Source organism: Rousettus aegyptiacus, unplaced genomic scaffold (genome assembly GCF_014176215.1).
Source record: "Rousettus aegyptiacus isolate mRouAeg1 unplaced genomic scaffold, mRouAeg1.p scaffold_m13_p_12, whole genome shotgun sequence".
Classification (NCBI taxonomy): Eukaryota; Metazoa; Chordata; class Mammalia; order Chiroptera; family Pteropodidae; genus Rousettus; species Rousettus aegyptiacus.
Window position 1 is genome coordinate 705,063 of NW_023416287.1, and position 269,344 is coordinate 974,406.

Below are 269,344 nucleotides of genomic sequence, written 5' to 3' on the forward strand. Positions count from 1 at the left end.
CAGGCTGCCGGCCCCTGGTCAAGCCGACTCGCCCGTAGGACAGTGCTAACGAGGTGGCCGAGTGTGGGCGGGAGGCTGCTGAGGTTGACCAGAGGAGACAGGGTGCGGTGAGAGGTGGCCGCATGCCAGGGGAATCGAGGAGGCAGACGCCGGGGTGCGGGACGTGGAGGAACGGCGGGTCTGGAATGGCTCCGGACGTTTCGGCCTGACCCCCCGACCCAGCGGCAGTGTGAAAAGGGGCGGTTATGGGCGGCCGGTCTGGGGCAGGGGGCAGAGTGCAGTCCTGACTGCGTTGAGCTGGAGGTGGCCTCAGATGTCCAATGTCCAGCGGGCAGCTGGCTCTATGAGGCCGGCATTCAGGAGAGGGGCCTGGGCAGGGACCAGGGCGACCATGCCAGGCAAACGGTGTTGGGTGAGCCCAGGGAGTGGACGCAGACGGAGAAGAGGCTGAAGGACAGAACCCTGACTCTCCAGAACGAGGCGTCGGGGCGGAGGAGCGCCAGCGGCCCGGCTGCGAGGAGCGGCCAGTGGCGTCTTGCTTTGACCCGACAATGCTGATCTCGGGGAGAAGCACGGTGCCGTGGGCGCCCGCCCCCGCGTCCTCACCAGCGCTCGTCGGCTCTCGCCTTTCCGATGGCAGCCATCCCGACAGGTGTGAGGTGACGTCTCACCGTGGCCCGGAGTGCACGTCCCCGATGTGGCGATGCTGGGCATTGCTCACGTACCTGTTGGCCGTTGTCTGTCTTTTTTGAAAAATGCCTATTCTGATTCGCTGCCCGTTTTGAGCAGACGGCATGTTTTTCTGCAGTTGCGTCGTACGAGCTCTTTCGCGATTTGGATACAGACCCCTCCGCGGTGCGATTTCTCCCACTCGGTGGCCGTTCATTCTGCCCACGGTCCCGCTGCTGTAGGTCCGTCCCCTTGTTTAATTTGGCTTCCGTTTGCCTCCGTCTCTGACGTCAAATCCAGAACAGCTCAGCGCCAGGACTGCCGTCAAGGAGCTCGCTCGCCCCGTTTCCTTCTGGGGCTTTCACGGTTTCAGCTCCTCCACCCAAGTCTTGGGTGCCGGATGCTGCATTTTTGCTCGTGGTGTGAGACTGGGGTTTTTTCCTTCTTTCGCACGTGGCTGCCCCGCGTTCCCGCCACGTCTGCTGAAGAGAACGTTCGCTCGCATTGCACGTTCTTGGCTCCTCTGTGGTAAACACACGTGCGTGTGGGCTTGTCGCTGGGCTTTCCATCGATCTACGTGTCTGTTCCTGTGCCCGTACCACACTGTTCTGATGACTGTGGCTTTTTCGTTTGTTTGCTTTGATGGCCGTAGCTTTGTGACAGTTTGAAGTCGGGAAGCGTGATGCCTCCAGCTTTATTTTTATTTCTTGAGATCGCTTCAGCTATCCGGGATCTTCGGTGGTTCCATACACATTTTAGGACTGTCATCTGTTTTCATAAACACTGCCATTGGAATCTTAGTTGGGAAGGCACTGGATCTGTGGACGGCTTTGGGCCACCCTCGGCCTCCCCAGAGACCTCCCCGGGGGAACCATCTGCCCCACACAGCAAGGCTTAGGTCAGCAGCACTGCTCTTTGCCGACGTTCGAGCAGACACTCGAGCAGACACGGTTGAAAAGCCACGTGTTCCCTGAGTTACGGGGCCGGGGGGACCCTGGGGTGAAGTTCTCATCTTCCACATTGAGAAGGTGGAGCCTTCACAGCCCGAGGCCCGTGTATGCCCACGAGTGCCAAGCAGCCTCTGCCGGTGTCTGTCACCCCACCTCTGGCCCGCAGGGGACGTGAGCATGGAAGCTCCGTGAGAGGGGACAGGGCGGCAGCCCAGGATGCCAGCGGCGCAGTCTCTGCAGACCGGGGAGTGTGGCTGCCCAGGGCCACACAGCGCTGAGCGGTGAGCACTGCGCTCCCTCCGTGCCCCAGCCCGGCCTGCCTGCGGCTTCCGGGCGACCCCCCACTCCACAGCACCCCCTTCCCTGACACCCGACCACCACCACCAAGGCGGGGGGAGGGTGTTGGACCGTGACTTCCACTAGGCGCTCGCTCGCGCGGGCCATGACATCTGATCATCACAGGCCAAACTGCAGAAGGCCCAGACCACACGCAGGGACCACGGTGCGGCAAAGACTCAGGACTGCGAGTGCGCCCCCCGGTGGCAGGCTCACCCCTGGAGCCGGTTTGTCAGGCCATGTGCGTTAGAACTGGGTGTCTTATCCGGGTGCAGAAGCTGAGGCCCGGAGAGGCTGAGAAACTGCTCAGGTGAACTCCGCATTCGGGAAGAGCTGCCTCCCACCCCAGGGCCCCGCCTGTGCTGGCCAAGGGGCCTGGACGTGGCGGAAGCCAGGCTTCTCCTCGCTTAGCTCTGGGCGGACCCCGCACCTGAGAAACATCCCCAACGGCCCCTGATCAGGACCCGGGGGGACGAGCACGGGTGGGGGGGGGGGGTGGGCGGTGCAGAGCACGTGCTCTGTAACCCGCCGCGCTGTGCGAAACAGCAGGTTCCGCGCGAAGACCGCAATCTCCCCGGCGGCCAGCAGGTGGCGGCGTCTGACCAAGAACCGTGCGGCTCCTGCATTTAGGCAACGTTTGGGCTGCGGTTCTCCGAAGCGGGAAGGTGACCGCCAGCTGCAGGTGGGCCTTCCATGGAGGCCGCTTCACGGTCCCCGCTCCAGAGGTAGGCCGGCCCCAGGCCTCACACCCAGCCCTGCTCTGACCCGGCGAAAGTTCTTGGTTACCTGGTGGTTAGGAAACTGGCAGAACCCGCAGCAGGGCGGGCCAGACAGCTGATGGCCAGGCTGACCCCAGACGGAGATGTATCTCCAGCTGGAACCGCATATTGGCTTTAATTCAGCCTCCCCAGGTGGTGCCCACCTGCGGCTGTGGCCAGGACTCTGCTCTAGGCCATGTTTTGAGCCCGTGGCTTCAACTGACCGCCCAACATTTCCATATCCCCCCAGAGGCCCCCAGCTCTGCCACGCCTGGAGGGACACCCAAGAAGTGTCTCCCAATCCCCCAGCCACAGCTTAAAAATGCTGCCCTGAGTGCAGTGACTGTGACCGCCCTGCCACCAGCTCCCCCATGGCCGGTCCCCACCCCCCACACACACCCCAATGCCCCTCCCCCCTCTGGGCCCCACCTGGTTCTCTGCTTCCCCTAGGATGTGCCATGCCCCTGACAGCCTGTATACCCCGCCCCCAAAAAGCTCCCCCACCCCAGCCCCTAGGCTTAATTGACACCCACTCACCCCTCAGACCATGCCAAGCTGTCCCCTTCCCCCGCCTGTGCGACCTCAGCCCAGGAGGCAGTCCAGGGCCCCTCCCGGAAAGAGCCTCACCCAGACGCTTCTCATCCTCACCAAAGATGGGCCGCCAGCATTCCGGGGCCCGGCGCACTGGCAGGGCCCAAGTGTCCTCCTGACGGCGCAGCGCAGCCCGGAGGCCGCCAGCGCAGGCAGACATGTTAGCCCGCGGACCCTTCCCCTTCCTTCCTCCGTAGGGTTCCAGGCAAGGAAAATCCGGCGTTTCTGTGATTGGGGTCCACGCGTTTGGTCCTGTCCCCTCCGACACCGCGCTCAGCACGGAAGCCCTTGAGAGCCCGGATCCCAGTCAATGGCTGGTCTTCCCAAACATTCGGGAGGGCACTGAGCTCTTAGCCAATTACTCCACAAAAGCGAGGGCACCTACCCCTCTCCCCAAGCCCTGGGCAGCTCGGGAGCTGATTCCTCCGCTGGCGGAGGCCGGAGACAGCGAGGTTGAGCGACTTCGCCCAGCGCCAGGAGCGCGAAGTTGCCTCTGCGGTTACGCCGCGGGGCGGCGGCGGACTCGCCAGGGCGCCCACCCCGGCTACGCGCCAGCGCCCGCCGTGTGCTGCGTGTCCCCTGCTCCGACCTCTGCGCGCCACCCGAGGCGGCTCCCGAGGGAGGGACCGAGGACAAGACCGACAGAGGCGGTGTCCACGTGGGGCGCGAGCGTTCTGTGTCGGCGACCCCCTGAGGTGGCAGCAGGCAGCCGCGGGCGACGCCGAGCAGTTCGCGAAGCGCTCCTCGGTCCCGCAGACCGCACCCCGTCTCCATCCAGACCGCCAGCGCCCTGCACCCTCGCGGTCCCCGCGCCCCTGGCCGTCGGACTACGCCGCGGGTGGAGTGGGGCCGCGGTGGAGGCGGCGCCCAGGTCCGCTCTGATTGGACGGCCGCGAAGTCCCCGCGGGCGTCCCCGCGCCCTCAGGCCGTAGTGAGGCGACTGGGCGCTAAGGCCCGCCCCGGGGCCCGGCCCCGCGCGCCGCGGCCAGGTGGGGGAGGGGAGGGGAGGAGACGAGCAGGAGGCGGGGCCGAGGCGGGCCGGAGAGGCCCGCGCGCGGAGGCTCGGGACGGACACAGCCGCGCCGACGCGCGGAGCCGGGAGCAGCGCGGCGGCGGCGGCGGGCTCGGGCGGGCCTCGGGGGCGGCGCGGCGCGGACGCATGAGCGCCCGCAGGCCCGGCGAGCCCTCGGGCCCCAGCGGCGCGGCCATGGCCGAGTTCAAGTCGCTGTCGGGCGACGCGTACCTGGCGCTGAGCCACAGCTACGCGGCGGCGGGCCTCGCCTTCGGGACAGCACGGGGGCCCGAGGCCGCCGGCGGCTACGGCGCCCCGGGCCTGGGTGGCGAGCTCTCCGCGGCTCCCGCGCCCCGCACACCGGCCGCGGCGGCCGAGAGCAGCGGCGAGCAGAGCGGCGACGAGGACGACGCCTTCGAGCGGCGGCGGCGGCGGCGCGGGCCCGGGGTCGCGGCGGACGGGCGGCGGCGGCCGCGCGAGCAGCGCTCGCTGCGGCTGAGCATCAACGCGCGCGAGCGGCGGCGCATGCACGACCTGAACGACGCGCTGGACGGGCTGCGCGCCGTCATCCCCTACGCGCACAGCCCGTCGGTGCGCAAGCTCTCCAAGATCGCCACGCTGCTGCTCGCCAAGAACTACATCCTGATGCAGGCGCAGGCCCTGGACGAGATGCGGCGCCTGCTGGCCTGTCTCAACCAGGGCGCCGGCCTGGCCGCGCCCGTGGCCGCCGCGCCCGTGTCGCCCTTCGGCCAGGCCGCGCTGTACCCCTTCTCCGCCGGCGCCGCGCTGCCCTGCGCGGACAAGCGCGCGGCTTTCTCAGAGACGCCCCCGGCGCTGTGCAAACACTGCGCGGAGAAGCCGTGAGGGCCCCGAGCCGCCCGCTCCTTCCGCGCGCGTCCTCCACTTAACATCGCCCCGTGACTGTGTCACCCCGCCCCATCGCACCCCGCCCACGGAGAGGCCACCCGACCTCGCGTCCAGCCGGTGCGCGCGGAACATCTTGGGGCCGAGACTGAGCCGCAAAGCGGGGCGCCGGAACCCACGCCTGGGAGCCGGCAGCGCCGGCCCGCTGCGCGCCCTCCCCCTGGTCCGGCCTGGGGACGCGGCGAGGTGACCCGCAGCGCTCGTCGGGCCCTGCCGCTCACTCTCAAGAGGAAACCAGGGCCCCGGCACGGCCGCGGGTGCAGAGCGTGCGCATCCTGCTTCGCGTGTCGCGGCCTCGCCTGGCCTCGCGCTGGCGCGCGTCCTCGGCCCCCCTCCGCTGCTCTTCCCGAACTGCAGGGCCGCGCTCTGGGTGGAGTGATCCCGAAGCCCGGTCCCTTCCGGATCTGCCGGCTCCACGACCCTGTACCCCCGCGACCGATGCGCCCCGGCTTGGCCCGGAAACTGTCCTTCGCAGAGAAGCTGAACCGCGGAGACAAGAAGACTCCGGGGAGTGGCTTTTCGAATTTCCCAAGTCTGAGTTTGTTTATTTTCTTGCCCGACCGGAGGCGCTGAGCTCTAGGGTGAGCGCGCGACTACGCCGGCTGCCTCGGTCTGCGGAGTTAGTCCCCTGAACAGCCCCGGACTCCCCAGCTCCGCCGCCCCCGCGCGGGGAAGACCCAGGTGGCGAGGGATGGAGACCGCGCGCCGCCCTCTACTTAAAGGCGGCTGCCTGGAGAAGGGGTCCTCACAGCCTGCGCCCCCAACCTGGCCCTGGGTGTCAAGGGGGAGCCCCCTACCCACCAACCCCCGCACGTTTCGGGGGGAGGAGGCTGGGTCTCGGGTGAGTACGCTGGTGGGGACCCTGCACCCTGGGCGCCAACTGGCGATGGGGTCTGTCTCTTTTACATCCGTCTGCGTGCAGCTCAGAATTCTGCCACCATCCGGGTTCACGCGCCCGCCACAGCCGGGCTAGCTGCCCTGGGGACTTAGCTGTTCAGGCCAGTTCTCCCCCAGCCGCTCTCCTACAATACCCGGCTTTATTAACCCAATTTCTTCGGCTGTCGCTGATGCTATGCTAATGGGCACAGGACCGCGCCCTACAAAGCGGCCTGTCTATAGCATTTAGCTTTAATTAATACATTTCAAAAGGCCCTTTTGTGTGTGCAAAATGAAGTGTGTGATTAAGTCTTATTCATAAAGACATATGCTTAATGCTGGTTTCTGCTAATTTCCATTTTCATTTTTTCATTGTCTTTTTTTCTCTAACAGAATGGCTTATCAGTCTTACACATTCAAAGAGCTGAGTGTTGAAAACTATGTTTCAAATCCCCGCTAAGTAATGGAGGGCCTGACAACCACAAAGTCAATGTCATTCACTTAGGGGGTCATTTCAAAGTGATCCCGATCAACTACAAATGACTTAATCTGAAACAGTTGCTGCTCCTGGCTAACCACCCGTGTTTATTTGATTTCAACTTACTTTTAAAAAATAATACGATTAAATTTTAATATCAAATTAAATGTGCTCATTTGCGATTGAACTCATAATTTCAGTTTTCAGATAGTTTCATCGGCTTGAGCCACAGGCTTCTAAGTCAAATCTACACTGTCTCTGAGGTGTGGACAGACCGACCTGTGAGCAGCCAGTTAGCAAATATATGAAATAATCAGAAAAAGGCTAAGAAAGAAATCTCTCTGCCCCTCTTGGGTGAAAAACAAATTTGAAAAGAACCATTTTACTAATGAGAAACGCTTCTAATAGCTTCATCCGAGTGAAGTCAAAAAATATTAAATATTTTAATTGCAAAGCTATTTATCTACTGTTCCCCCAAAGTCAGCATGCCTTTCACTGGGATCGAGTGTCCAGTGTTCCCAGGTCTCAGCAGTGCCACTAATCAAGCAAACTGGTCCATCGAAATAAGTGTCATTTGGTCTCTGGAGTTTGCACGGCAAGCTCCCCGTCCTCAGGCAACCGGGACATCAGAGCACTGCCCGGCACGACCCCCCGGGCCAGCGGCCACCCAGACCTGGGCTCTGCTTGTCTGCCTGCGGGCTGCGCTCCTGCTCAGTGGCAGGAATTGCTGCGGGTCAGCTTGAAGGGACCCGTCACGCACCTGCCCACCCGAGCTGGACTGCCCCCAGCACTGCGGGAAGAATGATAGGAAAGGACTCACGTAACTGGGATTGGAAACGACCATCCCAAGACGCTCCTTTGTAGCCGCCTTAGGTAAGGCAGAGGCGCCCGCTAGGATGAGGATCTGGAGTGTCCCTGGGACAGAGACGTTAACAGTGCTTTAAGCCAGCACTGTCCCCTGCAGAGACCGTGCCGGCCACAGGCGGAAGCTTGTACTTCCCAGTGGTAAATGGAGGCAGGAGAAATCGATGTTATGATGCCTTTTATTTACCCAATCCCACGCGTCTCGCACTTACAACCCCACCCCGTGCCCGGCGGCCACCGCGGTGGACATCGCAGCTCTGGATTGTGAGGACGGGCAGCAGCGTGTGAAGTGCCTTTGTTTCCTTCGCTTTGATAATGATCGTCTGATGCAGGGGGCACATTTTAGAGCTGGACGGGTAGGAAGCACCGCGTCGCCCTCCCAGTCCTGGCCCGCCAAGCCTGGCCGGGGCCGGGGCCGGGGCGGGCAGCCGTTTTCTACCGAGCAGCACTGCCCGCGGGTCCACCTCGTCGCCGGCACCACGTGCGGGCCCGCCACACCCAAGCCTGGGGCCCTCCCGTTCCGGCACGGGCTTGTCCTGAAGCCACGTGGCTTTGTCCCTCTATTAACTGCACGACGAAGGGTCCGGCCACGCTGGCCGCTGCAGACCAAGCCTCTCAGGCCCAGGTTACGAGTCCGTGATGGTCAGCTCGTAGGGGGGTGCTCAGGGCAGGCGGCTTCACAGGGGTCCCTTGCCGGGTCGGGAGAGGTCAGTAGCCCAGCCAAGGTCCTGCACACTGTCTCCATTCACCAGCCAGCATGTCCACAGCCGACGCAGGTGCTCACACGCCCCCTGTCCCCAGGGCCCCCCCAGCTGGCCAGGTGGGCACAGAGGACGCATGGATCACTAAGCAGAGGGGGAAATCCTGTGGCTGATGACTGAGCGCCCAGGACAGACACAGCTCCCGTCCTTCCTCTCCTTGAAGCCGCCCCCAGCAGACGGAGGGGGGTCGACGCCCGCGGGCGTAACTGAGCAGCCCCTCAAGCTGCCACTCTGCCCACGAACCCGCTGTCTGCCGGCAGCTTCTCTGCCCATGGTGAGGCCCGGGACTCGGGCTCCAAGGGTGCCCGAGACACTCAACACCCTGAGACCCGTTAGGAAATGTGCTCCCCTGAAACAGGGCCCCTGGTTTTCTGCAGTAGGGCTTGGTGCCCCACCTCCAAGGGCAGAACTCTGCCCAAACCCAGCTCTGCCCTGGGGGCCTCCCCAGCACCGCGGGGCCCAGCGGTGACACAGGTCACCGCAGACTCTGGGACTAGCCACGCGGTTGCATTTTGCTGATTTCATCCCCGGGGAGGGGCTCCCCTTGTTGGAATTGGGGGCGGGGAGTTCTGTTTTGCCTCACGGGAAAGCTGAGGAGCGACCCAGTCGCTGCAGACGCCTGTTTTGCCAAACACGCCTGTCTCCTTGCCTTGCAGGTTGAGGACATTGAAAGAAGAGCCACCTCCTGACAGAGGACAAATGTTGTCTTCCCCAAAGGAGGGGTCCGGGATGCAGCCAGCCTACGTCGCCCCGAGGGACTGCAGCGGCCTGAGACCCGCTTGACCCGGCGGAGTGATTACAGCAATCGACCGTGAGGATTTGCGTGTGATACGTTTTTAGTCTTTAATCGCTTTTGGCATCCCATTTGGAGGGATGGACGTAGAGGGATTTGCAATGTATTAAATTATTTCTCCAACAATTACCTCTGTGGACTTGTTACTCTGGACATGATGCCGCAATTCCCCCACAAAAGTCGGCTCCAGAAAATCCAGAGTTCCTACACGGTACCCTAAAGGCAGACAGGCTCGACCAATGAGCCGAGTTACCTCTGATTCTGGGACTTTCCCCGCTTTGAAAAGTGGCCGATGCCCATGTTCCCGCATCCGTGTGAGTGTGGAAGCCGTGCAGTGTGCGGCTCTCGGCTATGAAGACGGCCAGACTGTCCCGGAGGTTAGCGGGGAGGGTCTCCGGGTAAACCGAGGTTTCTATCCCTCCGAGACCAGCTCACGGGCTCTCCCACCTGCTGCCTCAGAAGCGGCTTCGGGCTCCAAAGGCCTCTGTCTGCATTTCCAGTAGGCACAGCCATCAGAATTCAGTGAAGAGCCGTGCTCCGGCCTGGCCGATGGCCTCTGTCCCCCACGATGCACAGACCTCCTGAGGTGCCTGCCCCACCCCATGCAGCAGCGGGGAGGTCTCGGGCCCTCAGCAGACATAGGACGGGGCACACAGCAGGAATAAGCCAACACCGCATGGCACTGGGGTCCCCTCTCCGCTCTCCTGGCTCCCCGAGGACTCACGCCACCACCACCCGAGCCAGATCGTGACCACATCCTCACCGTGAGAGCCTCAGGGGACAGAGACGGTGGATACGGCCACAGTCAGGAGTGCATCTTTGGAGAGGGGACAGGACCTGAACGGGGGGCGGGGGGGGGGACGGGAGACAGTCCATCTCTTGAGCCAGGTCACTCCCTGGGCCCCATTTCTCCCCTCGGGACGCGTCCCCAGCCTGGCGGTCGCTGTGCCAAACCCCACGGCCCATCCGGCTTCGGTTCGGGAGGGCGAGGGGAGGCAGATGGCGTGGGAGCTGGCCGTGGTGGGGGGGCCGAGGGGCCTCGCTCTGCGTGCGGGGACAGGCCACACTCACGGATCTGACATCGGTGGTTTTGGTCCATTTTCTGCTTAATAAGGCTGGTTTAAAGGCAGTTTCAAGGGGCTGCGCCCCCCCCAAACCTGTTTGCTGTCGGGGGAGGTCCCCCCATTGCCGCGGGCCGGGGACACGGTGGCTAATTCACTCTGCGTCTTCGCCCTTCGCGGCTCGGAGGTGCCTCCCTGTGCCTCAGTCTTGCCACCTGTGAAGCGGGTGCTCGACTCAGCGGGCGACGTGCTCCCACCTGGGCCGACACCTGCCCCTCGGGGCTGCGCCGCGCTCCACGGTGACCGCCCGGCCCCCACGTGCGTAAAAGTCACGACCCCCTGTGAAAGTCACGACCCCCTGGACGTCTGCAGAAACCACCCTGCACGAGCCTCAGTGACGCGGAATCGGATTTGGGGTATGAATTTAGCAGCCTGATCTTACTCCTTCTGGAAAGATCCACGGACATGTGCTGAGATTTCCGCAGCCAGCCCCTGGGCAGTGGGCAAGGAGGCAGGGGGACCCCACGGCACCGTCAACGCCCGACGCCCCCGAGCCAGTCCAGCTGCCTCCGTGTTTCTTCCCTTTGCGAAGACGCGTCCCCCACATCAGGACTGCCGAGGAGCACGTCTGGCTGGTGGCGGTGGTCCCTCCCGCAGGGTGAGAGGCGGCGAGGGTTTGGGCATGTCCGGCCTCCGGGACCGGCCTGTGGGCCGAGCGCGCCCTCTGGGTGGGCAGCGGGCACCGTCAAACCCTGATGAAGTGAAGGCGACAGTAGTGGCCGGCGAGGGGGCCGGGGAGGGCCAGGCGCCCCATGCTGTCACCTCCGTGGGCTCAGCGCCCCGGCTGCTGCTCAGAGGCCTGTCACTTAGCGATAAGCTGGGAGCCGAGGCCGCGGAACGACGGGCCCCAAACTCGTCGCGGGAAACCGCACGAGATTCTGGTTCTGACCCCGGCAACGCTGCCGGCAGATGCGAGGGGGCTCGGACGAGGGGCTGCGACCGGGGCGGGGGGCCGGGGACGCGGGACCCAGGGGGGTCCTCGTCTCCCTCCCTCCTGCTCGAGTCCTGTCTCGTGCTTTCCTCCTGCCGTGCATTTTTGATAGAGGGAAAACGTGGAGCAGCCCTTACCCAGCGAAGTGAGCTGGGAACGCCGCCAAGGTCACGGTGGACGGCCGGGAGCGTGGCCCTGAGCGCCCCACGCCCACCCCGCTCGGAGCCCCGTGAGCTGTTCCCGGTCAGACCCTGCACCCAGGTCACAGGCACCAGCGGGAGCCACCGTTACACTGGGGGGAGGATTGGGGGGGGTCGTTCGTAACCCCAGGGGCAGCTTCGTGATCTATCCGGTGGCAAAGGCATGTCATGGGCGAGGCTATGATTAAATTTCCTCGTGTAACGACCCCGAGTAAATCTTTGCAATTTTCATTTTGCAGATTTTTAATGCAGATCCGTGCCCTGTTTTTAGCTCACGTTTTAATCCAAAATCACTCATTAAGTGGAGACCAGCAGGCGTCGCGGGGCGAGGCCTGCGGCTGAATGGCGGGCGGGCCGTCTGGACAGCCACCGCCCCCGCTCTGTGACGGGCGCTAATCTGAAACCTTGACCTGCTTCTCTGCACATCAAACATATTAAAGTCACCAAAATTCTGGGGATGGCGAGGTCCACAGAGACTCTGTCCAGGTCCACAGAGACTCTGGGCCCGGAGCCTGCCTGGGGCAGACGAGCGGCCTGGCCTCCGCCGCCCATTCCACGCTGAAGCAGCCGCCCCTGGGTCCGCTGCAGCCAGAGCTGGCCGGGGGCCAGGGCCGGCAGCACCCACAGACTGACCCCGCCTGGAAACCACGGGGCCCCACCGCCTGCCCACCCTGCCAGGCACCCCCAGCTGGCACTGCCAGACGAGGAGACAGCAAGTCATCGTCAGCCTGACTCTGCCTCAGACTCTGCCAGGGACCGGCTCATACTGCTCATGTCTGGGATTCAGCTCTAATGGGCATTCTGTCATCGTCATTTGCCACGTCTGGCCACCTCCCCCAGTCCCCCCAAGCCACACTGACTGGGTCACTCACGTGGCTGCAGACCCTGCCCTGGTGACCCTTCCTCTGAGGACCCAGGACGTCTCCTGGGGGCAGGACTGACTACGGAATGTGCGATCCCAGCACAAGACGAAAACACGGTCCTGTTCAAAATGACACACGGAGCCAGTCCGCGGCCCTCCTGAGCGCAGGGCCTGGGCGCGCATCTGCACGCACACACGTGCACACGCGCGCGCACACAGGGACATGCGCACACACGCGCACGCTCCCACGCCCACACTCACTCACGCTTCTACTTGGACACTTTGCTCGTTTGGGGACGCGGTGGCAGATCTGGTTTAGCTGTGTGACCCCTGAGTGCGGGAGCAGAACTGGGTCGCTTTCCTTGTGGAGAGGGGATCCAGCAATTTCTACCCTCCGGAAAAGGCCCAGACCTTGAGCGGCAGCCGTGTGTGGGGACACCGCCCTCCGTCCCTTAGCATGAGCGTGCGTCACCGCCAGGGAGAGCGTCAGGGGCCCGATGTGTGCTTCCCTCCGAGCGCTTGGGCAGGGGGCTGCGGGGCGCGGGGGGCTCAGTGGAGACGAGCCGGGGACGCTGCTGGGGGCCAGGGCGAGCGTCCCGCCGTAAGCAGGAACGACAGTGCCACCCGCCTGCCGAGTGCTTGTCACATCCGGGCACTGCCCAGCGCGGAAGATGGGGCTGAGGGGGCAGACGTGGCCAGATGCCAGGCCCCTGCCTGCGTGGACAGTCAGCAAAGGCCCCCACAGGGAGGGGAGCGGTTCGCTCTGGAAAGGGAGGTCCCTTCCACGTGACTGTCCTGGGGCCTCCCAGCTACCTGCAGAGCTTGGAGGCTCGGGCGTCACTCAGAATTCAGCCCCGCGATTGCTCGTGGGACGTTTTTATCGTGGGAGGGGGTCTTTTGGGTGACTCTTTCAAGCCCTTTGCAAGAACTGCCCCAGTGTGGCGATTTTAAAACACGGCCGAGTCCAGCCTTCTGCTGATTCTGACAGGTGTCCTGCCTGATGCTCTCGGCTCACACGCCCCCACCTGGGCCCCCGCCTCCTGACCCCCCAGGCCTCCTCGCTCCCTCTGCCTTAGGCTGGGGAGAGGTCTGTCTTGTCCCTCTGCCCGAGAGAGGACAGTGGCATCCGCGGGTCCCTGTCTGTCTCTCGGAGGCATCCACGGCCTCGAGGCAGAGTTGCCAGGGAGCAGTTACTCTCCAGCAGCCGAAGCGAAGAGCCGGTGGCCTCTGCGTCCTCGCCATGAGCTGCTGACCCAGCCCGAGCCCAGGCTCCCGGGGCACCGGCGGGCGCAGCCATGAATATGGATGGCGCTTCCTTTGTGACGAGCCGCTGAGCCTCCGCTCAGGGCCGGCTGCAGAGCGGCCAGCGCCCAGCGATGCATCTAGCTTTGTCGACCGTCAGGGCACAGGCCGGCGACAGATGGACGGTCGCCTTCAAACCTCTGCAGCCAGAGCCGCGCACAAAGGAGGCCCGGACGTTTCTCATGTCACACGCTTGCCTCGGGCGCATTCTAAATCCCGTCCCCCAGTGCCGGGCTTTGTATCAGTCAGATGCCTTAAGCACTTTGTCAACTTGGACATCTGGCTGCACATTTAAAAAATTTTTATCTGCTGAAATATTTAACAGCGTGGCAGGGGTTCCGCTGGAGACTTGGGCATCCGGGCACATGCAGGCGCCAGCCGCTCCCACGAAGGAAGAGCCGCAGAAGCCCCCGCGCCCGGGGCTCAGGCGGACACTGTCCCCAGGCGGTGCCCCGTGCCCTGGCTGGGAGGTTAGCGTTCGCTCCGCCGGGGCCGGGTGGACGAATTGCTGTCGCTCTCCCTCTACCGTGAGCAGCCAAGGCCGAGGGAGGACGAGTGAGCTGAAAAGGCCGTCGCACCTGCAAACGGGGACGGGCCCCGCGCGGCCTCCCAGCAGCGCTTCCTGACAGGCCACCCGCCCGCTCGGGGCTGCTCGGCGCGGGGAAGCAGCCGCGTGTGCGGCGCCCCCTGCAGGACGTCTCCAGAGCGGGCAGTGCCGGCAGACAGGGAGGTGCAGTGGCTGCCGGCAGCTGGGGGTCAGAGGTGTCGGGGTGACTGCTCCAGGGCAGGGGAGTGATGGACAATTCCCGGAACTAAGCAGTGGTGAGGATGGCGCAATACTAAAAATGGTCATAGTGATAATTGATAAGACAGTCGCGGAGATGGGACGACGCTGGTGCCGACCGCGGCGGCCTCAACCTTGACTGCTTATCGAAGGCCGCTGATGATCGAGCGTCTCCTCTGTGCCCAGGGAGGCTGTCTGCTGAGGACATCTCAAGGAGCAAGAAGAGCTGGCCTCAACCTGGCGGGGTCCACGGCGGCGGACAGGCGTGTGCGGTGGCCAGGAAAGTTAGCCAGAGGTGAAGGAAGGCTTCCCGGAGGAGGTGATGTTGAGCTGAGCTCGGGAGACGGCGGTCTGGGCAGAGACCCTGGGGCAGCGTGGCCCTCAGGGATGAGAGGACCAGGGTGGGGGAGGCAGAGGTAGAGAGGGTGGCTCCCCAGGCCCTCACAGCGGAAAGGTCAGGGGTCGAGGAGCAGTGGCAGGTCAGCCTGGCGCCTGCCCGGGGGCAGTGGGGGCTGGGGAGGGGGCACTGGAAGGCACATCTGGGACGTGGTCTGGGTGGCTGTGGGTCAAGTGTCCTGTCTCCAGAGAGACTGGCGGTCAGCAAGCAGACCACCCTGCTCCCACCCCCATCACCTCCTCTCTCGACTCGTCCCCTCATGACACCCAGGGCCCTCTGCTGTCCCTGGCACCGTGTCACCGGCCCTACAGGGTCTGCTCTCTGCCCGCAGCTGCCCCGGGGCCTCGCCCTTGCCCTGCCCGCCAGCTCCCCCCAGCCCTCACCTGCACCCACCGCTCGCAGTCTCTGAGAGGAGAGGGGTGCAGGCGGCTCCCAGGCGACCCCACCGCAGGTTGGCTAGGGCAGCTCTGCTTCCCCGGGTCTGTCCCCAACCCTCACGCCAGGACTTTCCAGGGAGCCGGAGGAGGAAGGCTCAGGGGATTCCAGAGGCTTCCGTGCAAACGACTCAGCCCGACACCCACTCGAGCTGGCTCCAAGTCTGAACGGCGAGGCTCCACCCTGCAGCCCTCGCACCTGCTAAAGTCCCAAAGGCCCTTCGCCTGTCTCATCCTATCTCATTCACCAGAGCCCAGTCAATGCCACCTCCTCCAGGAAGCCACCCTGACTTCCCTCAGCCCAGGCTGGCCTTGTTTCCTGGTCCCAAAAGCAAAGCGGTCCTGTTCTCGGAGCTGGACAGGACCGAGTCTGGGTCAACACGCTGAGTCAGCACCTCAGGCAGGGCCTGGCCCAGCAAGGACCCTGGAGGCGGTCACGCGGTTATCACCCCAACTCCCAGTGAGGATTACAGCCAGACATGGCTGCCAGGGCTGGGCGGGCTCAGCCAGGTCAGAGAGAGGAGGAGAGGCCGGCCCGGGCAGCGGGCTCCACGCCGAGTATGGCCGGGCCACCCGCAGGGACGTGGTGTCCGTCAGCCCCTTCGGAGGGAGCATTGTCCTCTCAAGGAGACTGACTCTGACCCCCGTCCCCGCAGAGGCGCCGGGTTGACGTGAAACCCGCCCGCCTGGTGCCCGCCTTCCCACTCCCGCGTGGCTGCGTGTTTCAGGCCGACCCCAGTCACCTGCGTCCCCCACCTGTCCCCGCCGCCCCGGGGGGCCGCTGGGGGGAGCCGCGTCCCGCCGAGCCCTGGAGGCAGCGCTGGGGCCCAAGCCAGCGGGTCTGGGCTCCAATGCGTCCTTACCTTCAGATGTTCGGCAGCATGAATATTCTTATTTTTTATTTAAAACTAATTTGGAGTTCTGGCTCTCTAAGGGGCTTCTAATCACCGAAAAGCGCCTACGGCAAGAGCTGATTGACAGGCCAACGTGGCCACTTCTGAAGAACAAACTGGCCATGGGCAGGCCAACAGACAAAGGGAAACGCCGGGGCTGGGTATTCATGAGCTGTTAGGGGGACCGCGATTAGCATCTGCTTCCCACATGGGCAAAAACACCTGTCAGACAGGAGGCGTGAGAGGCGTGGAAGGCACTCCGTTAATAGCCGCTTTGTTTAAAAAGTCATTACAATTGAATGTCAGCCGAAACTTGGGAAAAAGTTGACTCTTCAGACAGCTTTGGATCTTGCCGGAGCCTGAGACGGGCCCGCGGCAGAGACGTGGGCCTGTGCGCAGGGCGGTGACTCCCAGGCAGAGCCAGGCGCGAGGGAGAGCAGTGTCCCTCGGGTCCCCAGACGGGTCACGGGCCGTGCCCGCCCCCGTGGGCAGCTGGACAGGCAGGTCCCCCCCATCATCACCCCCTCTCCGCTCTCCACTTCTCGGTAAACCTGGAGGACGGCCTGTCGCAGAGACCTGGTCAGAGACTGTGCTGGCTGCCCTGACTGCCCAGCCACCCGGGCAGCATCCTCGGCCCATGCTGACCGCAGACAGGGCTGGCTGGCCCTCTGCCCCAAGGAGGCGGCTGCAGGCCCCTTGCAGAGAGCTACTGAGAAACCGCCAGTTATGGCCGATTCCGGGGACAGGCCGTGACGGGAACCCACAGGCCCAGGTCCAGGACGGGGCCAGAGCGGGGTGCTAATCACGGACCCAGAGCAGCGCCGGGTGGCTCCAAGGGGTCACACTTCCAGGTCCCACGGCTCCCCAACAACAGATGGTCCCAGGGACAGAAATCGGCCTGACTACAAGCTGCCCGACGTGCCACCTCAGTCTGGACTGAACAGTGAAGACGAGTTGGGGTTTGCAGTGGGGGCGGCAGGACAGGATCCCCGTTAGGGCGAAGCCATCACCCAGCCCCGCGGGACGGAGAGGAAGAACCAGGCTGGCCACACTTGTGCGGGCAGGTGTAGGGAGCAGAGAAGACAGGACGAGGGGACCGGGCACAGGCAGTGCCCTTGCTGGTGTGGCAGGGACTCTCCCGAGCGTCCCCGAGCCCCTCGCCAGGGAGGTGAGGTGAGGAGAGGACCCCCGGGCACGCAGGGGGCTCGGAGCCGAGCGAACGTCCTCCCCCACTGCCGGGTGAGGCTGTGGACGAGCAGCTGCCCGCTCAGGACGGGGCAGAGACGCGAGGCCCAGTGGGGATGGAGGGCTCGGGGACAGCGCTGGCCCCGTGGGGCCTTCCGTCCTGCCTCCAGCCTTAGGCAGCCGCACCAGCCCCTACGCGCAGGGCCCGGCTGGCATCGGGGTGCCAGGTCAGGGGCCCCTGTGCTGGTCTGGGTCCCTCCTTCACCCGGCACGTGGCCTCGGCCAGGAACCTCGGCCCTGGACGGCCAGGACGCGGCCGGCCCCATGGGGCAGCTCCACCGCCCGCACCGGCCCCCGCCCGCACCGGCTTCTCTGAAAGTTGGGAGGTTTTTTGAATTCCAAAGGCCGAAGGGCCCAGCTTGCCTTTAATTAAAATGCACGTCCTTTAATTAAAGACCCGTAACACATGAAGGGCATCGGCTGAGCTGCGACGAGCGGCAGTCATTTCCCTGCCGTTAATTACTAATTAATGAATCTATTTCGATGAAGAGCCTCCCGCCTCGCTCCACCTTGGACAGGCCCGCGCCGGGGTGCGGGCCGCAATGGCGCCGGCAGCCGCCACACTGAATAGTCGTGCTGCGACTTCGAGTAAACAGAATAAAGTGAACCCCGGTCGGGAGGGTGCCCAACGTCGGCCCACCTCGCCTGTCACAGGGGACGCCTGGGTGCTGGGGCCCACTGCAGACGGTCGGGGGGCACAGGCGGCGCCCCCATGCGGGGGCCCTGTGTCCTACCGGCTATGAGAGATGACCTGCCCCAGGACAGACTGCGGAGTTCTCAGGGGAGAAGTGGGAGCCCCAGGGTGCCGCAGTCCCCGGCTGAAGGACAAAGCCAGAGCGGTGGCGAAGGCAGCCCGGAGAGCTGGAGGGGCCGTCGACATGCCAATCAGGAACAGCAAGTGGTCCTTAACGATGACGCAGGACAGAAAAGTGTCACTCGCGGTGAATTAGCCGAGCCCGCGAGGGGGACGTGGCCGGGGAGGGCCCTGGGGAGGACGGCTTGCGGCTGTCGGGGTCTGGGGACAGAGGCACAGTCGGGGGACGGCCCCTGTGCCCCGCTTCGTGGCCAGCTGTGACGGAGCCTCCAATCACGAGGTCCTGGCTGCAGAGCCCCCCGAGTGCGGGCCAGGCAGCCGTAGGGAGAGACCACGGTGGTGACCCGGAGCGGGAAGGGGCGGGCAGCAGAGGGTCCCGGCCCTTCTCGCGTGGAGATTCGCCCCGGCTCAGGCCCATGCCTGCGTCCCACTCCTAGGGGACTGTGTCCAGCCTCGCTGCTCTCCCCCACCACGACCTGCTCACGACTCCCCACCATCACTCGCAGGGTTCCCTGGGCCTGGAACACCCTTCCTACCGCTCCATCCCAGCGGCGCGGAGGGGCCCAGCGCCCACTGGTGTGGGCGGCCCCCCGCGGTGTCCGGGGGGGGGGGGCAGCTGCCGGGAGGAGTGGACGCTGCCTTGCCCGGCGGCGCCCTCTGTCGGCTGTCTGCGGCATCCTCAGCTGCGCCTCTTGGCTGTGGGCCACACAGCACACGCACACGGGGCCTGACACGAAGGCACACACGCCGTCTGCACACGCCGTCTGCACACGCACACGGGGCCTGACATCAAGGCACATACATCGTCTGCACACGCCGTCTGCACACGCACACGGGGCCTGACACCAAGGCACATACATCGTCTGCACATGCCGTCTGCACACGCACACGGGGCCTGACACCAAGGCACACACGCCGTCTGCACACGCATGCGCACAGCGCCCCCTGCGGCCGGAGCCCCCGCTTCCAGGAGGGAGGGGACAGGCGCGGCTTGGGTTCCGCGATGGGTGCGCGAGGCGGGGGGGGGGGGGGGGGGGGGGGAGCAGCGCTCTGCCCTCTGCCTCGTCTGACGTCACCGCCCGCATTCAGGGCCCCTGGTGGCTGCCCACGGGGTGGGGACGTGTCTGAGCCTGGCTGCACCAGGCAGCCCCCGCCACCTCGGATCACCCCCTCCTCGTCTCCAGCACCCCCAGACTCCATGGATTCTGGTCCCGGACCCAGCATCGGCCTTGGGAAGGGTGATAGTTCGGACTAGGAACAGTGCCGAGGGGGGTACTGTCACCCGGGAACAGGTCTGCTGTATGGGGCCGTGCACCCCCGAGCCCACACGCCAGCCCCCTCTCCCTTCGCCTGTGAGGAAGTGGCGGACGTGCGGGCAGAGCCGGCGTCAAGGGCGCCTGGCCGCAGCTGCACGGGCCTCCGGTCCCCGTCCGCACAGAGCCCACCACCCCCTCCTGGGACCCCGTCCCTCCAGGGGTGCCAGGTCCCCAGCGAACGGCCGCCCCCTCTCACACGCAGAGCGCAGTTTGCTGCGAGCTGAGATGAGGGTGTGGACGGAATACCCAGACCCTCGGCAGCGGGGCGGCCCGAGCAGAAGGTGGCCCCTCCAGACGGTGGGACGTTATTCAGCCTTGAAAAGGAAGTCCCGACACAGCGGCTACGCCACCGGCGCACCTCGAGGACACTGCGCTCAGTGAAATAAGCCGGCTCCACTTCTGCGAGGTCCCCAGAGGAGCCGGATCCTCGGGCAGGAGGCAGACGGCGGTGCCAGGGGCTGGGCGGGGACCGTGAGTGTTTAATGGGGACAGAGTTTCGGCTGAGAGGACGGGACGCTCTGGAGGTGAGGGCAAGGACCACGCAGCGGCGTGAGAGCACTGACGTCCGCCCGCTGCACCCCCGCACGGCCCCGCGGCCCGTGTCCTGGGAGCGGCCCGCACTGGGCTCCCAGCGCAGGACAGCACGTCACGGCGGTCGGCCCGCCTGGGGTCCCTCGTGAAAACCCGGCCGAGCCAACGGGTGACCCGTGCGGGAAAGGAGCATGTTCACAGCGTTTCTGCAGACAGCCAGACCTACTGAGGGCGGCTGCTTCGCAAGGAAGACACATTCTTTCAGGTTCTTTATGATCAAAAGCCCTGGGGGCGGGGGCGGGGCCTGGATGGGAGCTACAAGTGGCCCCTGCAGAGCTGCCTGGGCCTGTGGCCGAGGGCTGGCCCCCCGGCTCCGCAGAGCCCAGGGCAGCGCCCAGTGCGCAGGTCTGCGGACCCAGGAGCCCAGTGCGCAGGTCTGCGGACCCAGGAGCGAGCGGCTGCCCCGCGGGGGCGCGGCCGGCAGGCGCCCTTCCAGTCCTCTGGTCTGTCCCCGCCTCTCCTTGGGGTTTCCCTTTGGCTTGTTTGTAACACTTCGCTGGGTTCCTCGTGAATGAAGTCAGTCAATCTTTAACAAATATTTATTCTTTAAAACAGGTGTTAACAAAGTAACAGTCTTCTTTTAAATAGTTTAACAGTCTTCAATTAAATAAGGCTTTGGTATAATCTTCCACAATTTTGTAGTTTCTTCTCCCCAAATATCGCAACTTGCAAAGTCTATTATGAATCTGTGAGACGGTCGGCTCCTCCATCATAAACGGGGAAAGGTGGGCTCGCCTGGCTCCAGGCAGCGTCTCGGGCAGGAGGGGGTGACTCCTCACGGCCAGTCACCCCGCGCCAAGGAAGCAGAACGTATCGCTCACGCCCCAGGCTCCACGGGAGGGGGTGCCAGCGGTGGGGGTCCGCAAAGATGACCAAAGGGCTGGGGCCCACTGCCCACCCACCCAGCGGCCTTCACCTGGAGCCGCGGTCCTCGCCGGGGGGCAGTTCCCTGGGGACACTTGGTGATGTCAGGAGACAGTGCTGGCAGCCGTGGCTGGGGTGGAGCAGCCAGCCCCTCAGGGACACACAGCTCCACGGGCGGCTGACGGCAGGGACATACCGACTCTGCGTGGAGCAGGCTGTGTCCGTGATGAAGCTGCTGCCCCTGCAGCACGGACTCCAGGGCCCCCGGGAGTGGGCCGGGCGCCCCCCAGCTGGCTCAGCTGCGCCTGCTCCTTGGTCGCGTCCGGGGCAGGAGCCAGAGGCTCGGACACCGAGCGCTTTGCCTGAGGCTGACTGCACCGGTCCTGTGAGGCGGGGCCAGGGCAGCTAGAGGTCTTCGTGGCTTGGGCTCAGGTCCACCCGCTGGGCCTTTCCGAACAGCAAGAAGGTGCACAGCCCCAGGCTGCTGATGGCGGCCACCAGATTGAACATGGATGTCCAGGAGCCCGTGGTCTCAATCAGGTAACCACTCAGGCCCACGCCCACGACACCTGCGCCCGGAGAGGGGGCGGGCAGCCTGAGTGACGGGCAGCCCCGGTCCTGAGCTCCCGACTGGGAGAGGGGTGTGGCGGGGCCTAGAGGGGGTCGTGTTTGGGTGTCTGATGGCCAGCCTCGGCCTGGGGGTCTCGGTGGGCAGGGACCTCACAGCCGTCTGGGAAATCGCCTGCCCGGCCTGTCCCTCTGCGTCTGCCGCAGGGGCTGGGCTGCGAACAAGCCCTGTCCCCGTCATCTAGGCGCTGAGCTGCCACTCTGGGGCCATGGGGCAGGGCCCACTCCAGGGTCCGAGCTGTCCCCCCGCCACCCGTCTGACACTGTCGGACCCCTCTGAAGAGCCCCACCCCCACGCTGCAGGGCTGGGGCAGCCGGAGGGGAGAGGGAACAGGGTGGGCCAGCCGGGAGGCGTCCCCAGCACCGAGGGACTCGAACCCTCCGGCAGGGGACCCCAGCCCGCCTCTCACCTGCCAAAGCCCCAGCCGTGTTGGCCACACCTGCGAACAGGCACAGAGAAAGGAGACTGTCAGAGGAGCCCCGTGGCGGCCCCCCCACAGCAGCCCGCCGGGGGGCCAGGGCGCGGGCGAGGCCAGGGCCGGGCAGCCGCTTCCTGTCCACGCCGGCACCGGCCTCGGTCCTCACCGAAGAGAAAGCCCGCGCAGGACGGGGCCAGGTCCTGGATGTTAACGGAAACGCCGCTGCGGGAGAGAGCGAGGGGCACGGCAGGTGACCCGGGGCGGCCGCCAGCCCGGCGAGCCACGGCCAGGCCTCTGGGCGCCCGCAGCCCAGGGGCCGTCGAGGGGGTCGGGGCCGCCCGCCCCGCCGGGCCACCCGAGCTCCGTCTCGGTGGGGGGGACCACGCAGGGACCCCCTCACCCCCCAGGATGAGGCAGACAGCGCAGAGGCAAGCTCGCCCTACTGATCTGAAGCGGCCGGTTCCAGGAGCGAGGCCCAGGGACGTTTCTCTGAGTGAGCGGCTGCTGCTGAGCAGCCGGGGAGGACGGGGACCCGGGGGAGGAGGGGACGGGCTCGCTCCTCACCTTCGGGACAGAGGCGCTGCCTGGAGATGGACCCAGCCCCCCACCCCCGCATGGTGCTCCTTTCCCCCTGTGGCCCGTCTGCGCCAGCTGATACCCACCCGGACCACCCTTCACCTCTGCGGCTCACTCGTGGGGACCAGCCCCGCGTCCGCCCCCGGGGCCACATGGCTCCTTCTGAGTGCCTGGGGTGTGTGGTGCTGGGGGCACCTGAGGGCAGACGGGTGGCTCGGGTGCAGGGTTGCCTGGCCCTCACCTGTGGTTGAAGGTCTGGAGGCCGATGGAGGCCGATGCAAAGAACACGGACTTATAAAAGCTCGAGGTGTGACCCAAACACAGGGCAAAAACGCTGGACAAGCCCAGGCCCATCACCTGTGGGAGAGGTGGGCGGTCACAGGGCCGGGGCCATGCTGGCCAATAGGGGCTCCTTCCCGGGGCTGCTGGGGTGCACTGAGCAAGGGTCAGCGGGGAAGACCCCTCCCAGCCGAGGCCTGCCCAGGGGACATGTGGGACAGGCTTCTCGATGAGCCAGCCCCACTGTGTAGGCAGGTGGACTCACCTCCTCAGGTGTGAGCAGACCCAGGCCCAGAAATGGGCACAGGGGCTCGGAGGGGCTCAGAGGGGCTCAGGGGTCTCAGAGGGGCTCAGGGGGGCTCAGAGGGGCCGGGAGGGGCACGCATGGCTTGCAGAGGCCCTCGGGTTGGCCAGGCCAGCCTCGGCACTAGCCAGGGTAGGTACCCTCCGACCTCCATGCTGCACTGGCCGCCTTCTGGGCCAGGTGATTTGGGGACACAGGAACAGACGGGAGGTCCAGAGAGAGCCACCCCACAGCCTCCCTACCTGCATGAGCTTCCGCACCGTGATGGTTCTGTAACCTGGGTGGAGGGGAGAGCAGGACACGTCCCCGACGGCCCGTTTGTGCCAACCGCCCGACAGTGCCCAGAGCGCCCTCCCCCCGCCGGACAGTGCAGACAGGGAGCTGGGCCTGGGCTCCAGCCGCCGTATCCTGTGTCGTGGAGAGGCGTGTGCACACACGTGTGGGAGCGTGTGCACCTAAGGGCCCTGAGGGGAGGCCGGGCAGGTGCACGGAAGGCAGACCACGTGGACGGACACGTCTGGTTTTCCATGAGTGTGGCCACTGCAGCCACTCAGGACGAGTGGACATGTGCGGGGCAGGGCGTGGTGTCCTCGGGGCATGTACACTTGGGTCCTAGGCCCTCACCTGGCTGTGACCTCCGACCCCACCAGGTGCCCTTGCCACCTCTGAAGGGGGTTGGGGGCTGTGCACAAGCCACGGGGGGTTCACGCCACGGTCACGGCGGGCCTCGAATTCCTCGCTGCACCCCAGCCCTGCCCTCACTGGGGAAACTGAGGCTGGGGCATCGCCGGGCTGGCTCTGAAGGGCCGGGGGTCCCACTCACAGCTTGGTCCTCAGGGGCCGTGGCTGTAGCTGCACCCCCAGGATGGGTGCCTCCCTGCCCCCCAGGGTGAGGCGAAGCCCACAGGGCCCCGGCCCATCCGCATGCCCAGGCTCACCCTGGCTGATGAGATGGTCAGAGAGAAACCCGCTGAACAGACTGGCCGGGATGGCCACCAGCCAGGGCACCACGTTGAACACCCAGCCCTGCAGGGAAGGGCAGTGGAGGGACCTCAGAGCAGGCCAGGGCAGCTCGGCCACATGGCCACCCACACCCACTGCCCGTCACGGTTCTTCTTGCTCACAGGCCGGGCCTCCTTGGTCCTGACCCATCCCCACCGGGCTCCACCAGGCCCCCAGCACCGACTCCCCTGCGGCCAACTCTCCCTCATGGCTCCCCAGCCACAGCCAGCAGAGGCGGGGTGCACCCCAGCCTGGCAACGCCCAGTTCAGGGGTCCCAGGTGGAGCAAGCCAAGTTGACCAGCAAGTGACACTCCTGTCCACATCAGGCCCCTGCTGGCCGCTCCTCAAGACTGACCGTCCACAAGTGGCCAGCCAGGCGCAAGCCGGGGGCTCAGTCCTGGTGCGGGTGTGCCATCGTGGGTGTGCGGGGCTGTGCCCTCCCGCCCCTCGCAGATGCAGCTGGCTCTGGCCCTGGGCGTGGGGGGCCCTGGGTGTGGGGGGGGCCCTGGGCGTGCGGGGCCCTGGGCGTGGGAGGCCCTGGGCGTGGGGGGGGCCTTGGGCGTGGGGGGCCCTGGGTATGGGGGGCCGTGGGCATGGGGGGCCCTGGGCGTGGGGGGCCCTGGGCGTGGGGGGCCCTGGGCGTGGGGGGTCCCTGGGCGTGGGGGGCCCTGGGTATGGGGGGCCGTGGGCATGGGAGGCCCTGGGCGTGGGGGGGGCCCTGGGCGTGCGGGGCCCTGGGCGTGGGGGGCCCTGGGCGTGGGGGGCCCTGGGTATGGGGGGCCGTGGGCATGGGGGGCCCTGGGCGTGGGGGGCCCTGGGCGTGGGGGGCCCTGGGCCAGGCCATCAGGGCCTCCAGGTAGGGGATGCGGCCAAGGGCCCCCCGCAGGCCGGCTCGGCCCCACCCACCTTGGAGCCGGGGAACGTCTCCTTGAAGAAGGTGGGCAGCCAGGAGAGCAGGATGAAGAAGGAGCAGGCCGCCGAGAACTGGGAGACGATGGCCGCCCTGCAGGGACGGGCGCGGCTCAGGCCCCCGTCTCCAGCCCCCGGGGCGGCCAGGGGCCCTGGGAGGCCTAGGCATGCTGGCTCTGCGGTCGGGTGGTGCTGGGGACTCGCAGGGTGCCCTGCCGCCGCCCCTGCTCCATACGGTGACCCCGAGGCGGCCGGCTCACCAGACAGAAGGCTTCCGGAAGAGCTGTCTCCAGGGGACCCTGGTGTCCCTGGCCACCGGCAGGCCTTGCACCAAAACGCTCACAGCCAGGATGAGATCTGCAGAGAGCGGGCACCCCCGCGAAAGCCGCTCTGAGTCGGGGACGGGGGCTGCCTGCTGTGCCTGGTGCTGCGGGTCCCCGTTCGCGTGGAGTCTGCCTAAACCTGCTCCATCCTTCCTCGCCCCGGCCCCGAGTCCGCCCGGCCCGCCATCTGCCCTCCGAAGACGCAGCGGCTGCCGCCCCTGCCTGGCGCGGCCTTCCCCGCTGAGCCACCGTGCCGGGCCCTGCCGATGCTCGGGGGGCGGCGGTGGCTGGCGGGTCCGGCACGGGGCCCTGGCCCTCCGGGCAGCTGCGTGTGTGGCGCGCGCCCACCCGGCCGCGGTTACCTTGTTCGCTCAGCAGGTACCTGTACACGTAACACACCCACAGCAGGGTGAGGCCGCCGGACACGTAGAAGACGCTTTGCCAGCCGTACCAGTCCAGGAGCAGGGAGCCCACGGCCCCCGTCACCAGCGTCCTGGAAAGAGTGAGCGCGACGATGACCCTCGGCTCCACCCAAGGAGTGTCCGAGCCCGTGCCCGCCGAGTCCCCAGGAGCCCGGGGGGCCCCGTGGGATGGCAGCCTTCCGGACACCCCGCAGTGTGGCGTGGCACGGGACCCTCCATGTCTCAAAGGTCTCGCTTCCAGGGCTTCAAGTGGGCCTACGATTGTGGCGCGCATCTCTTAAGCTGAAAGAGGCCGGGAGAGCTTTCTCCGGAACACACCGGAATCCAACCTCCGTGCCGTTTCGGCTTTGCTTCTCGGAGGGGACGGGATTCTAAGATTTCTGAACGCAAAAAGGCACGTCCTGCCGATGGCATTGTCGCTAAAGGCCCCGGGGCCCTCCCCTCCCTGCGCGGAGGCCGCCTGTCTGTTCAGGGACTGGTCCCCTGCGCGCCCTGCCCTGTGTCCCCATCTGTCAAGGGTCAGCCAGGAGACGGTTAAAGAAGAAAAGGCGCCGGGGGAAGCGGGTGCCCGCACTGGAGCCGGCAAGCCCGTGGGGACCGCCCTCCTCCGGAGCCTCCGTTTTTCCATCCGTGAGGGGGGGCACAGTCTCTCCCTCTACCCCCGGCAAACACACACACATACACACACACACACACGCACATACACACACGCGCACACACACACGCACACAGAGGCCCAGGTGAATGGCATTTCAGAAAAACAAGGAATCTTTCCCTGTGCGAGTATGTGCCCCATTGCTGATCTGAAGTCATGGCACTGGGTGCCTGGGGCTTTTGTTTGGGCTGCTCCTGGCCCACCCACCGGTACCCCCATCCCCCTTCCCCCTGAATTCTCGCCTGCACTGCAGAGCAGTGATGCAACGGGCCTGAGCCGGGGGTGGGCAGGGCACAAGGCCCTATCAGGATGTGAGACTTCCTTCCCCCGAGTGAGGCCTCCGCGCAGACCTCTGGGTGGCTCAGGGAGGAACATGACACATGACGTGCCTCTTCCAGACTGAGCGCAGGCCACCTCCCCCACCAGAATGGCCCCCCACCAACCCATGCCACCTGCCGCCAGCACCAGGGGACAGGACAGGCGCAGAGGGAAGCACTTTGCAGAGCTGGGGAGCGGCAGCCGGCGCCCCCCGGCGCACAGAGCCCGCCCTGCGTCACCCCCGCAGCCTGTGGCCCGCCCCAGCCCACCTCTGGCATTTTGCTAGGAGCGCACCCGTACCCCCTCCCTGGGGGACTCACCCGAACTGAGACCCGGCGCCCACGGTGCTGTAGGTGAAGGCACGCTCGCTCTCCCGGACCTTCTGCGACAGCAGGCTGGTCAGCGCGGGGAAGTAGACCCCTGCAAGGAGCAGAGGCCCGGGTGGCGCTGGGTCCCCGGGGCTCAGGGCGCCGGCGAGGGCGGGAGCCGGCTGAGGGCTCCCGGGGGCTGTCGACAGCGCGGCGGGCTGGGGGCTCCTCGTGCCCACCTCACCCCAAGGGACCTGCCGAGTCCTGGCTCGGCCACGCACATGCACGCACGGGCGACAGGTGCACATGCTGACCGCACCGGCACACGCGGTCGCACACGCAGCACACCTAGAACCAGTGGGACCTGGGCGGCCCAGTGGAACCTCACAGCTGGGTCCTAGCGTGGCGCTGCCCTGTGCCACGGGGAGGCGGGGAGGGCGCGTGGGACCTTCCTGCATGTTTCTTTGCAACTTCCCGTGAGTCCATAATCATTTCAAAATCTCATTTCAGAAAACTGCACTGGGACTGCAGGTCCTGCCCGTTACCCTGTGTTATTTTCCAAAAGCCCCGGGTGGGGGCTGAGAAACAGGGGCTGGGACAGGACATGGTCCCTGCCTTCCCCTGTCCACGCCGAGCGCCAGTCACCCAGGGAGACAGCCGCCCTGAGCCCTGGTCTGTCTCCGGCAGGGGCCACAGCCCAGCTGCACAGGGAACTCCCCACACGCCCAGGGGGACAGAGAGGGCCCCACGTGGGTGCCCCACGGCCCAGCCCTGGGACCTTTGCCCGCAGGACAGAGCACAGCTGTGGGCCGCATGGGGAGCATGGGCGGTGGGTCCCCAGGGGCCCAGGAGCCTGCTCCGGACCACCAGGACCAAGCAGGGCCCGGGCTGGTGGGGCTGGTCAGAGAGCAGGCACAGGTAAATCCCAGGGGACCTGGGTCTTGGGGGCTGCGCCCCAGGATCTGAGGGACAGCGGGGCCCAGGCTGAAACAGGTGGAGAGACGCAGTGAGGAAGGACCCAGAGCCCATGTGCTCGGACGGGACCCAGGAGCTTGGGGCCACCCTCTCCCTCGTGGTGAGGGGGGCCGTGCGCCCCCTGCCACTCACTCGGCTGGGCCGCCGGCGTCTCTGGGGGCCCTCCAGAAGTCTAATGCCCCAGAGCACGGGAGCCAGAGGTCTTGGGAAACCCAGGGTCCCCACTGGGCCCGTCGGCCTGGAGACACTGATAGTTAGCACACGCAGCCTGGCTGCCGCCCGGGTGCCCGGAGGGGCCTTAGGGCGCGGGAGACGCCTGACGTTCGAACGTGCCAGGCTGTGAGGCGAAGCGGAAAGCGGTCAGGCCCCAGGCCATGGCCACACAGCCCAGCGGAAGCCAGCCGGGGAAGGCACCGGCCAGCAGCTGTCAGCGGGCACCGCCCCCGGGCCCGCCCCTGGGGACCGCCCCTGGCCGGAGGGTCCTGGGGCCTCCTCAGCAACGGTGCTGAGGCCGCTGAGGCGTTGACGCGCCTGCTCGACGAGGCGGTATGAAGCGCGCCACACGAGGCCCCACACGGCACACGTATGCTCAGCACCCCGCCCCGCATGAGCACGCACATGCCAGCGCACGTGTGCACACGCACACGCCCGTGTCCGGCCGCGGCACCCTACCTTGGAGCAAGCCCGTGAGGATGCGCGAGAAGGTCACGCAGACCAGGTGGGCGCTGCTCAGGTGCGTGAGCAGCGGGGTGGCCGCCGTGATGAAGCCCCAGGCCGAGGCCGACAGCAGGATGACCTTCTCACCCCCGACCCTGAAGGGGCGACAGGAGGAGGGTGACCGGGGGTGACCGGAGCCGCCGGGCCGGGCTGGGGGGGCGCCCTGTGCCATCCGTCCCGGAGCGGCCCTCTGCGGCAGGGGCCCCGGCGACAGCGCAGGGCCCAGCCTGGCCCCTCTGTCCCCACAAGCCCCAGAGCCCTCAGCAGGGCGCCGAGCACCCGAGGGGAGCCGTGTGCCGCTGCCCCCCACGTGGGCCCCAGGTCCCCCAGGTCCAGTCTCTCCCGGGCAGGGCCCCTCCCCACATTAATGCCCTGGGCGCACCCCGCCCCCCCGCCCCGAGCAGCCCCAGCCGGGCTGGGAGCGGGCGTTACCGGTCCCCCAGGTGGCCGCCTGCGACCTGGGTCAGGCAGTAGCCCCAGAAGAAGCTGCTGAGCGCGATGCCGGCCTCCTTCTTGTCCCAGCCGAAGTCCTGGCTCATGGAGACAGCGCACACGGGCATGCTCACGCGGGCGCAGTACAGCAGGCACGTGCCCAGAAGCAGCGTCGTCGTCCATGCCTGGCACTCGGGCCTGCGGGGCGGGGTGGGGGCTGAGGCCCGGGAGAGGCAGAGACCCGCTCCGTGCCTGTCGAAAGCAGGACGTGGCCACCTCGCGAACGTCTGAATGCCCTTCCACGGACTCCCCGGAGAACACGTCGCCCCAACAGCAGGGGCTGGGAGCAGCCCGCGCAGCTGGCCACAGGGCAGGTCACACAAACCCTTGCCTGGACATGTCCCTGGGGAGGAGGGACCTTCGAGGCCCTGGAGGTGGCGTCATGCCCGAGGCCGCTGCCGACCAGCCTGGAGCCTGCAAGCATTGCACACGCCGGGAACTTGATGAGCGGGTGTGTCCAGATGTGCTCGCGACCTCGAGGGCAGAGCCCGCCTGGAACGGGGCCTGCCTCGCAGGGAGAAGACCCAGCGGCAGCGTCGGCTCTCTCCACGGCCCGGCGTGGCTCTGTGCCCGCCGTCCACGGCCCTCCGCCACCCTCGGGCAACCGCAGCGGCCACGGCTAGCCCGTGCTGCGGACAGGTCTGGGGGACGTGGGACCTGGGAGGCGGTTGCCTGGCCTCCTCTAGCCTGTGCCCTCAATGAAGACGTCGCCGTGACGTCTGCCTCCTGCACAGGCCAGCAAACGGTAGTGTGACCCGGGCCCCGACAAGGAGTCGCCGCGAGTGGCCAGGACGGAGCATGGCGGCAGCACCTCGCTCCCCTGGCCGCGTGTCCACGCGGGTCCCCTGCGCGGACCATGGCGCCCTTTCCACAAAGCAGGGACCAACGCAGGGGGACGCAGCCCTGCGTCCCAGGCCTGCCGTGGGCTCACACCCTCCCCGCTGCTGCCCCGACAGAGGCCGCAGGTCCCGCACCCCACCGGCAGAGACGGCTAGCCCAAGGCTCGAGACTACCACTCAAGGGTTTTGGGGTGAATGAGTCTGAGCTCTGAACAGCTGGACTACTGTCCCCAGACAGACCCGTGCGGCAGGCCAGGCCTGTCCGGAGCCTGGGAAGCAGCGGCCAAGCGTGCCCAGCTCTCTCTGGACAACGGTCTCACTGAGCAGCACCCAGCAGGAGGCTTGGGTGCCGTCTGGATCCTGTCCCTTCCCTGGGCCTCAGTTTACCCGTATGTGTAGTGCAAAGGTTGCACTGGACCTTGGATTGCAAGCTGGGTCTCTCTGGGTGCTCAAAGGGGGCGCCATGGGTGGGGCCCCAGGGCGCCCTTTGCTGCTACCTGCTTTGCATACTGGAACTTCCTATGTCCAATGTAAAAAGGGGCCTTGTGCCCAAAATAGCCATAGTTCCCATAATTCCAGGAGCCAGACGCTCGGCCTTGCTTCCGCTGAGGCCGGCGAAGATGCTGCACTTGGAAACTGCCCAGTGACCCCTCGGTGACCGCGAGGGAAGAGACCCTCCCATCAGGCCTCCGGGCCACTTCCTGGTTCTTAGGATGCGACAGGAAAATCAGAACCGGGACAAAGGGGACAGCGGTGTGGGGCAGACAGAGCAGGTGTCCTCGGCGCCCTCGGGCTCCCCTGCTTGCGAGGCCACGGTGGAGGGCGGCTCCCCAGCTGTCCCTCAGGTCCTTACAGGACCAGGTGGCGGGGGCGGACCAGGCATCCGCGCGTCCCTTGAGCCCCGCGTGGGGCTCAGTGCCCGTCCGCATCTGAGAGGTGGGGCCCGGGCCCCAGAGACTGAGGGGGCCGCGGGCTCCTCTGGGGTTCCAGCGGACCATGGAGGCGATGCCCCGACCTCTCTCCCAGGCTCACCGTGGGGCGGGACAGAGCTGGCTGCCAAGCACCCCGCACAGCCCGTCCTCCTGTGCCCACTTCCATCTGTGGGCCCGTCGGGGTCATCGGAGACATTGCTCCTCTGGCAAACGCTCCCGGAGGGCTTACCAGGGAAGCAGGGCCACGCTGGCCGAAACGCCGCCCTCCCGGACGGACAGGGCCAACAGGGCACCCTGGCCGTGCCCGGTCCACAGCACTGCCGCGGCCATCAGACACCCATCGGGGGGCCCCGTGTTGCCCTGTGACCCCACACGCAGCCTCTGCAGGCCCTTGTGTGCCCGGTGCCCTTTGCACTGCCTGCTGAGTGGCAGGGCCTGGGCCCGAGGCTCTTACTCCGCAGGAATAGCTGTGCCTTTGGAAAGCACAGAAGGGCCACCTGCGTCCAGGCGGGACTGCGTCCCCGGCATGCCCCCCCACCTCCGCCGCCCCCGCAGGCGCACCTGGGCAGCCATGACAGTTTCTGTTTGCTCTCTGGGTGGAAAGTCCCATGAGACATGTCAGACACTGGCGGCTCCGGAAGGTCGGCCAGGTACGGGGAATGCAGTGCTGCCCCGGGCCCCCTACGGCCACAGGAGGTCTGGAAAGGCGGGTCAGCGTCCAGGCAGCAGGCCGGCTCTGAGCCTAAGGCCCCCCAGGGTGTTCCCTGGGGAGCCGTGTGGGGCGGGGTGCCGCAGGCCCCACAGTCCCTCCCTGAGCTAGCGGGTACCGCCAGCTGGGTGGGCACAGGGACGTCCTCCACGGCTGCTGGGGACACAGAACAAGGCCGTTTGGCTGGAGGAGGGACCCAGCTGCAGTCAGCTGATTAGGACGCCAGCCCCAGGTCCTCCGCTGGAGGGCTGGTTAGGAAGGCCGGAGGAGCTTCACCCCGGCCACCCTGGCCCTGAGCTGTGGCCTGTGCCCACAGCTAGGATACTTCCTCTGAAGCTCCTAGAAACTTCTGCTTCCTGCAAACAGCCGGGGTGCATGAGAAGCAGCCATGGCTGAGCAAACATGTGGTCACATGGCTTCTCGATTCAGAAAGGGGAACAGTGTGGGCGCCACAGGCCGGGAGGGCGGCAGGCTGGAGGGGACGCGCTGGTCCGAGGCTGCTGGCCGCCCCTGCCCCTGCGATGCTGCTGGCGAGTGGCCAGGCCTCCTGGGCCACCACGAGCGCACGCGGGGCAGCCCATGCCCTGGGCCAGCCAAGCCCACGGCCTCTACTGCCATTGTTACTGTCTATTCGGGCGTGACAACTCGACTCCACCCAGGACCCCACAGCCCCCCCCAGGACTCCTGGGGCCTACCAACAGTCCTGGGCAGTGAGCAGAGCACCTTTCCACACTGTGCGGGGGCGGGGCGGGGGAAGTAGTTAAGGCAGAGACAGTTTAGCAAACTGTCTGCCACCAGTCACCCGAGAGGGGAGTTTGCAGAGTGCTCTGTGGCTCTAGGTAACTAGCAGCGTGGGGAGGGAGGGAGGGAGGTAGCGCCAGGCCCCAGGGCTGTCTCTGGTGGCAGCACAGCCAGTCACTAGGCTAACCCAGGACACGGGGCTGTCCCTGGGGCTTCCTAGTGCTCCTCTCGGCCAGCCCTTCTCCTGCTCACAGTGCCCTGTCCCCTTCTGGCTTCTGAGGACTTCCTTTGAACTTCAGCCTCTCTCCATCTTCCCCATTAGCTCTGCCTTCGTTTTGACTCAACACTGGGGGACTGGCCCTCAGGGCCTTCCTGCACCCCTGTGCCGGTGGAGGGGCAGATGCAAGAAGATTCCATCATCCCGCAGGAAGCAGGGAGAGGCCCGAACCGCGGAGTCCCCAGGGACGCGAAGCTGGGGGCAGACTGGCCCTGGAATCGCAGGGCATGACTTTGGGCCTGGGGTCCGGCTGGCTTGGCCTCAGGCCACAGAACCAGAGCCAGGGCTGAGCCTCAGTGGCCCGGGGGTCCCTCTGGGGGCCCCATCTGGTTCCTGGTTGCTATCTGCATGTGGCAGCTGACGGTGCAGACAGATATGAAAAGGGTGAGTGACCTGCCTGGGGCCTTTCCTCCCCCACTGGGCCCTTATCCACAACGCCCGCGCCACACGATGGCAGGAGTCTGCCACCTGGCCACAGACTCGGGCGTGTGCTGCCCTCACAGGCCCGTGATCGCCCTGCCAGGCGACCCTGGACCGTTCCTCAGGGCCCTCAGGTGTGATGCTCTGTGGCAGGGCCAGTTCCAGGGCATGAGGCCGGGCCTGGGGGCCACCCCTCCTCCTGTCCAGGCGGGTGGCCCCCGCTGGGGAAGGGCTCCCAGGACACTGCCTGGCCTGCCCACCTGCCTGCAGTACCCCTGGGCCCCTGGCGAGGGCTGGGGGGCACGCCTGGGGCCTGGGGCTGGATGGCAGAGAGGCGGGTCTGAGAGCGGGGTACCTGTGCGCTCCTTCCTCCCGGGCAGGGGGCCCCAGGCAGAGCGCAGGATGCCGAGCAGGACGCACGGCTCCCTCCCCACGGCCCTCGCCCGGCACCACCCACCTGGACCACTGGGCGTCCTCCGCCGCGTCCCTGCGAGCGGGGCCCGGCGGCTGCATCAGGCGCGGACGCCGTGGCACGGCGAGCTCGGCCCACGCGGGCAGCGCCGCCAAGTCCACGTGTCAGTCCAGCAGCGCTTCCGTCCGGCGCTCCCAGGACGTGTCGCCCCCGGACTGCCACTGCGGCGGGCGGGCGGGCCGCGGGCGGAGCACACGTCCGGTCCCCGCCCCCCGGACGTCCTGGGGGAGGCCGGCGCAGCTCCGCGGTCCGATGCTGGGTCCGGAGCCTCCCGCTGCTCCCGGGAGCGCGCCTGGCAGCGCCTGGCCCGGGCCATGGCGTGGGGCTCTCCAGCGGTGCACGGGGAGAACGGGCTTCCGAGGGGCGGGGCCCGAGGCGATCCTGACCCCGCGCTCGCCTGGGACACACTGCCAGAGGGAAGCCTGCGGGGCCGGCTGTCAGTGAGGGTGGCGCTGGTCCCCACCCCGCAGGGCCGTGAGCGTCGGACGGGAGTCAGGGGTGGACTGAGTGTGAGCCTAGTAAGACTCAAAGGCAACTGGCTTTGCAAGGAGGTCTTCGGGGGCGGGCTCTGGCCCAGACCCTGAGCCAGGGGCCAGCGCTGGGCGGCTCCTGCTGTGTTCACGCAGCAGGTGCTCGCTGGAGGGGCTGGAGCTCCTCCCAACGCTGCCTGCCTGCCGAGAGGCCCTCAGCCCTTGCCTGAGAAGCCTGCCACAGTCCCGCCCTCGCGACAGACCCGCCGGCGCAGAAAGGCGGGGAGGCTGGGCCAGGAGGGCGGCCACTGGCCCCAGCCTCTCTGCGTCCTCCAGCTGCCGCCTCTGTGCACCCCGGCCCACCCCTGCCCCCCACACCGCGGCCGGGCGCCCAGCCACGTCCCAGCACGGGGGCTTCCTCCCACGCTCACAGAGCCGAGCCGTCCCCGCACCGCGACGGAAGCTTGAGACTTGCCGCTGCACTCGCGTCCCACACCCTCCCGCCCTCTGCCTGGTGCTGTGCTCTTTGAAGTTTCTCAGGAAGACCCAGGATGGCGTCGTCGTGGACACTTGGTTACCCAGGCCCTTTCCTCCCGGACCTGGTGTTCGGGCGGGGGTGCTGGTCCTGCCTCGGGCTGGGCGGGGTCGTGCCCCTCAGGAGACGTGTGTGTGGTCCGCTCCAGGGGGCCCAGCGGGGTCGCAGGGAGGGGAACTGGTCAAAGCCGGGGTGGTGGTGCAGACCCCACAGGCCTCGGGGTCCAGGCGGCCAGCAGGGCAGAGGGTGGGAGCCACCGGAGCATCACAGGTCACTGGCTGTGTGGACAGCTCGGGGCGACCGGGGTGGGGGGAGGGGCGGCCGGGCAGGAGTGCTGGGCTGCGAACTCGAACTCGGGTGGGGTGGGCCAGGGGCGCGGCAGGGTCCGCTGGAGGGGGCTCATGGGGAGACACTGGGCTTGGCAGGGAGGAAGGCTGGGGAAGGTTCACGGCAGCCACAGCAGCTAGAAAGTGTCACATTCCACAGGGAGCCTACAGACACCGGCCACGGCAGTGGCCGGGGTAGACGCACGCTCTCCGGGCCCGATTCCGTGAGTTCCCTCCAACCCAGCCCACCAACCGCCCTTGCCGTTCACGGTGAAATGACCAGGGGCTGTCAGCGACAGTCATGGTGAGTCTGACGCCTGTTGTTCGAGAGGGGGGCCGACGTCCGCGACAGCTGTCCCGGCAGGGATGTTGGCTCCTTCTCGCTCGGGGCTGTGCGTTTACTTCCGGGGCTCTTGTGCGGTGACTTACGCAGAGGTTCAACGCTCGCTCACGCCTCACTGCTCATGCGGGCACTGCCCCCTCACAGCCTCCAGAGCCAGCCCCACTGTGCTGGCCGGGCCATCGCAGCCCGTGCAGACCACGCGGACCAGGGCCTGGGGCTCCCCTGGCACCCCGTCCCTGCTGCCCGCTCTGCAGCCCACCGCGCACCGTTCCTCCCCCCGAAGATGGGGGTCGGTAAGTAGAACTGAGAAACGAGCTCGCCCGCCGCGGACAGGTGTGAGTGAGAAGTAGGGTCTCGGCTCTGGATACGACCTGTGTGAACCAGTGCGGGGGAGACACCCCCACACCCCAGAGCAGAACCGATCTCGAAGGGCAGGGAGGCAGGACTGGACCCCAGGAGGACGAGCTTCGCGGCGATGGGCCCTGCAGCGGCTCGGCCTTCAGGTGCTGGTGAGGTCGGCTCGGCACCCGTCCCGCAGAGACGCAACTGCAGGGCTGCAGACACCGCCGGCGGAGCCCCTGGGCCAGCAAGCCCGGACGCCCGCCCGCCACGGCCCTGCCACCTGCCACCGCCGGGCTGAGGTGGGCACGGGAAGACAGCTCAGGACAGTCCGCCCGCTGCAGGGAGGTCTGCCACTGCCAGTCCTGCCAAAGACCTCACTGCAAGGAGGGCGAGGACCACAAAGGCGCCCCGGAGCTCAGGCACGACACTAAGACAGGTGGGGCCACGTGCCGGGCACCCCGGCTCCCGCTGCTCCGGGCGCTGCGTCAGTGGGAGCCGCCGGCTGCCTCCTGCAAGGCGGGGAGAGCCGCGTGTGCAGCACGAGGACGGCGGTGGCACCTGGGGACGGCGGTGGCAGGCGCTCCCAGTCCGTTCTCGCGCGTCCCAAAGGCCACACTGCACGGCGCCCTCCTGCAGCACACACCCCTCGCTTCTGCACTTCGCCAGGAGGCACTGGCTGCTGTCACTCTATGTCCCTGGCCACATCTGACAACTGCTCACCCGGGAGATGCCGCCGGCCACGACAGCGCAGGAGCCGCGGCCCGAGGGACACGGGCCTGCGTGGGCGTGGCCGTCCCGCTGACTGAAGCCCTCCCGCGCCGTCACGCAGGACAGCCGAGTCGGACGCAAACCCGCGGGGCGCAGCCCGACACCCTGCTTCCTTCCCTCCCGCAGGGGCGAAGCGCCAACTCTAAGGACAGCGACAGGTTTCAAGCGAGACAGACAGGCGCACAGAGCAGGCAGCCGGGGGCGGCTCGGAGTGGGGACAGAGCGACAGACAGGCGTGCAGGCGTGGCACTCGGCGTCCCTGCACGCGCCCGGCGCGACCTCAGCGACACCGGGCGACGAGGCGGCGGCAGCGCGCCGCGTCCTCCCTGGACCGTCCTCGCTGGACCGTCCTCCCTGGAGGACAGCTTTCAGACTCCGCGCTGAGAAAAACGCACTCGCTTCGCTGCAGAGTCAGGAAGCGGCAGCCGAGGCGGCCTCCTCTGCGCTGCCCGAACCCCCGAGGGGGATGCCCGCCCGCGGGGCCAGCGCGAAGCCACGGGACCGCGTGCGACAACGCCCAACACCCCGACAGCGCGACAGCCGCAGGGCGTGCGTGACGGACGCTGACGACGCGGCTCGTCGCCAACCCACACAGCAACGCGAGACCCACGTCTGAACCCGTCCGCCGTGAAAAACAGCACACGCGCCGGCTGAGCGCCACACGCCCAGGCCGACGAGGACCGGCGCCGGCGTCCTGTCTGACGCGAGGTGTGCGGCCCACTGCGGCCGCCGCCGCGCACGTGCCGCTCCCTTCACACGGAGACCCGACCGCGCAGCCCAGGGGCCTGCGCCGCTGGCCTGAGGCACGTGTCTCTGATGTAGGGGCCACGGCTCTCCCCGGGACCTCGGGGTCGGCCACCCCAAAGCCTTCTGCACACAGGACAGGAGAGACGGCGTGTGACCTCCGAAAAACCGTCCTCAACGTGTTTCCTGTACACGTCCTCCCAACGCGTCCTGGCTGGACAGAATCGCCTCCGCGTCCCCGAGGCCTCCCGTGGGGCCTCCGCGTCGCGTGCGGGGAGGCGGGGGGACCTCCATCTCCAACCCCAATGCGAGAACCACGCGCCTTTTCTAGAACCTGGAAGCCTCCATTTGAACGGCCAAGTACCCTAGTTCTCACCTCCTCGGCAATGACCCCTACGCTAGAGTTTCCACACGAGGCTGCGCCTCACACAGCTGCCATTGGGGACGGACCAGAACATTCTCCAACCATATTCCCGTCAGGCACTTTCTACAAGAAAGTGTGGGGGGAAAAAACCCAAAAACCCACCTCTATAGCGTTACATTTTAATAAACACGACAGCGAGGTCCAAGTGAGATGAAGCAGAACCGCTCTGTCCCCTCGATGGCTTAGTTTGCTGAAAAAGCGGACTCCAGAAAGGAGGCGCACGGGAACACACCGCGAAGCCACCGCCCTCGGAGGCCGCAGCCCACTCGCAGGGCGGGGGTGGGGGGCCGCAAGGACAGCACCGGGCTCACCGCGAAGGGACTCGCGTGCCGCGTTGGCGAGCCAAAGGCTGACGCTTGGCCTTAGAACCGCTCCGTGACGTGGCGGGTGCGTGCCGAAGGCCGTTGGGTCCCGGGGCTCTCCGAGCAGCTCCTGCGCTGACTCCCCACAAGCACACACCTCAGACCCTCCCGTGACGACGGGGTCAAACTGATCACACGCTAGTCACGCCGTGGACGGCCTCATACACACCGACGACACGGGTCAGGGAGACGGGGACTGCCTGCTGCTTTCCCAGAAGCCAAGTTCCAGCTCCACCTCGCCTTGTGCCCGTCACCGTACCTGCAGACTAAAAGCCCCTTTCCCTCCAACTTGCGACCGCCACCCTCCGGGGAAACGACCCTGGAAGGCCACATCTGAGACTGCGGGCAGAGTGGAACAGCAGTCCCAGGGCGCTGGGAAAGGACCCCCTGTGCTGCCAGCGAGCCCTGGGCTCCCGGTCACCGCCTCCTGCAGATGCCCCCCGCAGGGTTGACGCCCTGGCAGTGCCCGAGGCCGACTTCTCCCGCCAGTGCCCGGCACGAGGGACAGACGAGCGCACAGGATGGGGCGGCTGCGAACACGGCGGACGACACGCAGCGGAGCCGTGGACAGGGCCAGGCGCTGACCCCCGAGACCGGCCACGCGCCCTCACAGGCACACGACCAGGCGCCGTGCTCCCCCAGCTGCGGGCGCCGCGGGGAGCAGAGCCCCCGAAACGTGTGTTCAGATGACCGAGACTTTCTAGAGGCCACTTCGCTCATTCTCGACATCAAAGAGAAACCTTTATTTTCAGCAAACCTAGAAGCAAAAATTCATGGACCCACTAGGAAAGAATTTCTCACCACATACAGCACCAAAATATATATTTGAAAAATTAAAAAACGCGGCCCGCCCGTCTCACACACGTCCCCAGAAGCCACACAGCCCAGACAGAAAGGGAAAAGAAATCACACTCGACATCCTCACACACGGCCAGTCTTTGAGTCAGGCTTTACAAATTTATAGTCTTTCCTATGAAAAAACGAGAGAAACAGGACACCGAGGAGGCGAGGGACACGTGTACGGCGCGGCCTGAGGCGGCAGAGGGTCAGGGAGCGGTGGCGCCTGCCTGCGAGCAGGCGGCAAGCAAAGCGACGGTGGGCGCTGCTCGCTGACGGGCTGGGCGGCCTGAAGGCGGACGGTGCCCCCAGCGGCCCAGCGCGCGGAGGCCAACAGGCCCCTCAGGAGCAGGAGGCCACACACACCGGGCGCCGCCGCCGCGGCCTGCAGGACACCGCCGTGCAGCCGGCCGTCAGGCTTCCAGAGATGCTTCTTCCTCTGCGAGCTGTCCAGCCCTTAGAAGGGTCGCTTTTTCCTTTAAAAGAAGATGCCGGGTCAAAAATCATAAGAGGGGGGAAGAGCCGTCGCCTGCGCCGCTGCGCGCTCCGAGGTCCTGGGCCGGCCGCGGGGCCGCCCGCCCGCCTACTTGGGCTCCTCGATCACACCTTTACTGAGGTCCGTCATTTTGGGGTATTTTACTTTCTTCTGGTCCAGCTCATTCTGAGCCCAAAGGAGCAGTTTCAGTAATTTCGCCAGCTTAGGTGTAGATTCCCGGTTTTCGTAATCGAGGACAGCTTGGTTCACTTCGCTCCACACCTAGGAGAAAGGGGAGCCGATGACGAGCACCCCGCAGCGTGCCGGGTCTGCGGGCGTGCACTCGAAACCCCTGGAGCCCAGCCACAGGGCGAAGGTGCTCGCTCACCTAAACTAATGCGACACCCGTGCCCGGGAGGCGGACACCCTGGAGGGTGCGAACCCACGTCCCTGCCCAGGGCTCGTGGTCTGGCAGCAGACGTCACATGTGGCCTGGCGCTCAGGTAAGGGCCACGAGCCGGGGGAGGGGAACTGTGAGTAGAGGGCGGGAGGGGCTGACACAAGTTTAGGAGCACACCTTCTAGCACAGTGGGGGTGATGGGGACAGGGAGCTGCGTCTGGGAGGTGACAGGCCACCAGGTGGGCTGGACTGTGGCAGCAGCAGCGAATACATTTCAGGAGCAAGTATGGGATTTTAAGCAAAAAACACGGGGCCACCTACTTCTCAGAGTCTCCAGACAAGTAGGAGGAAGGTTAAGATGAAGGAGACAGATGGACAAAGGCCTGAACACAGGTGACCCGGGGACAATGTGCTCAGCCAACACGCAGCCAGCACTCCGCGTCCCTGGGGGCGGCAGCAGCGGGCGGGAGTCCGGGGGCATGGCAGCACGCACTGCTCTGCCAGCTTCTAAGGGGACCTGCGCATCCATGGACGGGGACCTTTGGGGGCGGGGCTGTGACCAATCCCCACAGGTACCGAGGAGCCTATGTACAGTAGTTCAGTTCTGGGGAAGTCAGAGCTACACGATAGGTGACCTACACCCCGTGGTGTTCCAGGGTCAACGTTCTAAGAAAGTCACGGCCCTGAGCTGTCCCCAGTTCGACGCCGTAAGAGAGCGCACATGAGGGACAAGCTGACGCTGTCGTACCGCAGTGCCACGTGCCTAGACACGAAGCCCGCCACTCTGCGGCAGCCTCGCCAGGCGCTGTGTCTGTCCGGAACCCGCGCCCCGGGCGCCCCGTCTCACCTTCTGCCGCTGCATCATGTTCAGCAGGTCTCCGAAGGGCGACTCCTCGGGGTTGTCGAAGGCCAGCAGCGCCAGCGTGCGCTCCATCTCCGTCAGGCACTCCCTGCTCTCCTCCCCCTGCTCCGCCAGCTGCGTCTGCGCGAACTCCAGCGCCGCCTCCGTCTCCCGCTGGCGGATCAGCTCGATCAGGTGCTGTTGCTGGTTGGGGCGAGGGCGGACAGGCTCACACCCGCCCCGGGCCACTGTCCTAGCCTCTGAGTGACTACACTCGCACTAACAGCTGCTGCCTCGAACCCCTTCCCCACAATGATGAAAACAACATCCCATCAGCGCGGACTGGCCTCGTCACCGCTGAGTCATCACAAATCCCCCGACTCGTCGCGCGTGCGCACACCGGGCGCCTCTCAGCCAGACCCACCTGCAGGTGGAAGTACAGATACCGGTTCGTGTCCAGCAGCTCCGGGTGGAGGCTGTTGACCAGCGCGATGGCCTCCTGGATCTGGCCTTTCAGCAGCATCTCACGGATTTTGATTCGCTCGTCAAGGGTTTCCAGGTCCACACTAGGCTCGATCCCGGACTCCATGCGAAACTTCTCTGCGGCTTCCTTAAAGCCCTCTGCAGCGAAAGCCGTCCTCAGTGCTCGGAAAGCCAGCACGACGTGACTGCGGAGCCCCCCCAGCTAGGAGCAACGAACCCGAGCCGTTCCGCAGCGACACCGCTGTTTCCCCGGTGCGCCCTTGACACACGGGACACGAAGTGCGCTTCACCCCTTTCCGCCCCATCCAAAACCGCTCCCCCACCAGCCAGAGGGGACAGGAACGCACGGAAGCCCGCTGCGCTGCCGTGGGCCCCGTGAAGAGGCTGCCATTCCAGGTCCAGCGGCAGGTCTGCCCAGGTGAGGTGACACACACCGGCCACACCTCACAGCCTGCAGGGACCTGCCATGCTCACTCCAGGGAGTCCAGTTCTCCACATCAAAGCAGCGTGTACTTCTCCCCCACCCTCTCCACACACACGCACGCACGCGCGTGGGCTGATACTTCCTCCTCACTTAGAAAAAATCTCGACAGAGCCTAAAATGGGGGCGCTGGGAGCTAACGGGAAGGAGACACCTGGGCTTCCCTACCCTGCACAGAGCGACCCTTTTCCCTTCTAGCGTCAAGGGGGGCTGAGTGTTAGCTACAGACCACTTTTGCGTCCCCCCGCCTCGTGCTGCTCCTCCCCCTCTCCTCCTCCGAGTTGGGCGCCTTCCAGAAGCAGCCCAGTACAATTTACCAGCCTGGCCAGAAGAGACCCGTGACCTGGGCTTTAAACGTACTTCAGAACATTAATCATCTCGATTGACTGCAAAACTTTCAAAAGCCAAGAAATGGGTGTTCGCCTCAGGTGTCAGGGGCCTGGAACGATGACCTCGCTTCTAGAGGAGGGTGTCTAACATCGTGACGTAGGAAGACAAGCTAGCGCTGCCTTTCCACGATGTCTGAACATGTGACTTCACCCCGGAACCTCAGTGGCGTGGTTCCCAGTGCATGGACACAAAGGGGGAATCAGCAGAATCCCACTGTAAGCCGTTACCTGTGACCAGGTAGTTCATGATGAGGCGATTCATGTCTGCTCGCTGGACATGTAAGTTATTGAGTTTTTCCATCCACTCATCTTTCGTGATTTCATCGGATTTTTCTGCATAGCTCATTCTGATTTACTTCTACAGGAAAAAAATATGAAGAATCGGTGAAGAGCTCTGTAGTAACTGTGTTCATTTCAGAGCTAAACACAGCGACGTAGTAAAAAGTAAAAGAGAGAGAACGGGGAGCTACTGTAGATCTGAAAAACAGCGAGTGCAAAGGGCCGAGACCTGACTGCAAGGTTAAGGAGCAGGAAGAAGACGGCTAATGCAGAAAGCGGGATGAACCTTCCAAGGGTCTTAGAACCAGGAGGACAGGAGGTCGGCCAGGGTCAGACCGAGGCGGCCCCGCCAACTACGAAAGGCGCTTGGACAGATTCTCCACTAAGCGCAGAGGGCAGCACCAGATGCATAAACGGAAGAATTGTGCGATGGCACACGTGCTCCAAAGGAGCTCGCAATTGTCCACCCAGCAGACTGACAAAACCAAGAAGTCCGACGAGACCAGTGTTAACAAAGACGTGGACTTCAAAACGCTCTCACGCAGCTGTCAGAATGGACGGTGCTGCAAACATCTGGCTCTCCGGGTAAAGCTGGGCATGTACGCTCCTCACGGCCCAGCGATTCTACCCTGCTAGGCTGAGACCCCCCCAGAACATGCCACGGCGCACCAGACACAGACAAGCCTGCTCGCAGAGACACTGTTCGAAGCGGCAGAAACATGGACGCCCCCACTCAGACGTTCATTCAACAGGTCTAAAACCCTTGGGCAGATGTATTTTGGAATCTAGAATTTTTTAGATTGCACAGAATACACGGTAAAATCTACAACACGTTATATGACATCCTTGCTAGGTCTGGGGCAGCACACCATAACCAAATGTTACTTTTCTTGGGAAACGTGTGAGTGAATGTTCGTACTGAGTGGAACAGGGGCCATTAATAAGCCTTCACTGGGTCAGGCTTTGCCCTCAAACAGATTAAAAACACTTCTGGTTTTCAGAGCTTCTTGGATTTTGGGGATGCTGAAAAGGAACCGTGATCATGTACTCACATGACAGAATGTACTAGAACAGTTGAAATAAATGGACACAAACACGTGGATGACTCTTAGAAACCAGCTGGATGAATAAAGCGAGTTGCGGCAGAGACCCAGCTTTGTACAGAGTCAAAACAAGACAAACCGCATAGTATGTGCTTCAGCATCTGAAACGTGAAACTCAAGAGGTGGTGGCTACCGTGGGAGGGGCAGAGAGGCGCAGCCCTGGGAGCACTGGGCTCTTGAGATGGGTGGTGAGTCCACTGCCGTCCACTTCGTCAATACATTGGACACTACACAAAGTACATACTAAACCGCTTCAGTAAGTTTAACTGAAAGGCAGTGAATGTGGGGTGGCGAGAGTCAAGCTGGAAGACCAGTAAAGAGCCACTAAACAAAAAAGGACAGCAGCGGAAGAGCCAGAAACACAGCTGACAGATTCTGTGGACACAGTCAACAGGCTTTGCTGCTGGACCAGAGGTTTCGAGCATAAGGTCTTGAAGGATGGGGCCACAATGAGGAGGAGGGACCGGGAGAGAAACAGGTTTGAGGAGGAGGACAAGTCTGGGCCATTAGACAAGCAGCTGAAGTCACACAGGCACCTGGATTATAGGTCCCAAGCTTGGCACTAAAAACATTAATTAGGGAAACATCCACCCCAAAATGTGGAGAGCCAAGAGACTGGCAAAATCGCCCAAGGAGAGTGTGGCAAAGAAGCAAAGGGGCACAACACAAAGCCCTCACGTTTGGGTGATGCCCAAATTTATCGAAACCACAGATGCCTAATGAAACGAAGAGATGGGGCTCCTCTTCTAATACCCATCTCTCCGCTGCTGCCAACTGCGTAATTCACTCAGATGAAGTTCTCATTCCTAAACAATTCAAGGCAACCTAGGACGAACACAGCACCTTCTTCCGAGTTTCCACTTGGTCATCAGCAGTCACAACAGTACCACTCGCCCTCGGTGAGAGCCATTTTTGAAAGCAACAACTTTGAAAAATTACCCCGTTCTGTTTTGTGCGGGAAGATCTCAAGCGGTAAAATATTCAACATACATAAACATGCCAGTTCTGTAGACGAGAAACACTTGCTTTCCAAGCAACAATGTACTTCCTCGTCAGAAAAATTGTTCTCTTCCCAAAAACGTATGTGCTATGCTTCACTATTGAAGTTAGCGACCTCTCTGAACGCCGGAGTCTTCACTAGCAATGTTCTCTGTAAGCATTCACATCGAATTACGGTGCCCAGGCATCATCATCATCATCATCAAAGTGAGGAGTCCACTTTGGCCGGGGTAAAATGGGGCAGTTTTGACTTGCAAACCCAGCGGGTGCCGCCTCCACCCGAGAACTCGCCCTGATCCTGACACCTGCTCGGATCCGCGACACCCTTGGACCCCAGCGCAGGCCCGGCGGCGCGGTAACCCGTCCTCGGACCCTTCCCCAGACCCCCGACCTCAAGTTCTAGGGTCCCTCGCCCCATCCCCGGCCTCGGACCCCTCGCCAGGCCCTTCCCCGTCCTGCCGCGCTCCCGCGAGGGCGCTCGGCCCCACGGCCTGGGCCCGCCGCGGCCATCTTACCGTGGGGATCCCGCCTCCCGCGCTGCGCGGTCTCCGGCCGCTCGGGGGCGGGGGCGGGGGGCAGGCCGGGCGGGGCGGGGACGGCTGCGCCAGGGAGGGGAAGGCGGAGCGGGGGCCGCGGCAGAGGCGGGGGCGGGGGCGGGGAACGGGAGGGCAGACACACCGGCGGCCGCCCCCTCAGCCTCTTCCCGCGAGATCGCGAGATCGCGAGCCGGCAGCCAATCAAGTGCCCCCGCGCGGGGGCGGGGCGCAGCGGCCGCCCGGAAGCGCGGAACCAGGACTTCCGTTCTTGCGCAGAACTCCCTTCGCGGCGCCCTCGCTCTACGGGCTGGCGCGAGAGTCAAAAGGCGTCGTCCGCCTCTGGGCAAGATGGCGGTCGTCGAGGCGTCGTTGTGGGGGAACTTCGCACTGGGACGGCGACGTCTAGACTGAGTCCGAAGCGAAGGTCCCAGCGTCCTTTCCGTCGTTTGTGTGAGCCCGGAGGGCATGGGGCGGGAGCGGGGAACCGGCGCCGGTGTTCCGCGCTGCCCTGAGGCGGGGTCCCTCCCGACCGGCCGCCCGCCTTCGCACAGGCCGGGAGGAGCCGCTCGAGCGCGGCCGGCAGGGGCTCTCCGTTCCGTGGGTTGAGGCGGGCCCCGGGGGTGACCCGGCCGCGTCGGTGAGCGCGCTGCCAGACGAGTCAACAGAGACGGGCCTTCCCTGCGGGAGCTGGGCCCGGGGCCGCGTCCGCCCCGGCCGGGCCGGGCCGGGCGGCGGCTGCAGGCGTGTGCGGCGGGGGCCGCGAGCCGCCGCGCCCGGGCCTGGTGGACGCGGAGGCGCGGGGACACAGCCGCGCGCTCGTGCGTTTACTGCAGCCGTCTGCTCGGGAGGAAGGCGGGCTGCCGGAGCGGGGCCTCGTTTCCCCGCGGGAAGGTTAACGGGAGCGTCAGGAAGGCCGCCGAGGGCAGCGCCTCGTCTCAGCCGTCCGCTGGCGGAGCTGGAAGTCGGGGGTCGATGGTGTCGTGGGGTCGCTCAGAAGCGCACTGAGTGACGCGGAAGCGCCGTCGGGCTTCTCGCGCAAAGCCAGTCCGTGGGCAAATGGGCTTGACAGTGACGACCCGTTATGGACATTTGCCATTAGTCGAACGAGCGTGTCTGCAGGTCCCAAGTTTTGACACAGATCTATTTAAAACGTGGTTGCATTACGTGGCCGACATTAGTCCCTTTGCAACTACTTACTTAACCGTATAAACGAGTTTAGGTGTCAGCTTAGTGCTGTGTAAAGGGGCGAGGAGTTTTTAAATTGTTTCCGAGGAATGCCAGTGCCCTGTGGACGTAAACTGTTGCAGTGCAAAGAGGCTCGGTCCCTGCGGGCCTTCTCCGCGGGACACAGGCTCACGGCCCCTACCCCCCGGGGCCGGCCAGTTCCGGAGTCTGCAGATTCCGCCTCCTTAAGTCTGGGGACTGGCTGCTCTTGATCGTTCCCGCCTGTCTCCCGGGAGTCCTGCCGGCTCCTTCCTGAAACCCATGCCGCAGGCAGGGTGGCCTCTCCTTGTCCCTGGCCTCCTCTTCACGCGCTTTGGAGACCCCTCCCCTCTTGCCTATGCAAAGTGAGCACAGCCAAGAGCCTCGCGGCCTCTGCCCTGGCGAACCGTTTGAGGCTCTCTGGACTCACCAGGCTCTGCTGCCTCTGGGCTCACTGGGGCTGGGCCTGGGCCCTTCCCCTCGCTCCCTCCTGGGAGCAGGGAGAACTTCCCTAAACAAAGTGGGATGCAGTGTGTCACCTTTGTGCTCATGTGGTACCTTACAGCGTGCCTTTGAGGCTTTGGGAACACTCATGTGTCACCGGTGCCGGAGAGAGGCACGATTCACCACAAACGGGAGCTTCACAAGAGCTGAGGCATCAGGCACACAGCGAGAGTCCCATGGACACGTCTGAGTGCGGAAGAGTAACCGGGTGACGCTGGGACCTTATCTAGAAGCATCTTCAGCAGACACGGACGGAGGGAGGCCTTCAGAGAGGAGGGCAACGGCCATTCTTGGTGACTCACACTTTGTAGAGCCCCAGGAGGGAAAGTGGAGAATGCCACTCAGATGCGCACCCTGATTGATGGTGCTGATGGTGGTGCCACCAACTGAGAAGGAAGCATCGCCAGCGGAAAGCGAGCGAGGGCGCTTCGGCGTGGCCTTGTGGACTTTGAGGCACCTAAAGCTCAAGGGGAAGGCGAGGGCTGGAAGTGAAGCGTTTGTGGTGACACTGTGAGAGGTGATGCACACGTGCAGAGAAAAGCCCATTGGGAGGAGGGAGGACGAAGGCCGGAATCCAGGACGGCAGCATGTGGCCACTGGCCAAAGAAGTTGCCCGTTAAGGCAACAGGGAAGAAACGGCCAGAGCGGTTTGACGAGGACCAGGGGTTCATCAGGCTGTCCTGGAACTGGGGGGCAGAGAGTTTCTAGAGGATGTGACTGGCGCCGTCCAGTGCAGCAGGGGGTAACCGTCCATCTGGCAGTTTCTGCTGACGGCACGTTCGCTTTGGTTTGCCCACGCACAGCACTGTTTGTTGAATCGGACTCTGCCCTTCAGACGGGCTGGCCAAGGATTTGATACACACGTGTTGGTTTGGGATTTGACCTTTTTCTTTTTTTCAATTTATGTAAACATTCCTATGCGGATATCCACACACGTGTATCTCTGTAACATATAATGTATATGCGCATAGCCGCATCTGTACATGCTTTAAGGATTTTTCTGCATGAGCCAGCTGTTAGGATCAGCTGTCTGATTGGAAGCAGAAGTGCTGAATGAAGAGACTTTTTTTCAATTGATGTTTGTGGTTTCCTGTTAAAACACACTTGCAAAATTTTGGGTTTTGCTCTGACTTTAAAATCCTCTTGCATTTACTCTGGCACACTTTTTCCTGGAGCCTGAGGAACATCTGTGTCTGACAGACAGAAGGTTTCTCGTTTCTCCCTTGGGCACAACTGCCAGCGTGCGGGGGACACAGCAGTGGCCTCCCGCCTTGTAGGCAGATGTGGGAGATCTTTCTCCTGGGGTTCTAAATTTTAGAAGTAGTTGGTTCAATTTGGAACTCAGAAACATTCTGGCATTGAAAGGGTAATTCGCGAGTATTGATTTTGTCGAAATGCAGAATAAAAACCTTTCGGGCGTCGTTATTCTCGTCTTGTTTCCTTCAGGTACAGGTTCCCACTTTCATCCTCCTTCTGTGAGCCAGGTAAGAGCAGGAATTAATACCGTGTTTTTACTCGACAAATCCAGAAAGCCACTGTTAGACCGGACTTTAAACAGTCTTTTTCTCTTTTTAAGTGTTTCATTTGTGGGGAAAAAAAATAATCTCTTCAATTGCAGCCTGGACGATTGTAGCTGCACCCCTGCTCCCAAGCCCCCACACGCCCGGGGCGGTGGCTGAAGGAAGGGCCCTGCTTGTTTTGAGTTGACACCCTCTCTCAGCTCATGGAGGTCCCCGCTGCGTCCTGCGCTGCTCCCAGCGGGTTCCGGGCTCCGGCGGAGGTCTGCGAGCTTGTCTTCCCCTTTCTCTGCTACCCACGCTGTGGCACGATGTAGCCTGTGAGGGCGAATGGCCCGTGTGGGCACTACAGTCTGTGTCTGTGGAAGGCACTGATTTGTCTGGCTTCTTTTTATTTGGTGGATTCCTTTAGAGATTGTGGGGATGCAGCCAGCCAAAACAGGAATACAGTGTTTATGTTCTTATTAAAAGTGGGCTTTATTTTCCATCGAGCTCAGGGAAACATAGCCATCTCAGTAACAGGAGCGGGAGTGAGAGCGGGGAGTACCCAGCGCTGCTCCTCATGGGCGAGTCCATCTCGTCTAGGTGAGCAGGCTAGGACTGAACCGTGGCAGGGAGAGACCTCGCGTCGGTTTCTGGCTGAGGACCTCTGGGAAAGGGCGGGGGGCGAGCGCTCTGGGCTCAGTGGTGCCTTCTCTGCAGCCTCGATTTAGAGGCTGCCCGTGGGCCCACAGTCACTTCCAGAGGCCGCAGTGACCCAGGAGCCATCTTGCTGCTTTTTAAATGAAATTAGTCATCGCAGCAGTTTCTAGTGAAGTTCAGGGTATGGGACACCACCCCGTGTCCCCTACAGTCCGCGGAGAAAAGTCGTGTGGCACAGTGTTAGCACGAGCATGTCCCTTCTCCCGTCTCATTTCCTTTTCCGGTTCTTTCGCCTTTGTTTATTCTTTTGCCTAAAAGACAGGAGATTGATAAGATTCTCATTTGCTGCTTTGAACGTGTAGCCGGGTCACACTCCACAGCTCGCTTTCTGGAGGTCTTCGGTGTTGGACACGAATTGTAACTCCCAACTCCACCTTCCCCCGCCCATGCCCGTCGGTTTAGCCACCACCCCCGGCACTTGAGCACTCGGCTTCCCAGACCGTCGTCAACAGCGTCCTGTCTAACCCACAGAGTCAGGATTCTCCTGGATGGCGATGCCAGAATGTGGGGTCCCCGCTGACTGCCGCCCCCCCGCCCCCGCACACTGGGTCAGCTGCGGTAGCCTGCCGTTGGCTGGAGTCCAGCCCGGGCCTAGTGCTTTGCTCCCCCGTTGCTTTGGGGAAGTAGTGGTCAGTGTGACTGACACCTCACAGCTGTTAGACAAAATAATGTAACTTCCAATGTAACTTTTAAAGGAAAGGGTTTATTAAGCTATTGCTAGCAAAAAAAAAAAAGACTGGTCTTGAGCCACCAGCAGCATGGTTGGGTGGGAAGGACAGAGAGGGGGAGGGAGGTGAGCTGTTGTTCTGAGGGGGGTCACGCCAGCTGCAGGCAGACGGGGTGGGGGGAGGGGCATTGGGCCGGTTCTGGGGGAGCCGGCGGGGCAGGAAGGTCCGCTCCCGGCCGGCCGCAGCTCTGAGCTGCAGATTGGGAGGTTCATGTGCAAATCAGAAGCGGAAGCTCCTGGGGGCTGAGGGCCTGGCTGCTCGGTCTGGGGTGCTGGCGGCAGTGGCCACCTGGAGGTTAATCCTGTGTTCTGCTGATGCTCGGGGAGCGGCCTTTGTCAGCGCTGGTCTGCAGTGAGGAGCGGGCTAGCCGTCCGTCTCCCTCGCTCTCCAGCCGCTGTCATTTTAATTTAGAATGTCTCAGAATTTTTTGCTTGGCCCAGCTTTGTTGAGATGATAGGACCGTGCAAGTGGGATTTATCCACACTGTTGAAGTTCGCTGGCCTCGTGCAGTGTACAGTGCAAATTCGTTTCTTAAAAAAAAAAATTACGTTGGTTGAAGCTTTTCTGAGCAATAAAAATATTACTAGTTTTATCTGTTTCTGGGAATTTATGTTCTGTCCCCAGGGAATGGCGGGAGTATGTTTTCCAATTATCTTTTCATTCACATATTTAACTCCACAAATGGTTAAGAACACATCCTCTGGGTGCCAGGCACCCTGGGACCCTGGACTAGGGTGAGAAGCAACACAAACCCGTCCTGCCCCTTCCCCTCCAGTCGTGAGCCTGGGAGCACTCGTGGACGATTGGGGAACACGTTGCAAGCAGCGTGTCGTTGGTCCTCCAGCCGAAACGTGCCACGTGCTACCTGTCCCCCAAGCCTTGGGCCTGGGCAAGTGTGAGGTCTGAGGCCTGCGACCCATGACCCTTGGGTCAAAGGGCATCCGTGGCAGTGGCCATTCTGGAAAAATCCTGCGGGTTTTCCCAAACTGCTGACAGCCCCAGGAAGAGGAGGGGTCCAACCTCGCTCCTTCCCCTCCCCCAACCCCTGGCCGGGATGGGTGGGGATTCACCACGCCTTTGGGGAGAGTGCGAGGCCGTTGTCTTTGAATTCCAAATGAGAATAACAATAACACCACTTGCTGCTCCCTGGGCTGGTTTTAAATTGTCCTTGGAAGAGGCTTGTGGCACGTTGCATCTGGCCTCTCACAGTTGCACTTGACTCCAAAGAGAAGGGTTCTCTGCTTCAGGACCTTGATTTGGGATCAGGGTGTTCTCCGGACCCTGCTTTCCGACGGGCTTTAATTTGGGGGTGAGAAGAGACTGGACACCAGAAAGCCGTTTTTGAGGGACCGGTGAGTCTTCCGGATCGGGCTTTCCTGCTTCGATAGACCTGCCTGGGGCGAGGGCGGCTGGTCTGTGGTCTACGCAGACTATTCATATTTTTTCACAACGGCTTGAGCTCCTTTGAGGCGCATTAAGCTGCCTGCCCCCCGGCCCTCTGAGCCACTCCTATCGGCAGTGCATAGGATTTTGGGATTTTCGTTTGTGCATTGGGGGTGTTTAGGGAAGAAACTGAGACAACTGGAGGTGCCTTTTTAAATTTTGGGTTAGCTATGAAACTAAGTTTGTTAGGAGTCAGTTGGTGGAGCCACTAAAGACGTCCAGTCTGAATTCTAGAAACGCTTTCCCAGTGAGTAGCAGTCCCAGGAGTGACAGTGGGTGACTCAGGGTGACCCGAAGAGGTCAGGGGGAGCCCGGGGCTTCCCTTGTGAGGGCACCCCTCTGTCCAAAGACCTAGCCAGAGCCAGCTCCTGCTGAGAGAAGTCAGAAGAGGGGCATGGCCCAGGGGCCCTGAGCGCTTTCATTTCCTGATGCTGCATGAGAGGCATCCCGAGGGCCACCCTGTACTGCGTTGCGGTGGCAGCTACGTGGGCTCCCTCTGCTCGCTTGGTTCTCCGCTCGGCTTTCGCCTGCTCCCTCCTCGTATCCCATCGCCCTCTGGGCCTTAGTCTTTCACCTTCTGGACACCTGGCCTGAAACCTCCCAGAGTTGAAACCTCACTGTTCAGAAGGGTTTGCTGCTGGTTTCACTTCATTTGAGGACCCTATGCTTGCGAGGAAGGGTGGGCAGGGTTCCCCTATCCCAGCTCCCACTTAGGGAGCCCTTTGTAAGGAGGCCTCTTGTGACCTGTCCTGGTCCCCCAGCGGGCCAGCCCCATGTCACAGAGACTTGCCCGACATCACACTACTTGCTCAAGCCAGTTTTAACTTGATCTGTGTAGTCTCTACACTTCCCACTACATCTATTCGGGGGCAGACCTGGAGACTGGATCGACATGGAAGAGCGTAGAGCCCTCCCTGCAAGATTCTATGGAGGGGGCCCTACCAGCCACACCTGCAGAGATGAGCTGCGTTGTATTTCTTGGGGGGGTGGAAAAACTGGACAGCCTGTCTGAGAGACCGGCAGGCCTCGTGGTCTTTGGAGCTGTCTGCTGCAAGGCACATCTGCCCCAGAGCCCGGATCTGTGCAGGGAAGCGCCTGGGAGACCCAGGGTCAGAGGCTGGGCCTTAACCACAGGCAGCGCGCCTTCCCACTTTTTGCCAAGGGGCGCCTGCTTCAAAGGCCCGTGGAAGCAGGGGGCTGAAGAGGCAAGTAATGGGGCAGAGGCCAAGGAATAGCTGCCCTCTGGACAAATGACCAGTATCCGCGGTGCCGCAAGGCAGGAGTTTCCCTTTTTAGGTCAACCGAGTATTTGGGAACAGTCAGGTGCTGGGGTGTCACTAGTCAATGCTAAGTGAAGAAAATCCACGCGGAGGTTGCGCCTCTGCCAGAGTCCTTCCCCTTGGTGGGCAGGAAGCGTCTCGTCTTTCTCTCCAGCCCCTGTGGGCAGGTGTGCCCGGGGTGCGTGCGTGCTGGGAGGCGGGGGCCGGCTCGCCGTGCCCCTTAGTCCCGTGGACTTCGAGCTCCAGTCCAAGAGAAACACGCCAGCTGGTAGGAAAGGGGCCCTGCGCATCGCGCATCTGTCCTCTGGACCGCACGCCGACGGGAACCGGACTTTGGTGCTCTCCCTCGGGGTAGCGTGTCCACCATGGGCTCGAAACCTGGGATCCCCGCCGTTCCCGACCCCAGCTTGGGCTCTTGGGCGCGGGGCCGGTTGAGCGGCGCTCAGGGGCGCATGCGCACAGGCTGTGTCCTGGCCCGGGCCTCCTTCCGCTCGCCGCACGGGGGCGCTGCTGCGGGCGCGGGCGGCCTCTCTAACCCTCGGCGTCTCGGTTGTCGGCGTCCTCGCGGCGCCTCGGAGCGCGGGCGGGCCCTCTAGCCCCCGCGTCTCGGTGGCCGGCGTCGACCCCGCCCGCCCGCCCGCCCGCCCGCTCCGCGGCGCTCGGAGGAAATGGCCGCGAGACCCTAGAGGCCTGGGACCCGAGGTGAGTGGCGTCTGGGCGCCGGGCGGAGGGTCCGGCTCCCGCGGGGCGCACTCGGGGGCCGGAGGGCGGGCCGGGGCGGCGGCGGCACCCGAGCCCGGCTTGCCCAGAGCCGCGGCGTTCGCGCCGGGCCGCGCTCCCGCCGGAAAGAGAAGATGGCGGCGGCCGGGGTGGCGGCGGGGGCGGGGAGGAGGGCTGGCCGGGCAGGGGGCTCCGCGGGCGGGGCCTGGGGAGGAGGGCGCGCGGGTCGTCGCGCCGGCCGGGCCGGGGCCGGAGGAGCCCCCGAGGGCTGTTTCCTCGGTGGCTGGTCAGAACTGGAGCGGACTCCAAAGGCTGGGCAGGCGCTGCTGCCCTTCGGTCCAAATAAGCAGTGCGGGAGGAAGACAGTCCAGGGGGGACAGGCCTTTTCCCAGAAGTTCCGGGTCTAGCCGACTTATGCGTAGAAATGACTCTTTTTCAAATAATTGTAACTGGTAGGATTGAGGGTTTTTTTTTTTTTTTAACCCATTTGGTTTCTCTAGACATTTTGAAGAATCGTGAGGTTTCGTTCTAGGGTTTTCTTTTAAGTGTGCGTTCTATTCGCTCTCACTTAATTTGATGGTTTTTCTTGGTAGCCAACTATTTTTGTAAGAGGTGACATTACGACAGTTTTGTGGTACTTGGTGCTGTAGGGACCAAGGCGTCCAGAAAGCTGGTTTCACTCTTGCAGAATATATGCCTAGCCGTCAAATACTGATGTTTAGCTTTTTATTGTGTGGCTTGTTGATTTGATGTAGACTGGCCGTTTTTGTGTCACATTTACCCGACTTTCACCTTCCCGGGGGTGGGGGGGGAGTGCCTGCGGCCATCCTCCCTCTCTGTCTTGCCTTTGACACCCGCTTGCTTCTCCCTCCGCCCCCCCCGCTCCCCCCCCCCCCCCGTTTCCGCGTCATTTGTTTCCCAGCCAGGTTGGGAGACACTGGAAGTCAGAGTCAGGTTTTCTGTTTTGAATGTAGCACCTATTTAAATGAGCTTAGAATTGGGGCTTTAGGTAACAACCGCACAGTGAGTTAAGTTGTATGTTGAAGATATCTAATTCTTGGACGCTAGATGGTAGTATCATTCGAACACTGATGGAATGAGATTTGAGCCTACTGGACTCAGGCATTTTGTAGGAGGAAAAGGTAGGCTTAAGGTTTTTCCAGTACGTTCACATAACTGTTGTACCTGTAGATTGGTACCAGGAGAAGCTGAGTCTGGGCTCTTCATCCAGGTGTGGACCCTGTTGGGCATGGTTACACCAGTTACACGGTTATGAGTAGGGGGCTTCCACGTCCTTCCTCACCCCCAGGAAGCTGAGGTGTGGGATTGCAGAGCTGGGTTTGACGGGGCCCACGAACCCAGCCCAGACAAATGTCCGTGATTTTCCCAGAGCCACAGAGGTCCTGACGGTGATGTGCTTCCAAGAAGGGTGCATTTAGCTGTGCATTTTAAGGAAATGAGATCTGTGACCTTTAGAATGATTCCTCGATTTGTTTGGTGGACATTTATTGCATCCTGGGTGCCAAGCACCAGGGCTGAAGCAGCAACCAGTATGGTGGGGACTTGTGAGGCCATCCAAGCTCCTTCATTGGTGCCCAGTGTTGCCAGCCAAGTACCCTTGGTGGCACTTAGGGTTGATGTGTACCTAAATATGTCTCTCTGACTAGTTCCGTTAGTTTGACACTTTAAACGCGGCATAGACATCTCAGAAGTGTTACCTGGGAAGACGCAGCCCTTGTGACTTTCTGCCTGATGCGTGTCCTGAGCACTATGTCCTGCTTGCCTGTGTCCCTGTAGGCATCCTTAACTGTAGGTTTAGGAACAGTGTGTAGCCTTTACTTCTGATTTTCCAAGAGCCGTTCCTTACTAGTATTTGATTAAATTCAGGTTGTTTCAAACAAAGCGAGTTCTGTTCTCAGAAGAGAGGACACAGTAAAAAGCTGAAATTGGCTGCTCCCCTGTGCTCCTGTCTGGTGGCACCCGTGGTTACCGATTTCTTTCCTGGCAAATAGTGGCACTCACACAGCATGTATGCATGTGTAAGCATCACAATGGCTAGTCGAGGACATGTGTCACTGGGGCCTGCAGACCAGCACTCTCAGTGCTGCAGGTGGGCCTTGGGGTCATTGGAGTTGTCTTCGTGTGGGGAGGGGAGGGATCGGGGTGGGCACTTTGGCCACTGTTTTCTTTGGGTGGCTGAGCGTCCCGCTGTTGACATTAAGTTTTCCTGTGACCACAGGGCGGGTAATTCACTAGGAGTTGGTTCGGAGCAGCCCGGAGACTGGTTCTTTTTAGTGTGTGTTTGTTTTCGAGATGTTCCAGGTCCTGATTATTTTGTATTTCTGCAAACATGATACATTTTACCTTTTTTATATATTGCTCTGTGATACCAAAGGACTTTGATTTGGGTCTCGCAAAGCAAAAATTGAATGTGTCCACCGGCCAACTCACTGCTGTCCTTGGCTCCCTGCGGTGTGGCACTGTGTCCCAGAGAGGCCCAAGTTCTCATATGCTTGGAAGCTTTCCATATAATGGTCTCCCTTTGGTTTTCTTATTTAAGTTGGCTGGGGGGTCCCTTACAAGGATTTCTAATATTACCCTTGTGGCCAGCATCAAATGATGGGAGCTTATCCCATTGCAAAGGCTTGGTGATTGACCGTGGAGCCTTACTCATCAGAAGGACTTGAGCTCACTGGGTCTCTAAGGCCACGCTGGTCTGCAGTCGGATCTTGCATAGGCCTCGCTTTTTGAGTAGTAATTTTGAAGGTCGAGTTGGTACGTGAAGTTGTACATATTTCAGTACGGTTCCTCACAGCCGTGACCGCCTCGTGCGTGATTTGTGAAGCACGTGTTTCTCTCTTTGGGCATCAAACTTGGGTGCTGTGGTTTTGTTTTCGTGTGTTGATACAGACGCTTAAGCGGCGTCTAGTACACTTTTATAAGACTGTAAGCGGGGTTTTTTCAATATAAAGATAGTTCCCCTGGGTTTTGGTCTACAAAGATAAATATACGTATAGGAAATTAAAACCATTAAAAAGTCGAGAAGAAAGCAGAAACACCCGATGGCGCTGGCTGGAGGCCCTCGGCACAGCTGTCCAGGTGGCGTTGAGCGGGCCTGTGGCGCGTGGCAGGGTGTGTTTGGGGAGTGGGCGCCGAGGGCTGTGTCCCACCTCTGTGTGGGCTGAGGCCGGGTTGTGGCTGGAAAGTTCCTTACCTGTCATTGCAGTCTTAAAGAACCCCGTTACATGGACGTCTCTCGATTTTTCCAGCCCATCTCCTGATGGACCTCAGTTTGTGTCTCCTTGTAAGCAGACATGGCTGGGAACTCCTCGTGGGTGTAGTCGCACTTTGCAGCTACGTACCCGGTCGAGGCAAAGGGCCCCCCTGGCCCCCGGGAACAGGCATGTTGTCATCCCCTCTGCGCAGCCCGAGGGGCTCTTGGCAGATGCTTGTCAGGTGGACTCCTAAGAGGGAGCCCCCGAAGCTCACCTGCACGGATGCTGTCCCTTTGATAGGTGACACCTGCCATTTATCGCATGCCTGCCGCCACCTGGGTGCACTGACTGGCACTTGACAGAATGTTGTTTCAGATGTCCTTTTAGACATCTGAAAGAACTGTGAGGTTGCAGTTGTCCCCATTTCCAGTCAGGAAAGTACAGCCCGGAGAGAGGGGCACTTGCCCAGCTGGTCATTTCGCAGCCGGGGACTTGCTGATGTAGAGGCCATTGAGGGCCCCCCCATCCCCAGTCTGCTTATGAGAGGGCTTAACCCACTTGTAAGTGGGGGGTGTTGTGCTGTAGTCAGTCAGTAGGGGAGGACACTGCAGGCTGCCGCTGTCGGGACCACGAATGCTGAGCAGTCCCCCCGAGTCCCCCCGAGTTCCCCCCGCGCCCCGTGGAGACGCAGGACTCGGTAGCCGCCAGCCTCGGACCCTTGGACTCCTCGCTTGTGGTTGGAACGGCGCGTGGGCTGCGGTGCAGAAAGCCTTTGGCCCTTACTTGAGCTTGGACCTGTCCCACCAGCCCCAGCGCAGAGCTAGACGTGGGCCTCTGCGAAGCGCAGGGAGAGAGGAAGATTCCTGGCGAAATGGAGCTAGTTCTTCGTGACCTGGGTCTCCACGGCCCCTGAGCACTGTTTCCGCGTCTGCGCTTGGGATGCAGCTCGTCTCCGGGCTCAGTCTGCCTGCGGGTCAGCGTGCGTGCGGGTTCGTGTGGCCCAGCGCGGTCTCAGCGATCCCTTGGCGCGGGCTGAGAGGCGGGCTGCAGGCCGGAGCCCCGCTGTCGCTGCCTTTTCGTCCCACGGACCCGAAGGGCCTCGGCATTGCTTGCAGTCTGTCACGCCGCAGCCTCTGACGCTGCCCTGAGTGCACAGCCTGTGCTTCGTGCCCGGCCTTCTCGCAGACCAGCTGGGGCCCCGAGGAGCTTTCCCGTGGCTGCGCCCATTGGCGTTTACCACGTTTGGCTTTCGTGAGACATTTCCCTGTATTTTCTTTAAAATGATGATAAATCCTTTTATATTAACACGAATAACGTTTTGGAAACTATTTGTCCAAGACAGAACGACTTAATGGTAAAGGTAGCATTGTTCCAGGGTTTTGCAGATCTCTTCATTTCTGGCTTAATTGGATTCTCTTAGCTGCTTTGCGGACGCTGCAATGTGTGACCAGCGGAAAAGGTGCACGTCTTAGTGTTGAGCAATCGCTTGACCTTGAGGGACCACATCGTGAGAACCTGTGCTGTAGGTGATGGTTAGAAATGGTCCTATTGTTGAAAAGTACAGGATTTAAAAACCAGTTAATTTTAAACTTGAACACTTGGGAAAATGAATTACTTGTAGGAAGCAGCGTCTTGCGTTTTTTAATTGGCTCAGCCACATACTTGCTTTTGGAGAAAAGGCTGGGTTGTGGTCACAGACAAAGGTGTCCAGTGCACATCTCTCCCTCAGTGGCCTGCCTGAGGTGAGGCCTGGTGGCTGCTGGGTGGGAGGGTCCCAGGACCCCTTTTAGCTTTAGGGCATTTGACCCTGTAGGCGATGTACCTGAATGAGAGAGGCACCACGATTTTGTACGTTAAGTGACACTTTGTGTTTATTACAGGATGTCTTTTAATTATACACAGCCCTCTACTGACACTGTGACAGGTCTTGCCACGGTGACACGGGGGCGAAAGTGGCCCGTGTTGGGGCTGTGGACTAATGGCGGTCTCCCGGTGCGGCCACAGCAGCCCCCAGCCGGCAGGCAGGGGTCTTGCAGCAGTGCCCTGGAGGTGCCAGCGGGAGCAGCCCGCACAGATGCACTTGGGGCCCGAACCAGTAAGGGGGGCAGCCGACGAGAGTGGGTCCCCTGGAAGAACACTGAGTAATGCTTAACAGCTACAGGACCTGAGACTCGGCGGAATCAGCCTCCAGAGTGCCCACCAGCAAGGACAAAGTGGCGTTTTCGGGTCTCCCGCCCTGGGAAGTGACTTGCAGTGCTTCTGTCCCCTCTCTGAGCGTATGCGGAGAGCCATGCGCTTGCTCGCGCTCCGTCCCGGTCTGGAGAGGACAGGGCTCCTGTCCAGGAACCATCCCGATGCTGGCCTCAGGGATTTAGCACTAGCCAGACTTGTCCCCCAGGACGGACTTCTTAATTAGATCAGACCCTGTACAGGTCAGAGGGCCACCTCGGAGCACCGGTCCGCTGGGCTGCTGCGGCACCGCGCCGCAGAGGGGGCTGTGTGCAGCGGACTTCTGCCCCTCAAGACGTCGGATGCGGCCCTCGTGCGGCCTCTTCCAGGTCGCAAGGGCCGGTGTTGTGTGTCCTCACAGGACGAGGGGCTGAGCTCTCTGGGGTCCTTTGATCCCATCCCTCAAAGGCCCCGCCTGCCGGCCCATGGGCTTGGGCGCTAGGTTTCCAGGGAGTTGGGGGGGCCCGGGCACACACACCTCAGGAGCCCGTCCAAGGCAGCAGCGGGCTGGGGGACTGGCCACACCGTGAGGCAGAGCCGCGCGGCGTCGCTTCCCCTCCGTCTGGGCCGCTCTGGTCCCCGACTCGTTTAGAGCGCTGCCTGCCGAGGCCACAAGCCTGTGCTGCCACTGGAATCGATGGAGAGAGAAACCAGGGAACCCACTGCACCCCATGGCCGGGGAGCTGAAGGCCCAGCTGCCCCAGGGCTGGTGGAGGCACTGGTTCCTCAGCATCCCGAGTGACAGGCTTTGCTTTTTGTCCTCACAGACGGGTAAAGCAAGAATACCCATGACATTTTAAGCAGCAGGGTTGTTTCTAGATTTCTGCATAAACCTTCGCTTCACCAGAGTTGTTTCAGGGACGCGGGTCTTGTCCGGTAAGCTGCAAGGCCTGGCCTGACCGCAGGTGGCACAGTGAGACAGGCGAGGTGGGGGCGGCTCCCTCCGTGACCCTCCCCGCCTGCCCTCGGCGCGGAGCCGGCTCTGAAATTCTTGGACGCGTGCTTGCTGGTGACCGTCCCATCTGTAAAAACTGAATTGTGGAAGGGTCTGGACTTGACACCTTCCCTCCCTGCTCCTTTTGTGGCGAGAGAGCTTGTGGCAGAGGCTTCGGGTTAGACAGGCACCCTTGACGCAGATGTAAATAACGGGGCACTCCGGCCCGGCCTGTCACAGTTAGGAATCCGAGTCAGCAGAGTCCCAGAGGACGAGGTCGTGTCATGTTTGGATGGAATTTCTGAGTGGCAGGTTAGAAGCAGGTCAGAATTGGAATCCTTGGTTCCGAGTGTTATTCCGGGGGGACGCGAGGTTCGGAGACGCTGAGTGTCGCTGCCAGGTGTGCAGAGCTCTGCTGCCGTTTCTCGGGGTGGTCACGCCCTGCCAGCAGGAACCTCGTCGTGGGTGTCAGCTGTGTGAGTGTGTCTTGGAGCAACTCAGCTCCTAGCCATGTGGAACTGACTCACTTGAAATGGGCCGGGGCCGGCCCGCAGCCTGCTTTGGAAAGCGCACCCCAGGTTGGCGGGCAGTCGTCCTGGGGTTTCAAATGAATATAGAACATTCTGGGAGGGTGTTTCTGGTTTTGTTTTTAAAAAATTCACTCTGGCAGCTGAACATTGTGAGGAGTTGGAGAAGCTGAAGGGCAGATTGGGCGATGGTTTGGGAGCGATTTTGTGGAAAGAAATGTTTGGTCTCTTCTGACAGCAAAGCACAGAAGGGTTAGTGCTTCGTACACACGCAGCGTGTTCTTGCACCACTAGAGATGGCTCGTTACAGCCACGCAGTGTGTTCCCTGGGCCCCTGGGGCTCCCCCAACTCCTCTGGGGCCAGGAGGTCGCAACTCTTTCCACTGCGACAGTCGGCGTTGGCAGGCTTCTCGGCCAAGGTGACGCATGCGCCAGTGGTGCAGAAGCCGATCAGAACGGGGACGCCTAACCGTCCAGCGTGCCCCCCGCCGCTGCGCACCAGCTGCTTACGCGGCGCAGGCTTCGCTGCAGGACAGGCTGGGGGGAGCGGTGACGGTGGCTCGTGTCACTGAATCTCAGTCCTCCGGCGTCCCAGCTCTTTAACAGCCCTGTGAAGAAGGGGCAAGGGCGCGTCAGCACTCTGCACCCCAAAGCAGGGCGACTGTCCCCAGGAAGAGCCGCTGGTGTTGAGTCACAAACTCAGCCTGCCACTTTCTCAGGGAAGGCCATTTGCACTGTAAAGGACAGCTGCCGGCCGCGGTTGTCAGGCCGTTTGGCAGGCACTTCCTGAGCAGCCGCGGTATCCGTTGTAACCGCGAAGTCTGCGCTCTTTGACAAGTGTTAGAATGTTGACGTCGTGAGCTCGATGGCCCCCTGACAGAGGCAGGTCCTCTGCGTCCGGCCCTGCTGAGGTTGTGGTCCAGCTTCTGGGTGGAGGGCAGGAGCGGGGCGACCGCAGTGGCCCCGTGCCGAGCATGCCACGTTCCTGGCCACAGGTCCATTTCTGTGCTGCAGCCGATGCTTGTTACACGTGCACGTGTCCAGGGTCGGGGTGGGACCAGAGCGCCCACCTCGCCTGAGGTCTTCCTCTGGTTTCATTTTGGAAATCTCAGTGCATTTCACGTCACCAGCAGCTCTTCAGGGTCCTCAATCTCTAAGAATGTGAAGAGGCCCTGAGACCAGAGTCGGAGAGCCAGCAGTCACACTCCGAAGGTGGCCGCGGGCCCTGGCTGCGGAGCGCTGTCGCGCCACTGGGTTGGCCTGCAAGCCGCCTCACCGACTCCGTCCTTAAGAGAGCCGTTGAGATTTCACACCTCAGGTTTCGGAGAGTTATTCCTACTTCAAGTTAGCGGGAAAAAAGGTGCTTCAGTATGGTCAGCGCGCATGGACGGGGTTTTCGCTTTTCCCTGCCGTTGGGGATGCCCACCTTTTCTTCTTGGGAGACAATGTTATTCCGCTGTGAGCGCGGGGCGACGGTCGCCACTCCTCGTGCTGTGCGCTGCAGTGGAGACCACGCTTAGCACCGCTTATAGGTTTTTTTTTTCCATTTTATGTACATGCTTTTGTTTCACGAGTTGCAGCTTTATATTGGAATTTCTGTGTTGAGGAAATTAGGAAATCAGTTTTGCATGTATGAAAAAAGTCCATATAAATGAACCAAATTACCTAAGATGATCCGATCTATTCTGAATATGTACTTTATTTCATTCCATGCAATAGAAATAGATTTTTTTTCCAGGTTAATTATTTGGAACGCAAATCAAATCTAGACACACTTATTTTTCAGAGCAATGTGGATATTTTTTTCATTCCTGAGAAACATCATTTCTTTGCGTGGTATTACAAAATAGAAAAGTAAAGTTTACTTCCAGTTTCTTCTGAGAGGTAAAGTTTCTGAACTGTCAGAGCCTTGTCTGGAGATGGGCGTGCTACCACATTTGAAAGATGAGGGGGCCGTGGCGACACATTTGGCTAATCAAGGTGAGATGGTCACTGTCTCTTTAAAAGGAGGTCGTCAGAGTGTTTGTCTTTATTCTGAGGTCACCAGGGAGACCACAGTTACTGGGAAGGCAGTTGGAGGGAACTAGGGAGCGGCCAGGTGAGTGGGGTGAGGGTCCACGGCTCCGACGGAAGGGGCTCGGGGCAGGAATGTGAAATGTGTTAAGACCAGTGTTAGGGCTCCTCTAGGGACAGAGGTGTGTCTAGTGCGAATTGTGCCGTGGCTGCTGGAAAGCAGTGTCGGAGAAATGGCTTTTAAAAGCCCGGAGGTGGACTGTGCCGCATCAGTGTTTGGCGATCAGAACGGTCCCTCAGAGTCTTTCTTAGGTTTTTACCTAAAATGATGGTGCAGGTACAGTACGAAGAATTTTCAAATAGTTATGTTTATATATAATTGTGTCGTTCAGCCGTTTCACAATTTGTGTGTGTTTCTCTGAGTTGGGTTTATTGACCTGGTTCATCTCCAAAGTATCGTCGTAAATGGGAAGCTGCCGACCCTTGATGATTGCTTTTGAAACTCCCTGTCCCGCCAGCTTTCCCCCCACCTCTCCAGCGGCCTGGCCCGGGCCCCGTGTAGTCAGTATTTTCTCTTCTTCAGAAGTCCTCTAAGAAAGGGGGGTCACGCATGTCCTGCATTTTTTGGTTTTCGTTTTCTCCCAGAGCATCTCGGTAGTTCACGTAGTAGTAGTAGGTAGTTCACATAACGTGCACTCATTAGCTTGCGCAGATTCGTTCGGTGCCTGGGTTTAGTTACAGTTACTTAGGATATATAAACTACTTTCTTTTTTAGGAGCTCACTCTGTGGGAGCAGGCTCAGGATAACCTGTGTCATATGTGACCTGTGACCGGCAGCACCGGTGTTTTGAGGCCTGGCATTTCACTTGGATCAAATGGTCGCATCTGCCCGGTGTTTTATTGTACTTGTACTCAGGATGTCCAGAAAAAGCGTCCGAGCTTTCATTGCCGGGGCAGGTAACGTATCACTAGCGTTCAGTGTCAACAGCAAGATTTTAAGGAGTAGGTCTGAGTTTGCTATTTCTGAAGTGACATTGTATGTAAGGAGAGCGATACGATGTAACGTTCATATTTGTTTCAAATGGCCTAAACTTTAGCCTAAGGTTTTCAGGTAAATGTTAAACAGTGTGTTAAGAATTTGGTCTAAAACGTTTATTTTTGCGTTAGTCCTTTTATTAGTGCATCAGTTTTGACGTTACCTATTTTCTCTATGGTGAGCCGCACTTTGCAGAGCAGAGTTCTTCCTCAGAGAGCCACCCCACTACAGTGGGGACCAGGTTCTCCCCCAGCCCTGCGTGAGCTTTAAGGGGTCTCAGCGCCCTCCTTCGCGGCAGAGGCTAGTCTGCACCTCGGGTGCTGGGCGCGTTTTCATCGTGGCCCTTGGGCCTCCTGCAAGCTGGATTGCACGAGTGTAGACGCCCCTGCTACACGCGAGTGTCTGGGGCGGGTGGCAAGCAGCAGTCATCGCCGCGGTTTAGGAGCAGCTCCCCCACGTGTGTGTGCGGGGCACAGTGCTCCTGGGAGGGCTAGCGCTGTGCCTCACACGCAGGGCCCACGCCCTTCCGAGGTCCGCTTCGCCTCCTGGCTAGGAGCAGCCCGTGGGGCTTGCTCCAGGTCGCCAGCCAGAGAGAGCAGTCTGGGTCGGAATCACCATCTGCACCCCAGTTTAGTTTAGCTGTCACTTCAGGTGACCAGAGAAGTGGCATGGCCTTGGCGACACACATGCTAATGTCACATGCACTCCAGCAAGTTTCCGAGTGGCCTGGGAGCACGCAGGCCAAGCTGCAAGGCGAAGGATGTGCAGAGTGGCAGGGACGTGGGGAGTGGCGCCGCTTAGCGGGAAGCTGAGGAAGGGTGGGGTTCCGCGTGGTCTTGAACTTGGTGTATTTGCTATTTTGAAAGTGTTCATTCTATTCCAGTCCTTCCCCTAGGATGGGACATGGCATGAAATCTGAGTCGTCATTAGCATTTAAATGTGATTGAAGCCTGGACAGCTTGAAAGAGAATTCTCGGTACGTACCGTGTTCTTACAAAGTTTTCACAAACGTGACACTTTAATAATATGTTAGAAAGGGGAAAGAAGGAACAGAGAGAAAGCGAACGCTCTTGCTAGGACGGTGTTCCCTGAGTGTCCTAGTGCCCTGGCGCTGGATCACGACGATCCCCCGCACCCTTTTGCACTGCGGAGTCAGAGAGCTCGAGGAGTGGGCAGGACTCAGCTGGCCGATCCTTACGAGGCATCCACGGGTCGCTCTGCCCTGCAGCAGGGTCCGGCACAAGGCTCCGCCCAGGTGGTGTCCAGCAGAGTGGTGTGCGTTCTCACGTGGCAGCTCCTGGGCTGGGACAGCAGTGGCCCATTTTGCGTGCGGGGCCCAGGCATGGCCGACCCCTGTGCTCTGTTCTGAGGACAGAGCTGGCCCGGCTCTCAGGGCAGGATCCCCAGACCCTGTGTCTCCACGCAGGAGGCCTGGAGACCCAGCAGCCGCCTCCCTTCTGCCGCAGCAAACAGTGTCAGGCCTTGTCCTGGCAGCACTTAGGCTGTGACTCCCTTGACGTAGTCCCAGTACCTGGACCAAGAGCCGCAGTGGTGAAATCACAGCCTTACTAGCTGTGTTTTTCTCTTAGACGTTAAATGCGTACAAGTGCGATTTTCTTCAGGAGTCGAGCGATGTCACACACCACTCACCCTTCAGGGATCATTGGTCAGAGTAATTTGCTTTAATGGACACCTTAAGTTTTTGCAGCTAGAAAACAGCTGTGTGTGACTGCGTTTGGGGGTTCGCATCCAGGTGGGTGGGCCCCCTCGTGCGTGCCTGAAAGGTGCTGACCCGCTTGGAGGTGTGGCCTGGCTGACGCTGGTTTCACCGGCAGGTATGGATGAGAAGGGCGACCCGAGCCCCGAGGAGACGCCCAAGGTCATCAAGCCCACCAGCAAGGAGTTCAGGAAGACGTGGGGCTTCCGAAGGACCACCATTGCCAAGCGGGAGGGCGCGGGGGATGCGGAGCTGGACCCGGAGCAGCAGCCGCAGCAGCAGAGCCTGTCGCTGCGGCGCAGCGGGCGGCAGCCCAAGCGCACGGAGCGGGTGGAGGAGTTCCTCACCACCGTGCGGCGCCGCGGCCGGCGGAGCGCGCCCGTGTCCCTCGAGGACGCAGGCGAGCCGGCGTCCTGCCCGGTGACTGACGCCGAGACCGCCTCTGAAGGCAGCGTCGAGAGCGGGCCCCCGGCCGGCCCCGCAGGTGCTCGGGAGAGACCGGCCTCGGCCTCCAAGGCCAAAGGCGGGGCTGACGAGGACGACACCTCCGATAGTGACAGTGACGGGTTGACTCTGAAAGAGCTTCAGAATCGCCTGCGAAGAAAGCGAGAACAGGAGCCGGCGGACCGGCCCCTGAGAGGCGTCCAGAGCCGCCTGAGGAAGAGGCGGCGGGAGGACGACCCGGCGGAAGCCGCGGGCGCGGAGGCAGGCGACACCACGGGGAGCCCACCGCCTGGCCGGCCAGAGCCCGTGGCGGAGCAGGTGGCGAAAGATGACCCAGAGAACACGCTGGAAGGGAAGGCGGCCCGGGGAGTGCCGGATGGAGCCCCCGGAGGCTCGGTCAGACACAAGCCCGAGTGCGAGGTGTACGACCCCAGCGCCCTGTACTGCATGTGCCGGCAGCCGCACAACAACAGGTAGGTCGCCGGAGACCAGCGCGACTTCCCTGTCGCTTCGACTTAGCCAGTGACAGAGCAGAGCTGGGCGACCAGCCGCACACTTAGGTGGACAAACAGGTCACGTCCGGAAGGAAACGGAGGGGCTGCCCGGAGCCACATGTTCTGCTGTGGTGGCTGCTGGCCACGCGGGGCTCTTCACCATGTTGGTCACACCAGTCGTGTGTGGCCAGCGGCCAGTACGTGACAACACACATCTGAACGTTGCCGTCAGCACCGAGGCCCCTCTTGGCTCTCGCCGTTCTCCGCTGCCCCAGAGGAGCACGCGCTCGTGACCGGGGCGATCCGGCCTGGTTGGCTGCGGCCCCTGGCCCAGGCCGATGCCCCCGTGCCCCTGTGCCACTTGCTGGCTGGCTGTAGCGCTGTTGCTGTTGTGGACACGGCCTGGCGGCGTGTGGGGCGGACGCCATCCATGAAGCCTGTCACTCGCTCAAAGTGCCCCACTCAAAAAAAAAAACAGGTTGATTGGACAGTAAAATTGAGAAGGCAGACGGGGTTTCTTCTTCCATCCTCTGCTTTTCTGTGCATTTATATTTTTGCGTTACAGAGTGTTCACGCTAGTGTGACATCAGTAATAGGTCGAAGTCGGGCGTCTAACTCCTTTTCCTGCTCCTGACTGTTGGCTGATTTCAGGTTCATGATCTGCTGTGACCGGTGCGAGGAGTGGTTCCATGGCGACTGCGTGGGCATTTCGGAGGCCCGCGGGCGGCTGCTGGAGAGGAATGGGGAGGACTACATCTGCCCCAACTGCACCATCCTGCAGGTGCAGGACGAGCCCAGCGTGGAAGCCACAGACCGGCCGGACACGAGGTGCCGGCCTGTGGACGCTGACGGCACCGACTGTACCAGCATCGGGACCATAGAGCAGAAGTCCAGTGAGGACCAGGGCATAAAAGGAAGAATCGAGAAGGCCGCGAACCCAAGTGGCAAGAAAAAACTCAAGATATTCCAGCCTGTAAGTACTGTTCTTGGGGTCAGAGGTGGAGGGTGGCCTTCCAGTCCCAGACTTCTGCCAGCTGGCACCGAGACGGAGAAGCAGCACTGTGTGTGACGAGGGGCGGGCTTGGGGCAGAGCAGTCTTACGCGTGGCTCTGTGGGCCACGGGCCCTCCTGCTCCTCGGGGACCCCGTGTCTGCTTCCCGTGCTAGCAGCATTGCCTTTGTGATTTTCTTACATGGACTCACTTTTTAAAACTTAGTTCTTTTTTAAGTGTTCTTAACGGGATCTTAATGTACACATGTTAATAATTACGTTTCCGTTATTAAACTAAATATGTGCTTGTCTTACTTGGCACCACCTGGGGAGAACTAGGGGTTCTCGTATCTGCCTCACTGGGGGTGCCGAGGGGGGTGGTGGCAGCTATTGCCTGGCTGCATGGGGTGATGAGGTGACCTTGGCTGGGGCAGGGACAGCCCCGGCCCCGATGTGGTGTCTGAGGTTCTTCGTGTGTCTGTTGCTGGCACAGCCGTCTGCAGCCACCCCGGCCTCACTGCGCTGTGGCAACTCACTTCCTCTCAGCTGGTTTTTAGGCCCCTTTGGGCCGTGGTTCTCGGTCCTGCCCTCCGTGAGTCATCAGTCTCTGCTGCCAAGGGCTGACCCAGGCCACCTCGGGCAAGGGTGCCCCGGCATAGGCAGCTAGGCTGCCGGGGAGGCCACCTGGCCAGGCCTGGCCACCACACTACCTGTCCTGCAGCAGGTGTAGGCCCGACCGTTTAAGTGGATCTGTCGTGAGATGTCAGTGGGAAGGTGCCATTAACTGTTGACACGTTCAGTCGTTAGGGAAAATTACCAGACATGTAAGTTAGTGGGGAAAGTTATCTGAATTTCACGTCAGTGTCGTCGATGTGTTTGAGAGTACACGAGTTTGAATTCTGTTGGATTCTTTGGAGGAAAAATGATCATAAATAGTTAACATGAGAAGGTTTTGCTCAAGTACATTTCAGGGTGTGTTCATGTGTGTTCAGTCCTGGCCACCGAGATGTCTGCCCCTCGGTAATTACGCACAGAAGCGGCCCACAGCTTGTGCGGGGTCGGGTGCCTAAGCCACACGACCAGTTACCATACACCGGGCCTAAGATGGCGCGTTTCCCAGCCTGACTTCCGTGGCCTGAGCCGGGGGCCCAGCCGGGGACGCGCCCCTCACGCCCACCCCCACCCCCGCCAGCTCTCACGGCCACACGTGCGGGCGCTGTGGCGTTCTTACGCTGGAGAGCTGTTTGTCGTTTATCAGGTTGACATCTCACCGGCGTTCTGGGTGTTTCAGGCTGGCTGAGGCCCAGAGCCCAACAGGGACACCTTCTCATCCAGGAGGCCAATCTGACCCTTTTGAGTGATTCACAATCATTCCTCTCTGGGGCCTAAGTTACATCTGCTTTTTGTCTTGTAAGGGATCCCAGTTGTGGGTGTGAAATCCCATTGTATTCGCAAGGACACAGCCTGTGTCCTGGGGGCAGGGTCCAGGGGTCCTCTTAGAATTGGGCCCACCGTGGTCAAGGTGAAGGGCAGTGACAAAGTGAAGGCAGTGACAAACACGCATGCCTTGCATGGGAAGTAGATCACGTGTTCTGAATAAATTGTTTTCATTCACATGAAAATACCGTCTGCTGACAAACAGCAGTGACCTCGGTGCTGTGGGTAGTGGCCTTACAAAGTGCCGTGACTGCCCAGGGGCCGAATGTGCTATCTGAAGTCACATGTTTCATGCCGCAGGTCGCAGAGGCTCCTGGTGCCGCCAAGTGCATCGGCCCCGGGTGCTCGAGCGTGGCACAGCCCGACTCAGTGTACTGCAGCAGCGACTGCATCCTGAAGCACGCCGCTGCGGCGATGAAGTTCCTGAGCTCAGGTAAAGAACCGAAACCGAAACCCAAGGAGAAGACCAAGGCGAAGGCCGACAAGCTCACCCTCCCCAAAGGCAGCGCTCAGGTACGTCGCCCCCGGCAGCCGCCTGACGCGTCGCTGCCTCGGCCTGAGCTTGCAGAGTGCAGGCGCAGCAGCGCAGGCGGAGGGCAACTGCTGTCGCCGCTCCTTTCTGCTCTCCACCCTCTAGCTGAGGGCTAATTGATCCAGGTGCAGGAAAGCGAAGCCAGGCAGCGGCTGCCGCCGGGAAGCCAGGCCTTCTGTCCGTAAACCGGCAGGTGGATTGGCAGGCAGCCTGTGGGGCGGGGCGGGGCGTGGGCCCTTGGCGAGGCTGTGTGCCGCTCGCCCGGCTTACACATGGGCCCGTGTTCATCCCACGTGCAAAGCAGGAAGAACCGGGACGTTTAGCAGTTACACGCGTCTCTCCCTGGAGTGTTAGCTGGCCTGGCAGGGCTGTGCTGCGGCCCCTGCCACGTTCGTGACAAGCAGAGCCTAGCTAGTGTCGTTTGGGGAGTTGTCCTGTCATTTTTAAGTGCCGTTCAGGGTGTAGATGGCTTAATTTTTAAGGCTGGCGGTTTTGAACCAGAATCACCAGTGCGGCCGCTGCGTGCAGTGGGGGGGCGCCCGGCCTGTCCTCTCCTGGCGGCGCTCCCCTTGCCCAGCCGTGTTGCTCGGGCCCTTTGTCGCACCGGGGCCCTCCCCACTTTGCTGTTGCCTTGGGTCACCGCCTCACCTGCACCTCAGCAGGGTCACAGGCTATCGTGTTAGAGGGCCTTGGTGTCACTACGGGTTGTGGAGTCTCGGCCATTGCAGCGGGGTGCCGAGGGTCGGCTGGCGTGCGACCCTGCAGGCGCGGTGGGGGAGCTTGAGGTGGCCCGAGCGTGTCCTCCCCTCCCTTGAGAAGCAGAGCGAGCCAAGATTGATCATTTCTGACCTCCCTGATCTGGGTTTTACTGACTATCCAGGCAGGCATTAAAATCTCTTCTGTGCACAAGAGAGCAGCTCCGGACAAGAGAGAAGGCACCGTGAAGAAGGCCGCGCTGGGCCCCGTGAGGAGCGAGGGCCTTACGAAGGAAGCGCCCTGTGAGAGCAGCACGCCGTCCTGGGCCAGCGACCACAACTACAACGCCGTGAAGCCGGAGCAGACCGCCGCCCCGTGGCCGTCGCTGCTGTGTAAATGTACGTATCGCCCGGGGGGGCCTCTGGACCCTTCCTTCTTGGTCTTTCTGGACAGCCGCCCACTTGGGCCTGTCCGGAGCTAGGAGCTTTAAATGCTGCACCTCCAGAGGTTGGAGCAAATGCCCCCAAGCCGTCTCCCACAGAACCGCGGCCTCGGTGCTGGCGTGTGATGACTCGTGTCTAACGGGTTCTCGTTGTCAGGCTCCGGTAAGTATTCGCATTGTCCAGCAAAGTCCGAGTGAGCAGATACCCTTCCCGACGCTCAGAGTGCCATCACTGTCTAAACTCCATTTGCCGTTTCATCGCGACACTGTTAGCTTTCCAAACTCTTCTGCCTCGTCCTCTTTTAGCACGTGTAGTTATCACTTCTGTACCCCACGGGACTCTGTTTCTGCTTTAGTGTCGCATCTGGTGGTCAACTTAAGTATGATTTTCAGAAGTTGAAAGTGATTTTGATGGGACAGTTTTTCACGTCCAATCCACATACTACACACCCACATAGACACACATTCACGCTTCGAAAGCCATTCCCCGCGGCTTCGCGTGTCCACGGTAAGTGAGATGTGTGTCCTGCCTGAAACCGCCAGGAGCGACCAGCCTGCCCTCTGACCGCCGGGCTGCTGGGGCAGCCCCGGCTCCACATGGAGGAGATCAGGTACTGCCCGTAGACCTTTGAAAGCCTGGTTCGGCTACACAGCTCGAATCTTGTTGGTTTCTTCTTGTTTTTCAGCTTAATTTTCCAAGATTAAAATTTGGAAATTTAAATTGATTTATAGAGCACATCTCTGTTTTTAAGATGATCTCTATTCAGCTTTTATTTATGCTGTCATTTTTACTGTTTTATGTCCTTTTTTTTGAGCATCAAAAGTTTCAATAGCCCTAAATTCCAAGGCTGCAGCGGCATGCCACCTCCCCGTGGCAGCCATTTAGCAGCCATCTTGGGGGGGGGCTCGTATGGTGAGTAGGGAGTAGGTAGGTGCCAGAAGCAGTGGAGTTAGAAGAACGTGTCACTAAATGCTTATTTGAGAGTGTAAATGGCCCAAGGCCTAAGATACAGAGTCACAAGTGAATTGCAAAGCAATCTCAGATTGATTTTAGGAGTAGGTTATACGGAATTAATCAATTGCTGTATTAAAATGAGTCAACCAACACATCTTAGCTTGTTTGAGCTCAGAATTTTATGCTAACAGTATGTCTCAAACTGTCATCAAATCACAGCAGCCCTACAGAGTAGCACTTCGCAGAGGCTGAGAATGCACTAAAACCACGCATCACCTGTGTAGACAGGTGGGGAGACGCTGAGTTGGTCGTAGGCCCGGAGCAGAACGAGGAACACTCGGGGCACAGCGCGAAGGCCCATCGGTTAATCTCCCCATCTGTTGACTAGAACTGGACAGCCGCCCCGGGGCTCCCCAAGGAGTCGGGGGCACAGCGGGGCGGGGCGAGGGGGAGGGGGGACAGCAGGCGTGCTCTGGGCCCAGGTCTCACTGTTTTCGAGGGAGTGGGCCCGGTCCACAAGGAGGCCGGTTCCTCTGCTCACAGACGGGCTTTCACCTCGCTCCGTGTCAGCTCCTGGCTGGAGCGCCGCGTGCTTCAGTGGACAGAGTGGAACCGGCGACTGGCCGCCTTGCCTTCTGGCGCGCTGACGCCCGAGTAAAGTCGGCGGATGTCCAGACCTATGGCCTGCGTGCCGGACACGTTTTTGAGCTAGTTGCATTTATTTTGCTGTCCCAGAAATGCCATCTTCCCAGAAGGTGACGGGGGCAGAGTGAAGAGGTCGGTGGCAAACGCCCGCGGCAGCCTCTGGCCGGCAGCCGAGTCTCACCGCCGTCCCCACTCCGTCCCCCCACAGTCGCGGGAGTGGGGTGGTCGCAGAGCACAGCTTCCCCTGAGGACCCCACCTGCCTCCATGGCCGGCTGTAGTGCTCTTCCATCCAGGTTGGGGGTGCTGAGGTTTGGGGTGCAGCAGACGCTGGGTCACTTCCCAGGAGGAGGCGTCCACAGTGACCCCGGTACGAGGATCCTCGCTCAGTCCAGAAAACCAGCTGCTGCTCCCGAATGTGTTGTGCGTGTCCCCTGCCCGCCACGCAGACCTCGGGCTACGGCGCCACTCGTCAGCACGGCGGGGTCCCCGGTAAAGGGGGTGCACCCTCGCAGCGGCTCTCCCGCCCCCGCCACAGGAGCCGGTGTGCACGCGCGTTCTCAGGCTGATGCCGATGCCGCCAGTCGGCCCTCTGGCAAGCTCTCCAGGAGCCTGTGTAGTTTCTTAACTTATGGGAACAATTATTTTATTTCTGTCCCAAGTCAATAATGTTTTTTCATAACTTTATTTTTCTCTTCATTTTCACGAATGATTCTCCACCCGGTACAGTCAAGGTGTGAAGAGAGCTGACAACGTTTTTCTAAAACGCCCCCGACAGTAGCGGGTTGGGTAGCAGGATTCTGGCATTCACATTTGTAGGCACAGTCCCTAGTACTCCGGACTCCTGAAATGGCTCGTTAGGTGACTTAAAACACTGGGGATCTGAACAAATTTTGAAAGGAAAATGAGATTTCTGTAGTTTCATCTAGCTTTGAGAATTAAAATGGAAAATGCTGACAGCCTGTACCCCCAAACCCAGACGGCGTGGTAAGCGTCACGCCTGGACGCAGCTGTCCCCATAGGCCACGTGCACACCACACGAAGGCCACGTGCCGTGGTGAGACGGACCGAAGAGCACGTGCGCTCACGAGGGCCCCGGTGGCTCGGGCTCCAGAGCATGCTTCACAGATCCTTGGGAAACGAGCTCCCCACGGTGAACCTGGGGTTCGAGAGCCCGGCACATGGCGTAGGAGTGTACAGCGGGTGGGCGGAGGGTCTCTGTGGTCAGCTACTTCAGCCATTTTTACCTGTCTCCCAGAATTGTCAGTGGCAATAAAATCTATTGGGGACAAACCGGACTTTGTACCTATGAACCAGTTTCTCCCCCAGCTAGAGGAAACACCAGCACTTGTACTGATGGAGGACTTAGCTTGACAGCTGTTGTTAATACTGGCCTAACAGCTGGAATTTCCTTGGTTCTCAGACATTCTTTTGGTATTTTTAAAGTTTTTACTTTTTACAAGCCTCTAAAAAAATAGCTATTTAGAAAATTAGGTTGGGGAAGATTCGACACGGACATAAGCTAGCATTTGAGACACAAGCCTTTAGCTCTGTGCTCAGCCCCTGGCACGAGGGGTCCCGCCCGCTTTGCCTGCCGTGACCTCCATGTGACCTTTCGGAGCTGTGGATCCACCCACGACTGTTGACAGTTGACGCTAGGCGGGCCCTGGGTGGCATTGTCAGTGTCAGTCCAAAGGTCAGCTCTGAAGATGCTGCCGCGACTCCTTCGGTGTGGCGCACCGCTTTCCACTGGTTTTGTATAAAGTTGTAAGTTATTTAACCTTCGTTTTTGCGTGTTGCACAAAGCCGTGCACGTAGTTATGTCCTTAGCCTCTGGGAATTAAAGAAGTAAACTTGGAAGACGGCTCAGAAGTTTTGCCGCTTTCACTTAACACAAATGAAGGTTGGGGCAGTGCCACCGCGTGAGCCTGGAGGACTTCGGCCAGAAGGGCACCAAGGTAACCGCTCTGCATGACCCATCTGGGTCTGCCGATGGGATGCTCCGACGAGGGGCCGCCCGGGAGGGCGACTGGACTAGCCCTATGTGCCCCTCGCCCTGTCGGGTTGCTTGGGATAGTGAATTTGGGCACAAACAAGTGGTGGTTAAAATGTAACCTAATTAGAGCGACAGGCTTGCCTGGCGACTGGTTCAGAGACGGCAGCGGCACCACTACTCCGCAGGCCGGCGCCGCACAGCCAGGTGACACAGCCGCCCCCACAAGGCCTTGATCACATTTCACACTAGTGAGCTATGTCAGAGCATGGCCCGCTGTCCCATGTGACCAGTCCAACACGAATCAGGTCAAAGTTTAATTTCAGAACACTGAGGCTGAGAAAGGTAACTGGCCTCCGGGCAGTGGGTTTGGCCAGTTTCTCACAGGGAGGTGTGCACACCTCTGTATTCAGGTGTCACGACAGACCCATCCGGAGCGAGCCGAACTAGAACTAGACAAGCGCAGTGCCCACGCCGTGGCAGTTGGACCTTCACAGGCACCCGCAGGGGAGGGGCGGCAGGTGCAGCTTAGGCTGGCTGGTTCCTTGGCATGCTGTGTCCTTGGACCCAAAAGCCAAACACTGCCTTGCTGGAGTTGCCTTTTCACTGTAGGAAGCCTTGCTTGGGCACGGTGGGGTGGGAGCCCCCCGTGCCCTCGGGCTGCTCTGCCGTCCGGGCCCTGGGTTTGGTCCCTTCTCCAGACACAGCCCCAGCGGCGGTGGCTCTTCGGTGTTACGCTGCTTAGACGGGCCCCAGTGGGGTGGGTGGTGTGTGGAGGTCGTGCTGTGAGGCACGGTGCCAAGTCCTTGGGTCAGCGGGCAGTTCTGGGGAGGGGAGCCCCTGCGAAGGCCAGCCGTCACTTAGTGCACCACGTGGCATGCTTGCCACATGGTTTGACTTCCTAGCTGTCACACCAGAGACATTTCTTAGTTGACGTCTTTGGCTTTTACAGTCAATCATTCTCAAGAAGTAGGGCCCCCGTGGCTTCAATGTGACCGAGCCTCAAGTGTGGGATGTTCAGGGTACCCCGGTGCGTAGTTCGGGGAGGATGGGAGGTACAGGTACGCAGCGGTGCGCAGTGGCGCAGGGCTTCCTGCCCTGAGCCCTGCCTGTGTGGAGCTGCCCCAGGAGAGCTGTCCAGGCTAGGCACATGCCTCGTGTGTGCGCCCTACCTGCTGTGACTTCATTGGGCCGCTGCCCAGCTGCCCGGGGCAGGGGGGAGGTGGGGACGTAGCAGCACAGCTAGTGGGGCCCGTGTCCTGCGCTCCGCCGAGGCCCTCCAGTGCCACCCAGTGGCCAGTGATGCCATAGCACCATGCCCAGCCTTAAAGTACGACAGCCCCCCCTCCCTCCCCTCCCAGTTTCATATTGGAAAACAAGCCGGTTCCACCGTGGCTGCCCCCGGGGAGCACCAGCCTGCTTAGTCCTCACACAGCTGCACCCCAACAATCTTCCTGTCACAGCACGTGGCCAGCGGGTAGGAATGGATATCACTGAGCAGGGGCCTGGCCCAGCGGGCGGCCCTGCTTCCCTCAGCCATGGAGGTTTCAGCTGGCGCTCGGTCAGTGCCTGCCCTGGAACTCGATGGCTCTTCCTCCCACAGGCAGGTCCCTGGGGTGTGGAAGCAAAAAGCAGCTTTGCTGCCGGTGGCCCAAACTTGGCAAACACACCTGGTGGGCTGCCCCCCAGTTACTGCTGTCCCCACTGCAGTGACCACTCTGCAGCCAGCACACAGCCGCTGCTGACTAGCAGAGTTTGGCGGCCCTTGGGGGCACCAGCCACACCCTGAAGCCACCTGGCATGGCACGTGCTGCTGCTTTTCTAGAACAGGTTGCTTTTCTGGATGGTTGCAGGATAATTCCATGCCCTCTATAAATTTGCCCCCGATCCAATTGCTAGATGTGAGTTCAGGTGATGGGTTGACAAATTTGAGTTTCACTCTGCTCAAAATCAGTGTGCGTGAACTGTCAGGCACACAGCACTGCACTGGCCACTGCCCTTCCACCGTGTCCCAAGGCCACCTTGCAGTGGGACCAAACAGACCAGCGTGTGTGGCACTTGTGGGAGAGAACTTTGCAGGTTTCAGTATTGCCTTCGCAGTTGGAGGGCGTGGCCAACTTGCGCTCAGACCCAGGCCCCAGTTTCAGGCGGCCCGGTTGGCTTAGATACACCTGTTTGTGCTCAGGAGGCCAGGTGAAGGGTGATGAGGGTTAACTTAGAAACCAGACTCAGTTCACTTTATGAAATATCCTCACGGGTAAGGAAAGCTGCCCCCTGCTCGTTAAGCTAGGTTATATGTGCTCACTGGCCCTGCCCCTGGGTAATAGATCATTCTGATCGTGTGCTGGGAATACCCTAAAAGTAACCCTGACGGGCACTCAGAAAACGTCAGACCACTAGAAGTGTGTGTGCGGTTCTGGTCTGGAGACCTGGAGCAAGTGTTTTTGAAGTTTAGCTTGTCACCTGAAGCACAGGGTGGGAGGGTTTATTTTAGGCTCCAGCGCCCAGCTGTCCTGTACATCAGTCATCTTTGAGGTTTGTGGAAACTCCTTGGGCCAACGTTTTAGAGTAATTTAAGTGTGCTACTAAAATGCTTGGCAAAGTCTGTATTTGTAAAAGTGACAGCTGGTTCTAGGTCCCACTTTAATCCTCGTGGGTTCATCTTCCATGACTGCCGACAGTCGGCCCCCCTGCCTGGCCGCCTGCTAGGGGTCAGTGTGCTCTGGGCGCTCCTGCACCACCGCCCGCTGCGCTCCTTCCGTCCCCTCCCCCAGCCCGGCGGCCTCGGGGCCTGAGGGCCCAGCTCCTGCTCAGCCTGAGCCCTGGCTCCACTGCAGGCTGGGCACTGAGGGCCTCCTGGGCCACATGGGAGGTGCTGAAAGTTCTCCAGGGTATGTAAACTTGACCTGATGGAATAATACCTGCAGAAAGGTAGTTCTTTCCCTTATGTTAGGTCCTTTTTATACTTTTAGTGTGCTTCATTTAGAAATTTGGCTCCAAAAAGTGACACCTTTAGAGGTGTGGTTTGGTGACAGTGGCTATGTGGGTGGAGCATGCAGTGATTTTGGAAACTTGGCGGACTTCAGCCTGGGACTGCCAGCGGGCATGGGGGGTGGGGCTAGCGCTGTACAGGCCACCTTAGGTAGGGGAGAAGAGGCCAGAGGACTTTGGGGTGACAGTGAGGGACTCACAAGTCAGGACCGATCCCTGGGGGCGACGTGCGCAGCCCTGGCTGCAGCTGCCCCTGCAGCCGCAGACTTGGTGCAGCGAGGGGGTCTGCGTCGCCGCGGGAGCGCTGGAGGCCTCGTTCTCCCAGAGCCCGCTGGACTTGCTTCTCATGCTGCTGGAGGAGGGACCTCCTTGGGGACTGTGGCTCTGGCGCTCTGCCAAGATGACTAAGGCTGGTGGTGCTGGCTACACTGGGGCCAGGAGGCAGGCTGTTGGGTCGGGTCGTAGTTTCGCTGGGACAGTTGAAAGCACTGGTGGCTGCTGCCGATCCCTGGGTCACACTGACGGGGCACCTGAGCATCTATTAAAATCTCCCGTCTAGGTGTCCGGGAGTCTCAGTAAAACCTGCACCTCGGGAGGCACCCTCTCTGTGGGTGACTTGACCACCTGCCACACGGGGTCCTGCTCACCCGTGGGCCCGCCTGCTCCCCGCCACTCTGGGAGGCGCGCGGAGCAAGGACCACCGGAACGTGCTGCCCGCTCCCATCCGCGACCTGGCCCCGGGCGGGGCTGCCGTGCGCTCAGCGCCGGCCTCCTCTACGTCGGAGACTCGAGTTCTGAGGCCTGGCTTCGGCTTGAGTGTAATCAGCTCTTCAGCATGCACCCTTTTGGAAGCGAAAGTACTGGCATGTTGATTTTTGTGCAAGTTGAGGTGTTTTGATCATTTTTATGCTTTTGTCTACAATCCTTGTTCAAATTGAAATTGCTAATTTATTGTCTTACCCAGTAGTGGAGTGCGGCTGGAGGGCTGTAAGTGGGAACGTTTCTGCTGCGGCACAAGGCACCTTTGTCCTCTCACATCGTGGTGGGTCTTCCCCACATTGCAGTCCCCTAGCTTTGTTTTATTAACGTCGTTCAGTGGACAAAATTTTGTCCAGAAGAATGATGAGGAGCTGTGAGTACCCCCACCTGAGAATGGGCTCTTGCTAGTCATTGCAAAGCCTCTGCCAGGGCGGGGGCGTCGGCTGAGGAGGACTTGCCTGTTTGACCCCTCCCGTAAAGGCTTTTTAAACTTGTGTTTATTAAAAAAAAGTTGCCCTTGAGTTCTTAATGAAAATACTCTTCTAAATCAACTGGGTTTTTTTTTTTTTTTTTGATAATGTGAATTTTGCCTTTGCATTTTTAAGCTTAGCTAATGATTTAGATGAAGCCTTTGGTAACTAGAATTTGTTGGTTGAAGTAACAGGATCAATGAAATGACACAGCACAACATTTCTTTCTGAAACGAAGGTTGATCAGAGCCTTAGATGCTGCCGGAGACCTCGGCCGCAGTCCTGTTCTGCATTCGTGAATTAGCTTCATAGCCCTCTCTGAATCGCTGTCTCCCACGCCGCTGCTGGGTGCGGACGCGGCGCCGTCCTGCCTCGCTCAGCACGTGCGTCTCCTTTACAGCTGTCAAGGACAACAGGCACGCGGAGGAGAACCTGGCGGCGGCGGCGCCCAAGAAAGTGGCCCCTCCGGGCTCCCTGCTGGGCGGCAAGCAGCCTTCACCCCGAAGCCTCCTTCCAAAGAAGTCTCCTCCTTTCGTGAACGTGGCAGGAGCCAAGGCGGCCATCAGGAAGGTGCCCCCGGGCTTCAAGGGCACCATGCCCAGGAGGCCGTGGCTCTCGGCCGCGCCGTCGGGCGCTGCGCCCACTGCCAAGCAGGCCAGGCTGGTGCCCGGCACCACCACGTCCGCCTCCAAAACGCTGCCTGGCTCCGCTGCCTTGGGAGCCGCTAGGAAGCCCATGGCGACCTCTGTGCCCTTGGCGTCCCCAGCCCCCGGTCGCCTGGGGCCCTCAAGCCCCACCCCGTCACAGCCGAATTCACAGATCCGGCAGAACATCCGGCGCTCGCTGAAGGAGATCCTGTGGAAGAGGTGAGTGGCCCGCCTGGCGTCCCCCGCGGGCCGCGCGCGTGGGCGCCGGGCTTCACACGCGTCCTCCGCCCCTGCAGAGTCAGCGACAGCGACGACTTGGTCATGACGGAGAGCGAGGTGGGCAGGGTGGCCCTCCGCATCGAGAAGGAGCTGTTCAGCCTGTTCCACGTCACCGACAACCGGTACAAGAGCAAGTACCGCAGCCTCATGTTCAACCTCAAGGACCCCAAGAACCAGGTGTGTGCGCACGCCGTCCTCAGCGACTGGCGCGGTGCCGAGGGCAGCAGCATTTTGAAATGTCATCATCCTTCCAGTGGAAGCAGAAAGGCATCCTTGTCCCCTCTGGCACTCGCCCCGGCGGCTGGCGGGGGCGTGTTCGCCCACCCTTCCCTGCCTTAGCTGTAGGCCTGGGGGTCTCATGGCTCCCTAAAGTCCACCCTCATTCCAGACCTACGTCTTCTGAACGTGGCTGTACCGCCGCGTTCGCGTCAGGTCATCAGCTCCAGGACAAAGTCCAGGCTCTTTGTCCCAGCCAGTGTGTGGGGCTCTCCATCTTGGGGCAGTTCCAGGCGGCCCTTTCTGCCTTAGTGCCATTCGCAGCAGCGGGGCGAGCCTGGCCCTCGCGGCTTCCTCAGGGCGGTCATGACCCCCGCGGTGCTCGCTGTCCGGACACCTGCCGTCACCCCTGGCTGCGGGGCACCACTCACAGCAGCTGTGGGTGGGCTGCGCTGCTCCCGCAGGCTCCACAGGGCTGGCCACTCGCCCACTGAGTGTCGGGGGCCCATGGCACGCCGCTGCTTGTGGCCCACCTGGGTCACCACGGTCCCAGAGGTCTCTGACCGTGCACCTCGCTGTGCGAACCCCCTGGCGGAGGAGGTCTCTTCCTGCCGCTGTTCTGACATGGTCCCCTGGGGCCAATTTGCGTTCTCTCTGAAGGTCTTTTCGTAGTCGGCGCAGTGTTGTCTGGACACCCCTGCTTCATGGCGAGGTGGCCCAGTGGGGACTTCTGTGGGCTGCTGGGGACTGGGTGTCACAAGGCTCCTGCTGCCCCCATCCGAGGCTTCAGCCTCCGTCCTGCCGTCCCCCGGCCTCTGGGCAGGGACCTGCCCACTGCCCTGCTCTGTCCAGACCCTCCTGAGGGCCTTAGAGACAGTTACTCAGATGCTTTGAACCACTGAGCAAAGGTGCTTGTTCACAGGGACTTTTCCATCGTGTTCTGCGTGAAGAAATCTCTTTGGCAAAACTTGTGAGGATGAAGCCAGAAGAACTCGTGTCTAAGGAGCTGTCCATGTGGAAGGAGCGGCCCACGAGACCTGTGAGTCCAGCGCGTGTGGCCGCGGCAGCCCCAGGGGTGCGCCTGGGCTGTTGGCACGGTGCCCGCGGCAGAGGCGTGAGCCTGGTGGTCCCCTTCCCCACAGGTGATGGAGCCCAGGGCTAAGTTTCTTCATGAAAGCAGGAAGACGGCCGTCAGGCAGGAAGCCGTTCCCGACATGGAAGATTCTCCACCAGTGTCGGACTCAGACGTAAGCCCCGGGGGTCTGCTGCCGGCGGGGGTGGGCGAACTCTCGGGCGAGGCGCACGCGGCCGCGTTGTCCGGTGCCTGGCCCTGGCGGTCCTCCTGCAGGCGGCACGTCACGGGGTGTCTGCGCCTGAGCCCTCGGTGGGGAGAGGTGGCCCAGTCGGTGCATGTCCACTGCCTTCCAGGAGCAGGAGTCGGTCCGTGCCGTGCCCGAGAGCAGTGCCGCGCCCCTGCTGGACGTCTTCAGCAGCATGCTGAAGGACACCACCAGCCAGCACCGTGCGCATCTCTTCGACCTGAACTGTAAGATCTGCACAGGTGAGCGAGGCTGGGGTGCTGCCTGCGAAGTGAGTCGCCAGCTCTGCCCCTGGAGTCTGGTGTTGGCCCCGCGCCAAGCTCGGGAGGGCCGGCACCGTCTCTGGGGTCTGGAGTCAGCCCTGTGCTCGCGTGGCCGCTTCATTCTCGCCTGTGGATGGGCTGTGCGTCCACTTCAGGTCCCTCACAGAGGCCTTCCTCACATCCTTCAGGTCAGGTGCCATCATCGGAAGATGAACCAGCTCCGAAAAGACAGAAGCCGTCGGCTTCTAAGAAGGAGGAGCCGAAGCCCAAGCACGACAGCCCGCCGCCCTCTGAGCCCGCGGTCAGCTCCGCGGATGAGCTGGTGCCAGAAACGGTGCCCGAGGTCGCCTCCGAGCCAGACCCAGGAGGCGCCTTCGAAGCACCCTTGGAGAGGAAGTGCCCCCCGGGGCCCCCAGGAGACAGGCACCCCGAGCCCTCCACCCTGGAAGGGCCCTCAGGCCTGGCCTCCTGTGGGGGCGGGGTGCTCACCACAGTCACCATGTCTGGCCGAGACCCGAGGACCGCGCAGAGCGGGGCGAGCACAGTCACGACCCCCGCAGCAGCCCACTCGGAGCCTGCCCCCCTGGCGGAGCCACGACAAGACGTCCCGAAGCCCTCCGTGGCCTCCGTGCTGGTGCCCAAGTCCATACTCGCTAAGCCGTCCTCGTCCCCCGAGCCCAGATACCTCCTGTCGGTCCCGCCATCGCCGAGCATCAGGTGCGGTGTCCCCGCGTGGTCCAGCATGGCTCACGTAGTCGAGCAGGAGGGGCGGCCGCGCGGTGGCCACCTGCACTCCACTGCCCCAGAACACCCTAGTGCGTGTGAAGCGCCCGGAGCCAGAGTCGGGGCGCCTGGCACCATTCAGAAGGCTAGGTCAGGGTGGGGAAATGCGAGGTCACAGCCGTCTGGCTTTGGTGCCTGTTCGGCTTCTTTCTCTTTGAGCAGAACGTCCGTCGATAGTGTCGTGGTCTGGTAGTTACTCGTAACGGGCAGCCGCTGAGACGCAGGATGTCAGTTCACTGCTGTAAACACGTGACGTCTTCGTGCTCTCGGATCTCTGTGCAGGAGCGTGACTTCCCGCTTTGTCTTGCAGCGTCGCAGAGTCACGGTCCCCTCCGGAAGGAGACACGGGCCTCTTCTTGTCTCGTCTGAGTGCCATTTGGAAAGGCTTCATCAACATGCAGAGCGTAGCGAAGTTTGTCACCAAGGCCTACCCTGTCTCCGGGTGTTTCGATTACCTCAGCGAGGTTAGAACCGAGGGTGTCTGTGCGCGTGCGTGCGCGCGCGTCGCCGTGGCTCTGGACCCGGACCGCAGTCCCGCGTGGAGCCAGCCCAGCCGCATGGGCGCCGGCTCCTCGGAGACGAGCTGGGGGTCGACGGGGGTGGCGGGGACGACGTGCAGGCCGAGCAGGGTGGCTAGCGGGCAGGCCTTCTGGCGGGAGATGGGCATCCCGACTTCGGGCGAAGGCTGGGGTTCGCCTTCCCTGTGTCCAGCCGGGCACGTGCCCGGCCTGCCGCGGTGTGGGGCGGCACGACACGCTTTTAGTTTTCACGGCAGCGGAAGTGGCTCTGACACTCGGCGTCGGGGAGGGGGGTCAGCGCTGTGCGCACGGCGGAGGGTGGCGGCGCCGCTTGCCAGGCGCCCTGCTTGGCCGGAGGCTGCCACGGGCCCCTCGGTCCGGTAACTGCTGATCCTGAACGTCGAGTAACGGAGAAGAGCTCGGCGCAGGGGTTACCATTTTCTGTGGAACCGGTTTTCTCGACTCGTGGGTAGTTTGGCGCCCAGAAGTGACTGTGTTGGTCTCTGAAGGCCGGTTCGACCGGTCACTGATGCGGAGTGCGTTTTGTCCAGGACCTGCCGGACACCATCCACGTTGGCGGAAGGATTGCGCCGAGGACGGTGTGGGACTATGTTGGCAAACTCAAGTCTTCCGTGTCTAAGGTACCTGCTTTCCGTCCAGTCTCTGCACCCTCAGGTGTCCGCCCAGAGTCGGTCTCGCCTCCCTGCTTTCGGGCTGACACCTGAGATGTCGGTCCACCGCTGCTTGGCCGTCTCCAGGTGAAAGTTAAGTTTGTGACCGGACGACGGCGTGGGCGTGAGCTCAGCACGGTGGCGAAGCTTGGCTGCCAACTCGTTCCGTGCAGCTGCCTGCTCAGAACTGGCCCTGTCTCGGGTCGTCTCTGTGTGGAGGGCGGGCTGGGGCTGGGAGGCGGGCAGACGGCACTCGGGGTGGGGGCTGTAGTTTCTGTCAGGGTCACAGAAGGGTTTGGACCCTCTTGCTCAGTTCAGTCCTCCCATTTGGAGGCGCAGATGCCCTTCGTAGGTCGCTCGCCCAGTGGGTCGAGACCACAGCTGTCGCACCAGTGCCAGCTCACCCTGTGGCAGACGCGGCCATGCAGCGGGTGCCGTTTTGAGAGCACTGGGTCTGCGAATAGAAGTGATTTTTATGAGGTCCTGTGGAAGCAGGGTTTGCTTCCCGCAGCCGGTGCTCGAGCCCGCCTCCCCGGCACCCCACGCTTCTGTCTGGACAGCAGGACAGTGGGGAGCAAGTCGGCTGCACGCCGCTCCCCATTCAGGCTGCTTCGGAGGCTTAGGTGCACCTCAGGGGGCCTTTTCAGCGTGGCCCAGGTCAACGTTGTGTGTCCTGTGTCCCCTGCAGGAGCTGTGTCTGATCCGCTTTCATCCTGCGACCGAGGAGGAGGAGGTGGCCTACATCTCTCTCTACTCCTACTTCAGCAGCCGCGGCCGCTTCGGCGTGGTCGCTAACAACAGCAGGCGTGTCAAGGACCTCTACCTGATCCCGCTGGGCGCCGAGGACCCTGTCCCCTCCAAGCTCTTGCCCTTCGAGGGACCAGGTAAGCTCCGGCTTTCTGGGTGGTGGTTAGGCTCCCGTGAGCCCACACGTGCCCTTCCCCCAACACCGAGTCCTGCTGAGCGTGTCGCAGGGTGGTCATGCCGCCTCCCACATGACAGTGCACAAGCAGGAAGTAGGAGTGTGCATGAAGCAACAGTTAGCAGCTTCTGGGGCGCTGCGGGGTGGCGCTAGGAGTTCCCTTACCATCAGCATGAATTGTCACTGCAGAGTTTCACGAAGTGAAAAGACCCACAGCATCCAGCCGGCCTGTCACAGCCCTGGCTCCGTGCACTGTGCCGGTGGCAGGGAGCCTGGGGAAGGGCTGGGCGGAGAGGTGGCCTCCCCTCGGCTCCCCTCTCTGCACCTCCCCTCGGCGGGGCCCTGAGCGCTCAGCTCAGGCGGGCTTCTGTCTCGCTGACGGGAGCAGCTCCGGGAGGCGCAGGAGGCGGGGGCGAGGCGAGTGCTCCCAGGAGCCGCCGCTCGAGTCTGCTGCTCAGAGCGTAGCAGGCTCTGAGGTTCTGTGTGTGCTCCTTCCTTGAAAAATACTGTCTTCAAAGGGTTACTTACAGATTCACCCGAAAGAAGTTAGATTTGTCCCAGGGTTGAGGGCGGTTCCAAGCGGACGTGTGTCTCCTTGGCCCTGAAGTCTCCAGCGGTTCTATCTTGCCTGGAAAGTGACGGGTCTAACACGTGGTGACTGCTCTTTGCAGTGCTGCGTTCTAGGGGCGGCGGCTGACCGCCCTGAGCCATCACAGGTGCCACCTGGGCCCTGGCCCCTCTGTGTCCTGGCCCCGTGGCCAGTCCCTGGCAGGTGCTCCCACCGTAGCCATGCTGCAGTCGCCCCGCACCTGCACTGTTGGGACCCAGCAGGGTGGCCCTTCGCCCACCTGCAGTACACGCTTGGGCGGTGCCGGGCTCGGTGGCACCCGCCAGTCACTGCAGGGTTAAGTCTCCGCAGGGCAGGTCCCATTCTTTCAACGCCTAGCACACTTGAAAGGCTAAATACTTCCGGTGCCCTCCTCCTGCCCTGGGGGGCAGGAAGTGCCACTTGGCGATGGCAGGAAGAGCCGTGGTGAGGGTCTCGGTAAGTGAGCGGCTGGCCAGCTTCCTGGATGACCGTGAAGGGCGAGGCCCCGTGTCCCTGAAGCTGAGACGAAGAAGCTGACTTCTGAGACCCGTGCGGAGCGCTCGGGTCAGCCACAGAGGAGACGCAGTGGGGTCCGCGGGCCCACGGCTCTGGCCACACGGCAGGCTCCTCTCGCCGTCGGGGATGTGCGTTAGGCTCAGAACCCCTTTTAAGCAGAATTCACACACTTCCCTTCTGGCTTGAGGCCCTGTCACTGCTCATCTGCAGACGCAGTGACCCGTCTGGTCCGGCTGCAGGGTCGCCAGCAGGAATGGGAGGGGCACGGCTTCCGGACCAGGCAGGGCCGAGTCCCTGCAGTGCCTGGGGCCATGTGGGCACAGCCCTGGGGGCCGGCTGCTGGCGGAGGGAGAGGAGGGGCCACACTGGGTGCCTCGGAGGCGACGTGGACAGGAGGGCAGGGCGGGGGCGCTCGCCTCATCCACTAACCGTGATGGGCGCTGACCACCCGGACACACCCGGTAACCGGCCAAGTGGACACACTCTCATGCACCCGCATTCTGAGGCTCTGATGCTACCTGAAGGGGACCCCCGAAAGACCACAGATTGTCACCCACAATGAGGAGCAACTGCTTTGTTAAAATAATAGTAAGGGTTTTAGAAACGTGATCGGGGATTTTTTTTTTTTTTTTGTCCATAAGTTCTTAGTTTTCCTTTGAACCTGAGGGCTTCTCAATCCAAGCCTGTTGGAGTATTACTTTTTGTTTCCATACCATTGATCACACGCACGTGAACGTCTGTGTATGTTTTATGCACGTCCACATCAGCTAAACAGCCTGGCTCCAGGCCAGGTGACCTACCTGACCTGCCTTGTGTATTTATAGTGTGACTCGGTGCACTCCGGATACAGTGTCCGCGTGTCCTGGTGTGCATGTCACTCGTGTGTGCACACATGCTTGGAAGGCTGGGTGGGGATATTTCTCCCTTCTGAGCATTCCCTGTCCTCACAGAGCTAGTTCGCACAGCAGGCCCAGGCCCAACCTGGGGTGGCCGTGGCATCCCTCAGTAGAGCAGCCAGCACTGGGCCCATGGCCTGAGAGGTGCACTTTCGACCCTACTGCAGCCCTGCTGGACATGCATTTGCCCCTGTCTCTGAGGGGGGTGACATGTGTGTCCACAGTTGTCACTCCTGAGGTCACACAGCCAGTAAGTGGCCGGGCCAGGGTTTGCCCGAAGCTGTGTGGGAGGTGGAGAGGTGGCTGAAGAGGGGGACCGACTCGTACGCACGCAGCCCGCACCCCACGCCCAGGACCCTGGGGGGCTGACAGCAGGGTGTCCCCAGCTCCGGCAGCTCGCACTTGGGAAGCAGGTGAAGATGCCAATGGGGCCGGATCTGTCTCCGGCCTGGTGAAGCCTGCACGGCGGCGCTCGCTCTGGACGGTGAACCTGGGGAGCTCGCACACGGCCCTCCGCCACCGCCGCTGCCCTGCGCCCGCGAGCCTCCCCGGACCCAGCCGGAGCGCTGCTGCTCTGAGGACGTTTTGGTGACTTGTCCACAGAAATGCCAGGTCACCTCGTGTCACCCAGTGGCATTTTAGTAACTGGCCATGTTGTTTCAGAGGACAGCCTCTAGGGAGCCCAGGTCCCCTGGGCCAGCTGAGCGTCCTGCACTGTGTTGTCGGCTCAGCTCAGCTCGATGCTGACGCTGACGGGCTCAGCACTGGGGACCTGGGCTCAGCCACTCTGCACGTCCCGGGGCCTCACTCGTAGGAGGGAGACCAGTCCGATTGGACGCTCATCTCCTATGTGACCCCAGCAGGACTGGCCCCGGGCAGGGCCCCGTCCCTCCCGAGTGCGTAGGCCCATTCTTGGCGGGGTTTCTAAGACGCGGGCACGCAGTCTTCTGAGGGCTTCCGACGCCAGGGCCATTTCCTCGGTCCTGTCCGCCCTGTGGCCTCCGCGGGTTCGCTCCTCCCTGCTTCTGAACTCGCCGTGAAGCTCTGCGCTCGCAGCGCCGGCAGGTAAGCGTCTCCGCGGGCCCCCCATGCGCCGGCGGCCGCAGACACGCGGCGCATGCGCTGCCGAATGTACCGCTCTCCCTCCCTCCAAAACCAATAAAGATGTTTCCTGGAAACCGCCCCTGTGTGTGTGGATTGAACCCCGTGGTTGCTCCCGGTGCCCGTCCCCAGTCCGCTGTGAAGGGAGGCGGCGGTCCCCACCTTTGCTGCTCCCCAGCCCGTGTGCGGGCCGGCGCCTCTCCAGGCCACCTGGGCGGACGCCGGCAATACCCGAAGCTTGTGCCGGGCCCGTGGCTTTGTGCAGGTTGAGATGGGAGAGGTGTGCGCGTGCAGAGGGCTGGGCCAGGTTCGCTGCTGCCCCACGTTTGCCAGGCCTGCTCTGCCCGTGCACGGCTGAGGACTGTCAGCAAGCGACTCCCCCACCTGCTCCCTTGCAGCACACGGGGAGAGTCGCTAACGGACAGTGGGGCGTGCAGGCTGGACTCGGGGGCACAGGCCACATTGCGGGGACGGCTCGTGGGGTCAGCTGCTAGAGGCTGTTGGAAAGCTGCACCCCGCAGCGCGTCAGGCGTGAGGCGCGAGGGAGGCCCAGGGGCTCTCCCGCCCCCAGCCACGTCCCGTCCCTCGCACCCCGGCGCCTGGCGCGCCTGGCCCAGATCCCGCTTTGGTCTTGTCTCAGAGTCAGGTGACGCGCCTCTTCCCGTGTCCTGGGCTTCTCCGTGTCCTTTCCGGTGGTCTGGCAACACTGGGCGGAGGCCCGTTTCCATCCCCACAGCACAGCAGGGCGGGCGGGGTGCCAGCCCCTGTCCCCAGTCTCCTCACACCTTGTCTGGGAGTGGAGGGGGCGCAGTCAGCCACCACTGGTCAGCCAGTCTCAGCCACCCGCCTGCTGCTTGCTTTCATCTGATGTATGATTGACAGGCCCCAGCAACCTGCACGGGAGGCAGGTAAGCGCATCCTGCTGCTCACAGTGAAGAAAGGGAGGAATTTTGCGAACTGGCCACGGCCCCGTGCCTCCACGGGGCAGCCAGCTGGCCCCTGCCACACGTCTTGGCCGCCGCTCCTCCCTCCGGAGGCCCAGACCAGGAGGGGGCATTGGGGGGGGGGAGCTGGCCCGCTGCCACCTCCCAGCAGTGAGCGGCCTTGCAGACACTTGGCGTGGAGCGTCACTGAACTGGGGACATCCCCTCATCTCAGTTAAGATTGCGGCTGAGGCCCAGCAGAGATCAGGGAACGTGACTTCCACAAATGTGAGTTACACTTCAGACGTTCACGCAGCCGTAACACGAACACGTTGATGATAAGATCTGATAAGATCACATGAATGTGTGAGTCAGGTGACAAGATTTGACTGCTTCAAAATAGGGGTATGCATTTTGAGAGCCCAGTTTAAATTTCAAATCTTGGGGAAACTCAAAACTTAGCAGCTGCACAGCCTTGGAGCGTGCTCAGCTCACTGCGGGTGTGCCAGTGAGCCATTGAGAGCTGTGAGCATGCAAAGATGCCAGCTGTGGGCTTGCACACCAGTCTCCAGGTAGCTCACTGTCTTCCAAACAATTGTAAATGTTAAGTAATTTAACCAGAACCATTCCTGTGACGACCGAGGGAAGACAAAGGCGAGAGCCAGAAGGAGTGTGACAAGGCCAGGATCTATTACTTGCTTTAGTAATAAGCACATTTAGCCATTGAAAGTTTCCGTCGTTGTGGTGGCCCATGCACGTCATAGGAGCCTGGGTCTGGCACAGTGACTTATCACACGCAGCCTCCACCCGAAGCTCAATTCACGCCACAGCCTTGCACTTTGGAAGCTGAGCTGTCCCTTATGAGGGAGCGTGGCCCCCTGTGCTGAGGACAAGCTCAAGGGCCGTCCCTGCATCAGGGCTCCCCACCCTTGTGCACGCTCGCCTGCCCATGCTGCTGAGTGGGTCCCCCTCCTGCTGGTAGGCAGAAGATGCTCACTGAACTATCCCCTGGGGCTTCTGCTGGGCTGGCTGTGAGTGCTCAGCAGGGGGACTTCTGGGGCCATTGTCACCAGAGTCTGGTCCCCATGGACCAGTGCAGCCAATTTGCCAGTTGACCATACACACAAACTATTTGAATAAGCTATGAAACATTCAGTAAGTAGCTGTTAGAGAAGAGCTGTTTCGAGTTAACGTTCTCCACCCACGTTAGGAATTGGACTGGATAGACGCCCCCTCACACCTGAGTGGAAACCACGTGCTGACTCGTCCCTCTGCCCTCGCCCAGCTCCCTGCCCTCGCCCAGCTCTCCTGCGTTGTGGCTGTCCTCAGAAGGGCAGGGAGGCCATTTCTCTAACGAAGGTGGTGGCGAGGTCCTGGGGTATCAGGACTGCAGATCTTCAAGGGGCACCTCAGCTGCTGCTTCAGCCTGTGAAGCAAGGGGCCTTGACACTGCCGAGAGGGAGGTGGCATGCGCTGCCGGCCCGGGAAGGGACGTTCCGCACCCTCGCGCGCTCCGCCTGTCAGCCCATGGCTGCTGGGGTTTAAGAAGGCTGACAGGGTACTTAACAAAGTGGCTTTGAAATCACAGACCAGGAGAAGCTGTGGTGACGTTTAGTAAGCAGAATGTAACATGAATATACACACACCATAGTAACGTTGTGAATTGAATTTATACGATTCGATTTGATTAAGTATCGTCTGCAGTTGAAACAAACTTTCTGTCCTTTGTGTAGCATTTCTCCCTAAATCATCTCTTGTGACTTGGACCATCTTGTGTGTCTTTTGCTTTTCCGGGTTCTGCGAGCGTGGGGCCAGGGCACCCACCACTGAAACATGAGCGTTCCTGATAGAGTGCACCACACTTTGGGGTGTTTGGGACAATCCTTCCTTAAGAAGTAATGATTTTTAAGAGCTGTGTCACTTCCTGAAACTCCCAGTGCATTTTCTTTGCCGCCAGCATCCTGGGCACTTCCCATAACACCAGGTGTTACGTTTGCATAAAGGCTGGTGCTCCTGACGGGTTAATGCTCACTGCATTTCTTTCTAAACTTAGAAGTCTTTATTTTAGCCATTTCAGTAAGCATTTTTCTCATTATTTGGCATTTCGACACCAGCAACTGTGGAGTTAACTTCATGGCACTGCATCGATCATTATAATTTTATTGATCGGTGTAATTGAGCTATAGAACTGGTTTCTAATCAGACCTTTAGTAGTAGTTTATTTAGCTTAATTTAGGTACCACACCTCGTAAGTTAAAGACCCACAGGGCTGCTGCTACCTTTCCCCGGTGTGTGGCAAGAGCACGCGGCAGAGGTTCCGTGGGACAGCTGTGCCGGCGCCGCGCCTCGTCCCCCGGGTCACCGGGTCGTCTGCCGGCGTCGCGGCCGGCCCGCCTCCCCTGCACACTGTTGGGGGGTTGCATCTCATTTTAAAAGCTGTCATGTAAACTCTGACGATCGGGTGGATTTGCTCATGAATCGGGCCCTGAGGCGTGCGGCCTGTGACGGGCACTTCACCGCGTCCCGGCAGACAGCCCACGTCGGGCTGGGCGGGCACGTCGCTGGGTTTGCGGCCTCTGCAGTAAGCTCGTCAGACACTTGATTTTATTCTGCCACGAACGTCTTCCCCAGTACTGCCCTCTCCACTACCTCCTAATAAAGTTCACCTCCGAAGGACAGAAGCCTCATTAGGATTCTGAAATGTGCACAAAAATTTTGTTTTCCAGGTCTCGAGTCACCACGTCCAAACATAATCCTTGGATTAGTGATCTGTCAGAAAATGAAGCGGCCTTTGAACGCCGGAGAGTTAGACAAGGCGGAGGAGAAGCGGGCCCGGCTTCCTCTGCAGGAGGACGCGGACGTGGCCGCCTACCCCAGGACACCGGCTGCCCCGCCATCCGAGAAGAAGCCCCCCAAGTACCAGCCGTGCTCCGGGGACTCAGCTGTCGGCACCACACCCCCCGGGTCTCCTCCACCCCCGCCCCCCCTCCCAGAACCCCCAGCTGCGGCACCTTCGTCGTCGGTGTTAAAAATACTGTCCACCCTCAAGCCCGGGGCCACAAACGACGTCACGGCGCCCCCCGCACCCGCCGCGGCTACAGCGGCCGCCGCCCCTGCCACGTCCTCGGCTTCGAAAACCGCGTCGCCCCTGGAGCACATTCTTCAGACCCTCTTCGGGAAGAAGAAGTCCTTTGACACCGCTGCCAAGGAGCCCATGGAGCCAGCCCTGGCCTCTGCCCAGGACGCCAAGGCCAAGGCCGACGGTGGGCTGCCCGCGGTGCCCTTACTGGACCCGATTGTCCAGCAGTTCGGCCAGCTGTCCAAGGAGAAGACCGTGGAGGATGAGGAAGACGACCGGCCGTATGACCCCGAGGAAGAGTATGGCCCTGACAGAGCCTTTGACACGCAGCTCGGCGACCACGGTGGTCGGCCCGACGCCGACCGGGCCGCTGAGTCTGCAGAGCGTGAGGAGGTGGCCTATGACCCTGAGGACGAGACGATTCTGGAAGAAGCCAAGGTGACGGTCCATGACCTGCCCAACAGGATGTGCGCAGACGTCAGGGGGGGGCCCGGGGAGAGGCCCGCAGGGGGCGCTGCGGATGGGGCCGCCCCATCCCTGGCCGAGCAGCAGAAGATGCTCGAGGAGCTCAGCAGGCAGATTGAGGAGCAGAAGAGGCAGGTGGAGGAGCAGGAGGCAGCGCTGCGGCAGCAGAGGGCCGCCGTGGGCGTCTGCACCGCCCGCTTCTCCGTGGCGGAGGCGCTCCTGTCGCCGCCCCCGAAGGCGGTGCTGCCCCAGGCCGAGCTGTTCCCACAGGAGCAGCAGACCGCCAGCCGGGCCACAGCACCCCCCGGCAGTCAGGGCCCGGGCTCGGACCCCAGAGCCAGCCGTGACCCCAGGCAGGCGCGGCGACTGGCTGCCGAGAGCAGCGACAGCGAGGCCTGCGCCCCGGCCCTGGGCAGCGGCACGGCCTGCGCCCCGCCGGCCAGGGAGGCCCCGGCCCCGGAGGACAAGGAGCCCTGGGCTCCAGGCGACGCGGGCGCACTGCCCGCCAGGCCGGATGGCCCCGCCGGTGAGCCCGCGGAGAGCCCGGCCCAGCTGCCTGCCGACGGTGGCGCGCCCTCGGCCGGCGCCGCCAGGCCCCCGCGGAAGGTGCTGCTGCCCACGCCCCCCGGGGCCTTCCCGCCTGGCTTCCCTCTGCCCAGCGCCAGCCAGGACTTCAGCGGCCCGGCGTTCCCGCCCCAGTACGAGGACCCGAGGAACGCCCCGTTCGCTGACAGGAGCGACCGGGCGGCGGTCGAAAATGAAGGCGACAGAGACGCACAGACCAGGCCCGGCGAGGGGGCCGCCCCGTTCCCCCCGCCTGGACAGAAGGGGGCCCCTCCGCCCCCGTTCCAGGGTCAACGGGAGCCTGCTTCGCGGCCGCTTGGGATGTCAGGGCTCCACGGGCCCGGTTTCCCTGGGCCAAGGGGTCCAGTCCCTCCATTTTCAGAAGAAACTGGCATGTCTAACAGCGATGGGTCGCGGGGGCCTCCAGCGGCCAGGTTCGGGGCTCCAAAGGGGCCCATCCCTTCCTTATTTTCAGGGCCACATGGGCCACCTCCATATGGAGACAACAGGGGCCCCTCGCCCTCGCACCCTGGTGGGCCCAGAGGCACGGCAGCACCCCAATTTGAAGAACGCAAGGACCCCCATGGGGAGAAGCGGGAGTTCCAGGACAGCCCTTACGAGATGGCCGGCCCTGCCCCGCAGTTTGAGGGGCCTGAGCAAGGCCAGTTCGTGGGGGGCAGGGCCGCAGCACCTTTCCAGTTTGGGGGCCCCCGGAGGCCTCTGCTGTCTCAGTTCAAAGGGCCCCGGGGGGGGCCTCCTCCCTCTCAGTTCGGCGGTCAGAGGGGCCCACCCCCTGGCCATTTCGTGGGCCCCAGGGGGCCACACCCCAGTCAGTTTGAGGGGCCCCGAGGCCAGGCCCCCGGCTTCATGCCGGGGCCCCGAGGCGTGCAGCCTCCGCAGTTCGACGAGCAGAGGGTCACTTCCCCGCCGCCCCCACGCTTCGCCAACCAGCGGGCGCCGGCACCCCTTCAGTTTGCGGGCCCCAGGGGCCCTGCACCTTTTCCCGAGAAAAATGAGCCGGCCCGGTTCCACTTCCAGGGCCAGGCGGCCCCCGTGATGAAGCCGGCGCCGCGGCCGCTGCTGGAGCTGCCCAGCCACCCGCCCCAGCACCGCAAGGACCGCTGGGACGAGGCCGGCCCGCCCTCCGCCGCGCCGGGCCCGGGCCCTGAGGCCGAGGCGCCGTGGGCCGCACCCGACTTCGGCGAGGGCCGCGAGTACAGGGACCAGGCCTTCGAGGCCCGGCAGCGGGGGCGCTTCGAGGCCGGGCCCAAGGAGAAGCCGCTGGACGAGCCGACCGCGCCGCAGCCCGAGGGCCGGCCGGGCCGGGCCCCCGACGAGCGCCGGCGAGAGCGCGAGCACGGCAAGCCCTGGGAGCGCGAGCGCGGCCGGGACTGGGGCCGCGCCTGGGACCGGCACCACGACTGGGACAAGAGCAAGGAGCGGGGCGCGGCCCGGGACCGCGGGCGCGAGTGGGAGCGGGAGCGCAGCAGGAACCGGGGCCGCGAGCGGGAGCGCCGGCGGGGCCGCGAGCGGTCGCGCAGCCGGGAGCGCGGCCGGGCCCGGGACCGCAAGGACCGCAGCCGGAGCGAGGAGGGCGCGCGGGAGCCCAAGGCCGAGGCCCCGCGGGCCGCCGACCCCGCCGTCCAGACCTAGCGGCCGCGGCCAAGCCTGCCTGTCGGCCCTCGGCCAGCGCCGTCTTGGCCGGGGCGCCATCCCTCCGAAAGCCGAGTTCTTAAACCGTGTCGAACAGGTAGTTTTTGAAATAGCAATGAACTTAGATGCAGAACAGAATATTCTGGGCTTCATAAATTACTGTAATTTTGTGTATAATGGTTTCTTACAAAATTTCACATCTTTACGATTCTGATGCTTTTAAAAAAAAAAAAACTAAGAACTCTCAATGTTTCCATTTTAAATCACTGAAATGGGAAAGTGCCTATAAAAGCATATTGCTTTTTCAGATTATAGTTATCTTTTCCAGTAACTTGACAATGGAAAATGTTTAAGGGAATTTCAGTGGGCGCTGGAGCCATACCTTTGCTGACATCTCATCTGTGTTTCTACGTTTCCAGGAGCTGTGTTTACAGGTTTGGCAGGCCCTCACTGGGACTGCGTGCTGCCCGGGGAGGCTTCACACGGGGGACCGGGGGACTGGGGCCAGGGGGGCCAGCCGGGGCCAGGTGGGGCCAGCCGAGTCAGAGCAGGGTCAGCTGTCACTGGAATATTGAACACAAAGCTTACAAATGTGTTCTCCTTTTGTTGTAAATTTAAATTACAAATTTCAGCCAGGAAACAAAACACATTTCTTTGTTTTGCTTGGGTTTTTACATGTCACCTTACACTTTTTTTTTTTTTTTTTTTTTTTGGAAAATGTGATTAAAAGCAACATCTGAGGAGAAACTGTTGCATTTTAAATAACAATTTATTGAAAAGGGTTAAAATTTTACCAGTCTAGAGAAAGTGAGAAAATAAACCAATTAAGTGTACCTGGGGGGGGGCGGGTCTTTGATTTGAACAATCAGGAACATTTCGTTTGTTGAACTTCACCATCTGAGTAGTTTATTCCTTCGCCCCAGGACAAGTGCACCAGCTCTGAACCGTTATATTTGTCAGGTGAGAAATTTTAAGGTTTGTCTTTGCAAATGGGACATGTGTATAAATTCTGGGAAGAAACATAGCGATACCAGTTCAGGAAGGACGAGCCGGAAAGCGCTCGCTGCGGCCGCGGGTCTTTCAACTTCTCGAGTGTGAGAGAGAGAACCTCGTTAATTTATTTGACTGTACAGATACACTTTGATAATTTTTTTATATTTTCATAAACTTACTTTTGCAGACGTCAAATTTGAGTTTCATTTGTTCTTTGGAGCCTCTCATTCCATTGTACATCACTACAGAGTTTTCACTTTCTAGCACAAACGTTTAAAGTTGAAAACAGCGAGAACTTAGCAATTTGGGTTGATTGGAGTGTTAAGCCGAGTGTCGATAGGTTAAATTACATTAAAGTGGTGTCAAGTTCCAACATCTAATAGGATGTGAAGGTTTTTGTACATGTAAAACAAATTTTTCTAATTTAAATGCACAAATGTAAAAATCAAGTGTGTTTCTTTAGGTTTACTTGATAGAAATTTCTGTAAATTGTATTTTATATTGCAAAGTATTATATCACTGTACATTAAAACATGGAACTTCATAGGTTTTGTTACTTGAAGTAGAATAAACATCTACAGAAGGTTTTGTGTCGTGTGTCGATCTTTTCCATGTTGAAAAGTTGGGGCTGGACGCGGACGCCTCTGCTACCCCCTTGCCAGCTGTCGTGGCATGGGTGGGGGTGCCCTCCGGCCTGCAGGCCCTCCCCAAGCTCAGGGACAGTTGCAGGTGCTGCCTCATGCGCCTGACCTCCAGCCTCAGTTTGGGTGACCCACACCCACAGCCATGTCCGCAGAGTCTGGGGCTGTCACAGCAGGAAGCACAGACGGGCGCGTGGTTACGGGATGACGAGTGGTTCCGAGGGGCAAGCGGCCACCGCGGGTCCCCGGGGCCAGTGGGCACGCAGTGGGGCTGACTCGGTGACGTGTGGTTTTTTAGGCGCATCGGGCTGCCGGCGGGCTGGTTGGGGCGCATGCGGTGGTGGCCGGGCTGGCCGGCAGACCTGGGAGGGGAGGCTGCAGGTGTGGCCTTGCCCTCGAGCCAGTCGGTGGCTACACGCAGTTGACCTTAACCTGGTGACCGTCGTGCGTGGACACGAGCATGAGCACCCACAGCCGGCCGCGAGCGAGGACACCGGGGACATGCTCGAGCAGGACAGGCAGCCCTGGTGGGCGGACGGTCAGTACCAGCTGCCCGTTCCACAGGGGACCCACCATGGGCCGCCCCGGCCACAGACCTGTGTGGTGACCGTGTGGCCAGCCGAGCCTGCCAGCCCACCGAGGCCCATGGGGCAGGCCGTGGTTTCTGGGTCACCCCAGGGGGGCGACGTCGCGTGGGGAGCCCGGCTTCTTGGCCAGACCCTGAGAAGGCCTCCGACCTGCATGCCCCCCGACGTTGGCGCTCTCCTGCCTTCAGCCACAGCCGCCCTCACGCGCTCCCCCACACGCTCCGCGTCCGGCCCCTGGCACTGGTCCCTCCCTGAGCTCACACGGCCAGTGCCTGCCGCGGCACGGGGCGCTGCGCGGCGCTTGGTCTCTGGGCACCAGGCCCAGCATCCCCCGGGGGCGCACACAGCTGTGACAAGTAGTCCCTGGGCTGCAGCCACCTCCCTGATAGTAGAGATGGCTCTGAGGGGCCAAGAAGGAGGCTGTTTCTCCAGGAAGCTCAAGATGCCAGGCCCCACAGAGGGCGGTGCCATCAAGGGGCGGGCAGCCTCCTCCCCCACACTGGCTGGCCAGACCGAGGACGGCACGGCAGCCGGGACTGTGCCACGGCCGTGCTCCTCAAGGGGGGCCCACAGGGCATGTCCACATGTGTCCCCCTTCCTGTAGCTCGTCAGCCACCCGGCCTGCAAGGGAGCGAATCACTGTTAGCAAACGAAGGAATGAAGCCACAGCGGGGACACCAGTGTGTCACACCACGCGTCGGAAAACTGACCATGACGAGCGCTGGCGAGGAGGTGGTTGGCAGGCACGCACGGCCTCGTGCTGCGGGGAGAGGGGGAGGCGGCCCCGGGGGCAGACCTGCCCGTGTGTGACCGGCGACTTGCCGAGTGGCCTCCCCGCCAGCCCGGTGACCCCCCGCAAGACCAGCCCCACGGCCTGCGTCCCTGGGGCGGCGGGCCCCCGCCCCGGGGCGCCAGGGCCTCCGGCAGATTTCGAGCATTGCTTGGGGCAGGAGCCCTGTGGGGCCCCTGGGGACACTGCGTCCCGAGGCGCAGCGCGAGTCTAGACAGGCTCTTCAGGGAGCAGGGGTTTTGAACAGGTGGACAAACTGCCCTGAACAGACGACTGACTCACTTCCACCCCAGTCTGCGAGCAGGTGCTGCGGTAATCCACTCAAGATGGCCAAACAGGCGACCCCCAAACGCCCTCAGGTCAGTGAGACCCAAGTGCGGCCTGGCCATGGGAGGGAGCGGCCCGGTGACCAAAGGAGGCAAGGGTGGGGACGGCGAGTCTCGGATACATCGGGATCGGGGGAAGGCGCCACGCCTAAGGCCACCGGCCGCAGGACCCCATCACGGGACACACCGGGTCAGGCAAAACTCTCCACCTCCAACCTCGGTGGCGGCAGAATCCTGCCTGAGACGCCAGCCTGCCAGGGTGCCGTCAGGGAGGCAGGCGCACACCTGGCCCCGGATCCTGGCAGGCAGAGGGAGCTGCCCCTTGTCACTGAGGTGAGTCACCAGGGGCAAGACCTGCCCGGCCCTCTGGGTATGACCCGGGTGTGTCCACGCCTCTCCCTGCCTCCTGGAAGGTCTCTGGGGCCCCCTTATCCAGGGACACGCAAGAGTCTGAGAACGTGGCCCAGGCGTCACACAGCCGCCCAGCCCCCAACGTGGCCCAGCCCCTCCGTAGGCCCGGCCTGCAGCGCCCCGTAAGCCACAACCCCCTGACGAAGTCACGCTCCCCCGCAACACGATGCACCGTCCCATCCCCGGGACACCGTCCCCCTGCCTCAGGCCACGTTCGGTCCCGCGACTTGATTCGCCCCTCCGCGCCGCCCTCTCCGGCGAACTCTGGGAGTGAGGCCGGCCGCTCCCGATGCATCGGATGTAGATGACGAGGGAAAAGAGGAAAAGAAAAACACAGTGTGTCATTAATAAGCAGACGAGCATGTTCGTATCGAAACAAGGAGACGGTCGGTCATTTCTGCGGCCGGTTACGTGGCCACCGCTGGTGTCCTTTTCGGCTTTCTTCCTTCCACGGCCTCGTCTGCACTCGGCCCCCAGCCAGCACCTACAGTGGCCAGGGTACCCTGCCTGTGGGATGCCAAACCTCCCCTCCTGCGGGTCTGCCTCCACGGACTGCAGCCACAGGGTGTGAGGTGCCAAGGGGTGTCCCCATCTCCCTATTGATCTGTTGCCATTGAGCTGGCCCTGAAGTTGAGTCTGCAAAAGGCCACCAAGCACATCTGTTGGGCAGCCCAGACCCAAGGCACGGACGCCAGCACCCGCAGGAAGACGCGGGGCCACAGGCGCTCGCGCCACTGCCAGGGGACGCGCACGGGGCGGCTGCACGGGGGGCGACCGGGCGGATCCTACAGAACCAGCCGCGGCCCTGCCGCGGGAGCTGATGGCCGCACTCCTCGGCGTTGGCCTGAGGCGGCGGCCACCCTCGTGTTTGTCCGCTGTCCTTGTATGCTGTGACCTTGCCAAACTCAGGCACTAGCCTTTGATGGATTGCATGCGGGTTCCCCCACAGACAGCACAGTCTGCAGGTGCGGGCAGGTCCCCTCTTGCCGGCCGAGCGCCGTATCCTTTCCTGCTTTATTGCACTGAGCAGACGCCCAGGCACAGTGGCCGTGGTGCTGGTGGGGCCATGGAATCTATTTACCGATCCCTTCTCCTGCACGTTTGGGGCCCGCTATTTGAGCAGCAGAGCCACACGGGGTCCCCTTGGTTAGGGTGCCGGTGGATGGCACCAGGACCAGAGTGGCGGACGGGGACAGGCGGAGCCATGCTAAAAGCTGCTGGGTGTCCTTGTCACCTCTTATTCATCAGGCAAGCCCAGTAAAGGCAAGTCACCCTCACGTGTCATGTCTGCGCGAACAAGGGCTCCAGTGCCCTCTGCGGGAACACCGCCCCCCGCGAGCCAAACGAAACGGCGTAGATGCCAATGGTCTTTATTTCTAATAAATGAAAAGCCGAATTGGATATCGTCTGGGTTTTATTTTCTCTTTTAAACACTATAAACATCACAGTACTCCGATTTTGCTATTCTAAGCAGGGGCCACTGGTCAGCAGCAGCGGGCAAGATCGAGTGGAGGGGATCCTTAGGCGGGGTATGGGGTCCCGCCGGCCCGCTGAATGAGCGTCTGTCTGCTTATCAGCAAGGTCCCCGGGGCGCTTCTGTGCACGTCACAGACTGTGTTCGGTGCTGTGCTTCGAATCTTCTCAGAGATTTTATCCACGTCGTTCTATATATTTAGTGGTTTTACAATCGTTTTTAAAAATATTTAGGTATTTCAGTCATCTGGGACTAATTTTTACGTTAGATGTAAAAAAAGTGCTCTTGGTTTTTCCTAAATAACTGATAGCGGTCATGATACCTTTTACCCAGGAGTCCAACATTGCCCTGCTTGGGGATTATTAAGTGGGAAAAAGAAAAGCAAATTATAAAATAACATACACAGTATGATCTTGTATTTGTTCAAAGGAAAGATACCGCAAGAAAAAACATACCAAAAAACAAAAAAAACGAGTATCATTCCAAAGGTAGCGGGTGTCTAAGCCGCGGCAGAATCAGGGAGAGAGCTTCAGGGCCTGCTGGCAGGAAAACGGCCCAGGGCAGGAGCCCCGTCAGGGATCAGGCCCTCACAGAGAGGGGGCGCGGGACAGAGATGGATGGGCGCAGTGATTATTTTGAGCCGGCACAATTCATTCTTTCAAGAACGCGTCTCGTAGGACGCTTTTTATATGAAATGGCCAGAGCAGACCAACCCTTAGGCTCAAGGACAGATTACCTGTTCCGGGATGGGGGAGGGGGTGCTGATGCCTGCGGGGCTTCTCTGTCGGGGTGACGAAGATGTGGCGTGGGACCGCAGCGCCGCGACCAGCACACTGCGCACGGGCGGGCGGTGCGGGCTGTGCCTCGCGCTGCAGCAAAGCCGTCGCAACCTGCGGTCCGCCGGCCGGCGTTTGCGGGGTGCGTTAACCACACGCCCTGCGCGGCGGCCGGCCGCAGCCCTGAGCGCGGGGTCCACGCGCTTATCTGGTGGACTTTGCGCCGAGCGCACGGCCCTCCTGTCACAGCCGTATTCGCCACACTTCTCGCCCGCCTACTGGGAGGCCGCGGGAGGACGCCGCGACCGCACGTGCGGAGGACGGAGACCGGCGGCCCGCCGCGCCCGCGCGCACGCGCGGCCAGCCGGGCGCCCCGCCCACCCTGCGCGCGCAGCCGGGGTGCGGCCGCGCAGGGCGGGGCGGGACGGGGCGGGGCGGCGGGCGGTTGGAGGCGGGGCCGCGCAGGGGGAGGGGCTGCCGTTGGGGGCGGGGCCGCGCAGGCGCGCTGGGCCGGCGGTTTCCGGCGCGCCGCCCGCCCGAGCGCGTCCGCCGCCGGCCCGCCCGCCGCGCGCCCCCCGCCGTTGGCGCCGGCATGTCGGGCCCCGGGCCGCGGGAGCCGCCGCAGGCGCAGGCGGGCGGGCCGGCGGGCCCCGAGGGCGCGGACGCGGCGCTGGGCGAGGCGGGGCTGAGCTTCACGACCACCGACCTGAGCCTGGTGGAGATGACGGAGGTGGAGTACACGCAGCTGCAGCACATCCTCTACTCGCACATGGAGGCGGCGGCGGCCGACGGCGAGCTCGAGACGCGCCTCAACTCGGCCTTCCTGGCGGCGGCGGCGCCCGGCGCGGCGGCGGGCGGCTTCGCGGCGACGGGGGGCGCGGCGGCGGCGGCGGCGGGGGGCGCGCCGCCCGTGTACCCGGTGCTGTGCCCGCCCGCGCTGGCCGACGGCGGCTTCGCGGGCGCCAACCCGTGCCTGGGCCACATCGACTTCCAGGAGCTGCGCATGATGCTGCTGAGCGAGGCGGGCGCGCCCGCCGCCGCCGCCGAGAAGACGCCGGGCGCCGACGGCCCGGGCCCGGGCGCGCCGCGGCCCAAGGCGCCCGACGGCGCCGGCAAGGAGAACGCGGCGGCCGGCGAGGGCGCGCCCGAGGCGCGGGCCAAGTCGGCGGTGCGCGTCCGCCTGGAGGACCGCTTCAACAGCATCCCCGCCGAGCCGCCGCCCGCCCCGCGCGGCGCCGACGCCCCCGAGCCCGGCGTGGCGCTCAACAAGTGGGTGCCCACGCCCCGGCGGCGGGGCGAGGGGCGGGCCCCGCGGGTCCGGGCCTCCGAGACCTGCCGCCAGCCCGTGCACTGACGCCCCGGCCCTGGACGGCTGGCCATGGGCGCCTCGGCTTCACAGCCGTCCCCAACCTGTAGGGTCCCCCCCTTGATGCATAGTCATCGGTCTCTGGAGGTGCCCCCCCCCCCAAAGAGCTCGGAGTCCAGGGCGCGGTGGGATGGCACTCAGCCCCCTCTCCGGTCTGAGAGGAAGGCCAGAGCTCGGCCTCCGGGCCTGGCTGACCACCTGGCAGTTTCCAGCGCAGACCCGCGCCCCCTCCTGGAAGATGCCACCTGATGCTGGGCGCCTCAGCGCTGTGACAGGCTGCACTGCCGCCAGGCTCACGTTCCTGGGTTTTCTTTTGTCTTGGCAGTTTGGTAACTGTTATCCGACATCCGTCGGAATTAATGAATGTCCCTCTTCATCAGCCACAAAACAAATGTACGACGTTAGTGAAAAATAAGACGGCAGCAGCCACCGCCGCCCTGCAGTTCACCTACCCTCTGTTCACCGCCAGCGCCTGTGCCAGCGGCGGGGCCGCCACCCTCTCCCAGACACAGGTACCCGCGTCCCCTGCGCGCGTGTGCTCCGTGACTGTAGCTCGGTAGGTCCCATGGAGTTTTTCCTTTGGTTGAGCTTCATAACCTTTTAAAATCGAGATTATTTACGTGGTTTGAGGCTATTTAAGTCGCCCCCTGCCCCCCGCACTGTGCGTTAATAGCTGTGCCGTCACTTCTGTCCCCGTGCCTGTCTGTGCGTGGAGAGGGGAGCGCTGATCGAAGCCCTGTCTCTCTTTTCCAGAGTTCTAGTAACTCGTGTTCCATCCTCGAGGCCGCCAAGCATCAGGAGATCGGATTACCCAGAGCGTTTTCTTTCTGCTACCAGCAAGAGATTGAATCCACTAAGCAGACTTTGGGCGGTAGGAACAGAGCCTTGCCTGAGCAGGTTTGGATTAAAGTGGGAGGTAAGCCACCAAGCGGAGGCAGCTGGTCCTTCTGCTCCTGCCTGACCTTTGCCCTCAGGTCGCTGTAGGGGTCGGGGGGAGGTGGTTTATAAGCAGGAACAGGTCTTGGAAGTGTCCTTATAGCTCAGCTCCTTCATCCCTTCTCCCCCAGGCATCTCACTTCGAACATTCTTCTGATTTTCAACACCAGACTTGGTAACGTTGAGTTCAGGGGCTGCCGTTTCTTAACTGTAAGCTCCATAAACAGAACAATGAAACTCACGTAAATTTTCAGTTATCGTCAACTTACCTAAGCACATAGTGTTGTTGTTTTTTTTTTTTAATTATTATTATTTATGCCAACAGCACCTGGTCTTCCTTGTGGTCTCCCATCCAAGGACTAACCAGGCCTGGCCCTGCTGAGCTTCTGAGATCAGACAGGATCGGGCTTATTCAGGGTGGCGTGGCCATAGACCATGGGCCGTGGCTCCACGGGGGCACGAACCCTGGACCTTCTGCGTGTACAGGAGACATGCTCCCCGCTACACCGTGGAGCCACGTCCTGCACGTAGTGTTTTTTTCCTCCTCGTTTCATACTTGGCGAGTGAGGCATGAGTCCGCAGTCTGCTGGGAGGCAGGCGTGTGGGCAGGGGATTGAGTCGGAGCAAGAGACGGGATTACTGAGTCAAGAAGTCTTAGAAATTAAGACGCAGCAGACCGCTTGCCTCGAAAGTTAGCTCCTGATCCCTTTCTCGCTGGAAACGAATTTTTTTTCAAGTTATGCTCCAGAGTAACGGGGCTCACATGAAGCTTTTCAGAGGCTAATGAACATGGCATGGGGTGGCGGCCTCCCGCTTTCTCCCAGGTCAATAATTCATTTTCCCTGTTTTATGACATTTCATGCAAAAGTCTATGTTAACAATTGTCAGGTACAAAGGTCAATATTAAAATAGTCACTGTACTGACCGCTCTGAGAAATAAAATATTACCAATGCTTGTGGGTTCCCCTTTGTTCACCTTAAAAAGCTGTCACCATTCTGAAACGTGCTAAGTGAGTCACTCACTCGAGAGAACTTGGCTTTGTGTGGCTTCTCAGGGGTGCAGGTCACCACGCGATGCCCATCAGATGCCTGCTGTTCTGTGGTGGAAATTTGACATATTTCTGTAACATAAACAAAAGCTATGATGTGGTTTCTCCTTTCGTGGGGAGAATCACATATATGGTGAGGGCCTGTTTAATGCTAAGCCACTTAGGTCTTGTTCTCCTTCGAGAATTCCAGTTAAAATAGCAACTGTCATATTAGAATCATTCTAGCTTTTTTTTCCCCCATTCTGAATATCAGAAAAACCAAATAACTTCTGGTGTCTCTATTCGTAGATGACAGTTAATGCCTGTCGGTTAACGAGGGGACTTGGACAGGTATATGCTTATGTAACACTCAGAGTGTTTTAGCTTAGTAATAGGTTTGTGTCCGGTTTTGTCGTTTGTCACATGGAGCCTCGCGCGAGCTGCACCACGGGATCGCTGCCGAGCACAGCTCTTCCTCTCCAGGTGTCTGTGCCCAGTCACGTTTGTATCTCTGAGTGAAGACGCCAAAAGATATATTCAGCGTTAACGAGAATAAGAAGAATAAAAAATTAAAATACCGCTTTTTTCCTTCTTTTGCAAAGAAGAAGCGCTATGCAAACAAGCAATGAACAAGAGGAACCGGAGTAGGATGCGTCAGCTGGACACGAGCGTGGAGCGGAGAGCCCTGGGAGAGATCCAGAACGTGGGCGAAGGCGCCCCCGCCGCCCAGGGCGCCTGGCAGTCCGCGGAGTCCTCGCAGTCACACCTCGGGGAGCAGGCCCAGAGTGGGCCCCCGGGAGGCAGGTCGCAGCGCAGGGAGAGGCATAACCGCATGGAGAGAGACAGGAGGTAGGCGCGCGACGGGCGTCAGGCCCTGTGCGAACAGCCCCGTAGACACGCACCTTTCTGGCCGAGGTATCAGTAACCGCGGGCAGGTCACCGGCTAAGGCGGTAGTTGAGCCGTTTCTGTGTCGAAAGCGAGGAGACGTGAGCACGAGTAAACACGGACTTGGTTCCGCTCGGTGGACCGGGGTCCCTAAGACGCCCAGGTTTGCCGAGTCATTAGGAGGACTCACGGCTTTGATTTGTTACAGAGACAGCACATGGCAGAATTAGCACAGGTGTGTGGGGAGAAGGCCAGGGTGACCGGCCGCAGCCCCCCGAGGCCCCCTCGTAGTGGAGTGGCATGGGAGCTCCGAGGTCACCCAGCACCCAGTTCTGGGATGCGTGAAACGCTGCCAACAGAAACTCAGCACCCTGAGGTTTTGTTGGGGGCCAGTTATGGGCACTCACTGCCTGGCACGCAGCCAAGTTCCAGACACCTCCCACCCCCACCCTACCCACCAGGGTTTAGCAAACCACATCGTGGGCACAGACGGTCCTGGCACCAGGAGCCCTTTGGAACTGGTGGCGGTGGGGACCCTCCCCAAATCCGAGCCCCCAGGGACCAGTCGGGCCAGCCGTGTCAGCAGGGCTTTGTTAGGTCAAGGTCGGCCTGCCGGGCGCCCGCCCCTGCGCCCTGGGTCACTAGCTTTGCTTGGTTCTTTTAAGAATGTTGGGGAAGGAGGAGGTTAAAACTGTTACTTGAGTCGTTTTACCTGTAGGTTTTATTTGTGCTGTTTCTATGTGGGCTCAGAAGGTAACTTCATTTTTCTCTATCACAGCTGGGTTTTTACATGACGTTTCCCTAACATAAAATTAATTGCTGTAGTCATTTATTGAGCAGTTGATACTGGTTTCTGTTGTAGGGCCAAACAGTATAGCACGGAGCAAGAGAAATAATTCAACTTTGAAGCCCCGCTGGTGAGCTAAGGCAGTTTATTGTAAGGGTCATAGTAGAGCCAGCCGGGGACCGTCAGGCACGCGGTGCGCACACACGGGCCGGCCCAAGGGCCACACCGGACGCAGCAGGAGCTGCGAAGGGCGCTTTTCCCGCTCTGACATTCACCGAGCGCCTGCTGCGTGACATCCCCGTGCTCCGTTCGCAGCGGGAATCTCGTTCTTACTCTGCCACTTCCCAGCTGAACGGCTTTCTCCAGATTCTCTCCGTCTCATCTCAAGTGTCCGTCTGTAAGAGAGAGACGGCGTCTACAGAGAGGGCTGAGACTGGAATGGGACGAGCTGTGGTGTCGTGTCCGGCGCCGAGCCCGGACGGCACCTGGGCAGCCCCAGCGTCCTCCCTGCAGAGTCTCCGTAAAATTCTAAGTGTTCCGTTGGGAAGATGCGAAGCCAGGGCCATGTCGTGTGAGTCATTCAGTGTCAGCTCGTATAGGACTCTCCACGTTGCCAGACGTGACATGTGGAAGTTAAAAGTGGTCCGACCAGCGGCTCCGAAGAGGCCGCGTCCGGGTGTAGCGGGCTGGCAGCCTGGGGTCCGGTCCACCAGGACCCACGGGCAGCCGACGCTGGTGGCTGAGTCCTGGGCACGCGAGGGCCCGGCGGTAGCTTGGCTGGAACAACGAAACCACACGAGCACGGTTTCGCCCCCGATTCCGGGGGTCGGATCCATCCTTGGTCTAGGCACCGGCTCCTGGCCCATGAGAAGTGGATCGGGACGGTCCCCCAGGGGCGTGCTGACGCCCCGGCACTCAGGGCCTGGGCCCCGAGCTGTGGCCCTTTGAGAGGCACAGACCCGCTCGGCCACCTCGTTTTGTGTCATCGGCCCTATGTGACGCTTTGACTTGCCCGCAGGCGCCGGATCCGCATCTGTTGTGACGAGTTGAACCTCCTGGTCCCGTTCTGCAACGCGGAGACCGACAAGGCCACCACCCTCCAGTGGACCACCGCCTTCCTGAAGTACATGCAGGAGAGACATGGGGACTCGTTGAAGAAGGTGAGCGTCCAGGCCGGTAGACTCCCACTTGGAGCACCCTGTTCCGTGTGTCCTTTCCCCGAGAGCCCAGACTGCCCCTGCTCCCTGGCCCGCGGGCCCACGTGAGCCGGCCCAGGCCGCAGCGCTGGCTGCGGGGCAGCTGGGGCCTGCGTTGTTCACTGAACCGCGGCACAGACATGACACAGGCGTCCAGTGTCGCACCGACGGAGCGCCTGCTGTACGCAGCGGGCCGTGCCGGGTGCGGAGGGGTCTCCGAGACCCATAGGACGTGACTGCTTTTGCCCTCAGAAAACTGAAAGGGATAAAGCAAGAGTAGCAAAAAGAAAAAGAAAAAAGGGCAGGTAAACGTCAAATAAACAATCCGGACTTCAGAGCACTCAGAGGCAGCGAGGAGAGACACTTGCCGGGTGACTGGGGATGAACCCCGGGGCGCGGGGCCCAGGCACCTGGCTCCCCTAGTGCAGCCAGCACGTCCTTGCCTGCCCGCTCGGGGGCTCCCGTAGGACCGAGTGTCTGTGAGTGTCTGCCTGCCCCCTCCGTGGTGGCTCAGAGGCAGCGGCAGCGGTGGCTTCTGTGCTCTGCCGGGACCTTGGGTTCTGGTCTCAGAACTGGCGTCGGGGCGATGAGGCCTTGGTGGAGTGGGCCCGGGCGCCTGGCACGGTCCTTGTCCCGCTGTGTGCGGTTGCAGCACGAGTCTGAGCTGAGCTGAGGTTGGTAACAAACGCGGAGCCTTTGGGAAAGAGCCTCCTGCGTTCAGGTCCCTGTGGGGCCTGGGAGCTGGTCCCCGGGGCCGAGGCCAGGCCCCTGGCTGGGGGCTTGATTCCTCCACATCGCTGCCCTCGGATGTGTCACGTGACAGTTAACAGCTTGTGAATTACGTAACTTCATCACATTCCTTATTTTCACGGTACATTAATTGCATTTTTGAGCAGTACTCATTCGTGGTTATCTGTGACGCGGCTCCTCTTTAACACTTTGTTAGAGGTAGGCTCCTGGCTTGTTTTGATGAAGCTTTTACATCGTTTTAAGTGATTTAACGTTTGGCTCCGTACCTATTAGTAAACCGTTGACACAATTCAAGCACAGCGGAGGTGTTACAACGAGAAGCTGCGGGCAGACGCGTGTGCTCGCGGAGGGGCGGCTGGGCGCAGGGCCGCTTCCCGGGCGTGGCCTCCGGTCCGATCCTGGCGGCTGCAGTGCCGTCAGGCAGCGCGTCTGGGGGCTTGGAAAGGGAGCAGCGCGAACACACGTGAACCTCGCCGTGTCCTTCAAACTTTCCCTTCCCGCGTGGATGTTCTTGTTCTTAAAAGGCAACACGGGAGAGTCTGCCGTGGTTTTCCTGTTAGCGCACGTTTTAGTCGCCAGATCTTCCCTGCTCTACTCAGGCTTCTGCTTAATCAAGACATGGGGGTACTTCGAATGAGGCAGAGACCCCACTGGCCTGGGAGTGGCCGTCACTGGTCTGCGGTGCGCAGCTGGCCTCCCTGCTGCGGGGGGGTGGGGGCAGCGCCGTGGGGGCCCTGCCCGCAGGGGCGTCTCCGGTCGGGCGTCCGGGGCTGGGGACGTTCAGGCAGCAGTGGCTGTGATCTGATAGGCATTTCAGAGCGATCACTCACCGCTGTGTGGGGACAGTGGCCTCTAGGAGTGCGGGTTGGGGCAGCAGAGAAGGCAGAGGCCCTGGTCAGGAGGCCGCAGAGCAGCCCCCCGAGACTGACCCATGCATGTGCGTGCTGTGGGGTGGGGCGCGCTGGAAAGAGGACTCGGGGTTCTGGCTTGAGTAGCTGGCTGCACGGTGCCGTTTGCTGCGACGGGAAGATGGGGACAGTGGGGGACACGTGGAACCCCCATGCCCACGAGGCGTCAGGCGGGGACATCGACAAGGGGTTGGATAGACGAGTCTGGAGCTGGACGGCTCATCGGCAGGGGGCAGGCGACTCACTTCGTGCCACTTCTGTGAGCAGCACGGACTGCGGCCCCGTCCCGACCCCAGCAGGGGCGCCCGTCTGCACGTCGCCGCAGACCTCAGCACGGTGCTCGCGTGTCCTCGGACGTCCCGCGGGACCTGGCGCCGTCGTCAGGCTGACCGTAGCTGTCCCGTGCCGTCTGATGCCCAGCCACTGTCACACTTCCCCAGCGCGTTAGAAATGAGTCTCAGGGCGGGTTCTTCCCAAACGGCACCCACCGCAGATTATGGTTTTGGCCTCTAAGCTTCGGCGACCCCCCCGCCCCACGGTTTCCCAGCGTTGGGGTCTGGGAAGGGGTCAGTTCAAGAGTCGCAGGGCTTCTGAATTGCTGTGACTCACTTTATCCATTTACGGTAATTTCAAGTTCGATGCAACTTCAAACTTAAGAAAAGTTGCAGAAATGTACAGCAGCTCCCGCGGGCCGGCCCAGGCCTTCCCGAGCCAGCGGCCTTCAGCATTTTGTCCCTTTGCTGTCGTGGTCAGCAAGTCTTTGTTTTTCTGAGCCATTTGGCAGTAAACGGCAGACAGCACGCCCCAAACACCCGAGCACCCCCGAACGAGAACGCCATCTCGTGACTGGAACACAGCGATCAAAACCGGGGCGTTTACCGCGAGCGACGCGGTTGCCAGGTCAGGGTGAGGCCCTGACGCCGCCTGTTGTCCTGTAATGCCCTCCGCAGCTTCGGGGGGACCCAGCCCGGGCTCATGGCCACCCCCGGGCACCCCGGCCGTGGACCTCAGGAGGGCTGCAAGGCCAGTGTCCCCCTGCGCCTCCCGTCACCGCACCTGCCCCTGGGCTTTGCGCCCCGTCTTGTTCATCTGAACGAGGGCCCCCCACAATTTCACTTGGGCACCAACCCCGTTATTGACACACTGTTCCTTCCCTGCTGCTCCTGCGAGACCTGTTGGTCCCACGTCCCCTGCCAGCAGCCACCACCCCCTTGCTCTCAGCGGCAGAGCCGAAGGACTTGTCTGTCCCTGACTCCCGTCTCCAGCAGCCTGTGGCCACCCGACCCCCGCTGCCAGGGACGGGCGCCAGGGGACGGTGCCGCCGCCCGCGCCCGGCTTCCGGGCCAGCGCCCTCCCCGGCGGTGCTGCTTGCCGACTCGGCCCTGGCTTCCGTGGAGGGCGCCCGGGCGCGTCTGCCTCCGCTGACCCCTGCATTCAGCGGGGTGCGCACAAACCCCCTCCAGACGGGGCCCCTGGCTCCCAGGTGGGGGGACACGGTGTGGCAGACCCTTCACAGAGGGGCCGACACCCTGTTCCAGGCGGCAGGCTCCGCGGGCGCCCGTGGCACTGGGGTCCACTTTGCGGCTTTGTCCTAAGGGGTTTGTTGGCCCCTCGTTCTTCTGTCATTCCCGAGCAGCATCGTCCCGGCCCGAAGCTCTGCTCTCCCGAGTGTCCTGGCCACGCTCCGGTCGCACGGGGGACGGGCCTCTGGCCTCGTTCCGGCCGCTGGGTTTTTCAGAGGACGGGGGTCGGCGGTTGTTTTCTCTGTCGTCATTTGCTTTTACGGGAGTTACTTTTCAGCCTTCCTTTTCTTTGTCCTTTTTAAGGTTTATTTTTTCTGGTGTCTTGAGCCAGAAGTTTGCTTCCTTGTTTGCGACCTTCCGGTTTTCCGCTCAGTGCATTTAGAGAACACCCCACAGGCCGGGACGTGACGCTTCCCGGCCCCCGGGGGTCTTAGCCTCGGTTTGCCGGCGCAGCGTGGGAGTTCTGGGAGGGGTGGGTGGCCCTTCGCTTCCCACTGACGTGGCGCTCTGCGTCTTCCTGAGAGCAGCTTCGGCCCGTTTCTCACGCGCTGCGCGTGCCGATGGACGCAGGTGGCCTGGAAGCGGTTCCGCACGTTCGCCGTGCCCTCCGGTGAGGCCTCTTACGCACGTGGCTTTATAAAGCTGCGCGGGCAGGTGGGGGCCCCCGCACCCCACACGGCCCCGGAGGCAACAGAGCCCTCGCTGGGCACGGACCGAATGAATCTGCCACGACCCGGCAACGGAGCGACGGAGGACCTGACTCTAAACGGGGCAAGGACATGAGCAGACGTCGCCCTGCAGAAGAGGCACAAGTGGCCGGCCTCGCTGGTCACCGGGGAGATGCCGGCCAAACCCCGGTGACGCCACCTCAGACCCCGTGTGGCAGGACGTGGGGCAGTAGGAACCCTTGGGACCGAGTGCTGCTGGGGTGTAAAACGGTGCAGCCCGTGGGACGGTCCGAGTCCCCGGGAAGCCACACTGCTTGGCGCGTGGCATTCGCCCCGAGGAGCCGGAGGCCAGCAGCTCCTGTACCAGAACATGCACAGCGGCCAGCGGCGGAAGTGGCCCATGCCCGCCGGCGGGTGAGTGGGGGAGCAAAGTGCCCCGGCCGGCGGGGTGGCCTCTGACACGGGCTCCAACGCGGCCGGACCCCGAGGACACTGCCCAGTGACACTGCGATCCCACTGACACGAGGTCCCCGGAGTCGCGCAGCTCAGAGCCGGCGTCGGGCGGCGATGCCGGGGCCAGGGGCCTGGTGTGTGACCGGGTTTCCGTTTGGGAGGACGAAGTTTTGGAGCTAATAGTGGTGTTGACGACGTGACATTTTGAGTACACGTAATGCCCGTGCGTTAAAAATGCACTTACAAATGGTTAAGATGGCAAATTTCACATTTTACCATAAAACACACATGAGCCGAGACTTGGCCGTGTGAGACGCAGGGCGTCAAACATGGAGGTTCGTGCGTGCAGGAGGCGGGGGGTCGCAGCGGCGCCGTGCAGCACTCGTGGGGCCCCGGCCGCGGGGTCCCCCTCAGCTGCCCCCGTGCCGTGGGGGGGCCGCTCAGAAGCGCCGCCGTCCGACTCCTGCCGGTGGGCTCCCGTCCCTCTTGCCTTTAGCCGACGTGAGTCGGCACGTTGCGTTTGGTCGGCAGCTTTTACCCTCCCGTGCCCGCCGCCGCGCTCAGCAGTGTGGGAAACACGGGCCCGCTGCGGGGTGGGGGCGCCGGAAAGCTCTGGGCACGGAGGGCGGTGACCACAGCGACGTTTGTGTGCTCCACCGCAGCAAAAATAACAAAAGTAACTACCTGCTTTTTAAAATACAAGGCGGCTTCACAGTGTGGTCAGGGCTCTGTTGGGAAAATGAAAGTCCGTGTAGTGTAGCCGCGTGAGGAAGACGTTCGAGTCCCTGTTTCCGTCACGTTCCTCCAGGTGACGGAAGTCTGCGAATGGCGCCTCGGTTCAGCTCTGTGTTTCCAGGTAGTTCGGCTCGTGATTTGTGCCGTTCGTGTTTCTGGAGACGGCCGTTCTCACGCCTACGAATCGCCAATGACCATTTCTCACCTTAGGAGTTCGAGAGCGTGTTTTGCGGTAAAACTGGCAGAAGGCTAAAGCTGACCAGACCAGACGCCTTGGTGACGTGCCCCACACAGGAGAGTCTACAGAGCAGCCCAGCCATGGAGATCAAGTGACCGGAACTGCACCCCGATTCCTGGCAGAAGACGGCCAGCCCTCCGGCCCGCAAACATTTCCACCGCCGCGGCTCCGCGCTGACAGTCTCACTCTGGAGGGACGTGGCTCGAGGGGACGGGACCCCAGGGGGGACTCTGAAGCGCACTGTGCAAAGATACTTACCTAGAGCAAAACACTTACCCGTCACTGTCCCCTTAGACCGTTGGGGATGAAGACATCTTGACAATTAGTAAGTAATTTTTCAATTATCTGTCCGATTCCATCATGTTTTCTTAACATGATAACTTAAAAAATTAACACCCCGCGTAATTTCTTTAGCCTGACAAGGTACCTTGCTTTTTACTTATTTTACTTACGTTTTAAACGTGCCCCGTAGCAACTGGAACAAGTTGAATTGTTCTTCACTAGAAGCAGTTTGGAAATTTATTTCATTTGTTTATCGCCCCCCTGTACGATTCCAGTCGCATAGTACTGTCGCCAAGTGCAGTCCTGTTTACACCGTTTTGCTAGAAATTTGCCAGTGACGCCCTGTAAAGCTACTTTCGTCCGTGAGTGACATCCTGTCGCAGTGGGCTGCTCAGCGCCCTCACTCCCATATTGAGTCATTACTTTTTGTGTAATAAACTGTAGTGTTTGGAACCGAGTTTTTCAAAAGAGTGGCTTTATTTATTACGACCGATAATACCGAAAGCCGTTACTGCGATACAGTCACCTTTGGTAAATGCCGTCCCTCAGGGCCTGTGGAGGTTCGTGCCCAGAGGCGCAGGTGAGTCAGACGAGACCTTTGGGGGGGGCGGGGCGGCGGTCTTCATTTTTTGTTGCTCGTGGCATCGACCTGAAGGCTTACGACATCGTCCCACTGGGGTCGCGCCTGGCCCCACGCAGGCCGCCGAGAGGCTCTCGTCCCGTGGGGACGCAGGACCTCTGTGTGCGCCCCGCGTCCGTCTCAGAGGGCGGCTTTGGCCTCACTGCCAGGCCCTGCGTCGGAGGCGTGAGGTCACAGCTGGGGGCCGCCGTCAACACACGGAGATGGCACTTCCACGGCAGCTCGATGGAGGACACAGTCCGGGTCCGAGTGTCCAGCGCTGCCGTGGACAGCGTGGCAGGACGTCCTCTCGACAACAGAACGTTGCTGAGCCCTGGGCTGCCCCTCCAGAGCCCACCGATAGGTCGGCGTCACCTGGTCACTTCCGTAGGTTGCGTTCTAGGAGCTTCGAGCCCCCGACTTCTCCCCGCCCCCACCCATCACGGCCCCTTGGCAGGCCGAGGTGTCGCAGATGCCGGGGGTCCCCTGAGCACCGACGGCGCCAGGAAGCCCGGGGTCGCCGGGCAGCCCGGGCTCGCCGTGGGCCCCGTCGCGGCCGTCTTTGCCGACGCCAGGCACGCCCTGTGGTCCTGCGGACAGACCAAGAAGGTGAGTGGACGCCGCGGGAGAGCGGTGGGGCCTGCCGCCCTGCGCTGCCATCTGACCGGCTTGCGCCCCAGCTCCGGGCGAGGCCCAGGCCGCAGGGCCCAGGCCGGGGCCCCTCCGGGCAGAGGCCCGGGGCGGGGGCGGGGGCGGCAGGTGCAGGGAGAGGCGCAGTGGACCGGCCACGTGGGCGCAGACTGGAGCGGGGACAGTGGTGCCGTGTGACGGAGGGCCTGGACTGAGCCAGCGGGGGCAAAGGAGGCTCCCCCATCGGGGGGCCCCGCAGTGGCAGGGGGCGCAGCTAGGTCAGCAAAGGAGAAACGGGGTGTGGCCTCGAGGGCTGGGAGGGGAGAGGAAACACGGGGCGCGGGGGCCGAGCGACAGGCGTGCGCCTCTGAGGCCAGGTGGCCTTGGCCTCCCAGGTGTGAGTGCAGGTGACTGACGCCGGGTCAGTCTGAGGGGGCTGGGCAGTGGCTTTGGCTGGGGACAGCTCGACAAAGCGTTTATATCCGACATTAAAAATTCAAATGTTCAGGATACGTGTGGGCTAGTTAAGAGAAAATTCTGTTAGCGTTTAACTGAATTAGGCGCCAGGAGGCTCTAGTTTGATAGACTTTAACCGGGTCGACTTAACCAGAACGGGCAGGGCCTGCTCGCCCATCAGTCGATTACGTGCGTTGCCAAGCTGGCCTCCGAGAATGCTCCGCCGAGGAAAGGCAGTGTCCCTGTGGAAGCCACCCGGCACCGCCCCGAGTAAAGCTGCGCGAGTGTGGAGAAGCCGCCGGGAAGCAAAGCCCTTACGGCCGTGGCCTCGTACCTTGGAGGCCCTGGTCCCCACCGGGCCCGTCCAGGCCCACGCCGGCCGAGCCTTTGTCTCCTCTGTCCCCGGGGTTTCCTGTTGAAAGAATGGAGACAGCTGTGTTTAGAACACGAAAGACGTCGGCGCGGCCCCGGCCGTCTGCTGACAGGAGATGCGCTGAGACGGGCCGCACAGCGCAGGCTCTGTGGGGCGTGGCACAGTGACCCCAGCCACGCGTCGGAGCCGCCGTGCCGAAGTTCCCGTGTGTTCGGGACCGCGACGCCGTTGGCGGCTGCGTGTTCGCCCTTTGTGGGTGCCCCCACCGCGGCCGGGCCCGGCCCGCGAGCTCGCCGGGGGCGTCCAGTGCCCTCTCGCCGTGCGAGGCCCGCATCCCGCGGGCTCCGTGGCCGTGGCCCGCGTCACCAACAGCCGTGCCGGTGTCCAGTGAGGAAGGCCCGTCGCTCAGCCCGTGCCGTGTGACGTTAGATGCAGACGGGTCATCTGGAAGGACGTTCCTGGCCAGGGGAACCTCTTGTCGGCGGTGACGTGAGAGGCAGACGGCACCGTCGGGGGCAGCCTGTCCGCCTGGCGCTGACGGGTTGGCGCCAGCTTTCTCTTGGCTGTCGGTCAGCGTGTCCTTGCCTGGCCCGTCACCAGCTGAGCAGTGCGAGGGCCCGGGGGCGTCTGCGGGCCCACGGGAACGGCCTCCCCACGGGGCGTGTTGGTTCGGTGCGATGTCCCTGACCTGTTGTGTCCCCGGAGGGATGGGGTGGGACCTCCAGAGCATGTTCTCAGCTCCTCCCCGACCACCCTCGGGCAGCCCCATGCTGCTCTCCTAGAGAGGGCCGGGGCTCAGGGTGGCCGAGCCATCGCCAGCCTCCAGAGGTCGGGGGGTGGGGGGATGGCCCGCCCTCAGGCAGGCGGCCAGAGGTCGCAGCCTGTGACCACACTGTCACGTGGTAGTTGCCCTGCTGCTCTCTCGAGAGCCAGGAGAGGTGACCGATGCTGATTTTGAGTCTTGTTTTCAAAAGTCGTGAAGGCATTAGATTAACGGCATTCGGAGCAGAAGGCCCGTCGGGCTTCCTGAGCGGACGGCAGCCGTCGGGGGCCAGCGGGGGGCTGTCCACGCCGCTGGGACGAGGAGGCGAACTTGACGCGTTCGCCCCCCGGTGTTGACCCGTTCCGCCTCCGAGCGCCTCAGTACCAGCGCGGGGCCCCTTCCTCCTGCCCAAGTATTTAAGCTCCCCTCACGGACGGAGAAAGTCACAGAACCCAGCTTCCCTGGGGAGCGTTTTCCCTGAGCTGTCCCTCAGAAACGGTCACTAAGCTGGGACAAATGGCGTCGTGACCTTAATCCTTCATTTGGGCCCCACGGTGGCCGGGCTGGGCAGACGCAGGCGGTGGCCGCAGACCGGTAGCTTCCGAAAGCCGCTGTGGCACCTGCAGGCTGGGTCGGGGCTCGAGGGCGCCGGGCCCCGAAGCGCGAGGGCCCCGCTGGCCTCCGCCCGACGCGGCTTCCCGCACGGCTCAGCCTTTCTGCCACCATGTGGCCCGAGAGGGTGGGGGACACCGAGGCACCTCGGACGTGTGTCCAGCGCAGGTCTTCACGAGGCCGGTCAAGGCCGAAACGCACATTGGCTCACGTCCAGGTGACTTCAGGTCCCCCTTCCCTTAGGGCTCCCTTCCCTCCCTCGTCCCCCCGAGGGGACATCTGTGCGTGGGGGTGGGGGGCACGCCGGGGGCCCTGTGGTGGGCTGACCGCACTCACCTCTGGGTCCGGGGTCTCCCAGCTCTCCAGTGGGGCCACGGTATCCAGGGGGCCCTCGAGCGCCGGGGTGACCGATGGAGCCGGGGGGCCCTGGGGGGCCGGGGGGGCCGGCGGGGCCAGGCCGACCGATGGAGCCCGGTGCCAGAGGCTTCCTCAGGTGAGCGGCTAACTGCGCGATTTGCTCTTTTGGGAACAAAGACGCGGACGGTCGCCCACTTGGGAAGGCCCGTGCGGCGCTTCGCGGGGCCGTCTGCCGGGTGGTCCTGCTCACGGGCAGCCCTGTGAGCCAGACCGGACCACAGGCCGCAAGGGGCGCCTCCTGCGTCTGGAGCGCCTTAAAAGTCCTGTGAATCGGGGCGGCCAGATGTCCACCCGTCCCTTGTCACGATTTCCTTAGGTGGACACTTAGAACATGGCCCGTGTGCCAGCACCATGTGAGACCCTGCGGGAGAGACCCTCCCCCAGTGCGGAAGCCAGCCCCCCGAGACCGTGGGCGCCGGGCCAGCCGCGTGGGATACGGGCACTCACCGCTGACCAGCCCCCCGCACAGCTCCCTGATGCGCTGCTCACTGGCTTCTTTCCCCTGAAATTCACCCCAAAGGTCCGTCAGCATGCTGGGGGTGCGCTGGCACCCCGAGACACGCCCACGGCCACACCGACGTGGGCGAGGACGGCACGTACCGGGACGCCGGGTTTCCCGGTGATGCCAGGCACGCCCGGCACGCCCTGGAGGCCCACGGGCCCCAGGGGGCCGGGCACGCCCTCCACGCCGCTGGTGCCGTTGGGGCCCTGGATGCCTTTCGGGCCCAGCTCCCCTCGGCTGCCAGCCTGGGGGCACACGCAGGACAGCGTGGGTCGGAGGGCAGCGGGCCCCGCAGCTGCCGCCCCACGCTGCTCCCTCTCGGCCGGCAAGGGAGCGAGGGCTCGTGCTGTGGGCCGGGCCGGTGGCCCAGTGCTGGCCCCAGAAGCCAGCGGGCCCTCCGGAGTTTGTCGTGGGAGCCCTGCCAGCCACTCACCTCTCCTTTGGGTCCGACGGGGCCACCGGGACCCTGCAAGAGACAAGATGCGCATATCAGCGACTCGCGTTGCTAGGGCGTGGGCGGCAGCTGCTGCGGACGAGGCGAAAGCCAGGCGTCCGCCAAGCAGAGCTGCGCCTATCCTCCGTGGTGCCGTCTGGGTGACAGCCCGGACAGCACACTGTGCTCAGGCCGAAGAGCCGCTGTCCCCGTCGAAGCCAGACGGAGCCCCCAGGAGCGAGGCTCCTCAGCCCGCACGGCCCGGCCGCAGCGGGGGGTTCCCGGGGTCTCGCGTCAAGATTGTCTCGGGATTCGCCACAGTGCACACGTGCCCACGCACACGCACTCCCACGGGGTCACGGCTGGGCGGCTTCCGTGTCCCTCAGATGCGAAGGAAGCCTGAGATGCAGAGCTAGGCGCCCTGGCCACGTGGGCGCCCGAGAGCCTGTCCCCAGGCCGCATGGCCGGTCCGCTTCCCTTGGCTCCGGAAGCGGGAATCTGTCCACCAACCCAGCGTTGTGGACCGAACCTGCATCTTAGCTCTGCTGAACCTGTTTTCCCGTTAAAACTCAACGGTGACCAGTTCACACCGAAGCCCAGGTGGCCTGACCACGCAGGCCGTGTCGCGGGGCGGGGGGCGAGAACCCCGCGGCCAGGCCCACGGGGCAGCACAGGCCCCGCCGGCCGCCTCGCCGGGGCCCGTGGGTGCTGCCTCCACGGGCGGGCCCTGAGCGCGGCGGGCCCCTTCCCAGGTGGCGGTGGCAGTGAGGGCGCCGCGCTCACACTTACCAGTTCGCCTTTGTCCCCAGGAAGGCCATCGGAGCCCGCAATGCCCTGAAACAGCACCCCAGAGTTAAAAGAACGGGTCACGCCTGAGGCTGTCCCCACCGTGGTGACAGCCGGGGCCTGAGCGAGCGCCAGCCAGGCCTGGGGGTGCCAGGCTGACGCCAGCCGCAGGGGGTTTGCATTGTTCTGGGTCCTCGGCCAGTGTAAAGGGCTGCTGGAGGTCAGAGCAGGGGCTCGGGGACCAGGCCCTGCCTGGGGAAGCGGATGGAACCTGGACTGCCCTCTCATGGTCACTCTCCAGAGGGTCATCAGGGAACACGCCCCACCCCACGAGGGTCCCAGAGGAGCCGCCCAGGCCAGCAGCAGCTACTGTCCGCTCGAAGCCAGCCGGTGATGTCAGGCTGGCCGCTCTGTCCTGGGTCCTGGGGCTGGGGCTGGGTGCCCGGAGCTGTCGTCACTGGGGGAGTGACAGCCAGCAACAGTGGCGGAAGGAGGGGGAGGTGACATGCGGGGTGCTCACCTGGTCTCCCTTGGGGCCCGCGGCCCCTCCCGGGCCCTGTGTGGAGAGGAGGCTCGGCATCGGTGTGAGGACCCCAGCCGTGTGCTCGCCCGGGCCCGGGGCCAGACGCGTGCCCCACGGCGCCCCGCCGCCTTGCACGGCCGGCCCCCGGGTGGGCGCCCCTACGTTCGGTCGTGTTTCCAGCACCGGGAACTGGGTGGGGCCCTTCGCACGCGCACCCCAGGACCCTGTCACAGAGCGGCTGCTCGTCTCCCTGGGGGCTGTGTGCTGGGCGGGGCTCGCCCCCACGTGTGGCAGTGCAGACGGGCGAGAACCCTTCCGCAGGCACAGAGCGCGAGGCCGCCCGAGACGGCCGCAGCCGTGACGCCGCCGTGGGAAGTGGGGTACGCCTCTCCCCCACGGCCCCTCCTTCCAGCCTCCGCCCGGGATTTCCTGCCTGGAGGCTAATGAAGGGCCCGCGCTCCAGCCCCTGGCCAGTGGCTTCCATGCTGTCCCCCACAGGGCGTCTGGAGGGGCCGTCCTGGCCCCCCTTCCTGTCTGCAGGTGTCTGGAGGCGACTGCCGCTGGGGCGGGCGGCCAAGGACCTGGTATAGCATGGGCTGGAGGCCCCTCCGGCCCCTGGTCACGGGTGACCACCAACCAGCCTGGGCCCTCTGTGTCCCAACCGTCACAGGACGACAGGGGTCCCCACAGCAGGCCTACCAGCTCTTACTAGGCCACTAGGAAACCTCGAAAAGTGAGGCGGGGGGCCGTCGCGGCGGGGCGGGGGCCGTCACGGTGGTGGAGCGGTGGCTTTGAAGCACCGTGACTCTGCCCAGGGGGTCCTCAGCCGAAACCCAGCAGCAAAGCGGCTGCCTCTCCCGCCGCCCCACGACGGGTACTGACCCTGCGGGGGCCTCTGTCCGTGTGTCCCGTGGGACCGTGGACAGGGACGTGACACCTTGCTGGGATGGCCACTTACCCGGTCGCCCATGCCGCCTCGGAGGCCCTGGGGGCCTGGCAGGCCGGGGTCCCCCATGCTGCCCTTCTGGCCCTACAGACAAGAAGAACCGGCCGGTCACAGGGGGCCCAGCCAGCCGCCTAGGGCTCACTGGGTGCAAACTTTAGCCCCAAACCTTACTCACCTGGAAGCCTCGGACACCAGGGGCCCCGGGGGGGCCTTGTGGGCCTAGAGCCCCCTGAAAGGTAGAAGGAAGGTGTGAGTCTAACCCACCTCCCCCGGAAGCTGGGCGGACATAGGAGCTGGTCCCTGGCCCTCTGGCCCAGTTGCTGGGGACAGAGGTGTGGGGGCAGCCTGGAGGGTAGCTGGGGGGTCCCAGAGGTCACGAGGCACACCCCGAGACCTCATGCCTCAGCCAGGTGGCAGGAGCTGGACAGCCCTCGGGCCCGGCCCTCACCACCACCCAGTTTCCATGGACCACTGTGACGCATCCAAACGCCACCCCAGCCTGCACAGAAGCCGGTCACGCGGTGGGGGGCTCCTGGCCCCTCCCCCGCCCTGGGCCCGCCCCACTCACCGCTGAGCCCCTGTGGCCAGCCTCGCCACGCTCGCCGGGCACACCGACGTCTCCCTACACACAGGAAGGTGAGGGGGGAGGGCGGGTGTCAGCAGGGCCTGCCCGCTCAGGTGGGGGGCCAGGGGTTGGGGGCTGGGGGTACTTACAGGCACGCCGGGCTCTCCCGAGGGGCCGGCCTCGCCCAGCTCTCCAGCTCTGCCCTGCAGGGAAAAGAAGGCCGAGTGGCCCGGCAGCCCGGGTGCCTCAGCCTGGGGCCTGGCCTCCGCCCCGCCCTCCCCGGGGAAGGAAGTCACGTACCAGTTCTCCCTTCTCGCCCTTGGACCCTGCTCGTCCCGGGAGACCCTGTGGGTCAGAAGGCAGAGGTCAGGGGTCAGAGCCACCCCATCCGCGGAGAGCACCCCCAAGGGGTGTGGGGCACTGGCCGCTTCCCTGGCATGGATGCGCAAGCCGCACTCAGGGACCCACGGGGGAAGCCCTGCGCTCGAGCACCCAGGGGCTCCGTCCCAGGCAGCCCTGCGGGGCACGGGCACTCACCGGTAGCCCGTTGGGACCCTTCTCTCCTGGGGCACCATTGCGACCAGCGTCGCCCTGTGGGAGATTCGGGGCTGATGTGCGGCCGAACGCCGCGCTGACCCTCCCCCCTGCAGGCCGCCCGCGGCACACCAACCTTCTCGCCATCGAGTCCTGGCACGCCGTCCCTGCCGTCCCTGCCCGGCATGCCCTGGCGACAGGCGACAGCGTGAGGCCGGAGGGCGGCCCCCCGGCCCCAGTCCGGTCACCCTCCAGGCCGCTGCTCCGGGCCGCTCCCTCCCCGTCCGCCTGAGCAGGTGTTACGGCTCAGCGGCCCCTGGCGGCCTGTGCGCCCTGATCCTCATCGGGCGCCTGTGGGGCCACGTACCGCCCTGCAGCTCTGCACCGGCACTGGTCCCCAAGGGAGGTCCCTGAGGGAGGTCCCCAAGGGAGGTCCGGTTTACAGATGGGGACGCTGAGGCTCGGGCACCTGAACGGAGGGCACAGCCCCGTGCTGGGAGGGGGCAGGAGAGCAGAGTTTCCTTCATTCTCCACCCTCGGCCCTACATGGGGCCTGTCCATGGGGGAGGGGCCCAGGGGGTCTGGGCTGAGCGTGGGCACGCAGCAGGGCAAGGCACGCGGGCGCAGAGGGCGGGCGCCCACACCTGCATCCACCGGTCCTACCTCTACACCTCTCACATGGCCCTGAATGCTGCTGGGATCCCCCAAGGACCCCCGGGCACTGCACGGTCAGTACGGCCACAGGATTGGTGGCCTCATGAAAACACTGCAGGGCGTTAGACCAAGTGAGGGCCATGCGCCCCTGACGCCAGGGACCGCGGGAGGAGGGTGGCTCCCGGGGGACGCAGGCGCAGGCAGGACACGGCCAGGTTGGCCGCGGCGGCCACGGCGCCTGCAAGCACTCACCGGCTCTCCTCCGGGCCCGGCCACTCCGGGGAGCCCCTTGGGACCAGGTCTGCCCTAAAAGACACACAAGCCACCGCAGCTGGGACCGTGAGGAACACTCCGGACGACCTCGCGAGTCCCAGGCGGGCCCAGGCGGGGGGACGGCTGTGCTGGCCGGTCCTGGCTGCCTGGGACCCATCCGAGGATCCGGGACACTGCGGCATTGCACGGCCACCTCGCGGGCCTCTGGTCACTGGTCCAGGGGAAGAGCTGGCGGTGCGGAGGCGTTCACCAGCTGACGCCACCCCCGGGACGGCCACTTCGGTGCTTAGTCGCCCCTCGGCCTTGCTTCTGTCCGTTCGCTTAGCCGTCTCCCAGCTGGGCGAGGTCGAGCACCGCCCAGGGCCTCCCGATGAGCGTGCGTCAGTGGCCAGAGCCAGCACCCCGGGGCCTGGTCCCATGGCCCTGCCCAGCCGCCCCGCGGGCCAGACGAAGGGACCTTCAAGTAGCCACCGGGGCAACGGGGGTGGAGTGAGCGGGGAGCTCACGTGCCCAGTGATGCCCCAGCCGCCCCGGGAGACGGCGGCCGCCCCACGTCCCCATGTCCCCCCACACCCCACAGAGCAGGCTCTGAGGAAGGGCCCAGAGAAGCAAGATGTCTCACTTACGAGGTCACCCTTGGGGCCACGGAATCCCTCTGGGCCCCGCTCACCTCTGTCACCCTGAAAGGACAAGAGGGACAGGGACAGAGTCAACTACTTGAGAAGGTAGGAGAGCCAGGCTGAGGCATGACTGGCCGGGGTCAGACCCAGCAGTGGCCCGAGGGGGCAGGAATGACCCTGCTGAGGGTCGCAGAGGCCAGAGATAGATCCACCTCACATCATGTCCAGAAAAAGAAAAGGCACGACCCTCCCGCAAAGGACAGGCAGACTGGTAAACTCACCCCAGGTGTGCCCACAGCTACCTGCCCAGGTGTGCCCACAGGAACCTGCCCAGGTGTGTCCATGGGACAGCTTAGTCCCTGGAGGGCCGGAGCAGCCCAGTGGGGAAGAGGGAGGGGAAGCGGGAGCCTGGGGCAGTGCGGGGCCCCCCCAGCCCAGACGCACACGTACCGCTTTCCCCGGGGCTCCTGGGATCCCGAGGGGCCCTTGGAACCCGATGGGACCCTGTGGAGAGAGGGGGCATCTGGGCCTCTCTTCTGGAGCCTGGCCAGCACCCCCAAGGGCCCCAGACTGTCTAGAGAGGCCCCCCGAGCACCCCACCAAGCACCCCCACAGGCTCTCTCTGCCCCGGTTGGCCACCCGGTGGTCCCCAGACCCCCTCCGCGGCCTCTCCCGTGCCCAGTCCACCGGGCACGAGCACAAGCGTCATAGCCCCGGCTCGCGGACGTGAGTGCGGGGCAGCCAGAAGCAGCTCTGCCGGGGGCCGCCGCGAGGCCCGGCACTCGCAGGCCCAACTGCATTGGAGGCGGCCCCCCGACTGCCTGACCTGCCCTAGGGGTCGCCACAGCCCCCACGGTGCGGGCGGTAGGGGCTGGCGGACTTACCCGGTCCCCCGGGGGCCCAAGCGGCCCTTGCAGTCCTCGGAGCCCTCGAGGGCCCTGTGGGGAGAGAGTTGGATATGGAGCCGGAGCTGCACCCTGATACGCACAGCCCCCAGGGCCGTGGAGGGCCCCAGTGTTCCCCTAGAAGCCCCCCTCCTCTGCTCAGGCCTTAGAGGGCACAGGCCTGCTGCCCCTGGGGTCGGCGGCCTGGCAGAGGTCGGACCCCAGCCAGGGTCTTGTCTGGGTGCTGGCGGACTGTGCCTGCAGCCCCGAGATGGCCGGGGGACTCCCAGCTGCATCCTTGCCCTGCCCAGCCCCCACCCCCACTCACCTGCAGCCCCACAGTGCCCGGGACGCCAGCGGGCCCAGGGGGGCCGGGGTCGCCCTGCAATGAACGTGGAGGAAATGGCAGTGAGCAGGGTCAAGGGCGGACTGTCCCAGCCCCTCGATGCCCGTGGCCTCGCCCCCCACTTCATGGCCGAGTCTCCCAGGCCGAGGCGGCAGGGCTCTCCTCCAGGGAGGGGGAGCTTGTCCCATGGCCTCTGTTCCAGCAAGGTCCCCAGCCATCCTCCATGGCTCCTCCCGGCTGGGGTGGGCCCCTCTGCTGCCCACAGGGCAGTCTGGCCCCTCGCACCACATTAGAGGGCACCTGGCCTCACCCCCAGCCTGTGGGTGAGGACAGAAGACGCCCACCAGCAGCGGCTACAGGGACAGGGTGGCGGGGGCTGCTGGGGACACACTGAGCTGAAGCCAACCTTCTCTGGCTGCCGGTGGGGCCCCCCGGAGCTAGTTGCGGGTTGGCGGGATCTGCCTAGAGGCCCCCAGCCAGCAGGGGCGGTGTGCGGGGGCGGGGGCGGGGTGGGGGAGCCGTTCACTTCGGGTGTGGCCGTGATGCCGCCAGCAACTCCCCCCCCACCCCACCCCCGCCCCAAGGGCCTCCCCCGCAGCCGCCACCCCCGAGCGGACAGCCTGGCGTTGCCCACCAACCTTCTCGCCGTCTTTGCCGACCTCTCCTTGCTCCCCTTTGTAGCCAGTGGGTCCCTGAAAGCCAGCAGTGGGTGACGCGTTGCAGCCCGACCCCCAAGCAGCTTCGAACTGAGGCCACAGGGCTCACCAGCCAGGTGGGGAACAGGCCCAGTGGGAGGGGCCTGGGAGGGGGCTGGGCCCGGCGCTCAGGGAATCAGCAAAGTTGACGGGGGAAGCAGAGGGAGCAAGAACCCCAGCAGGGTGGGAGGACCCCGTCTCTGCCCCCCATCTCGGCCCACACGGGGGCCGGGCACGGAGGCGGGCTCGGGTCGGAGTCGCCCTGCTGCCACCACGCACCTTGAATCCCGGCATTCCTGGGGGCCCAGGGGGGCCTGGTGGGCAGATGGCGGGGCACTGTAGGAAAACAGAGTGGTCACGCCCCTCCCCGACCTCAGGGGCCCTGAGGTGGGCCATCCACCCAGGCGAGGGGGCCTCCTGGAGTGCCCACACAGGACCCCATTGAGTGCTGGCCGCGGGGTGTGGCCAGGCCCTGCAGGAGCTGGACCGCGGCCGCCAGGCCCCTCCCCGCCTGCCGACACTGGGCTCAAGGTGGCTATTCACAGGCATCTGCGGCTGCGGCTTCGCGAAGGGGCCTTCCGCCCCGCCAGCCCCCCCCCCCCCCCGCCGTCCCCGCTCCTCCAGCGTGTTTCAGGGACAGGGACGTGATGGCCCTGGGTCGTCCCCGAGCCCGGGCCACGGCCCCCATGCCAGCTGCTTGGCCGGCCTATTGAGGGCCCAGCCATTGTCCTCGTTTGGCAGACCCCACACCCGCCCCCTGGGACCTGGGAGGGGCGTGGGGACGAGAGCCGCGGTGGGGGCCAGCACAGGGCTCGAGCGGGCGGGGGTGGCGGGAGGGCATGGGGGAGACAGTGGGGGCCCCCGTGCTGAGCCCGTCCCCAGCGAGCCTGTCCCTGACTTCCTGCGGGGGGAGGGGACAGGCCGTCCTCCGGACAGTCCCCTCCCACCAAGAAGGCGCCCCCAGCCCCTTCCCAAAGGGCTGCCAGTGCTCACCTGAAGGTCAGTGGCGCCTTCGGGGACGACCCCTGGGTGACCCTGGAACACAGGACCGGCTGGCTGTGACACCGCCCGCCCGCTCTTCCCCTCCCTCCCCCCACCATGTGACTTGGGGACACCAGGGGACTCTGGCCCGTCATCCCAGCATAGACAGTCCTAGGTGCTGCTGGCCCATCTGCCAGGCACGTGACAATGACAGAGCCCACCTCCCCAGGGACAGGTGGCCATCAGACCTGAGCCCTGACTGTCCCCGAGTCACCGCAGCCTGGACTCAGCTGGCTGCGTGTGGGGAGCCCGCGCAGGCAGCGTCCGGGGCTGGGGCTCCCGGGGACAGGGAGTCAAGCCCTCCGTGCAGTCACCCATGCCCGCAGCCCTGGCCCGGTACTTACAGGGGGTCCCGGAGGTCCTGGGGGGCCGGGCAGGCCCGGGAGTCCAGAGGGTCCCTGGAGGGGGGGGTGTGACTTAGATGGAGCAGGCTCAGCCCCCGCCTGAGGTGAGGCCGCCCACTGCTCCCGGACAGAAGCTCCCCTCAGCTGTGGCTCTGAGGGGACACGGCCAGCCCTGCCCACCTCCCAGACCTGGCCTGTGCCACTGTCCCCTGCGGCCTGAGGTCTGGCCCGTCCCTCTCGCTGGACGTCAGCCACGGCTCCCATCAAAGCCCGCGAGAAAGGCAGGGGGCAGGGGAGAGGGTTCCGGAAGCTCCTGCCCTTGAACCCGGGTCGGTGGGGAGGGCGCTCGCTCCCAGCGGTGGGCAGTTCTGGGGCAGCCACTCACCGGAGGACCCCGGAGGCCGAGTCCACCTGGGAGGCCGCTCACGCCTGCCTCTCCCTGGGGGAGAGACGAGAGATGGGGTCTGCACCCAAGGGGCTCCAGCAGCCCCGGGGGTTCAGAGCCGGCCCCTGGTCCCCACGCAGGGCCAGTCTGCCCTCTCTGCAGGGGCGCAGACCTGGGTGGGGGCCAGGTCTCTGCCCCCAGAAGCCCCACCCCCAGCCCCGGCTTGGGACCCGGCCGCCAGGTTGGCTCCAGGTGTGGTGGGCATGGTTGGCCGGGGCACAGGCTGCGGTACTCACAGGGGGTCCAGGGAGGCCTTTGCCCTGCAAAGCCAAGCACGTGGGTCAGAGCTTGCTGGGGGCAGGCTGTGCCCACCCGCCACCTCCTGGGGAAGGGTGCCTCGGGACAGCGCCTGGTGCAGAACAGCCTCCTGGAGAGAGGCTGCGGGGGGCGGGGGGCGGGGGGCGGCCAAGCCTGCGGGGCGCTCCTCTCGAGGCTCCTGGAGGACCCCACCCACGTCAGACGCTCAGCTCCTCAAACCCCCACCAGGAGACAGGATACTTACCCCCAGCCCAGGTGGTCCAGGGGGTCCCAGACTTCCCTGCCGAAGGAAGGCGGGTGTCAGGCTGGGCTGGGCTGGGCGCCCCCTCCATCCCCAGACACTATGGCTCCTTTGGAGGGGGGGCCCTGACTGACAAGACCCAGGCGCCAGGAGTTGGGGGGCTCTGACGCTGGAGCCATACAGACGGGCCCTGCGGCGGCTCCTCCAGGAAGCCTTCCAGTTATCCCCCCCTAGAGGTGGCAGACCCTGACATCGGCCGCATGGCGTGGAGCACGGAGCCTCGGGCAGCCAGGCCCTGTCTGCAGCCCCCTGCGTCTTTGCCCTGAGGCCTCTGCGCCCTCCGCGCCCCAGCAGCAGGGACGGCCCTGCTCCCGGGGCACGGGCGGTGTGCTAGGATCGGAGGCCACCTTGTTGGAGGGGCACTGCTCAGTCAGGAAGTGGGTTTCGGTGGACGACAGACTCAGGGCACAGCCAAGTGACCCTGACCATGGGCCTCAGGTGGGCACAGAGGAGCAGCAGTTCACGGGGAGGAGGGGGCACAAGGGCCAGTCACCCCTCAACCGTACCAGCCTCCCACACACGGCCTGGATGCCAGGGTGACTCTGCCCAGAGTGGGTGCGGGCCGGGGGGCCCTGTGGTGCAGGCACTCACCCGTTCTCCGGGGGCGCCCTTGGGTCCAGGGGGTCCATCCCTGCCGGTCAGACCCTGGGGAGAGAGGTAGAGTGGAGGGTCACGTAGAAAGGACGAGCCCCACCCCGCACCCACCTCCGTGTGTGGGGAAGCACGGGCCGGGGCTTCCGGGACTACATCCCAAGACCCTGGGGCCTGGCACGGCCTCTCCTGCCCGCCCGCTGTCCCCCTGCCATGTCCACAGGCTCTGGGGGAGGCGGGGGCAGCCAGCGCCTGGAGCAAGTGCGGGAGTCGGTGAGCCCGGCGGGCAGGAGCGGCCACTTCTCAGACCCCCTGCAGTCCCCGTGGATGGCCCTGAGCCCTGATGACCGATGCGCTGGCCTGGGAGGGGCCGGACCGTGGGTGTTTGTCCCCAGATGAGCGAGGGCTGGGGGGACTTTTGCCTCTGCTGTGGGAGGCTCTGTCCTTGGCCGCCTGCCCACCTTGGCCAGACTTAGGACTCAGCTCTGGGATAAAGGCCAAGAGACCCCTGCTGGGGCCAGCCAGACTCTCCTGTCCTGCTTGACAAGGCCCAGCTGGAGAAGAGCAATTAACCCTGACCCCTGAGGCAGGGAAGGGCCCCGGGCCTGGCCGGGGCAGCAGGGGGCCGGGGGGGGGGCGGGGGGGCGGGGCACACTCACGTCCACTCCCGGCAGTCCTGGCAGCCCGGCCTCCCCGGCTCTCCCTGGCTTCCCCACGGCCCCTTTCGGTCCCTGTGGGGGAGGGCAGAGGCATGAGCGGTGGCCTTCACCCAGGAGACAAGTGTTTCCTAGTCAGGGGCCCCCCCATCCCCGCAATCCCAGCCGGGTGCTCTCCACCACCAACGCCAGCATCCAGACCCGACCTCCTGGGGTCCCACGCCCAACCCCCCGCCCCCGCCCACCCTGCCTGGGCGCTTTGGCCCCCCAGCTAAGGGCTGGTGGGTCCCTCTGTGGGACCCCCAGTGAGCCGGGACCAAACAGCTCTGAGGGCCGTCCCGCTGGGCTATGGCGACCCCAACCCCCGCCCGCCCCGGCACCGGCCCAAAGGACGTTGCAAAGCCAGAACCCGCCCAGGCACAGGGAAGCACACGCACCCCCTGCCACCCGCCCCGGGCCCAGCCCTGTTCTCAGGCCCCTGAGGCCTCCCTCGGTGACCCCTCCTCTCGGCCGCCCCTCCCCCCAACACAGCAGGACACTCACCGGAGGCCCTGGCAGGCCTGGAGGGCCAGCTTCTCCCTGCAGAGAGGGGGCGCCCACGTGTGAGCAAGCGTGCCCTGAAAACCCTGCCCCAGGGAGCAGAGCTGGACCCCAGGAGACAAGATGGGGGCCCCTCGCCCCTCGTCCACGCCTGGGGGACACCTTCCTCCAGGGCAGGCACTGGGGAGAGGGCCTAGCCGGACAGACGGGCTCACTCCCTGCACGGCCCACACAGCTTTCGGGGACCACTTTGTGGGTGGAGGAACATGGCCCCCAGGAGCGAGGGAGCCCATCACGATGCTTCAGGCAGTGGGACGGGGCGGCGGGGGTGGGGGGAGGCCTCCCACCTCCACCTGGCCGGTGGGCAGCCTGGGCCCCGCCCGAGGACTGGGCCTCAGACCCTTTAAAACGCCCCCAGGCCAGGCTTTAAGTGGAAGCGTCTGGAAGGAATGAGGAGCCTGATTGGCTTGACCTGGGAGGCCTGGGGCGCCAGGTGCCTGGTGGGAATCATGCGGGAGGCTGAGGGCCGCTGAGGACAGATCTTGGGGGCTCCACCGGAAATGACATGGGTGAGGAGAGGCCTCGGAGGGCCCCCCCTTTCACGGAGGGGGTTGGATAAGGGGGGGCTGTGGGACTCCAGCTGCATCCCCACGTCGCTGGCCTGGACGCCCACCGGGGATGCCACCTCCAGGGCAGAGCAGGCACCCAGGCCCCTCCGAGGCTGGCTCCAGCCCCTAGCGACCCCCAACCCAGACCCCCCAGAGGGGCCGGCCCTGCACACTGCCGCCAGACCCCCCACACACCGGGCACAGGTCCCTCAGGGATCCAGAGCCGCAGGCCCTGGTGCCCACAGGTCCACTGCTTAGACTGCCACCTGCCCTGGGGATGCAGTCGAGTCTGTGCCCCAGAGCCTCACACCCCGCAGGGGTGCGGATGGCACCCTGCCCTCGAGGCAGGACCTAGTTCTCACCCTGTCATGCTCGGGGTTTTGGGGCAGCCGGGGCCAGAGCTAGAACTGCACAGATCGGCCTCCCCCAGCCCGTGCCATGCCCCAGACTCACGTCAATGCCGTCCTTGCCAGGCTTCCCGGGGGGCCCTTGGGGGCCAGGGGGGCCTCGAGGTCCCACTTTCTGAAATGGAGAAACACTATTAGGCGGCAGGGAGGGTAAGCCTGGCAGCGTGACCCCTCTTCCCTGTCTGGAGGGGGGGCCTGTCACAGGGGCTGTGACCCAGCCAGCCTCGGAGACCCCAAAGCGTCTGGCCGCGGCAGTACCCACTGCCTCGGTCCTCCAGCCAGACGGGGCTGCGTCCGGAGCCTCGGGGAACAAAGCGACTTTGTGTGTCTCCGGTGGTGGTGGCCTTGGCAGTGGCTGGACCTGGGCCTAGAGAGAGTGAGGTGGCCTCCCAGGCTCACCCCGAAGAGTCCCGGTGTCTGTGGGACTCAGCCCGGCGGCCGCAGCTGGCCATCGGTGCCCCGGGCTCACTGGCTGGCCCGGGGGGGGGGGGCGCTGGGCGGGGGGTCGTCCCTGGTGCCCGGGCCGCACTGCTGCACGTCCAGCATCACACCCCTGGACCGCCGCCCCAGCCCGGCGCTTGCCCGCGGCCCGAGCTCACCTGCGCCCAGGTCCCGGTCAGCACCCCAGCCAGGAGCGGCCCCAGCAGGAGCAGGGCCAGCGCGGGGGCTCCGGCCATGGCTGCGCTCCGTCTCCGAGTGCCGCCGGTCGCCGCGACGCTGGGCTGGGGCCCGGGGCTCGGCGGGCGGGGCGGGCGGTGGGCAGCTGGCCAGTCCCCGCCCCGGCGGCTGTGCACAAGCCCCTCATTCAGCGGGGCCACCTGGGCGGGCGAGGGCGCCTGCCTGCCGCGACGCGCGGGGGCAGGGACGCGGCCCGGAGGCTTTTTTTTGGCCGGTCTCTGAGCTGGAATTATCCCGGGCGAGCGGTGCACACATGCGCCTTTCAGCAGAAAAAGAAGCGCTCTCTCTGGCCCCTCGCCTGGGGGGTGTGGGGTGCGGAGGAGGGGTCGTGCTGGGGGCTCCCCCCAGGGGCAGGGCTGCCTCAGCCTGAGAGCTGGGGTGCGGAACCCACCTGCCCCGCCCCCGCCTCGGGGCCCCGCCTGCCCGGCCGGGAGGGGTCCCTCCCCCAGGGCCAGCACAGGCCAGGCTCACGGGCACTCCCCGCCTCGCGACAGCGCAGTGGCGGGCCTGGCGCGGGGAAGGGGGTGCCACCGGAGTCCTGGGGCCTGGGTGACACAGTGACGTGACCGACGGGGACTGTGAAGCTGCTGTCAGCTCTCCCCGTCTCTCCCGAGCCTTGAGCTCCAGATTTGGGCTTCACCCTGGGAGGCCGGGGCCGCCCTGGGGTCCCTTGCTCGTCCAGGTCGCCCGCCGCCCAGCCACACCCCCAGGGATCTGAGCCTCCTGAGGCCACAGGGCCCTGGGAGGAGGACTCAGGGCTTTGAGAGGTCTGAATTCACCCGGGAGGGGTGGGCGGCCCAGGAAAGGGAGCCTCGGAAGCCCGTGGCTGGGCTAGGAACCTCGTCCATTGGTCAGGTCCCCCCAGCTCCTTCAGGCCCCGCCAGGCCCCCAGGCGGAGGGGGCGTTTGAATGAGGGGTTCTGTGAATGGTGTCCCAAGGAGCAGGAAGATTCTGGCCCTCCAGCAGTCTGAGCTGGCTGGGCCAGCCTCGGACATCAGGGGGCTGCGGAAGCCGCCTTCCCCCACACCAAGGCTGGGGCCTGGGGAGCACCCTGGTCCCCACCGGCTCTAACCCGTCCCTCCCTCTGGGCCCCACAGCTCCGCTCCTGCTGGATGGCTCAGAGAAAGCCCGGCTGGCCTTCACCGTCTGTGACCTCGGCCTGGTGTTCTGCCCCAGCCCCGGCACCTCGCAGAGCTCCCCATCTTGCTGCCAGGAAGTGCCCCGCCCCCCTGAGAGCTGACATGGCTGTGGCCTAGGGCCGGAAGCTTGGGGGTCGCTAGGCCGGAGCTGCCCACCTGGCCCTCAGTCCCCACTGCTGGACACGGGCCCCTCAGGGCTGCTCCAGCGGGGTGTCCTTCTCACTCGAAGCTTCTCTGTCTTAACCCCATAATGCTCTTGACCGAGCACCTGTCTGACCGCTGGGGTCTGTGGGTCCTGGGCCAGCCCCAGTGTTTGCACCCCACACCTATCCCCTGCTCAATGTCTTCGTGGTGGGACTGGCCACGTGCACGCCCCTCCCCCACTCCAGGGCTGGTGAAAGCTGGCTCAGGGTCTCCCTCCAAAGTGACTTTCGGTCTGCTTGTCACTACCCTCACCCCCGGGGCCAGGGCTGAACCAACAATGCTTTTCTTGAAAAGCAACCCCAGCCAGCTTCCAGCCCTCAGAAGGCACAGCCCCCTCCCCCTCCAGGAGAGCCTGGGCCTCAGCACTTCCTGTGTGTGGGCCTCAGTGAAGCCCCCTCTGCCCAGGTCAGGGAGGGAGGTGTCTGACCCGGAGCGGGTGCAGGGGGAGGCCAGGATGAGAGCAGCCCTGCCCTGTGGGGGGGCTCACTGCACCCACACTGGCTGACAGGCTAGGGGTCCTGGGGAGGCTGCACCTGGGCGCAGAGGGTCAGCAGGGGGCTGTGGCTGGGCAGGGGTGGCCAGACGGCAGTCCTGCTTGTCGCACCAGAAGCCAGGGCGGGGAAAGCCACAGCCCAGGCCTGGGCATGCCCAAACGCTGCTCCCCCGAGTCCACTCAAGCCCCCTCTTGAACCAGTGACAAAAGGTAGCCAAGGACCAACTGTCCAGCACGAGGCTCCGGGAGGCCCTGCGGTCAGGGTGTGTGGGCGCAGTGTGCCCAGGAGGGCTGCACCCCTGCTGGGGGCCACGCCAGTCCCATGAGCTGAGTGGGGCCACAGCTGGGCCAGTCAGGACAGGGGCCCCACAGGACCACTGTGCACACCACAACACTCAAAGTCAAATGCGTTTATTCAGAAAAGGCCTTGCACCAGACTAAGAAAGAGCCCCCACGCCCACCCCCAGGCCCCGAGGCTGATTTACAAAGGTGGGGGCAGGGGCACAGAGGAGGGAGGTGGGCACTGAGGTCCAGGTAAGGATCCTGGAGTCCCTGGCCTTCCCCCAGGCAGCGGCCACTGCGGCGACCACCAGAGAGGCCAGCGCTGCTGGACCCTGCGAGCAGCTGGCGACGTGGCTCCCGAGCCCCACGGGCCGGGACGGGATGCGGGCCGGGTCCCAGGGCCTAAGGCCAGGACGGGATGCAGGCCGGGTCCCAGGGCCTAAGGCCGGGACGGGATGCAGGCCGGGTCCCAGGGCCTAAGGCCGGGACGGGATGCAGGCCGGGTCCCAGGGCCTAAGGCGTCGGGGGTGCGGCAGACGGCTCGGCTTCCACAGACTCGGGCCTCTCATCCACTGAGCATCCCGCAGCGGCTGGGGTCGCGGGGGCACCCTGCTCCTGCTCCCCCTGGCCCTCTGCCTCCTCCTGGCCCCCATTTGCCCCCGCTCCAGCCTCTGAGCATCCTGAGGGGGCAGGGGGGCAGGTGGGGGCTGGTGTCGGGTCACCGCCGCCAGCAGACACCACTGCACTGTCCCCGGGGCCCTGGCCCACCTTTCTTCTCTTCCTCGCCTCATCGGCCACCTTGGCCCCTGAGGGTGGGGGACAAGGGGGCTCAGCTTCCCCCCGTTCCTGGCTGCCCACTTCCTGGCTGCCCTGGCTGAGAGCACAGCCCTCCAGGTTCAGGGTGATCTTCTCCACGTCCGAGGGGCTCTGGGGGCCCAGGTCCCCGGGGGCCTGCTCCACCCGGTTCACCTCCAACTTCCTCTTCTTGCTCTCCTTGGTCTCCTTGGGGCTGGAAGGCTCTGGCCCCTCCTCCCCTTGCTTCCCGGCCTCCTTTCCCTGGTCCCTCCCCAGGGCTCCTGCCTCCTGGGGATCTGTGCTAGGTGGTTGGGGACCCGCGGCCACACTGTCCCCGCCCCCCTCTGTCCCCGATCCGCAGGTCAGGCCCTGGGCACCAGCCCCTAGGGGGTCCTGGAGGCTGTCCTCCCCCTCGGCCTGCCCAGGGCCGGCCGGCAGGGGCGGGCGGGGCGGGGCGTGCAGCCGGAGCCTCCGCAGCTTGTCGTGAGGTCCCCACACGAACTTGCGGCGGGGCCGGAAATGCTCCCAGGCGAAGCGCAGCAGCGCGCGGCGCTGGCGCCGGCAGCGCACGGTGAACACGAAGTAGTCCAGGGCGCTCTGCCGCACGCCCGGCAGCTCCCCGCGCACCAGCGTCTCCTCCAGGAAGAAGCGCACCAGCGGCGCCTGGTAGCGCTCCAGGCCCAGCTCGCCCAGCGCCTTGAGGATGCGCGTGATGCGGAGGTTGTTATGGCTGTGGCTGGGGGCGGGGCGGACAGGGCGGGCGCTGATGGGCGGTTCTCGGCCGAGGCCCGCCCCGCTCTTCCCCCTGCCCCGCCCGGCTCCACCCCCACCTCCCGGAGCCTACGGTAGGCTGGGATTGTGATACGACCTGCATCTTCCAGAAGGGTGGCTGTCCCCTCGGTCCCATGGAACATCCCCCCCCCAATATGTCTGGAGGGCAAGAGGGGGCCTGGCAGAGGGGCCTCAGTCATCCACGTGCAAAGCTAGCTATGCCGCGATAGGGCTCCCTCCTGTCCAAGGCTGCTCGGCAGGACAAGGGGGCAGTGTCTGAAAAGCTGACCCGGCCAGTGGGCGGGGGGGCACGGCTAAGCAGCCGCATGGTCACTGTGACTTTCCTTAGGTCTCACATCCTAGGTAGGGACCACCCCCACCCTGTGAGCAAAAGGAGGGTGCTGAGGGCCTGACTCACCCACTCCTCCTCCCGGAAATGCTCCCAGACACCTGCCTGGAACCCAGCCAGATCCCTCCCCGTGAACCGAGCAGGCTCCAGGGCGGGGCAGCCCTCACCAGTTGAGGTTCTGGAAGCGCCCTGCGTAGTTCTGTGCCCGGCACACCTTGCCCGTGTCTCGGTCGTCAAGCCGGATGCCGTAGAAGCCCAACATGAGCTCGTAGGCCTGGACCAACCGCTCCCCGGCCTCCGTGCAGCTTCTGAAAGCCTGGTAAGCAGAGCGAAGGGCTCAGGGGCCTTTGCCCGCAGACATCAGGCTGGCCGACGCCCCTTCGGGCCTGAACTCAGACTTTTAGGGCACAGTGACAGGGTGACGGGGCCTACAGACACCTTAACAACCTAACTCTCCGCTCTGAGCTGCCACAAGGTCATGGGGCCTCAGGGAAGAGCTCAGGGGACGCCCAGCGCCATCCCCCACACCCAGCGGGAAACACCTCCCACCTCCTTGGAGCCCCCGTTTCCTGGCTGCAGATGCCCCCGGCTCCCTGCCCCCGGGGTGTCCTGCTCCAGCCCCAGCCCACAGGAAGTCTGACTTCACTAGAGGCCTGTGAGGAGCCGCGGGGGCAGAGGCGAGGAAAGATGACGGGGGTGTCTTCCGGCTCCTGCACTGCAAGTGGCTCCCTGGGGACACACGGTTGTCTGTGGCCATTCGTGGCCCGGCCCAGGGCAGGGCAAGCCCGAGAGCTCACCTCGACCTCCTGCTTTGTGAGGGGCTTGGCGTGCCAGTTCACTCCTGGCTCCCGGAGAGGAAAGAGCCTGCGGGAGAAGCAGTGACACAGGCCCCATCAGTGCCAGACGGGCTCCCAGCCGCTGGTGCGCGCGCCAGCCGGGCGGCCCGGGGCGGCTCAGCGCTCAACCCCAGGAGGGTCTGGCCAGACCAGCACCTGCCGCGGGCGCTCAGAGCCGCGCTGAGGAGGGCGGGAGAGCGCCAAGGAGGGTGTCACGGACCAGGACACAAGGCAGGCAGGTGCAAGTGTGGCCCGCAGGAGTCTCGGCACGCGGGCTCGGCAGCACGGCCACCAGCCGGCCACTCCGCCCAGGGCGGCCGGCTCCCTTTCTCGTCCTAGCTTCTTCTCCCTCCCATAAGTGATGCCGCAGAATCAGTCCCATGCTGCCCTGCGCCCTGCGAGCCACCCTCAAAGACATGCTGTGTCTGTGGGGCATCGAAGGCCACCGCAGGCCACATGTGTCAGCGGGGCTCTGCAGGGCAGGCCAGCGCCGGCCAGCACGTCCCTGCCCCGTGCCCCGCAGCAGCTCCCGGGTGGCTGCAGAGGCTGTTGACAGCTCAAGGGCCCACAGCCTCGGGGTGGGCAGCATCGAGCCGCCCCACACACCAGCCCGCAGCGCCCACAGTGAGCACAAAGGCAGGCTTCACAAGAGAGCCAGTGCGCCCAACTCAGGGGCTCCCCCCAAGCCAGGCCCTCCAGGCCCTCCCAGGAGACCCCCCGCCCCTGGCCCACGACACTCACCACTGGATGTAGGAGTGATTGTCCTCCAGGAGGTCATAGTCATCTCTCCAGTTCTGAAGAATGTCCTCGATGAAACAGCCTGGGAGACCCATGGGCAGTCAGCACAGAGCTAGTCCAAGCCCCCCGCCCCCTCCTTTCTTGGGGACCCTGGAGCTCCACAGCTTCAAGGTATACATCTCATGTGATGTAAACCCCCAAACTCAGGCCCTCAGCCCCTCCGCCATCTGGAAGTGGGGACCCCGCTGGTGACTGAGGACAGACATGAGAGAGAAGACCCCACTCATGGGAGGCCCGTAGGGCCCCTAGCAGAAGGGCAGGTGGTCTTTGCAGAAGGGGGTCTCACTGCCCCCAAAACACAGCCTGTGCGCCGGACCTCTGCCCTCACGCGCAGCCCGCAGCCGAAGCCCCCTCGCCGGAGCGCGGTCTCCCGCAGGGCGGCCGCGGGGCTGCAAAGGGCCAGACACTGAATACTGGAGGCTGTGCGGCCACCTGGCCTCCAGGCGACGCTGCTGTCACAGGGGAAGCAGCCACAGACCACGCACAAACGGATGGGTGTGGGGGTGCCCCATAAAACTTCACTCAGGGACACTGACGTTTGAATTTCATATGATTTTCACGTCATAAAATACCTTATGTTTTTTCCAAGCGTTCAGAAATATAAAAACCATCTGTACGCGTTAGTTGACATAAGCGGCTTTGCCACTGCAGCAGAAGAGCTGAGCACTTGTGACAGACACCTTGGGGGCTGCAAAGCCACCAGTATTTACTGCCTGGCCTGTCAGTCACAGCAAGTTTGGCCACCGGGTCCTAGCCACAAGTTGGGGCCCTGGCATCCCCTCGGCAGGCTCCAGGGGGCGCTGTGGGGCTGCATGAAAGCCAAGCGCTCCACAAGCAGCTGTCCCACAGCCAGTCCCAACAGACCAGATCCCAGCAGATGGAGAGGGAGAAGGGAGAGGGGGCACCCGGCAGGACCCAGGACCGAGTGGCCGGTAGAGGGGAGAGGGGGCACCCGGCAGGACCGAGCGGCCAGCAGTGACGCCATGCACCGTTAGGCAGGAACCGGATCTCGTTTCTGTAGAAGCTCAGGTTTGGCATGTCGCCGTTGCTGTCTCGTTCCACCAAACCCTGAAGAGCAGAGAGCACTGGTCAGGGCATCACTGGCGTCAGCGGTCAGATGCCACTGGTCATCGGGAGCAGCCGGCCTCCCAGGGCACCTCAGGCCAGAGCACTCCTGGGGGGAGGGCATCTGCTCTGGCCAGACACCTCCAGACAGCTGAGGGCTGCGAAGACCCCACGCGTCCAGCCTGGGCCGCTGACCTCACAGGTGGGGACTGGCCTCACCCCAGTTAGCGTCGGCCTCTCACGGCCTCCTTCCCGCCCCTCCCGCGCGGGCCAGGGCCCGGGGGTCCCCTTTCATCTGCACCCTGAGACGCACGGGTGCAGGGGCAAGGGCTGAGGGTGAGGAGGCAGCTGTGGTGGGCTGCTGGCCTGGGGCCTCGTGTGGACTCGCCGTGAGGGGCACTGAGGCTCAGAGAGGCCTAGTGCCGAGGGACCCACCCGCCGGCCTGCTGGGGGTGGGGGGAGGCGGGAGGGTTTGTCCCAGGTGGGTGAGGTCTGAGGGAGCTGTGGCAGCTACGTACCGGGTAGTGGTGCCGGTACCTGAGCGTGTCCCGCACGGCTTGCCAGTTTCGGGACCCTGTTAGGGACCCTGCCATCCTGGACTGTAGAGAGGAAGACAGCATGAGACTCTCCCTACTCAAGGCCCGCTGGCACGCAGCACCCGCCCAGGACACCCCCACTGAGGTGGGCGCAGCAACGACCTGGACCAGGTGTCAATGAGGCCAGGAGGGCCCAGAGGGGCTGCGGTGACGCCTGCCTCCTTCCCAGCCCCTGCCGCCCGCTCCCGCCTCGGGACCCCCAGGCTGATGCGAACGTTTTTGGGGTGCAGCTTCACGTCCTCCTCCCCTGAGTGCCGGCTTCCCGGCCTTCCTTAGTGCTTCCCCCTGACACTGCGTCACCAGGCCTGTGACCTTGCCACTTACAGGCCCAAACACCTGTCCCAGGAGTGAATGCCCAGTCCCACCCTGCTGACCAGGCTAGGTATCTCCTGGCCACCAGCCCCGTCGGCTGGGGTGGGGGGCTTCTCAGCAAGAAGTCAGAGGCTCCTCACTGCCCTCCTGACCCCTGCCTCCCGCCTCTACAGGCCAAGCACCCTAGGGTCCCAGGAAGGACGGGGGTAACTGGTGGCCAGGATGCGACGCAGACACAGCCTGGCCCACACTGTAACAAGAGTCGGGGCACCGGGTGGGGCTGGGCCCGGCTCTCAGACTGAGGCTGGGTGACAAGGTGGAGCCACGGCAGACACAGCCCTGGGCCAGGTAGAAGGGGACAGCTCATCCTGGTGAAATACTTGGGCCCCCAGATCCTGGGGGGGGGGGCAGAGGGCCGCTGAAGGGGCTGAGGAAGCCAGGCCTGACGCTGCGTCCCCACCCCCAACCCCCACGACCCCTCAATGGTTCTGAGCTCCAGCCAGAGTCTGCAGTGGCCCCGCTGCCCGATGTCTAAATCAGGGCCAGCTGGTGAGGTTCCCTCCTACTGGACACAAAGGCCAGTGAGCAGAACTGAAACTCAGCAGAAGCCAGCCCCGCCGCTCCAACACTTTCCATCTCCTGCTTGCTGGGGCCGGCCGGGCACCGCCCTGGCCCGAGCGGCCTGACTGGACACTGGCCCCAAGGCGCGCACTCGACACAGCCCAGGACGCAGCAACAGCTGTGCCAGAACCCACTGCAGGGCAGCTGGGGGCACCATGGGGGTCCTGGTGGAGCAGGACAGGGGACTGGGACATTATGGAGGAACAGAGCCGTGGCAGGAGGGGGACGGGGATGAGGTCAGAGCAGCACGGCCTCTCACAGGGCGGGCAAGGCACCCGAGCACCTTTCAGGAGCACGGCCTGGGGACCTACGGAAGGACAGTGGCTTCTCACCCAATCCTCACCACACCTGTGGGTATTCGCTGGGTGACAAAACCAGACTCCTGCCCTGTGACCCTGACCGCTGCCTAGCCTGGCTCCCCAAGGGTCTCGTGCCCACCTCCAACACTGAATGTGCGAGGTTGCTGGCCTTCCGGGCTGGCCCAGGAGCCTCTCTAGGTCCTGCTCAGTGGCCACTTCAAGACACTGAGTGGAAAACCTGCCGACCAGTGTTCTCATCTGCTACCGGGGGAACCCGACCCAGAGACCACGCAGAGCGCCATTCCAGACACGCAGCACGGTGCCAGGACGCCTTCATCAAAAGCAACTGCGACCCAGGGCGATGGCTACTATGCTGGGCCCCCAGAATTCCTGGAACCCCATTTGGAACAATGGCACCCACACCCAGTGAGCACAAAGAACCACTCAGGACCACAAACCAGTGGCAACAAAAGTTGCAGTAATGATAAGCAACCAGTGGTAACAAAAGTAACCAGTGGTAATACTGAATAACCAATGGTAACATGTAACCACCAGTAGTGACCTCCAGAAGCGCGAGGTTGCTCCCCCAGGGTGGGTGCTGCACCTGGTGAGGAGGGGCAGGGGTGTGGTTGACGAGGGGCCTGAGTGTGAGGGAGTCTTGGGTGGGTAGGGAGCAGGCAGGGTGTCCCCTGCGGGATTCCAGGAGGCCAAGACGCTGGTGGCGGCAGTAGAGGTGGGCAGTGCAGAGGACGGGGATTTAAAGGGCAGAGCCCCAGGCCTGGAGGGGAATGTGACCGAGAGCAGCATGTACCCCGGGCATCCCCTTGAGGAAATGTCACCAGGAAAATTCAGTCCTGGGGATACCGGTCTTAGGGTGGCCCTGATCTCCACGCAAGGTCCCCTAAGTGGGCCAGCGGTGGGGAGCTCAAGTAGGACGTCCAGAGAAGCATCGGAGGGGCGCCAGGAGGACGGGAAAAGGGCGACAGCTTGGGAGGGGGGTTGGGTCCCCAGCCGGGTCTCCAGGAGGTGCCTCCGCCCGGCCCAGGGCGGGAGTGGGAGTGGGGGGGAGGGGACGGTTATCCCCGGAGCAGGGCCTCTCCTCCACTCCGCCGAGGCTGCGCAGGCCTCCCCGGGGCGCCGGGGCCGTGCGGGGCGCGGGGCGCGGGGCCGTGCGGGGCGCGGGGGCTGCACCTGCAGCGCGCTGGGCCGCGCCTCTTCCTTATCCTCGTCCTCCGCGTCTGCGTCCCCCGGGGCGTCGGCCTCGCCATCCTCGTCGTCCTCGGCGCTCAAGCCCTCGCCATCCTCCTCGTCCTCCTCCCAGGTCGAATCGCAGTCGGGGTTGTCCATTCTCGAGCGGCGGCAGCGACCCGCGCTCCGGCGGAAGCGAAAGTGGAAGAGGAGGAAGCGCGGGGGCGGGCCGTGGGGCGGGGCCTGCCGGGGGCGGGGCCGGGCGGCCGGGGGCGGGGCCGGGCGGCCGGGGGCGGGGCCGGGCGGCCGGGGGCGGGGCTCCCAGCGTCCCCGCGCCGACGACACTGCGCGCCCCGCGGACGCCCACCCCCAGGGTGCGCGCAAGGACGTTCCCTGCAGGACGCGCCCTCCTCAGCATGCCACCCAGTCATCACTTCCCCTGGGAAAGCGTCCCCCCTAGAGGATACCCCTACCCCATAATTTTGGCCCAGAGATTTCTCTCAGAGAGAATGTCCTTCGGAGAATGCCCCCCGGAGGTTGTCCAAAGAGAGTGCCTGCTCGGACCACTCCCGGGTCACACCACTGCCAGCGTCACCCCCAAGGCCCTTCCTCCGAGAACGCCTCACCTTTAGAATGCCCACCCCCAGAGTGTCGCCCCCAGAATGCCTCCTGGATGGCGCCCCTGAACACCGACCCCGTGAGACTGTCCTTGGAGGATGATGCCCCATGGAGGGTACTGTCTGGAAGTTGTCCTCCCAGATAAGTATACCCAGAAGGTGACCCCCCAGGATGACCTCCCGTGCCAGCTGGGCTGCTGTCTCCCCAGAGGCTTGTTTGAGGACCCATCTGCCTCCCAGCGCCCCCGTTATCCTCAGGGTGTTGGCAGAATTTACCTTCTTGGGGCAGCAGGGTGGAGACCCCTGGGTCCCCCCCACAGGCCAGTCACACGGGCAGTTTGCTTCTTTAGGGCTAGCGGGAGAGTGTCCCCCATGCTGAGAGTCACCATGGGTCCCATCCTGATTCAATTCTGTTGATATTAAGAACAGCTTGAGAGCCACCCGCACTGAGGCACCGGGAGGCGGAAATGACTGGGGGTCCCCTCGGGGCTGTTCGGCACCGGCGGTGCCAGTCATCAGACCCCTCAGGGGCATCTCCGGGGGCTGGGAGGTGGCTGGTGCGGGCTGCCCCTTCAAGCACATACGGGGGCAGATTTCACGTGCCGAGCAACACCTGCAGCTGCCGGCTCCCGGGTGGCTACAGGTCCCTTATGTAACCTCCGCCTCTGACATTCGTGGGCTGACCCAGGAGCTCCAGCAAATGAGAAGCAGGAGTGGCTACCCTAGGTAAAATCTGTCTCCTCCAACTATCGTACCACTTATTTCAAAATGTTTAGCTGAAACTCAAGTCCAGCTTTTAGATTTGGCCGTGAAGAGTCAGTGCAGGGGGCGCTGACTTCTGATGGCCCTGCAAGCTAGCTCATAGGCTCCAGGCTGCCTGTGCCTGGGGATGGTGACACTCCTGTACTGTGCAGCGGTGACAGCTGAGAGCTGGACAGAGCCTTCCGGTCTTGGCCGTGAGTGTGCTGTGAGGGCTTCCTCGGTGCTGGTGGCAACAGTAGGCTGGCATGTCAACACTCATTAACTCTCCGGGCACAGTCTCGCCTGGCTGGCACCTGTGCGTGCGCTGTCCCACTTTCTAAAGGGGGTGACTCCCCCAAAAGCGTGGAGCTCTGGGCATTCCTGCAAGTTGCCTGTCACCAATGGCCAGGGTACATCCCCCAGGAGCAGCTGCTGGCATCTGGCAGGGACGACCTTCTTTGGCCTGCAGCCGCAGGCCTGACCTTCTCATTGGCTGGTTTGCATCTGCTGTGGGGACCCTGGCTATGACGTCCGGGTAGATGGGGCCTCTGACAGGGATGCCGATGAGTGCTGAGGCAGTCTGTCGATCAGGGTTAGATGGTCTGAGAGCACTTAGGTTGCAGGCTCCGCCCCTTCGTCACCCCAGAAACGGAAGTTTAGCAGGCTTGCTGTGCAGGACACCCTGGCTTCACCATCCCAGGTGGGTCCCAGCAAGCAGCCTGCCCGCTGCTGCCTCCTGCCAGCCCACGGCTGCGGGCCACCTTCCCAGAGGTGTCCTTGAGACACTGCCCAGTCTCTGCTCTACAAATAACAGTCACGCTGATCACGCCTTTAGTCCCTCTGGTGTACAATTTGCACAGAGCTCATTTCAGGGGGCGTTAACCTGGGGACCCCGGACTCTGCTGTGGGGACAGCCAGGGCTCTGGGATGCCCACTGTGAACTCAGCATTCCAGGTGGCTTGCTGTCCAGGTGGGGCAAGGGGGTGGAGCACGTGGTTCCAAGGCCACTCCCACAGCCCCTCGCATTAGCTACCACACCTGCTTGGCCAAGTGGCAGGGCCTTGGGGCGGGTGGGGGGGGGGGCTGGCTGAGGTGGCCTAGGTTAGACTGGCCTGGACACGTGCAGGCAAAAATAGTTGCAGTCATGTTATTTGGCCAAAGTTTGCCCATTCCCCCTCAACCAGCGGTGTGGGGGCCCGCCGCCCTGTGCTGCCGCTCAGTTCTTGGGAGCCCACTCTGCTTCCGGGTCCCCTGTGGGGCCTGGGCGGGGCCAGAGCAGGGAGCGCTGCCACCTGCCTATTTGGTCACCTGGTTTCCGCCAGCCAGTGGTGCAGGGAGAGCTCAGGCCCGAGCCCGTGGCACGGAGAGCCGCTGCACGGGTTCCCCGTCCGGGGCACGAGGACCACGTGTCTCGCCCTGCTGCTGCGGCGGGCCTGTGCCCCCTCCCCACACCTCGCCCCTCTGAGCTGTTCCGTTCACGTGGTTTCCGTCGGCGCCTTCCATGTTACGTGGTGGGCATGCAGACCCCGCGTCTCAGGCCGGACCCCCAGGCCAGCAGAGGACACATGCCATGAGTGCCCGGGAACGCGACCTGTGCAGACCCGAGACTGGACCCGCCCGAGGGGAGGCTGTGGGCGTCTGTGTCCACGCAGGGCAGCGCTGCTCCGGGGCCCTTGCCCCTGCTGAGGATGCCGCCCGAGGGCTCGGGAGTGGGCTGAGGGGGCGCCTGGGCCTGGGGGCCTCCGCTCGCCTGCCTCGATGGGCTCGCCCTGCCTGCCCGCCCTTCCCCGCGGAGAGCACAATGGTCACCACGTTCGGCTGACCAGGCTTTCCCAGCACGCCGGGTACTGTAAGACGCCATTTCAGACGGGGTTTGCCAGCCGGCCCCGTTCTGCTCCTCCCGGCTGAGTGCCACACCGGCACTGTGTCCCTGCTGGTTCTGGGGGACTCTCCAAGGGTCAGGCTTCCATCTCACGCATCACAACTCGTGACAGGACCTGGCAGAGTGGACACTGGCCAGGAAAGGGAGACCAGGAAGGCAGCATGACCTCCCTGACAGTTCTAGAACTTTCTACATCAGGCAGACCTCCACTTTGTTCTCTCGAAGAGTCGTTCCCAGCTTTGCAGCAAGGACAGGTGACAGACCCATCTAGTTTGTCTCAGCAACGGGGAGTGAGCGTGCCGTCTGCTTGCTTGGCTAGCAGCAGACGTCACGGGCCTTCATCTCAGGAGACAGCCAGGGGCAGGAGCGTGAGGGGGAGGGGCGGCCTCGGACTCCAACCTGGCTGTCTGGGTTCCTGCTGTGTGGCAGGGTTTCCACTGGAGACACACCCCACGGGGCCCCAAAGCCACAGAGGGCGAGCCTCTGTTGCAGGTCCCAGCGCAGGGCGGATGGGCTGAGACCAGCTGCCCTCAGGGTCAGCAGAGCAGAAGCAGGCACCAGATGCTCTGTGCCCAGCATTGTTGTCCCTGTTGGAAAAGGGGTGCCATGGCGTCTTCAAGGCCCCGAGGTGACTGGTTTGGTGCGGGCCGGCTTCCGAGCACGCACTGGGCGGCCTCTCAGCCCAGGGCCCAGCCTCGCCTCAGGAGCCTCCTGCTCCTGGGTGGGCGGGAGCTCAGTGTCCTCAGGATCTGTGACATGGAGACCAGACGTGCTGGCTGGCCGGGAGGGAGAACACCCCAGCCGCAGGCTCCAGGCCGGCAGACGGCCCACGTACGGAGGGGCCAGCCTCGCCTCGTGCGCTCTCCGTCACGTGCAGTGACCTCTTGCACCTGCTCGCTTGTGCCTACGCCTTATCACGAGAGTCCTGCACACCTAAGCACACGCTTCGTTACCAACCTTGGGAAAGGGAAGACTTCCTGCCCCAGGAAACACGCGAGCACACGCTCCAGGTGGCTTCCCGCACTTTAAAGTGCGTGGCCGAGGCCGCCCGGCCAGGCGCCAGCGAGCGCGCCTCCCCCTGCACCGTCGGTCAGCGCACAAGCTACGCGATGATCCAGAAATGACCACTGCGGACTCTGCATCTGGCACGTAAAAACTGAGCGAGAGGATCTCAGTGGTCAGTACCGGAAAACAAAACATCTCAGAAAAAAATACAACACAGCTTTTTAAATTCTGTAGTATGTTTTTCATATAAAACACTAGTAAAATAGGCTCTTGAAAATTAAATAGTGAAATGCCAACCCATTTATGTACATCGTTACAGTACAGGTGAATGAGGCAGAACACCCAGTTCAGTCCCTCAGGTGGCGATGGAAAGGCCGCCCATGGGGCTCGGTGGCCGGACTTTCGCCTGAGGTCACAGCCAGGTGAGCAAGAGCAGTGGCCAGACGGACCACGGGGAAGACCAGTGCCCCGGAGGACGGAGGGAGAACGTGGTTTATTGCGGCCACTCCGGTCTTCCGTGCGCGGCCTGGACCCCGCCCGCAGGCTGCAGCCGGGTGAGGCCCAGGGAGCCGGCCAGCCCGGGTCACAGCACACTCTGAACGCCCGGGCGGGGCGGTGCCGTCTCTGGGGTCCACCGAGCCCCGGATGGTGAGTGGGCACCGCGGAGACCCCGGGACCTCAGCGTAGGCAGCAGGGGCCAGAGCAGCTGACCCGGGCGGCCGGTGACAACGGCCCTGCCCGCCCGCCTTGGGGAGCGGCTACGGCCGGCGCCGCTTGGCGGCACTGGGGCTGGAGGGGTTGCTGTTCGCGGTCAGGACCTTGTCGGTGACCCGGCTGCGCTTGCGCTTGTCCGCCCCTTCCTTGGCCCCCAAGTCTGAGGAGTTCTTGTCTTTGTCTTTGCTGGACTTTTCGGTTGCTTTGCCCAAGCTTCCTGAAGATGAGAAAACTGGGAGACAAAATCATTTGGCTGAAAACAGAACATCCAGGACTTTATTTCATCTTCCTGTTCAGTTAAAACTTCTGTATCTACGTACACGCCGCTGTGAACCCACAAGCTTCTCCTGAGCTGGGGGTGCCCGCCCGGCCCGGGGGAGGGCCCGATCCTCCTGAGGACGTGGCCGCTGTGCGGGCCTCGGGCAGCACGGGCTCGGCTGCAGGACTGCTCGGCTGCCACTCACGCCTGTCCCGCCGGGTGGAGCCGGCTGCTACTCAGGGTTTGTCCTGCACTGGGCCGGCCGGCACATTCTCACGCAGGCGGAGGCCCTGCACGGCACACTGGGTCCGCCCGACTGGGCCCCGGTGCCCGAGGCCACCGTGGTGCGTTCATGGCGCCGGCCACACGCTTGACGTCCACATGGCGAGGCTCCTGCCCGAGCAGACGGAAGCTGCTTCTCAACTGCTGGGCCAGACAGAGTGGCTCCGGCTGCAAGGGACCAGAAATCCAGGCCGGGACCTGCGGCTGCGCCCTGCGGCGAGGCCTTGCCAACGGCGGGGTGCTACGTCCCTGGGGCCCCGGGGGGTGGGGGCGGGGCGTGCTCCGTTCTTACCATCGTCAGCCCCGTTGTGGGGGTCCACGTCTTCCTTCATCTCCTCCTTCATCTCCTCCTCGATGATCACCTTTCCTGTGGGGCAGACGACTGACATTTACCGGAAGGCCACGCTGGTGGGCAACAAGGCCCTGCGCAGCCTGCGGTCGGCTCAGGTGCGACTGCTCCCCACCCAGGTGCACGTGTGGGCCCCGGCGGCTTCTGGCCACCGTTAAAGAAGCCAACAGTTCTTGCCCGGTCCTCCCCGCTCCAGCTGGGCCAAGCAGCACGTGCCGCGACCTGGACCTTCACTCCGACGCCACAGCCCGCCTGTCCTAGTTCCCAAACCTGAGCCCCCGACCTGGCCTGAGCCTCACCTTCGCGGACTTCTTGAATGATTTCTTCTGGAAGGACGAAGTTCCTCTCTGGGTTTGGGAATGGGAGAATCTCAGATTCGTGCTGATGTCAAACACGGCGTTTTATTTTTTTCAGGAAAAAAAAGAAAATGTGGTTTCAGCGAATGACTAAAAATGTGTAAGAGTCAGTTCAGGAGCACCCGAGGAGCGCACGGAGCCGTCCTGGGGGTCGCCGAGGGGTGCGGAGGTGAAGCTTGCTCGGGCCTCTGCTGGCAGTCACGGACCCGGAGGACGCACAAGGACGGTGCCAGCGCCACAGGAGGCGCGAGAGCAGCGTCACCCGAGACAGCGCCGGGGCTGCCCCACCTGCTGGCAGACGCTCTCAGAGCAGAAGTGGGCAGCAGCTGTCATGTGCTGAGGGCAGTGACAGCCGTGAGGTTGTCATCTATGTGGGTGGCAGTCTGAAGACTCTGAGGGTGTCGGCCGGGAAAGCCACCCCACAGAAAACTGGTAGGGAAAGCAGAGAGGTGCCAGGCACCACTGAGGGCTTGTCAGGGTTCACCTGTCCTGTAGGTTACGTGCCAGAAGGTACGGGGGCCCAGGACACACAGAGCCCTGGGGCAGGGGGGAGGTGGGCTGGTGGGAGGGGGTTCCACCTCACCGCTCGGGGCGGGGGGCAGTGTAAGCCAGGTGACCAGCTGTGTACGTGTGATCAGCATCTCTAGGAGCTACGAAAACTCCTACAGGCTCCCGGGTCTCCTGTCAGTCATCCTGTGAGTGGGGTCTGGGGCACAGCTGTCACCTTTATCCCATCTATCTAGACCAAGGAGACCTGAATGACCAACAGGAATCAAGGTGCAGCACAGGCCGTAAGGGGCTGGGTACAGCCTCCTCCTCGGCTGGGAGGGCTGTCATAGCCCAGAGTCCCCGGGCAGGCAGAGCCCTTCCTGACCCTGTACCTGTTCCTGGCAGCAGCCCCCACCTCCCAGGTGCACTCCCCTCCTCTGAGCTCCTTCGCCCCCCCCCCCCCACTCCTGCCACCGTAGGGCCTGACACCTGCGGTTCCTTTGCCAGGAACGACCACCTGTCCCTGACTAGCCGGGAGTTCCATGAGGCCTAGGACCTTGCCTGCCCGTTTCTCACCTTAACCTGGCTGGGATCTGGTCGTTTTCCTGCCCTGAGCACTCTGGGACCTTTCATGAGACCCACAGCGCCTGAGGGCCCCGCCCTGGGGCTGGGTTCCTGGGGTCTCTCCCTGGGGAGACCACACTACCAACCTGAAGCAGGCTCCGCTCGACAACCAGCTACTATGCTAGGTCTGCGCGTCTCGTCAAACCACTTGGAGCTGCCTTGCTTAATGGCTGGTCCCCACGGGTCTCTGGACAGGACCTGGCACAGACCCAGGAGGCGTGGAGGGGGCACTGCTGCCAGCTCCGCCCAGGGGGAGGCGGGGCTCCGGCCACGGGGCGCTGGGGACGGCGGTTCCGGCTTACCAGTGCCTGCATGTCATACATGGTGCTCAGGTGGTCCCAGATGACCTTGGATGGCACCTGCCGCCCAATGTTCTGGCTGAACTTGTCCCTGATACAGATCATGTGGAAGTGCCGGTTCACGCCTGCGGGAGAAGGGGTCAGCTTGTGGAGGGACAGCAGGAGTGGACGAGGAGGCAGGGGGAAGGAGGGGTCCGTGCGGTACAAGAGGGGCTGAGGGAAGGCGGCGGCAGGGGTCGGTGGGGGAGGGGAGAGGATGTGCAGAGGTGGCGGTGCAGGAGGGCGATGAGGAAGTTAGCAGGAGGCAGGAGTGGGGGTGCAGGAGGGCCCCGCCACGCCGCGCGCCCCCGGCCGTTGCCCGGCCCGCCCCGCCCCCACGCGGGTCCGCGGCGCTCCACTCACCGACGGGCTTGTGGCCCAGCATGGCGTGGAAGAGGCACACCTCCACCTCAGGGCTCCACACCACCGTCTCTTCGGCCGGGCTGGTGGCAGCCTCTCCCGGCCCCTTGTCGCCCGCCGCGCCCCCGCCGCCCACCTCAGCCTCCCCCATGGCCGGGCCGCCCAGCGACGAGCCCCCAGCGGGAGCGGGCGCGGCCACGGGCTCCGCGCAGGCGCGCTCGTGAGGGGTGCGCGCGCGGCGGGCTCGCGCTCGGGCTCGTTCGCGGCGCCGGCGCAGGCGCAGCTGAGCATCGGTCTCGACGCCCCCTGGCGGTCGGCCCCGCGGCGCAGCGCCGCCCGGCCTCGCGGACCTGCGGACACCGGGCGGGTCTGGGGAGAGGAACGGAAACGCTCCCGTTCAGGTCGTGGCCACGGCCGCACAGCCCTGTGTAAACCTCGCCGAACGTGAGTGGAGGGATTGCAAATCACACTCAGAGCAGCAGAAGAAACAGTCAGGCAACTGTCAACTCTGCGAGTGCGGGCTTAAAGGGCTTCGATGGCCTCTGGCTGACCTCTGCCTGAACGCCGCACAGAGGGGATCCTGCGCCCGCCGCGCCGCGGGCCTCCAGGGAGGGAGCGGCAGGTGGGCCCTCGGGGTTAATCCCGGCTGTGGCGGGCTGGGGCGGGGCGAGCCCGCTGACGGGCCCCAGCGCGCCCAATTAGAGCCGCCGGCCCTCGGCTCCGCCCCTGTCCCCGCCCCTTCCGCCAAGGCCACGCCCCCGCGGTTCCCCGCCGAAGGCTCGCTGTGCGGTGCGCTCTTGTCTCCCAACGGGTGTGGACTGTCCGGCCGCGCTTCCGGGTCCCCTTCCTCTGCGGCCTGCCGGCCGTGTGAGTCGGGCAGGGCCTTGCCCTGTAGGCCTCAGTCGCCTCCCGCGTGCGATGGGACCGGCCAGGGCGCTTTCCCCTGGGGTCTCGGTGAGGGTGGCTTCCCTGCCAGCCGTCCGTCTGCTCGCTCAGTGGCGGGGACACAGCTCAGGCCTCAGAGTGCACAGCTGGAGGCACCCTGCCGAGAGCTGCCCCTTGGCCGTTGCGCTCACCGGTCAGCCTCACTCCCCGGGACAGCCGGGTGTTCTCAAAGCAGGGTGTGCGGGCCGGGGCCTGATCTCGGCTTCCCATCTGTGAAGGGGGCTGCTGGCCATGCCAACCCCCGCAATGCCAGGAAGGAGAGGTGGCCCAGAGAGGATTCTGCAGTGGCCCAGAGCCACTAGCTGTCCTGGGAGCTGCCAGGCCATCGTAATCGGGCTGGGCCTGCGCCCCTCTCCCCTGATGCACCGTGGGGCTTCACTCGGCGGTGGCTGCAAGGCCGGACTGAGCGCTGCCCAGAGCCCCTCGACACAGGCTCCTCGCTCAGTAAATGGCGGTCACCATTATTCCTCTCCTCACTGTTGCCTGTGCACCTTGAGGTCCCTGCTTCTCTGCCAGGTTCACTTTGCTCAACCCACCCCACCCCTGCCTCTCCAGTGGGGAGCCCACCCCCTCCGCACCCCCCTCTCCTGAGGACTCACCAAGTGCTACCAAGCTGCGGCGGCGGGATTTCTGCTCGCTGGAGCCCGGGCTTGCAGCCCACACATCCTGCCTCTAGGGGGCGTCCCCCACCCACTGTTTGTTCAGACCCTAACTACAGCTCCTGTCTGAGGAGTCTGCTGGCGGGAAGCAAGCGACGGCTTGTTCCCTGAGCACCTGGCCCACCCAGAGGTCGCCAGTCACATCATTTTTAAAGGAAGTCCAATTTTCAGAGGGGGCATATGAGGAATTACTGTGATGACCACGGAGACACTTGTCCCGCCCGGGTGTCGTAGCTCTGGTCAGCTCCACTGATCCTCTCAGCACACTGTCCTAGTACTTACTATCACTGTCCCCACCATGTCACCTGCAGGGCTAAGCTAGGCCAGGGAGAGGTGGGGAGCCCTGGGATGCCGGGCGCAGCTGCTGGCCACTCCTGGCCGCTGTGTGTGGGGGGGTTTGGCTTCTTTTGGGGGTTGCCAGACTTAACGTGTAAAAATAGAGGACGCTCAGCTACAGTCGAATTTCAGATAAACAATGAGTAATTTTGCGGTATAATTATATCTCCAAAACTGCATGGGATATGCCTGTATGAAAATTATTCATTATTTAAAATTAAGATTTAACTGGTGCCCTGTATTTTATCTGATGATCCTACTCCTGAATTTGCCTAAATTACCTTCTAGTCGGCAGCTTGATTTGTCCTAAAACATGGGGCCTGCCAAGTCCATGGTGAGCCATGTGAGTGAGGGGCAGGGCGACCCTGTCACTGCTTGGCACGCATTAGAATCCGCAGAGGGAGTGAGGGTTCTGCTGTGACAGTCGAGGGGAGACCCCAGGCCCTGGCTCTCCGAGGCTGATCTCGTGGGTGTGGAGGGCCCCCCAGGGCGCACAAGACTCGATTTCACCACCTCCTGCCTTGACGGACAGAGTCTTTGTACCTGGGTGTTTCGAGAAGCCCCTCTGCGCTTGAATCCTGCCCACCTGTGCACCTGGTGCGTCGGGGTGCGGGCCGGGCCAAGGAGAGAAGGAGGGGCCTGGGCTTCTCCCCGTGCGGTGCGTGCTTTCCAGCCATGGCACACACGCGCCGAGGGTGTGTCGGAACCGCAGGTCCGCCCGGGCACGCATCTGCACGCATGCGCATACACATGCGCACGCAGCACCGGGTCGGAGTCCGTGGGGGGGGGCAGCGCTGTGAGCAGCCCTCCGGGGGTCTCCAGGTGAGGACCGTGGGGGGTGCCGCCCGCCTGCCTCCACCGCAATGCCCAGGTTGCCTGAAACGGGTGGGGGGCGGGGCTGAGCTGCTGTCTATCACCGTTTCACTTTCCAGTTTCTCAGGGGAAACCAGCCTGTTGGGGGACAGTGACCCCCCCAAGCCCTTGGTCGCGGCTCTTTGGCCTACAGCTAGGCCCTGCTGGAAGGACCTTTGTCCAACTGGCAAACGGTGGCCGTGAGAGCCGATGGCTTCTCCTTCAACTGCAGGGACCAAGCCGGCAGCAAGTGGCAGGAGGGTCTCCTGGTTATTCCGGGCCGGTGGCCGTTATTACTCCCTTCGCGTTGGGGCACCGAGGCACAGGAATGCTGGGTAACTTGTCTCCTAGGCCAGGTGCGGGGTGTCAGGCTTTGCACTCTGCCCGTGTGACCCCGGAGTGCCAACTCCAGACTCTTTCGCCTTCCCCAAGCGTGGGGGTCTCCCACCGGGCGCCACTCACTTTTCCCTGCTGGGACTGACCGACCCAACCCCTCCTCCATCCCTTCTTATGGCCCCCAGTTTTCAGGAAGCCCCTTCTCCAGTGGTGGAGGGTGGGGTGAGATGTGGGAGCCCAGCAACGAGGGCGACCTCCCTACTGTAGCCAGGTCACTCGTCCTCAGGCGCGACTATGTGGGCAAGGTGAGCCAGGGGGCTTAGTCTCAACCTCTCAGCTCCACGCGGCCCGGCCCCGGGGGGGCGAGGACAGGGCCCTTGATCTCCAGAGGCTGGTGTGTTTCATGACCTCAGCTCTGAGGCCCCAGTCTCCCGACTTGACTCAGAGCCAACGCCAGCACCACCCGTGCCCTGCGCACACCCTCCCCTTCCCCCCCACGCCCTGCTCTATTTTTTTTTTTAAGATAAAGGCTTTTACACAGCCATCTGATGGCAAGTGTCATGCATCATTTCCCACTGTTATTCTCATCTCCTTGGATCTCTTAGAGACCTGGGACAATTACAGCTTCAGAATGCCATGAGCCGGGGATGTGATAGTCACAAAATGCCACAGAGGCTGCGCCTGGGTTACTAATCATTTCAGCTCTCCAGTCAGTTTCAAGGGGCCGATCCGGGGGCCAAATCTGTTTTAAAAGATGACTCTCTCCCCATTAATTTCGCTCCCAAAGGCCAGCGCCGCTTTCTTGTGCACATACAACAAAAGGAAGAGGTTCTTTGGGTTGGTGTGGGGAATGGCTAATGCTCTCTTTGTAAAAGGGAGCAATTCTTTTTATACGAAGGAAAAGTCATTCTGAAGTACAGTTCCTTCTGCCCCGCGCTTCCCCTGAGCCAGGCTCTGAAGCATCTGTAGGGTACTACGTATCTCCTTCGCCATCCCGCCATCTGTCCCTCCCTCCCTGTCCCCTCCCGCCCTCTATTCATCCATCCATCTGTCTGTCTGTCCATCCACCCACCAGTCCATTCTCCTATCCATCCACCATCCGCCCAGCCACCGTCCCGGAGGCCAAGGAGGCCCACGTGGGCTTTCCCGCAGTCCGGCTGCGCTCATCTTTTGGCTCATCCGAGAGCCGCCTGTCTCCCCCAGAACTGTACACCTAGGCCGACCCAGTTTGCTCCCCTCACCGCGGTCATGGCAAAGGGCTCCAATAGTCTTCCATCTGTGTCCCGTTTCCCCACCCACCCGGCGCCCGGCCATTGAGGACAGTCTCCTGTAAGAAGCGGCGCTCGAGTTGCCCGCAGCCTTCTCTTTGCCACCTCTGCTTGCGGAGCGGGGGCCGGGCCGCCTCTGCGGGGCCCGGGGCTCCAGACGGCCCAAGGGAGCAGCTCAGGAGCCTTCATGCGGTGACCCCGGGAAACCCCGACCACGGAGAAAGGGTCTCCAACCTCATGGCATGGTGGGCCCGCGGGCCAAGCTGGGACTTTGGCCCAAGCTATGTCCTTCACGCTTTGGCACAAGCCACGCATTTCCAGAACACAGGGTCCCAGCAACCGGCCAGAGGAGGCCCCGTGTGCTGAGGAAGCTTAGGGGGTCTTTCTGCAAAGCGAACCCTTTCTCCCGAGCTCGAGTAGGAGGTAGACCCGGAACGGTCAGCCCATCTGAGCACAGACCTGACAGCTCAAAGCCTGGGCCCGTGTCACAGCTGGACCCTGGGGGTTACGAATCTCCCTGGGCAGCGACGGCCCCAGAGCAGGTGCGCGCCAGTGGGCAGCAGCCGCAGCCCCCAGCAGCGGAGGGAGGGGGCTGGGGTGGCAGAAGTCCCTGCGGGGGGCCCTGCTGGGCTGGAGCACGTGTTCCTGAGTCCTGCCTCGCTGCAGCCATCAGGGCGCCGTGGACAGGGCCTGGCTGGCTCAGGAGCTCAGCACAGTGGGGCTGCGGGGGGCACGCCGCTCAGAGGGGGAGCAGAGGCGGGAGGCTGCCGTGGTCAGCTTTGGGAGCAGGGGAGCAGCAGGAATGGGCGGCCTGAGCGAGGGTAAGACCCCTGAGGGTTCAGGATCCATTGAGTTCACCCTTGTGAGTGACCCAGAGGGACAGGAGAATCTGCCTCCCACACCTCTCGATGCTCCAAGTAGGTGAGGCCAGGGCTCCTTCAGCTATGGAAGGGGGATCAGGAGCTCAGGGTGGAAGGCACCCCTTAAAGTTCACTTCCCACCGCCGCTGGGGCTGGGTTCCTGCACCAGCCAGGGGCTGGGGGGACAGACGGCGTGGGAACATGGGCTGGTCTCGGCTCCATCTGTAAACTGGGGGCCATGAGGGGGACCATCTCCTGGGGCTGCTGGGAGGCTCGGGAGGGGCCAGAACATGCAGGATGGGGCCCCAAAACTGCCGGGTGAAGGCAGCTTCCCAGGCCCCCCCCTGGTGCCCTGTGCAAGAATTCCCTGCGAACCAGGGAGAGCCTGAGGGTGGGGTGTGGGGCTGGGTCGCCGAGGCCGGACACGCGCAGCAGGTGTTGCCAAACACGTGGCATGCTGGAGTGAGCTGTGGGGACAGGGGCCGTGGCCCTCGGGGGCCGCGGTCGGGTGTGGGCGGAGCACGTGGGTGCACGGGCCCTGGAGGGGCTCCCAGCCCGCCTCAGGCAGGCCGGGGTCCGAACCAGGCGGGAGGGTCTCCGCCCTGCAGGGCAGGCTGTGGGGCTCTGTCGGTGGTCGGGGGCCGGACACCCCGGTGGCATCTGGTGGCATCTCTGGTCGGTGGCCTCCCCGAGGCCCATTGGAAGCATCACTTTCTAATGCAGACGAATGATGGGGCTGCTCAGAGGAGCCCGACTGCCGGGAGAAGGAGCTAGAAGGAGCTCGGTGATTAAGGGCGCCGCGGGCCCCAGGGAGGTGATCGATGTGGCATGCTGGGCCCGCAGCGTTGCCCGGGCTGACCCGGCTCTCTGCCGGCTGTCAGGGTCCCATCCGCAGGGCCGGGCCAGCTCCCGGGGGCCTGTCGTGCCAACCCCCATCCACGCGTCCCCAAGGAGCTCAGAATGAGACCCACAGCCCGGCCGTCCAGCCGGGCCGCACGGGTGTCCCATCCCGCTGCCCCTCCCTGCCGCCCTCCCCATCTGCCCTCGACCGCCCACCCGAGACCACCTCCTCCGCTTGTCTCCTCTCCTGATTCGCGTGGTCCCCCCGCCAGGAGCCCGCAGGCCCCGCCTGCTCGCTGCGTCCCCACACACCATGGCTCCGGAGAAGCTGTCCGCGGGACCCTCTGCCCACTCGGCAGGCTCTGGACAGAGGCCCACGTTGCCTCCCTGGATTAGAGCCACCACGGACCCGCGGCTGGAGGTGCGGTGGGGCGGGGCCCTGCTCAAAGTCCGAGGGGAGCTGGGGGACCCAGCCTGCCCTCTGCTCTGCCGCCGACCTCAGGGACATAGGCGGGACCTCCCCCTGAGGCCCCATGTCCGCTGCCCTGACTAACAGCAAGGAGATGGAGGCACAGACGGGCCCAGGGACCGCCGACAGGTCACACGGCTGGCGAGAGCGTCGTCGAGGCTGGTGTGTCCCTTCCCTGCCTCCCCAGCCCAGCTCTCCCCACTTCATGGCCCCCCCCTTCCTGTCCCTGTCCCCTCCCTCTGCCCTGCTGGAAGTCCCATCGCAGCCGCGGGCGCCCGGGGGCAGGCTGAGTCCCTTGCTGCTTCGCAGAAACGCTGGCCGGAAGGTCTCGTGTGTATTCACGCGGCTCCAGGTGACCGTGGCTCTGCCGTCTGGAGGGTTTGCATTTTCTCATTTTACCGGAAACATCGGCCGCAGGAAGACAGCCTCAGTGTCCACGTGGGGGAGCCCTGCCTGGGGGGCTGGATGACACTCCGCGCGTGTCTGGCGCCAGGGCCTCTGTTCAGCAGGTCCTACTCACTCAGCCGCTGACCCCGAGGGCCCCGAGTGCGCTGAGTGAGGCCTGGCCCTCGAGGAGGCCCCGTCAGTCTTGAAATAGTCTGAGGGCAGCAGGGGCTGAGCTGAGGGTTTGTGCTTCAGGCCCTGGGGACTAACCCTGGTTCTGGGCCTGCTGTGGGTTCCCTGGCCCCCTATGTGTCCCTTCCTCCCTAAGGGACAAGGGGAGGTGGGACCGGAGAGGCCCTGGGCAGCCAGGCTCCGGCGGCCTCCCGAGCTGGACCGCAGGCTGAGAACTGGCCACCGCTCAAAGCCGGGAAGCGAGGCCCGCGCCGGGGGCAGGCGCACGTGTGTGTGCCGGGGGAGAGGGGGCCCACGGGGGGGCGGCAGCCCCTGCGGGCCCCTGGCTCTGCTGCACCTTGCTCGCGGGCGCTGCCCCGGGCTTCATGCAGCACAGCCATCCCGTCACAAATCCCGTCATAAATTCACCCCGGACATGGTTTCCATGGTGCTTTGATAAAAATTGGAATTGAAAGCACAGCTGTGGGGAGCAGTGGGGTGGTGCTGCGAAGAGGAGGGGGGAGGGGGAGGGGAGGGGGAGGAGGGGGGAGGGGGAGGGGGAGGGGAAAGGGAGGGGGAGGGGGAGGGGGAGGGGGAGGAGGGAGGGAGGGGGAGGGGGAGGGGGAGGAGGGGGAGGGGGAGGGGGAGGGGGAGGAGGGGGGAGGGGGAGAGGGTCGGCGGGAGCCTTCCCTGCACTCGGGCTCCTGCAGTCAGCCAATAGCTGGGTTCTTTTATTTCTTCAAATGTATAGAATTGTCCCCCAGCCCTCCTCCTGTTGCCTAGCAACGGTGATGGAGTCAGAGGTGTCCTCCCCTCCCTAGGCGTGTGCCGTCCACAAGCTGGAACCCAGACGGGAGCTCAGAAAACCTGCAGGAGGTGTGGAGGGGCTCTGGCCTCACAGGACAGTGGCACGAGCTGTGGTGAGGGTTTGGGACAGCCTTGCCACTGCCCCCAAAGTCCTGTCTCCGTAACTGGCCCGAAATCCCACCATTAAAGTTTGATTCCTTCAGATATTTTTGTAAGATGTCAGTGCGCCTGTTGGAGCTTTCAGCGAGTCCCTTGCACCTCGGGGTGCACGGGAGTCCTGAGGCTTCCTCGCTGACGGGGCGGGGAGGGCGGGGTGACTCAGAGGCCGTCGGGCGGCTAGGGGTGCTCGGAGTCTCTCACCGATCCCTGCGCCAACCAGAGAGCCACACGAGTCACCCCTGCAGGTGAATGGGTGTGGACGGAAGGTGGGAGGGTTAGGGTGGGGGTGCCTGCACACAGTGGCCAGGCCACCACCCGCTGACAGGCACAGAAAAGCCAGCTTTGCCTCCTCAGTTCCCCGGGCTGGCTAGACAGGGCCGTGGAGACCAGACTCGGATGACCGCAGGATGCCACACCCCCTTCATCGTGTCTCCTCTGTGCCCAGACCACAGATAAGGACACCGAGTCTCAGGAGGGGCCGGTGTGGGCCCAGGGCTCCCCAATTCCAGGCCTCGAAGGGACCCCATGCTCAGAGGGTCCTGCTCCTGCATAAGCCCCTCTTTCTCTGCTGCTCCTTGAAGCTTGGGAGGGGTGGGCAAGGCCAGAGCTTGGAGACCCGGGCCCCCAGTCCTCCATCTTTGGGAAGACATGACCTAGCCCATTTGTTTTTACTTAAAGGGACCCAGTGGAGGGCTGTCTGCTGCACTAGTAAATGTGTGTTGAAAGATGGATGGATGAGTGGATGGGTGGATGGGCGGATGGATGGGCGGATGGGCGGATGGGCGGATGGGCGGATGAGGGAATGGTGGACGGGTGGTGGACGAGTGTATGTGCATAAGCCCGCTGTTGGTCCCTCAACCTGAGTCCAGTCACAGGTTCCACAGTCTCCTTTATTGACAGATTCAGGGTTGTCCTCGTCGAGGGCTACATTGTGGTGGGATGGAGGGAGTTTAAGCAAATGTACAATGACACGATGAGTTTTTGCCACACCTAGTGACCAGTCACACGAGACACTGGATTCTAAGACCAGACCTGGGCCCAGCACGCAGAGCTGGCTTCTGGAGTGGCAGTGTGACCAGGCCAGAAGCTGATGATAGCGAGCTGGGGCGCCACGAGGAGGGTGGACGTGGCTCGTGGACGTCCCTGCCTGCATGAGGCGCAGACGGCAACAGGAAGCGGACCTGGGGCTGCGGCTACGGACGCGTCCTGGCCTGCCCATCAGGCTTGGGGGTGGGGGCGTCTCCATCCCGAGCCCACCCTGCCCCTCGGGGAACTCCTCCGCCCGTTCTGGGCTGGATCCTCCAGGAAGGTCACCTCCAGCTTGGCTGAGGACCAGCTTGCAGGCCTGACTTCTGCGCCCCTGTTCTCAGTGCACTGAGGGTCCTGGGGCTTGAAGAAGGATTTTCTGGTGTTTGAGGGACACACCGGTGCACAGCAGAGTGGCCAGGTCTGGCGGGGGAAACTGGGTCCGGGGTCCCCGGGCTAGGGTGAGGCCGCCTGAGTCCTGATCCACGCGGTGCATGCAGGCCGCCTGCCTGCCCGGCCGTCTCCCACGCCCAGGGAGACGCTGCGGTGAAGGCGCCGCCTCCGGCTTTCGGGCCTTCTGCCCCTCGCTGCCCGCTGGCCCGGGCAGCTCCCGCATCGCCCGCCTCCCCCTGGCTCTGGGGACCTTCTCCGGGCCAGGCTGTCCTGTCCTGTTTGGAAACTGGCTCCTACAGACCAGGGAGGCGCCGGGAGCCGGGGGCTGGGGCTGCTGTCTGGCGGCTGGTGACAGACAAGGCTGGGCCTCGCCTGGCTGCCGGCCAGCGGGCTGCCTGGCCCCGCGGCTCTTCCTCCTCACCTGCTGCCGGGGCCGCTGACTCCTCTCTGCCGTGGGGGCGTGGCACGGCCAGAGCACACCTGCACAGTGGGGACCAGCGCCTCCCTGTCCCGGCTGGGGCCACCTGGGTGGGGGCAGGGAGGCCGGGCTGCAGGGCTAGCCCCCCACGGTGGCCCTGGCAGCAGCGGGCCCCGCGACATCAGGCTGATGGCCATTGTTAGGGCACGTCCGCGCCTCGCAGAATCACCCTCGGGGGTCCCTCACCTGGGGCGGACTCGGTTCTGAGCCGGACCAGAGGCAGGAGGGACACAGGCTCCCTCCTTCACTTGGGACTCCAGGACAGCCTGGCTCCTCCCAGCCCGATCTTGGGGTCCCTGCCTCCCCCAATGGTGCTGCCCAACCCAAACCTTTCATCTCTCCTCTCTCTAAACACCCCTTAGTCTGGAAACAAGCCTGCCTTAGGCCAGCCTAACTTCTCCTTAAAGGACCCTGGGTCTGGGAGGGAGCAATCCGCCTTTTAAAGCAAAGAGGGAGGGAGAGGCGGAGCTGGCCCCGGGCCTCAGATGCCACAGTGCAGCCTATAGCTGACCCCCATTCCAGCTCCCTCATGAGGGGGCGGCATGGAGGCCAAGCACAGGCCGGCCTCCTCCCTGCCCCCTCCTTGACCCCTCCCAGCCTCCTCCCTGCCCTCTCCCCACCTCCCCTCTGCCCCCTCCCAGCCCCCTCCCAGCCTCCTTCCAGCCTCTACCCAGACTCCTCCCAGCCTCTTCCCTGGCCCCACCCCTGGCACCGCAGTCACCTGCCCTCCTCAGCCCTAGTACAGGGTCTCCCTGGTGGCGTTGCTGGAGAAGTTGTGGTTGCTGGACACGCTGTTGGCCTTCCTCGAGAAGGCCAGCCTCTTCGTCCCGCGCCCCCACCGGGGACAGAGGCAGGCCAGGGTGGACAGGAAGACCTGGCGGAAGCTGGCGGAGACGAGGTTGTAGAGGACGGGGTTGACGGCGGAGCTCAGGTAGAACAGGGTGTTGGTCAGCATGTAGAAGTAGTGGTAGCAGTCGTAGAGGACCCTGGGGCGGGAGGGGCGCTCAGACGGGGCTCGGCGCGGCCCAGGGCCCACAGCCGCCACAGGCAGCGACTCACGAGCCACTGCGGATGCTTCATAGTGACTTTCTGGGCTCTGCCTGGAAGTTCTGGCACCGGTCAGCCGGGCTGAGTTGCAGGCGGCCACCTTCCTCAGGCCAGGTGCGGCCCCCCTCCCCGCCTCCCTCCGCAGAACTCCAGCCCCAGGGCAGGGACCCCCACCAAGCGTCCTGTCCCGACAGCTGTGCACCCGCCTTTGGCTGGTTTGCCCGACCCACGGGACTCTCCCTCCCTCCCAGGCGCTCCCTTCTCCAGCAGGCACCCTGAGCTTCAGAAACCCTTTATGGGGGCTGTGCTCTGCTCCCTGTAACTTATTTCTCCTAGGTTTGTCCTCAACTGTTCCTCATCAATCTGGAGGACCCGTGACCTTGGACCGGTGTTGGGTCACGTGCAGGAGAGCTCACACGGTGGGCCTGAGGCAGCCTTGCCTGCATCTAGGGGCATGGATTCGAGGGGTCCCCACCAGTCCTGGTAGGAGGGGCTCCCTGGGACTCAGCTGCTTGTAGACACCTGCTTTCCCCTGGGAGTCTGGAACCGGGTGTCTGCCAGGCAGGATGCCCACATGACCACTCCCCAGGAAAAAGCGTGGGTGCTCCCTGGGTGCAGCATTCCAGGCGAGTTAGCGAGGCATGGCCCTGGACGCTTGTGCCTGGTCTCCCGGGCTCCTCCATGCTCTGCTCCCTTCGCGGATTTTGCCACGTGTCCCCTCCCTGTGACGTGCCACAGCGTGAGTGTGGCTCTCCCTGCATCTCTGGCGCCCTCTTAGCCAGTCCCCCAGCCACGGGTGGTCTAGGGGACCCCCAGCTGCCACCTCTCCTCCCACGTCCGGCAGAGCCAGCCCTCGGACCACCCGCAGGTGTCTCTGTCCCTGTCTCCGCATGGACTCTTCTAGGACCCGTTTTCCTTACCCATGGACACCTGTCCCTCCTCGGAGCAGCTTCCCAGCGTCTGTACTTCCTTCCTTCCCGCAGCCCAGTCACAGCCGCTCCCAGGGACCCGCTGCGGAACGCCTGACCCGCGCCCCTGCCCTGTGCTGCTCCCGGTGGCACCCCGCTCCCCCTCCCCGCCCGGCCCCCCATCCGCCCCCGGTACTCACGGGGTCCACTGCTCATCTGAAATGTAGCAGAACATGAGCCGCCGCACGTGGTAGGGCAGCCAGCAGACCACGAAGGCGATGACCACGGCGCCTGAGACAGAGACACGGGCCTCAGGGGGGCAAAGGAGGTGTCCTGTATTCACGGACCGAAGACTCGATACCGCTAAGATGTCGACAGCGGCACCCAGAGTGACCCGCAAAGTCAGTACACTGCCGGTCAGAGTTCTAAGGACATTTTCACAGAAATAGAAAAACCCGTCCTAAAATTCATGTGAAATCACAGGGGGCCCCGAATAGCTCAAACAATCTGGAGAACAAAGAACAAAGCTGGAGGCCTCAAATTCTTAATTTCAAAACTCGCTACAAAACTAAAGTAACGAAAAGGGCACAGGGCTGGCAGAAATATAGGCAAATAGATCAACAAACTAGAGGAGAGGACCTGGAGTAAGCCCTCGCAGACGGTCAGACGGTTTTTAGCAAGGCGCCAAGTCCATTCGAGGGGGAAGGGACAGTCTTTTCGACAGACAGTGCTGTGAAACTGGGTGTCCACATGCAGAGGGATGGAATTAAACCCTCATCTTACACCATATACAAAATGAACTCAAAGTGGATCAAACATCTAAATGTAAGGACTAAGAGTATAAAACTCTTAGAAAAAAATAGAGGGCAAAAACTTCACAGCATTGCACTTGGCGACGATTTCTTAGCTATGACGCCAAAGGCACAGGCAACAAAAGAAACAATAGATAATGTAGACAATTCAAATGAAAAACTGTATCAAATGTCGGAGGCAGCAGAACAGGAGGTGACCGCGGCATGGAGAACATAGTTGCAAACTGCGTCTGACAAAGGGGTAACATCTAGAACATGCAGGGAACCGAAACTCCACAACAAAACAACGAAAACTTCAAAAACAGACAACAAAGGACCAGAATAGACGTTTCACCAAAGAAGACACTTGAATGGCCAACGAGCCCATGAAAGATTCTCGACGTCATTGATCGTCAGAGAAATGCCTGTCAAACCACAAAGACACCACCTCGCGCCCATCGGGATGGCCGCCATAAGAAGAAACAAACAGACCGGAAAATAATGATTTTTGGAGACGACGTGGAGAAACTGAAAACTTTGTCCACTGTTGATGAGAATGTAAAATGGTGTGTTCACTTTGAGAAATGGCGTAGCAGTCCTCCAGAAAATTACGAGCAGAACTGTCATGTGATGCAGCAACATCGGCCCCCCACGGGCAAACGCCCCACGTGATTGGAATTGGTGACTGAAACAGATGCGTGGGCACCGCAGGAGCGTGATGCATGACAGGCAAAAGGGGAAGCCGCCCGGGGGTCCAGTGACAGATTAAAGAACAAATAAAATAGGATGTACCCACACGATGGAATACTACTCAGCCTTAAAAAGGAAAGAAACTCTGAGACGTGCTATAGCGCAGATGGACCTTGAGGACATTACACTCAGCGACACAAGCCAGTCACAAAGGACAATACATGATTCCATTCCTGGCACCAGCCCGCTTCCTTGCTGGGAGCACCCCCGGCCCCGCCCGGGGGCATTGGTCACTGAGTGCCCCACCCCGTTCCCCCCGCCTGCGGCTTTGGTGCCGAGACCAGTTCCTAGTCCTGCTGATGTCACTGGACGTCACCCCCTCAGAGAGCCCCTCCCACCTGCCAGGTCTGGTCACGTGGCTCTATCGCAATCATGTGCTCATCCCTGTCTGAATGCGTGTGATGTATGCGTCTGCTTCTTTTGGCGGAGCCTGTGCTCCCACTGGGATGTAGAGGTGACCCCACCTCTGCTGCCCCAGCTCTGAGAACCGTCTGACCCAGAGTCGGTGCCCAGGAGACCTGTCGAGTGGGTGAGTGAATGAGCGAATGTGTGAGTGGATGGATGGATGGATGAATGAATGAATGAATGAGCGAATGCATGTGTGAGTGGATGGACGAACGAGTGGATGGATAAGGGACCGAATGTGTCTAAGAGCAGCTCCAACCCCTGCCGGAGCCAGCACTGAGTCTGGGCCCCGGTGCCAGGTCCCTCAGCTCTGCGCACTGGGGTGCAGCCCTCGCTGCCCTGCGGGCCCTGCCGCCTCCCGCCCCCGAGGGCCCGGCGGTTACGTACGCAGCACCCGGACTCCGTGCCGCAGCGTCTGCACCCGGCCGGGCTCGACGGACATGCTGAACGCGCCGTGCGGGCCCCCGGCCGCGCCTGCCTGGCCCTGCTCGGCCGCCTGGCGGACCATGATGGTCAGCTTGTTGGCGATGACAGTGTTGAGGACGGAGATGACCACCATGGGGAACACGAAAGACGTGAAGGCGTTGACCTGCAGGGGCGGAGAGGGCGGCTCTGTCCCCAGGGCTGGCAGGCGGGCACCGGCCCCAGCCCCCCGCAGGTCTCCGCCTGGCCCTGACCCCTCGGAGCCCTCTGCACAAGGTCCGGCCGCTGGATGGCGCGGGGGCAAGCTCCGAGGGGTCTGGGCTGCGGCAAGGAGCCGAGCTCCACGTCCCTGGGTCTGGACACAGCGTCCACAGATGTGGCCCCTGAGCGTGTGGCGGCCCTGCCCCGCCCCTCTCCAGGGTGGCCAGGCCCTGCGCCTCTCGCCTGGCTCACGGTCAGCTCACGTTTGGACTGAGTGGAAGACCCTGCCCGGCCCCCGCCGAGCGCCTCTCGGAGCATCCCATCTGAGCCTCCTGCTTCCATGGCTGCTCAGGGTCTAGGAAGCGGAGTCTCAGAGAGGCTGGCGGGCCTGCCAGAGTCCCCAGCTCAGAGGTGGCTGGACCTGGACTTGACCTCGACACACTGGAGGTTGTCCCACAGCCTGAGAGGCGATTCCGCAGGACAATGAGGTGCTGACATGGGCCGAGCATTAGCTCAGAGAAGGTTTCTGGGGCTCCCAGCCAGGCTGGGGTGCAGGGAGGCCCAGGGGGACGCCGGGAGATACCGGATCTGGGCCCAGAAGACAAACTGATTGTCTGTGAGTCACCACAGCCAGAGTTACTTTAAACAGAATGAATGTATCCAACATAAATTTTAAATGTCAAAACATTTAAAATACCACAGCTGACTGCAGGCAGCCAAAGCAGCTACCTCCCGGGCCAGTCACGGGCTGTGGGGTCAGGCGTGGCCCCAGTGGCTCCCGCAGCTGGAAGTCCAGGCCCTAGACCCTGAGGTCCTGGGTGTGGTGGGCAGAGGCCCGCATGGCCAGACGCTGGGCCCCTGGCCTGGAGACCCCGGGGGTGGCACCTTCCCCCAGCTTCCCCGCCCCTCCCGCCTGGATCCCCAGACTAAGCGGACTGAGTGGGCGCGGGGGAGGGGGGCACACCTGAGCTAGGGGCCGGCCTTCTCCTGCCAAAGCTCACAGCATGGATGGGGCCTCAGCCTGCACCCCTTCCCTGCACTCTACCCCCACTTCTGGGCGCAGGGGAGCAGCCTGCCCCCCACCCTGGCAACAAGCTACGAGGAATACGTCGCATCACCGTGTGCGAAGTCTCTGGGAAATCTGCACATATGACCGCAGCGGAGTAGGAGGCTGGACGGGGAGGAGACCGGCATCCGGGACAGAGATGTGGACATGGACCAGCTGAGCCTGGCCGGGGCCTTAGTCCCAGCGAAACGTGAGAGCGACTTGGGAAAAGACAGCTCATTCTAACATTCACATGGGAAAAAACCCTCTGAGAATAACCAGGAAAGTTCTGGAAAGGCAGAGGGAGGCGTCAGTGCGGGGACAAGCGGGGCCAGCTCGGCAGCTGCTGGAGCCCCTGGAAGACATTTAATGCGAGGAGATGGGAGGACGGCGGTTGTGGGGCCAGGACATCTTCGTATGCGGGAAGATGATGTCTAAGCCGGGGAAGGGAAGGTAGGTGACCGCCAGGAAGCCAGGAGGCTGGACCCTGGGGGCCTGCTGTCTCTGCCCGTCCAGTGTCCACTGCCCCTTCCCAGGGCCACCCCGAGCATCCTTGGAACCTCCCGCCCCTCCACCCAACTGGCGCAGGCCCGGCCAGTCAGCACAGGCGGAAAGGGCTGGGCGGGGCCTCCCGGATCCACGCGGGCCACATGCCGCTCTGCACCAATCACGTTCGTCCAACAGGGCCGGCCTTCCCTTCCGCCTCGGGACCTGCTGGGTGGGGGGCGGGTTGGTGCGCTTTGGCACCAGTTTCCCACCTTGCGGGAAGGGTCTGCCTAGGACCAAAGCCAGCACAGGTGCCGGGGGGGGGGGGGGGCCGCAGGTGCCATGTCGTCCTCTCAGCTCCCGGATGCAGCCGTGCCTGCAGCCGAAACTCCCGGACTTAGCTTTTCTTGAGCCAAATAAGGATTCCTTTTCTTCCCTTAAGAGAACCTGAGTTCGTTCCTGGAAGCTTGTACCCTAACTCAGAGCTCTCAGCGGAAGTATTCAGGCGGAGCGAAGGTTAAAGCATTCACATTCGAAGCGACGAGACTGCTAGGTACATATTACACGGCTGGAATTTTTAAAAAAGAAATTCAAGCATTGCCATCAAATTTTGCTATAAAACTTAGTGATATAAAATGAATTCTTCCAGTGCTGGGAGAAATTCCTGTCTTGCCCTCCAAACGTTCCCATGGCTACGCGCCCCCTGCCCCCCCCCCCCAGCATTTGTAACTTCGTGAGGGAGATGGAATGAAATGGTCGGAGCATGAGAAGAAAGTGCGTGTTTAGGGGCCGCCGGATGGGCAGCAGCAGGTCTGCCCGACGCCCGGGACCAGGCCGCCTGCAAACAGGTGCGGCTGGCCGGGCAGGGGCGGGGCCTGGCACCCACGCAGGCCGCCCGGCCGGGCGGTGGGAGGTTCCTGCGGGTCCTGCTGAATCGAGGGCACACGGCGGAAAGAATGTCACTGAGTCCACCTCGCCTGTGCGTGCGCTGTGGCCGGAGCCTCAGGTCCTTGCCCCGCCTTGCTGGAACTGGCAGAGAGACTGGCAGAGGGACCGGACCTTGGCGAGTCTGCCCTCATTTCAGAGGGTCACCAGGGCCGGCAGAGCAGAAAGGGTCTCCCGTGGCAGCATGCCCAGAACTTCCTGGGGGCATTCCCCATCCGGCGAGCAGCTAGGTGCTTAGATGCTGCCCGGACCCAGATCCGAAGGTCAGCTGCCCAGCAGGACACACACGGTCCACAGACGACAAGCGTCTGGGGAACGAGACGGACCAGCACAGAGCAGCATGCTGCCCCGTGGGCTGGCACCGACTGGCCGCAGACCTGAGTGTCGGAGGAGAGGTCCGGTGTGTGGCTCACGGAAGGGACCCTCACACCTTCCCAGGACTGTTGGGTCGGCATTTATGGGTGGCATGTGGAGGGATGGGGCATGTGACCTGGAGGGGGTCGACTGCTCCCAGACACAAGTCTTGGTCCCCATCATCAGGTAGCCGATTTCGTCTTAATTACAAAAACAGACATTGAGTGCCTCTAAGTCCTACTTTCTGGCTGGCACACAGCCTTAGCTGTTAACACAGCGTCTTGATGACCACACACCATGCTCAGTGCCCCGGGCCGCCTCACTGGACGTGTGTGGCAGGTCCACGAGGCAAAAGCGACTGGCGTCCTTGGTTTGTAGAAGAGACGCAGACCCGGCCGCGAGCCCGGACTCCGTCTGGCCCACAGCGAGCTCTCTCTTCCGTCACAGGCCAGTCTGCAAGCGGAGAGCAGGTGAACGGGAGGAGAGCACGAGGCAGAGGGCAGGTGAGGCCGGGCGAGGGCGAGGGCCTCGTCCTTAATGGCAAAGCTTCGCTAGGTGCTGCCCACCCCCAGCTTCCCAGAGGGGACCCCGTTTTGAGAGTAACTGCAAATTTTTGAGAGTCGCTTCTAGTCCAAAGGCCACGGCTCCTCAGTGACCTCTCAGGGTGGAGCCTCTGTCCATCTCCTCCTTCTCTGGTCCCCCTCTGCTCCGTCCTGGTCCCCATGCTTCTCGCTGGCTCGGAATTTCTGGGAGAGGCTGGACTGGAGTCACTGGTGACTCAGACAGTGGAGAGAACGCTCCAACCTCAGCAGCCTTGGGGTTCAGCACCGCGGACAGTGACCAGCAGAGCTGGTGGGGCGGCCAGGCTGGGGAGGCTCTGGGATGGGATTCCCCAAGCCCGCCAGGGGTGGGGGCCACAGGCGCACTGCGCCCCGTCCCTCGGGCCTTCTCTCCCTGTCCCTGATGAGGGCAGGTGGGCAGCCTGTAGCTTCTGCAGGACCCTGCCCGTTCCTGCCCCGCCCCTGCCCGCTCACGAGGAAGACTTTCCCTCGTGGAGGCCAGAGCCACAGAGGCCAGTCTGAGCGGGAACTTGGAGGAACAGAAGCCCCTGGAGACACATCCTGTCTGCTCCTGGTGGTCCTGCAGCGCTGGCCCCCGCCGGGCTGCTGGGAGACCCTCACTCGGATTAGGGAGACAGCCTCCCCACCACGTCACCCCCGTCCACCTGTGCCAGGGGAGGTGTCCTCACGGAAGGGTGGGTGGGGGGCCTCCCCTTAACAGCACCAAGATCAGTCCTGGGGGCCTGGCCTTGGCCGAGCTTGAGGTAGGGCTTGTTAACCAGTCTGGGCACAGAAACGGCTGGCGAGTCCCTTCCGTCACACCAGCACCTCTCGAAGCCGCGCCAAGGCCGTCCGTGCAGTGGCCGGCCGCGGCGGGCATGGGCTGAGGCCCGCTCGCCATGCCGTCAGGTATCTGTCCGCTGAAAAGCCCGTGAGCATGTTCGCGTCACCGGGACACCTGCTGGGTAGCAGCAAATGGGGCTTCAAAACTCCTTGAGGAGGACAGCTGGCAGGGCAGCGGGCAGTGGCAGCCAGCGGGCCGGCAGGAGTCTGACCCCGGGCTGGGCCCCCACCTCTGTGCCCGGCAGAGTGTGGGCATGGAGGAGCCTCAGCTGTCACCTAACGCACGGAGACCCAGGCCCACATGGGACATCCCAGGTCTCTCGCATCTCACACTATGACAGGGACCTTTTTCTTGCTGTGACAAAGTCTGTTTCAAAGGGCGGCTCCCAGGATGTGAGAACTGGCCACTGCTCACCCCACCGCTCAAACGTGAGGCGGCTCGGTCGGGCTTGCTGAGCCTGCGGCTCGCGTCTTCTGGGTGCGGGGCTCTGATGTCTGAGGTGCGGGGCACTAACTTGAGGTATTAAGTGCAGTGCTGTCACTCGGCACGGAGGTTCTGGAGGCTTCATGTGCCCTTGGCAGCAGTCAAGTGTTCTCTGCTGCGTGCTAGGAAACCTCGAGGACCTGGCCCTGACCGAGACCCCCAGGGGGCCGCCAGGTGCTGGGCGTGGGTTTCCAGGGGGTTGTGCCAGCCCCTTGGCCGTGGGACTGGGGCCCTGCAGGCTGTGCCGTGGGCCGAGGGCCCCAGGCCACACCGCTGCAGCTCAGCGGGCGGCTCAGAGAGCAGCTGCGCTCCCAGCAGCGCTGAAGCCCGCCTTGGCCTGGGGGCGTGGCCCCGCCCTGGCCGCCGTTTCCCTCGAGTTCCTGAATCCCCAGCCCTTGGTCTCCGTGTTTCCTGCCTGGAATGGTGCGGGCCGTTCAGCAGACATCCTGCTCCGTCCAGCTCCGACTCGCCGTCCGCTGGCTGAGTTGGTCACTGTGGTCCCCATGGACGTCTGGCTCTGTGCCCAGCGCCCTGGCTCCTTTCAATAGAATTAGCGCTCCGTCCCTGCTCTAGGTGAATCTGATTATGGTGGACCCAGAGCCAGTGGCCCTGTGAGGGAGGAGGGCTGGGAGCCGCCCACGACCCCAGGGCCCCAAGGGGTCTCCCTGCAACTCAGCCGCATGGCCTGTTTCATCCCAAGCGGACCAGCCCCCAGGCGTGGAGGGGGCCTTGTGCTCCGGGTTTAACGCCCGGGAAGCGGCACTTCTCAGTGCTTCAGCCAGACCCCTCCTGGGCTTCCTCCTGGGCGGCAGCGCAGCGAGAGCTCACCTTAGAAAGGAAGGGGGTCCAGTGCCCCCACGCAGCCCCCGCCCCCATGCGGGCGAGCCCGGCTGCCGCTCTCTCACAGGACAGGACAGAACCAACCAGTAAAGAGGGCCGGGCGGCGGGCGGGGCAGCCGGAGGCCGGACTCGCGGGGGGGGGGGGGGGGGGGGTTGGGGGGGGCATCGTCCCCGCGCAGCGCCCGCCACCACGTCGATCGCAGCTCATGCTCCCTGTGCCGACGCACAGGACGCCCCTTCTCGCCGGGCCCAGGGGACGCGCCCCCTGCACCCGCGTGTGACGGGCTGCCACAGACGTGGCGCCGTGGGGGAAGGGCCTAACCTCCAGACCTGGAGTGAAGGGCAAGGCAGGTCAGCGCTTGGGTTTGGCCGGCGACCTGAGGGCGCCCCCTCTCGTGCTGGGCCAGTTCCCTCCTGTAAAGGGCGGAGGGGCTGGTCCGCGTGGAAGACCCGGACCCGCAGGAGAAAAACTGCCTTGCGGTGTGGTGGTGTAGGCGGCGGCCTTCGGGAGGTAGTGGGGTGCGAGGGTGGGGCCCACGACGGTGTTACGGGCGCCCTCATATCAGAGACCCCGAGAGCACCCTTCCCTCCTCCCCAGGGAGGGCAGTGAACCAGGAAGCGTGTCCTCCCCAGACATGGGGTCTGCCGGTGCCTCGACCGGGGCCATCCCACCACCAGAGCTGTGCGAGAGGCAGGCGGCGGTCGCTGGAGGCCCCCAGGCTGTGGCGCTGTCACAGCCGCCGAGGGCGCTGAGGTGGCTCCAGGTGGGACTGAGGTGGCTCCGGGTACACACCGGGAAGGGGAGCCTCAGCCCGTCCCCCGCAGCGCGGAGGCCGCCCAAGGGGGCGGCCGCTCCCGCGAGCCAGACATCGCGTCCTGTCCCAGGCCACTGTGCATTGTTCCTCCACCCACGAAAGGAACTGAATCCTCGCAATAATGGTTTGTCACAAAGTCGTGATTGGTTCATTTGTCAGACTCAGAGTGCTTCAAGCCCGAGACACTGGGGCCTTTGTCGCTGAGAGCAGCAGCCGAGCTGAACCACCAGCAGCCGCCGAGGGACGCAGCCGAGGAACTCGTCCACTCGTCCTCCCCCTGCCGGGGGCCACCTCTTCCGCCCGCCCGTGCAGTTACGGCGGCCGCAGGACTGTGGACGGGGCTGGCCGGGGAGCCAGGGCTGCCCGGAGCTGCAGGTGGAGACAGGCACGCGGGACAGGCCGACCTCTCTGGCGCAGGCCGGGGGGGGCTGGCCGGCTCCCCGAGCGCCCGGGGCAGGGCGCGGCGGCCCTCCGCCTTCCCGCCAGCGGGCACGTGGCCGTTCAGGGCGGGACGGCACGTGCTGCCCCCCACGCCCATCCGGAGTTCGCTGCCTGGGGACCGAGTCTGGCACCCCACTGTCACTCACATGCTGCACGAATGAGCCAACGGATGACTGTGTGTCTTAGCTCGGCCGCTGTAACGGAGCACCACGGACGCCGTGGCTCGTCGACAGCAGAAACCCATTTCTCACGGCTCTGGCAGCTGGTGGGGCGGCTCAGGTCCCAGGGCTCCCCCCTCCCGTCTCGCACGCCACCTTCTGTGTCCTCGCGGGGCTGGGAGAGGCCAGGGGGCTCTTGCTTTTCCTCAAAGGGCACTAACCCCATCCAGGGGCCCAGCCGGCCGGCCTCACCACCTCCCGCCACCGTCACAGTGGGGACTGTGCCCCAACATATGCATTTGGGGGACACAAACATCCGGTCCAACACAGCTGGCAAGGGGAGGATGGGCCGTCCTGACCCGGGGCAGCCCCACCTGGGAAAGCGGGCTCTGGGAAACTGCCCAGAGCAGGCGTGAAGTTCCGTGTGCACGCAGACGGGCACCGCGCCCCCTGCGGGCAGCCCGCGGGGACAGCCGCCAGCCGAGAACGAGACTCGGCACTTCCCAGGGCGACGCCGCAGTGGTAGCAACAGGCGAAAACGATTCCAGCAACACATTTTCGTGAGCTTGACATACGCGAAACACCAATTTCAACACACGCGCTGTGTGAGAGCGGCGCTGAGAGCTCGCCCACTCGTCCTCCCCCTCGGACGCCCCGAGACCACGGGCATCGCGCCCCGAAAGCCCCGCACGGTCCGGGCTGGCCGCCGTGCTGGACCGAGCAGCCCTGCCTGGCACTGGCTCTCCCCCGGCCGCGCCTCTGGTCAGCAGAGAGAGGGGTGCCCCAGCTCCCAGGTTGCCCCCAGAATCTGCAAAGGTAGACGATGAGTTATTCACTTAAAACGACCCGAGAAAAAAGCCGCATTAAACATGGGGTCCTTCTGTAAGAATGCTGCGGCAGGAGCCCCTCTGAGGACTCCGTGAGGACGTCGGGGTCCCCGGACAGCCTGTTTGGGGCTGCGCCTTCCAGGAACCTTCCCTGCTTTGTCTGCTGATCGAGGTTCATGTTCTCCCAAAAAGCTGCTCGCACACTGTTTGTGACTGTTAAATCGCTTGCGTTTGCGGGTCTGACGAGAGCTCCCGGTGCGGGACACTCAGCAGATGTCCTTTCTGTGGCTCTCAGGACACAGCCCCACTGGGGTGCCACGCCTCTGTGCAGTGAGTGAAAAATCCAACCGGCGCCCATGGTGGCTTCTCACTGCCGAGCCTTCCAGAACCTGAAAGCTGCCAGCTGCCAGAGCCTGGGCCCAGCACCCGCCCGTCTGCCCAGGAGGGCCCGGGGGACGCCCCTCCGCCCTTAGCGAGGAGCAGGTGCCACCGACAGAGGTGGCTGCCTCGCGAGCTGCTCGCAGAGCAAGTGCGGCCCGGCGTCTGCTCCCCTCCTGGTCGTCCGTGGAGCTGCCCCTCCCGGCGGCACAAACGCTCCCCGCTGCGGTGCGCGTGTGCGGCCCTGCGGAAGTGGCCCCCAGGGCCGGCGGGCGGTTAAAACCACACACGGCTTCGACTTGTGCTGAAACGGGAAGAGTTCGTGGAGGGGACGTCGAGAAACGAGCTCTCGGCCGTTGGCAGCTGGGCGGGAGCTCCGAGCGCTCACGGGACACGGCTGCTCCGTCCCTTGCCAGAACCGGCCGGTCTGCGACGACGTCTCTCCTCAGACCCTGGGAAGGACCCGGGGGCTGTGCGGAGTAACCCGGGGGCTTCTCGGGCACCCACGCCCACCTGCCCTCCGGCAGAGCCTCGCTTCCACGCTGGTCCTCAGGATGCTGCTGCAGACCGGGTCCCACCCCAGGTCACAGGGCAGGATGCTGTCTGCCCTCGGCCGTTTGCGTGGATCCCTCAGGCCCAGGGGCCATGGGCTGTGAAAGCTTTTGGGAGGTGGCCATTTGTCCACTACTTGTGGCCCGAGGCTCGCCACGGCCGCCCTGGGCACATACATGTTCCGTGAATCCCACGGCCGGCTGCCCCGCCCACGCTGCCCACGACAGCTCTCGCCACCAGCCGGGCGCTCAGAGCCGCTGCCCGGCCACTGTCCATGGGGACGCGCACTGGAGTCACTTCCGCCGAGTGCTAGCAGCCTCGCAGAGCACAGAAGTTGGCTCCAGACCCACCTGCTGGATGGGCCCCGTCTCAGGGAAGGAAGCCGTGGTTCCGGGCGGTGACAGCCTTGTTTATTTTCAGTGGCAGAGGCAAGCTGTTCCTGCCCTGCCGTGTTCCAGCACTGGGGCCACCTGGTCCCAGCAAACCCCGGGCTCCCGCCTCCCGCCGCCCCCCGCCCTTGGCCTCTCCCCTCCCCCTGCTGGGAGATGCAGATGGCCCAGGTGCACAGCTGGCCTGCGTGCAGTGCAGAGGTCACTGCGGAGAGGCCATAGTACACAGCGGCCAGCACGGTGACAAGTCTTGGGGCTGTGGGGTACAGGCAGAGAGGCCCTGCACCTGACCCTAGGCTGACCCCATGGCTGGACGGAAATGACCTGAGCTGCTTACAGCGAGAGAACGCTTCCCCCCCGATGCACCTGGAGACTTCAGGGTCAGTGAGCACAGGTGAGCCTCAGCCCTCTCCTTCCCACGAGCCCTCCGGCCCCGCAGTTTGGCCAGTTCCCCGGCTGGACGCGGAGGGACAGACGCAGGCCCAGCCGCCTGGCTTCCGAACAGGCCCAGTGTGGACGGCCCAGGGACGCATGTGGCCACGGCACTTTGCTGCACCTGACGGGCAGGCGCCCTGGTTTGCGGCGTTCGACACCCAGGTGTTTGTGGATAACGGTGACGGCATCACTAGTGACGGCATAACGTCCACGTTTGCGAAGCGCTCCCCTGTGCTCTAATGCCGGCCCTGCGGCCTCTGCACCACGTGTGGGTGGCGGGGCACCGCCCCATCTTACAGGAGAGGCACAGACGCAGCGAGAGGGGACCCCATCTGCCGCCCCCGGGGACCAGCACCTGTCCAGTGTGCTTCCTGAGGAGCCCGTCCTCCTGGGCCCCCCTCCCACGGGGGCTGTCTCTCCAGGGAGGAAGGAAGGCGGTGGGCGTGGGAGGCTCAGGCAGCTGGGGCTGGGCTGGGGCTCCTGGACCTCGGAGCCGCCTGGAGGGCCTTCTGCGTCTGGCTCCCACACGTCAGGCTTGGGTTTCAGTGGGGGTTCCCACACCGTGACCCTAGCTCACACTTTCAGAGGCACCGCTGGGTGCGGCAAGCCAGGGCGCCCCACCTATTCTGCGATTGGTTAAAAAGGTCGGGGAAGGAACCCACTCAAACGCGGCAGGAAGGGCGGAGATTGGCTCTGAATGCCCGCGATGCCGCCTGCAGCCCCGCCCCCTTGGGCTGGGGGCGTGGCCAGGGACCCGGCTCCTGCGCCGCGCACCTGGCTGAGTCTCCGTGGGATGTGGGACATGGCAGGTCCCAGGCCAGAGAAAGCTCCGTCAGGTCCCTGTCTAGTCAGGCCCTGGGGCTGGGACAGGGTGGGGATCTCTTGGCTCTTAGGGGGTCTGCTGGGGCCAGGTGCGGGGTAAAGCAGGGAATTCTGGGCTTGAGGCGGAGCTGCCAGGCACCCTCCCTGGCTCGGCCCCGTGCTGGGCTGAGGACGCCCTGCAATCCCTGGCCTGGCTTTGCTCCCTGTTGCCCCCTCAGTTGGGAAAAACTCTTTGTGGATTAAATTAAGGATCTAAAGATGAGGTCATCCCAGATGGGGGGTTCCTAAGTCCAATGGCTGGATCCCCGGAGCGGGGAGCGGGGAGCGGGGAGCGGGGAGCGGGAAGCGGGGAGCGGGAAGGGGTGGGGAGGAGCCTCCGGAGGGAGGCTGGCCCTGCCACGCCTTGCTTGAACTTCTGGCCTCTGGGTTGGCGTGAGAGCAGATTTCTGTCACTTCGAGAGGCCGCTCTGAGGCCCTTTCCTTTCTTGGCCCCAGGATGCTGGCAAATCCACTCGCGAGACCCGCTCGGCTTCCTGTGTGCTTCACGACAGGCAGACGCACGAGCCACACTTGGGGCCAGAGCACTTTCAAAACACGAGCGTCCACCCTGGTGGTTAGAGATGGCGGCTTTCCGAGTGCCTCCAGCCCATCCCCAGATACGACCCGAGCGCAGGTGTTCCTGATGCATCCGACGGGCCGGCCGGGCGTCTTTAAACAAGCCGTCAGGAGAAGGAACCGCGGGAAGCCCGGCGAGTGTGAGCGCTGAGCGTGTCGAAGGGCTCCGCAGGCCTCCGCGTCTGGCCTGTGGCCAGTGTGCCGGGCGGGGCCTCAAAGCAGCTGCCTGGGCCGGGGTGCCATGTCCACCCCACACCACCACCCGAGCAGTGGCTGGCAGCTCGCTGTGGCGTTTCCCCCGTCTTCCGAGCCTCTGAGGGCGCCAAGGGCCCCACCGTCCTCCAGGGCCCCCGAGCCCCTTGAGAAGACTGCCACCTCGGCAAAACGGGCCTCGGGGCGGGGCAGAATCTGGGGCCCAGCACTGTGCCAGCCCGTGGGGACAGAGGGGCCTTTGAGTGGCCTCTGCCCTCCCTGCCTCCTGCAATAGCCACGTGGGCATGGCCGGGCGAGAGCGTGGGACCGCCACACTCAGTGGCTCGAGCCCTCGATCCCAGGTTCTCCTGTCCTGCCTCCTGTCCTGGGTGCTGGTGCCTGTGCTCCTGACCTGCTGTCGTGGGAGGATGGCAGGCCACTTGGAGGCCACCAGAGCGTCCATCAGAAGTCCTAGTGTTTGTTCATGAGTTGGCCTTGCCTCCCCCAGGCTGATCACTGGAGGGAGAAATAACGGGGTGACGTCTCGGCCCCCCCCCCACCGAGGACAGTCCAGCGGGGCCTCCAGGGCAGTGTGGCCGAGAGGGTACCTGGGCTGGAAAGACCCCTGCCCCTCTAAGGGCTCCCAAGAGCCTCTGGCAGCGACGGGAGTGGCAGGTGAGCCAAGGTCCGGAGACCCCTCCATCGGGGAAGCGACCGTGACCTTGACAGCCGCTCCCACCCGTGTGCATCCTGGGCGCCGAGCCGAGCACACCGACAGCTGCGTGCGTCCCTGATCCGGCTCCAGACCAGCACGCCCCGGGCCGCCCGACACACGGGGCTCCTCAGTGATGCCCCAGACGCACTTTAACCCCTGCCGACCCCCGGGGCTTCGCCGTCCTGCCGAACAGCTGGGAAACTACTCGGGCCGGCGGTGCCACGGCGCTCACAGCGCAGCGAGGCCAAGCGGACCCCTCCCGCCCGCCCCCGGCGTCGCCGGAGCCCGGGGGTGGCGAGTGGCACGCTTTTCTCTCTCCTTCTCTGATAGAGGAGCCGTTCCTGTGCTGCTTGTGTTACCAGAGGCTCTTAACCTTTAGCCGTGCCAAGGGAGTCGACTGAAATTTACAATAAATTCACCTTTCAAGGATGAGCTAAACAGTTTCCGTACAAACAATGTTGCTCTTTTTCATAAGCCTCAGTGTAAGATTTACTCAAACACAGTGGCTACCTTCAACTTTGTTTCTGGAATAACTGTGTTTGTTATGGCTCTGCTGCCACATTGTTTTAATAATCCCTGCGGACCGGAGTCTTTGATCATAAATTGCCTCCGATGATGTTCTTCGACAGTAGGCCGTGTTTAAAATCCGCAGAAGGCTTCCACGAGGGGCGCTGCGCTGGCTCTTCCTTCAGACACAGCCATAAAATTGTACAGAATGTATCAGGCAATTGCGTGCAGGCGCTGGACGAGCCGCCCACTCACCGCTCTCCGCGGCCCCAGCTGGGGTCTGAGCCTCAGACAAGGACGTCTCAAACTCCAGACGCCAAACTTAATGCGGACACAATGCTGCCATCTCACCAGAGACGCCCGAGTCCCACAGTGGTCCAGATGACGCCCGTTACAGCGGCCCCCCTCTGCCCTAGGGTCTGATCGGAGCCGCGGCGGGCTTAGTGGCCGTGTGTCTCTTTAGCCCCTTTAATGCAGACGGCTCCTCGGCCTGTCCTGGCCCCTCGTGTGAGCACAGGCCAGCGGACTCCAGAACACTCCTCGACCAAGGGGACGACAGGGTGGGTTGGAGGGTCTGCGCTCCAGGCCGGGGCGCTGTGTGCTCAGTGCCTGGGGCAGGAGGCGCACCATGGCATACCTGGGCATCTGTCTCGTTTCCCTGGGATTGTGTTACTTTTGTGGGCACCCTGTGACTTGTCAAACGTCACCCACGAGGGTCAGCGTCACCGAGGCACAGTTGGCTATGACTTTGGAGCTCGCGGTTCACGGGCAGGTGAAGGGAGAATGGGCGAGGGGGTGAACGGGTGGGTGGGTGGGGCGCCCTCGGAGTGCCACCCGGGCAGAAGGGCCCTGGCCGCTAGCGGTGGCACAGGACAGAGATACCGAGAGAAAGACCAACGGCCTGATTTTACGAGAACCGATTTTCTTCAACTTGGTGGACACGAGTCTCGGCTGCCTCTGGCGCCTCGTTTGAATCCCATCGGACTTTAAGGTCCTGGTGCCCGCGGTGCCACCGCGGCCGATGCGCCCGTAGGCTCCGAGCAGGTGGGAGCGTGGCGTGCCCTCCTCCTGCGTGACTCAGCCCCTGGGAGAGAGGCACCCTGCACAGTGCTGGCCGGCCCCTCGGCAGCCGGGTCCACCCCGAGAGGAGCGGGTCTGTCCGCAGTAAAAGTGGAAGGGTTTCCGTGCAGCACGCGGTGAGGCAGGGAGCCCCGGGAGCCGCCCGGAGCTGCACACGCCGCCCCGTCCCGGAACACGGCAATAACACGAGCCGCCCTGGGCCGCCGCTCACACGGGTGTCACGGGCTCCTGCCTGAGGCTGGAGGCTGCGCGCCGCTGGGGGCTGGGAGCCGGGAGGCCGGGGGGCCGGGGGGGGGGCCGGACGACGCCCTGGACGAGTCAGACCCGAACGGGACGCGCGCATGCCCCAGGCCTCTGCTGCAGAGGGTCTCAGCTCGCTGCGCCCCCGGCCACCAACTGCGCACGGTTAGTGCTCAGCGGACAGTGTGTGGACATGGGCCCTGCCCCGCCTGAGGCCAGCAACACAGAACCTGTGACAGTGGGCCACCTGAGCTGCAGGGGGCCGAACACAACTCGAAGTGAACCCACGCGGGCAGGGCCACGTGTGGACAGCCGCTGCCTCGGGGAGAGGCTCAAGTAGGGGCACACTGCTTCTCGGGGGGCCTCCTAACAGGGCGCGTGGGGCACTTGGACGCGGGGCCTTCCTCACCCCAGGTCTCCCTGTGACCCTGTCTGTTTGGAAGCCCTGGGGTCAGGGGAGGCGCTGGGCCAGGGAAACGGGGCGCTCACCCCCCCGTTGTCTCTGGGGCCAGGGTCCGGGGCCTTTGCTGCCCTGGGGACCGCCCGCCCTCCCCACCAGCACTGCTCAGCCAGTCGACCGGCCCCCCAGCCCCAGGCCCTATGCACGAGAACCTTTCGAAGTCGCTCAGAAATCTTATGGCCAACCAACTCTAAACGTGACCCGCGTGTAAGTGCCCAGCACAGACCCTCGGGCCGCGAGGCTGGGCGAGGCCCGGCCCGGGAGGGGCTGCTTTGATTGGCCGGCGCCTGCGCCCGCGGCGGATGCGAGGGAGATACCGGGACACAGGCGCCAGCCCCTCCGGCCGGATGCCGCGTGGAGAACGGGACGCTTGCCAGGCCTGCCGAGCTGCCAGGAAGCCGGAGCGGGGGGCGTGGCCCTCGGGGGGCGGCGCCTGAGACGGGCCACAGCACGCTCAGCCGGGCCGCGTCCCTGCGAGGGCCCGCGGCGGAGCGCACGGCGCTGCCCGCGTGCGGCCCCGAGGCCTCCCGGAGGCTGTGGGCGCCCGATGGCACCGGACGGGGAGCCTCTCCTCTAGCCAGCCCTTCGGCCGCCCCCAGGCGTGCAGCCCAGGTCCTCTGAAGCCCTTGGGGGGCCCGCGAGAGTTTGGCAGACGCGCGCCTGGAGGCGAGCCCGTGCGCGCTCACCGGACCGCTGCCGAGTGGGCAGATGGACCCAGGCTGTTGGTGTCATAGCCAGCATGAGGACCCGGAACGATGGCCCTCGGGGAGGTGGGACAAGGTGCATGGGGGGCCTGTTCCGTGCGACCAACGGAGGGGCCACAGGGGTCGGGGGACACTTTACAGGAAGGAGTCACCCCTGCCCCTGCCCCCCACGAGCTGCCAGCCTGAACACGCCATGTCGCACCTTCGGAGGCAGGTGGTGTGGCAGCCGACCCCTGACCCCCAGCGTGGGCCAGGGGAGACCCTGGGGCGCTGCCGCTCGGAAACAAGAGCTCGGGGAGGAAGGGGGGGGGGGCGGCCCCCACGGCGCTCAGGGCCCTGTCTCCGCCCTGCGGGAGGCTCCACCTCACCTCCCGCCATGTGCGGCTGCCTGGGCGTGGCCCTCCACGCAGGGTCCCCTGTGGCCACACGGCCTGGGCTCAGCGAGGGGGACCTGCTGCTCGATTCTGCCCACGCGGTCACAGCCAGAGGACGGACGCGCCGGCCACAGCACCCACCCTACACCCCGTCCCGCTGGGTTCCTGATGCGGCATCGCGAGCCCCTCTGGGCTGCTGGGCTCAGGCACGAGGGACGGCCAGATGGGGACTTTGTCACCCGGCCCCCCCAGGCCCCCAGCCATCCCTACTGTGCCCTGCACCACCATGGCTGCCACGATGCCATCCGAGGTGGCAGTTGTGCCGGAACCCCCTCTGTGGGCGCCCGTGCTGGGCCGTCCTGCCTGATGACGTCCTTGCCCACGGCCCGCCCCCCCCCCCCCCGCCCCGGCCAGGACGCCTCCTCCAAGCCGACTGCCCGGTGCGCGCCCACCAGGATTCCCGTGACGCTCTGTGGAGACCCTTGGAGGGCGGCTGGTCACTCAGCTCCCAGATCCGCCCCCACCCCCCGCAGAGCCCCCCCCCCCCCCGCAGAGTCCCCTCCCCACAGGCCCCGCCTGCCATGCCCAACACCTCGGCAGAAACAGCACCGCGGCCACCACCACCAATAACCCCGCCGGCCCTTCCCGCAGCTCTCCCGGCCTCGGCCTGTGAGGCTGGGGCTCTGACTGCCCCATCTCGCAGGTGGGAAAACCGAGCCCCAGGCTCGGCTCCGTCTCCCGTGGGCGCTGGGCGGGCGGGGCAGCCGGGGGGCCCTGGGAAGCAGCTTGGGGGCCCTTCGGGGACACAGAGCTCTTGAGAAGCTGATGAGCAAGAGGCCGGCACCAGCTCTCGGGTTGACCCAGCGTCCCAGGGAACCTGCAGACTGGGGGGACCCCCCACGGCTCCCGGGGAGGAGGTCGTCTGAGCTTCCTACCCCCTTCGACAGAAGGAGGGGCGAGGTTACGGGGGCTGAGACCTGAACCCCCGGAGTGGAGGGCGGGAAGGAGGGGGGCGAGGCCCCCGCCCTGTCCCCCACCCTCTTCCCAGCCTCCCGGCAGCAGAGTTTCCCGGTGACCATTCTCCAGCTTCCTGCGCCAGAGGTGACACGGACGGGAAACTACTTTCGGGGTAAAGGGACCAGACACGCTGAGGGGCGCCTGCCGGCCCGGCCCCAGGCGACACCCCCCTCCCTCCGCGCCCCTCACCTGGATGACGACCTTGATGGTGGCCGCGCCCAGGACGGGCGTGCACACCAGGCCGCCGGGGTGCTGGCCGTCGGCGCTGCGGTTGTGCTGCCCCATGGCGAAGACCATGGGCACGGCCAGCAGGCCCGCGGCGAGCCAGATGGCGCCGATGAGCTTCTTGGTGCGGCTGCGAGACATGAGGGTCTTGGCCTTGAAGGGGTGGCAGATGGCCAGGTAGCGCTCCACGCTCAGGCTGGCCACGTTGAGGGCCGTGGCGTAGGTGCAGGCGTCCCGGAGGAAGTAGTAGCCGCGGCAGACGGCGTCGCCGAAGGCCCAGGGGTGGTGCACCCAGATGAAGTTGTACAGCTCCACGGGCATGGCCAGCAGCAGGGTGAGCAGGTCGGACAGCGCCAGGCTGCCCAGGTGGTAGTGCACGGTGCTCTGCAGGTTGCGCAGCGGCTTCTTGCGTGCCAGCGTGAACGCCGTCACCGCGTTGCCCACCGTGCCTACCACGAAGAGCACCAGGTACACGACCGTCACCAGCACCTTGGAGTAGATGTCGGTGTTCACGTCCAGGTCGCTGCTGGGCGAAGCCGCGGCGCGCTCGGACGCGTTGCCGGAGCCATTCCCCAAGTCTGGGGCCAGGAGTGCTGCCTCCAGCCCCGGCGGCGACAGCGCGGAGGGGTCGGCGCCCCGGGAGCCTGGCGCCGAGATGTTGAGGCGCATGGTGAGCGCGCGGGGCCCGGCGCCTCGCTCCTCGGCGCCTGTGGCTCTGGCCAGCGCGTGCAGGGCTGGAAGTCTGGCGGAGGGTGGGCGCGTCTCAGGCGCGGACAGAGCCCAGGGAGCCCGCGGGGCGGCGCGAGAGAGGGAGGGGGCGCGCCTTCCAGCCGGGCGCGCCGGACCGCGGCCGCGCCGCCCCGAGCTCTCCCGGCTCCCGCTCGCGGGGGCTCCGCTCCGCCTCCGCGCTTGCCCCAGCTTCCTCCCGGCGGCAGACCGCTCCCGGCCGGCTGCGGCTGCGGCTGCGGCTGCGGGGCGAGCCTGTGGAGCCGCGGGGGGCGCACGCACGGCCGCCCCGCGCGCTCGCTCCAGCGCTCGCGCTCCGCGCGCACTCCCGCCCCGCACGCCCCGCGCCGCGCCCGCGCCCTCCTGGGCTGGGCGCCTCCCCCAAGCCCGCGGCGGTGGGCGCGCCCAGCCATGGGGGGCGCTAGAGGGCGAAGGGGGCGGCCCCAGCGCTGTCTCCGCCCCACCTGTGCGCGGGGCTGGAGTGTGCCTCCTCGAGCTCCCAGGGGTACTCCCCTGAGCGCCCCGGGGAGCCGGGGTTCCGGCGCGAGCATAGGGATGTTGGCTCTTCAGAGCACCCTGCCCCAGCGCACCCTCATTCTCCTGTTTCCCCAACTTCCACGGCCCCAGAGAGGGAGCCGCCTCCCCGCCCCACCTCTGCAACTCCAGCTCGCTCAGCCGGAGAGGGGGAAATGGGGGTCCGCCCCTCTTCCCGGGGTTCCTGCCAGAGCGAGAAGCTGAGCGCCCAGGGGCTCCGGCGCATGTGGCTGTGGTGGGTGAGGGGCAGAGGCAGAGAACAAAGCAGCACCTGTCCCCATGCGGGCTGGAGCCCTGCGCCCCGCACCCTGGGGTGACCTCGTGCCGTGTTGGGCGGGCCACCTCGTCTCTGCCTGGATTCGGTCAGCAGAAGCCACACTCAGAGCCGATGCCGGCCAGCCGGAGTCACCACCTCAGGGCCGGCCCCGTCCCTGTGTGGACCCGGCCGGCTGCGCCCGCTGTGCTGGGAACTGGAGATGAGCGAGCTGAGGGCTGCGGGGTGCTGAGGGCTGCGGGGAGCTGAGGGCTGCGGGGTGCTGAGGGCTGCGGGGTGCTGAGGGCTGCGGGGAGCTGAGGGCTGCGGGGAGCTGAGGGCTGCGGGGGGGCTGAGGGAGGGGCGAGGCAGAGGAAGCCCCCGCCCGGCCCCACCCGAGGGGAGGGCCGAGGAGTTAGGCTAAGGAGCTGGTGGCCGGCCTGCGTCTATGTTTATTGGGCTGGTGTGGGCCGTCTTTGGGCCGGTCTGTCCCACCGGGGAGTCCCAGCGCCGGAAAGTTCATGCTTACGAATTCCGCCTTCAGAACAGCACAGCGCCGCTCTACGGGAAGCGGGAAGCCACGCGGCAGGCCGGGCCCCGCCGTGGCCCAGACCGGGCCCTGCCGCCTCCACCGGGACGTGTGTCCGCCTCTCTGAGCCTCGACCTCGTCCTCAGTTACATGGGAACAGCGGCTGCACTGACGGACGCTCTCGCGGCCAGGGCCGTCACTGCTGCCACCACCCGCCCGCGGTGGGTGCTCAGCGAGCAGCTGTGCGGACGTGGGCGAGCGGGCGAGAGGCGCCTTCCGAGGGTGGGGGGTGACGCACCCAGGCCGACAGACGTTGCTGTAAAACCCACGAAAGCAGACCGGGCTGGCTCTCTGCAGGACGAGCGCCCCCCGCCCCCGGTGAGTCAACAGATCTCGGGGGCTGGGACCCGAGTTTCCATGTCACGAAGGAAGGGACAGTGCCAGCTGTGTCGGACCCGCGCTGAGCATCGCCGCCTCGCCACCCGTGGTGACGCTGGGCCTCACGAGGAGCAGTGCCCTCTGGCCGCGTCTGCCAGGAGCCCCGGGCGGGGGGAGGCGCCAGCCCGTGGCCCCTGGGGCCTCGCCTTCTGCCAGCCCGGAGCTGTCGCTGCTCAGGACAACGCCAACGGAGACGCAGCCTCGTCCGGCTGCGAAGCTCACCGTTTGGTCTCCGAACCCCTGACCTTTCTGCTGAGCTGGCCTTGCCTTCAAAGATTTCTCTTCGAGCCATGCTAGGAGCTTAGAAAATCAAAAAAGGCAACCTAGCACAAATATTATGACAAGGCGTTTGCTTGAAACCGCCGAGGAAATGTCACTTGGAGGCCTTGTTTTACTAAGTGGGCGGCAGGCTCTGGTTCCCGTCCCTGGTGTCTGGCTGGGGACGCGCGTCTGTGTGCCGAGGACCCCAGACGGCGAGCCGAGCCGCCAGCTCCGCACGGTCTGTCCCTTTCCCTCCTGATCCGCGGCACCGACGCCTCCTAAGCAGCTGGGACCCTGCGGAGCCGGCGTTGCCGAGCCCCGGTGGGCTGTGTCCCTTGGTGACTGAAACCCTTGACACTTGGGGCAAGGGCCTCAGGGGAGCAGAGGTCTGTGGTGTGAGCTGCCACCCGGCCCTGACAACCCGGGTGCCACGTGTGACAGGAGCTGGCCCTGTATGCAGCGGGGGGAGGGCCTGGGGGAGGCCGGGCGGCTCTAGCCTCCCTCGAGTCCTCATGCGATGGGGGTGACATGGGGTCCCACCTGCTGAGCACGGCGTGACCTGTGTCCTGGGACGGAGATCAAACCCGGAAGTTCCCAGAGGAAAGGTGTCTGCGTGCCGCGGCCCGGGCCAGGTCCCCGTCTGTTCGTTTGCCGCCTGGTCCCCCGCCACACAGTCCTGCTCCGTGGGCGCTGGCTGACTTGGTGGCAGAGGTGAGACAAGGGACGGCATGGCCGGACGCACAGTGTCCACCCTCGTTTCCAGGTGCAGGACGGTGTCGCTCAGGGGCCCGAGACAGGCGGCCCCGCGCTGGCCCACGGTCGCGTGAGGAGCGGCCGGCCAGGACTCGGGGCGGTGGCCGTGACGAGGGCTTGTCTGGCTACAAGGATCCGGTGCCATGGGGGCCCTTTCCCCCCTCGGGTCCCCGTGTCACCCCTGGGCAACTCTTGCTACAAGAAGGCTTCTTCCTGCGCTTTAAAAACGTTCACAACACCGTGTCCATTGTCTGTGTTTCCACTGCTACATTAAAAGATTCCCCCAGCCGGGCGGTTCAACACGACACATTATTATTACTGTTTCCTACAGGCGGGTGGGGGAGGAGGCCCTGAGCAGCGGACCTGAGCTCTGAGGGACCCCCAGCTGCGGACCCGTCAGCGCCCAGGGTCTCCCATGCCCGGGCGGCCGTGTGGGGGGACCAGAGAACACTCGGTGGGCGTTTGCTGAAGAAACAACGATGGGATGAACGGGTGCTGGGGCCGGCGGGGGGCGGGGAGGCCGCGCCGAAGTCCGGTCTGCGGCGGGAGCCACCGCGGAGTCGCCGAGCACTGGACCTCTGACCTCTGAGCCCAGATGAGGCCGCGCGAGGGCTCAGGTCCCCCCAGCCCCTCCCATCCCACAGGAGGTGCGTCCCCGCCGCCGCATCCTGCGAAAAGTGGGGCTCCCTGGGCGGCTGGGGAGCACCCCCTCCTTGTCCTGCAGCTCTGGTTGGTGTGAGGACAGAGGGAGGGCTCGGGTGACAGGCCAGCCCAGGACGCGGAGGCCCGGTGGCTGCAGCTGCTTGACACCTGGTGGTGTGAGCAGGAGGCGGGGTGCCGACGGGGAGGCGGCGAGGGCCGAGGCCCTTCCGACCCCTGGACTGGGGCGTCCGTGAGGGCCAGCTCCCCGGCGCTCCGGCAGGGCGAGCCCACAGCGGTGCCCACTGGCGCTGCATGGGCTTCCCGCTGCCCACCACCTGCCCGGCCGGCGTCGCGAGTGCGGTGGGTGTCAGGTGACACATGCCGCCTCCAGGAGCTGGGCCCACCGTGCGGAGAGTGTGGTGGAGGACGGCTGGGCGCGGGGACGGGGGCCGTCTGGGAGGAGCAGGGTGGCTGGGGCGAGGGCGGAGGGCCGAGGCCGCAGGGCCGGCTCCCGGACCCGCCGACTGCAGGCGCGGGTCCTCCCGGGTGTGGCAGGGGCCGTGCAGGGGCCGCCGTGCACAGCGGCGGCGTCTGGCTGCGTGTCAGGGGCTGGGCCCTCTGGGACCCCTGCCCTCCAGAGCAGCGAGGCGGCCGGGAGGAGGGGACAGACCACGGGGGCGCTGTGGCCCCGGCCGTCACGTCTCCCCCGCAGAAGCACAGCCCCTCCTCCTAACCATTCGGGGAACCTTGCCACACGCTTTTTTGGAAGATGCGTCGAGCACTCGCGAGCTGACAGCTGCGAGCACTCGAGCGGGGGGCGGGGGACAAGTGGGGTGCGGCCGCTCCTGTGCACCCCATCGGGCGGGCGCTGGAGGTCCAGTGAAGGGACAGGCAGGGAAGCTGTTTTGGAGGGGACAGGCGACTGGACAGCTCATCTCCTGGGGGAAAAGCCCCGGTGCCCGGAACGTGCCTTGACGCCACCCCGTCTTCTGAACTTATCCTCGGGAGGTCTGCTGCGGCGTCATTGCGGGCCGACCAGCTGCTCAGTGTCCTCCGAGGCGGCACAGGGACTTCTCCCCACAAGGTTTGAAACTGACGGAGTGCCCCACCCCCAGGCCATATACTTCCGGCCCATTCCCCTCCCCATGCCCGCCTGCCCCCACACCCAGGTCGTGTGGAAGGAGGGTCCCCGAGTCCCGGCCCCCCTGGGGAAGGCATTTGCTTTCGGAGATGTGCTCTCGGGGAAAGACACACACACGGCCCGCCCGGCAGACGGGCGGCCGGTCCCATCTGTGATTCGCAGACAGGCAGCGTTTTGTCAGTTCTCACCCTGGGAGGCTGGGCGTCTTCGCCGCTTGTGAATTTACGAGTCTGTGTTTGTCTCCTGGCGCGCGTGTGAGCACCGCGCATGGAAAGCCGAAGGCTCGAGCACCCAGACGTGTGGTCGGGGGGCAGGATGGCATGTCCCGGGAGTCCACAAAGGGGCCTCGCTTGACAGCAGCCGGGCCGAGGGCGGGAATGTCCCAGAGACCCCTCGCGAGGCCCAGGAGAGGGGCCCTGGAGCTGCGGACCCCGCTCCCCGCCCTGGCGCCTTTTCCCGGCCTTGCCAGGCAGCTCCACGGGCGTGAGCAGGGGGAGCAGGGGGCGGCACACGGAGGGCTCCCGGCACAACTCCGCTGTCTGGCTTTTACAACACCGTCGTTGGGGCAGAGGCAGCATCGCACCCTTAAAAATGTGCTCCGAGGAAGTGAGCATTGAAGCCAGGCAGACTACGCCCACGGACGGGACCCGCCGAGGTGGCGCCCCCCCCCATGCAAACGCGCCCACTGCCATGTCACCGTCACCGTCACCGTCACCGCGGGCACTGATCATGCTGGGCGCGCGGCGCCCGCGCCGTTCCGTGTGCTTTCGCTCCCCTGGGTTCCTCGAAGCCACTCGCCCCTCCCCCTCCTGCAACACGCACACACTCACACATGCACACACTCACAGACATGCACGTGCTCACACACATGCACACATGCCACACAATGCACTCACATGCATGCACACACACTCACACACATGCTCACACACACGCACTCACACATGCATGCATACACATGCACACACATGTGCGTGCACATGTACTCACACATGCACACACTCACAGACATGCACGTGCTCACACACACGCACTCACACGCATGCACACATGCCACACAATGCGCTCGCGTGCATGCACACACACTCACACACATGCTTGCACACACGCACTCACACATGCATGCATACACATGCACACACATGCATGCACACACACTCGCACACACACACTCACACGCACGCACACATGCCACACAATGCGCTCGCGTGCATGCACACACACTCACACACATGCTTGCACACACGCACTCACACATGCATGCATACACATGCACACACATGCATGCACACACACTCGCACACACACACTCACACGCACGCACACATGCCACACAATGCGCTCGTGTGCATGCACACACACTCACACATGCCACACACATGTGCTCACACACACGTACACACTCACACGCGCGCACGCGCGCACGGCCACGGACTGTGCTAAGTGGCACCACGCGGCGGGGACGCCGTGGCTAAGGGAGGGGACGCCTGACCCCGCTTAGGTCGTTGGATGTCGCCAAGGGGGACTGGTGGGCCGGCGTCCCCAACGGCCCCGAGTCCCGGAGTCGGGCCCCTGCAATCGCTCTCAAATGCCACCTTGTTTAACGGGCTTGTCCCCTGGACAGGAGCTTGCGGCTCCTTGGTTAGCCTCGGGACAGCTGGCACTGACCCCAGAGGGGACGTCTGTGGGTTTTGCTTGTCCAGATGCAGGCTGCTGGGGGGCTCCGCTCCCGAGAGCCATCCCACGTGGCCTGGGGAGGGCTGGCCTCACCTCTCCTGCCTCTGGGCATCAGAACCGCTGTTCCCACGGCCGGAGGATGGGTCCAGGGCTACCCAGGTCACCTGCGCTGGTCACTCGGAGTCCCTTGTGGGGAGGGCCGGCCCCTCTGGCTGGCTGCTAAGCGGGTTCCGGGCAGAGCCGGGATGGGCAGGGCATGGAGCCCGGGTGATGGGGCTCTGACTCTCGTCCTGCGGTGCCAGACACTGGCCCCGCCCGCACCCCGACACTGGCCCCGCCCGCACCGCCCTTCCTCAAACTCTGGTTTGACCTGCGTTTCCACTGGCCGCACCCAAGTGCCTGGTCGCTCGTGGGGCCTGCTGCCACCTGGGTCCTCAGTCCCTTACCCGTGAGGCCGGGGGAAAGGCGGGGCGAGCCCAGGCGTCGTTCCTCTGGAACCAGTTGGAGATTGAATGGTGTCACGCACCGACAGGTCCTCGTCTTCTCAGAAACTCCAGGCGCGATGATGAAGACACCAGCTCCCGAGACGCTGCGGTCGGGCGGGGGCGGGAGGAATGACTCGTCTCTTCCGGTGACAGCCAGCGACCAGCGACCAGCCGCACAGCAGCACATCGCCGGCCGGGCCGAGCTGCCGGCCCCCCAAGCTGCTCACGAAGAACAAGACTCTGAGGAAACAATTCTAGGGTCTTGGTGCTGCTTCCTTAGAAATGCCGCGGGACCTGCGCCTGGTGGGGTCCCCAGGGCCCGCCACCTCCCGCCCGTCACCCAGGCTGGGCGGCGCGGGGCGCTGGCGGGTCCCCCGAGAACCTCCTTGAAACAAGAGTCCTGGGAAACTGGCGACACCCACCGCTAACTCTGTTCTCACACGGCCGATGGATGGATGAGGGGTTTTTGAGAGGTTTTTGCTTTTTCAAAAAGCAGCAAAACTATAATTTGGGGGGGGGGGCGCTGCTGAGTGGGTGAGACAGGTCGGCCGTGAGTCTGGGCTCGTGGGCGCCGGCGGTGGGCGCTGTTCTCTCCGTTTGTGGGTGTCGGCGTTTGCTCCAGCCAGGGCGACAGACCAGACCTGGGTGAAAATGAAACTGTGTTTACCGAAGCGCGTTCTGTGCCCGTGAAGCGGCCCGGTCGGACCGCGGGGCGCGCGCGCCGCGCAGAGCCGAACGTGAGCGGGGTCCCCGCGCCCCTCGCGCCCGCCTCCCTCTGCTGCGTCTCTCGCAGTGGAGCAGGAGCCACCGCGGGCAGCGGGGGGCAGCGGGGAGGGAGCGGGGGGCAGCGGGGGCAGTGGGGGGGGGCAGCAGCACGTGGGCCCGGGGAGCCCCGGCAGCGTGGGTGGGGGGAGGCGCCGCTCCCCCGCTCCCTTGGTGGGGTGCCTGCTGCTCCCACAAAGCCTTGCCACGCGGGAGGGCAGAGTGGGGTGGAGACACACACAGACAGACAGACAGGCACACACGTGCACACACGCATCCTGCAGGTCCCGACTGACAGGCTGGCCGTTCAGCTCTGTGCCTCGGTTTCCTTACGTGTCAAGCAAGGACGGTGGTTACTTTAATTATTTAGCAAACGTGTCCATTGCGTCCTGGTCCTCGACCGGTCTGTACACCCCTGAAGTCGACACTGTGGGCTCTGCCCCATCTTGGAGGTGGGGAAACTGAGGCATGGGACCCCCACGTGGGACGCCCAGGACGGCGCACGCCTGAGCCCACAGGCCTGCGTGCCGGCCCTGTCTTGTGCGGGTGGACGCACGCCACACGCTGACTTGTCGCACGGTGTCATAATGTATCCGACGCCCTCCGGGCCTCTGCTTCTCCACCCGCAGCCTCATCGCGGCCTCCCCAGCTGGCTTCTCTTCTGACCCAGAGTCGGGAGCCGCCTGCTGGGAGCTCCCGCGAGAGAGCCCCGGAGTTTGGGCCTCGGCCCGCTGTGCGCGGCCAGCGGCTGTCCCTCAGCGGCAGTTGGACTAAACGATCGAGTTATGAATTAAATGCAGCGGAATGTAATTACCCTGGGAAGCAGCTGAGAAGCTGAGAATAAAACGCATTATGCATAGGACGGCCATTAACGGTTATCTCGTGTCTAATGTGCTGCCGATTAAAATGAGTCTAAGTGCAAATGATCCCTGAGCAGCGGCTGCCTCGGCTTGTCTTTGTGCCCCGAGGAGCCAGCAGGGGAGCAGCCCCTCCAGCCAGGGGTCTCGGGGACTCGCTGCCAGCCCAGCTGGTGCTTCCGGACCACAGGCTTCCAGCCTCAGAGCAGACAGGGGCCACCGCGAGGTCTTGGGGTGACCAGGTGAGGTGTCCTTGGAGCTCTGCACAGAGAAGTTGACTCACCTTGTCCTGCACCTGCGAAGGGGCAGGTGACCCCGGAAGCATGGCTGTCGGGGTCGGTGAGCCGCCACCCCGGAGTCCACCGGGATGCGATTCCATCTACAGGACTCACAGGTCCAGAGCTGGGGGTAGTGTGGCCCCAGGGTGGGGGTGCCTCGATGGAGCTTTCTGGCAACAAGGGTGGATGGGGGCTGCAGAACTCTGGGCGGCTCCCCTCCCCCACCCGGCCAGACCAGCTGGGTCCTGAGGGCGCTGTGGCCAGCTTGTGATTTACATTTCAATAACGCCCTTTAACAACAAAGCTCCAAACAAATGTCCCCCCACCCCCCACCCCCAGCCCGTTCAGGGACAGAGACAGGAACACAAAGATCCAGAGTCGGGCTTCTGCCAGGCACTGCTGCCACCCCACGAGGGGCCGGGTCCTCCGTCGGGGGGGGGGCAGGGGGGGAGCTAATGGAGTCTCCGGCACTGCCTGTGGGTCAGTCCCAGGCCCCGCGGCCCTCCTCCTGGGCCTGCGTTCCCTGTCACTCAGCAGGTGCTCGATTAACTCTTGAATGTCGTCCACAGCCGGTAGCCTGTTGGCTTCTGGCTCTCTGCTCAGCCCAGCGGCCTGCCCAGCTAGCGGCTAAAAGAGGTGGCCGGGTCGGGATTTGTGGACAGCTCACAGTCGCTGAGCAGTGCAGAGAAGACACCCCACTCCATTTTGCATTCGTGGGGAGCAAACGTCAGCTGGGGATGGGGACTTGAGTTCAGGTGTGGAGGGGGCAGGCGGGTCGCTGGCTCCCAGGGATTCTGACTCCCAGGACGTGTCTGTGCTGCCCCCCGGTGCCCAGTGGCTGCAACTGCAGGCCCCCAGGCCCCTGGAGCATCAGGGAGCGGTCAGAGCCAGGATGCTGGGCTCAGGGCTCAGGGCTCACGCTGGAGGCGGTGCCTGAACACCCAGGTCCCGGCCGAGTCAGAAGACAACCGGTGGGTTCACCCAGAGCTGGAGAAGGCAGGGCACGTCCGGGGGTCCCCAAGGCCACCGTCCCCCGGCCTTCATGGGCGGTCTCCAGAGGACAAGGGGGCAGAGGTGCAACGAGACGGGAGAGCATGTGCTCGGGAACCAGCCCCGGGGCCCAAACCCAGGGGCGAACGAGGCCCCTGCCTCTGGACGGTCAGGACCGGCCGGCGCCGTGGGGCCCCTCCGGCTGGCCGTGCCCCAGCCAGGCCTTTCATTCTACTGTGATCGTCGTTCCTTTCAAGAGTGTCTGCCGAGCACTGTGACTGCCACGGCCTGCTTCTCTAGGGGACCTGGCCGCCAGCCCCCGCTGCTGGAAGCCACAGGCCGGACACACGGAGGAGAGCTGGGCCTTGCTCAGGCCTGAGTGGGACCCAGGGCCTGGGGGGCACGGATGCCCCCAAAGACTGGCTGTGAGAGGGGGCTGGCGCCTCACCTGAGGGCTCCGGGAGTGTCCTCGCTGGAGCGAGACAGCAGAGAAGGAGCCGTGAAGGGGCGGCCGGTCCCCTGTGCAGGCCCTGAGGCGGCCGAGCCCAGGATTGAGCCCAGGGCTGGGGGGAGGTGCTACTTGGGAGGAGTCGTGGGGTGAAACTGAGGGGGACACAGCCCGGCTGAGGTGCAGGGTGTCAGAGTGAGCAGGTGCCATCACAATGTGCGGATGCAGGACGAGGAGGCAGAGGGCGAGGGGGCTCCTGGAAACCCCCAGGGCTTGGGTAGCCCCCCCGCGGGGCTGGGTGAAGTTGCCGGGGCACGAGGTGCGGAAGGGGTCCCGATGTGAGGGTCTTGAGCCTGCCCGGGTGGGGACGGGGCAGCGAGAGGCCTCCTGGGGGAGCAGAAACCCGCACGTCGCACTGGCTCCTCCATCTGGGACGGTGCCGACAGCGGGTGTGAGCAGGACACAGACGTGGCGGGCGCCTCCCGTGGGCCCCCACCCAGCCCGGCCACTGCTCTGCCAGAGCCGGGTGCGTGCGGAGTGGCCCAGGCCGGAGCTCCTGTCCCGTTTCTTGAAACACGTGTGCACACATACATGCACACATGCACCCACTCACACATCGCACGCACACACATGCACACATGTGTACGCACACACCCACACACATGTACGCATACAAACACGCACACACACGCTCATCCACACTCATGTGCACACACGCATGCCCCCCCACACATGCATGCACATACCCGCACACACACAGCGCACCACACACTACAAGCACATGCATGTGCGTGCACACATGCGGTCACGCGCCCACCTACATACATGCACACACATGTGCACACACATCACACACATGCTCACACAAGCACACATGCGCACACGCATGCGCACTCTGCTGCGCCAGCTGCAGTGTCTGGCCGCCCATCTCAGTCCCACAGCTCCCAGACTGAGTCCAGACGATTCGCGATGGTGTAGGGAAGAGGGACCTCACCTTGTGGGCCCAGGTCGGGGCTGAGCCCTGGGGGGAGGGGGCGCCCACCTAAAGGCCCTGGGCCAAGTGACAGCTCAGGCGGGCAGCCCGCTGCAGACTCACGAAAACTCACACAAAGGATGTGCAAAACGACCAGACTTTGCGAGTGCATGGAAATAAAGCACACCGGACGCGGCGTGCGCTTTAAATATTAAAATATATTAACGTGCACACAGTTTAACTAAGACACCCGACGCGAACACCCCAGGAAGGCTGAGCCCCTCCAGGCGACGTCCACAGGTACCTGCTGATTGCACACTCCGCCCACCATGTGATCAGGTAAAAAACATGCTAAAAATCAGTGTTTCTGCAAAATATGGGTCTATAAATACACGCCCATGCAAGCTGCACCTGTCCCGAGACGGGGGGTGACAGCTGGTGTTGAGCCACACGTCAAGGAGACGGGGGCCGCGGGAAGGGGCCTCGCTCTACTCGGCTGCCAGCGCGCCCGCTCCGCTCCACGGGGGGCCTGCCTGGGGCTTCTGGGACCCGCGGGAACCCGGGCGAGCCCTGTGTGGGCGCCGTGCGGGGTCGGGGGGAACGGGGCGCCCCGCCTCTGCCCCCCCCCTGCATTTCTGAGGCGCGTCGCGTTCTGTCTCCTTGCCGCTTCGAGGCTCGGGCACCGGCGACCCCTGTTTCGGTTTCCCCAGAATCCAACGGGAGATTTTCGAAGGGACCTCAGAGCTAGGTGCGCGACAGCGAGGGCCGGCCCTTCCGGGAGCAGCGGGATGGTGTTTTGGGGGCGCCGAGTGCTGGCTCGGGCTCGGAGCAGGCAGGCGGCTGTCAGATGTCGCTTTGGAGCTGGAGGCCTGAGTGGGCAGCCGAGGACTGGCTGGGCAGAGAGTCGTCCGCGGGGGTGTCGGAGGCTGAGGACTGGCTGGGCAGAGAGGGCTCCAGGCTGTGGGAGGGGCCCGCGGGGGCCTTGTACAGGAGGCAGGCAGCCGCGAAGAACAGGCAGCCCAGCGCCTGGGGGAGAGAAGTCGCGGCTGTGGCTGCTGGGCCGACCCCCCGGCCTGCAGCTGCACTCCGGGGCCCCGGCATGCGCAGCCGTGAGCCCCCCGCCCGGCCTTGCGAAGGACACGGTGGGCATGCATGCGGTCTCTGGGGACACGTGCCTGCCTCTGACCGTGAACGCCACTTTGGGCAGCGTGTCGAGGGCTGGGGGGCCACGCGGGGGACTGGGGCTGTTTCTGCTTCGTGGCAGAGTGATCGCATGGGGCGGCATTTAGGGGCGCGGCCGTCTGCTCCCTCTGCCGGAGTTAGCAGGGCAACCCTAAGACCTGCGCCTCGGGGGCTGTGCTGAGGTCGCGGGGTCATCACAGGTGTCTGGAGCCCGTGCTCTGGGTGGGGGCCACACAACACGACAGAGAAGGGGGGGGCCGGCCCCCCGGGGCGTCTGCTGTGCGCTGAGCCTCCATCCAGAGCTGCACAAATCCCTCTCACACTTGGCTATTTTTGCCTAATCCACAGGGAGATAAACCGGGGTCAGCCAGGACGCCTGTCCCCGAGTCCCTTCCCGAAAGGGCCCCTACCAGTGGGGCGTGGGCCCGCCCTCGGCCCACGGAAGGGAGCGAGACCCTCTCTAGGACTGGCCTCGGGGTTCATTTCACTGGGAAGGCTTCTGCCTTCTCCAGTGGGGGAGATTCGAAACATAAATTCTGTGCTTTGCCCCGGGGCGTCTGCCGAGAGCCAGAGCAGATGCTTCTCTACGCAGCTGGAAACAGAGGGTGGGGCTGGGAAGCAGACGGCGCCCGGGCCACCTTAGGCTCACGGGCCGGCACGCTGACCGCAGCCGGGCTGTGCCGGGGGCGGCCAGGGCTGCGCTCAGCAGCGGGGAGCTGGCCTTATCCTCCAAGCCTCGGCTGCCCGGGGCACAGGGCGAACCGCCCGGCGGTGGTGGCGAAGGCCTGGGAAGGCGGGGGAGGGACCGTGAGCTGGGGGCGCCCCTGCGACTGTCACCCCACTTCCCCCTCTACTGCCACCGCGTCACCACGGCCCCAACTACGGCCGTAAACGTGCGAGGACGCCGCTCTGCACACCGGCTGCAGCCGCGGGCCCCGGGGGCAGCTGCCGGACCCCCGGCCGGGGGAGGGGAGCCCAGCCCCCCGCCCCCCCAGCTCACCTTGTACGCCAGCCCGGCGCTGAGCAGGTAGCGGCTCATGGCCGCGTTCTGGTAGACGAAGCAGAAGCCGCGCTGGCCGCACAGCTCCTGCCACAGCAGGCACGCCTTGTCAATCACCCAGCCGAAGGCGATGGGGCCCGGGATGCCGCCTGCGGAGACAGGCCGCTCAGAGCCCGGCGGTCCGGCGGCAGGGCCCGGGGGGCCCGGCTCTCGGAACGGGGACTCTGGCCACCGGCGCTCTCAGGGGTGCAACCGGGACGCACACGTCTCTTCTCTGGGGCGTTGGCACCGAGCCGGGTGATTCCCCAGGACCCCCGGCCCCCTTGGAGCCTTTGGAAAAGGCCGAGAAACGGCCAGGTCCCTCCAGCGGCCTGCCAGGGAATGGTGTCCCTCCCAGGTGGCCAGGCCTCCCGCCACGATGCCTGAGCAGCCCCGCGAGCGGCCGCCCGCCAGGTGCCCTGTGCGGCGGGTGCACGGCACGGGGCCCTCACACTGCACGGTACCTAGGATTCTAACCACGATCCACTGGATTCCCAGCGCAAAGGACCTCTGCTGCTCACGGACGCACCTGAGACGGGAACACACACACGGTCAGCGCCCAGGCCGGGACGCCGCTCGCCAGGCGCACCCCCGCGCCAGCGTCCGCGCCCGGCCCAGCCCCCGCCGCGTCGCCGACGGCCGGCGGGAAGCGCCTCACGGGGGCGCGGGTCTTTCCTGCAGAGCTCCACTTGGCTGCAAGGGAAGGTTCTGGACCAGAGTGAGACCCGCCTGGAGCTTACCGTAAGGTCGCGGTGAGCGCGGGAATGCTGCTGAGGAATGTAAAGATAATTACAACGAATATGAAAGCCAGAAGGAGGGGCTTTCTCTGACAAGTTGAAGTGCATTTCCCTGCAGTAGCATGGCCAAAACCAGAGGAAAGATTCTGAGGGACACAGCTACAGTCTCGGTACACCTGAGAACCGGAACAACAGCGCCGGTTACAGGAGGGAGGGCCAGGGGCCCCCCGCCGGGTCCGGGGCGCGCGGACGGGACGCGGGCAGCCGCCGCCCTCACCTTCTGGCCTCCCGGGCCGGGCGCTGCCGCCGCCGCAGGGCACCCCGCGTGGCAGGGCGAGTAGTACGTGAGGCCGTCGGAGCCGCACACGGGGCGGAAGTGTTCCGGCCGGCAGCCGCAGGCCGCGTTGCAGGCGGCCGCCAGCGCCAGGTGGCCCTCCAGGCGGCCCTCGGGCAGGGAGCTGCAGGCGAGAGACGCGGGTGGTGGGCAGAGGCCAGCTCCGGGTGGGGCGCCACGCAGACGCGGGGGGGCCCGGGTCTCGTCCCCCCCGCGCGCCTGTGGCACAGGGTTCCGCGCGTCGGCTCCCGCCCGGGGTCCTTGGAGAGCGTCCCAGCAAGGCAAACCCGCCCCAGCTGCGCCCCAGAGGCGAGGCGTGCGTCCGGGCTGGCGGCTTTGTGACAGGCGATGGATTCGCCCGGCTCAGAGGAGGTGCTGGGGAGGACAGGGCACCGCGCCCCGCCCCGCGGCTCCGCCCGGGCCTCTGGGCCTGGCCTGGCTGCTTGTCAGCGACCACGGACACACACACACGGTCGCCTCTCCCTGCTCAACGCCACCTGGGGGTGGCCCGAGCACCAGCGTCCCCACGTGGGGATGGCGGCCTCACCCAGGCCACCCTCCGCCAGCTCTCAGGTGCTTCCTGTCCGGGTTCTCCCACGCAGCTGCCGCAGTCTCTGCTCTGCGGCCTCGCTGCCACCTCCCGGAAATTCCGGGGGGAGGGGCCCTCCCTGGGGTCCCAGGACCATCTCGGATTCCCCCAGATCAACACCCGACGGGCCGTTCCCCTCGTGTCCCAGGACAGGGGCGCACGGGGCCGATGCTCGGCCACTTTCCACGTCAGCTCGTGACACGGGCCGAGCTGCGGCCCGTTTCGCAGGTGGAGAGACAGGCTCAGAGCCGGCTGGAGCCGGGGGCGGTGACGGTGACGGTGACAGTGAGGGGCGAGCGCTAATCACTGTGACGCGCCCCCCAAGGGTGTGGTCCTGCTCCCGGCAGTGGCCTCCCCGCCCCCACCCCAGGACCCCCGGGCCGGCAGGGGCGCTGGGGCCTCACCTCTGGCCGTAGCTGGCCGTCACGCCTGCCATGGGCACGTTGGGACAGTGCGTGAGGAAGACCAGGGTGGCCAGCAGGCTGGTCAGCGTGCACAGGAGGCAGAACTTGACGAGGCCCGAGCCGTGGAGCTTGAGCCTGTTCACGAGGAAGCCGCCCAGGAAGGTGCCGCCACCGCCTGCCGGCACCACCAGGTACCCTGCGGGAGAGGCCGGGGCTCAGGAGGGCCGCGGGGGCCTCGCCCCCTTCACCGGTGGGAACCGAGGCGCAGAGACGGCCCCGTCCAAGGCAGCGCTGGGCTCAGGGCTCCAGGCCCCGAGCCGAGGGGCCCAGGGCCGGGGCAGCAGCGGGGGCGGCAGAGGTCAAGGGCGCTGTGGGGACATCCGAGGCCTGCGGCCGCGGCCATTCACTGAGAGGTCGGCGTGAGTGGGCACGGCCCGGGCTCGGAGGGCCCGTCCCCTGAGCGGGGCCTGAAGCCAGCTCCGGGGGTGGCGGGGGCGCCCCAGGGGACATGGCTGCTCCAGGAGGGGTGCTGGTGCAGGGGCAGGGCCGCTGCAGGGGAGGGGAGGTGGCCACTGGGCGGGGTCTGCGGGCACCAGTCGGAGGCCCTGGGGACGCGGCGGCATCGGCGGGTGCTGCACAGAGGCACTGACCCTGTGCCCCGTGGTGGCTCCGCCTCCTGCCGGGTGTGCTCCTGCCCCAGCTGCCCCATGCGGGAGGGGGCCGAGGGCCCCTCACTGTCCTGGGGGGCCAGCGTGCCCTGGGCACAGAGCACCTGTGGTCGGGGAGCTCCAGGGGCTCCAGCCTCATGGTCCTGTGAGACCGGACAGCTGGCTCACGGGGATGGCCAGGACCGGGGATCCAAGTGCCCGGGGGTCACCACCACCTGAACCCTTCCCGCAGGGGTGGGATGGCACGGGCAGGGGCCCCGGGCGGGAGCGGGTGTCCTGGACACGCTGGAGCCCACCCCTGCCCGCCCTCCGATCTGGCGCACGGCCCGCCGGGAGGGCAGCGTGGCACAGGGCCCCCCGAGAGACCGGTCAGCATGCGGCACACGGAAGGACAGTCGCTCTCGTAGACACCGTCAGCCCGTGGGCAGCGGCACCTCGTGGACGAGCCCGACACTCGCTGTCCCTGGCCGGGCCGGACCGGATCGCACGTGGCACAGCGCTGCCCACGGCTCAAGCTGCCCACCCCTCGCTTGTCCGAGAACCAACGCAGGAGCAGGGGACCCCTGAGGCTCGGGGAGCTTTCTCACCGAACAAGGTGGCCGCGTCCGATGCACTCAGGCTGAACTGGGACTCGAGGAACTTGGGGCCAAACGTGGACATGCCGGTGATGAGCGTGGCCTCGGTGGCCCCGGCCAGGCACAGCAGGACGAATGCAGGGTTCTTCAGGAGGAGCCAGGTGGAGCTGCAGGGGAGGCCGTGGGGAGGGGAGAGGTCGGCGTGGGCGGGGCCTGAGGCCGCCTCCCTTCCCACCGAGCCCAGCGAGCCCGGTCCTGAGAGGGTGTGCAGGGGGGTGCCAGCGTGGCGGGGTCACCCACACGCGTTCCGGAAACCGGGAGGGTGCGTGAGGCCGGGTGGGGCTGAGGGGGAACCCGCACCAGGGTCCGAGCCTGCGGCTTCTTGTAAACGCTGCCGTTGCTGACTATGGAAGGACCTTGTCACCAACTTGGCCAGCATTCTGGCTTTGGCATGAGGAGTGACCTTGAGTGACCCCTGACACTGTTTAGTCGCCTCTGGGGCAGCCGTTGGTGGGGCCCTGGGAGGGGGATGGGGCCATCCTCAGGCGGCAGCCTGTGTGTGGGGGGGCAGGAAGCCCTGCGGGCTTGGAGAAAGTCCCCCCAGGAGCCCCGGGGGGCTCGGCTGGCTCCCTGGCTTCATTTGGTGTGTGCTCGGGAGTGATGCCGGGGGCCAGGGGCCTGGTGAAGGGTCTTGGCATTGGCTCCGCGGACCTGGCCTGCCTGACCCCCTGGTGGACCGGCCCGGACCCCCTTCTGGAGACCGAGAGGACACGGGTCCCTGCACAGGACGGCGCACGCGGTCTCGGGTCGGGCGGAGGGCGGAGGGGGACTGTTCCCGCGCGGTGACAGCCAGCTCTGCGGCACGGCTGTCGGCAGCGTGAGATGTGGGCCGCGCCACACCGAGTGGCAGGGCTCAGCGCCGGCCACGGCCCACTCGTAGGGTGAGCACAAGGCTGTCTGAGAGCCAGGCGCGCGGGGGCCGGGGTCCTGCCTCGCAAGGGCTGGAGCAGCGCCTGTGCCCATGCCTGAGCCGCCGCTCAGCCGGGTAAGACGCCCAGAGACCATTAAAATGTCACAAAACAAACAAGGCCCCCTGAGGAGCAGGGAGGAGGCAGAGAGGTCACAGCACTGGGGGCCCGGGGGTGAGAGGCTGGCCTCAGTGGGCAGCCGGCTGCCCCAGCATGCACCTGGGCACCCCACTGTCCCTGGCCCCTCTCAGCCACCGGGCAGCAGGTACCTGGGCCCAGCTCAGACGTGTCTGCAACACGTTATGCCCCTGTCCCCAGAGGTGGCGCCTGCTCTGAGGTCAGTGCCGGGCCTCCCGGCACGTGCCAGGGACTCCGAACATCGCGACACTCAAATGCTCTTCCTTTCGAGGACGGAGGCCAACTACACGTGGGACTCGGGGAAGCAGGGCTGCGGTGGAGGCACCGTCGGCCTCCGCCCCCAGACCCTCGCTCGGGGCCTAGTGCAGGACACAGCCCCTCGCCGGGCTGCGCACGCCAGCTGCTCAGAGCAGCTCTCACGAGGTCCTGCCCCCCATCCCGACCCTCGCTGTGCTGGGCTCCCGGTCAGGGACAGCCCACTGTGCGTGCTGGGTGCGGCCGGTCCCTCCTGGCCTCGCCTGGGCCACGCGGACTTCCCGGTCCTGGTCCCAGCCTGTGGGTCACTCTGCTGCAATCCTGCAGAATCTGCCGGGAAAACTAGCCGTGACCTTAACAGAGGGGCTTCCCTTCTGCTGCCGGCATCGGGCTTCGGGGACCGCCCCTCCTGTTGTGGGGCGCCCTCCTGTGGTGGGGCACCCTCCTGATGGGTGGCTCTCCTGGGTGGTCTAACAGGAAGTGGGGAGAGCAAAGCCCTAAATGGGGGGGGGACTACCTACTCCTCCCCCCTCAGCACAGCCATCCTGGCTCACTCCCATCCGGCGGCCCCGCCCCCCGCCATTGCCCCGCCCCGATGCTGCGGGGCAGGTGGGCAGCCGTGAAGGAGCCCCTGGGAGGCCTGGGTGGCCAGGAGCCCCAGGCCCCGCACCCCTCTGAGACCCCAGCATCCCAGAGGCCTTTCGGTCTCCACAGCGAGACCACGCCCCCCACAAGGAGAGGAGGAGAAGGGGGGTGAAGGCCGCGGACGAGATGCAGAGGACAGAGGCCGGGGCCGTCCGCTCCCCCCGTGTCCTCAGAGACCCCAGGGCAGCGGCACGAGGAGGTGGCCCCTAGCACAGAGGTCGCAGGACATGGCATGGCGAGGGGCCGAGGCCACTAGGGGCAACTCCTGGGGACAGGTCTGAGGGTCAGGGGCGCCCTTGGGGGCCGGGGCCTGGAGGGGTTTAGGGGGGCTGTGTGCCGTCCACGTGGCCTGCAGGGTTTCTCGGATGCTCCTATTTTGGGGCCAAGACTCAGCGTGCATGGGACCCCCGGAGGGTCTGCAGGACACGCAGGGGCGGGCGCGGGGCGGGCGCGGGGTGGGCGCAGGGCGGGCGCGGGGCGGGCGCGGGCGGGCGCGGGTGGCCGTCCCCGGCGTCCTTACAGAGGCAGGTCTCGGACGGTGTTCCCGAAGGCGGGGCGGCTGGCCGCCGTGGGGCCGCTGCGCTTCAGCCGGTGTGTTTCAGCCGCGCCCATGACCACGTAGCTCTGGGAGCCTGGGGGACGCGGACATCAGCAGGGTGCAGGTGCCATCGGCCTGCTCTGAGCCTGCCCCTCCCCACCCGGGACCCTCCGGCGGACAGAGCACGTGGGGCGGATGTCGAGCGGGGACGTGCCGCGGGGACCGGCCGGCAGGGACCAGGAGGTGGGCGAGAGCCGCTGGCACCGCCCGGGACCGTAGGGAGAGGGCCGCCCCGCCCCGCACCGAAGCAGGCCTCTTCCGTGGCTCCCGAGGGGGAGGACGCGGGGTGGGGGGCCCGGGGGCGGCCGGCAGCCCCGCGGGACGGAGGTCGGGTAGGGGCGGGGCAGGGGCAGGACACGGCACCCCTGGGAGGGGAGCACCCACCTGGCAGCTGCCGCGGGTAGCCGAGGATGGGGACCGCGACGAGGACGGCTGCGGCCCCCGCGCCCAGGAAGCCCGCCCACCAGGCGCCGACCCACAGCGGGCTCTCGGTGGTCAGCTCCGTCCTGCGGGGAGAGGCGTCGGGGGTCAGCGTCCTGCCCACACATGTCCGGGCACGTGAGCGGGGCGTCCCCTGTGCCGGTCCATGCAGGCTGGGGGTGCGGAGGGCGAGGGACGCGGGCCCCACCTACCTCCTGCGCTCTGCACGGGGCGCGCACATTGACACCCAGTTGAGTCAACTGAGGCCAGGGGGGCAGAGCGCTAGACCCTCGGGGGGGGGGACGCGCCATCTGCAGAGAGAGCGCGAGGTGTAGCTGGCGGTGCCACGGCGTGTCCCCGCAGACGTCGGGGAGCCAGCCCCGCCGGCGGCGCCGAGGACGGGGCCGGCCTCCAGCGCCTGCGCGGCCCGAGGACGCCCGCCCGCCCGCGGCCTGTCTGCCTCTGCCTGTCTCTCTGTCTCTCTGTCTCTCTGTCTCTCTGTCTCTGTCTCTGTCTTTCTGTCTCTGTCTCTGCGTCTCTCCCTCCTGCTCAGATTTACAAAAACTGGCGCCACAGATGCGCGAGGAGGAGACCCAGGATCGACACACGGATGTGGTGTCAGCCCTGTTCCTGGCGCGCAGCTCCCTAGTCCCTTGCAGCTTCCCGCGTGACGAGTGGAGAAAGTGTCCCTTGCTCTACCACAGCCGCTCTCGGCGGGTCCCTCGGGGGCTTCGGACGGGGGCTGCTTTCTCCTCAGAAAGGCCAGCCATGAGCTCAGCGAGTTGGGGCTTTCGGCCCCGCTGCCGGGCTCCGAGGACCCTCCTGACCACCGGGGGCCAGCGATTTACTCAGCCATGCCTATGTGACGCGGCCTCACCAAACCCCGCCGGGAGGGCCCGGGGGTGCCCCTTCCTCACCGTGCCTGCGTGTCTCTGCCACCCGCCTGCCCCCAGGTTCCCCGTGACACCCTGGTCATCCAGTGAGCGCCTTCCTGGGTGCCGTGGGCCACTAGCAAATTACAGAGCTGAGGAGGTGGTCCTGGAAACCTCCTAATTGTAGCCCGGGGACAGAAGCGTGTGACCCGGGGACCCACCAGGAAGCCAGTGCCGAGGCGCGCTGACTTGGGGACACCCCGCTGGTGTTGGGGAGAACCGAGGGGTTGCTCGGTGCTGGAAAACCCACACGAGAGGGGCCGACACTGGCAGCAGAAGTCACGCTCCCTCTGCCAAGGGCGTCGGAGAAATTGGGGTCTGGTCTCACATGGCTTCCGGAAGCCATCTGGCCACACTGTTCCCTTCCCCAGGCCTGCGTGCGAAGCCGCCCACGGGTGCCTAGGTCGGCCAAGGCGCAGTCCCCGACGGCTCGACACCCCGCCGTGTGCCCTGCCCCTGCTCCGAGGGCAGGGAGACCCCGGTCACTCACCGGCGGCCTATGTCCGTGTAAATGTTGAGCAGGGCGCCCCCGATCAGGTAGCCGGCCGCGGGCCCGAGGATGGCCGCTGTGTAGAAGATGGCTGGAAGGGAAGCAGGGAGCGGGGGTCGGCCGGGCCTGCCCCCCGGGCTCGCGGGCGTGCGGCTCCGACTCCACGCATGCCGGCCGCCCCTGCCCCCCACCCCAGGGAGGCCCCCTTAAAGCAGAGCGTTCCTCTGGAGTGCCGTCGGTGCCAACTTTTTAAGGGATTTAACATTCTCCCTCAGAGCCAGCTGCAGGCGGCACTGGGACCCTGTCCCCCGAAAGGGCCACGGTCCCGAGCCGCTCGCCGTGCAGGATGAGGGTGCACCCAGCGGCTGGGGGCCCACGGGCACGGGCTGGGCCCGGGAGGCCAGCTGGGCAGCCGGGCCCCGAGCGAGGCCTCGCCTGGCTGGAAGTGGGGGGCTGAGGCCGGACACTTGGAAACATCACCACAGCATGAGTGACCTGTGCCTGGTCACGCCGTGTGCCCAGGACCCCCCGGAATGCACATGGGGGTCGGGCTGGGGTCGGCGGGGCCTGACGCAGGCCAGGGCTCCGCGGCTGCCTCCCCGGGAGCGTCTGGGGCCACGCGTGGCCACGTGTGGCCGGCGGGAGATGCGCACGAGGCTCGGCCGGGGCGCGCCGGCCGCTGCCGGCCCTCGCGGCCGCACTCACCGATGTAGACGGGTGAGCAGCTGGACTTGACGTTCTCGTCCAGGAAGGTGACGCCCAGCGTGTAGAGCGGCGTGGCGCCCACGCCGTGCAGGAACTGGCCCAGCATGAAGACCAGCCGGTAGCCGGACAGGCCCGAGGCGCTGGGGCCGCAGGCCGCGCTGCGGTTGGCCGGGCAGGCGCCCGCGCCCGCGTCGCCCTTGGCCGCGTAGGGGCCCGCGCCGAAGTGCGGCAGCGCGAACACCAGCGAGCCTAGCCCCATGGTCAGCACGCCCCAGCCCAGCCAGCGCGGCTTGTGTCCGCGGCCCCCGAAGTAGCCGACGAAGGCGAGGCAGAGGCAGGCGGCCAGGTCGTAGGTGCTGGCCACCAGGCCGCTCTCGTAGCTGCGCAGGTCGAAGCGGCGCTCGATGGAGGTGACCACGGTGTTGACGAAGCCGTTGACCGTCATGCCCTGCAGGAAGGAGGCGGAGCACAGGAAGAGCAGGAAGCCGCGCGGCGTGTTGAAGGGCTGCAGGCACGCGGGGGCCACGGCCCCCCAGCCGCACCGCCCGCCCCGCGGCTGCCGCAGCAGCGGGCTGCAGGGGTCTGGCGGCCCGTGGGCGGGCGGACACAGGGCGTCCTGGCTCAGCGGCAGGTCCAGGGGCGCGTGCTGGCTGGGGCGGGGGCGGCCGCGGTCCTCGTCCGGGGCGGGCGGCCGGCTGGCGAAGGCCAGCGGCGGCGTGAGGGCGAAGGGCTTGTCCCCCATCGCGTGCTGGGGCATCTCGCTCGGGGAGGGTCGGGGACAGCGGCGGAAGCCGTCACGGTATTCCAGCGGCCCGCCTGTCCTGTGAAGAGGATTTCTGGTGAGCAGACTCGCGGTGAGACATACCTGCATGCCCGTCCCTTTGGGGTGGCCCTGGCCAGCCTCCTCCCCAAACCCAGGACCCCAGCTGGACCCGCACTCAGGCCAGCCTGTCTCCAGCCATGGCTCGGCAGGCAGCGGGCATGTCCCCTGCTGCATGAGGCCTCAGACCAGAGCTGAGACGTGGCAGGACCCAGCTGGACGCCCATGCCCGCACCCCACCCCCCGCCCTGTGCCTCTGCTTGGCTAGCTGAGCTGTACCCTCTGCCATCGGCAGCTGAGGGTGACAGAGAGACGTCCCTGTGCAGACGCGCCTCACACTCAGAGTCGAGCCTGCGTCGTCCCCCGCCCTCACCCTGCCAGCTGCCCGTGCCCTCCAGAAGGAAGTGGGCAATTAGGACGGGCGAATGGCAGGGCCGGACCCCGCAGGCCTGGAATCCGACCCCATAGGAGTCCTCGCAGACCGACTGGGGCCTGCCCAGGTCCGGGGGCAGTTCGCACTTGGAGGGGTATGGCAGTGCCCGCCTCCCTGGCACCCCCAAGGAGGCGCCGTGACCCCACGCCGTGGATTGAGCCTCAGAGGTTGGGGCTCTGGGCCCTTCCACCGTGACCTTAGCCGCCCTTCGGGCTGCCCCAAACAGCCGTCTCCCAGAGGCAGTGGGCAGCGGGCGAGTGGGCAGCTCCTCCGTGGGGCAGGAGAATCGTGGCCTCTTGGCCTCCCCCGGGGCTCCCCCGCCTCCCCCGCCTCCCCCGGGGCTCCCTTGCCGGGAAGTGGGTGCAGATGCCACTGGGTGGGGGTGCCGCAAGCCTCGAAGGAGCCCACGTCACGCTGCGTCTGGGCACCGCCCTCACGGGGATGTCCGTGTGTGTTGCGTGTGCACGCCTGGGCACGGCCCATCTTACAGGGAAGGGAAGGGGGCCCAGACGGGTCGGCAGCTTGCCCAGGGACATGCAGGCGGCCTGTGGCGAGGGGCGCTCCACCCACACAGTCTGGCTTCGGAGCCCGTGTGTGTGTCCCAACTGCCCTCGCTGTCTGTCATTTTACTGAAAGCGCCGTGACCTACTGAACGGCATTCACACACGGGTTGGCCGGTTTCCCTGAAAGCCGGTGCTGCCTGGGTACCCGCGGCCGTGCCCCAGGCCGTGGGCGGATGGCTGGCGACCCGCCTGCCATTCCCCAGAGCCTGTTCCTGGTGCCACCGCCTCTGCGCCAACTGGCTCGCCAGGCTCGGCCACAAGAGAACGAGAAAGACGAGCCGGGGACAGTCGGGGCTCCCCGGAGGAGGGGAGGCGCCCCCGCACGCAGCCTCGGACGTGGGGCGCGCGCCCTCGGCCGGCCGTGGAACGTCACGCGTGTCAGCGCGCTCGAGGCCGGGGACACGACGGCTCTGCCCCTCGCCCCCCGCGTCGCCGAGACGGGCTGCCGAACGTGGGGGTACAGGAAGACGTGGGGTCGCCAAAGTCGCACGGCCCAGAGGCCGCCCGCGGTCACAGCGCGGCCGTCTTCTTCCTCAACGCACGCACACACGCACGCGCACACGCACTCACACTCACCAGCACGTGTGTGCGTGAGCGACACACGCGTGAGCACACACCACGGGCGAGGAGCCCTGGTCAGGCCTGGGGTTCAGCGGGTGCCTGGAGAGGCCGCCCTGAGAACAGAGTGACCCTGACACGTGCTTCCTGTCGAGCACCCCTCAGCGCCCGAGGCACGCGAACACGCAGCCAGGTCCCCGTGACTCATGACACGTGCCTCGGGCGCTGAGGGGTGCTCGGCAGGAAGCACGCCCGCCGGGGAGCCCTGGCGTCCGGGAGCCGGCGGCAGCAGCGGTCCCGAGGACACTCGCGGCCACCGTGGGAGGGTCCCTCATTGCTGGGCACCCCGGGGGAAGGCCCTGCTCTGCAGAGCTCTCGCTGTCACTCAGCACGTCCAGGCAGACCGCGCCCACTCCTGCACACTCAGACTGTCTGCGGAGGTGGGTCTTCGTCCCCACTTTACAGAAGGGGACTTCTGCCACCAAGCCAGTGAGCTCCCCACAGCCCTGGACTCCACTGCTGCCCCAGGACCAAGGGCAAGGTCCGTGGGTGCTCCGGCTGCGTGACCCCACCTCTGGTGGCGCTGCCTGGCACCCCCAGCCCCCTGCAGCTGCGGGACATGGGGCACCTGCCCTCCTCCTCCAGCTGCACAGGGCGACCGAGCTCTCTCTGGGAAGCCTGCCAGGGGGTGTGACCGCATCCTCCCGGCCTGTCCCTGGTCAGGCAGGCTCCCAGGCAATGACAGTGAGTGGGGAGGGTGTTGGGGACCCTGGAGCCCAGGGCTTCCGCGGGGAGGGCAGGGTGTGCATGCACACATGTGTCGCACACTGTGCACGTGTGCATGCGTGTGCGTGCACGTGTGCATGCGCGTGCTCACGCCTGCACCCGTCCACACGCTGCCCTGGCCCATCGGCTGCACCTTGAGCCGTCTCTGTTGCCAGGGGTGAAGAAGCTCAGGCCCGCGCCCCCTCCCCAGCCCCTCAAGTCGCGCCGTGAGAAGTCAGGGGCCCGAGCGGGTGGCTGGCCACAGCCCGGCCCGTGAGAACTGGGATCGCAGGTCCGTGAAGGCCCGGAGCGGTGTGGACGCGACCTGCCTCATTTCCGCGGATGCTCGCACGGGCCCCAACACGAGTGCTCCCTCCGTGACCTCGGTGGCAGCTTCCACAAAGCGCAGCAGGTGGAGGGGTGCAGGACCCCCGAGTGACAGCTCACGCCCTGGTGGCGGTGGCAGGTTCCCGGACCCCGTCCTCCGCCTGCCCCTGGGTAGCCTGGCTGCAGGGCTCTGGCCTGCTCACAACCCCCGGCAGGCCTGAGGCCGCTGCGGGGCGGGGTGGGGGTGGGGCGCGTGGCAAGAGCGTCCCCGGCTCCCCCGAACCCTGCTGGGGAGAATCACAGGCTTCATTTCTTCTTTCTCTCTCTGCGCCAGCCAGTAAACGCCTTCCTTCCTGCACCTGGCAGCTGAGGCTGCCAGTCACAGCACACCCCACTGTGCCGAGCTGCATGGCATCCCCCAGGCTCCCCTCGGCCGCCCCTCCCCCGCACTCCCGTGACCCCGGTGTCCTTGTCCCCAAGACCCTCGGCGGTGCTGCCCAGGCAGCTGCTTCCCCTCCCTTCAAGACCTGCCCGGCGCCTGCACTTCTCCAAGACAGAGGTTCGAAGGTATTTGTAAAGCAGCCGCATGGAGGGCGGGGTCTGGGTGGCCAGGCCAGGGCTGCTGGCACACCCTGCTTTGCATACTTGGTGACCACAGAAGCTTTGCATGGAGGCCAATTCAAATGAAGGGCCGTCCCCTGTTCCTCCGGGAGCGCCCTGCCTCCTCAGCATGCGAGTACCTGCCTCCACGCTTGTGCGTGGGGGGAGCTGGGGTGGTGGGGGTGCTGAGCCAGAGGGAGGCCTATGTGACCTTGTCTTTCTCACTCAGCATTTGGTTTATGGATCTGAAAACACAGCGAGCTGTCCGTGTCAGCCAAGGACAATGCAGAGACAGAGAGGGAACACAGAGAGGCTACCTCGGAGCCAGGAGGGTGCCCCCCCCCCACTGCCGGCTGTCCTCCGGCCTCTCCAGCCTCAGGCTCCCCACTGGGATGGGGGTGTGGCACCATGGGAAGGGCCCCGAGGTGGAGGACCCAGCCGTTGCCACTGGAGGCTCGTGAAAACGCACTATGGAACTGGGGAACTGGGAACTGGGGGTACTGGGGGTGCCGGGGGGCGTGGGCTCTGTCCACATGATTGGCCTACCCAGGCACAGGCTGAGCTCAGCCATTTCCAGGTGGCCTCCCGGGCCCAGTGGCCCATGGGCTGGGCCCATGGTACCTGCCGAGAGGGAGACACCCACGACCGAGCAGGCCCAGGGCGGGACTGGCCGTCGCCCTCAGCCCAGCCTATCCCCAAACCCTCTGTGGCTCAGACCGAGGGGCGAGGCCTCAGGTGTGCCCCAAGGTTTGCTGGCTAAAAAAGCCACTCCAAAAAGGCAGCCCCCTGTCAAAGGTGCTCACATGGGGACAACCCACGGGAAGCCCCCAGCCGGGAGCCTATGGCCCATGGTGGGTCACCCATAGTGAAGCCAGCTGGGCCTTGGTCAGCAAACCCTGCGCCGTGCTTGGTCCTTGGTGGGCCTCGTCTGGCCACACCATGGGTGTCTTGTGCAAGACACGTGGCTTGTGGAAGCCTCTACTTGCCCCCAGGAACGTGGTCCAAGAAGCTACTTGTGTGTCGTGCCAGCAGAAATAGGGTGCAGTGCGGCCACGGAGGGGAATGAGGGGTGTCTGAGGACAGCAGACTGAGGGCCGAGCCAGGGCCAGCAGCAGGAAGAGCCCTCGCGACCGGCCCGTGAGGGGATGCAAGCTGCAGCCAGCGTGCAGGTGGCCAGGCCCGTCTCCTCCCCCTCCTCCCACAGCACCCGGTCACCCGAGCCCGGCGGAGTCCCGCGGGGCTGTCCCATTACCTGCCGAGGTGGAGACCCCGTGCTGCCCACAGCCACCACCACACCCACCGCGACCACGCGTGGCCAGACGAACAGCCGAATGTCCCAGGACAAAGCAAGGTTCTGAGGGTTACCGCATGTGCCTAAGCGGGTGACGGGCCTTCTCCTGGGAACAGGAGGCCACGTGGCAGGAGAGGGAGCATCGGCGTAGTCTCTGTCCACACCCCGCCCGGACGAAACGAGGAGGAAGTGGGAGCGCGGCCCGGCCAGGCCAGTCCTCGGGTCCCCCGCTGGGCTGGCAGCTCCCCGCGTCACCAGCACCGGGCTCTGGTGCGGCTAGCTGCCTGTCACCCGCGGGGAGGCCGGAGGGACTAAGCCATAGCAGCGGCCACTTGTTCCAGTGTGAGTCCGTCAAGCTATGACTATACGACTCAGCGATGCTGACCTAAGGCCGGATCACACTTGAGAGGCCTGTAGACGGCGCTAAGCCGGTGAGCAAACTTGGACTTCGCAGGCAGCTGAGCAAACCTGTGCAGCTTGGAGGCACCGCGGGTTTGCTAAGGCCACGGGCCGTGACGGCCGGGAGGGCAGGCACTCCGAGCTGAGTCCCTGGAAATAAGGACAGGTGCCCCCAGGATCTGCAGTCACTGGGCCATGGTCCTGCCAGACTCCGGGTGCCTGGCCACCTCACCACGGCAATGGGCAGGGACACCTGCTTCAGGAGCCACACCCACGGAACCGAAGATTAGGTTACAGCCATTAGGGAGGGACGCAGCCCCTCGGAGGATTTCCAGGAAGCACCTGTGGCCTTGCCCAGCAGGAGAGCGGGAAGGTCCTTGTGCAGGGCAGTCAGGAGCTCTGTTTGACCACAGCACCCCACACCCCCCCTCCGGGACTGTGCAGACTCGCTTCCTGAAATGTGTCCGGCCCGCTTCCCAGGGCCAGGGGCGCTTGTTCCTTTAGCTGGGGACCCAGCTTTGAGCCACCGCTCTGCGTCCGACCTGCCCCCAGCCCTCCAGAGCTGTCAATGTCTGGGGGCTGCGAACCTCTGCCCTGGTGGTGCGCCCGCGACCAGGTCACTCGGCCACTGGTGCCCCGCCCGGTAGCCCGGGGCACGGGAGCGGCGTCTCCTGGTTGTGAGGGCTGCTGGGAGGGGCACAGGCCGCTCAGCAGGGCCGCATCTTCCACGTGCTCAGGAAATAGCTGCTGTTGGCACCAGCATTATCATTATAGCTCCCTTCATTGAGGGGCCGGCTGAAACCAGGCGCTTTCTGTCCCCTGAGGTCCCTCACCCCCCTACCGTCCCTCCCCTCCCCCCCCCCCCCGCAGAGGGCAAAACCCCTCAGCAGGACGCGCTCTGGCCGACCCTCCCCGATCCGTCCGCAGAGGCGCCGCCGGCTCCCCAGGGCCGGTCTGCGATGAGACAGGTGACCCAGGAGCGACCGCGCGGGGAGCCGCGGAGGCTGGAGCTGGTCTCGGTGGAAAACTACAGCGGCGCCAGGCGCGGGGGCGGCCGGGCCTGGGGGTCCAGGGCCAGCCGGCGGCTCTCCCCGGCCTCGCGCTGGCCCCACAAGCCCGGCGGGCTCTCCGCGGCCGTTCCCGCCGGCGCAGAGGGTGAGCGCGCGGCTCGTTTCCATCCTCCCGCGCCTTCCGCCGGCACCGTGGGCGCTCGCGCCCCCCAGCGGCGGCTCGGGGCCCGGCGTGGCGGGGCGGGGACCAGGGCACGGCAGGCGCTGCCGGCGTGGGGACTCGCCCCGCGCGGCCCTCCCCGACGTGTCTGCAGCAGCTGGCGCGAACAAAGCCCGGTCGCCCGAAACTTCTGCGCACGACAGCTTCCTCCTTGACTCCGCGGCAGCGGCACCGCGCAGGTGGGGGCCCGCCAACAGCAGGCGGCTCCGAGGCGCGTCTGTCCCTGCGCCACCGCCGCCCGCCCTGACTGCTCCCGCCATCGCCGCCTGCGCCCCAGCCGCCCACCACGCACCCCCTTCGTCTCCACCAGCCTCCTGGGGGGTCGCCGCTGGCGGCGGGAAGGGCACAGGTTGCATCCGATACCCCGGAGGGCAGCGGGCCGTGGGGCGCTGCTGGGCCGCGCTCGGTCCCGTCCTCCCGCGGAGCGTCTCGGGGCGCAGTGCCGACCCCAGGCCCTCACCCCGCCAGGATTCCCCGCCGCGGCGGCGCCACCTCCACCCTCCCTCTGGCCCTCGTCCCACGTCGGCAGCAGGCACCTGCCGCGCTCCTGACGTCAGCGGGTCGGGACCCGAGGCACCTGCGCGGCGCCCCGGCTCCCCTGACGCCGCGCGGCCCGCGCCCCCGGGAGCACTCACCGTGCGGGTCCCGCCGCAGCGCTGCGCACCTCGCTCTGGCGGCCGCTCGCCGCCCACTCGCGCTTCATTCATCCGCTCGGGCCCGCCCCCGCCGCGGGGAGGCGCCCGCCCGGCCCGCCGCCCTGGCCAATGGCCGTCGCCCGGGGGCGGGGCCGGCCTCGGCGCCCCGGGCCCCGCCCACTGAAAGTGACAGCCACCGGAGCGCGCGGCGCGCGCGGACCCGCGGAGCTGGCCGCGCGGGGCCCCGGCGGAGGCCGCGCGGAGGGGACTCGAGACCCGAAGGGCGACGGGCGGGGGCCCAGACCGCGACGCCTTCCCATCCCCAGCGGGCCCGCGCCCGGAGCCCCGCGCGCTCGGATCCGGCTCGGCGTCGCGCGCCCTCCTCTGACCGACCCCCCCAAGCCCGGAGACGGGCATCGCGGACTGCAGGCGGGGAAACCCACGCCGTTCCGGGCGCGTGAGGCCGCGGGAGGGAGTGGAGTATCCCGTCCTGACCTTTCAGAAAGGTTGGGGGGCCGGACGGGGGCGCAGGGGTGCTGGGGGGGGGGGCGAGTGAGCAGCGGCCCGCCAAGGGCCAAGGTGGCCGTCAGCCTTGGTCTGGCGCCAGGTCCCACTGGGGTGCCCACTTGAGCGAGCCTCCCAGGGGGCACCTGGGTGATCCAGTGCTTCCTGCTTGCTGCCTTTTGGGCAAAGTGACCTCGTTTTTTACGGCGACACTGATGTCAGGTCAGAGGAAGCACTTGACACGTGGCCGTTTACAGGAAGTCCTGCTCGAGTTCCCACCGGCCTTCCTCCTTGTGACCTTGAACATGTGGCTTCGGCCACTGAGCCTCAGTTTCCTCATCTGTAAAATGGGGTTGCAGCTAGTGCTCGCTGGACAGGCCTGGACACACTAAATGGGCTGGGGGGGGACGAAGGAGGCCGGGGGGGCGCTCGCAGGGGTGGCGGGGACCTGTCTGCAGCCCCCACAGCCGCACATGGCTTTTCCTTCCTGGGTCCGTAACGTGAATGTATTCTAAAAGAAATCTGCAAAGTCGACTGTGTGTGTGTGTGCGCGTGTGAATCCCGAAATCGTCGGGGAAGGCAGAGACGGCCAAAGTGCGGCCTCGGGGGGTAAGGGAGGGTGGGCCGCAGGGGGTGCAGGGGGCTGGCTCTCCCTGTGGGGCTGGGGCAGGGGAGGAGGCTCTGGGACTCCTGGGAAGATGTCCCACTCAGGTCGTTGATGAAGCGCCAGACATACATCTGCTCGCCCGGCCTCAGGAGTCCCAGGCGAGGCCCTGGGGGGTGCCCAGGCTGTCCCCACGCAAACCTCCACTGCAGGAAGCTGGGGGGGGGGTCCAGCTGCTCCTGGAACATTGGACCTCATTCCCAGAACTGCCCTTGTCTTTGGTGGGGAGGGTCCCTCCGAGAGGACGGAGCTGGGAGAGGGGCCGCCAGGGGTGGACGCGGGGGTGGGGGGGGAGACACCGGGCGTGGACATGGGAGGGGACGCTGGGTGTGGACACAGGGGTTGGCCGCCGGGCGTGGACGGGAGCACACGCTGCAGCTGCCCCACGAGGAGACGGGCTCAGCTGCTCCGCGGACCTGGCCTCAGGTGTGGAAGGTGCTGGGGGCGGCGCTTCCCAGCACTGCTGCTGGGGATGCCTTCGGCAGGTAGCGAGCTCCCCGTCACGGGAGGCGTGTGAGCGGCGCCCGCATCCCCTCAGGGGCTTGGGGAGAACGCACGCCAAACCCAGCGGCTGCGCCGGCAGCGGCGTTCCCGTGCTTCCGTGGGCGCGTGAGTCCTGGAGACCGCTGCGCAGAGTGTCTTTCCTTTGAATAATTCGTGTATTTCACTAAAAGAGTATATTTATTTATTTTTTTAAAAAAAGGTAAATCTATGTCATTTCCACAGGGAAGTTACATAAAAACAGGTAAAAGAAAACAGAAAGCGGCATTAAATCCTGGCCAAGAACTGCTGCCTGGCGAGGGCGCCGAGCCTCAGGCCGCTTCCTGTCCTGGCAAGGACACCGCCCCCGGGGGGGGGGGGTGGGGGGCGTGGGGAGGTGGCTTGCGGCAGGGGCCAGACCTGGCCCTCTCTAGGATGAGGCCCGCACTGCGGCGGGAGGCGGAGGCCGGAGGGAAGCCGCTGGCCCTCGCCCTGTGACCTCGTTGTCTGCTGTCCTGCTCGGGCCCAGAACACCTGGGGCTCCCGTCCACCACCTCGGGGAACACCGGCCCCTGCCACCCCAGGGGCCGGGGCTGGTGGCCCTTCCTCGCCGGCCCCACCGAACCCATCGTCAAGTTGGGCACATGTCCCCAGAGACCCCAGGCCTGGAAACCAGTCCTGACGTGAAGGGTGGACGGAGAGAACGTTCCGGCCTATGTCCTGTGTGCCCAGAGAACACCCTGGGCACCTGCTCACAGGGGCAGGCGTGAGCCCGGGGGCGTCCAGGGTGACGACAAGTCTGACCCAGGCTCCAGGCGCTGGCATGGCAGGGTCAGGACGGGGCCCGCTCCCCTTGGCCGACTCACCCCACATCTGGTGGTGGAGGAATTCGGTGGGGCAGGGAGGCGGCCGAGAGGTCAGCCAGGCACGCAGCAGCCCTTGAGAACGCGGGCGGCCTGACAGAGTGTCCTGGAACATTCTGAACTCAATAAGTTCTATCCCAGCGGGGTTTTGTCTGGAGAGGAAATAATTAAAAGAAAAAGAGAAAGAACTCAGGACTCTAGGGGTGCTGCTCCTGCTGGGGGCTCTGGGAGGCTCAGACAGGTACATTCCTTTCGTGGCCCGTCACTGTTTCTGCCGTCACCTTCGGAGGCACCCCCGCAAGCTGAAACGTGCACGTTCTTCTGACACAGCCCTCGCCCGCGGTCTCCAGCTGGCTCCCCGGACTTCTCGGCTGGGGAGAGCGTGTCTCATCCTAAGTCAGATGAGAGGCGAGGAGAGAGAGAGAGCCAGAGAGACAGAGAGAGACAGTTGCCCCAGGCCCTGGGCAGGCTGATGGCCAAGCTGGGCGTGACCCCTGACCTCAACGCCCCAGTCTGGGGGTCTGGCCCAGACACAGGACACCAGGCATGGCATCCAAAAATGACCTAAATCGGCCAGCGATGCTGCACTTGAAAAATACTTGAAATTCTGTGTGTCGATGCAGCGTTTTGTGGTCATATCTATTTTGGTGAGTTTTGCATATGTATTAGTTGAATCATGGGGCTTCGCCAATGTTTTCTTGTTTTTGACTTTTCGACTGCCCAGAATGGCCATTTCGACCTCGTGGTCACAGATGTCAAGTCTCAGGAAGGGCGACAGCATGTTGGGAGCAAAGTCGAGGCTGTCCTTGGTGGAGTTTCTGCAGAAATTAAAACAAAAGCCAAACAAACAGAAAAGACCTTAAAATTCTGACCTCCCTGTTTCGCCTGAGGAAGGATTTTGCCGAAGGACGAGGAGATCCGGCTCAAGGCGCAGCGGGGCTCCTGCCCCCGGCTGCAGTGCGTGGGTGTGTGAGCGGCGCTCACGCGTTCGGTGCTCGGGTGAGGGGCCGTTCTATGGCGCAGTCCAGGCGAGGCTCAGAGCAGGCGCACGGCTTATCGAAGAAGAGAAGCGTGAGGTCAGGGTGGCTCCTGGAAGGGACAACTAGGAAGCCAGCCCTCGTGGGGGATCGAGACGGTCAGGTGAGGGGACGGCACGGGCCACTGGAAGGGACCTTGGCAGCAAGAGCCCACGCATGGCAAAAAGCACCTCGTCCTCAAAGCCACAGTCCCACCCGGGAGGGGCGAGCCCCTTCCGAGCGGGGCGCGGGCTGCGGAACCCTCGTGGTCACTGCTGACCGTAGCCTGGGGCACTCCACTGGCTTCCCTGGGCCCCGGCTCCCGGTTCCCACAGCGCCTCGCTCCGCGCCGGGCGCTCACACACACAGCCTTCGCTGTGCCGGTCACCGTCACCGGCGGCGATCCGGTCCCACTGCACACCGATGAGCTAGCCTCCCGTGGGAACTGAGACGGCGGCCTCGCTGGGCCGGGACCCTGGCCGGCTCTGTGAGGGGACCTGCTCATGGCGAGGAGCCGACTCCAGGCCACGAAGGTCCCTGCCGTTCCTCGCTTCGTCTCCCGCCTCGAGGCGGCTCTCGGGGGACGGGGTGTCAGCGCCATCTTCGTCTTTCCCAGGGCAGCTGCCGCCTCGGGGAATCTGATTCCCCTGCACGGAGCGGGTCTTCTTGCAAACGCCGGCCGCCGGGGGTCCATCCTGGGCTCACGGGCGCACAGACAAATCACTCGGGGACGACGCATGGCGAGCCCGTCCGCACAGGCAGCCCTGCTCGGCCGCAGGGGTGGGCGCGGGCCAGGCCGGCGGAGACCCTCACTCACGGCGTTTGGGGCTTATTCCCCGGCGGCAGCCCAGGCTTCGGCGTCTGGGCAGGCAGAGGCGTTACCGAGTTCCTCTCAGAAGCCGCCGCCGATGTGGTCATTGCTCAGAGAGCCGGGTGTTAGGGATGAGTTGCGGGGTAGGCGCAGGTGGAGTCTGGACTTCCCCGCTTGGCTGGACAGCTCTGAGCTCTGCGGACATCGTCCGAGGACACCTGGACGCCCCACGTTCCAGGAGAGGCAGACTTGGGAGTGGGGAGAAGCCCCGCTCCGTGCTGGCGGCTCCATGGTGCGGGGGCGGAGGAGCTGGGTTGCCGGGTCGTGGCGCCCGCAGGGCCGGGCCTCATCCAGGCCCGTCGCTGCGGACCCCCCGTGCTGCCTTCCTGTGTCACGTCTACGAGCAGGGAGGGCATCTGGAGCTGCCCAGGCCTGCCCAGTGCCTGCCCTGCCGGTCTGGGCTGGGGGCGGGGGTCAGAAGGTCCCCTTGGCAGAGACCTCACATTCCAGAAGGACCTCACATGAGGTGAGTCGTGACAGTAGCTCGCAGCGGCAGGACCTCCTGGCAAGCCTGGAGGACGGGCCCCATCAAGCCCTCGGCGCCCGCGCCCAGACCACCCACCTGAGAGGCGGCACAGCATCTGGCGATCCTGTAGTTGCCTTGCGACTAGCAAGGATACGTTCCACTGAGCCCGTTTCGGTGCTGAAAACATTAGACACAAACACCTAAGGTATCGGCAGCTGTTCGCGGCCCTGCGCGAGGGTCCCCTGGGGTTTTGTTGGGAACCTCAGCAAACGGGGCAGGCAGGACCTCGGCCTGTCCCCAAGGCCCTGCCCTTGGCATCTTTGCTGCCAGCTGCTGCCTCCCCAGGAGCCAAATGCCCCAGCTGCTCCTCATGACAACGGACACGACGGACAGATGCCGGAGCAGGGAGGCCCGGTCTCCGCAGCAGCGTGGTCTGCCCTGCACTCGCCCAGCCGGAGCCCCCGCGCCCCTCCGGCCCCGACCCTCCCCCGTGCAGGCTCCTGTCCTGTGGCCTAGGGCAGAGGGTCAACCCTTTCCCCGCCTGCCACTCCAGCCAGGATGCTCCTCGCCCTGCAATCAGCCCGTAGGCCACCCCCCCAACCCCGCACCCCTGCAGTCCTCTTCTTCCTGAAAATCCCCTTTTGCTGACTGTAATGATCTCCACTCCACCTCTTCCAGGAAGTCCTCCAGGAGCACGCTTCTCTTTTCTCTCTTCCACTCCTGGAAGGTGAACAGCTGAGCCCTGGGGCTCTCCCCATCCTGCCGTGTAGGCCTCTCTGGTCCCCGCAGGCCTCATGTTTTCTGAGAACCTTCGAGCAACCCGGTCATCCAGCGCCCAACACCCGGGGCCCTGGGCGAGCCCTGGGAGTGTGCGAGAGGGGAAGTACACTCACAGGACAGGACCGCGAGGGGCTGCCTCAGCTTCCCCAGCCCCGGGAAGCGCCCCGGACGTCCTCGGCCTGAAGCCAGCCCCCGGGGTCCACTCAGAGCGGCCTTATGGTGGCCCGGCTGGGCTACCTGGGACGGCCGCTCCCCGCCACCCATGCCCACGGAGTCCCCGGGACGCGGTCCTGCCTGAGCCGGGGGGCACGGCGGCCTGAGTCCTTGATCCACCTTCCTCCTCCTCTGTGACCTTGAGGGGCAGCCTCGGCAGTGTGCTGGCCAACCCCGCTCCACGGGGCCCTGCAACCCTGCGCCTGGGGGCCGAGGGTCAGCCCCCTGCTCTCCTGGAAAATGAGAGTCAGACCCCCGACTGAGAAGCCGACCTTGGGGAGCTTCCCACTCAGCGGAGGGGCTGCAGCGGGGTGGTGGGGCTTCCGTGCAGCCCTCAGCTAGCACTGGGGGGCGGCTGGGGGCAGTGGGGGGCACTGGGGGCCGTGGGGAGGTGTTGGGGGAGCCGCCTGGGGGCTGCTGGGGGACCCTGTCTGGGGGCTACTGCCCCAGGTCTGGGCAAGCATGAAGCTGTTCCGGGCGCCTGGGAAGAAGCCAGACCACCTGCCGCCTCACAGCTGTTTGTGGAGTCAGCTGCAGGCGGGGAGGGGACCCCGAGGGAGGGCCTTGGCTCAGGGTGACCCCTGTGGGATAAACCGAGACTTTGGGACTTTGTCGGATGGGGTGTGTGTCCCAAGACAGCCACTGCGCTCAGGGCAGTGACCCGCCTGGCCCGCTTTCCGCAAGCCAAGGCCTCTGGAAAGGCTGCTGGGGAGCCTCGGGCGGGGGGCCCGGGGCGCGCGAGCGGGGCGCGGGTGGTTCCCGAGATTCTTCTGCTGTCCGCTTGGGCAGGAGCCCTGTCTGGCTCGTGCCAGCTGGCTCTGACCCGGGACGTGCGGCGGCCGGGCCCGGCGGGCTCCGAGCACGTGAGCAGTGACACTAGGGCCACTCGGCGGCGAGGAGGGCTTGTCACAGCCCTGTGGCCGCGCGGCGTGGCTGCGCCCAGCAGGGCTGGCGGGCATCCTGGTTAGCAGAGCTGCTGCTCCCAGCCCAGGAGGAAACCGACTTTCTAGGTCACCGAGAGGCCTGGACGTCCCACCAGCCGCGGAACGCGGAGCCCCAGGGGCATGTGGAGCCTCGGTGCAATTTCTGGAGCCCAGATGGCCGGGGCGGCTACAGGAAGCGGGGTGGCCCACGGGCCTGCGGGGCCTGAGGGGACCCTGCGGGCCTCGGCCAGGCCTGTGGACACGCCCGGCGTCCTCGCCTGTCCACTCCCCCGGTGTCCACTCCCCCTGTGCACATTCCTTTGTCTTAAGCAATCCACTGCGGGTGCAAGGCTGGGTCCTCAGGGGGCCCAGGCACCCCCAGAAGCCGCGTGCCCAGCCTAGTGCCCTGGAAGCAGCCAGGAGAAGGGAACGTCTCTGTGAACAGTGGAGCTCGGGAGGCCGTCCTGCCCGGGCAGGCTGAGGTGGGCTCCCTTTCTGAGGCAGGGGACATCTCCCCACAGGCGCCAGCTCCTTGGGGGGCCTCTTGCACCCAGCAGTTAGCACTACCTCCCACACACACCATGCTGAGCCAACCCAGCCACAGGCCCTGGCACCTCCTGGCATGGCTCTCAGTCAAAATGCCCCCTGCAGGGGGCTCAGCCCCTCCTCCCAGCCCGCCCTCCCTCTCTGTCCCCCTCTTCCTCCGTCCTCCCCCTCCTCTGTCTGCCTCCTCTCTCCCTCTTTCCTCCCACACCCCTGCTCGGTGGTGTCACGGCACTCAGGCTCCGCCCAGCTGTGACCTCATCCCGGGTGCCCCCATCCTAGCTCGGGCCTCCCCACCTCCCCAGTGCATCCTGCCTCCCCAGCCCCGATCCGGCCTCGTCTTAGCTCCACTTCGCACCCTCAAGAGGTTGCTCCCGCCCTTCCCTGAATCCAAAGCCGGGAACCCCCAGAGAAGGTGCCCCACCCTACCCCACCCCGTTTGGGAAGCCGGCTGCTTCTGGCTGGGCGGGAGTGCAACTCCCAGGGGAGAGGTCGCCCTGGGTGGACAGGGAGGCCCAGCCGAGCAACCAGACCACAGTTCTAGGGAGAGACTCAAGCCGATGCACGCGGAGCTACAGCTCTCAGGGCGAGAGGCCAGCGAGGCTGACCGTCTGCCCACCAGGCGGTCTGGGCCCGGCTGTTCACAGAGAGGGTCCTTTCTCCTGGCCGAGTGCACTGCGCTAGGAGCCAGCCCTCCACCTGGACCCCTCCTGCCCAGGTGGGATTCTGGCGCGTTCTTTGCCTCCGGCCCTCACTTTACGTCCTTTCCCAGTTAGCGTGACAGAGCAGGGGGCTCCGGTAAGGGCTGAGCCGCTGGGGGGCTCGGTCTTGGCAGGACTTCTCCAGAGCATGCCCGGCCCCTCCTCTGGCCTCTGGGGCATCTTCAAAGCACGCCAGCACGCCACCATGTAAACTGCCGCAGCCACTCCGGAAAGCATTGTGGAGGGTCCGCAGAGAACTGAGCAGAACTGCCATGTGACCCGGCAATCCCACTTTTGGGTATATCCTTAAAAAAGCTGAAAGCAGAGACTTGAAAAGATATGTGCACAGCCACGTCCACAGCAGCATCGTTCACAGGACCCAAGGGGGAGAAGCAGCCCCCGTGTCCACCGAGGGCGGAGGGACACCCGAGGGGTGTGCGTCCGTGGGGCGCGGCGCGGCTCGGCCTTCCGCAGCCGGCGTGGGTTCCGGACGGCGGGCTTGGCCCCGGCTGAGTGGAGTGGGGGCTGCCCCAGCTGGTTCACTCGACTTTTAACGAAGAGTGAATCACAGCCAGTCGCCTCGGATCGGGGAAGTGGAAAAACCCCAAGCGCGTTAATAAATGTCCCCTCGCCACCGTCGGTAACCGTCTCCACGCGGCCCGGGAGTGTGATTGCCTTTTGTCCAGGTGTCACTCACGGTGGCAGAAAGCACTGTCGGGAGTGTCCCTGCTTCCTGAGTCACACCTCTGGGGAGACACGCCCTTGCTTTGCAGGCCGACTCTGACGACGCCAATGGGGGTGATGAAGGTGGTGGTGACGGTGACGGCGGTGGCCGTGGTGACGGTGGTGATGGTGAGGATGGCGGTGGTGACGTAATGAAGTCTGCCCCGTGCCGGCCCTCCTTCCAACACTGGGCGGAGTGTTCGAACTGTATCGTGGGGATGATGGAGAGCCATTGAGATGTTCTCACTGCACCGCGACATGATTCAAAGCTGCAGGGGACGTCACGGTGTGGCACGGGACCGGCAGGGGACGAGAACGGCGGCCAGACGAGGGGTGACGGGCGGGAGGGGCGGAGAGGAGGCAGCGGATTCGAGCTGTCGTGAGGGCCCAGGACTCGCTCTTGGAGCAGACGTGGGTGAGGGAGAGGGGGTCGTCATGGGATGAGGAGGGGCGAACAGATCTGGGTGGGGGTCCGAGATGCCTGCTGGGCACCCGGGGCTGACGGTGAGTCAGCGGCTGGACATGCAGCTCTGGGTCTCAAGGACAGTCAGGCCTGGAGGTGAGCACGTCATCTGTGCAACCAAGTGGCATTTGTCTGGGACCGAGGCAGGGGTTCTCGGGGTGGGGGCGGAGGGGACGTGGGGAGGGGAGGGAGTGTCCACTCACTTCCTGTCAGCCTGCAGCTGCCAAGAAGCCCGCGGGGAGGCTGCTCACCCCGCCCCGAGCTGCCCTTCTACCTGGGAGGTAAAGCCAGAGCCAGCGCATGCCCAGAAGGAGGCCCTGGGTCCCACCAGCCCCAAGGACAGCCTGGGAGGTCAGAGGAGGGGAGGAAGGGCCAAGGCCACCAGGCGCCAGGACCAGGGACGGGCCAGGCCACAGTCTGGGGGCAGGCCTGACGGTACCGGCTGGCAGCCCACTCAGCAAGACGCCTGAACGCCAGAGTGCGGGGACCCCAGCTCCTGCCCCACGTCAGGAGTCCCCAGACGCCCGGTGCGAGTCACGCCTTGGAGCCTCGGTTTTCCCCATGTCGAGTGACAGCACTGAACTCTGACACACAGCCCCGTGCACGCGGGCCGGCCGGGCGGAGGGCCGTGAAGGGCGGGGCGGAGCCCTCGCCTGGCTTGCTGACCCCTCAGATGCTCCCCGGGCCCTGCGGGTCGCCCGCCCCTGGTCCGAGGTCACCGTGGGCGGGGGTCATCTGGGACAGGGGGGGGGGCACCTGGAGAGCGGTAGGCCGTGGGGCTGGGGGGGCGGGGCGCCCGCCGTCCACTGCCTCGCCTGGCCACCTCTGCCGCTGTCCTGCACCGGCCGCCGGCGTCGCCACTCGGAGCTGGGCAGCAGCCCGGCGGCCACCTCTGAGCAGCCCCCCACGTCCCCAGCTGGGCTTAGCTCTTTCGTTGCACAAAGTCCAAGTGCAGAGACGCACCCCGCAGTCCGGGTTCGCGGCCGGTCTCGAGCGTGGGGTGCCCCCGGCCGCGCCCCCTCTGCAGGCAGGACCGGCCTGGCCGGGAACCCGCGCCCTGCGGCTGTGGCTGTTCCCTGCCGCGGTTCCGGGCACCGCGGTCGCCGAGGGAGGGGCCCAGGCCTGGCCGTCCCCGTGGCGTGGCGTTCCGTCCTGCTTCGGATCCGGGCGGCATTCCCTTCAGTGGGAGCGGGATGGCCTGTGGGGGTGTCACCGCGCATGGCCGAGCGGAGTTCCCATGACGGCGACTCCCGTGAGGGCCGGGCCCAGCCCCCTCGGTCCGCGCGGGGTCCTGGTCACATGGCTGGAGCTCTGAGCCTTCGCTCCACGTCACGGGCAAGCCTGCCGCCGGGAAATGGGGACAGGGTCTGGGGTGGGACGCGGCCGGCGGCGCGGGGCCGGTAGCGCGGGGCCTCGCGCCTGGGCAGGAGAGCGAAGGCTGGGCCCGCGTGGGGACCCCAAAGCACACGCCAGGCCTGCCGCCCTGCGCGGGCACCCTGGCGTCCTGTTCGGACCCACCTGTGGCTTTCAGTGTCTGCCAAGAACCTGGGGTGGCTGGGACGCAGAGACTCGAGGATGCAGGGATGTGGGGACTTGGGGACCCAGGGAGCAGGGGACATGGGGACACGAGGATGCGGGGGCTTGGGAACGCGGTCTGCGTCCTCCCCGTTTTGGGGGTTCTTGCACAGACTCGCGGAGTCGGCGACGGCCACCCTCCGGGGCACAGGAGCATGCTCCTGCCGCGGGATGACGGGCCCTGCTGTGGCTTCGCCGCCCGAGTCCCTGCTTTGTCTCGATGAACCAGTAGTGGTGTGGTTTTTGGGGTGGGCGCTTCCCTTTTTTTGACAGTGACATATTTGGATAACAATAAAAAACAACTTCCTCTAGAAATATCTAAATATAGATTACTCGGAATTCGCCTAGAAAAATGGTCTCTGCGAACGTCATTTCTGGGCCCAGCCTGGTCCTGAGGCACATCAGTCACACAGCTGACCATGCCGCCGTGACCAGTGACAAGCAGGTCCAGGCCCTGGGGCGCCCCACAGGGCCTGAGGTCACCAGCCGCCCTCAGGGCTCCCACTCGAACTGGAGAGGTGTCACTTCCTGTCACTCCCCGAGTGGGCTCTGCTGTCCCCAGGGCGAGGACCAGTGGCATCCGCCGGCACGAGTGAGCCCTTTGCGTTGTGGTCTGGCCCGGAGTTCATTCTGAGGAAGCCGGACAGGGGCCGGCCGCAGGGCCACTATCGACGCGCACAGACGGGGCCTGGGTCGCTCGACGCCTCTGCTCCCCCAGACGCCGACAGCTCACGGCGACCAGGGCCGCCCTGTGGCCCTCTCGCCCGCCTTCCCCAGGGCCAGGGCCGGGCACCCCCTTGGGCCTCCTTCGGAACGTTCTGTAGGCGACACCACTCAAGGGCGGCCAAGAGCCGCGTGGTCCGAAAAGGAGTTGGCCAGACCACTCAGCACCCCGATGTGCTCTGGGGCCCCCTGCTCCCCCCAAACCCCTCCCCAGGCCTGCTGAGTCACGTCCTGGCTCCGCTCCTGCGGCTATGACTCGTGGTCAGGCACAACTGTTTCTGGTTGAACTGACCGTGGCCAAATGTCCTTCCTGCTCGCTGAGAGGAAAGTTTTGGCTCTGGAAAATCACCAGGCCAGACACAAGGACGGTTCCCGCCCTGGGCGGTCAGAGACGTTTCCTGCGGCCTCAGCCAGGGAGGACAGGGACACACGGGGTCCCGGTCAGCTCCTCTATTAGAGCCACCTTCCTCCGCTCTGCTAGCCAAGAAGGGTGCGTCCCAGACTGTCCTCGAGGGCACAGGGGAGCAAGCCGGCCCTCCGTGGCAGGTGCAGGCTCTCGGCTGTGTGCGCAGGCACACGCGGCCTCCTTCTGGAAAGCACGGGGACTCCGCAGTGACTCATGTGTGCGCAGGAGCCCCGCCGCCGCCCTAGCCCTCCTTAGGTAAACCCCTTTCCAAAACCCCTGGAAGTCAGGTAAATACCAGGGGTGGGGCGGGTACCAGTTAAATCATCAGAGCAGAAAACGCAGCTGCCAACCTGCCCAGAGGGCGCCCCGCACGGGGGACGCCACTCGTGCCCGCGGGCGCCGCCCACAGAAACGTCCGTGTGGCCCCACCCTCCGCGGCGGGCCGGGGCGCCTGCCATGCCTGTGCGCCGGCTGTCACGCCAGCACACGCGGGTAAACTCCGGAGGCCCGGAGCAGGCCTGGACGGCAGGACGCGCGGGCATGACGCACAGCCCAGCTCTGGACAGGCCACGCAGACCGACTCACGGCACCAAGGACCAGCCGAGCGGCTGGACAGGGCTTCTCGCGCGAGGACTCAGGGCCGTGCTTGACGCGAACCGAGAAAGCCTGGCGAAGGCACGTGGGCGCGTGCCTGGCGGTCCACCCGCGCCCGGCGGGCTGGGGACTCTGCTCGTGCGATCGCAGGGACTCGAAGGCCGGCCCGGTCCTCTCCCGCCGACGGGGCCGAGACCGGAGCGGGTGGTCTGGCCAGCAGGCGGGGCGCCCCCTGCCGCCTGCGTGTCACCGACGTGTCTGGGCTTCGCGTCATCCAGTGCCACCCAGGGGGGCAGCGTGCGGGCAGCACGGGGGCCTCGCTCTGCCCCCTGCCGGCGGGGCGAACCAGCAGGCTGCGGCGAGGGCTAGGGAGACATCACAGGGTGCCCAGGGCGGCACTCGCCGGCGACGGGTGCCGGCCTGGGGCGGCCGCCCCATCAGGTGCTCACGCGTCACAAACACCGGCAGACCGTGCCACTGTCCCCGTGTCCCCTAGAGCCTCCTGGCTCCCAGCGACCTCACGACACTTGCTTAAAGCACCCGGGGTCTGAGGGAGGCCGGCGCCCAGGGGAGGGGACCGTGCGGGACGGCGCCCTGGAGCCCCCGGGGGGAGCGGGAGGGGGGTGTGACCTGTGGCATTCGGGGCGCCCCTGCTCGTCCCCGCTCCCCAGGCCAAGGACAGGCCTATCACCAGCAGCAGTCCACGCCGGCCCTGGGGTGGGGGGACACAGAGAGGGGGTGTCGCTGTCACAGCCGGATCTGCGGCAGAAGCGGAGGCGACGGAGGAAGACTGGCTTCCCGCGACAGGGCCCGGCTCCCAGGGGAGGGCGGCTTCGGGGACAGGCGGCTTCGGGGACAGGCGGCTTCGGGACAGGCGGCTTTGGGGCGCTGGGCGCCTCGCCGCAGGAATGCTCAGGCTTTGTCGCTGCCTCGTTAGCACCAATCCGAGGGCAGCGGGCGGCCTGGGGCCCCAGCCCCTCTGGCCTCAGAGTCCTCGCTTGTCCGCTGAAGGCTGATAATGTCATCACGTGAGTGGTAACCCGGGTGGGCTGCCTGCAGGCACGGGCCGGTGACGTGGCCTCTGAAAGCCACGCAGCAGCCACGGGACGCTTTAACGGGACTTTCAGTTACATTTCAGATTTTAAGCCAAACTTAATTCGGTTACTGAAAACCATTGAGTTTGGAACGACTTAGGTACGTGAGTGTCCCTCTTTGGCCATGAACTTCGTGAAAGTTAAGTGGTTTCAACACTTTCTGGTGCAATGTAGCGTCTGGATCGAGACATGGGCCCAGCACAGCGCCCATGGCACATTTCGAAGACTAATTTTGCTCGTCTGGAAACCTTTCAATGGAACCTGAAGTTTCAATGCACTGTGTGTGGGTGTGGGAGCGTGTGCAAACACGTGTGCGTGTGTCTGCGTGTGGGGTGCCTGTGTGTGTTCCCGGGGGCAGGAGGGGCGGTCCCCCCGCAGGGCAGCAGACCGCTGAGTGGGAACACTTCCAGGAACCTCAGTGCCCCTCGTGGGGGGGGGGGGGCCGAGGCTTCACTGGTTACTCACAAGCTGCCCTTGGCCTCATCACCCTCAGATCAAGGCCACTCCCTGGGGACCTGTGACCCCAGAATTGCTCAGAGACCGCACATCCGTGCTCAGGAAACGGCAGGCCATGTGGGCGTCACCGGGTTTCACAGCGACATGTCATCAGGGCTGCAGGGAAATGTTCGATGACATAATTCTTTCTTTGGGATTCTTGGGGGGCGGGCGGGGGTATGGAGGGCACGCTGCTCTCCATTTGCCCATCAGAAGTGAGCCCACAGTCCCGCTGGCTCCCTGGTGGCTCAGGCAAGTGTCACCACCACTGAGCTTCCTGCGTGGGGTGAGCGCCTGCCGGGGCAGCCCCAGCCTTGACAGGCAGAGGGCGCGGCCTCCAGGCAGCACAGGCAGGACCGGAAGTGTGCTGGGCAGAGCCCCACTTCCTCTCCCCTCCCCAAGAGGCTGCAGTGGAAAAGCACCGCGCGGGGCAGGAGACCGAGAGGCCCCTTGGAGCAGGACCGGGGGACAGGGGACCCTTCCCAAGCCAGGACCACGGGAGGGCTGAGTTGTATCTGAGGGACAGGCTGGCAGGGGACATCTGTCTACGTCCTAGGTGCCCAGGCGGTTGCCCGCCTGGTGACCACGCGCAGAGGCGCCCGGCAGCCCCTCTGACGTGACGCGTGATGAGCGAGCTTCCGGCGCGCCCACGGACCTCCCGCCGGCTGCGGACCGTGTGGCGGCACCGGGGCGCCCGATGGCCACCCCACCCGTCCCCCGGCTGCGTTTTCCTTCTGCGTTTCACAGGCCGCCAGACACGTCGGGCTCCTACGTGCAGGAGGGTGTGGGCGGACACGGAGTCCCCAGCACGGTGACCTCGCTCAGGCCGGGCGGCCGCACAGGCAGCGGCGGGGCGGGGGCTTCTCGGTGGGCGGGCTCTGCACCCCGCGCAGCGGAGAACTGCGTGCCGTGCGCGGAGGCAGCGTCGCACACGCCCCACCGGGGGTTGGGGTCGCGCCGCGGGGTGGCCTCAAGTGTGCCACAGGGGCGCTGGTTCCTGACCCGCAGCGCCTGGAGCACGGGGGAGACGGGAGGGGTGGCCGCGCCTGGGCGCACGCGCCTTGCAGGCACCCCGGGGGTTCGAGGGCTGCGAGCCGCCCACTGCGCAGGACCCCGAGGGGGCGCGGCTGGGTCGTGTCCAGGACCCTGCGTGGAGATGGCGAGTGGCGTGAGCAGGACACGGTCCTGACCCCAGCGCTGACCCGCAGGGCGGCCTCCAGCAGCCGGACCCCTCGCCCAGACGGCGGAAGCAGCTCCTGGCCCCTGGCGTGGGCCGCGTCTCCGCCCCGCCCCGCCCCCAGCCCGTCCCCAGGCAGGACCTTTCCCCAGCCCTTGCTCCTTCCAGCCTGTTTCCCATCTTGAAAATGGGGTAGCTGGCCGCTTAAGTCCCATCGTCCTCTTAAAGTTTCCTCGTCTGCCAAAAAGGCACATGGAGTCCAGCAGCAGAGGGCCCGAGCCGCGGTCCTGCCTGCAGTGCCGCACTGGGCCAGGAGGGGGCGGCCGTGCGCCGGCTGTGCCCGGCTATGGCCCTGCTGAGCCTCACAGGGCCGCGTCTGCCTCTGTGCGCCTCCTCGCGACAGCCTTGTGCCGGCTCCTTGTGGCTCCTTTCCAAGGAGACGGTGGTCTCCGCCTCACTGTGGCCCCCCCAGCCTTGGCCGCGCCCTGAGTGAGGGCAGCAGCAGCTGGCCGGGAGGAACCAGAGCTGCGGGGACGTTGGGGCACAGGGAGGCGTGGCCATGTCCACTGCTGTGGGCAGTGACATCGCGCCGTCTCCTGGGGGCCACCCCTCTCTGCGCCCTGCTGCTGGCCCCCAGTCCTCAGCTCTTGTCCCTTCTCTAGCCCCAGCCGGCAGCTGCCCTGTGGTGGCACCTCGGTGCTGTGAGCACCCCACGGCCTGGTCCCAGAGCTCCCACACCGGGTGACACTGCTTGGGTCTGAGAAGGCAGACGAAGCCCAGGGAGGCGAGCAAATCCGCTGGCTGCCTGTGGCAGGGGCGCCCCGAAGCCCACCGAGGACGCGGGGCAGGCTGGGCAGTGTCCACGCTGGGCCCCCTCCTCTTGTCACCCCCCTCGTCCCTTCCTTCCTTCCTTGTCCCCAGGAAAGGCCAGCGGGGGCCTGCCTGTGGTGGAAGGGGCCCTGGTGAGGGAGGAGCAGTGACATGAGGACCGAGGCCACCTCTCCGTGCTCGTGGCTGAGGCATGCCCGCCGCCCTGGGCCTCGGAGCCTGCAGAGGAAGGCCGCCCAGGCCTGGGTCCTGCCTTGGCCACCAGCTCCGGCAGCCACAGGACAGTGGGGTGTCTTTCCTGGTGTCAGCAGGCGTGGAGAGGGGGGGCAGGTCAGCAAGGCGTGGGGCAGGCCACCTGCTCAGGGCGCCGGGACTCAGAGCACAGGCGGGGAGCAGGACCCACAGGTGTCTGGCCGGTGCTGGCCCAGCGCTCTGCTGAGCTCGGGCGCCTTGGATGGGTGAGGGAGCCCACTTCCCCGCAGGGCGCCCCACGTGGCAGGTGGCCTTGCATCGTAAGCCCGGGAGCACGGCGTCCACTCAGGGCCGTGCGTCCTGAGGTGTGTGTCTCCACGCCTGGCACCGGCCCGGTCTCATCCGCAGCCTGAAAAGCAAGACGCCAAGCCCGGCTCCCTCCCTTTGCCACGTCCGCCCCCCTCAGGGGCAGAGGCAGAGCCTGACAGAGGACTCGAGGACTCGGGCTCAGCTCCGGAGTGAGCTGATCTGAACCTGTCTCAAATCTTCTATGCGGCTTCCACTCGCAGGCCTGAGTGTGACCTTCCCCTAACAGGAGAAAGGATGTGTCAGGAGGTGGGGCAGGGAGGGGCAGGGGACATGGCCTCGCACGCCGGGGCTGGGGGCTCCGCGGAGGTGGCTCCAGTGCCCAGTGGGGGACTCACCTGCAAGAAGCACGTTTCTCATCCTCAGCCGGGCCAGGAGGCCTGCTGGACCTTCTGTGCCCGGTCCTGGGAGAACCCCGCATCTACGCGCCCTGCGTTCACGTTTGGGAGGCAGGTGCAGGCAGGCTGCTCCCCTCACCTCGCCATCGCCTGCCTTACCTTGTAAAAACTCCGTTTTGACATTTCGATGGCAGGAGCGGTGTCCTGACACGCCCTGCCCCCGCCCCGGCTGCTTCCTTGTCCATTGCTGCGCCAATGGACATGCCAGACCCCGAGACCCGTGAGGAAGGTGCCATCTTCCTGGCCCGGGCTTGCTGGTCTAGTTCAAGTGCATGCCTCTGCATTATAGCTCCAAGCAACTTGGTCGAAAGTGAGTTACAGAGCAATATCACTGGGGACAGAAAAATGATTAGTCAGAATGTGAGCTAGGAAACTGGCCAGTTTGTGGTGTAATTCCTTCTGATTTACGGCAAGAAAGTTAATGAAGGTCCCCCGGTCACCTGCCAGCATGTGCAGGGACGACCGGAGTCCCCCCACGTGACCTTGACGACCTGTTTGCTCACCACTCCATGCTTGTGAAACAGCAGGCCCGTGATGGCCTCCGTTCTTTGTCACTCTCTCTCATTGCGCTGAGCAGCTTATCACGGGTACATTCCACGTCATTAATGCCCTTCAGCATTTTCAGTGGCTACACGCCGTTCTACTCATTTAACTTACGCAGATTGTTTCTAGCTTCGCGTGTGATACATAGTAACTCTTCGGGCAGAAATGTATCTCCTTAGGACATATTTCTATGAATCGAGCTGGCATTTCGGTACATGGTGCCAAAACGCACCCCATCGCCCCATCTTCTTTCCCTCCGGAAAAAGCCCGCCGGCTTGCGCTACTGCTGCGGGGTGGGGCGGCCGCCCTGCTCTTCGGCCGGAATTGGTTTTTCAATCCAAAACGTCGTTGGCCGCGTCGGCAGAGGACGGAGGGAGTGTCATTGACGCGCTCTGCGCGTTTCTCTCATTCAGGCGAAACGCGGCGTCTGTCGCAAGCCGACGGGCCGGAGCGCCATTTACGAAACGCCTGCTCGAGTCTTTCGCCCGTTTTCTGCAGCCGTCTTGTCCTTTAAAGTCACGCCGCTTCGTGAGGGTGCTCCGAGCCGCCCGTCCGTCCGTAACGCACTGCGAAAGCTTTCTCCCGGTCTGCCGTTTGCTTTTAATTTGAGCTGATGGTCCCTTTAACCGCCCGGACGTTTTCAGTCTTCGTGCAGCCTTCTCTCTCCATCTCCCCCTTTGTGATGCTTGGAAAGGCCCCACCACCCAGAGTCAGAAAACGATCCGCCTGCCTTTGCCCCTTTATCTGTCCAGTGGGTTTGGGCACGTGGTGACACGAGGCGTCCACACCTTGCTTCAAATCGCTGATTTCAACAATTGGCCGAGGGCCTCGCCTCGGTGACCAGAGCCGGCAGGGGCTGCGTGCCCAAGGATTGGAGGGGACAGAAGCTCGTGCCCAGAGGTCTTCGCCGGACCCCTGAGTGTGGCCTGCTCATCCTGGTCGGGGGAGCAGGGAGAACTGTCTTCCCTTGACTGGTCATCTGTTTGCCTCCTGGACAGTGACCGCCGAGGTCAGGGTCAGTCTCAGAGCCGCTGCCGGCCCCAGTGGCTCACGCAGGGTCTCAGAGCGCGGGGCAAACGCCAGCTGTGACGCGCACTGTGGGGAGGGTCGGGGGTGGGGCTTCCCGGGGGTCCCCCCCATGCTGGGCAGTGGGGCCTGGGGGGGGGCAGGACCCTGCTCCCAGCACCAGGCGTCGGAGAGAAGAACCGACCTGTGGAATTTCATAAATCAAGACTGCTTTCGTTTCAAGGGTTGAAAATTGATTAAGTCTGAGCGGCCGTGTGCCGTGTGGGTCCGAGCCCGTCTCCCCCCAGCTCCACCTCCGCCAGAGCGCCCTGCACGTCAGCGCTTTTCCCGGAAAGCGATCTTTTTGTGATGCCGTGGCAGCCAGCCTGCAGGCTCGGACGGGGGAGGGGCCCGCGACAGGCGTCCGCCCTGGTCCTACTCCTGCACCTGGGCGTCCCAGCCCCCCCAAACCTCGGTCCTTCCCTGGCGGCTTCAGGAGAAAGCCCGGCGGGCGTCCTGCCGGGCGGCCTCAGTGGCACCAGGCGCAGTCGTCCTGTCTCACCGGTGGGATGGCCCGATGCCAATGACCCACCCCAACTCCCCCTGTACCGCCTCCCCACCTCAGGCCTCAGCATGTGAACACAGAGCTGAGATCAGCCGGGATTCAGCTGGGGCGTAGCTCTGGGACGTGGTCAAAGAGTTTCCGGGGCAGAGCGCGGTCCCCACAGCAGGCGACGTGCTCGAGGCCAGCCATTGCGCACAGGGATTTTTGAGTTTTGAAGCTGTTGCAGATATTAGTTCCTCCACTCAACCCGTCTCCCTGTCTGGGTTCCAGATTCTCAGACGGTGAGGGCTGGTGGCCAGGGGCGGGGGGGTCCTGGGGAGGGCCAGTGGGGGGCAGGCGGGAGTCCCCCACCCCACCCTGGGAAGCCCCCACCCTGCCCAGAGCCTGTGGCAGCCCTGCGCGGCCCCTGCAGCGGTGGAGGCCGCGGGCCGTGCTGGGGCCGTGCCAGCCACTGAGTAAAAGTGCCGATGAATAACGCGTTAAAACGGGTGTGCGCTCGGCTCCCAGAGTGCTTCGCTGGCCCCCGGCCCGGCGCTTCCCGGCGCGGGGTCGACGTCGGGGGCCCTGGGGGGGGAAGGGGGAGCGGGGAGAGCCCGCCCAGCCTCCCTGCCCGTGTCGCTGTGCCCCTGTCACCCCGGTCCCCGGGGGACCCGCTGTGGGGGCGGCGCCTCCGCTGGCCGCGGCCCCCTCCGTCTCCTGCCCAGTATCTCTCTCCGTTTGCCTTAGACCCGAAGGCTGGTCACCACGTCAGCAGAGGGGTCACCGTGAGGGTTCTCCTCCTCTTTAGTGAGACGGCGGCTCCGAGGCACGAGGTGCCGTGGTGCTGGCTGACGCCCCCACGCTCAGTGTGGGGGAGCCTGCGCTCCCCTGGGGGGCCCCGGCCCCATCATGCATCAGGCTGCAGGTGAACTCAGAGTTTACGGTAAATCATAGGAGGACAGCTCACCGCCCTCCGCAGTCCCCTGGGCAGCTCATTCAGATTCAGCGTGATGCTCACACCTGGAGCAGAGACACCACAGACCGGCCACCCGCGGGTGGCGCTGCAGAGAGCCAGCTCACTGGGAACGAGCGGGTGTGGCCGGGCAGTCACCGGGTGCGGCCGGGTGGTCACCGGGTGCGGCCGTGCATGCTCGGCCACTCAAGGGGCTCTGTCTCCAGGAAACAGGGCTGACTAGGGCTTCTCCCTCCGACCCGGCCCCGCAAAGGCACCCAGGCCACCGGGGGCTGTGCGCCCGCTCTCGGCTGCCCCTGGGCGGGGGGCGGGGGACAGTCTCCCCGGTAGGCGTATAGGGGCCCTGTCCTCAGGCCTCAGCCGCACTGAGCCCTCCCACCCCTCGGCTCTCCCCCTCCCCATCCGCCACAGAAGAGCGGACCTCCCAAGGGGTCAGAGTTGGCAGAGAATCAAACTCGGGCTGGACATAGACCTCGGAGACCACGGGACAGAGAGTCTGCCCAGCAGCTGGGGCCACCACAACTCTGAGCCCTGTCAGGGGCTCGATGCCTCCCCTCAAAGGAGGCAGGGCTCCAGCCAGGTGGGTGGGGCCTGCAGGTGGCTGCGTCTGGCTCTACGCCTGACCTAGGCCTGACCCAGCGGCCACAGGAGAGGTGGCTGGCCTTCTCCAAAGACTGGATGGGACGCCTCAGAGAGGGAAGCCCCAGGCCCTGAGCTGGGAAGGGGGGTGGCCGCGCTGCAGGTCTGTGGGCCCGAGAGCACTTGTGGGGCCGTCGGTGGGACTGGATGCGGAGGCCTTGATGCGGAGGCCTTGAGCGTGGAGGCGGGAGCTCAGGTGGGAATGGGGTGGACACATGGTGGCCGCCACCGACGGGAACAGACGGGGCCACAGCTGCCAACAGGGCCCCCGTCTGCGCTCCTCCCCTCCCCCCCAGAGGGGATCTCTCGCCGCCCAGGAGATTCCGGGCTCCTTGGGCACATGTCCAAGTCCTGTCTGGCCTCACCATTCTCCCCAAACCAAGGGACACCAGATCCGGAAGGACTGGGTGTGGCCGGCTTCCACACGTGGAGCGGGGGCTTCCGGCCTCGCTGCCCCGTGCCTCCCAGCTGCTGCGTGACCGCCCTTGATGTGGCCTCCTCCCAGCCTGCCCACCGTCCCTCTGAGGCTGACCAGGACCTGTGGCCGGAGGTGGCCCCTGAACCGTGGCCGGGGGAAGCGGGTGGCTGCCACTCCCCTCCCCGCCGGGCCGGCGAGTGACAGTGCCTGGAGTGTGCGTAGCCCATCCGGGCGATGCTGCAGCCGGAGGCCATTAAGCTGTCACAGCCCATGAGTCCTGCCTGTCGCCGCGGCCGGGTGTGCGGGCGCCTCTTCCCTCCCCCGAGTCACCGGCCCCGCTGCCAGCGCTGAGCTCATCGGCGCTGCCGTCCATCGTTCACCCAGGACTGGGGCGCGGGGCCGAGGACCGTGGGCGGGCAAGGACTTCGTGTCCCAGGCAACGGAAGTGGCTCTAAGGATGCCTGGCGGGTGAGGCCCGGGCTCTGGCTGCGCTGCCCCGAAACCTGTGCACCTGCAGAGTGTGGGCGTGTGGTCCCGAGGCCCCAGCTCGGAGTCTGGCCCTGCCCCTCCGGTCCCCACGTCACTGCCTGTGACCTAAAGTGTTTGTCCAACTGACGCGGAGAAGGAAGGCATTGCGTCAACTAGCCAGTGCCACACCCCGAGTCCACCGGGCCCGCCCCCAGCCACGGCCACCCCCGCCAGACATAGGATGGCTCCGCCGGCGCCCCGGACAAAGGCCAGTGCACGAGATCCTCCCAGCACCTCGTGCCAGCGCCCGGCCCGGCCGCTCACGCTCACCTCCAGGCTCCCGCGCATCTCCCCACGAAGCCTCGCTGTCGGGAAGCCCTCGAGAGGAGCGGGGCGGCGGCATCTCGCATGCAGCCCCAGGCTCCGGTGCGGCCGGCGCCCAGCCCTTCACTGCTTTGACTAAAGTCTGGACAAGACACAAACAGCGGCTGAGGGGCCAGCGAGGCAGGTGGCCGGGGCGGGAGGTGACGTCACCTGTGCGCGGTTTCTGGGTTTCCTGGTGGCCCCACCCAGGGCACAAGACCCAGCCAAACCAGCACAGTCACTCCACAGGCACCAACGCAAATCGTCCGAAACCCCAGCTCTCCATCTGGGGAACCGGAGGGGGCCCTGCAGGGGTGGGGGGCAGAGTGGGGCGAGCAGACAGGGGCCCTCCTAATTCTGGGCGTGGTTCCCCGCACGTCTGAGACCCACTGGAAGGGGAACAGGGGGACGGACCCCAACCAGCTACGGTGACGCAAAGGCGGCGAGGTGGCTCTGCCCGTGAATCACCGATGCCGGCGTCCCCAGGGGGCGAAACGGAACCCAGAGGCCACACGGCCTGGGGCCCCACGTCAGGGTGCAGAGCGAAGCCGCCTGACGGACACCAGGAAAACGGCCGGTCCTCAGGGAAGAGGACGGTGGCAGGACGCCCGCCCCGACGGCCCCGCGCCCCGCACGCCCTCTCACACCCATGCACACTCACGCACGCGCACGCACGCGCACTCTCACACTCACACACGCGTACACACTCGCGCACGCACTCACACCCATTCACACTCATTCACGCACACACACTCATGCACGCGCATGCACTCATGCACGCGCATGCACACGCACTCACACTCACACATGCGTACACACTCATGCACGCGCATGCACTCACATACTCTCAGACTCACACACACTCATGCACGCGCACACACTCACACAGACACTCACACACACTCACACATGTGCATGCAACACATTCACATGCACTCACACACACGTTTGCGTGCACGTGCACACTCAACACTCTCTTACACACTCATACACGTGCAGGCACACACACTCAAACATGCACACACATTCAAACACGCTCAGACACTCACACACATGCATGCATGCACACTCACACACTCATGCATGTGCATGCACACGCGCTCACACACGCACGCACACACATGCACACACGCACTCCCACACACTCTCGCAGTGAATGTGATGTGAGCGAAACGATGAGGACTCTCAGCGGAGGAGCCAGAGACGTAAGACAAGACGTGAACAGGCGAGTGTTTTAGAACCAAAAATGCAACGTCTGAAACATAAAGGTGCCGAGGGACCCGGCAGCGGAACGGAGGTGGACGCGGAAAGTCAGCGAACTCGAGGCTACAGAGAAAGTGCCCGCTCTGGAGAGGGCGGACCGAGCGCAGGCTCCGGGACCCGCAGAGGCCCCCGCCCGCCGGGGTCCCAGCGAGACAGAGACGGCTGGGCGGCAACAAGCAATCTGAAGGAATCGTGGCTGAAACGCCCCGAACCTGGTGAGAGGCACGTTTAAGCATCCGAGGAGCGCGGAGGACACCGAAGAGGATACACCGAAACAACGACGACAACAAACCTTAACCATCCGACGGCCGAGAACCGAAGACAACGTCTCGAAAGCAGCCAGGGACGAGACGGCACACGCGAAACAGCGGTCGAACGGCCGAGCCTTCCCGCGGGAGCCGGCGGAGGCGGGGCACAGCGCTGCGGAGGGCTGTGGGGGGCACTGAGCCCGGATTCCGAGTCCGCTTTCCGGGCGGCAGGTAAAGCACAGGTGCTCTCAGGGGAGGGCGCGGCGGCCAGAAGCGCCGCAGGCGGAAGGGACGTGACCAGGAAGGAGCAGGTCCAGGAAGGAAGGAAGACCAGCGGAACCGGGACTCTACACAGACGTGCCGGACGGCGTTTCCCCCTTGAGTCCTTTGAAGCACACGCGACCGCTTTCGGCCGCAGGCTGGCGGTGTTGCGCGGTGGGCTGCTCGACACGAAGCCCGCGGCGGGGGCGGGCCGAACCGGCCGTGAGCCATCCGTGCTTTCCGGTCCCGCCCTGGCGCCTGCCCGGCTGCGGGTGCCTGGCGCCCACGGGCCCCACTCGGAGGCCTGGCCACCCCCAGGCACTGCCGAGGGCCAGCTTGGGCACAGCTTGTGCAGGGCCGGACCATACTGTGGCCGTCGCCCGGGCTTCGGCCTCGTCATTCCACCCAGCCTGCCACACTGGCCTCTGTGGACCCATTTCTCTCCCATTTCTGGTGACAGGGACTCAGGCTCACGAGGACACTGAGCCCACTGGGTGCCCGCCACGTGTGAAGCCCACACCGCGAACGGCGGCCGAGAGCACGTGAGTCACTGCCTGAGGAGCTACTACCCTCGGTGGCGGCCGCGTGCCCTGCCTGGCGGGCCAGGGGCGTAGAACTCTGCCTGCCGAGTGACTGGCTGAGGAAGCAGCCGAGCCAAGGCTGCCGCGGCTGCCGCCTGCCCGGGCGTGGCCTGGGGAGAACGCAGCTGTCCCTGGTGCTGAAAGCCACCTCCGCAGCGGAGGGGACTGTGGCCATCTCCAGGGCCCACGTGCAGGCCGCCTCAGACAGCAATGGCATCTGCCACCCGAGAATGTCTCTGGCCGCGAGTGGCTGGCCTGTGGGGCAGGCTGAGTGCGCGGGAGTCCCCGCCTCCGGGACAACCCCGACCAAGGGGGGCGGGATTGGCGGAGAGACGCCCAGCGTGCCGCCTGTGGGGGGCAGTGCCCAGCGCGTGCGAGTGTGTCAAAGGGTCCTCGGCTGAACTGGCCCCAGTAGCCCAAAGTGGTCGCCGCTCCCTGACTCACCCATGGGTGCCTTTCCTCCCCTCTGGGCCTCATTTTGTCGTCCCACTTGCCGGCATCACCTCCGGCAAAGTGTGGGCCCAAGGCCGCTGCCCCGGGCCTGCTCCGGGGGCCCCGACAGCCCCACCCACGGCACCTCGACTGCCAGGCCGGGCCTAGGGTCCTGCCACGCGGAGCCGGTTGTGCAGGACGTGTGTCCTCGTGCCCTCCGGGCTCACGGTCCCCACGGCTTTGCGGGCGTTGCCAGGGGCCCCGACCCCGGCTGTCCTGGGGTCAAAGTCTGGTGGAAGCAGCTCTCTCCAGAGTGTTCCCACAGGACACTTGGTCCCAACAGACACCCCGAAAGCCGTGCGGCGGGGCCTCGGACGCCGCTTCCCTGAGCTGCGCCTGCGGGCTGTGCGAGGCCGCCAGCTGTCTCCCAGGCTGACTCAGCACTGAACCCTGATTTCCGCTCGCACCTGTCAGCCCGTCGCCCAGCGCCCATGCTGCCTGGAGCCCCCGGCTCGCCGAGGCGTCGATCGGACCGGTTTCCTTAGTGCATCCAGATGGTGCAAAGTCACCAAATTCGGCTTCCACCTTGGTCTCAGGGATACGTCCGTGAAACCCTGGGAGTGACGTGTCACCCTCGTTTGTGGTCCCAAAGCCACACGAAGCAGCGCAGCCCCCGTCAGCACCCCGGTTTGTGTCGGCCGCGAGGACAGTGTGTGTGGCGCCGGGTCCTCCTCGGATGGCCAGACCCGGAACAGGGCCGGGTCCAAGAGGCGCTCCATGCTCCAACACGCCCGGCTGGTCCTCTGCCACCCCAATGCCACAGACGAGGACACTGAGGCCCGGGGAGAGGCGCCAACCCGCCCGGTGTAAGCAGCAGCCTTTGGGGTCCCCAGGCCCTCAGCCCCAGACCGCCCCTCACTCTGCCTCCGACTCAGGCCGGGCTGAGCTGGACTGTGGCCGGCTAGAGACGCACCTCTGGGCAGGCCACCTGATGGCTGCCTTGGGCCGGGGAAATTCTGGATGTCCGCAAGCTGTGGTCACCTCAGTACTACCCCAGACCCGCCCTCAGCTAATCCTGGCTGGACAGCCAGCCACCTTGTCGGTGCGGCTGACCCATCACCTGCAGGGGACAGGTGTGTGTGGCATGCGCGTGGGGTACGGGCCCTGCCGTGGGCCCCCAGGTGCGCTGACCCCCCTGGGCTGTGAGCCTCAGGGCAACAGACCATCTCTCTGTGTTTCCTGGGCGAGTTAAGGTGAGGATAGGTGCAGAGCTCAGTGGTACCCATGCCTGCAGGGCCCCCGGGACCAGTCACAAGAGAATGGACGGATACATGATAGATGATGATAGGTAGGTAGGTAGAGAGATGGATGGGTGGATGGGTGGGTGGGTGGGTACGTGGATGGGTGGATGATGGATGGATGGATGGATGGGTGGGTGGATGGATGGATGGATGGATGGATGATGGATGGATGGATGCAGACAGGTGATAGATACACAGATACATAGACACAGAGTCTCATGCAGCTACAGTGCAGGTACCAACCCCGTCCGTTTCTCCCGGGAGCCTTGACCGACACCAGGGACACAGAGGCTACCCCCAGCTTCGCAAGCCTCAGCGTCCTTGGGTCCCGGAGGAGTCTGGCGGGAGGAAGCAGCCCTGGCTCGAGGCGGGGGTGCTTCACGGGCGCCCACTCACACTGCGGACCGTCCAAAATGCTTTCTTCTGACACAGCACCGACCTGCGGAACCACCCTAAGTGAGAGGGCCGCGAGGTCCCGGGGGTCCCCCCCGAAGGGCCATCTTCCCAAGCCCTGGAGCTCCTGCCACGTCCTCCTGGCCTGGGGGTGGGGGGGCACCTGAAGCCTGACTTCTCGGGGTCTGTGCCTCCGTCCTCACCTGCTTCGCTCCCCCAAACTTGTCGAAGCTGGTTTCTAAGTGAAAGCAGCCCCTGCAGCCGGCTTAACCCTCAGGCCATGGAGAAAAGTATGAAACGACACCGCGCCCGCGGCCCCTTCCCGCCCCCACGGCCCCTCCCACACCCCGCGCCTCCCCCAGGCCACCTTGCTCAGCGGTTTCTCCAGGGCCTTCTGAGCAGCCCCGTTTTCCAGCCCACGTACAGGTACAGGAGCTTCAGGGGAGCCGGCCCAGTGCGGCCGCTGCACCCCATGGCCCCCGTCCCCAGTGGCCCCGCCTCTGCCTGCAGAGACCTGCCACACTCTGCAGCGGCTGCTGAGGGGTCCTGGACGGGTCCGTGAATCTCCCTCGCTAGCTCCCACTGCTCCCCAACCCAGCAACCCTGTCCCCAGGCCGAGCCCAGGGACGGCGTCCATGCAGGGTCTGGAAAGGTGGACCTGCTGCAGAGGGGGTGTCCACAGGTCTCCGGGCCCCGGGGCCAGCGACGGGCCAGGCTGCCCTGCCAGGCCATCCCGCTGACCACCGTCTCCCCTTTGACCCCTGGGCAAGCCATAAGTGCGCCTGGCTGGCCAAGCTCAGGGAGATGCTGCCGCTGGCTCAAGGTCACACGGCGGGCCCAGGTGCGATGCGCTTAGCCCCTCACACCACCCGAGGCCCACGAGGACACCGACAGCTGCCCCACCCCCTCTCCCACGGCAAACCCCGCCTGCCCGCAGCCCCTCCCCCGTGTGGTCCTCGAGCCCCACGGGAGGTGCTGCCACACGGGCCTCGCCAGCCGCTGCTGCGGTCCGCGCAGGGCCAGCACAGCCCGAGGCTCGCGGCTGCCCCGCGGGACGCTCCGGGCAGAAGCCCTGCCCGGGCTCAGCAGAGGCGCCCCGCCCCCAGCTTCCTGGCTGAGGCGAGAGCCAGCCTCCAGGGAGACGTGGTTCTTCCCTCTCGGAGCCCCGCTCCGTCCTTGGCGTCCTTGACGGTCCTGCCCCAGGGGACACTCAGCTGGGGCGAGAAGCCGAGCGGGGCGAGTTGCCAAAAGGGAACAAAAGCAAGTCCCGTGCCCAGCTCTGGCCCGAGTTACGCTGCCCAGGGCGGCCAGCTCCGAAGGGCGAGGGAACAGGGCAGGCGTTGGGGCGCTGGGCACCCCGCGTGCGCGGGGACACGGCCTGCACGCGACCCACTGGGGACAAGCTGCACATGCTCAGGGCCCTTCCCAAAGCCACCTGGAACCGTCATCCCGGCGGGGTGGGGTCGGGGGGAGCTGGGGCCGCAGGAGCACGCTGGGCCGGGGGCGTCTGGATGGCCTCCCAGCTGCAGCTCCCGTGGCCATGCTCTCTGGTTCTGGAATCTTCCGCCTGTGCTGGAAACCCAGCTTGGTTGTCCCATGGACACTGACCTTGGGAAGGTCACTTAACTTTCGAATCCCACCAAGCGGGGCTGACCAGTCACCGCGGAGGAAGAGTGGCTGTGAATGGAACGCGGGTGGGCGTCAGGAGGGCTCCTGGGGCCGGCCGGGCCTGCGCCGTGGAAACCGCCATTTCTGCGGTTCCCCTGGTGCTCCCTGCAGAGCCATCGTGGACCTTCCCGGCCTCCAGCCCCCGCGGCCTTTCCCGGCTGGGCCAGGCACCGATGCTGAGAACGCCGCAATTCCTTCTTCACTCCCACGCTTCCCAAGGGAAGAGGCGAGGCAGACCCCTCAGGGGGCGCACATGGCCACCCAAAGCGCCTGCTTCTGCCGGGCGCTGGCCCACCGGGTGTGAACCCCCACAGGGGACTCGACTGCTGGGCCCGTTCTGCATGGACAAACCGAGCCTCAGAGCCAAAGAGACGGCGCGAGGCCTCGTGGCCAGCGGGGGGGCTGGCCCAGAGCCCAGGCGCAGCAGGCGCCCAGGCCCCACGGGCCTGCTGGGCGGCACGGAGCCCGCTGCGCACAGCCTGGGACGCCCCCGGCTCCCTGCTCAGGGAGACGCAGGCCGTACCCCGCCTCCCTCCTGGACTCGCCGCAGAAGGACCCTGGTGTCATTGGCGCCCCCGCTGCACCCCTCCTGCGGGGTGGGGGCCCCCATCGCGGTTTGCTCACGGCCCGCCCCCGTCATGGCGCGTGCATCGGAGAGAGGACGTGAGTGAGTGCACTAGCCACAACGGCGGGTATTAGCGTGCCGTTATTAATTATTAATATATCGATACGATTAATACAGCCCTGCATGAATAATCCATGCGCTGCAGCTCCCGTCTGCGTGGGCGTGTTCGGGGCTCGCGGGCCTGTGCCCGGGCCAGGGAGTCCCCACACACACACCCTGGTTCCAGATTCTGCCGACAACCATTAGCGACGCATTTTAATTAACTTGCCGAGACTTACGAAGGGGACCTCATCTTCCAGCTCCAGGGCTTGTCAGGGGCCCAGGTCCTGGGGTGTGGGGGCACAGGGTGGGGGGCCTCCCTGCGGCTGCCCAGCAGCTGTCGGGGCTCCTGCAAGCCTGCCTTTCTGGAGTGGCCCCCTGGGGGTGTCCACGCCTCTGTCCTTCTGGCCACCAGCACAGCGCTGACCTGCGGGCGGCTGCAGGGAGCTGTCCCCACACGGGTTCTGAAAAGGCTCTCGGCAGCCGCGTTTTTACTAGTTTGTCTGACCCAACGCTGTGCCCTGGCCCGACCTGAGGCGGGCTGGCTGTCCCACGCAGGGCTCAGCAGGCGCAGACAGCACGTCACGTCCCCAGGGCCCCCAGGCCAACCACGGGCCAGCCACAGCCTTCCCGTCCCCGCGGTGACACCAGGGCCCGTGAGCAGCCCCCTGCCAAGCCAGGCGCTCGGCGCAGGGGTGGAGGATGGCCCACTCGGGGGCGATGACGCATGTGACGTGTGAATGCAGCTGCCACTGTGGCGAGGTTACGATGACGGACAGGACCGATTAGGAGCTGCGCCAAATTCACAGCAGAGCGACCTTCACCACGAGTGGCCAGAAGGTCACGGTGCGGGCGGGAAGGGGTCAGCTGCGGAGGGCGGAGTCGTGGAGGGAGGGGCTCGGGGGGGACGGCTGGGGGCGCCTCCACGCGGGCGGGAGCAAAGCTCAGGCCAGAGACCACAGTCGCTTTGCTGGTGCCGAGAGAACCACGCCCTGAGGGGCCGTGGACGCAGGTCCCAAGGGGAACCGGGCTGTGGGAAAGAGTACCCCCAAGGCTCCACAGACCCCTTCGCACCCCAAGGCTCCGCAGACCCCTTCGCCCCCGGGGCCCCCACCAACAGCTGCTGCATGTTAGTCCACACGGGACGGAGCAGGGACAGGAAATGCGGGTGGCCACACAGGCACCTTGGTCCCCTGACTCTCGTAAGCAGGTGTGCGAGGTGGCCCCGATCTGACGTCTTCCCCAGGGTCCCCACGGGGCTTCCACGGAGGCCTCGGCGTGCCCGGGCGGCTTCAGGCTGCACGAGCGTCCCTCGCCGGTGGCCGCAGTGCCGTCCCGAGCCTGCCTCAGTGGACAGCCCTGCAGGGCTCGCTCTCCTCTGAGACCCCGAGGAGGCTTCTCCCAGCGAACAGCCCGCCCTCCCCGGTCCCCACGACCCCCACGACCCCCAGCCCACCTCTCCCCATGGGACAGCGGGCCTGGGGGTGGGGTCCAGCCTGCAGCTCCTGGGGTGGCATGGTGGGTCATGGCCCCCACGCCACACGCTCACTATGTCCGATTTAGGCCCCAGAGACCCTGCCGTGCGAGGCCCACAGCGGCACAATCGAGCGAGGACATGAGAAACCCGCTCCTCGGGGCACGCCCCCCCGTTCCTGGCTCCTTGGGGCGCCGTCCCTCATTCTTGGCTCCGGGAGTTTACATAGCCCCCCAAGGGGAGTTGGGGTGCTTGGCGCGAGCAGCCCGAGGACAGTCTCTGACAGGGCCCAGCCAGGACCCAGAGCCCTTAGCTTCGCGACGAAGTCGGGTGTTCTCAGCACTCATTTTTCAAGGCGAACACCAGCCTGGCCTGTCCCCACCCCCAGCCTCATCGCCATTGATGACAGCAGTGCACCCCCCATGTCTTCTGGTGTCCCTCAGGTGAGGGGGATGGAGGACAGTCAGAACGCCTCCCCAGACCCCCTTCTCTGTGCTGGCCAGAGCCCCTCTCCCCTACCCTGATGGGAAGGACGCTTCAGGCCCCCCAGGGACCTCAGTCCCATGTCTTCACGCAGAGTTGCAAATCTGCACCTCGCTCCCCTCCTCCTGTCCGACTCACCATCCTGGGAAATGATCCCCTGCTCCCCCTGCACCCCACTGCCACCCTCAGGAGGACAAGGGCCCTGGGGGGCACCCAGGCTAGAACGATCACCTGGGGAATGGGGTGACTATAAGGCCTCCCCCCAGGAAAGTGTGTTGTTTGGGGGTGACCCCTGGCCATAGGCAGCCCTGGGAGGCCATGCCCCTCCCGGGGGCTCAGACCCCTGCCATGGCTCTGAGAGACCCCCGGGGGCGTCCTCGCATTGCGAAAGCTGGGACGAATCGTGGGCGGGCTGGGGGTTGCTGGATCCTCCCCGTCATTCACCCACGTCCACGTCCACGACGCAGCTGGTAACCGCGGAGCTCAGGGCGGCGGCCACGCCACCTGCCCTGCCGAGCATGCCTCGGCCGCTCACGCGTCCACTCGGGCTGGCCCGAGGGCCGGGTCCCGGCCGGCCGTTTTTCGCTGCCGGAGGCTGAGGGCGGCTTCTGTATTTTGAAGCGACTGGGGGAGGTGGGCGCCAAAGAAGGATGTTTTGCGAGCAGTGAACGTGTTACGGAATGCGAACCCCGGTGTGGGGCGTGGACAGAACGGCAGGGCCGGGCTGGGCCCAAGGGGGCCGGTGTCCCCACGCTCGGCCAGGGTCTTGTCCTGACTCAAACCGCATTTGAGGGGCCTCTGCTAGTCCCAGACAGCCCTGGCCGTGGTATCTGCGTGGAAGCCACCCCACGCCTGGCTGTGGCGACTCTGGCCGCCATGGGAGATGGACATGAACCGCATCTAATCGATGGAGAAGCTAATTGGTCAGCTTAGTGCAGACCCGCTTCGTTCGGGGGGTGCGCGGGCTGCCCAGAGGGTGGGGTGCTCCTTTCCTGAGACGAATCGGGGGACAGGCCCTGTGCTCGGCCAGGTGCCACGTCTCACAGCGGGCTGAGCGCTGCTTCAGGCTGGACCGGGGCGAGAGGCTGAGCGGACCAGGCCCCCCGGAGAGCAGAAGCCCGGGTAATAGACCTCGGGTGGACAGTGTTGGGGGGCAGCGGCAACAGGGAGAGGACATGAGAGCTGCGGGGTCCCAGAGGTGAGGCCCCCCGTCCCTGCCACTCCCGGAGGAAGCTGGGGTTCACTCCCAGCAGGCCCAGACCCGCATGCTGGAGGCTGCCCACCAGGAACCCCGTGAGCCCGCCAGCGCCCGGCCGCCCTGGCGCCAGGTGCCGCCCAGAAGGATTCACGTGTGCCAGGGGACGGGCTGGAGGGTTGAATGCCCCACGCTGCCTGGGGCTGCCTGCACAGCTCCGGCCAGAGTCATGACCCCACGCGGGCCGGGGTCGGAGTGGCCTTCCCTGGGGCCTCTGTGCCTCCGGCGTGCTGAGGGGTCCTGTTCAGCGGCACTTCTCAGTGGTCTCCCCAAAGCCCAGCACCCCGATACTGAGAGCAAGGCGCCCACCTTTCCCTCTGCGAGGCCTGTTTTCCCTGTGGTCCTCACAACCAGCTGGCAGCGGCTGGCAGGCCCTGTGGGGGGAGGGGACAGGCCCAGGCCCTGCCCCCCCAGCCCAGAAGCCCTGCCCACTGGCCGGCCCAGGAGCTGGGTTGCAGGCCGCCCGCCAGAGCCTCCCCAGCCACAGCACGGACCCCGTGACACCCCTGACCCAGCACGACCTCGATGCCCAGCACTGTGGTGGGCTCCTGGGCTGTGACCCCTGCGAAGGCCGAGCCGCCTCCGCCAGTCGGGAGGGCGCAGGACACGCGTTTTCCAGCGACGCTCTGTGTGAAGTCGGACGTTCGTTTGCCCAGCGACCTGGCGAGGACGCGGGGCGGCCGGCCGCAGCTCGCTGACCCGGGGAGGGCGTCCCCGGGGAGGGCCGGCGGAGCCCGGTCCGGCAGTCGCTGGCCTCCGGTGGGGCGCCGTCAGGGCGGGCGGGGCTCCGCGTGGGGGGCGTGTCCTTCGGCCGCGCTGCCGTGATCAATGCGCAGCTACAGCTGGTTGAAGGGGACCAAATCCATCAAACAGTTGATTTGGTTCCATTTTACCAGCTCTAGCAAAGCATTTGGCTCCCGGGTCCACGGGAAACTGCGGCGTCGGTGACGGTGACGGTGATGAAGGCAGCTCCTGGCGGGATGATGGCGGGGGGGGGGGGGTGGGGGGTGGGGGGAGGGGCGCCCAGCTCTCTGCCCCGCCCTCTTCCGCGGAGGGGCCCCTCAAGTCCGTTGGCGCTGGGCGTGGGGTACGGGGTCACACACCAGGATGCACACACTCACGCTCAGACGTGCACTCCCCAGGGCCCCCCACCCCGGGAGGACCCCTGGCTGTTCTGGAGGTGGAGGGCAGATGCCCGGTTCCCTGCATTGACGCCCCTCCCAACCCCCACACCTGCCACTTACCCTCCACTGACTCTTCAACTGCCCCCCTTTGGTCAGGGGCCAGTATACCCGCATCTCAGCCAAGGGCACAGCCAAGGTCGCGCCCTCATGGGGTGGGCATCCTGGAGGGACGGGGACCCTGCAGCCAGGGGCCTGTGTACCCCATCTCCGACCCATCACGTTCTCAGCTGGAGCAGGGAGGACCGTCCTCCTGAGCCCCGCATGGGTCCATGGCTGACACTGAGCCCGTCGCAGTGGCCGCAGCCCAACCAGGGGGGGAGTGGGGGGGGGTCCACTGTGGGGGCTCCTAGTGGACAGAGGCCGGAACATTCCAGGGAAGCCCCCATTGTGCAGCAGTGGTGGGTAGAGCAGGAGGTGGGTCCGGGGCCTCGTCCCCTAAACCTCCAGGCTGTCGGGAATGAGATGACGGTCCCCTTGGCTCCCTCGAGTGGCCCTGCGGTCGCCGTGAGAACAGCGTGGAGCTGGCCGAGGCCACACCTGCCCAGTCACCCCCACTGACTCAGAGGCAGCGAGTTCCGGCTTAGGAAATTGGTTGTCCTGCCAACACCTGATTCGTCAGGGCTGAGGACAAGGGGGCACAGCAGCCTCGGCAGGGCTGGGGACGTGGCGTCCTGTGTGTGTGGACTTCCCTCTGAGCACGGGCAGGCCCGAGCAGCAAGGGGTGACAGCATGTGCCCTTGGCCCGTTGGGCTGCACCCTCCCGATGCTGGGGATAGGCGGCGGGGGCCGGGAGCACAGCGCCAAGCCCACCCTCCAGCACCTGTGTTCTCCACCGGTCCCCCCCACAGTGCCCCCTCATCAAGGAGCCGAGCCGGGCCGTGCCACAGAGTCCCCCCTCGTGGGCGGCCTTGGCCTTCCACCTCAACGCTGGCTCCAGCCTTGCATCCTCTGACCAGCCGGACAGCCCCAGAGGACAGAGGGGAGGCTGGGCCTCATTCTGACTCCGGGAGCACGGGGGTTGGGGACAGACCCGAGGCCCCCAGAGCAGGCTCCTCCCACTCCAGCGGAGACAGTGCAACTGGGCGACTGACCATCACCACCGCTGACATTCCTAACGAGGCCAAAGGTCTGACAGCCAACGACTGGCTCGTGCCGACCTCGCCCCCCGAACCCCACTGCCACAGGGGCTGAGGAAGAGCAAGAGCGGCTGCACCCCGACACCCCTGTTCCCGACTGCGACCCCCTGCGGCGCCGCGTGGGCAGCACGGCCATGCCGAGGGCGCCACCCTCCCGCCCCCTGCCACTCTCTGACCCCACGTGTCGCCATGCCCTGAGAAGCCGCCCCCAAGTCGCAGACCTGGCTTCCGCCCCGAGACCCCGCTCTCCTGCTGGGCCCGCCCCACAACGGCCTGGACGTTCTGGGTCACCTCCTGGCTGGGTCCTGCTCAAGGCCATTTGGAAACCAGACCACGAGGAGGCGGGTCGCCAGGCCGGCTGCTGAAACCTTGCGTCACCCCAGTTGGGGGAGCTTCGCCTGGCCCACCGCAGAGCTCCGCCCGCCCGTCACCCTGGCTGCCCTCCAGGGGGCAGAGGGTGTCCAGCCTCGTGCGGCCCTCACCCCGCAGCCCCTGTGCAGGGAAGGGTCCAGCTGTTCTTTCCAGAATGACCACCACACTCAGTTGAGGACACGGAGCTGTCACAGCGGGGCCACCGTCCCCGCTGCTCTGACGCGGTCACTCCGACTGGTCGTTCCAACTCAGCGTGGCAGGTGCCTGCAGCCCTTCTCCGCGCGTCCTGGGCTTGCCCGCCGCTGGGGGCCCCGACTTCCTCACACACACTCTTTTCTTTTCTCTCTGCAAAAGGCTAAGACGCTGGTGGCCCACGGGCCCTACGGCTCAAAGGCCAGGTGTTTCCGCCCCGCCCCCCGGACACCCCCGCTCGGGTCCCAGCCCTGCTCTCACCGCTCTCGGAGGCCTGCCGCCGCCTCGGCCACCTCTGCCTGCTCTGCGGGACTCTGACCCCAGGGCCTAAAGGAGGCGCAAAGGGAGCCAAGCCCAGGACACTCCAGAGGGAGCGGGCAGGGCCACCACCACGCCCTCACCGTGACTTGCAAACCGGTCGCCAAGTCTACCTTTGCGGGAGCCGAGGGTCCGGCCGGGACGGGAGGTGAGCCTGCCCAGCACGGCCTGCTCCCGGCTGCTGTCTGTGGCCTCCAGCCTCGGCAGTGTCTTCTAGAATGGCAGGTCCCTCGGACACCCCCCGGCCCCTCACCCCGCCTCTCTCCCTCCCTACGCTGTGGCTCCTGCAGTTCCCGCATCTCAAGAACCAAGCGATTAACTAGGTTTTAAACACCTGCTGATGGAAGCGCCCCGCACGGGAGTGCGCTCAGCATTTTCAGGCGGCGACCGACACTCGACGTGGGGACTCGCTGCCGAAGACACCGGCGGCCCCGTTCAAATCGATCAAAAATTAAATGCCATGAAAACGCAGTGTGTCCAATTAGGTATAATTGGAGAAAGCAGCGCTGTAGATAAACTGGACCACGAGGCCCTGCTCAGACGCCGGCCCGCCGGGCCCTGGCCCCCCACCGGCCCCGCTCCCAGCACGCCCCCACACCGGCAGGCTGACGCCGGGGTCCGAGGGCCGTGGCGCAGCTGGCACTGCCCCCAAACAGCCCTGGGGCCCAAGCAGCGGCCACCACCACATCCAGGAAGCCTGGACACGTGAGCATGCTTTAAACGCAGCCTACCTGACCAGGCGACCTGAGCCACCCCAGGCCTGCCTTGACCCCCAGCTGCCCCCAGGTCTGGCCATTGGCTGAACAGATGGTGACTTTGGACTCGAGCACCACCCACCCAGCTGGGGACTCTTGGGGGCTCCCTTGGCCTCTCTGAGCCTCGGTTTTCCACCGAGTGGGGGTGCCAGTCCCACAGGGCCTCTCATAGCTGTCCCAGGCCCCCATTACTGCGGTCACAGCTCGGCGGGGAACCCCTGGCCACGTGCTCCTCAAGGACAGTCACCTCACCCCAGATCTCAGGAAATAGCGTTTGCTCGAGGTAAAAACCATGCAGGACCCTCCCCCCGCCCCCCACAGGGGACCGTGTCGCTGACTGCAGCACAGTGGGCGCTACGGCCAGAGCCCTGAGTGACCACACGGCACGAACTTCTGTTCCAGGACAACCACCAGCCCAGACACAGGTGCAGCCAGACACCCTGCCTTCAGAGGCCGCAGGGCAGGGTCGAAGCTGCAGCTGCGCCGGCCCTCACAGAATCGGGCCCCAGGACAAAGGCCGGGGTGTGCCAGGCCGGTGGCCACGCACCCAGCCCACGCACCCCGCCTGCACCCCGCCCGCCTGCCAGCTCCCACCCTGGTGACAGGTGCCTTCCTCACCCACCCGGGGCATGTTGCCAACTCACACCACCCAGGTGCCTTTGTGTTTTACTACGGAGCTTTTAAATTTTTAACATCGACAACCCAACATTTCTCTGGCAGAAACGTTACCTTTCAGCACTGAGATTCACCACTGAAGTAATTCTTAATTCCAGATTTCGGTTAATTATTAAAATAAATAGCGAAGAATCGCAGCGAGCCCCAGGAGCGCGGCAGCCCTGGCCAGGGTCTGCTCGGGGGCTGCTGGGGCTGGCTGGGGGTCTCTCCTAATGGCCGGCGCTGGCCCCATGACTCGGTCCAGCCCTGTGACTGTCCTGCCTACTCAGAAAACAAGGGATTTACTTCTCCACATGGATAAAAGTTGAATGCAGAGTCGTACGGGTGTTTAATAAACCTGTCAACAAAAGAGCAGGGCAAATTGCTGGGGCCCCTCGTGGAGATCAATTCCACCTCAAATGGGCCCGGAGAGCAGGGGTGCGGGGCGGGGGCGGGGGCGGGGGCGGGAGGGCGCGCAGGACTGTTCTGCTGCTCTTTACAAAAAAGGGAAGATGGATTTTTCGTCTTATTATCTCAAATATACGGCTGGGGCAGAAGCTGGTAAAATGTGAGGAAAGAAGGCCGACTGGCTGGGAACCAGCTCAGCAAGCCTGGAGGTCAGCGGGGGGGTGGCAGACTGATGGCCGGTGTGCCCAGAGGTAAGTGAAGGCCACTCGGCACCCATCCACCTGCAGGGGAGGGTCCCGCAGGGGAGGGTCCCGCAGCCGCCAGAGCTCACAGCGCAGGGGTGTCCCCATGTCACATAAATCAGCAAGGGACCCAGTGTGGCCACCCCAGGCCTGGGCACTGGGGGGGCCCTAGCTGCACACTCAGTGTGCACACCTGCCCCCAGAGCCCCCTGCTCCTCAGCTCCAGGGCTCTTCGGCACATGGGGGCATGGGCAGGTGGCCACGGGACTGGCACCCCAGGCTTATGGGGCACCCAGCACACCCTCACTCAGGGTCTCCTGCTCAGAGGCAGCGTGAAAGTCCCACCATTAGAGAGTCACTTCTTTGGCTAGAGGCGGAGGGAAAGGAAGCTCCCCCAGGAAGCGGGGCGACGTTGCTGGCTTGTGGCTGTGCGGCCTCCGGGGACGGGTGCTCTGTCCAGCACAGGAGGGACTGGCCAGGGACAGACAAGGGGATACTGGAGGGAGGAAGGCTGGGGAACCCTGGTGACAGCCTGTGCTGGCTGCAGGACAGAGCTGGGGCGAGCGCCCCCACAGCCTCCGCCCGAGGTCGGGTCCCCGTGCGCCTCACCCCTTCGGCGGGCAAAGGCCGTGCCGGGCCCTCGGAAACGAACTGCAGGAGACCTCCAGGTCCCGCCTGGGCCTGACGCTTGCGAAGGGGGCAGGTGTGGGGTTTGGGGGGACAGAGCTCAGAGCCTCACCTGGCCTGTCCTGTCGTTGCCACGGCAGCTGTGCTTGTGGGCACTTGGTGGCAGGCGGGGTGTGAGCGGGCCGCCCCTGGGCGTCCCCCAGCCCGGAGTCATCCGAGTTCAGCCTCTCCAACAGGACAGCTGAGAATGTGGACTATTTATACCGGCCGCGGCGGGCGGGCGGCGCAGAGACGGGCGGCCCAGGCGCCATATGTGGGCATGACCGATGGCACGCGGGCCTGCCAGGGGGACGGGGGCCCAAAACTGCATCTGTCCTGGGTGCCTTTCAAGTTCACAAAGTCCCCGCTGACCCCCCCGCCCCGTGACAGGCAGCTGCCCCCTTCCCCGCCCCCGCCCCGCTGCTTAAAAATACCCCGGGTCACTGCGGCTCTCGACCCTCAGCTGCCCTCTGCACACCTGCACGCTCGTGTGCACACACACACCCCGACCCCAGCACTGTCACTGGCTCTGCCCATGCGAGAGGTCGGACCCCATGGTGGGGACCCCACACCCTCGACCACTGGGTCTTTTGGGTGTCCGCCCCCTGGCTGAGGACAAGACACGGACCTCTCCCCCCGGCCGTCTTTCCTTAGTTCTCTCTGGGCCAGACACCGCGGGCGTCCCTGGCCCTCACTGTCACATGCACCCAGCGGAACCCCCACCCCCTTAGCACAGGACGCGGAGTTGTCCCGAGACTCTGCTGGGCCCCTGAGAACAAGCGGACCGTGGCGGGCAGACGGCCCAGGCCGCTGGTGCCCCTGCCGACCATGCCCTGTCGCTCCCCCGAGGGAGCGGCTGCCGGGCGGTCAGAGGGGGCCCTGCTGCCCCCGCCGTGGTCATGCAGCCCCGCGTGCTGCGTGCGCCTGCACTGCAGGGCCCCGGGCAGCTCTGCGGCAGCCCCTCCCCTCTCCCTGCTCGGCCTTCCCGGGTCAGAGCCAGCCTGTGACTCTGAGCACTCGAGCAGTCCCCACTGGGCCCAGGAACGCAGCCCAGGGGCAGCTCCAAGCTCTGCCCGGCCAGGCGCTGGGCCTTGCAGGGCAGCTGACAGGCCCGGAGCTGGACGCGGGCAGGAGCGCAGGGCTTCTAGAAGCTGCTGATGCTGAGCCATGGGCCTCTCCCCACCGAGGAGCCTGTTCTGGGGGACCAAGGACAGCGCTCAAGTCCAGAGACCCCAGCAAGCCACGTGTCCCCGTCCTGGAGCCCCTAGGCCACACCGTTCCCAGGCCTGGCCACCTCGGAAGAGCAGTGGACCTCAAAGGCAGGGAACAGAGCCACAGAAGCGTGGAGGCCCCCGCAACCCGACAAGCCGCTGGCCAAGCAAGGCTGAGTCAGCACAAAGGCCTCAGACGGAGGGCCCTGGTGGCCCTTCATGCTAAAGCCGCCTGGAGAATGCGGCTCCACGGCCCCGCCCACCCCTCCGGCCCCGCCCACTCCACCTCCGCGCCCAGCAGACCCCTTTGCGCCCCATCCTCCCAGCCACCATTCCCTCATTTTTCATTTAGGGCATTTGCGGCAGGGGTGGGGGCTGGCGGGGGCGGGGCGTATTAACGACTCAGGCGCTGTTCACCACGTCGGTCTAATCACGCGCGACCGCCTGTTCTCCCACACAGTTTCCATGTGAGGTCGACAGTTTTGAAAGACGGCAAACGGCCCTCCCAACGCGTCTGCCGGGCCTCTCCTCTCTGCCACCCTTGGGCAAGAAAGTGCTTGCGAATGCACCACCAAACCGGGGTCATGGACACCCCTTTTTAGAAGCAAGTGCTAGAACGACCTTGGCTGTGAAGACACAGTACCACTTGCTGTCCACAAACGTTGCAGCTCAGCGTGGGGGGCCGCCCCTGCCGCTGCCCCTCGCGCCCCGCTGCCCGCCGGCCGCCCCTGCCGCTGCCCCTCGCGCCCCGCTGCCCGCCGGCCGCCCCTGCCGCTGCCCCTCGCGCCCCGCTGCCCGCCGGCTGCCCTCCACGTGCAAGCTTGGTCTGGCCCATGGCCGAGTTCCGGGAGCCCCAACCCAGAACCCCTGCTAAGCAGGCCCACTGGAGTCGTGGGTGCCACCACCACGTCCATCAGCAGCACCTGGCCAGCGTGGGGCGGCTGCAGGGCCAACCTTCCAAACTGTTCTATCCAGCAGCCTCCCCGAGAGCTCAGAAAATGGGCACCGGTTACCTCGCCCACCCGCAGACCCACAAAACCCACCTGGACCCCAGGTTGGGGGCTGGACGGTTACGCTTCAACCTGACCTGTCCATGATCCTGTGCAGGGCAAGTCCCTGTGCCCCGTGGCCCCAGGTCTGGGGTATCTGCAGCCCTGAGAACCCCTGGGGCAAAGGCCTCCCCCTGGCTCCTCCGCAGGGAGGGGCCCGAGCCCCCCTCACCCACCGAGGCGAAGCCAGGCTGGGAGCTTCCTCTGGTCCAGAGAACTCCAGCCCGAGTGGTATAGCTGGTCCCTGTCACCAGTCAGGGTCACTGGGAAGCAGCGGCCCCGGCACGGGCATGCTGGGGAGGGACCCTGGCCTCTGGAGCTGGTTTCCGGCTGCAGGCCAGAGTCTCTCCCTCAGCCCGGTCCCAAACCTGGGCTGTCCTTACACACTGTGGCCTGCTGTGAGCCCTAATGTGCTGCGGGACACGTCCTGGGGACGGCGGCCTGTCTGCGGCTGGCCTCAGTGGCCGAGCACCGGCTTCTTCCCTCCCTGCGGCTGGAGCTGGAAGCCAGCGGGCAGAAATGACCTTCCTTGGGAGGCTGGGCACTGACCCCTTCAGGCTTGGTGGCCGGAAGGCAGGCAGCGCCCAAGGACAGTCCCGCCTTGCCGTGCCGGTGCCAGCGGAGCAGGGGTGGAGAGACCTGAACATCGGGAGGGTCCCTGGCCGGCCCAGCCCCCCTCAGCTCCAGCTACGGTCCAGCCCCCAGGCAGCGGGAGCCGAGTGCCCCCTTGTAACTGCCTCGCATCCTTGTCTTGGGCTCCTCGGCTGAGTCTCAGACTTGGGGGGCCTGGTTACTCCAGACCCAACACTTCTGGCAGCTGGAGGAGGGGGCTTGCTCACCTGCCCCCTCCCGGCCCCACCCCAACCTGAGAAACAGCTCCTGCCAAAGACCGGGGCGTGGGAGGGGCCGGGGTGCCCGCCTGGGCCCCACGCCACCATGCCAGGGACGCGGGGAAAGCGGAGGTGGCACTCACATCAGAAAATCAGCCCCAGGCCCGTGGTGGACGTGCCCTGGGCTGCAGGCCGAACCCAGGCTGCAGACGCCCCCACTGGGACAGCCAGGCTGGCCGCTGGACACAGACTTCCTGCCCACGCGGCCCGGCCCCCGCCAGCTGCCCCCGGAGCCCTCTGCCCTTTGCACCCACAGAAGGACCAGCACGGTGGAGAAAGGCTGTGCGGCCGGACGCAGCAGCCACACCCCACTCTGGCACCCGGCCCTGGTCGCCCCAGGATGCTGCCCAGCCCCTCTCCTCACGGCACCTGGCCGCGAGGCCGGCAGAGGGGCCCGGGCCACGTGCACCATCGGCCCCGAGCAGCGTCCTTCACGGCAAAAAGCCTGTGAGCTGAGTCGGTAAACACAGAGGAGCGCAGCACTGGGGCTCTGGCTGGGGAGGGGCTGGGGAGACCCCAGGGTGGGCTCCGGCTCAGACCCAGTGTCTTGCCATGGTCACCAGGGCGCCTGCCGTGACCTCAGACAGGGCGTTTCAGAGGCGGGGCCCTCCTCGGCCCCCCTGCCCCGGAGGCAAGGCTGCAGGGGTCCCGCCCCCTCCCTCGCCCAGCCGGCCACCCTTCGGGAGCCAGGCCAGGTCTCCTGTGCCTCTGGGCAGTTTTCTGCCCCCGTCACACACACGGTCCATCCTGCTGGTGAATGACCCCTTTCGGGGTGTCAGGAAGTGACCCCCCCAGAGCCGTGCCACCCCCGTCCCCAAGCCGAGGCGCCCGCGCAAGACCCCTGGGCCCCGATGTCGCTGCGTGGACCCCGGCCAGCCACAGGGCCGCGTCCCTCTGCCGCAGTCAGCACGCTGAATATTTAATGTCTGATGGACGCTTCCACCTGCTGACACAGGCGAAGCGGCAGAATGACACTGGCGGGGCCCCGGCCGCCCACCCCGCTCCCGTCCGCCCGCCCCGCCCCTCGGGAGGCCCCTGGGGCACGGCCGCCCCCGCGCTCCGGCGACAGAGCCCCGACCTGAAATACATACTTCTTTACATTCCATAGCTTAGCAGGTCATATGGGCATATAAAGAAGTATGTCTCCCAGGCGGGTAGTTCGCGCCCGCCCGGGGGCGGGGAGGCAGCTCAGAGGCCCCGGGTCTCCTGCCGTCCTGGCGCCCCGTGGCCCCGCGGCCCCGCGCCCCTCCTTCCGTGTCTCACACGCACCCCACAGCAGGAAAGCGAGGCGGGCCGTGCGCCCCAGAGTCTTGACAATCCACTTAAACGCCCCAACGGTCATGTGGTTTCGCATCAACGGAACAAGGACCCAGGTGCCACCTTCCAGCCTCGCCGGAGAGGGGTCGCGCCTTGCCCCGAGCCAAGCCGGCGCCCAGCCTCGGCCAGCAGCCCCGACCCCTCCGTCTGGGCGCTCTCGTTTCCACCAAGTGCACAGGGGGGACCCTCTCCCTGAGCACGGGGACCAGGGTGGCCAGAGCCAGCCGGGAGCACCCCACGCCGTAGGACCAGACGGGGAGATGACACCAGGAGACCCAAGAAACGAACAGGCCTTACCTGGGCAACCGGGCGCCTCCCGGGCAGGTCCCTGGAGATGGGCCTCCGGGCCAGGCACCCCAAGGGCGGGGCTTGGCGTCTCTGCCTCTGAAGATGCTCTGAGAAGGGCAGTCGCGGGTGGAGCCTGAGTCCCCTCAGGGTGGCTGGGCGCTGCAGGGAGGGGACCTGTGCCTCGGCCCGGTCACAGGGCGGACGCCCAGCCCCACGAGGGCCTGGGGCTGGCTCCTGTCCCCTGCCTTCTCCTCCTCTGTCCACTCCTGGGGTCACCACCTCTGCCCAGGCTCCTGAAACAATGCTCGTGCAAGCAGGCGGCTCCCGCGGGCACCCAGGGCGGCTGGGGCGGCCGGGGCGGCTGGGCCTCACCTGGCTCTTTGTGGCCGGCGCCCAGCCTCTGCGCAATCAATACCAATTTACAGTCAAACGCGGGGGCTGCCGTCCTCTTAATGAATCTGCCCTGTGCCTGTGCTCGCCGGCTTCTAACGAGCCCGTTAGAGAGGGTTTAAGCAAACTTGGCAAGCAGGCTAGCCGGCACCAGGCTTCCAAAGCCCCGCGAGGAAGAGCAGAGACCCCTCCTGCCACCAACTCCTGCGGCCACCCCGAGGCCCGGAGCGGGGCAACACCAGTCGGCCCGGTCCCCACTGCAGGAAGGGAGGAAAGAGACCCTCGGAGTCACGGGAAGGAGCCCTCGCCACGCCCGGGGGGCCCACAGGTGAGGCTGGGGCCGGAAGGAGGGTGCTGAGGTGCCTGCAGAGGGCGCAGGGACGGTGCTTGCTGAGGGGGAGCCCAGAGCAGACACGGGCTGGGCCGCTGGGCCCGGTCCTAGGGTGGCTGGGAGCTGACCCTGGCCTGGTGGGGGGAGGCCCGGGCCAGTTTCGCTTTTGTCAGCAAAGACAAGGTCCCGGGTGATCTACCCGCCCCTCCCCAGCCGGCAGCCTGCCCGTCCCTGCCCTGTGAGCAGGGCGTCTAGACGCTGCCAGCCCGGGCAGGGCAGTGTCTGCAGAGCCTGCACCGTGCAGGGCCAGCTCGGCGGTCGGCTAACGTGGGGGTGCGTGGTCAGGGCTCTGAGAGGCGCCCCACTAGCGGAAGAGCCACTGGGCAGGGAGACAGCGAGAGGCGCATCCCACCTCCGTGCGGCCGCTGTCATCCGTCACCCCTGTGTCCCCAAGGAGAGGGAAGGGCGCGTGGTACAGCCACCAGGCCCCGCTGCCCCTCACCCGGGGCCCCGGGTGGTAACGGGGCCTGAGGTCCGGGTCCCCTGGCCACCCCTGGCCAGTGAGGCCTCCGGGGCTGGGCACAGCCACGGCTCAGGCCTGGGACCCTCCCTCACCCTGCTTCTCAGGAGCCCATGGGGATGGTGCCTGGAGGTCAGGGCAAACTGGGGGCCCAAAGGGCAGGGGAGTCACCCCAGACCCAGCAAGAGACCCTCCCACCCCCGTGAGCAGGTGAGCTTCCACCTGCTCACAGGTAAACCTCAGTCACTTTGTGAAAGTTTCCCACCTTGACAGAAAAGCAGCACCAAGCCACCTCCAAGGAGGTCTGAGGGACAGTGAGCTGGCCCCGCGCCCTGGGCCTCCTCCAGCGCCATCCATGTGAGGGACCCAGCCCCCAGCATGTGCGGGGTCTTGCCCCCTGCAGGCCCCCAGTCTCCACCCACCTGTGCCCGCTGTGCACGCCCAGCACGCGGCCCCTCCCCACCTGTTGGGGAGGCCGCAAAAGCGCGAGTCCCAACCCGGCCGCCCTGCCCCGGGACCCCTGCCCCGGACCCCTGCCCCGGACCCCTGCCCAGCATCCCCGGTCACTGCTGCAAGTTCCAAGGTAAGTTCAGCCACGTTCCCATCTGGGCGGCGCTTTGTCGCCTGGGGCAGGTTCGCGCTCCCTCCCCAGCCCCGGCGCCCCCACCCCGTGCCGCGACCCCCGCCCACCCAGCGGCCAGGCGTCTGCTTGCTTGCAAAATGCCCGCACGTCAAAGTTCGCGCATCCCGGTTGGACGCGCGCTCGCGGCCCTGCTGCTGGCTCTGCAGTTTTCCAAATGCGGACGATGCCGGCAGCCAAGAGAAAACTCCAGGCGCCCCCGCGGGAGCCACGCGGCCGGCTCGGCGGCTCCCGCGTCGCCGGGCACACCCCCACCGCGGCGCCGGCAAGTTTGCGGGGGCGGCGGGGCGGGCGGAGCGGGACTCACCGCGGAGCCCCTCGAGCCGGGCTGGCGACGGCGGCGGCGGGCGCAGGGTCGCGGCTCCGGCTCCGGCTCCGGCGCGATGCGCCCCGCGCCGGCTCTCTGGGAGACGCCGCAGCGCCATCCACCTTCGCCCGGAGCCAATCGCGAATGCAGAGGAGCGGCGGCCGGAGCTCCCGACGCGTCCGCACTTGGGGGTGGGGGAGGCAGAGAGAAAGAAGACACCAGGCACCCCCTCTCCGCACCCCTGCCCTTCCCCCCCTGCAGCAGCGCAGACTTCGCGGGAGGGAGATGTGGAGAGAGGGGGCGAGCGAGCGAGCACGGGAGGCGCGCGGCGGGCGCCGCAGAGTTAAGGAGAAGCCGCCTCGCAGCCCGCACACCTTGAGCCCCTCCCCGCCCGGGGTGTCTGCAGGACGCCTTTGCAACCCCAGCTGGGGTCAGCGCAAGGTAGAGGTCAGGCTGGAACAAAAGGGGACAGTCCCGGGTGTGCAGGCTCGCACTTGCGCGAAAGTGGGGGAGGGGAGGGAGAGGCGGGCCGACCGAGGGCTGGAGCGGGTGTGGGGGCCCCCCTAGTATCAGGAGCCGGCCTCACCTTTGCAGTCCTTATATACCCCGCCAAGCATCCCAAACACGCGGCAGGCCAAGTGGCCCCCTCGGGCTGTGCTCCCTGACCATATTTAGTCAAGCAGGGAAAAAATAGCCCGTCAGCTGGGCCTGGCTGGCCGGCCACCGGGAGCAGGGTGGGTGCGCCAGCGCCACTGACTGCGGGTCCTGGGCCCGGGCTGCCATCCCCTGTCCCCTCCAGCCCCTCCCCGCGAGCCTCCCACCGGCTGTCTCTGCCCTGCCGGCCCCCCGCTATTTTTAGCCCAGCCCAGCACAGAGGCCCTGCAGCCGGGCACAGCGCCTCCGGCCCGCAGCCCAGCCCCGGGTGACTCCCAGGGCCTGGGTGGGCAGGGCAGCCTCGGCCCTGCTCTTGGCCTCCAGGGACCCGGGCCCCACCCAGGTCACCCAGGGCCCCACCCGTGCCCCCTGGGCTGTGCCCTTTTGCCCAGAATTGGGGCCCAGATCTGTTGGTGACGGAGCCCCTGTGTCTCCTGCCAGAGGCTCCCCAGCCAGCCCTGAGCGAGGATGCCCACAGGTCACCTTGGACGTGGATCCAGGCCAACGTGCTGTCTTTCTCCACCCGGGCCACTCCCGGAGGGCCCGTGGGAGTGGGAGACCCCACACGCCTGCCCTGGTCACTCCCAAATGTCCCCATCCTGGGTCCATGTGAGGGGTTCGTCCTCACGGGGCCAACTGCCCCCCACAGCTACGTGAGCTGGGAAGGTGTCCTTGCCTCTCGGGTCCCCCAGGATGCAAGATGGGGGACAGCAAAACAAGGATGGCCCCCCTTCCCCAAAGGCCAGGTGTAGGACCCCTGCAGGGGTGGGAGCGGCGGGCAGTTACCTCGCTGTCCACCCCAGCTGTACTGCAGGCCGCCGGGGGGCCTGCTGTCCCGGAAGGCTGTTTCAGACCAGCAGGGCACGTGGGGGAAGGGCAGCTGTGCCTGACGCCCCGCGAGCCAGGCCCGGGAGGCCCGGGAGGTTCCCGGAGGAGTCCCCAAGGCAGGGTTGCAGTGGGGGGAGGCGGGCAAGCGAGGCCAGCCATGCTGTGGGGCGTTCTGGGGGGCTGGGAGACCAAGACGGGGGGCGCCAAGTGGGAGGACACCCACCGGACGCCAACCAGAGCTGACCGGAGCCATCCGGCTCTGCCCCCAGGCCCAGGGTCCTCACCTGGTTCACCCCGAAGGCGGCGGAGACCCCAAGATGTTTCAGCCGCCCTGGTCCAGACAGTGTTCTGAAGGCCGAGCAGCTGCTTGGCCTCTCACTGGGATAGCAGCAGGGACGAAGGCCACCCGGAGCCCCCAGGCCCGTGGCCCCCGCCCCTCACCGCCCCCCCCCAGGCAGCCAGGACCCCTGGGCTGGGCCTGCAGGTGGGCGGCCCTGCAAAGGGGGCGGTGGGTTGTGGCTGAGGCCAGGCCTGTCCCAGAGGCCGGATGACGCTCGGGGTGGTGAGGGTGCGGGAGGGTGTGAGCAGGCCGTGCCGTGAATCACCCCCACGAGCACCCTCCTCAGGGCAGCGGTGGGACTGGTGAGGGTGGCTGTCCCCAGAGGCACCCAAGGTCTCTAGGACAAAGCCAGATGACAGAGCTCTCTTCGCTTATCCACAACACCAGCATTTGTGGGCGCTCCAGAAGCTTCTGTGTGGATGATCTGTCAGTCTTAGAAGCATCCCTAAAGAGGTGGGTATCCTGTCACCCCACTTTATCTTCGAAGGGGAGCCTGGCTCGGAGGGGAGCCCGGGCCGAGGTCGCACAGCAGGGCACAGCAGGGCTGGGCAGCGCCTGGCCGTCTGGTCCCTGCTGCTCCCCAGAGGCCCCTCACCAGGGCTGCAAGGACAGACCCTGCGTCCTGCCTGGATGCTGAGGAAAACGCCCGGGGAGGTGGTCAAGTGTTGGAGAGGCGTGTAGGACACCAAGGCCACTCCCCGGCTCCCCCGGGTGTCCTCAGAAAGGTGGCAGGTGATGGGACCTGTCTCGTGCATGCAGGGGAGCAAAGCAGCCGCCTCCCCCCGCCCTTGCCATCACGGACGGTCTCAGGGACATGCCGCGCAGGGGCCGGTCCACGCCGCCGGGCGGCACTGCACTCAGCCGCCGGCCGTCGTGGCCACGTGCGGCTGCCACGGTCCCGAAACGGGGCGGGGCCGACTGCAGACCGCACCTTCGATCTGCTTTGGTTTAGGTCATTTCGGTTTCGCTAGCCGCACGTGACGGGGGACATGGACGTCACGAGGGCTGCACGGCGGGCGAGGGGCTCTGCGGGGACGGTGCGGGGAAGGGTGGACGTAGGCCAGCGGACAAGGGGGGCCGCTGCGGGGCACGGACAGTGCCCAGGGGACGTCAGCAACGGCGGGCTGACGGTGGGGCGGGGGCGCGCGGGCCGGGGATGGGGACCTTTCCTCCCGGGGACGGCTCAGAGGCCAGGAGGCTGCGGCCCAGCCATCTGGGAAGGGGCCTGGCCACTCTGGTTGAGGTGCCGCAGGGCTGAGGGTAGAGCTGGCGGAGGGGTCAGGAGCCCCAGGCCACTAGGCTGACTGCTCGGGCCAGCCAGGCCACAGTGCCATGGGGGACTGCCCGGGCTCCGGCTGGTGCTTGACAGTTTGCTCACTGAGTCTGCAGACTGCGTGGAGGCAGTTGTGAGTGGGGGCGTCGGTGGGGGGGACTGTCCACCCCGGGTGGTGGGGAATGTCCCTGTCCCGGCTGAGCAGGGCACCTGAGGCTCCAGGAGCATGGCAGTGCCTGGACCCTGCCGGGGCTGCCCCCGGGGGCCTTGGAGCGGGGAGCAGGGACCCGTGGGGCTGCTGCGTCCCGGGCACCTCGCTGCGCGGCCCACAGCGTGGGGCGGAGGGCGGGGCGGGCTGCGGTGTGGGGGGGGCAGTGCCTTCCTGGAAGCCAGAGGACAGTAATGGAGCCGTGAGTGCGCCCCTGGGAGCAGTGGCTTCTGGCTGAGAGCATTTCCTGAAGCTCCGTCCCCGGGGCTGCTGGCGGGGCGGGTGGGCAGCCCTCACGTGCACCACGTCTTCCAGCCACGGGAGAGGGGCGTGGCGCCCTGGGACCCCTTGGCGTCTGGGCCCCCCCGCCCCGCACAGTGGAGGGGGGCCCCTGGGGTAGGGCCTGGCTGCCCAGCCCGCGGCGAGAGGAGGGGAGACGAACATCTCCGGCTCGGCTTCCGCCCTGTGAGGTGGGGCCTCCGCCCCTCGGTGGTGACGAGGCTGAGCCCAGGTGTGGACAGAGTCCCCGACCGAGGCCTCGGCGGGAGCTGTGGTGGTGGCATCAGCTCAGGGAGGTCCCCACGGTCACTCTCAGCACCGTCAGGCCCTTCTCCCCGCGGAGGATGGTGAGAACGAATGAATGAGTGAGTAAATGAATGACTCGGCCGACCGCTGGGCGGCTGTCTGCTGGGAAAAGCCCAGGTAACCCCGCAAAACGGACAGGGATTCGAGTGGGCGTGTCCCGGAGGGAGACACGCAGATGCCAACACACCCACGAAAAGGTGCCGAGGTCGCGTCACCGGGGGCCCCGGTGACACCGCCTCGCACCCACCAGGGCGGCCGCGGAACAAACAGCAGGAGCCGAAGCCCGGGACGGAGCGAGTGTCCCCCAGATGTGGGGAAGCCGGGATCTCGCACGCGGCGCGGCCCGTGAGGACGCGGATCCCCGCAGCCCCGCTCCTGGAAGCGGTTCCGCCCCTCGGAACGCGCCTGGGGCGGGGACAGGGGGACAGGGACCCAGACAGACGCCTGTGCGGGAGCCTGAGGCGCGAGGTCCGGGCTACTGACGGGCAGACCCAGGGCGGGGCGGGCGACAGAGCTCGGCGGCTGCGGAAGGAGCCGCCGTCACAGTGACGGTGAGGGCGGCGCTGGCGGACGCCGTGCGGAGCACCAAGCCGGACCCGGGAGGCCGGGCGCGGCGATGCCGCTGGCGCGAAGGGCCCGGGACGGGCGCGTCCCCAGGGACGGAAGCAGAGGGCGGTGACCGGGGGCGGATGGGGGCCCCTGGGAACCCGGCCTCCATTGGGGCGGGATGGAGGTGGTGGCCGCACCGCGCGAAGGGCCCCTTTGCGGGGGGCAGACGGGGTAAGGGATCAAACACGTGGTGACAGAGAGAAATCCAGCTAAGGGCGGTGAACACGCCGCCTCGCTGCTGAGCTACACGCCGGAAGCGTGCTGGATTTCGTTAACCAACGTCATCATAATAAAAATTGTTAAATAGTAAGTAAATAAATAAAAATGGTTAATTTGATATTATGTGCATTTCACCTCAATAAAAAAACAACACATAGGGACACGTGGGCCCGGCGTCCAGCCCCGGCCCCTCTCCCCGCTGACCCTCACCGCCTGGGCCCAGGGCGCGGCCCGCACACTGTGAGGGCCGAGCTCCTGCTCTCCTTGGGACCGAGCCATGCAGGGCGGACGGCCGCTGACTCGGCCCACTTCGCCTCCCGGACACCCGGGCGGGGGTCGGGGCAGGAGACGCCCACCCCGGAGCCGCAGGCACAGAGCTGGTGGGCTGCGAGGGACCTCCCGCGACCCGCCCCAGCCTGCTGGCGGAAAACGTCCCCGTGGGGCGGACGGAACACACCCCCCCGGGAGGTCCACCTCGTAGTCCCCACCTCGCAGGTGTGAGGAAGCAAAAGGTCGTGAGATGGGCGGTGACCTCGGTTGTCTGTGCGAACCCTAAGTGGAGCCGCAGGGTCCTCACAGGAGGGAAGCAGGGGGTCAGAGTCGGGGGGGGGGGCCGTGTGGGGGAAGCAGAGGTTAGGGGCGGAGGGACTAGAGGCGCCGAGTGGCTGAGGGCAGATGAGGGGTTGGGGCCGCAGGGGCCTCTCAGAGGGGGCAGCCTGGGAAGGGCTCGGTCCAGCTCCTGAGGCCACCAGGGGACCCCCCGCCTAACTTCCGGCAGCTCCCAGGGGACCCGGCCCCTGGGCCGGCAGTGGGGCCGCCACGGGCAGGCAGGGCTCGGCAGGCACAGAGCCCGCGGCCCCGAGCAGTACAGCGTGAGAGCCGCAGACCTCGGTCTCTAGGCTGGGCCGGGCCCCTCCCCGCCGAGGCCTGGCGCGGGCAGCTTCTCTCCTGCCTGGGTGACAGGACCACCCACCTGAGGCACGGGGCGTCCTCAAGCGATGTCCGCTGTCGGGTGTTTGCGTTCGGCAGGTGGAGCGCACAGTCGCTTGCGGGACTTCTCAGAGCCTTCGTGAGGCCCCAGCAGCCCAGCCTCAGCTTGTCACTGCCCCGCAGCTCACGCCACATCCCCATCGCCCTGGCACTCCAGGCACACGAGAGCTGGCTCACAGGTGCACTCGGAGGCTCCCAGAGGGTGAGCGTAGCTCGGGTTGGTGCAGGAGCCTCACACCTGCTCACAGCGAACCTGCACCCACTCAGAGCTCTGGGCGGGGAGGGGGGCCAGAGGGGCGCTGGGGTCCAGGCTGAGCCCCGAGCCCTCAGGGCGCCCCCAGGCTCTGTGGGCGGAGACTAGCCGCTTGAAGTCAGGTGCAGACGCTCAGGACGATGGGCCTGGCACCTGGACAGGACCCTCTGCAGCTCGTCTGCTTCATGGATGGCATGTCGGATGCTGGGTGCTCCCTGCCCATCCGCCTGCCCCAGCCCGCTCCGGGCAAGCACGGGGCGATTACTGGGGGGCACCTGCTCTCTGCCTCCCCGGCTCTGCAGAAGGGGGAAGAAGGGGGCCCCTCGGAGAACAACTCTCCAAGGCGGACCCTGGGAGTCCCAGGCTGCACAGTTCCAGCTGCCCTGGTGGACGTCCATAGGGCCCTGACCCCTGATTGTCACCCTGTGGACACGGGCGACCCAGCACCCCGTGCGGCCCGTGGCGCCCAGAGCCCCGGCTCCCCTTGGCCGTCAGGGCCCGGTGGCGCCCAGCGTGGTCTGCTTGGGTCGGGGGTGTATCTGCCCCTCCTCCTGCCTCCCCCAGCGGGAGCGGCGGGGCCGTATCTCCCTCGGGTGTCCTCGCAGGCCCCGGGTGTTGATCCAACAGGATCGCAGCCACGATCAGCCTGCCCTATAAATATTCATCTGCGGTTATTGCAAAGGTGACTTTACGAAGAGGGAGAGAGCCACAGTCCTCGGAGCAGGGAATAAGCAGCCGCCATGTCAAACCCACGTCGATGGCGTGGAGACACTGCCTCCGAGGTGGCCTTTGTCAGGGCCGCACGGCCGTCCCCGGGGGGTTCGGTTCCCTGCGTGGGACAGGCACAAGTGTGTGTCACAGTATGCTCTGGACGCGTGTGGGGGGGGTGCCGTCCTCTGAGAGGGCGGCCGGGTCCCGCAGCCGCCGGGAGGCGTGACGGCCGCCCTCAGGGGCCCCGCGCTGTGGCTGCCTCCACTGGGTGCTCGCCCTGCGGCGGAGCCCCCCGGGGCCTGGAGGCTGCCTGCTCCGCCAGGCCGTGCCGTGCCGACCTCGACGGGGCCGGCGCCTGGCGGAGCAGGAGGACGCCCCCGCGACGGCGGACGCCACAGGGAGGCACCAGGACCGGGCCTGGGGCCCGGCCTCCCCTGTGCTAGTCGGGACCCGGATGCTTCTGTTGGATGCTTCGGCGATGGGGCGCTCACGACCCCCCGGCGCTCCCTCCCGCAGAGGCGGTGCTCACCTGGGCTCGGGGAAGCCAAGCGGTGAGGGCAGTGGTCACGCGGCAGTGACACTGGGTGACGTGGACTGAGCCGTCGGGTCGTGGGGGCCAGTGGGTGCGGGCCCTGCGTGCACACACTGGCCCCCTCCACGGCAGCGGCCAGCCCCCGGCGGGAAGGACTGGCGCCTTTGCAGACGCAGACCCCGGGGGTGGCCCTGGCCTGGCAGCAGGGTCCACCCGAGGCCCACGTCCCTCTGTCCCCGCCTGCCCTCCCCAGCTCAGCGGCCGCCCCTCATCTCCGTGGAAGGCCGAGCATGGGCCGGTGAGAAGTCCCGGCCACGGCAGGGGTCCCGCCACCTCTGGCTCCGTCACTGAAAATGGCCACGGGGGGGTCAGCGGGGGTGTCCAGTGTGGCCGCATGTGTCTGTGGGGTCCTGACGGTGGCCCCAGAGTCCCAGGGAAGGGGGCGTGGCACACAGGCCTTGCACGCAGCCCCCCGAGCACGCTCTCTCCCTCCGGCCCCCACGGAGACAGGTCGCATGCCGGCTTTTTTGCCGGGATGATGGATGACGAAGGCCAGGCCTGCTTTCTGCTCCAGGGGAGCTCGGGTCACTTGGTCCAAGGGTGGCATCGGGAGCCCCGCCCTCCTCCTCGACCTTGAGGCTGCTCCAGGCCCACTGCCTCCCCTCCCCCTAGACCCTTCCCCACCAGCCTGTCCCCGCCCCCCACAGGGACAGTCCAGACACCCGACTAAGCTGATCTCATCTGGGTTAGAGGGAGCAGATTGTCGACCACCCTACTCCTCCTACAGTAACTGCTTGATGGGGCCACATTTCCAGAGCCACGGGGCACTCAGTCCAGGACTGACAGCAGCCCCCCTCGGGGGCCTGCCTGGGTTTGGGGCCGGCCTGGGGTCGCCCCGAGGCAGCCTCCGTGAGCCCCTGGAGTGACCTTCGCCGAGGCTGTGCAGCCTGCAGCCCACTCTGCCGAAGCACCATGCGCTCACGGTTGCGAGTGGTTTTATTGCCCCGTCAGTGGAAACTCTGATTACGTCATTGCAGAGGCTGCCGGGTGCCAAAAAACGTAAATTTCCCTCCATCCATCACTGACCCCGCGGCCTCCCTGCTGGTTCCTTCCCCACGTTTCCGACAAGGAGCACCGGGCCTGACGACTGTGTGAGGGCCGCCTCGGGACCCGGGGGCCTCTGGAGGGTCACCTGTGGGCCACGCCATTGATGCTGGCACCTCAGAACCAAGCACGGGGAGGCCTGGGACCGAAGGCTGCACATGCCGGAGCCCGGACCCCTCCCTGAGCCCCGGGGGCCCCGGAAGCAGCACCAGCCCCTCAAAATGGGTCTTTCGTGCCCCTGGATGCACCCTGTGACTGAGGCATTTGCTGGCTTATTCAGGACATCCCTGCTGGGCCCTGCCCAGTGCCCCGAGGGCTAGGACAGGCGGCCAGCCTCCTGGGTGACCCGGGTGGTCGCCACGCCCAGCCTTTGGGGCCGGAGCCAGGAGTTGGGCCCAGCCTGGAGTCGGACCCGATGCCAGCTTGGAGAGCAGCTCAGGACCCACAACGACACCGCAACATGGCGAGAGGGGCAGCAAGTGCTCCTGGGGGACGCGGCAGCCGTGCCCGCGCTGGCGTCTCGGGCCCTCGCCGCAGGCCCCGCGTGGGCTCTGGGAGCGCAGACTCAGGAGGCCAGTGGGGCCTGGAGCCCCCCCCACACACACACAAACACACAGAGCCGGCCCAGGGCGGTTGTCCAGCCGGAGGCAGAGGCCGCCTCGACGCCTGACCAGGACGCTTTGGGAGGCTGACATCAGTGTGACTTGCGCCCCATGCTGGGCACCTGTTGGGCAGACCCAAGAATAGCCTTTTCCAAGAAGCCGGGTTGAGCTGGACGGGGGGAGGGAGGGCGGGGAGGGCTGGGCAAGGGGGCCTCTGGGGTCACTTTCCCCTTTCGGCCGTGGGGCCGGTGCTCGACCCAGAGCCACAGGCTCGCTGTCTGCTCCCAGCTGCCACCATCTGCGCGGCCGCAGTGAGCGGCCTGCAAACGCAGGAGGCCCCCGCTTTCCACGCCTGGGGGTGCTGGCCTGGCGGTGCCGGCCCGGAGGGGGCCGTCGCAATGGGTCAGCTGTCAGGCCCTCCGAGGACGGCCCCCCGGAGCCCACAGCACCCACATCACTCCCAGCATGTGTCTGACCTCTCCAAGGGCGAGCGTCAAAGCGCCCAGGACAGTGGGTGCTCAGTGGACCCCATAGGCCGCGCGAGGTGTGGGACAGCAGGACCAAGGCCGCCTCAGACCGCAGCGCCCGCCCGGCCCCCCAGACCAGGGACACTTCCCTCCCCCCAGAGCCCTCCCCTCCTCCGTCCTGGCCCCACAGCCCTCCGGGGGAGGAAGGGGCCTCTCCAGGGCTGGGGGAGGCTGGTCCCCCTTCAGAGCAACAGCCTGGCCAGGCCTGGGGGACGGGCCGCACCCCGGTGAGGGACCCGGGATTTGCCCAGGTGCCACCACTCCCCCAGCCACGCCCCCCCGGAGCCACCTCCTCCCCCGGTGCTGGCATCGCTCGTCTAGAGATTTCTAATCACGAACTTGTGATTTCCGGAAGTGTTACCAAATGCAGTGACAACACAGGCCCCCTGGCCCCCGAGGACAGGTCAGGCTTCTTCACTAGCCCCACCGATGAATATGTCACAAGTGCCCTAAAATACACATATCTGTCTCCCAGGACCAACCTGAGCCCCAAAGTAGACAGGCCCTCGAACGTCTAACACCAAACGGCCTAGTAAGGAATGCGGTGCGCCCCGCTCACCCCACGAGGCTCGTGCCCGCGTGGCCGCCAGACCCCGGTCTCTGCAAGGACACCGTGGCTGGGCGGTGACCGTGTCCCTGGGATCCTGGCCCATCTGAGGCCCCGAGGTGGGGGCCAGGGCCCCACGCCCCACTGTGTCAGGCGCCTCAGCCTCCACCCCACGTCCCGGGGGCATTCCCGTGTCCTGGGGGCGGTCCTCTCCCATCTCGCAAGGAGCCCGCTGTCCCAGAGTCACGGCAGGCTCGGTGCCCCCGCCCTTTCTCCCCTCCTCTCCCCTCTCTCTCCGGTGGCCCCAGCAAGTGCCTCTGGTACTCCCCTGAGAGGCGGCCGCCCCGAGCCCAGGTCGCCCAGGTCCCATGTGCAGGGTCCCTGGGCCCCCAGCGCCTTGGGGAGGAGCTTGCGACTGCCCTGGAGGGAGGGGCCAGCCCCATGGGGTTGCTCTCCACCTGCCCTCAGCCCCCACACCCCTTCCCCCGCTTTGTCTCCGGGATGAAGAGGGGAGAAGGGCAGAGGAGCCTGACTGATGCCCCCAGTGGAGCAGAGGGGCAGGGTGGGGGCGAGGGGGCCCCTCCCCCAGCACGGCCTGAGGGGGCTGAGGCCCAGAGCCACCGAGGCGCCCAGACCCACGCCCCTCCGAGTCCCTAGCGGGTGGACGCCGAGGACGGGGCTGGCTCCCGCCATCAGAGCCCCCAAGGTCCACTGAGCACTTGCTGGACACGGGGCACAGTGCTCTGCACTAGCCCGGGCCGCCTGGATTTAGGCCCCGAGGGGGGCACGGGGCGAGGTCCCCGGACAGGGCTGCGCCTGCCGAAGACAAGGACGGAGGAGAGTCCCCCGGGGCTGAGCCCCTCGCTGCCCCCATCCCAGGTGGGCCCTCCCGCTGCTGCTGCTGCCGGAGCTGGAGAGCAGGAGAGCAGCTATTGACCTGCACAGACTGGGCATTGATTGGCTGAAAGGTGAAGCCTGAAATAGTCCGCATTGCCGGTAAACAGGATTTTTAATTGTTTAGGCAGCTAATCTCTGGTTGCCTCCCAGGAAGCTGGGGGCAGGAAGGGCAGGGGGGGACGGGGGAGGGCTGCAGGCAACCAGGCATCACCCAGTGCTCCAATGGGCCCAGCAGGGGGCCAGGTTCCGGGGTGCAGGAGGTGCAGGGGTGCAGGGGGTGCAGGACGCCGCCCCGAGGCAGCTGCAGGAAGGAGGTGCAGGAGGTGCAGGGGGTGCAGGACGCCGCCCCGAGGCAGCTGCAGGAGGGGGCGCCAGCTCCGAGTCACAGCATTGGCTCCGGCCCTGCCATTTGCCCCCCAGGAGTCCCTGGGCAGGCCCCGTGGGCCTCCGTTTCCTCTTCTGTAAATGAAGCGCCAGCCGGGGTGGCGCTGGCCTGGCTGGTCGAGGGCAGCATCACTTCGAAAGGAAACGTCTTCCAGATTCGCAGAGGTCCCCGGGGCTGCGTTCGGGGCGCTGAGGGGCCTCACGGCCGCAGCCAGCCACGCGCGGAGCCCCCGGCACCCGTGACAAAGCGTCACCCTCTGTCACTCTGCGGCGCTCGCGCCTCTGGACGGGTGGTTCCAAGTGCTCGGCGCCGCCAGAGTGAGCGAGGTGGCCCAGGAGCGGGCAAGACCACCCCTCCCTGGGGACGGCAGACCGGGGGCCACGAAGCCCCCCTCAGACGACGGGAGGGGCGGCCCGTGGGGGTCTGATGGGGGAGGCAGGTAAGAGCTCCCAGGGTAGGGGGCCCCCAGGGTTTACGGACCTCAGGCGGAGCCCGGAGCAGGGCGTGGTGCGGGCAGTGTGGCCCGGGGAGCTGTCCCGAATCCCGGCCGCAGGGGGCAGTGGCCTTCCCCTCTCCCCTTCCAGCCCTCGCCCCCCGGCCAAGGCCGGCCAGGCCTGGAACCGGGGCCTCAAACCCCCAACACCCACAGAATTGCCAGGACAAAAACCAGAAGGTGCTTCGGCCACCTCTGAGCCCAGCGCCCAGCGTCCCCCGGGGCCCCTGGGTGCCCCGTGTGCCAGGCACCCAGTCCGCCTGCACACCTCCAGCTCATTAGGGTCAGCTGACATTTCTCCCGGAGATAATTAACTTTGACATCACAAAGGGCACTTCCCGTGGCCAAGGTCGTCCCGGGGCTGGCCGCGGCCTGTGTCCCCGCGGTCCCTGGTCAGCCCGCAGCGCTGACGAATGGGGTTTGGAGACCCGGCTGCGTAATTGAGGAATGAGGAGGGAGCCGAAGCTGCTTTTCTTGCAGAATTAACCGCTGCTGCCTCGTCAGCTGCAAACGGGGCTGGGGCCGCCCCACGGCCCGGGCGCCTGAGCAAAGCTGCTTCTGGCTCCGCATCCTGAGAGGCCGCAGGAGCTGCGGGCGCAGGGCTCCTCAGGGGTCCCCCGGACTCACTAGCCGGCCATGTCAGCCTCCTGCCCTCTAAGCACAAGCCTGGTTCCCCATAACTGGAGTGCAGGCGGCCGGGGCCGGCCCTGAGTGGGGCGCGGGGCGGGGGGCGGGGGCGCCGTGGACGGGGCTGCCCGCCGGGAGCCGCCTGTGTCCTGAGCTGGGGACGGGATGGCGCTGCAGGGGCCGCAGGCCGCCCGAGGCTGCGGTGACAACGCGTGCGCGGTGCTTGCACACGTACGGCACACTCACGCGACCAGGAGGCGTGCGAGGCCCCCAGAACGAGGCCCCACAGGCCGGGTACTGCTAAGCGGAAGCTGGTTTCCTGGTTCCGGAAGCCCGAGGTCCCCGGGAAGGCGTCCTCGGGGCCCGTTTCCTCGGAGGGAGCGTCTGCCCCGGCTGCCGCTGGCTGCCGGCATCTCGGGGCCCCTGGGCCCGTAGACGCGTCCCCCGGTCTCTGCCGCCTCCTTCCCCGGCCCCTCGCTGAGTGTGCGTCTGTCCCAGTGTTCCCTCGCTATACGGACACTGTCACGTTGGGTTAGAGGCCGCCCTCCTCCAGCAAGGCCTCATCTTAACTATCACATCTGCAACCGCCCACAGTCTAAGGTCCCGGGAGTTAGGACTTTGGGAGACCCAGGTCACCCCACAACACCAGGACCAGGAGTACTGCAAAGGCAAAGGTTATGCCACACGCAGCCCTGCCCGCGCCGTCTGCAGCAGCTCGCTCAGGGGCACCAACACCTGGAAGCCCTGAGACGCCCTTTGGCAGGTGGATGAATGCTCTGTGCTCGTCCAGACGGCGGGATGTTGCCCAGCGCTAAGAAGAAAGGAGCCGTCGCGTCACCCAGAGACACGGAGGGACCGTAAGCGCGTGTCACTGGGGGAGAGACGCCGATCTGAAAAGGCCACACGCGGTGTGGTTCCAGCTACGTGACGCTGGGAAAGGCAAGACGTGGGGACAGTGGGAGGGTCGCTGGCCCCGGGGCTGGCGGGGGCGGCCGGATGGACGGTGGGGGCAGTGCGCACACCCGGTGCGACACCGTGACGGCGGGGACGTGTCGTCACGTGTTTGTGCAGATCTGTGGACTGCACGACACTCAGAAGGACCGTGACGTGACCTGGGGACTTTGGGTGACAAAGACCTGTCAGCATTGGCTCACCAAGTATAACAAACGCACCACACCGATGGGAGCTGTCATAACAAGAGGGACATGTGGGCACTTTCTTTAAACCTAAAAGATGGTCTGTTAATTGCATTTTTTTTTCATGACCTGCACTGAAAATAGTGTGTGGCCCTGGGGTCGTCGTGGTGCACAGACGGGAACCCAGAAAGCCGTGGTTTCAGTGAAGAAGCCTGGATGTGATGGAGAACCACAGCCCTGAGGCCCAGCATGTCCCCGCACCGCCCAGAAAACCCCTTCCTGCCTGGGCCTGGCCAGGGCGTCCCGATGCTCGTGTGCCGAGGCGACCGGCAAGGTGGGGCTCTGTGGGATGTGGTCCCCAGATGTTCCCGACATGGGGCGACTCCAGCTTCCTGCACCTGGCCACTAAATCCAGCACCAGCTGCCTGTGCATGAGCCCACATGAGGGGGACCTGGGGGGCCAGGGCTGGGAGAGCTGGCAGGATGCTGGGGGAGGCCTGGGCTCCAAGGAGACCCCCACCCAGGGGGGCAGCGCAGCAGCTCCAGTGAGACAGGCCCAGAGCAAGTGTGCCCAACACGCGCTCAAAGCCCCTACTTTGAGTCTCAGGGTAAATGACTCCTCCTCCAGGAAGCCTCCCGGTCACCCCACACTCAGCTGCCTCTCTCTTCATGGGCTGGCTATGTAAAAAATTAATGAACAGAGGCTCTTTCAGATGGAGCCAGAGCCACCATCCCAGAGGAGATGCCTTGCACAGCCTCAAACCTTGGAACGTTAAAACTGGGAAAACGGCCCTTCAAAGGGGTCTCGGGAGACACTGTATCTCAGTCAGCGGAAACAAACGTTACGACTACCAGACTGAAAATTAAAAACATTGTTCGGAATTGGTGTGGCTGTGCTGCCTTCTCTGGCCGAGAGCAACGCCTTTCTCCTGGGCATGTCGCCGTCTTTCCCTTTGTCACGGAGGCCCCTGGCCCTTGTCTCCTGATCTGAACCCTGCCTGGGCTCCCGCCCGAATCGGTGCGCCCTGAGGAACTGTTCTTTTGATCGCAGACAAATGCTCGTTTCTCTCTTCGGCCTTTTACCTTTGGTTCGTTCCGCCTCGTCCTTTTTGTGAGTGTCTGTGTCTCCTCACGCCACGCTTATCCATGTGGCCCTGTGCCTGCCCCGGCCCCCTTCCCTGGGCCATGAGCCGCAGGAGGACAGTGAGGAGTCAGGGTTACCCATGCCTGTCTGTCTAGCACCCGGGAGGCCAGCACACGACGGGTGCTCCCCAAAGATTTGTCAAGTGATGACTGTATGGTCCACTCGAGCGGAAGCGTCTGGATGCGCAGGGTCCTTTGCGCTGGTGGCCCACAGGCATTTGCAGAACGTGGGCTGCCACACCCAGAGATGGATGGGGAGCCTCCCAGCGCTGCCCCAGGGGGCTCCCTTTGGAGCAGGCCAGAGCAGCTATCTTAGGAGCCTTGATCCCCAAAGCCTCTGAGCTGCCATAGCAGGTGGACCTGCAGACGGCTCTAGCTTCCTGTTTCCGGGGGCCGAGCTGGGGACAGGCCCAGAGCCACACTTCGCTCTGCAGAGCGGCCTGGCCTCAAGTGGGCATTTGACGTGCCCAAGAGGCTGTAGCCTCGGGGGCCAGCGACGAGGGCACGGCCCTGAGCCCTGAGGGCAGAGCCTGGTTCCACACTCCAGGAGGCGGGCGGCCTCCTCCCCCGCACGTCACCGAGCCCCAGCCACTGGGGTCCCAGCCCCGAGCCCTTTGCCCACTGGCACCCAGGCACTAGGCGTGACTTCAGAGCTATATTCAGGCCTGGCCGTGGCGTCACCGGAGAGGACCAGCAGGACGCAGTTGTCGCGGGTTTATCCTGCCGCGGTCAGCTCACGGGCTCCGGTGACTGCCCTCAGCCCCCGAGCGCGCGCCGGCGTCCATGCAGGCAGCTGCCAGCGTTGACCGGGGGCCAGAGCACCTCCTGCTCCTGCAGACACACACGCGCCTGCTCGGGGTAAAAACAGCCATGAGCCAGTGCCGGGCAGGAGGCTGGCGGCCAGGCCCAGGAAAGGCAGACGGCTACAGCCCAGGGCCCCCTCGGGTATCAGGGACGGGCCACCCCACTGCTGCCGGAGCCACCGCCCTGAGCCCAGCCTCTGTCCTCCCCCTCGAGGCCACAGCCAGCGCGAGGCCGGTGTGGCCTGGGACCCAGGCATCTTGGACCTCCAGCCAGCCCACCCAGAATGTCCCCTGGCCCTACTCCCACTGTGCCCTGGGCTGGTCAGCCTGCCCACAGGCAGGGGGGAGGTGGCTATTTGGGAAGTCTGAGTCGTGAGTGCTGGCCACCACAGAACGGGGAGGCTCAGGGTGTCTCGTCAATGGCTATTTAAAGGCCAGAAATGGACAGGTGCAGGGAGAGGACGGGGGATCTGAGCCAGATGCAGGGGAGGGTGACATGTGAGGCTTGCCGGCCTGGGCAGCGGGCTTAGCCCTTCCCCTCCCCGGTCGTCCCTGCATGGGAAACTGAGTCAGGCCTACAGCCAGAGCTGGCTGGCCTGGAGCCTCGAGGAGGACTCAATCCCCTAATGCCGGCTCCTGACCCCGGTCTGGCCCTGACCGCAGACTGGCATGGGGGGGACCACGCCTCCGTGTCATCCGGGTGGACCAAGGTGTTCCACTAACAGCCATCGCTGCATCGTGACGGTCACGGGTCCACCCAGACCTCCTGGACAAGGTCGCGGCCCCCCACGCTCAGCCTCTGGCAAATCCATTTACCTGAGCTTCAGTTTCTTCATCCTTAAAACAGGGGGATCGGGGAGGGGGGAAGGCAGCACCCCTGCGTGCAGCCAGGGCTGGATTCCCACGGGCACACGGCAAGCAGTGCCGCCTCAAGGCCCCTGGGAAGACAGAGCGTGCTGGCTCCAGTCTCACTGAAGTGTAAGGGGCTGCTGGCGCCCGTCTCGGGGAAAAGGCTGCTGGGGAGGGGGCGGAAGGGTGGGAGGGAGACCGTGGCTGCCGGGCACTGTGGGGCCCGCCCAGGCTGACGACCCTGACTCTGTGGGGCTCCCCCACCCACTCAGGCCCCGGCTCAGCCTGGTCGGCGGTGGCAGTGGAAGGAGCTGAGGCCCCCCAGGCTCCCCCTCGCTGCTCGGCGCCTGGCGGTGACTGAGCACAGAGCAGGGCTCCACCTGCCCCTGCTAAGAGGGCCTGGCAGCCGGGGAGGCGGCTTAGCAGGCATCCTCTGCCCCACAGGGCCCTGCAGGGCGTGGGGAGCAGAGCAGAGCAAGCTGGGGAGGGGGAAGCGTCCTCAGGACTGGGCCCCTGGGGAGGGGCGAGGGCACACCCTAGCCGCCTCCTGGGGACCGCACAGCGCTGTGTGCTCCGTGCTTCTCGCCCTGCCGGCTCCATCTCTCTAACCAACGCAGGGACCAACCGGCCAGCGGGGTCCCCGGGCCACACAGGGGCGGCTTAGTGTCCACAGCGCACACCTCGCCCAAAGTCTGGGCCCGCTTGTCTCCAGAAGCCATGCACCCTTAAGTCACTCCATACTCCTGGGGCCTCGTGCCCGCTGGCCAAGAGGCAGGACAGCGGTCCTGACGGCCTGCACTCCCGCCTCAGCGGCCCAGAGACCCCCGCGTGCACCCAGCCGCACCTGCTGCTCCTGCTCCGCCGTCAGCCCGAGGCCACCCCGGAAGCGGTGCGCTGGGGCCGGAGGAGGAGCTAGGGGAGGAGATGGCAGGTGGCTCTGGGCCCCCGACCCCTGTGAGAGCCAGGAAGCTGCCCCATCACCTCTGAGCTCCACGGGGCACAGCACCTGCGGCCGACGCCCCGATGCAGTCGGCTCACACCCCCCCAGCAGAGGGCCGGGGTGGGGGGGACCGGCTGGCCTTTCCCAAGGGGGCGTCAGGGGATAGAGCGAGGGGCGGGGTGAAGGCAGAGCCGAGGGACGCAGAGAGAGCCAGAGAGCGGGGAGAAGGTGGGTGAAGAAGGAAGACGGCACGCAGCAGAGGACGGGAGGCGAGCAAGGCCGGCAGGGGGCGCAGGGCGGGCGCGGGGGGCAGGACCAGCGGTGTGCGTGGGGAGCGGGGCGCTGAGCGGGCGGGGCGCTGAGAGGGCGGGCCCCGCCCCGCCCCGCCCCGCCCCGCCCCTCCCAACGCAGCAGCCCCGCCCCGCTGAGGCCGGCGAGCAGTGAGGGGGGCCGCTTGAGCCTGTCCCCCCA

The 269,344-nt window shown here is 65.0% G+C and overlaps 11 protein-coding genes across 33 annotated transcripts; 4 read left to right on the plus strand and 7 right to left on the minus strand.

Annotated features, from left to right (window-relative positions):
• Positions 1-4,463: 4,463 nt before the first annotated feature.
• BHLHE23 (basic helix-loop-helix family member e23) lies at positions 4,464-5,180 on the plus strand. Its single transcript, XM_016133622.2, has one exon. The coding sequence runs from the start codon at positions 4,464-4,466 to the stop codon at positions 5,178-5,180; it is 717 nt and encodes a 238-aa protein (XP_015989108.2).
• Positions 5,181-20,423: 15,243 nt separating this feature from the next.
• On the minus strand, positions 20,424-33,626 carry SLC17A9 (solute carrier family 17 member 9). 3 transcript variants are annotated; one of them, XM_036229196.1, is made up of 13 exons: positions 33,469-33,625; positions 29,034-29,231; positions 28,557-28,696; positions 26,922-27,021; positions 25,569-25,699; positions 25,144-25,240; positions 24,881-24,977; positions 23,910-23,997; positions 23,214-23,248; positions 22,630-22,745; positions 21,979-22,034; positions 21,804-21,833; positions 20,424-21,335 (listed from the first exon to the last, which is right to left on the minus strand). In XM_036229196.1, the coding sequence occupies exons 1-13, from the start codon at positions 33,522-33,524 to the stop codon at positions 21,172-21,174; spliced, it is 1,308 nt and encodes a 435-aa protein (XP_036085089.1). In that variant the 5' UTR covers positions 33,525-33,625; the 3' UTR covers positions 20,424-21,171. The 3 variants fall into 3 exon arrangements, with proteins under 3 accessions (XP_036085089.1, XP_036085090.1, XP_036085091.1); XM_036229197.1 differs by lacking the exon at positions 21,979-22,034 and having other exon boundaries at positions 33,469-33,626; XM_036229198.1 differs by lacking the exons at positions 20,424-21,335; positions 21,804-21,833; positions 21,979-22,034 and adding an exon at positions 22,113-22,376 and having other exon boundaries at positions 33,469-33,626.
• Positions 33,627-34,877: 1,251 nt separating this feature from the next.
• On the plus strand, positions 34,878-37,584 carry LOC107504424. Its single transcript, XM_016133601.2, is given in 3 exon segments — positions 34,878-35,450; positions 36,394-36,595; positions 36,598-37,584. Coding segments are annotated over 3 exon segments (699 nt in total). The 5' UTR covers positions 34,878-35,180; the 3' UTR covers positions 36,825-37,584.
• A 928-nt stretch (positions 37,585-38,512) lies between these two features.
• Positions 38,513-44,754, minus strand: GID8 (GID complex subunit 8 homolog). 6 transcript variants are annotated; one of them, XM_036229201.1, is made up of 6 exons: positions 44,600-44,754; positions 41,932-42,061; positions 40,775-40,971; positions 40,357-40,554; positions 39,241-39,391; positions 38,513-39,110 (listed from the first exon to the last, which is right to left on the minus strand). In XM_036229201.1, the coding sequence occupies exons 2-6, from the start codon at positions 42,047-42,049 to the stop codon at positions 38,977-38,979; spliced, it is 798 nt and encodes a 265-aa protein (XP_036085094.1). In that variant the 5' UTR covers positions 42,050-42,061; positions 44,600-44,754; the 3' UTR covers positions 38,513-38,976. The 6 variants fall into 6 exon arrangements, with proteins under 6 accessions (XP_036085094.1, XP_036085097.1, XP_036085096.1 ...); XM_036229204.1 differs by lacking the exon at positions 44,600-44,754 and adding an exon at positions 44,076-44,503; XM_036229203.1 differs by lacking the exon at positions 44,600-44,754 and adding an exon at positions 44,025-44,503.
• Positions 44,755-44,842: 88 nt separating this feature from the next.
• DIDO1 (death inducer-obliterator 1) lies at positions 44,843-94,218 on the plus strand. 7 transcript variants are annotated; one of them, XM_036229193.1, is made up of 17 exons: positions 44,843-45,070; positions 62,411-62,592; positions 63,567-63,647; positions 64,507-65,305; positions 65,978-66,299; positions 68,054-68,266; positions 69,166-69,379; positions 77,635-78,100; positions 78,178-78,337; positions 79,299-79,415; positions 79,519-79,623; positions 79,805-79,937; positions 80,147-80,675; positions 81,052-81,205; positions 81,811-81,900; positions 82,619-82,814; positions 89,604-94,218. In XM_036229193.1, exons 4-17 carry the CDS (start codon positions 64,509-64,511, stop codon positions 92,636-92,638), a joined length of 6,531 nt encoding a protein of 2,176 aa, XP_036085086.1. In that variant the 5' UTR covers positions 44,843-45,070; positions 62,411-62,592; positions 63,567-63,647; positions 64,507-64,508; the 3' UTR covers positions 92,639-94,218. The 7 variants fall into 7 exon arrangements, with proteins under 7 accessions (XP_036085086.1, XP_036085087.1, XP_015989094.2 ...); XM_016133608.2 differs by having other exon boundaries at positions 44,844-45,070; positions 63,555-63,647; XM_036229191.1 differs by having other exon boundaries at positions 44,844-45,044; positions 63,555-63,647.
• Positions 94,219-99,196: 4,978 nt separating this feature from the next.
• On the plus strand, positions 99,197-110,849 carry TCFL5 (transcription factor like 5). Of its 2 annotated transcripts, none has more exons than XM_016133620.2 (6): positions 99,197-99,905; positions 100,328-100,514; positions 100,756-100,918; positions 102,569-102,815; positions 104,658-104,799; positions 110,083-110,849. In XM_016133620.2, the coding sequence occupies exons 1-6, from the start codon at positions 99,229-99,231 to the stop codon at positions 110,203-110,205; spliced, it is 1,539 nt and encodes a 512-aa protein (XP_015989106.2). In that variant the 5' UTR covers positions 99,197-99,228; the 3' UTR covers positions 110,206-110,849. The 2 variants fall into 2 exon arrangements, with proteins under 2 accessions (XP_015989106.2, XP_036085101.1); XM_036229208.1 differs by having other exon boundaries at positions 102,572-102,815.
• COL9A3 (collagen type IX alpha 3 chain) lies at positions 110,563-127,943 on the minus strand. 3 transcript variants are annotated; one of them, XM_016133613.2, is made up of 33 exons: positions 127,814-127,943; positions 127,261-127,329; positions 126,203-126,238; positions 125,663-125,734; positions 125,004-125,057; positions 124,356-124,391; positions 124,090-124,113; positions 123,794-123,847; positions 123,409-123,462; positions 123,017-123,058; positions 122,303-122,359; positions 121,967-122,020; positions 121,311-121,364; positions 120,983-121,036; positions 120,549-120,602; positions 120,105-120,158; positions 119,458-119,511; positions 118,688-118,741; positions 118,555-118,608; positions 118,318-118,362; positions 118,167-118,220; positions 118,021-118,074; positions 117,628-117,681; positions 117,465-117,536; positions 116,504-116,539; positions 115,987-116,031; positions 115,198-115,230; positions 114,953-115,009; positions 114,863-114,898; positions 114,710-114,764; positions 114,182-114,364; positions 112,432-112,509; positions 110,563-111,601 (listed from the first exon to the last, which is right to left on the minus strand). In XM_016133613.2, the coding sequence occupies exons 1-33, from the start codon at positions 127,889-127,891 to the stop codon at positions 111,411-111,413; spliced, it is 2,001 nt and encodes a 666-aa protein (XP_015989099.2). In that variant the 5' UTR covers positions 127,892-127,943; the 3' UTR covers positions 110,563-111,410. The 3 variants fall into 3 exon arrangements, with proteins under 3 accessions (XP_015989099.2, XP_015989098.2, XP_015989097.2); XM_016133612.2 differs by having other exon boundaries at positions 114,863-114,899; positions 114,945-115,009; XM_016133611.2 differs by having other exon boundaries at positions 114,863-115,009.
• Positions 127,944-130,123: 2,180 nt separating this feature from the next.
• OGFR (opioid growth factor receptor) lies at positions 130,124-137,853 on the minus strand. Of its 4 annotated transcripts, none has more exons than XM_036229207.1 (8): positions 137,644-137,853; positions 135,143-135,223; positions 134,522-134,627; positions 133,503-133,581; positions 132,723-132,789; positions 132,093-132,241; positions 130,524-131,541; positions 130,124-130,412 (listed from the first exon to the last, which is right to left on the minus strand). In XM_036229207.1, exons 1-7 carry the CDS (start codon positions 137,797-137,799, stop codon positions 130,524-130,526), a joined length of 1,656 nt encoding a protein of 551 aa, XP_036085100.1. In that variant the 5' UTR covers positions 137,800-137,853; the 3' UTR covers positions 130,124-130,412. The 4 variants fall into 4 exon arrangements, with proteins under 4 accessions (XP_036085100.1, XP_015989101.2, XP_036085099.1 ...); XM_016133615.2 differs by having other exon boundaries at positions 130,124-130,486; XM_036229206.1 differs by having other exon boundaries at positions 130,487-131,541.
• A 4,248-nt stretch (positions 137,854-142,101) lies between these two features.
• On the minus strand, positions 142,102-146,280 carry LOC107504431 (MRG domain binding protein). 2 transcript variants are annotated; one of them, XM_016133617.2, is made up of 5 exons: positions 145,660-146,271; positions 145,261-145,382; positions 143,789-143,870; positions 143,433-143,507; positions 142,102-142,831 (listed from the first exon to the last, which is right to left on the minus strand). In XM_016133617.2, the coding sequence occupies exons 1-5, from the start codon at positions 145,805-145,807 to the stop codon at positions 142,644-142,646; spliced, it is 615 nt and encodes a 204-aa protein (XP_015989103.1). In that variant the 5' UTR covers positions 145,808-146,271; the 3' UTR covers positions 142,102-142,643. The 2 variants fall into 2 exon arrangements, with proteins under 2 accessions (XP_015989103.1, XP_015989104.2); XM_016133618.2 differs by lacking the exon at positions 142,102-142,831 and adding an exon at positions 142,848-143,308 and having other exon boundaries at positions 145,660-146,280.
• A 10,095-nt stretch (positions 146,281-156,375) lies between these two features.
• Positions 156,376-177,336, minus strand: NTSR1 (neurotensin receptor 1). The gene is made up of 4 exons (XM_016133621.2): positions 176,632-177,336; positions 159,928-160,129; positions 157,795-157,885; positions 156,376-156,625 (listed from the first exon to the last, which is right to left on the minus strand). Exons 1-4 carry the CDS (start codon positions 177,334-177,336, stop codon positions 156,376-156,378), a joined length of 1,248 nt encoding a protein of 415 aa, XP_015989107.1.
• Positions 177,337-188,585: 11,249 nt separating this feature from the next.
• SLCO4A1 (solute carrier organic anion transporter family member 4A1) lies at positions 188,586-206,782 on the minus strand. 3 transcript variants are annotated; one of them, XM_036229209.1, is made up of 12 exons: positions 206,715-206,782; positions 199,094-199,914; positions 198,389-198,479; positions 196,931-197,052; positions 196,469-196,580; positions 193,955-194,109; positions 192,700-192,895; positions 191,650-191,830; positions 191,376-191,548; positions 191,100-191,164; positions 190,597-190,745; positions 188,586-189,440 (listed from the first exon to the last, which is right to left on the minus strand). In XM_036229209.1, exons 1-12 carry the CDS (start codon positions 206,780-206,782, stop codon positions 189,258-189,260), a joined length of 2,316 nt encoding a protein of 771 aa, XP_036085102.1. In that variant the 3' UTR covers positions 188,586-189,257. The 3 variants fall into 3 exon arrangements, with proteins under 3 accessions (XP_036085102.1, XP_036085103.1, XP_036085104.1); XM_036229210.1 differs by lacking the exon at positions 206,715-206,782 and adding an exon at positions 204,525-205,671; XM_036229211.1 differs by lacking the exons at positions 191,376-191,548; positions 191,650-191,830.
• Positions 206,783-269,344: the final 62,562 nt, after the last annotated feature.

Bases quoted from the DNA above. Each gene is read 5' to 3' on its own strand.
- BHLHE23 (XM_016133622.2), top strand. From the start codon at position 4,464: ATGAGCGCCCGCAGGCCCGGCGAGCCCTCGGGCCCCAGCGGCGCGGCC.
- SLC17A9 (XM_036229196.1), bottom strand. From the start codon at position 33,524: ATGCAGCCGCCGGGCCCCGCTCGCAGGGACGCGGCGGAGGACGCCCAG. The intron at 27,022-28,556 runs GTAGGGTGCCGC...TGCTCCTTGCAG, and splicing joins CCTCACGGGCTTGCTCCAAG to GGGTCTACTTCCCCGCGCTG. The intron at 25,700-26,921 runs GTGAGTCCCCCA...CACTCTTTCCAG, and splicing joins GGCGCCGGGTCTCAGTTCGG to GACGCTGGTGACGGGGGCCG.
- GID8 (XM_036229201.1), bottom strand. From the start codon at position 42,049: ATGAGCTATGCAGAAAAATCCGATGAAATCACGAAAGATGAGTGGATG. The intron at 40,972-41,931 runs GTAACGGCTTAC...CTTTCGCTGCAG, and splicing joins CATGAACTACCTGGTCACAG to AGGGCTTTAAGGAAGCCGCA. The intron at 39,392-40,356 runs GTGAGACGGGGC...CCTTTCTCCTAG, and splicing joins ACATGATGCAGCGGCAGAAG to GTGTGGAGCGAAGTGAACCA.
- DIDO1 (XM_036229193.1), top strand. From the start codon at position 64,509: ATGGATGAGAAGGGCGACCCGAGCCCCGAGGAGACGCCCAAGGTCATC. The intron at 66,300-68,053 runs GTAAGTACTGTT...TTCATGCCGCAG, and splicing joins AACTCAAGATATTCCAGCCT to GTCGCAGAGGCTCCTGGTGC. The intron at 82,815-89,603 runs GTAAGCTCCGGC...TTTGTTTTCCAG, and splicing joins CTTGCCCTTCGAGGGACCAG to GTCTCGAGTCACCACGTCCA.
- TCFL5 (XM_016133620.2), top strand. From the start codon at position 99,229: ATGTCGGGCCCCGGGCCGCGGGAGCCGCCGCAGGCGCAGGCGGGCGGG. The intron at 102,816-104,657 runs GTAGGCGCGCGA...ACTTGCCCGCAG, and splicing joins CGCATGGAGAGAGACAGGAG to GCGCCGGATCCGCATCTGTT. The intron at 104,800-110,082 runs GTGAGCGTCCAG...TTCTCACCTTAG, and splicing joins ATGGGGACTCGTTGAAGAAG to GAGTTCGAGAGCGTGTTTTG.
- COL9A3 (XM_016133611.2), bottom strand. From the start codon at position 127,891: ATGGCCGGAGCCCCCGCGCTGGCCCTGCTCCTGCTGGGGCCGCTCCTG. The intron at 118,363-118,554 runs GTGAGTGCCCGT...TCTGACCCACAG, and splicing joins AGGGTCCCAACGGGCTACCG to GGTCTCCCGGGACGAGCAGG. The intron at 116,540-117,464 runs GTAAGTGGCCAT...CTCTCCACACAG, and splicing joins GAGGCGGCATGGGCGACCGG to GGCCCGGGAGGGGCCGCGGG.
- OGFR (XM_036229207.1), bottom strand. From the start codon at position 137,799: ATGGACAACCCCGACTGCGATTCGACCTGGGAGGAGGACGAGGAGGAT. The intron at 133,582-134,521 runs GTCCTGCCGGGT...TGGGTCTCCCAG, and splicing joins GCGTCACTGCTGGCCGCTCG to GCTGTTTCATCGAGGACATT. The intron at 131,542-132,092 runs GTGAGGGCTGCC...CCCCGCCCCCAG, and splicing joins CGCTTCCAGAACCTCAACTG to CCACAGCCATAACAACCTCC.
- LOC107504431 (XM_016133618.2), bottom strand. From the start codon at position 145,807: ATGGGGGAGGCTGAGGTGGGCGGCGGGGGCGCGGCGGGCGACAAGGGG. The intron at 145,383-145,659 runs GTGAGTGGAGCG...CTTCTCCCGCAG, and splicing joins GCTGGGCCACAAGCCCGTCG to GCGTGAACCGGCACTTCCAC. The intron at 143,508-143,788 runs GTGAGGCTCAGG...TCTGCCCCACAG, and splicing joins CATTCAAGAAGTCCGCGAAG to GAAAGGTGATCATCGAGGAG.
- NTSR1 (XM_016133621.2), bottom strand. From the start codon at position 177,336: ATGCGCCTCAACATCTCGGCGCCAGGCTCCCGGGGCGCCGACCCCTCC. The intron at 160,130-176,631 runs GTGAGGGGCGCG...CCGCCCCTGCAG, and splicing joins CCATCAAGGTCGTCATCCAG to GTCAACGCCTTCACGTCTTT. The intron at 156,626-157,794 runs GTGAGTACCGGG...CTCCCGCCCCAG, and splicing joins TCAGATGAGCAGTGGACCCC to GGTCCTCTACGACTGCTACC.
- SLCO4A1 (XM_036229209.1), bottom strand. From the start codon at position 206,782: ATGAAGCGCGAGTGGGCGGCGAGCGGCCGCCAGAGCGAGGTGCGCAGC. The intron at 197,053-198,388 runs GTGAGTGACCGG...CTCTCCCCGCAG, and splicing joins TACACGGACATAGGCCGCCG to GACGGAGCTGACCACCGAGA. The intron at 190,746-191,099 runs GTACCGTGCAGT...CTGTCTCCGCAG, and splicing joins GATCGTGGTTAGAATCCTAG to GCGGCATCCCGGGCCCCATC.